The 288,358-nt window shown below is 45.9% G+C and overlaps 1 protein-coding gene, 2 long non-coding RNA genes and 1 pseudogene across 10 annotated transcripts; all 4 read right to left on the reverse strand.

The window, feature by feature from the left end:
- Positions 1 to 13,758: 13,758 nt before the first annotated feature.
- Positions 13,759 to 15,466, reverse strand: LOC140254548 (uncharacterized; annotated as a pseudogene).
- A 1,846-nt stretch (positions 15,467 to 17,312) lies between these two features.
- Positions 17,313 to 211,566, reverse strand: HDAC4 (histone deacetylase 4). 8 transcript variants are annotated; one of them, XM_072341105.1, is made up of 27 exons: positions 211,449 to 211,566; positions 191,054 to 191,303; positions 144,393 to 144,464; positions 117,136 to 117,380; positions 103,784 to 103,934; positions 99,742 to 99,862; positions 93,770 to 93,891; positions 84,022 to 84,153; positions 81,090 to 81,202; positions 77,295 to 77,411; positions 77,015 to 77,213; positions 73,338 to 73,552; positions 64,903 to 65,160; positions 63,322 to 63,508; positions 56,548 to 56,681; positions 51,112 to 51,232; positions 45,413 to 45,459; positions 38,329 to 38,436; positions 37,730 to 37,785; positions 36,940 to 37,027; positions 35,928 to 36,047; positions 34,214 to 34,311; positions 28,501 to 28,619; positions 26,512 to 26,645; positions 21,469 to 21,553; positions 19,346 to 19,487; positions 17,313 to 18,877 (listed from the first exon to the last, which is right to left on the reverse strand). In XM_072341105.1, the coding sequence occupies exons 2-27, from the start codon at positions 191,073 to 191,075 to the stop codon at positions 18,838 to 18,840; spliced, it is 3,246 nt and encodes a 1,081-aa protein (XP_072197206.1). In that variant the 5' UTR covers positions 191,076 to 191,303; positions 211,449 to 211,566; the 3' UTR covers positions 17,313 to 18,837. The 8 variants fall into 8 exon arrangements, with proteins under 8 accessions (XP_072197206.1, XP_072197204.1, XP_072197205.1 ...); XM_072341103.1 differs by lacking the exon at positions 211,449 to 211,566 and adding an exon at positions 210,936 to 211,032 and having other exon boundaries at positions 73,338 to 73,567; positions 99,748 to 99,862; XM_072341104.1 differs by lacking the exon at positions 211,449 to 211,566 and adding an exon at positions 210,936 to 211,032.
- Positions 211,567 to 214,338: 2,772 nt separating this feature from the next.
- Positions 214,339 to 216,367, reverse strand: LOC140255180 (uncharacterized). Its single transcript, XR_011904421.1, has 5 exons — positions 216,255 to 216,367; positions 215,816 to 215,963; positions 215,513 to 215,702; positions 214,810 to 214,878; positions 214,339 to 214,352 (listed from the first exon to the last, which is right to left on the reverse strand). It is a non-coding gene; the product is annotated as an uncharacterized lncRNA (long non-coding RNA).
- Positions 216,368 to 252,824: 36,457 nt separating this feature from the next.
- On the reverse strand, positions 252,825 to 256,953 carry LOC140255002 (uncharacterized). The gene is made up of 4 exons (XR_011904360.1): positions 256,929 to 256,953; positions 256,354 to 256,410; positions 254,267 to 254,391; positions 252,825 to 254,171 (listed from the first exon to the last, which is right to left on the reverse strand). It is a non-coding gene; the product is annotated as an uncharacterized lncRNA (long non-coding RNA).
- Positions 256,954 to 288,358: the final 31,405 nt, after the last annotated feature.

Below are 288,358 nucleotides of genomic sequence, written 5' to 3' on the forward strand. Positions count from 1 at the left end.
GCCTTCACATTCTCTTTAACAAGAGGAATATTTCACTCCCCCAAAGCAGAGGGCAGTTCCTTATTACTCCATGTCCCAAGCTATTTGGGGATCTGGCTATTTCTCAGCATCCTGCCCCCATGCTTCCACTTACAAAGTACCAGTCAGCAGTGTTGGAGAAAAGAAGGTGGCAGAGATGTGACACATGGCCCCAGGCCAGCCTTGTAACCTCACGGCCCTCTCTTGCCTGATCAGCAGTCCTGCTGCCTGGCTTTAATGGCTCTGCCACCGATATTCCCACAGCATCAGCCTCCTGCTTGACACCCTCGGGCCTGGAATGTGCAAAACCAAACCCCAGCAAAACCTACTGCTGTCAGAAATGATCGTGCTTGCTTCACTTTGAAGAGAAAACAGGGGAAAAGCAGAACATGCAGCTGGCTTTCAGGTTTGCTACTTGCAGTCATCCCCAAATTCCAGCTAAAGCACAGATCAAATTGAACCCCATGAGCCAATGTGCAGAGTTTCTCCTTGGGAAATGGCAAATCCGGAAGAGGAATGGGGCTTTTTATGAAAGTTCTTCCCTCTGCTGGACTCTGTGAACATCCTTGAGGCTCCCAAAGCATCCTGCCTTCCTTTTGCTTTACAGGGATCCCAGCAGGGACGTTTTGCGATGCTTGCTTTTCTAGCAGAGTCTTTCCTATTGCAAGTGGAGCTGGATCTGGGGTGAAGGGACCTCAATGGCAAAGCCCTTGCCAGGACATGGAGCTGTGCTGTTCCTGGCAGTGTCAGAAGAACCAAGGGATATACTCCAGGCCAAGAAAAATCTGCTGCCCAGACTGCTTCTCCTCACAGCTCCTAGCAGCCACATTAAAACAAATCAACAGAGGGTGATTACTGAGCCATAGGGTCAGTATCCTCTAAGTCCCTCGATAGCTCCAAGCAAAGAGCACTCATCTTTCTGCATCAGCCCAGCCAGGGAGCAGATTGCTGTGGATGACTGCTCAGCAGTTCTGCAGTTTCTGCTGAGCCCAAGATTTTCAACTATGCCCTGGGAAGATATAATCAATGTGAATATTTGCCCACTGCAACCCGTGATGAATTTGCGAATGGTGGTGTTACTTGTAGCTCCCCTTCAACCAGGAATAAGTGTGTGCAACTCCCAACCAGTGGAAGCAGAGGGAATGATACCCAGCTCGGCTGGCTCTGCTTTTCCATCCCACTTGGCCTTTGTTCTGCTCAGGGCTGTTGAGGAGACGTTCTTGCCCATCTTCATCTCCCAAACCTAGCTCAGTGTGGAGCATAAGTGCCTGCAGGTCAGTGCCATCGTGTGGATACAGCTGCAGTGAGGAGGAAAATTTAGAGGAAGAACAGAGAAGAGCAAATTTGGTATTGTCCAAGTCAAGGTCTCAGACTGTTTCCCTCCTTGTGATATTGATGGGCTTAATTGGGACCATGCTGCTCCCTCCAGCAGGTTGAATAAATATAACAACAGCAAAAGCATATGTCACCTGCACCTTATCTACCCTGCAACATCTCCAGGTGCTGACAGCAGGTCTTCAGAGGGAATTTTCCCATATGATGCTCTAACGAAAGCAACAGCAGTTGTGATTAAGATCTCTGCTATGCTCAGAAGTCTCAGAAGCCAAAATGAAGCAGCGTGTGTTATACTCACCGTGGCTTAACTCAAGCTTTTGTGTTTGGAAACGGGGCTGGAATCCACAGATGAATGTATCAGCCCCTCCAGGATCTTCAGGACTGTCTGGTCTAATGGCACAAACTTACTTGTGAACCTGAAGGAAAATCAAGCTGTGGATTTTGGCTAATGGCACAGGGTGGGTTCTTCACTCTGAGCTTGCATCCTGTCCTGGAAGTCACACAGTCCCCAGACTCCAGCTCTCTTGCAAAACTGAAAAGCAATCTGAGCCTAGATAAAAATAAAGGGTCCATGGGGCCCTGCCACTCTGGGGTCAACTGATGCAGTGGACGTGCAATCAAGCTCCTTCATGTAATCTCTCCTCTGCCTTTTACAGGCTGAATCTGAAACAGAGCCAAATGACGAGCGAGGGGATAACGAATCATGAGGTTGGGGGTTTCCTTTGTACAGTCAAAATTCCAAGCCAAGTCCTGCTGGCTGGGACATTCCTGTTATCTTTCGGAATAGAGTGCTGTACTCTGATGAGCTCCTTCCAAAACCCCATCCGCTGTGAAGAAGAGAAACGTGCCCCATTTCCTTCCTGGATGAGAAAGGGAATGAGCCTGCTTCTCACAAGGAGGGGGAGGAAGGCTGCTAAGGCCCTGTCCAGGCACTGCTCAGTCTCCCTCTCCTCAGAGGAGGCAGCCATGTCTCCGTGCCGACCTTGCACCTCCCACACACACACTACGCCTGTCCACCCTTATCATGTTTTTGGCTTCCCCCAGCTTCATGCTGCCAAGGCCTTTGCAAAGCCCTTGTAGCAGCATGACTTCCCACTCACAGGATGCTGCCAGGATGGCTCTGGAAGAGCTCTAGATCTTGGACCAGGAAGAGCTGGCCTCTGGGGACCTCCTTGGACATGGTGTGAGGGACACGCAGGTGGCCGGCACTCAGCCCCAGCACATGGATATCCCACGTTTGCACGGTGCTGGTGGTCACAAGTTGGACCACCAGCCCATGGGTGCAAGTGGGAGCATATCTGTTGATCAGAGCACACCAGGGTGCATCCATCCCGAACTGGTGCTTCATTTCAGCTGGATTTCACAGTGTGTGGATGACTGCGTCCAAGATTCATTAATGACCCAACCCCATGTTGCTGTTTCATATTAAATTGTTCCCTACGCTATGTGTTGTTATTTGGGAAATGTATGAATTTTTCCCATATGTCTTTGACCTATAAAATGCACATCCCTCAAAACTGAAAGGTTATTGCCAACGACGATGTGTTTTCATTTCTCATCTTTAAGCACATTTCAAGGTTTGCCAGAACTTTTTAGGAGGTTGAAATTGAAGGCCTCGACTCAGGAAAGCTCTTCAAACATGTGCCAAATAGGAGTTTTATGCACACACTTGCATCGAACTACATGCTATGGGCCTGTGCTGAACTATTTTCCCAAATGGGTGCCAAAAAAATCTTCCTCTTCATTAACTCCTGGATTCTCAAATTCAGTTCCCAGCTTTATTGACAGTCACCTACAGGTGAAATTTGGCTGGCAGATGTAGAGCTCCCAGACTCCAGCTAGAAGATAATTATTCTGGGATTGCTGGCTGGAGCTGGGAGAGGCCGTAAAAAGCCACATTCAGTAGAGCTGGGTGATGTTTTTCAAGTGGATATTTAAAAGAGAAGCAGTTTGCAGTGCTTTAGCTGAGTGGTTGGTTTTAACAACAAAATTTGGCTTTTTTTTTTACACTACAGAGCATTCAGTGTCCAAGCAAAGGGTTCAACTTCAGGCTTACATATCATGCGTGACCAAAAATTCCACCTTCTTTTAGGTTGGCCAGAAATTTCCATTTCCTTTCTCAGTTCTCCCCAAATCAATATTTCAATGTTCTAAAGTCAGCTGTTCTCATATATTTTGTGCATATTTATCGTGAGAACTGTAAACAGCGGTGGGTAAATGAAGAGAGACTGCAACAATCCCACACTCCTAGCAAAGGGAAGTGTCACGTTTGTCCCTAAGAACTTGCAAGTCACTTGAGAGGAATTCAAACGATGGCATATGCGGCTATCAAAGGACAAGGGAATCTCTACCCCACTTCCAGGAAAGAAACAAGGGAAGTACTGGATGGAAATCAGCCCACTGTGAGCTCTCAGCTTTCCTACCTGTACTTTTAAAGCCTGATCTCTTGCTGAGTGCCTTTTATCTGTGCAGCACGACTCTCAGCATGAAATAAAGCCCATATTCTGTTTCAGCACATTTCTAACATAGTTACTGCATTAACCCAGAGAGTGCAGCTCTCACAGATGAGGAGTGGGTGACTGGAACTTCCCTCTGGTTAGCAGCATTCTGCCTTTTCAAGGTGAGGTCCCAGCCCAAGGCAGAAGACAGACACAGTAAGTAACACTTTGCCTGAACTCTCCAGCTATAGTGAGCAGGGAGAGAAGAGTGGTTGGTTAAGGCCTATTCATGAGTTCCCCCACTGCTAGAAAACCCCACCAGGTTGAGGTGTCACCCCCCCTCCACAAAGACCAGCCCAAGAATATGGCTTCAAGATTGGATTAAAGGATGTCAGCACATGGACCAGGGGGAATCCCACCTGAGCCCAGCGGGAGCAGGCTGGGGGGTGGACTTCTCTGTCAACACTCATTGCCAGTGCTTTGGAGAAGGTCATGACCATGCACAAAGCTTACATCAGCAGAGCAATGCAGCTCTTCCACACATGTGGATGTTATACGACAAGATGGCTGAAGAGGGCAAAAATCCCAAATCGCAGCACATTTCAATCCATAAAAAGTTTGTTCCCCCCTGAAATCAATTAGAAATGAAGAGGCTTTAATGAGGGTTTGAAAGAAGCGGTAGGGCGGGTCACTTGTTTTTATTCCTATTGTCAAATGGTAATATTGTTCTCATATTAAAGATGTCAAAAGCCCATGAAGCAAACAAACAAAGCCCAAAGCACCAACTTCCCAATGGCCAGCCCTAGTGAGACATTCAGGGACACGAGGAAATGGGCTGTAACACTTACAAAATAAACTGCCATGAGAAAGACATTGCTAAAGTGAAGGGGAAAAGAGGTTATGGGCATCTGTGGGAAACAGTGCTAAAAGGGAAGGATAAAAGAGAAAGAAACAAAGAGGAAAGAGTAGAGTTGAGACAGGACTGGGGCTAGGGCTGTGTCAGTCAGGAGGGATTTGGCCGGATGATGGTTTTACTGCATTTAAATGTGTAAGATACAGTTTGATTAATTCTAGTAGACTGCACCAAAGCCATACTTGCAACTCCCAGTGCTCTAATTACGGAGAAGAGGCGGACAGTGACTCATGTTGGAAACTACCCAACTTCCAAAGGGGAAAAAAAAGAGAGAGAGAGAGAGAGGAATCTCAGGCAACCAAGAGTGTCCCCAGATCTGTGTGCAGTGCTGGGAGAAAGGTCAGGGCTCGTGTGGCCATCAGGAAGGAGCTCAGGATGTTCCCAAGGAGGGCTGACATGGCCAGGGACGGGGTGACATAAAGGGACGATGTGGAGAAGCTGGGGCTCTCGAGGCTCCATTCGTCAGCCCTTTGTAGTTTCCTTCTGTGTCATACAGAAGAGATAAGCTGTGGGTGATCTGGATAGGTGCATGGACATTAGACACTGGGACTTGCCTCAGTGGCTGAAATGTGCAGGGATGCCTGGGGAGCACGACTGGGGCTTCTTCAGTCCAACCCCACTTCTACCATGCTGCAAGCCCACCATGTCCTTGGTGGAGGCTGTAAGGCTCCGACCTATGCTAGATAAGCAGAAATTTCAAGGACTGCTCTAAAAGGTTACCGATGGGAAAACAAAGCCACAGATCCCATGTTAAGACCTAGACTGCCCATTCAACTCCTCAGTGGTGAGAAACTCCCTCCCTTCTGTTCGTGTGATGGTTGTGTCTGCGTGCACACACACAAAGATGTTTTCCATCAACTCTAAAACATCTCTCTGGGTGACAAGGGAGAAACTAAGGGGGGTACTGGCCTGATACTTATTATCCCATCTCAGCTCCATTTTTATCCACTCATTTTTAACTCTGAGCAGTTGACAGCATCAGAATCTGAAGCCAGATCATCAGATTAGCAGCACCTTTCTTCTCCAAGCTTTCAGACACATATCTGAATTTGTTCAGCCCACGAGTAAAATTGGTTTTCCCCCATCACCCAACACCAGTACAGTGCCGAAGAAGGCCGCAAGTGGAGGAGCCATGTGGGCCATGGAGCCTGTTCTCCAGAGAAGAGTGGTGTGGTGCTGGTTTTCCAGCTTAGATACCACAGTAGTAACAACTGTGGAAACAAACCCCTTTGGGTTTCTTCCAAATCACAACCCCTGCAAAGGTCCAGCTGAGCCTAATTGCCATAGCAGGGAAAGGGTTACTAAGGAGCTATGGGATGTCAACTCTACCTCCCTGGGTCCCCCACCTGGTCTGGTCACACCTAACAGCATCCACAGAGCACAGCGTGGGCCAGAGGTCACTGCTACAACCCTACAAACAGCTGCTGACACTCACCGGGCATGGTCATATCCACTTCAACACTGGGTGCTCTTGTGATAAATCTTCACTGGCAGCAATAACATTCAAACCAAGCACCAAAACCTATTGTGTAAAACTATTATACCTCACAGGCCATCCTTGGGTCAACAGCAATACCCAGAAGTGGCCACTGAGGGAAGGTGAACAGATCTGGGTGATGAAACCCAAACTGGATTTACAGGAGCAGGACTTCTCACCGAGCTCTGCCCTGCTCCCTACCAGCTGCATCTCTGCTCACTGACTCCCCCATGGAGGACAGCTTTTATCAGCAGGCACAGGAGGAAGCAGAGAGCTCTGCAGCTGAATAGTTGGTTGTTTGACTTCATCACTAGCAAACTGTTCAATACTTTGCTCATTTGCGTGTGTGTACAATTATCCCTTGGGTCACTGAAACAATTCAGTGCGCTCTCAAGAGTGCCAGCCATTCAGCTTGGTTGTGGGAGCTCAAAGCAGTGCCCTGCGGAGCTGCATTATTTAATGCCTCCCCCCAGAAATACTCCATATATCTTCTCAAGGTGATGGGGTGGGGCTCTGCTCTAATCAGAGTTTCCCCTTTTATCTCTCACAGATCTGTCCAGGCAGCTCTGGACTCCATCAGCCCTGTGATATCATTCCTTGGCACGGCTGCCGCCGGCTTCATTTTTGCTAGTCTTAATCCTGTAAACACTCACAAGGAATCACAGCGAGCCCTTGGGGAAGTGCTTTTTCCTCCTCTCCTCCCCTCCAGAAGAGCTGCCCATCTATCAGAGCTTACTGGGAGGAAGAGGAGGGACGGGAGGCCGAAGGCAAAGCAGATGGGGAAGGACCGCGCTGTGGTTCCTCCTGGTGTGACAAAGCAGTGAGGACAATCTTGACGGCTATGGAAAATAAACAAGTCCAGGGACAAAGGAGCCAGCTGGGTTCTCTGCCAGCCGGATGGTTTCTAATCTTTTATTTTCTCTGGTTGTTGATGCATTTGTTGAAAAGGCTTTTCCTTGATGTGTCAGAAGCATTGCAAAGCTCGGGGCAGCCAACACCCAGCTGGGACCATCCCTCACCCGGCAGTGCTGTACTGGTTACTTAAGAAAACAAGGCTGACAGGATGGATATTAGGAACAGTTTCTTCTCAGAAAGGGGAGGGAAGCACTGGCACAGCTCCCCAGGGGGCGGTGGGGTCACTGGAGGTGTTCCATCACCGTGGGGATGTGGCACTGAGGGATGTGGGCAGTGGGTATGGGGGGGATCTGAGTGGTCTTTTCCAACCAGAATGATTCCATATTTCTTTGACTCTAGGACAGAGGGAAGGAAAAGACCCTCTAAGCACCATAAAGTTTTCGGTACAAATGAACCTTCCAGAGCACTTTGGGAGCTGGGATGATTAACATTCCTTAACAAGGAAGGCAGAGGAGGGGCAAAGCAGCACCCTCCTGCGAGTCCCACCTTCCCATGTCATCCCCCGTTGCCATCTGGCAGATTTACCGGACCCAGTAATGTTGCTCCCACTGATACAATGAGGAATTGCAGGCAGGGCTGTATTTCCTCCTGAATGTTGCTTCCATGCCAGAAAAGTTCAGGTCTGGGTCAGATTTTTACATAAATGTATCTATATAAAAATACATACATATATGCATACACACAAACATATCTTTCTTTCTTCTTTCCAACTGATTTCTACTTTTCCCCACCTAAGGACTCATTCATCCTCACCTCCCCTTCTCTTTGGGTTCAACAATAAGAGGTGTCCAAGCCCCTCCAGTTGGGACAGCAAGTCCCAATAGGTGAATTGTTAGGAGTGTAGGCTCCTAGCACTGCTACTTCTCTATTAATAAGAGGTCTGACAGCAGCCTGGTGGTGTTGGCAGTGCCTCTCATAGCTAAAGTCTTTGGGATGACAATTGGGGGCACATCCTTAGGGGAATGTATCATCCCCACTGACTAAGGATTTCTGTTTCTATTTCATTTGACCAGGGGGCTCAGGGAAATATTCAGTCATAGTGCTCACAGGTTTTCTGCTGCCTGGAGTTAACTACACCTGCCTGCTGGAGGGATGCACGCTTTACCCAGAGGACTTTCCCAACTGAGAGCCTGTCGTCTGGGCACAGATAAGCATTTAAATCTTCATTTCTTCAGCCTCTCTTTAGATCTCAAGAAAAAGCACATGGCAGTGACTCCTTTGCATGGCTCATATTGTCTCGGGTGCTACTTTCCCATGTCTCATGCTACATAAATCCTTTCTTGCTGGTATAATCTAATCCACCCTGCTTATTCCTTCTTACCAGCATTAAACAAGAGGTGCTTTTAAGACACATCTCAGTGTTGTTTCCTGTGACGGGGAGGTGACTCATGTCTCCTATGGCTGGAACGCCCGATGGAGCCAGGCCAGAGGGACATCACCTGCATACCCATTCCCAAGCAGCAACCCTCTGTTTGACTAGATGATCCTTATGGGTCCCTTCCAATGCAAGATGTTCTATGGTTCTATGTTCCTCCTGCTGCTGGAGACCCCAGCCTCCCCCCACCAATCTGAACAGGGTGAGCACCTTCCTCCTGCTCACAGAACATCTCAGAGGAGATGGAAACACAGACGAGAGTTCCTGGCTCATTCCTCCTCCAACTCGTGCTGTCCATATTTTCATGAGCACGTTCTTGACCGCGGAAAGCTGGATCACACCGCCAGGAGGGGAAGGAAAGGACTTGCTGTACTTGAGACACTCCAGCTCCATTGTGAGGAGGGAGTTCTTGTTAAATACGAAGCTGTTCCCTTGAAAGAGCAGCAGGAGCCTTTGCCTCTCCAAACACCGTCCCAGACCAAGTCACACACCTCCTCACCGAAGCCTGGCTCTAAGCTGCCTTTTCCCACAATTTCAGAGCTTTACAGTCAGCGTTCCTCATTTTCCATGTCATTAATTTCCATGGGCCCTGGTTCCAAGCGGGCTGGAGGCCAGGTCCTGCCAGACAGATTTCAAGTGAAATCCAAGTTGTCTGGAAAAAAAAAAAAAAAAGAACTAAAAATGTGAAAAGCACGTGAACCATCAGCTGCTGCCCAGCAGGGCCGGGGAGAGGCTGCCCAAGCACACAGATGGCTTTAGTGGCAATCAATCAGTGGATCTCTTCCCATCTCACTTGACTTTTCCAGCAAGCAGCCACCAACCAACCAACCATTGGTTGGGTTAACATATTTTTTATGTGCAAAAAGAACCGGGAGAATATTTCTGTGTTTCTCAATAAAGATTTTCTTGCTTTGAGAACTTCCACGGAGCGCTGCAAGCCAATACATTTTTCAGAGCATATTTTCACAGTGATTTCTTTCTCATCTCCTCATTTTGGCTTTTGTCTGAGCTGCTCTGCCGTGAAGCTCCAGTTCCCCAAGGTCCAAGAGCTGAGGAAGAGGCAGACAAGAATTCCTTCAGACAGGGAAAGGGAAACACAGAAAACAGGTCCTGCAGTGGGATAAGGGGGAAGGCCAAAACTCTCTTTCCTGGTCATCTCTAAGAGGTGTCTCACGGACACCAACACCAAGAGCAATTCTGACCTTCACCTCTTTTTCCGCACATGACTCTGAGCTTGCCATCTTTTGGGCAAGTGCCATAAATCTGGGATTCTAGGCAAGAGGTCCACCTGCTACTGGGAGGTCTTTTGTTTTTAGGGTCTTCTTTCCGGCACCTCCACCCTAACAAGATAGCCCTTGGGGTTTTGGCTTGGGATTTGTTCAGCCTCTCCACTGACCCTGGATCTTATTCCATTGCCACTAGGATGCCCACTAGCAGTGCTGGCTCCTTGCAGTGCTGTGTGGGTACCTGCTGCCTGTCCTGCCAATGAACTGGGAAAGCAAGCTGCTCTGGATTCTAGAATATAATCACGGCTCACTGTTTTCAGACTAATGGGAAGCTGTGAGCCACAAATCTCCATGGCTGCATGTTATATTTCTCCCCACAGAAACAACTGCCGACATGGTTCAGCTAGAGGAGTTTCATGGCACTGCACCAGGAATAAACTGCTAAAAAGAGCAGCAGCACCAGTGTGCTGAGCCGGGATCCTCCAGAACAGGAGCTTTGGCACACTGTAGTGTGATCTATCGTGCCAGCCCTTGGAGCAAGGCTGGGATGCACTTTGGAGGAATCCTAATGGAATCTACAGACACTTTGCTGCACTGCCGCATTGCTCTTCCTCCCCCCCCCACATCCTCCCAAGCCCCTTCAAAACAGATCTTGGAAGCAGCCTGTGATGCTTAAGTCCTTAAGCCCTGCCTTTCTCAACTCATAAAGGGAACCAAAAGGAATTGTTTTGAAATAACAGTGCAAATCAAATTACCCGTCACAGATAAGGGGGAGAGAGGTGAAATATGAAAAGGCTTTAGATGAAAGAAGAATTAGCCTGCAACCCACAAGGAATAACTCAATTCAAGTCTCATTTTCAGCACCCCCAGAATCTGGCGCACCAGAGGTCCCTAATGAAGCCCAGCAGATAAACCTGGCCAAGGCAATTTGTTACAGCACTGAACACAGAGCCATTTCACCAACCACATGCTAAGCATCAACCGTCGCATAAAATGGGAAAAGTATATCAACTTATTAGAAGCCATCATCAATCAGTGCAGAGGAAACCAAACCGCCCTTGCTGGGTTCCAGCCATGGGGAGCCACGTTGTGGTTTGTGCTCGCAGACATCCAGCAGCCTCATGAGCATCCTCCCATGCTGCATCCCCATGGCGTGGGGTTGAGGACCTGCAGATGTCCCCATGGCACCTGGGACAGAAAGGGATGGAATCTGCAAGGCTTCTTCTCTTGGCTGCAGCAACATTAGCCCCAGGACTCCTCAGAACTGGCAGTGTTACTGGTGGGCTTGGGATGCACCAAGGGGGGTAGGCAGGGACCCTCCTCAGTGCTGGGACCCACCTGGTTTGTAAGCAGCCTCCAGATCCACACGGATTCCTGCCGAGCCTACTGACGGGCAGCTGCTAAGCTGGGCTGGCTGCGTTATTCACGGGGATTGGGAGGATTGCAGAAATTGCTCTGTGCAGTGGGGAAGGAGAGATTTTGTTTTTCTTCTCCGTCAAACTAAAACACATAATTGAAGAGTGAAATTTGGAAAGCTTTCGCAAGGACTCTGGATATTTAATCTGCTTTAAAACACGGGAATTGCTCCCCATTCTCTGCCTTATTTAATGGGAAACAGGTCTCTTGCTCCCGCAGCCCTTCTGTAACTGCTGACCAGTTGATAATTCTGCCTTGACACAAAGACAAATGCACGGTGCTGTCTGAATGCGCATCCCCAGATCCTCCCAAATAAAATACAAGGTTATTTTTCCTTTAACATATATTGAATTTGCAGATTCTAAACCTTTCCTTTCACAAACAGCAACTTAGCAGAACAGAGACCACAAGGAGCAGAAACTGTGGCTCCAGAGCTGCTCTCCTTGCACAGAAGTGGAGGTTGCCTAGGCAGTGTGCCATCACCCCCAGGTGGCTTCCCAGATCTCTACACAGAGCCATAGAGCCACTTAGGGCAGAGAAGTTCTTTAAGATCAGGAGGTCCAACTATCAAGTTGACTTACCGGTTCTCATTGTCAAACCATGGCCCTCGGTCCCACAACCACACATCTCTCAAATACATCCAGGGATGCAGACTCCCACCACCTCTCTGAGCATCCCCTTCCAGTGCCTGACCACCCTCTCCATGAAGAAAAAGTCTTTCTAACATCCAACCTAAATCTCCCCAATGCAACTTGAGGGCCATTTTTTTTTTCTTCAAATCCCATTTCCTGTCACCTATGAAAAGAGGCTCCTCACCTATCCTTATAACCAAACAGAAATCCCGCAGTCAAACCCACCCAGTCCCCAGAAAACACAGAGATGATTGCTTTTTCTCTCAAAGCCTGTAATTAGTTCTTCTGGACTTGCTTCTTCCCTGCTGAAACCTTTCATTAGCACAGCCTGGGAGAGACTTTATTTGCACAGCCATGAAATATGAATATATTCTCAGCAGGAACTGTTTGTGTAAAGTTTGCTGTTGTAAAACAGGGCAGACAGTGGCTTCCCCACAGCCTGCAGAGGTTTCCCTTTTTATCTCCCACTCAGTTATTAGAACACATGTAGTGGCTGGCAACCCAGCCTGCAGCGGGGGGTTGGAACCTGTTGATCCTTGAGGGGACCTTCGTTTAAAGCAGAGTCTTGACTTGTTGCTCAGAGTGAGGAACAGCCTCTTCCTCCTTCAAAGACAATCAGGTACCGTAAGTCCGAGGGACACCAAAGGAAGCCCTGTCATAGGCTGTCGTGTGCCTCCGGTGGCGCAGCGGTAGAATTCCCGTTTGCAACACCAGGGGGCCTGGGTTCGAATCCCCCCCTGTGGAGCAGGGGGTAGAAGTGCCGCTCTGCTACACAGAGGGCTCGAATCCCGGGAGTTGGACTCGATGATCTCTAAGGTCCCTTCCAACTCGCACAATACTATGATACTATGATGATGATACAAAACTCCCAGCCTGGCCCTTTAAAGCATCCTCCCTCCACCATCCCAGGTTGTTGGGTCTCAAGCCCATCACTCAGCAGTGAGTGTTTATAAGAGCCCAAAATGCACATCTGGCTTTGCAGAACAAGACCTGAGGCTTCTTAGAACATTAACACCCTCTGACGAGCCTGCTGCACACATACTGAAGATGTGCCTGAGCACACTGTGCTCTGCCATCTCCAGCCCTCAGCCCCAGGGCCAGATCACCCCATGGTGGGAATCTGCAGCTCCCGAGGCCCATCCCACCTTGCTGTGGGACTTGTCTTCTTCATCCAGAAGAATGAAAGTCATCCCAGCAATGAAAGTATGAAGTGCATAGCTTGAAGTGCAGCTGGTTGCCTTGAAGTCAGATGATGCTTCTGTTGATGAGTGGGGAAACATGATGTTCAGAGAGCTCCAGACACAATAACAATACAGAGGCTAAACCACATCTGCATGAGACCATGAAAGAAAAAAGGGTGAGTCTGCTTAACTCATCCATGCTGAGATCCTCAGCCCTGCTCCTGGGGAAACCCATGGAGGAATCACAGAATCATAAAATGGCTCAGGTTGGAAGGGACCTCAAGGATCATCCAAGCTCCATCCCCCCTGCCACATTCATCCAGGTCATCCAAGACAGGATCCTCTTGTGAGTGGAGCCAAAAGTCAGCCCTCATCAGCTCCTCTCTTCCAAAGGACGACATACCTGGGGGTTTCATTTGCAGTCACTGAGTGAACAGAATATGCCACGATCCTGAAAATGTGCTGTGGGACTGCATGGATGCATTGCAGCTTCCACAGAGACCTTTTTTTTTCTTCTCATAGACTCTGCTGGGAACAGAAAGGAGACTGGGCAGAAGCTCCAACAATTCTCATTCCACGGGCATCATGGTATACACCTGGATATGGCGGCTCACACAATGGCTTGGGTTGGAAGGTACCTTAAAGCCCATCCATTGCTAACCCCCCTGCCACGGGCTGGATGCCTCCCCACCAGCTTAGGCTGCCCAGGACCTCATCCAACCTGGCCCTGAGTGCCTCCAGGGATAGGGGACACTCACAGCTCTGGGCAGCCCGTTATGAGGTCAAATATCAGATGATGGAACAAAAAAGATGAGGCACAGAAACGAAGGTGTTACTATAATTAACTTTTTCTTTTTATTTACACCACAAGAATAACAAGTTGTCATAATGTGGTACAAAATACTGGACTCCTAATAAAGTTGAAATTGAAGTCGGTACTGTCAGAGAAAGACACCATTGGCCAGTTAAAAAAACAACAACAACAACAAAAAAAGAAACAACAAAAAAAAGAAACCAACAAGTGAAAACAAGAGAAAACAACAACAACAACAAAAAAAAACCCACAAAACCAAAAAGAGAGAAAAGAGAGATTAAAAAAAAAACAACAACCCAACAAACTGAAACCAATGAGTGAAAACAAAGAGAGAGAAAAATATTCCAACTCCATCAAGTAAAACAAAGGACCATCAGAGAATTCAGCACAAAGAATGCTACCATCACTTAAAGAAGGGTCCATACAATAAGAGTGAAACTGTGTCTAAATTACAGCGTAAACCGGTAGCTGCTACCAATGGTGACGTCGTACTGAGCATGTATAGGTATAAAGTAGAATATAATATAGTTACAACTTTTTGATACTACATATCTGTAATAAGCTCTTGGGTGAATAATGTTTCAACCCCTCCCCCCCCCCACTTTTATATATATATTATATATATAAGTTTGTCATCCTCATAAATTGGAAAATAGCGCCTCCACTATGGAGCACAGAAAAGTGTTAATTTATTTTCTTTCAATAGGATACTTTTTCATCAATATCAAAGACAAAAGTGAAGATGGGCTGAGAACGAGCCCAACTTCGTGACAATGAAGAAACGTGATTTCCTTTCGATGTAAAGTCCTGTTTTAAACCACAGTGCTGCACAGTACACGACTGCTTAAAGTGAAACCTAGCAAGACATCATGTAAAAGTAATCTTAAAAAAGTTAACACAGCCGTGCTGCAGAGTTAACTCTTTAAAGTTAAGTCCTCGTCATCCATCACCTCAGAATTAATGACTACGTGTGTTGACAAAGGGTTGCATCCAACCTCCCCCACCCAGCCAAGGAATCAAAATAAGACACCCAACCAACTTAAAGAAGAAATGATGAGGCGGGCAGTTCACTTGTGTGTGTTCTGCGTAGCTTCCCTAAGAACACTGCTTCCACATCAATACAATAAACTCTATTATCGGTGAGTCACAAGTGCTAGATAAACGTCTGTCTTTCTTCTTAAAAGGAGAAATGTTTAAGTAGTCCTTTTTCCTTTGCTCTTTCTTAGCAACAAAAAGCACAACTTCTTATGTCTGGTAAGACGTGAAAAGCGTTTCCCACTCTCCTTCCTTGGGTGTGGGTGTGCGTGGCTGTGTGTGGCTGTGTGTGCGGGTGCGACAAAAAACCATCCCAACCTCAGTCTCCGCAAATGCCACGAGAGGGAAAAAAAAAAAAAAAAAAGACAAAAACAAAAACAAAAATAAAAAAACCAACAAAAAAAAAAAAAGAAAAACAAAACAAAAACCTCAATTTTTTTTTCTGTTTTTTTTTTTTTTCCTTTTTTTTCTTTTTTTCTGTTTTCAAAGCTGCCGAGTTTGGCGTGCAAAATCTGTATACAATATAAAGACATGCCAACCTTACAGACCATGCAACCTCAAAGTGTAGGAAACTTAAAAAAATATATTCATATATATATTTATATATATATTTATATATATCAATGCCCATAAAAGACGTGGGCCCAAAAAGTTTACAAAAAGGAAGAATGGAATGAATACGTGACTGAGACTAATAAAAAAGGAATGTTCTGTATCGAAAGTAAAAAAACAAACAAACAACTAAATGGTTACTCGTGTACTGCCAGCCAGGGCCGTGCCATGACACCAGCACCCAAAAGGAAGAAGCTATTGGCTCAAAAAGGGAAAAATGCCTCAAAACAAGGGCTCCTCCTCCACTGTGCTGCCCAGAGCTGGCTTGGGGCAAGGGCACAGCTTGGAAGCGGATCCACCTAGGCTGGGATTGGGAGGAGATGAGCTCCAGAGCCTCAGAAGCCCTTCTCTCCTTGGGCAGGCTTAGAGAAATGATGGCAAGAAACGAACGTGGCATCCCAAAAGCCAAGGGGAGGCCGGTTTTATAAGAAACCAACCCGGCATGGCCGGCCTTCAGGAGCGCGAAAAGGTTTGCCCCAACCGAGAGTGGAAATACAAAACTGCCAGGAAGATCTGACAACAGAAATGCTCATGTAAACATGGTCACTGCCCACAGCTCGGAAACGGCCAAAGGAAAAATGGAAAGTCAGTCACCAGATCCCGAGGCCAGGCTGACTTTTAGATCACAGCAGCAAAGTGCTCATTGGAAAACAAACAGCGCCTGTAGGCACACCGTGCGTCAACACGGGGAGGCTGCGTGCAGAATGTGCCGAGGATGGGCCCAGTGACCGAAGTTATTTGTGACTTAAAAAACGTACTTGGGTCTGCAAAACTCAAATACAGTAGTGTCTGGTTTGTCAATTTGCATTACAAACTGAGAAACTAAAAAAAAAAAAAAAACACAACAAAACAAAAGCCTCTTGCATTTGCTCACACGTATGGTATGCTTCAAATTCCTTCCACAAGCAAGTCTTGAATGGAATGAAAACAGCCCCTTCAAGAACTGGAAAAGAAGTTACTAGAAACGACCCCGTTGGTTCTCCTAAGAACAGAATAAAAGAAAAAAATCTACCCTTGGTTGTTCGGATGAGGGATCTGTGCTATCCTACGCTGCTGCAAGAAGGTACACTCGCCAACCTGGTCTCCTATAAGCTGCTCGCCTCTTCCTTGAGCCAGGGATGAGGGGCTGCTCCTAGGGCTGCATTCCAGCTCCGCTTGGAGAAATCATTCAGGAAACAGTTCTTCAGGCAGCTCGAGTTGCAACTTCTTCGGAAAGAAGAGGAGAGAGGAAGAGTAACGTGGGGTGTGTGTGTGCGTGTCTGTGTGTCTGTGTGCATGAGAGAGAAGATGCCAGCTGTCCCACCGGCGTCTGACAAGCTTTCTGTATGACAGCGACTAAAGTCGCGTGGAATCCTCACTACAATCCAGATGGGAGGATAAATACATCACCCATTGTAATACTACTATGTTGAAGGTAAGAAAAACTCCTTATTTTTCTTTACAGAGCTACTATAAGAGAACTGAGGAAATATACAGTCGGCGGTATGATACAAAAGAGCTCATTGCATTCCCTCCTCCTCGGTAAACGCACGCTTTCCAAAAATAAACTCTGACAATCTGCAACAATTCCTTATGCCTGCAGAAAGCTGCTCACTGTACAAAAGACTTAAAGGGAAAGGGGGGGGGGGGGGAGGGGAATGGAAGGAAGGAAAGAAAGAAAAAGAAAGGAAAATAATGTACATGCAAGAAAAAAAATGGGGTAAGAAGGCTTAGACACTATTGCCGTTCGGAAACAAAACCTGCCAAATAGAAAACAAATGTCAGATTCACACAAACAAGGCTTCTGTAGGGCTTTGTGAAATATCGATATAAAAAATCAACAGCAAATTCATAGTCTTTGCTATAAAAAAAACTCTTTTTTTTTTTCTTTTCTTTTCTTTTTTTTCTTTTTTTTTTTTTTTTTTGTGTGTTTTGTTTTGTTTTTTAAGAAAAGGATGGTAACTAAAAACCTGAAATTAAAATACAAACGTTTAGGGTAGTTGCTCAGTGGCAAACGTGTTGGCAATCTGAAAACCCTCCAACCTGTCCTCTCAAAGTCCTCAAGTTTCAACCTGGATCCTTTTCCAAAAGCACCTCGACGTTCCAATTCACAAATCTGTCCCTAGGGAACTTTCAATGGCTACTGTTAATAGTATGCATTTATTACATATATTTTTTTTTCTATAAATGCATTATAAATATTTTATCAATAATTCTTAGGAATCCGGTTTCTAAGCTTGGAATACATTTGGAATATACATTATACACATATATATATTTATACCTAACAATTTAAGCAATATCTCATGCTAGTTGCTTTTAATAAAAAGCATTCCAGTCTTAAACCTGCATTTTGTGTCTAATACATGCTTCAACAACCAAATCGATAAGTTCAATTATGAGATAATGTAGAAGAGAGAAAACATTTGATTTTAAAAACGGTTGAATTTCAAAGACCCAACAGTATTTGCCACTTTCTTGGCAACTACCTTAATTTTTTTCTTTTCTTTTCGAAACAGCAATGAAAGAAAACAAAACAAATCCAAACTTGTAGACAGTTGTTGGAGACGCTCTGTTCAGCTGATGCCTGCTTCCCACTACCATGCCAGCACAAGCCAAAAAGTCTTCCATTCTGATGGCAGTTCTCGGCTTTCCAACCAGAGGAAAAATACTCACGAACTGCTGCGTTTTCTTTTTTTTTGTGTGTGTTTTTTGTTTGTTTGTTTGTTTTACTTAAGGCATTGTTCCTCAAACTTCAAAAATCCAGCTGCACCGTATCCATCCATTAAAAAAAAAAAGGCACAAACTCATCTTCAGATGGCTTTGGAGACAATAAAGCCGACTCCATCTGGGCTACCGTTTCCTTTGTCGTGTTTCCCCCCCTTCTCTCTCTCCCTTTCCTTTTGATGTAAGACTAGTCCTCTTTCCCTGTCCCTCCCCATTAAAAATACACCACCTCACATTGTTCTGGTTTCAACAAGAGTGTCGTTGGCTCACAGGCAGGCAAGAGCCATTTAAAAAATCCAAGAAATGAAACTACAAGATGGGTCAAAGTGGTTCAAGCGGAGATTGCTGAATTGTGGGTAATGAAATTGTAAGCACCAGTTTCACGTTAAGGTTTGTTTGTTTTATTCTCACGTGTGTTGCTGAATCTTTTGACTTTTTGGCAACTCTGCCAAAGACTTCACGGGCGTCGTTCCCCTTTCCACTCCCGGTGAGGACCAGAGGAAGAGTGCCCAGCGTTGTCAGTCCTTTACTGCTCTTCACCAGCATTTTTCATTTTCAGCAAATATATACTGTAGACGCATATAGATATGGAGAGATTTTTCGGTTGCTTTGCTTTACACCTGGTTGTCCTTCTGTATTCTGGAAAAAACCATGACAGGACGCAGGAGTAACAAGAGAAAGCTTCTTGGCAGAGCTTCAAGACGAAGACGAACAAACAGGAGAACTCCAGCTCAAAGATGAATGCTACAGGGGAGGTTCCTCTTCCATGGGTTCATCATCAGGTCTGAGCAATTTCACAGCCAGGCAGGAAGGGAAGAAGGAGGAGAGAAAAGATGGTTGAGCATGAGAGCTGGATAATTCGTGGCGCTAAATCTCACACCTTATGTACCTATCACCTGCAGGGAAATGTTTCTCAGATGGCTCACCTAGAACTAAAACTTGCCTCCAAAAAGGGGTTTTTCAGACAACGTGTTTTCACTTGTGCACCTGCAAAATTTTTGCAGCAAAATTTATTTCCTCTCATGGTCCAAAACCACATTCTGCTCTGACCTGAGCAGAGGGACCAGGCAGTGATGGCACAACACTAAGGTAACAATCTGGGGCTTGTGTAAGTGAACTTCTCTTACTGCCCAGGTCCTTAGAGAATGCATAAAAGGAAGGAGATGGGTGAATGCATGTGCAATAGGTAAAAGGTGAGGATTAACTCAGTAGGCTGCCCCCAAAGCCACCCGTGATCACAAAAGCAACTCACCGCTTCTCAGCTGGCTTCACGCCGACCGACAGAGATGCCATGGCTGTCACTGTCTCGGCCTCTTCATTCTCACACTTCTGTGCCTCAATCAGGGAGTAGCCCACGGTTGAGGAGTAGCGCTGGAGTGAATGCCAATACTTGCCTGGGGTGAGGTGAGAAAAGCAGAGCAGTTAGGGCACCTGCATCAGGACGGATCAAGCAACGTTTTCGCGGAATCACAGAACACTTGGGTTGGGTGGGACCTTAAAGATCATCCAGTTCCAACCTCCTGCTGTGGGCAGGGCTGCCATCCACTAGGTCAGGCTGCTAGGAGCTCCGTTCAACCAGCCTTCCTATGCCCAGTAATTAGATAGCTGAGAACTGACTGGGGAGGACACATCATGCTTATGCAAAACACAATCTTAAGCCATGCTTGCTGTCACTTTCCAGGCTTGCCTCGAGGTCCTTGGGTTATGGAGGGAACTTCTGGAGGTACAAGTCAAGGGAAACCCCTTGGAGCCTTCCAGGCTCAGGGTAAGTGGTGAGATGGGCTCCTCTCTCCTGCACACAGCTCTCTGTCATAAGCTCTGATAGAAAAGCAGATCGTTACTGACCCTTATGGTCAAGTAGGCTGCTGTGAGAGAGGCTGCACTGTTCTTTATGCAGAAAAATCCAACCTACTTATCAAAAGGAATGCCAAAGCTTTTACTCTCACTCTTCTTGCCATATATTAATAAACGGTGCTGCTGCCGTTCTGCTGTGTCTTGAAGAGCTATGTTTTGAATAAATGTTTGTCTTGTTTTGTTATGTAAGCAAGCATACAATTAGCAGGACATATTTCAGTGCAGTGGGACAACCAAGGTATTCCCTGCTTATAAGGGGTAAAACCTTTGTTCATAAAAAAGAACTAAAAATGGAGGAGGGAGGCTTAAGTAACAGATTTCCACAGCTGGAATCACACAGGAAGAATGGAGATGCAACAGCTCTCCTGGGCTGAGAGATGTTTTGCTGGGGAAAACATGTTGTAATAAAGCATCTACAAAAAAAAAAAAAAAGAACCAGTTCTCTCCCCCAAAGACAACTAGGATGTCAAATCAGGGCTGAATCACTGGCTTGCAATGAAAGAAGCTCTTCTCCTTTGGCTACGGAAGAAAGGTGACCCGATGGACCTACTTAAAACCACTTTTCTGATTTGCTTTGCTCTGTTTAATGGAAAAAAGAAAAGAAGTCACTAGTTGACTCAAGGTGTCACATCGCTGCTGAGCATTTAAGTCAGCAGAGTGGCTGCTGGAAATGAATTGAGATTTCTAATGTTACCAGGCATTTCTGAGGAGGGGAAATCATTTGGCCTTTTAAAAACTCTACTTTATTCCTATAAAGAGGAGACTAGCCTCCCTCCAGTTTGACACCACAAGTGTTTGAAGTGGGAAGATGTCAAGACCTAGCACAGTGGGATTCCCATGTTATTCAGACTCTTTTCACTCCATTCCTCAAGAATGTCCCCAGGAAACCTTTAACCACAGTGATTTTAATCTCAACTAAATAAACCCACAATATTAGCAGCTTCATGCAACGTTCTTTCATCCCTACCCATTCTTCACTAATGAATGCTACAATACATGATGAGACTCGTGTTAGTCAGAGATACTTGAATTGCTTCTGAAGACAGAAGCACTCACACTGAAGTGTAGGACAGTCTGTCCTCTATGGTGATTTTAAGGGTTTTACTGCACTGGCTTTAATCCTAATTCTCCCAGTGAGACCAGAACAACCTGCTCAATGACCAGGATGCCTCCCAGCTTGCTTTAGCTTCCCAAATACAAACTTCTGCACTTAACAGCTTCAACTTGTGCCAGCCAAGCAGCAGGCTTTGCAGACAAGAGCACTGATACAGCCCTCTCTCAAGAGGCAAACCACCTCCCTGAATCAACTCTCCTCTGTGCATCACTCGATACATTACTTTGTGTACAGCAAGACCAGTTGGTCTCTGCCTAAATCCAGTTCACAATGCAGTGACAATCTACAAAGTAGGGTGAGGGTACACAGCAGCCTGAGGTTGAATGTGGAGCTGCCAGGACAATGAAGAATTAGGATGGGTACCCTCACAGGGCAGCCCAACAGCTGGGTGAAAGGGCTATACTCACTGTGTATCTCGATCACTTTCTCCATTGAATGCACTGCATTAGCATTTGCTCTCTGCTGGAGAACCTTTTCTGGAAGAGGGTCAAGCTGGAGAGAGAGAGGAAGAATGAAGAAATGTTATCTCAAACTAGAGAACAGGCATTAGGCATGATTTAGCAAACAGCTCTGCCGCATCAAGCCTCCACCCCATTCCCCTGATTCCTATTATCTGCCTTTAGTTAAATATCCAAAATAGACAGACTCCCTAAGTGCTCTTGAGATATTCCATGCAGCCTCCCCCATCCCAATACTCCTCCACAAGCACAAAATGCTGCAGCCGTGGATGGAGACTGTTTGCAGAGAGCAGAAAAATAAGGCAAGTGCTGCTGTCTGTTTTCACACCGTGTCTTTGTAAGACTAGCTCTCCCAACTGCCTTTTGCAAAGTTTTCACTGCTAATAATGTGGAAGGAAAATAAAAGCAACTGAAAAATACAACAAAGACTACACTTCTTTCTTACCTCCTAAGAAATAAAAAGGGAAGCTTTTTAATTCATCCAAACTGACTCTGTGCATTTACTGACTCGGACAAACAGCTGTTTTTCACACTTGGGTTGCTTTCTCTAATGTGAAGAGGTCTGTCTTCTGAAAAGCTGAACTGTCCTTTCTGCCCTTCGTGAACTTATTAAGCCTTGTATTGTTGGTATGATGCCTACCTTGATTCCCATTGGCCAAGAAGCAACAAAAAAAAAGCCCAAACAACACAGGCTATTACTAGACATTTTTTCCCCCCTCTAAATTGCCGAAGAATATCCTAAGATACATCCATGTGGCTCCTGCCATCCTCTGCAAAGAGCAGCAGCATTTTAACACTGTGCAGGCATGGCTCCAACAGCAGGCAGGAGCTGGGGCTTCCTCCCTGCACAGGAAAGAAGCCAGATCCGCAGTCCGGATATATCAATTTATATTAAAAAGAAAAGAATATAAATAATTGGAAAGTTTAAAAAGGATCTTCCAAGGGAAGGAGACTGGGGTGATGTTGTGTAGAGCACCGAATGTCACTGGCAAAGCGAAGACGTCTGCTTGGTAGGTGAAGATGTCCAGTAGGGCAGCTTTGCTTTGCTCATGTACGTGGCTGACGGCTGGAGCTCAAGACATCTCACAACTCAGTACTCAAGAAATAAACTTCAGCTGAGTCGACTCTCCACAAACCCTTTTCATTTTTTTCCCCTTCTTTTTTTTCCTCCCCTGGTTCTCCACAAGGAACACACATTCATCACAAAGCTGGGTATCCAAAACAAGAAACGCTCGCAGCTGTTGACTGTGTCTGAAAATCCGCCCCAGTGCTCACCCGAGGATCCTCCTCAACAAAGCAGCAGTCACACTTTAGTAGTGAATAAAAACTGTGGCAAAGTTGAACTGCAACTTCTGCCCAAAGCCAAGACGAGCTCCGGCCAAGAGATCTGCTCTCGCGACCAGATGGCAGCCATTTGATAGGTGCTCCATCAGGCCTAGAAATTGCTCTGCTGCAGATTTAATAATTACGGATTGCGCTTCTAATAAATTCTTTACTCTAAACATAATTCTGGCCAAGGCCAGCTTCTGTATGACATTAAGTGAAGGCGAGCTCTATTCCTGGACAAATCTTCAGTAAGAGCTTCCCAGTGCCTTTTGGTTAACGCTGACATAAAGCACACAACACCAGGCAGCTTAGCCGTGTGCTATTTCACAGATGAATCATTTCCACCGTGCAGTCCTCCTCCTGAAATAACACTCACAGACAACAGCCTCACTCATCGCTCACTCGGAAAAGGAAGAAAATACCTCTGGGCATTAAGCAACGTTTTTAAACAACTGCTTATTATCACCTCCCTGTACGTTCAGGATATCCAGAGTCTGACGCTGGACACATCTCTGCTACTTGTGTATGAAAAATGGCTTTGCAGAGCTGTGAGTGCTGCTGAGCGCATCTTGTAGCACATCCCTCTGGCTCTGTCCCTGCCACCAGCAGCTCCCCTTGCACAAGCACTGCTTGGGCACAGCGCCGGCAACGCTTCCTAACTGGCATAATTACCTCTAAGTGATCTCCCCTGCATTCAGCTGCAATCACGCCAGTTACCAACAACTGAATTTGCAACCGAAGCAACTCAAACGTTCTCAAGCCACCTCGCACAGCTCTTAACTCATTTGACATTCAAATAATGTGCTGCAAAGCTCAAGCTCCGTTTTAATTTCCTGGGCAGTTGGGAACACGCTGGCTCTTGCCTCTGCATAACGCTTTTCCAAAGCAGGAGTTTTGATCTCCGCCGGTGAAGGCAGACGCTGTGTGGACTGGCACTGCTCCCCTCATTTCCTATCATTTCCTCACGTAACACGACCAGCTCTCTGCAGCAAACACACCTCCCCGCACCCGTTGCCGGCCGCAGCTGGCTGTCCATGTGCACGCATGCAGAGCTGCCTCGCACACTGTATATCAAACCCCATCAAAGGGCCGCGGGACAAAGCAACAGCAGTTCCCTCCAACTTTCTTGCATTAAAAAGGCTTTATAAAAGACCTTGATAAAATGAGTGTTTCCTGCTTTTTGATGTGCGGGTAAGGGAACATTATCATGATATCTGCGCAGCCTTACAGCCCACCTAGGAAAAGTGAGAATAGCTCCATCTTTAAATATTTAAAAGCTTTTTATAGCTGTCCTGATGCAGTGATTAAAAAAACAAAGTTTTATTATTATTATTATTATTATTTTACCTTTAAGGATCAATATTCCCTCTGCTAAGTGGAAACACTCAACCAGTTGACAACAGCCAAGCTATGGTGAATGCTAAGATCTCCCAGAGCTATGCACTCCCAAACACATTTGTGGCTGGGATCAAGCACTCCTTTATTGCACACAGATCCTCACCCCACACTGCAGCCACCCGCCTGCACTGCGGAGCTACACGAAGCAAGAGGAATGACATCTTTCACATGTTATTTCCTCAGCCTCTCCTTCAAAGTACATCCTGCCATTAGAGCCGGCTGCGTCCTTATTTGTGCGGAGCTGATGGGGTTGTCTGTGCTGACAAAAGTGCCACCACTGCCAGGCAAAGAGACATAGGTGCTGTTACATCAACTCTGCTCTTGCTTTGCTTGCCTTTCCTGAGTTTTCCTCTGTCCCAAGGGTTGGTGTGCTGGACAGGTTACCCACGCTGAGTGTCTTATCAGAGCCGTCTGGTCACGCGCAAGGAATGGATACTCTCTGGAAGCTTGGAGATGGGATGCTGGATGACTGAAGCAGATGCTTTTTATGAATCCCAGCTGTTTCACTGATGATGTATTGGACTGATTGGTGAGGTTTCCTCAGGCACTGTCATCCTTCACAAAGAGTTTGGATACTGAGAGACAAAGCACTCCTTCAAAAGGCTGGCAGTCAGGGAACACAGGCAATTTGTGCCTTCCTGCTCCAGCTTCCCAGACTAGAGAAAGGCCAGTCATCACTGACCTGAACTGAGTCACAGCAAGCCTGCCTAGGGCTTACCATCAGTCCCTGCAGTCAGCTCCCACCACAGGCAGACTGACAGCTGACATTCTGCTTGGTTTCTCTTCTCTGTGCTACTTACTGAACCTTCAGATGCTGACCACAGGGCTTCCATCAGCTCCTGTACTGGTGCTTCTGCCTGGCTGTGCTCTCCATGGCAGGCGAAAGCTTTGGAAGGAACCTCCTCCCTTCACTGACAGGCAGGAAGGTCTCTTGCCTCACAGAAGCTACCAGTGCCTTCACAGGTCTACTCTACCAAGAGGTCACCTCAGCAGCCTCCTCGTGTCCATCTTCTGCAGCCTTCTGAAACTTGCCCATTAGCACAGGGTACTGAAGGCAAACTAAAAAGGTAGACTAAAAAAAAAATGGAAACACACTACCCAAGCCACCTTCTCTGACACAAAGCTGAACTTCTTAGGCATATGCAGCCAAAGGACAAGCCTTGTGCCGCTGTTATTATGTGTGTCATCAACCCTCAACAATAGCTTTGAGCAGGTCCAGAGTCCCACCCATAGCAGGACAACTGCAGCAGATAACAACTATTTACTATTTACTATTTTCCTAGGTAGAAAATCAATGCAAGGCACTTTTGCAGTCTACTGTACCAGTCCAATGGTCAGCCATTAGGATGACTGTGGTTGTCCTCTGTGCAAAGAACACGTGTACAAAAAAGAAAGAGGCCTGACCCAAACAAATACTTTGTTCAAACTCACAACCCACAAACTATAAAAATGCTTCTGGAACATCAGTACATGTAGAGGTAGAGGCACAGCAAACGCACAAGGTCCCCATTATGAGGTTTTACTGTTGGCAGCTGATTGCTGCACTTGCTGCAGTATTTCTGTAATGAATGAACCTGAAACACCTTGAGCCCAAAGCACGTCAAATGCCACCAACGGGAACCTTTCAATTATCAGTCAAGCTGGAAGAGATGGTGCCGGCTACAAGAGATGCTAAAGCCTGGCTGCATCAAGGGGATGGCTGAGAGAAGTCTGAATCATTTATTCTTTAATCCCACCACAGAAAGAAGAGGCAGAGAAGTCAAAGAATCTGCCTTCATAGGAAAATATCCCAACTTTTCCAGAAACCAGAAACTAGACTTCCTTTGTGTACTACTCTGCCTTTTTCTTATCTTGCAATCATACACCCTGGCTTTTCTAGCCAATTTCTTTAACAGTTCTTTCAATACAGCAATGAGCAGAAGGTAGGAAATAAAATGTTGAGCAAAAAATAGAAAAGAAAGCAGCATCAAGCATGCTGCGCAACGGAGCAGATATACTGAACTACTTAGCAGGGGGACTGCAAACAGAAGGGGAAGTGGATGATAACTTCAGAAGTAAATGAAACTATTTAGTGACTTTCTTAGGAGCACGGTGCAAACTGCATGGATGAAGATGTGGCACATTGCCCGTTCTGGAGAATGAGAAGCCCATATTTGATGCCACAAGTGGAAATTCCACAGGATGAAGGGACAGAGGCTGTGGCACCTGGAAGGTGACCCCGAGCACGTGCCACCAGGAGGCCATGGCAGGATTTTTGGTTCTCTGTACCTCGTTTCCCAGCAAAGCAGAAACACATGCTTCTGAGGCATCGCAAATGGCAGTCAGGTCGTGGCCTCCTTCGAGGGCCAGGACGATGCGGCCTCCAGCCAGGCCCATCAGCTGCTTCGTCAGGTACCCAAAGCCTGCAAGGGGAAAAGAGGAAATGCGAGAGAAGGGCAGAGGTTGTTGCTGGAATCAGGCTCCTGGCGAAGGATCAAAGAGTTATAAAAAGGAATTACATCATATTAAAAAACCACAAGGGATCTGAGCGGACTAAATGCATAATATAAGCCAGGTTTGATTTTCATACGCTTGTTTCAGTATTCCAGCCACGCTTCCCTGCTGGAGCGGTGCGGGATGGATCCACAACCCCTGGGCTGCAGCAAGCATCGCAATGGAGGTTATCCCAGGCACCGAGGGGCAACATAGCTCCCCAGCAGCCCCCCAGCAGGCCACAGGCTTGGGGTGGTGGCAGAGGCCACGGAGGGAAGGGGAGGAGGAGAAGGATGGAATGAGGCTGCCTTCACCCTGCTGTGTGAGAGAAGGAAAAGGCAAAGTCAGAGGAGTTGTGCAGGAGGCACGAGGGGGGGGGGAGGAAGGCAAGGGGAACTGGTGAAATTGCTGCCGGTCCTCTCGGTTCTGATCACGGCACTGTGGAGCCCCAGATACATTTGACAACTGTTCTCTGACAGACGTTTCTTCCCGTATATAATATGCTGTAAAAATTCCTGAGGCACCGGGACTTTGATCATATGACACACAATACATTTCTGCCCTTTAAACAAAACAGAACCAAGCTGCGAGGATTTAAAAAACATGTCCTCAAACCAACCCTGCCCCCTCAAAAATAAGAATAAAAAAACCCAAACGAAAGGGAGCCCAGCACATTTCTACCCTTCACCCACGCTCCTTGCTTTTGTTTTGCAGTGCCTCGTAACTCCTGTAAGCGCCTTTGCAAATAAGCAAATTAGCAGTGAGGTAGAAGATTCGTGGCTGAGCCTGTAATGTGGTACCCAGACTCCTATTCTGGGAGAGTAGCAAAGCATGGGAAATGCAACACGCAGGTAAACAAGACCTTTCCATTACAAAGTGTTTCTGGATATCTTAAATAACTTCTCTTGTAAATCTATTCCCCTTTATTCTTGTATAAAGTTTATAGGCTCAGCTACCTTACGAAGGTCTGAAGCTCACCGTGCAGGGCAAACTTCCTGACTGAAACAAACTCTTAAAGAATATCCTTCTGCTTTTGCAAGAAAAACTTGGTTGATCCAAATAGCACAGCAAAAAAGAAACCCAGAACCGCAAAGAAAAGCTGGCTCCGAGCTGAGTGCACCTCCTATGCAATGCAAAACATGAAGATGCACAGCAAAATGGGCCCAGTTAATTGTTCCAAGACAACAAAGGCTTCAGGCAGACTACGATACACACCATATAGTAACAAAACACATGGAAATGCAACAGAAAGCCCCAAATGTTTGCCACTGAAATGGAAGGTTTGAACCTCACAGCTAAAACCTGGAAATATTATATGAAGGTGATATGAGTGAGATGCTCCTCATTTCGTGACAGCTGTGCATGGCCATCCAGAACGTGGCCTGTCTTTCATGTCACAGTCCCCATCCAAAGCCTCCCTGTGCTCACATCTGTTGTTTGGTCTCCACTGATGTTCAGTAAGCGTCAATGAATGTCAATAGGTGCCATTTTTTCCACATAGAGGAATTCAATGACACACTTTTGCTTCACCTATACTTTTTTGCCCAACACCAGTCTGTCACAATGCCCCCTCTGCTGCCGTCTGTCATACAGCAACAAAGTATAATGGAATACCAGTGAGAAGGTTCAACTTCTACTGCCATACCAATACCTGACAAGGACATCCGGGGCCAACATCATAAAATAGGAGGCATTACTTTCAGAGCAACCCTTGCCTGTTAATCCCCAGGTCAGCAACAATTCCCACCAATTTCAGTATTTGCTGTTTTCTAATCCACAACTTACATTTTGCAGACAGATTATATCCTCCCAGAGGTGTAGGATGGCCTTCCACCGCGTCAAAACCAGATGACACCAGCACAACATCTGGGGCAAACTCATTGGCAATGGGCATTACGACCGTTCTGCAACAAAATCAAACAACGGCAGACATGTTATTTATTTTGGATCTTGAACAAACCCCTTAGAAAGCCTCACGTTGCTTTTCCACAACAGCAAAGTGTTTCCTTTTTCTTAGATGCTGCACTTCGCATTGCTCTCAATGTGTCATGGTCAAAGGCTGGGGACCTCAAGATGCATGTGAGCACTTGAGCACTGCTCTGCCTGCTGCCTGCAAAGCTTGGGGCTAAGAACTTGTTGCTCAACCAGCCCAATGAGGAAGAAAAGGCAGCAGGCAGCACTGAATAGTTATCAATGGCACTGCACACCTGCAAGGCACAAATGAAGCTCTAATGTGCAAATATTCCACCTAACTCCAGTTCCCCATCCTCTGATATTTTGTTCTCTAAAATGAGACAGAATTGCTTAGCATCTGTAAACTGCTGCCTCCTAGGGCCTGTACTTCAATGAGACAAGAGGTCCACTTCTGTGGTTTCTCAGTAAGATGCATTTTCACTCTGGCTTCTCCCTTCAATCTATATCGTTTCTGTTTAAAACCCATGTGAGGTTGCTAACATCCCATTTCCCACATCAAGATGCCAACTAAGCAAAAAGGAAAAGTTCTGCAGAGAGCAAGAATTGCTTTTTCACTTAATAGCTCCAGCACAAATGCAGCAGAACTGAAATTATAGCAATGAAAAACGTCAAAGCAACAGAGCTTCTGAATAAACATGAGATACACACACACAATCTTTTCTGGCAAGGTTAGCTTTCTGAAACACAGACTTATATACCAGAACACATCGCTGTAAGCACAACTGCACCTTTATTGATGACAGCACTTACAGAATGCTCTGAAAACAAAGTTCTGCTTGCCCCAACACCAATCTGAGCTCACACCATTTCACCCTCTGAAGAACACAGTTTTAACAGAGTGCTAGCATCTCCCATGCAATGAGCTGCTTCTGTTAGTCAAACCCAGCAAGTCATCTCCAATGCAGAGCATCCCCTGGTGTGGGCAGGGATACTGGTATCCAGCATATACCATGTACCACCCCACGTCTGGTGGATGAGCTGAGGCACTGTGCAGTCCAAAAGAAACCCTTCAAGCTTTCATTTTTCTCACCTTCCTGGTTGCCACCCTCTGTGCACAGAAACACAGCAATCTATGCAATCGACAAAAACAAAGCAGTTCTCTGCTGGTGGTTCCAAGTTGCAGAGCTTTTTGGGGCAGCATTCAACCCCTCTGAGCTGAGAAAGTTTTTAACTCTGGCAGTGTCTGAAAAGAGGAATTTTAAGTTCTTCCTCCAATGGCTCGATTGCCATTTACTTCTGTCCTGGGGGAGATTATTACGTAAGGAAGACAAAACAGTGCATTTTTCTGCTGATGGCTTTACAGTCGACAAAGCGCACTTAGTGAAACCCACAGACATCTTAAGTGGAAACCACCTCCCTCACAAAGGACTAAAGCAGCACTTTTGTAGCAAGTGCACGTGGCAAAGGGCTTTTTTCCCCCCAAGCTTTGAAGTAGTGCTGAGCTATTTAATTTCTAACTGAAGCAGAACTGCTAAAATCATCAGATTTTTTTTTCCAAGGCTACGATGCTGTGAGAGATGCTAGAACCTCAGCTGCCATAACGCCATTGGTGGAGCAAACTCAATTCAAAGCCTAAACCCAAACCTGGTGGAGCTGCTTGGGCTGTCAGCATCCAGCCAGTGCTGTGCTATGAAGTGATGGCATTTTGTTGGCTGTGGCATAGTGTATGCCCAGCGTACCCAAGGGAAACGCAGGGCACGATGCTCAGCTGTGAGCAGGTCAGATACCTTCTAGCAGCATAGGGGCTTCACAGGCAGTGCCTGAAATCTGCAGAGATTTCAGGAGAGGAAAAAGCAGTGTGTGCTGTTTGGAAGTAAATCAGGTTGGCGATAGTTAAGAAGCAGCCACACTGCTGATAATGTTCTGCAAACACTTTGGGGGGAAAAAAATAATACAATTTTCCATCATTTTCCGTAAGACTGAATAATGCTTAGTCTACTACAGACCAATTCACTGGTTAAATGCTTAATAAATGACAGGCAGAATAAGCAAATCTATAGAGGATTTCTCCAACACTCTCTTCCCACTGCTGGCCATTCAACACCAGGTGTGATCCCTTGCTCAGGGGCTGCTGGCGATGAAAACAAGCATCAGAGAGCATGAAATCTACAAGGCGGAAATAACAATTGGGATGCAAAACAGCACCAGGTTCCCCCTCCCAATTCATTGCTTCTGGGATGTTTTATGGACAGAACCCCCCCACCCCACCAACCCAGCTTCCAAACTTGCTGAAGGCAGAAGGAGGGACCTCTCAGCCCTCTGTTTTGCTTTTGTTTCGGGTGTCTGAAATAATACCAACGTGAAGCCAAGCCCCACACGGAATTACAGTGATGTGAGAGACCACTGTAGGTAAAACTAAGATGAAAAGACACTTGTCTAGAATCATCAGGGAAAGGTTTTTCACATCACGTTAAGAGGAAAACTCCTGCACGTACCACAGATTAATCTCACCAGTAACTGCTGTTCTTATGCAATAAGGAGCTAGGCACGGCCTTCACGTTGCTCCGGCAGCTCTCCCAATAGGGTCTGCACGCTGTGCTTTCATGCAACCATTGAAAATGCCACGGGAATTCCTAGGAGCAACCACTATTTCTTGTTCAACAAGGCAGGGAACAAAAGACTCCAGTTAAAGAAAAAAAAAAAAAAGAGTTTTACAACCGTTTTGTTTCTATAACTACGGACTAACAGCAATGAATACCAATAACGTTTTGATGAGTTAGGGGCTTTTGAAATTTTATGCCCTGCATTTTACGCATTAGACTTTAATACATTTCTGCATAATCTGTGAGATGTGTGTTGCCCGCATACTTTGGTGCTGACTTCAGCCGTGGAACATTTGCACAGTAAATGGTCAGCTAAATTATAACGTAATGCTGCCGAGGGCTGCAGTTAGGACAGTGTGGAGGAGCGCCAAGCTCACAGCAAGCTCCCCAATCCCTTCCATGGGCGAATCGGGCACCCCACCCTGCTCCCCCCAAGCACAGCAGCTGGGATTTCACCCCGACCTTCTGCAGTGCTGATATGGGAACTCAGCTCTGAAGACAACACGCAGCAAAACTCAAGGCACGGCCGCGCTCCGCTTCAGTGCTAAGTTTCATTGGGAGTTATTCATTCATCAGAAGAATAATTAGAGAAGACAATTATCTCAGTTATTATTTCATTAGAGAGCATGCTTTTCTTCAGTCCATGCACCAGCTTATCCCAAAACAGGAGGAAAAATGGAAAGCGTGAAGCTTGCTTTGTCTTAACGTTTTTATACAGAAAGACGGCTTTTGTCCCTAAAAAGGGGCAAGCACGTGAAGAGTTAAGGCTTGAAAAAAAGAAAGGAGAAAAAGTATATCAGTATCTTTGCCTAGCTCAAAGGATTTCCACTGATTCCTCTGCAGACTTCAAAGCCTCACAGTTTGGCATTTGGACTGGTTTGAATTAAAGTTCAGTTCTCCACTGTGAGTTTCCAAGTTCATGGTGAAAATGCCTGCTGCTTCTGGAGTTCATTATGGCCAATTTTCTTATCTTTTCTTCATCTTAGGTTTGATCCCCAGCAAATGCAACGTGGCATTCGATGGGGTGGAATAACAAGGTGCTGCCTTGAAGGCATGCATTGTCTCAAGGGGCTAGAGCAAGAAAAGAAGAAAAAAAAGGATATATGACCCATTCCCTTCACTTTCTAACTCTCGGGGGACTATAAATTGCAAACTTCAAAGCATTATTTTACATTAAAATCAATAGAAAGATTCAGGAAAAAAATGTTTTTCAAAGAAGCTGGTTAAGATTTGAAAAGGTCACCTGATAATGTATTATCATGACCAATCTTGGCAGAAGATTAAAAAAGCTTCCAATTTAACTTATTGACTGAAGGTGTGCACATGAGGCAGGCTACGGGAGGTGCTACCTATGAGGATGAGTCACAAAGCACTTCCCAGAACCCGAAATAAGGACTGGGATTAGGTACAAAATCTGCTTCTCACATAGCCTCAAACTCTGGGCAAAAAGACACCAACATCTATTAAGGAATGGCTGGCAAAGGTCTTGTGCTGCAGACTGCTCTGAACAATTTTCCAGGAGCCTTGAAACTCAATTAATATTTAATAGCAAGTACGTCACTCAGTTGCCAGCTACAGGTTCTCTTTATAATGCAGATATCAGTCTTGTTGACTGCTGGGATAAACAGACTTCCACTTTGGAGGAAAGTGCTGCTTTCCTGTACCAGGAATAAAACATCAAGACAAATGACAGTTATTTGACTAGATGTTATTTTAAATTGTATACATTCTTTGAAGGCTTTTTAATGGCATGTTGGAGGGTAAAAGCTCTTTCTGCTCAGTATAACGCAGTATGAACACACGCGCCGTGTAGGATAGAAATAAGGCTCCCAGATTTCACACATGCACTGCTACCCCACTGCAATATTCCATCTGCCTCTTGCCATTTGCATCTCATGTTTTGGCAATCATGTGTCCCCCCCGGATTTATGCAGGGTGTTTGCCAGAAGTGCACTGAATCTGGTCTGAGGACAGAAAACCACGTCAACTGGTAATTTTAAGATGCAAGTTGGGGAGGCGTTGAGGCATGTTGGGGGACAGGGGGTGAACAGGACAGTCTCAAGTAGAAATGAAGCCCATATATCTGGCAGGTCAGGGAATTACATTCCTTCTCCTTCTCAGTGTTATTCCACTACTTCCATAGTTCATCTTAATACTTTCCTTTTCCCATTCTCTGTGGATCTGGGAAACAAATGCATCCCACCCCAGGCTTGCAGCAATGCCCCAAAACACCAATGATGTACAACCAACCCATCAAAGCGTTCTGCCCCATAGTTCCTGGAGCAGAGGGATGTTCAATGCATGTTCTGCTTCACACACCTCTTCTGATGATGCTGACATGAGGAGGAAAACAAGGGTCAGATAAACAATTCCCTGCAATCCCCAGGTATCATGTGTTAACTCCACAGTGCTTACCTCCATTCACTCTCTATCAGTGAGAGTAACACTTATTTAGTAGAAGGTCATTAAAACAGGCCTGCTTTCCTTTGCTAGGCACCCTCAGGAGTGAGGCTGAGTGGTAGTCACAAGCAGAGCTCATGTAGGGGAGGCAATGCATGCCAGCATGCCTAGAAGTCATGCACTGTCATCTACATCACAGTAATGATGCCTTAAGCCTTGGGACTGCTACACTCTGAAGATTCAACTCATGGTAACTCATGAAAATTATTTTGGATTCCCTTTCCCATCCAAGTGTATTTATGCACAGAAGCACTCATCCCAAAAAGAGCTCATTCACATCAGTAGACATTAGGCAGTAATACACCAGTCAGTGCTAAGCAGTACATCAATCCCCTCATGTCACAGACCCACTTGTGGCCAGAAATATCCTCTCTGCTTAATTCAGCTCTATTCCAAGTGGCACTGCAACTAGATGAAAATCCAGAACTTCTCAACTCATGATTAAGTTCTTGACTGCATAAGATAGAAGAAACCCAATTTAGGTGAAAAATATGATTGTAAGAGGAAAACTTCAATATTACCTGAAAGCAGTTAAGTATTCTGTGTCTCCCATCGGCGGATCAAGGCCACCAGTAAAGGCCATGTTAACATTGAACCCAACTCCAGCTCCTGTGCCAACCTGAAAATGGGAAACAGTTCTCTTTAACAGTTTTATTTAGGAGTATTATTTTCTGTCTTATTATAGTTCTAACTAGAAAATAAAACAAAACAATCTTAATCAGAGCGAGCTCCCCCTCTGCTGGGGGAAAATATGATTCACAGACATTTGACTGCTAGAGGGACATGAGTGCTAAAAGCAACTGCATCCCCATCCTTGCCCCTTCTGCAGATGTACCTCTCCTTCCATGCACTCCAAATAATGGAGAAAGGTGAGAAGTTAAAAGTAAACCAGAGCCTTCTAGTAACCCATTTGCCAAGAAGCAAGGTCATGCTTCCCTTCATCTGGAATCCTAAAAGCCTGTGCTCGGTGCCTTCGTTGGTTGGACCTTGCAGATGTCCCCTTGCAGTGCCACTGCCAGCTCAGCACAGGGCTTTGCTCTCCTACAGACCACGGTTTTGTTTAGGCCTTGGCATGTGAAAGAGACCTAAAAGTGGATGGTGTTATACAATACACAGCCAGATAGTTCAGCTAGATAAAGCTGCAGAAGTAGGTCTCAGACCTTTGTGCAGTCTGAGGCAGAAATTAAGTGCCTGCCGCAAAGAGCTGCTGCGCATTCGCTATAGAGTAATGCACGAGCAGAGTCATGAAGGAGTATCTCATTACATTTCAGTTTCTTTAGGAATCTAAATGGAAACATGGATGTTTGCTGGATGGGAGAACGTAAGACGGGCAGGAAACAAATTCTAGGAGTTTCCAGATGTAATCTAGAATGCCTCAGAGAACACAGAACTACACATTTGATAGAATTTAACTCTAATAAATCACATGTGAAGGATGATAATGGAACATTTAAATTTATGACAAAACTGCAGCTCAAATGAACACCATACCTTAAAGGCCAGGGAAGGTTTTATTGGCTATATACTTCAAACTGTGATTGTTTCTATGCCTCCTATCTGCAGCATGCTACAATTTCAGCCTAGTGGGTGAGGAAGGATGTGATGGATGTACGAGCATCAGCCTGGAAGAGAATGGGTTGCCACCTTTGCTTGCCCAGCCCTTCTGCAGCAGGGTCTGAGGAACCACCAAGCAGCTGGTGATAAGCACTGGTGTCCTCTGGGCCAGGAGAAAGAGCAGAAAGGCTTGAGGGCAGTGCAAGGAAAGCTGACCACTGCTGGTGGCACAGCCACAGACCAATCTTTTCTCCTCACGTCCATGAAATGTCTTACATCCATTAAGGGGAAGGCAGGGAAAGTACGCTAAGTCCTGTTTTTGGAGACGAAAGCACTGTCTGGGACAGCTGGCAAGGAGCTCTGGAACAGGTTGTCCCATCAGGACTGGGCAGCTTGACTGCATTCACTCCTTTCAGCTTGTTTGCCAAGGTGTGTGCTCTCCTGCCAGCTTCCATGATGCCCGCAGCTGTGAGGACTTGGACAAGAACACACCAAGCCCACAAATGTGGGCAACGCACTACTAATCAGACACATACAAGCACAAAGCTAAAAGCAGCGTCAGAAGCTGCCCTCTGGACCTAACTGAGCAAGAAGGCCTCAAGATTTTTGGGGGCACCTGATTGTAACCCTGAGAAGATCTTGTTGGATGTGGGAGACTGCTATGCAGATCCACGCTCTTACCTCATCAGGAGCACCACTGCCTGGAAAGAAGTTCCCATCATCATAGCGATGTAGTGAAATATAAAGAACATTAGGATCGTTGTAGAAAGCTTGCTGAGTACCGTTCCCGTGGTGTACATCCTTTGGGGACAGAGATTGCATTATATGAAGGTTAGCATCTCATTCAAAATGAAGATTAAAAGCATCAATCTGGGATTCAAAGGGGTTTCCTCTGGTACTGAGCTTCATTTTCTGTGCTTCCCTGAGCTAACTGAAGCAAACGAGTGTAACCTCGTTTTGCACAGCCAGCTTCAGACTGCACTTCTCATTTAACACGCAAGATAAATGGGAGTAAGCAGAATTTCAATCACTTACCAAAACTGAGTGCAAGACCAATTTATTTGGGTTAAGAGAACCACATTCATCACTAATCCTGAGGAACGTTGGGCATGGAAAGGCTGTATTAGTTGCCCCAGATTTGCATCTTTAATCAATCTGCAGGGTAACCAGCAGCACAAATCAGGTCTGGCTCAGTGATGTTAAGGGACATAAACCCGTTGCCAAGACCCTCTCTTGAGGTTCCACTTGGTACAGAAATGCAGTTTGTAGCAGGATGGGCAAAAGTAAAGCTGTGCTGGACAGCCCAGCCCTCTCAGAAACCAGTCCTCATACCTCAGAAAGCAAGCTGGGGTGGATCCTAGCAGTTGAGACCCCAGTCAAAACAGCAAAGATTGCAGTTACCTACCTTTGAGTCTGCGTTATGGGCTTGTTTTAGAAGGCAACTACTCCCTAATTACAGTTCTATTCAGAAAACTATGGACTCTTTAACAAGCTCTATTTGTTTATTTATTAATTTAAACTAAAACCTCTTTTAAAAAAGTACCAAGCAAACAAATCTTGGCTTACAGACCACAGACAATATTTTTTCCACTCACTTACAGAGCGCCTGGGTTGGCCTCACATGAAACTCAAAGAAAAATGCATGGACAATTTCCACCTGCTCTCCTGATGGTAACAAGCGGTGTTTACTCACCCAGTCCACTATAAGGATTTTGCTAACGTTCAGTCTTTGCTGGAGCAGCTTGGCTGCAATTGCCACGGAGTTAAAATAGCAGAAGCCCCTGGAGGTGATGAGAAGGAAAAGAGGAAAAGGAGAGGTGTTAAATATAGGTCTCCTCGGTCCCAGTGCACCTATCATCTGAGACATAACACAGTAGGAAGAAATTTCTTCTGCTTTCACTCTGCTTTCCTCCCTGGAAGATGTACGTATGCTCAATCAGAAACACAAAATAGCCACAGAGCAGCACGTGCCTTGTGATCCCTCAGGAAATGCTTTCCAGTGTAGTGAGATGCTGTTGGGGGTCAGCTGCCCACGAGTGACCCTCAGATCCCCAGTGCTTGCATGCAAGAGATGGGGACAGGAAGGACAGGGCAAGGAGGACAAAGAAGGGACAGAACCAAGGCCTGGAGTGCTGAGATGCCATCAGCTGGAGAGAACAGATATGGTATTCTTGCCTTCCTCACAATATATAAGCCATTAACAAAGAGCTTAGAACAAGTCACAGGAATAAATAAAAGCAGCAGTGTTATTCCAAGGCATGACTGTCATGTCGACTCATGCTAAGAACTACCCACCCAAAAGCACAAAGCAGGAATTTGCCCTCGTCAAGGGAATTACAGGGAACGCTGAGTATGACACAGTTTTGCATATTAATCGGTAAGAAATTCTGCAACAGTGAACTAACAAACGGCCTTTTTCAGGCTGTAAATCACACAGCAGACAAACACTGAAGCAAGATCTTAGAGCATATATGCGTACTTACATGGGTGTGCTTTCTTCTGCATGGTGACCTGGAGGCCGAACAACAGCAAATCCATTCTACACACGAAAATAAGAAAAGGAAGAAATGAGACAGGTAGGAAGGTTCATCTCACAACGATGGATGCATGCAGCCAGGAGCACTAATTGTGCCTTGCAATTATGTAGTTGTCCTCAATGGTTCCTGCACAGCAGATGATGTACTCCCTTGTTCTGGAGGGGAAGATATCCACATGAATTTTAGGGAAACAGGGTGGTACAGCATTTCCTTCCACTCAGGAGAAAAGAAAAATAAACTCTGCATGAGGTCACTGAACTGGCTGGCCCAGCTGAAGCCAGCAGCAAGACCCTCAGATAACACTGGAACAGGGATTTTGCTTGCTGTTCTGGTTTCTTTCTTCCTTTTAATCAGCATGTAAGAACATTCACCAGGAGTCTGCTGTTCACTTGCTGATATCCTCAAAGATTTTTATGACCAAAGCCAGATGGTGCCATTAAAATGAAGCTTGTTGGATCTCCTGCACAGCACAGCCATGAGCCGAGCCCTGCTGTTCCCTTACACAGCCCTTTTCAAAGCAAAGTGTTGCTTATTGTCATACCAACCTTCAGTTCTCCTGTGGCCACTTTGAAAACAAGCTCAATGACGCAGCCCACAGCCAGACGAGCAGCACCAGATGAGTGAACTTCATTCCAGATCGTGTCACTGTCGACCTAAGTGAGACAAAGGGGAACCACGGTTAGCAACAGTGAGGACAGCCAGGAAACAGAGACCAGTGTCTTATAAGGGGTTACCTGAATATATTAAATGAGGGAATTGGCAGGACTGATCTCAGCAACACTGTTGCTAGGATCGCCATCGCCTAAAGGTGACAACACCAATGGCTGTTCCAACAAAGGATACTCATGAGATGCTACAGGGGCAGTGCATTAACAGAGGAGGAAATTCAGCATCATATTTTGCAGGTGTCTCCTACCAGCACTTCTACCACCACCACAGTATTTTCCCTTAACTGCTGGAGGAAACAGAACCCAGATGAAAAAAGAGGTTTACAGAACAGTTCAATAATTCTGTTAATTAAAGCGCCACAAGAGGGCTGCTTAATAACTAACTTTTTAACAACATCTGCCCAGCCCAGCCCTGCCAGCTGGGTAAGGCTATGCTCACACCAACCACTCTCATATCACCAAAGCTTGACAGCAAACCTTCAGCATCAAAGTGCTGACTACAGGCATCTACTTCAGTGCTGAATATCTGACAGCACCAGCATCCTCCATTTCCCCCAGAAGATGTGCCAACAGGCTGAAGGCACGGCATCCTTGAGGCATTCTCCGTGCAGTTATGCTACAAGATCCTGCCCTAACCGAAACAAAAAACAGGGAGCGCTGGCTTTTACCACATTCACCCCACCGACTGCACAAAGATGGGATGGGTTCAAAGACAGATGCTGAGATGCCTGCATAGCTTGTGCTGCAATCCAGCTGGAGGCTGTGGGGGGACAAACTGCTCTGGGCCTGGATCTCTTCCCCAGCACCCTGGCCTGTTTGCAGGCTGTGATGAAAGCGGAGCTTGTTTTCTTCCTGCCAGCCCCAGCCCTTGTGAAATTCACACTGCTGGGACTATCCCATGTCAGGAAAGCTCTGCTGTACAGTCCTCCTATCCATCACAAGATAAATGCAACATTTCTCAGTGTGAAGGATCACCAGCTATTTTTCACATATTGCTACGTGTTGAGAGCGTTTATGGAAACAATGGAGAAGGAGAATGGGAGAAATGGATTATTTGCTTTGTCTGGCAGCCAACCTGCTTACTGAGCTGTGGGGAGATGCAAGTCACCCCACACAGCACTGAGCCACCTCCTCCGTGGCTGTGCTGAAGGCAGTGGAAATCATTCCAGGCCCATTACTGGGAATGCTTTCTGGCACCAGCTGCTCTGAGGACAGTTCTGAAGTTGCCATTAGCCACTAACAGTGCCAGGGCAACCCTGAGTTCATCAGTTTGGGCAGAAACAAAGGAATAGAAGTACAACGGGTTTGAGTTCTGTACAATACTGCTAGGAGTCAGGAGCACGCCTGCAGAAGATGCTGTCTGCAGGTGGCAGACACACCTAACCTAAGCAATAGAGAATACTGGTTTGGCTTTTACAAAGAAAATTACAGCCTCGGTGTCAGCAATGTTAATTTCAGCTCCTGGTATCTCAGGGAAGGATGAGGTTGGAAGGACTGTGATGCCTCACTTATACTGTGGAAGGGCCACTCCACAGTGGCTCCATTTTCCTTAATTGCTTCAATCAAGGGATACAGCTACACCACACAGTCTGGAATGGGCAAATCTAACCCATCTGCCTTAGTCTTGAAAGAAAATGCTGCAGGACAGCAACAGAAAGAGGTGTCCTCTCCCTCTTTGCCCTCCAAGTACCAGGTCTCTCACTTGGATGCAGAATTGCACGGGGTCACATTTATTCACCATAAAGGCAACAAGGCAACAAACAGTGCAAAGCAGAACTCATATATGACGGGTGAACAGCTTCACATAAGGACCCTCGGATCTACATTTGTGCCAGCCTTCCCATAAAGCACGCCAAAGCCACCAGGGCTTGAGCCAAACACTGCTAAGTTCAGGCCATACCACCTGCAGAAACCAGGCTTGTGATGGCAGCGCTCCAGGAGGTGGAGAGGAGGGCAAGACAGGTTTTGAAGAGAGATGATTTCTGCAGAAAGAAATTAAGAAACTTAGAAAATGCATTCTGCCCGCAGTGTAGAAGCCAGTCTCAAGGATTCTACCATGCCCAGCTACCCAGTGGGAGAATGACTGCACCAAGAGAGCCATGCTTGGCACTGCACACATCTCCACGATAAGGATTTAACACCCAGCCACCTTCCCAGAAAGGATGTCTGCAGATTGCCGGGCCCTAATCCAAAGCAGCACTTCATCATGTTACGCTGGAAGTGTTTGAACGGTCCCACTGAAGTCATCAGCACTCTGCAGCAGAGGGGCGTAGGCTCTGCCATGGTGGAAAATGTTATTAATGTGGCCCCGAGCTGGGCTGCTCTCTGGCTGTAAGGCTGCTGCTGTTTGGTGCTCGGGCTGCTGTTGACCCCTCCATCATTCCTGTTCGTTACAGGGAGACGCTATTTGGCTTTCCCCATCGACGGGCCCTTTGATGTAGCTGCCATCACAGGAGTTGTTGCTGGGACAGCACATCAAGCTTTACCATCTGGAAGGACTTCACAGAGAGAGGAAGCATATTTCTTGCCTTTTGTTGATCTAAGAGCGTATATTTCTCTTTTTCTCTCCCAAACTGGAGGATTCAACTGCGTCAGAGATACCGAGACTTCCACATGTGCTGGATGAGGAGTGGATAAGCACGCTTGTTTCCTTGAGAGTCATATTAAAGCCGGAGAAGCTGCTGATTCTGCTTCACGGACTGTTAGGAGAGCTGGGGATCTTCAGATGTGGGGAGAGGGAATTCAGCTCCTGGGACCTGCTGCAGGCTCTAAAGCCTTCGCAGCATGCACAGTTATTAGCAAATGATGAGGGAAGGTCAGTTTGATGGAGGTTTTCTTTTAAGGAGAATGTCTAAGATGTTTCTAAACAAAACATGAAAGAACTTTCCCTTTCTTATAAATACAAAATCTTTAACAATATACCCAATGAGCTTCCTCCTCACACCACCGTGCACTAAATCATGTACTGCTAGGCAGCTATTTCAAAACAAAATGAGAAGGATCTTAAAAGAAAAAGGCTTCATTACAACAAGGAAAATACAGTGACAGATGAGGGCAAGGGACTGCAAAGCGGAGGGAAATGGATAAAGATTTTTTACACTCAAAACATGAGCTTGCAATCAAAAATAAGAGAAGAACCTCTGGAAGAGATCAAAATCAGTAAGGATCACTAGATTACATGCACTAGATTACAGACTCTCAAAGCCTTTTGCTAAAATCCTCTTCTAATTATCCTGGATTATCTCAGGCTCAGTGCATGTAAGCCATAGATTAAGAAAAGTGTGTGTGCTGCGGAGAAGTGAAGGTAATGGCGCTAAGTGAAAATACTGCTCTTGCAGATGTTGCTGAAGATCAGTGGGAATAAACGACTGTTGTTTAAATCAGAGCTCACATCTGTTGATACAAGTGGTTCTGTGGTTTCTTCCCTCTCTGCTAGGACTGGGACATGTGCAGGTGGGGAGGTTTCTTAGTGTCAGCTATGACGATGTGAGGGCTTCTCCTTGTATTAAACGAACTGAAGAGGAAAAGAACCAACAGTTTCCAACCATACAACAAACTTTCCTCATTGATCTCGTGATGCTGTGACTTTGTTTTAGTAGGGAGATCAAAAGGTGTCACGTGCTGAACTGATCTGCCCTAAACCTTTTCCTTCTCCTTCACAAAACTCCTGCTGTAACACTTGTGCTAGCACAAAGAACGAGTGCAAATTCACAGCTTCCCTCATCATTTAAAGCAGAACATAAAGGCTGATGTATCTTGCTTGCCCCAGAACACCTGGCAGGCCTGAGCAAAGTTCTGAACACCACCACAGTAGCCTAACGCTAACCCTACCCCACAGCCCTAATGAGGAGATGAAAAGGCAAAGCGACACTGCCATGTCATTTTGTGCACTGCCTTACTATTTAGCTTCGTGTTCTCGTGTTGTCGATATTCCTCTGCAGTCAGCTTTTGTTTTCATGGCCCTGAATAAATTCCACACCATCACCAGCATGTGCTTACAGACCAATTCTGTCTGCTGCTTCCTATCTTCTAATCAGTGATGTATCCAAAAGAGGATCTCTCCCAACTTACTCCACAGTAGCCTGATTTTTTAAAACCTTTATTTTTTTCTTTATGGATCACGTTAGCCCCCTGGCAAGCATTTGCCAGAACAGTATAGAGTGTTCTGGATCAAATCCTCCTTATGAAGCAGTCAGCCAGCTGGAAAGCTGTCTACTGCCTTGGTGACCCATGAATTATTCACCAGGCTGCACTTATTAAGTGACAGAGTCCTGAAATAAATCCCTTCTCCTTCAGCTCTGGGCTACAAACCAGATGTCCCACAGGTGCTTGGATCATCTCGTGTGCCTGATGCTCCCTTACCAGTAAAACCAGTGCAAAGTGATTGGAGCTCACACCAACTTCTGACACCACCAGAGCTGCCTCTCCACAACCTCCTCAGCTTGTAAGTAAAAGACAAAACGAAGACTGATGACTGTTTAAAAGCAAGTCGAGCTCTGCCAACCTGGTGTTCCTGAACAAGGGAGGGTCGAAATACAGCTCTGATGCTCCTCATCCATCAGAGGAGCCATACTGACACCTTGCAGCTCGCCAACAGCAGCAGAACCCCCAAGCATTCTTGCTAAGTCAATTTAAGATTATTCAATTATACCACAACAAGCACTTGATCTCTCAGCAGTCTTCACATGCTGAAAACTTCTCAGGCTTGCATCATACTTCCTCTCTCACTGCAGTTCTCCACAACTGATATTCTACCCTGGGCTCAGATGTTTTAAAGTCGTTTTATTTCTTCAAAAAAAATACCATACATGTCTCAAAAATGTCTCGTCATCCCCTTTAATGCTGAAAATAACTTGTTTTTCATCTGCTACTGAGAGGCGTGCTCTGTGGCCCGACTAAAATCCCACTGTAGGGCTTCTTCCAACGTTTTCCCATAGCAAATCAAACCAAGAGCAACTCATCTGACAGAACTGGCATGCTAACAAAGACTGCAGTTTTCCCTGTATTTCTTCAATAAACACGCAATGTGTTGCTAAGCCAGCTTTCTTGACAGATCTCACACTTTGAAGGACAGCAGAAAACAGGATTGAAAGGAGCTTGTGCGATCGGTGTGCAGATCTCCTGCCCCAAAGGAGGGAAGAACCACTTCAACCCACCCAAGTGCGTAATGCTCAATGTGCTATAGCCCATCGCTGCATGCCGTGGCCTCATTTTCCCCACAGATAAATAGCTGCAGCACACATACTAATCAGAAATGCATCCCCAAAAGCCGTGAGGAATCTGCTCTCCTGCAAGCAGAAGCTCACAAAAAGCTAGTGCTGCCTTCCAATGGAACTGGGGGAAGGAAAACCAAGCAAAAACAACCACAGTGTGTTGTTTTTTTTCCCCCATGAAAAACCTGACAAGCACGTTGTTGATGACTGCTAAGTTACTGGTTACACAAAGCTCTTCCTACATAACTTGAAAGCATCTGTCGGGATGACTGAAATGCTGCAGAGAAGTGGAAAACACTTTTATTTCATATTTAAGGCTCAGTGGAGACCAGCAAGCAGCAAGCAGTATCTTTATCAGCAGTGTATCAGGAATAGCAGCGCCATGGTGCTTCCTGCCCTGATTTAGGACTTAATGCAAGACTTGTGGGACCGCGTTAGGCTCAGGCACTGTCTCTACTTGTTACCATTCAGTCTTCATTTGCAAATGATAATTTTTTTGCTTTGAATGGCATGCCTGACTGCAGGGCAGGGTAAATCCAAACCTTTTATACTGCGGCCAAAAATTTGTCATGAATTAGGAAGACTGCAGCATATTTACAATACAAAATAAAATATCTCTACGAGCGCTCAGTTGTGGCGGTACGAATAAATGCCGATTCTTCTTCTTCTTCTTCTTTTTTCTTTTCCCTGACGGGATAATTTTCAAAGCAGTGATTTTGCAAAGACTCAGGAAGAAAACAATTTTGTTTCATTTCCATAACAGAATCCAGACCTCCGAATTCAACCTCACGAGCTACAATTATGCATAAGAACTACCGCTGTGAATTTTCAAACACAGTGCCTTTTATTGTCTCTTCTCATTCATTTTTCCCCCTCCTGCTCTATGAGGGTTTTTCTAGTGTCACCCCGCACAGAAACCTTGGAGCTGAAAGGAAAACTTTCAAGGTTTCAGGCTCCAAACAACAAACCCAAACCTTCAGCACAAGGCACTGGAATGATATTCCCTCTTTTTGGACTCCAGGGAATAAATGTCTATTTTTTGGTGTTGTTTTAACTATACGAAATCTTGACAGATGAAAACTAATGTTCTGTGATGGGTGGATGAATATTTCAGTCGTTTCTTTCAGAATTCAGCCTCAAAAAAATGAATGACGCCGAATACAGACGAGTGCAATTTAACCCTCATAGATTACACTGCGAGACTTTTCATTCCAGGACAAAAACACAGCCCAGATGCAAACACCTCACTATTAACTGAAACTTCCCAAACACTGTCCTGCAGTATCACTATTTTGTTACTAAATCTTCCACCTGCGCTACGAGACAGGCAGCTCTGAAGCACCAACACCAAAGACGAAACACCCACGCAGCACAAACATCACATCTTGCTTTCTGTGTGGTTGTGGTACACTTCTGGATTCAAAGGCTGCTTTAAAATTCAGTAACCTCTTAGACATTAAACATCACTGCCTGGGAAATGAGGTTTCTTGTCCCCAAAGCCAGAGACGAAACATGCCTATGAATGTCACCCACGCTTCAGTGCTCCAAATAGTTTCAAATCATCGCACTGCTTTTGAAGAAAGGCACGTGAGGCTGTCACTGCAAACCCACACCCCAGGCAGACCCTGTTTATGGAGAGCATCTGGTAGCAATTACCCACTTGATGGAATGCAAAGCATCGATTTTTGTTACCGATGGGACTAGGAGAACAAACAGGACATTATTTACACATTAAAGAGAGTACTCACCCCGACACCACCGCAAGGAAGCCTGACAAACATCGACGTTAGAGAACCTGTAGGAAAAAAAACACACATATCCAGTAAGTCAAAAAGTCAAAGTTCACCAGATTGCGGCCCAATTTTATGGCAATGCTGCAATCTTTCTGAGCACAGTAACAGACCACGGTTTTCTTGCAATTTTCAGAAGACACGCAGCCAAGCCCATTATATTACAACGTGGGCATAAACAATATACACACTTGGACATGTTCAAAAGCCTCTCTGACATAAAAGCCTTCTATAAATCACCCATCTTTATGCAACAGTTCTGTACTGTTCCACATTTCGGGCAATCATGCTGCCTATAAATGATTGAGATGCTACCAACGACTGCTCAGCATGTCTGAGGTGAACGTTTTAACCACTTTCAACTGAAAGAGGATGGAAATCATGAAAACCCTCTAATTATCAGTCATCTGCACAGGCACTAGAAGACTTTTGAGTCTTCATAGAAGACAGGCAGACAAAAAATAAACCGGTGGCAAGCAAACGCAACATGTTTTTAACTGAAAGAGCAAAGCCAACGTTAATAATTTGGGAAAAAATGAAGAAAGCCATCTGCAGAAATAATTCTGTAACTATAATGAGTCTAACATCACTTCCTCAGCTTGTGTAGCAGCAATATTATCCACTGAAAACGTTGCATATTTATAAACCATACACTGAAAACTCTCACATCTCTATTGCTACCCTTTGTTCATGACTTGTATGTGCATCTATGCACAATGGGCAAGCAGGGAGAAGAAAATATGCACGTGTGAGCACCATAAAAGATCTACAGTACAGTGCCAGAGATTCATTTGTCTGATACCTCTTTAAAACTAATGAATGCTAACAGTTAAATAAACTGGGTTGAGTTGTTTTTTTTTTCCACTGAACCAGGTTCCTGCTCTGTTCATGTCAATATTGGAGGAAAAAAATTCCCTTCAGTGTTAACCAGCATCATTGCTGAGCGTGAATTAGTCGTGAAAGGAGGCACAAGTTGCTGAGGACCATGCTAGTGTCAAATGCACTGCAGACACATACACTGTCCCTTGACTGGGAGTGGAGTTAGTGCATCTGTATTATCAACCCAAGTGCATAAAGAGACTCACTCTGTGATTAGATCCACATGAAAACTCTTAGCTCATCCTGCTTTAGACCTCCTGTCACATCTTTCACTGCTAATCCACCTATTATTTCAATATTTATCTTCTTGACTACAATTTATGATTGCTATCCTCAAATTAAAAGCAGCCTTATTTGCCTGGATTTAAGCTTGTTCAACAGGTTCCAAAGCTCCACAGTGTCAAATGATAAATGGATTCATATTCTTCATCTTGAGACTTTCAAGGGCTAAAGCAGAGTAGAGTCATACAGCCTGCCACCTTCAAGCCCCTCTGATATAACACAGCAAAGATCCCTGTAATGCCCAAAGGGGGGTCAGCCTCTTCTCCCATGTGACTGGTGATAGCAGAAGACGTAAGGGCATTATGCTGTACCAGGGAAGGTATGGGCTGTATACTAGGAAAAACTCCTTCTCAGAAAGAGTGGTGAGGTATTGGAATAGCTTGTCTGAGGAGGTGATGGAGTCACCATCCCTGGAGGTGATCCAGAGCCATGGAGATGTGGTACTTGAGGGATGTGATCAGTGGGCATGGTGGGGATGGGCTGTCACTGGACCAGATGACCATAGAGGTCTTTTTCAACCTGAATGATTCTAGAAGGCTTTCGGGTTGATTAAACATGATTCCTCCTTGGTGAGTTTATGTTGACTGCTCCTAATATCCTTCTCTTCCACTTGCTTGGAGATGGTGTCCAGAACAAGTTGTTCCATCACCTTTCCAGGGATGGGGGTGATTCTGACTGGCCTGTAGTTTACTCAATGCTCTTTACGCTTTTTGAAAACTGGGGTGACACTGCCCAACCTCCAGTCTTCAGGCACCTCTCCCATTTGCCAGGACCTTTCAAAGATGATATAGAGTGATTCAGCAATCACCTCTGACAGTTCTCAATGCACACATGGTTGCACCTCATCAGGGCCCAGGGATATGCAAGTGTTGATTTTAGCTACATGCTCTCTCACCAGATTCACCTCAACCAATGGAAAGTTTTCTTTTACTAAGTCTCTCTCTCTTATCTCCAGGGTCTAGGTATCTTGAGGGTTAGTCTTAGCATTAAAGATGGAAGCAAAGAAGGCATTCAGAATCTCTGCCTTCTCAGTGCCCCCTGTTACCAAGGCACCCACCTCATTTAGTTGAGGACCCACATTTTCCCTAGTCTTCCTTTACTGTTGACATACTTAAACTTTTCTTTTTATTCTTTACCTTTGGAAGGTTTAATTCCAAGAGGGCCTTAACCTTCTTTGCTGCATCCCTACAGGCCCTGACAGCATTCCTATATTCTTCCCAGGTGGACAGGACCTTTTTCCACATTTCATGAACCTTCTTCTGCCCTTTCAGTTCATCTAGCCATCACATTCCTGACCTGCCTTCCCTGTTAGTAAAAACAAGGCCAAGTAGCATGCTCCTCCTCATCGGCGCTTGCACCACCTGCACCAAAAAGTTACCAACATGCTGCAGGAACTGGACCTTGTGTGCCTGGCCAGCTTGCTCCCCAGAACACTTCTGCCCCACTTGCATTCCATCTGATGCCCACATACATGGTCTCTCAAAGGCCTACCCAAGATCACAGTGCCCAAAACCTTGATCCCAACTCCATCTCCTCAGGCAGTAATTTACCAGATCTATCTTCCTCCTTCCTTCCAGGATCCAGCTTGGGAGGACAGAGGAGAACACTACTTGTGCTCCTGATTGCTTTAGTGTCTTTCCAAGGGATGCGAAGCCCCCTTTAATATTCCATAGTTTCCTTGTTGAAGCCTCATCTGACCCTACTTGACTGACAACAAGCAGACAGTAGTCATCTTGTTTTATCAGATGTGGTAGAGTCCTCTTATCATCTCTGACACATGCCCCTATAAGACAGCAATGCTTCTTGGAGAGGCTATCTAGGCAGCAAACAGAGGCCTCAGTGCCTCCCAGCAAGGAGTCCCCAGTTACTAAGACTCTTTTTTTGGTAGAACTAGTTTTAATATGATACTTTGGCTGGACCTGTACTACATGCTTACTGCATCCTGGGCTCTGTCTGGTATCCAGGCACTCTTTTTGTTTCCAGCCCCAGAGCCTTGTATCTGTTGCTCAGGGAGACTGTGCAGGTAGGAGGAAAACGTCTCCTTCTGCTCCAAGCAATCCTTGTTTTCATCTTTCAGCTTTACAAGTTCTTCCTTCTAGGCTGAGATTTCTCATGCTTTTTCTTGCTCATAGACATATCAAAGGCAAAGAGATTATACAGAGGCAGTTACCCCATCGCAGTCATATATGTGTCAAGACACTCAGGTCTTCCAAGCTAACATTTGCATATGTGAGCCTCATGAGAAGCTTTGGTCTCAGACTTCAAACCTGCCATACATTTAGCCCACAAATGTATTTAAAAGAACCCCATAAAGCTGTTATGTACATTTAAAAGCCTTTTAAACTTCCAAAAAGAGAGCACAGCTGAAGAAGGGGATGCTTACAGGCTTGTTCACCTCTCTGTACAGATACATACACCCTTCTTGAGGGTGTTCCCAACACATCAGAAGCTGTTCTCTTTGCTCCAGCCCAGAACTATGGAAGCCAACAAGTTAGCCAACAAGTACTGGTTTCTGGGACAGAGTTGCTCTGCTGTCATCTCAGCTAAGTGCTACCAAAATTCCCTTGCAACTAACAATCTCAACGTTTTCAGCCTCAAACAGTAACAGAAAAGCTGCTGGGCAATGCTGGGCCATGGCTGTAGCCTCAGCCAAACTCTGGTCTCACCCACAAATAGGTTATTCTTGGAACTGATTTATCAGGAGTACAGCCCCTTGACAACTTAATGTTCTTAGCAAATTACACATAAGCATGCAACTCTTTGTACTGGAATGCCCTCAGGTGTTAGAACTATTTTTATTCACCAGAGGAAACTTAATTTCCTCTATTTTAAAACGTGTAACTGAAAGACATGTGGGGTGCACAGCAAACCTACTGAAGTACTCAAGGGTAGAGCTCTCTAAATGGGTTTGTTTCAGCCAAAATGTGGGAATCCCAATGAACTTTCTCCCTGCAAATCCACCCGTGGAACTACTGATATGGGTTGTGCCAAGAGTTGAATGGGAATGACCGAGTCTTTTGAGAGGACCTGACATCTGAACTAGAAGGAAACAGTTACAGTGTTATCCCAGTCCACTCTAAAAAGGTATTTACATCTTGCAAGAGGTGCCAAATGATTGACTTTAAGCTGCTTCTGAAGGAGTGAGTGTAGGGTGATCCACAGCTTCTTCCAACCCCACCTGATCCAGGTCGGTGAAGCCAACAGTGCTGAAGGACTGCCTGCATCCTGCCATGAGGAATCCATGGGGACAGGTCATCATCTTCAGCTCTGCTTCATCACCATCAGTCAGAGTGAAGGTGGTGCAAGTGCAAATGAGGAGCTCTCTTAGATTTGCAGGGGAAATTTATACCCTGTTTCTTTGGACTGATGGATACGCCTTATGCAAAGCAAGAGTTTTACACAACCAATGATAAGACATCATAAATTTCTTAAACTGTATATACTAATTGCACTATCATTCAGCTTGAGATGTCTATTTTTCATTTCTCTGGGTTTTAAAGAGATGGCAACTCAGCTATAAATACAGTGCTAATTACATGTTTAAACAACTGGCTAATAGCTTTCCTCTTCGGGGATCTAATGTACATACTGAATATGTTGCAAAAATCTTTCCAGCTCTTTTGCTATGACTACTGCAATGTGCAGGTCATCAAGTTAATCCTCTTTTTATATCATTCAAAGTGAAGCTAATCCCAAAATAAACATTGTAAACTTCTAGATTCCAGAACTGGCTTTTTGCTGATCCCTCCAGCAGAACTTCACAAACTGCCCCTCCAGCCTATTACCTCCTGCTGTGAAGAGGAAAAAGCAAAGGGAGAAGAAGATGCTCCACGATGGTAAGGTGCCAAAATCAGTGTGAATTGGTTGCTCTGGTTGGAAACGGCTATCCGAACAACCACCCTCCAGATAGTCTGCAAGGAAAAAGCCTACATTCTATAGCAGAAGCAGCCCTGCTTCAGGAAGACCCAGTCCCCAGTGAAAGGAATAAACAATCTTGTCCAAAATTAAACAAATGCAGGACTATCTAAGAGGCCCCTGCATCTTTCTTGTGGATTATCCATACAGTCCTGACATCTATTTGTTGATGTCTGTGCAGCTGGTTGGTGCTGCAGATCCAGGTCCTTAGCCGGGTATTCCGGTTCCTATCAGGCAAAGGAGAGCCTTCTAACACACAGAGCAAAGATATAATAGACTCTTAATTATCTTTTCTCCTCAGAGAGGTTGTTTTTAGGTTTTAAAGGCATTCACTCAAGGAAGCTGTAGCTAGCTGAGGTTTAGGGATCTACCCAAAGAAAGGACGATGTATAACTCAAGGCAATGCTGACAGTTGTGGGGGAAAAATCGTCTTGGTAACTGCCTATAGCTGGGGCAGGTGGGAGCACCAAGTGCCCACCTTTCACACCAGCGGGACTAAGGGGTCACCAGAACTGGGGCAGTGGGCAGTAGTGTGAACGCTGGGGGTCAGGAAGGGGAGCCCACCCCATGGTGAACAATACCTAGGAGTTTCTTGCTGTCCAGTTTCTGTCTGTTCAGAGGGTTTGTGCCGTACAGCAGCGTATGAGCTTCCGAGTGAACTGTCTGCAGCTCTTCTAGAGTTGCTTTTCTTCCACGAATGCACTGAAAGAGGAAAGAAAAGGAGCGATGAGATCACTGGTTTCACGCTCAGCTCTCATTGTCTTTTGCACTGGGAGCTTCCAACTGCCTCCAAAACGGTGGCAAGGGGAATGTGCACAGAGTCAACAAGTGCTGAGGCTTGAGGTGGCCGCTGGAGAGAGGGGAAGGAGTTACTTTGAAACAGGATTGGTTTTGCTTCAGAAATTTGCATGCACTCATCTCTCCAGAAAAAAAAAAAAAAAAAAGAAAAAAAAAAGATAAACAGAATTACTTCACAATACTGTTTTCTTTCTATGCAAATAGTAGAACAAAAGTAGTTGGCAATAAGCTGGAAGCTCTGAAAGCCTCTTGTGGAGATCCCGGGGTCACTCTCATGCAGACACATCCCTTGTCACCCAGCATGTGCTGCACAGTCTGTGCAGGAAAGTGTATGCACACAAATGCCCGTGCACCGCACAGCCCCTGTCACCAGCCCCTCCATGTACCCAGCAAGGTCTGCAAAATAAACTTGAGGGAATTGCATCTCTAAACTTCAGCAGAAGCCCTCATCACGTGTTTCAAAGCACGCAGGAAATCCTTTTGTGAAGGCGTTTCAGCCATAAGGCAGCAGAAATCAAAGCACTGCAGGAGTGCTCGTGCGCTCTGGCTCTCGTAATTTTGGCATCTCTGCTCTCCAGTTCCTCTTTCATTTTCTCTGTGCTCTGCTCCACCACCTAGCATTTCCTGGGGTTAATGATGAGGCAAAAATACACCATCCCATTAAAGAGGCAATAATCACAAAAATGCTAGACCCAGAAGGGATGGAAATATCTGGCAAATCCCCCTTGAGCTTTCATCCTGTCTTCCTTTTTTGTTCATGGTAAGCCTCTCTCAGTTACCCTTAGAGGCTTTTACAGCTTCCCTTTTGCCCACATGCCAATTCCTTCCCTTTGAACGAGACGTACTGACCCATTTTCAGCTGCTACATTTAGCGGACAGACAGAAATAGTTGGTTGTATTTCTTGGCATCCTGTGGATGCACAAGAACAGCCGCCCACTGCAATAAGGTGCCAGCTCCTCTGTGGATGTTCCTGGTTAACAAAGGTGCCCTACAAGCCCATTGAAGGTCTGTGCTCTGCATCAGGGTGTGGGGACCTCCCTCCCTCATAGCAGTATGAATGGAATGGCAGCTGCAAGGATGGAGAAGTTTCTTATGCGCTTCCAGTGAAATGCGTGCGAGGAAAAAGCTACTTCTTATTGAAACAAGCAATGGCACAGCAAGTATTAACTGACTGCACAGGACTGTGCCTCAGATGCTTTTGCACCATTCTTACCTCCCACTTCACAAGCCAGTATCTTTATCCTCAGTTCTAATGCAAAGATACCCAGAAAATGAACTCAATCCCCACCCAGACTAAAGAAGGAACAAAACATTCCTCAGATATGGATGATGGGTTTTCCAAACCTATCACAACATGTCATTCAGCGTACTGTCCACGCCCCAAATCTGAGCAGTTCTTCAAGAGCTCTTAACCTGATACCTGGTTAGTCTGAGCACTCCGTAGTGCTTAGGATGAGAAGAAATGGTCTCAGATTATGCTAGAGGAGTTTTCAATTGGATATTCACTGAGTGGGTGCTCAGGCATTGGAAAGGGCTGCACAGGAAGACTACCATCCCTGGAAGTGTTCAAGAGATGTGTGTGTGTGGTGCTTAGGGGCATGGGTTAGTGGCAGACTTAGCATTTGTGGATGGCTGGACTTATGGTCTTAAGGGTCTTTCCCAACCTAAATGATTCTATGATCCTATCCAGCTTCTCACTCTGCATTAACACCCCTATAGCCTAGCCCACTTCCTGGCTATCAGAACCTCGCTTTTCAGCTCAGCAGTTGGCTTCTTAACCCTAATGGAACTCTTCATCTACTTCCTTTGTGCCTTCTTTTGCACAGAACTTGACCTTCACAGTGTCTCTTGTGCTTCCTTCTATTTCTTCATACCTAGTTTTCTCTCCTTTCAAACCACAAAATGCTACTCTCTTGGTTCACATTTTATACACCCTTTCACCCAACGAAGTTTCAATAGGAAAGGACATGAAACTTGAGGGACAGCGACCCAGATCTTGTCCCACCTTCACTCCTCCCTCTGTGCAACACGAAGCTGTGAAATGGCAACAAAGCCACAGGACTGCCTCAATGCAATGAGAAATTTCTGGTGCAAGGCTGATGCCCAGCAGTTCTGCAGTGTCAGAGCAGTGACCAATGGGGCCTTCAAGCCAAACATGAGAACCATGCATTGTCAGGAGCTGTGTGTGCATCTCTGTTCCAGCAGATGGCCCAGCCCAAGCTCTATTTTATCACGTCTGCCCTCTGCAGCTCCAATTAACCCGAGGGCTTCAGCCAGCAGTGCTCATAGTCTGAACAGCACAGGATTGCTGCCAAGATGTGCCTGGAGACAGACGCAGGAACTAACTCTTCTCAGTCCTGGTCAGGCAGTCGGAAGGTTTGATTACGTCCAAAACACACAACAAAACCTATTGATTTCCTGTGCTTCTGATGAAGGCTGAGAGGATTCCGCTATACAGCAATTGTGGGTTTTCATTTGGGGGAGAGCCTATTTTATTGCGATTGCTTCAATTAGTGTAATTGTTGCTTTTAAATTCCGAACATATACCAGAGTAATTGCCGTATTTTATTAAGCTAACTTAATTAAACATGTCATGCTCTAAACCACGGATGTCATTAAGCTTGGATAACTTCTTCCACTCCAAAGGGTCATCGTGAAACTCATGCAAACCTGTTGGACCTTTTACCCATCACACTGCAAATGTGCTGCACATCTTCCCCTCAGCTGGATGTAAAATGGTTTTTGGACAACTTCAGCAAATACGTATCTGTTTCACTGCTGAAAAATGAGGGGAGTGGGTGGGCGGGAAGTGCTCTGCTTTTTCTGTTCTAAAAATATTCATGCCCCTTCTGGATCCTTTCTATTGCCTGCAAGAGAAATGACAGGAACTCGGTGCTTGGCGGGTTGTGCAGGAGCCTCCCGGGTTGCTCAATGAAAATGGGTTTTCACATATCTGAAATATCAAAGCACGCATTTCTTTTCTGTTTTTGCATGCATAACGAAATATTTATCTGTGAGCCCTTTTCTGGCACCAGGCATGTGCACAACAGAGCCACCAAAAGAACATTTCCAGGAGACAGACACAGAAGTGTTTGAGCTGTTGTGTGAGGACCAAGCATTGAGCTGCTTCTGGAAGAGGAATGAGGGTCCCAATGGAGCTGTGTGGTCCCATACACAGCACATAGGATTATTTGCTATGTAGGGTGCTGTTTTAATTCGTTTCTATCAAACACTCGCTGCTCACAGAATCAAACTACACCCACAACCAGACCACAGCAAAGGGCCGCTCAGGAAGCAAAAGGAAACACAAGAATAAGGAAACTTTGATTTTCAAACTGTCCTTTTACAAACACAAGTTGTAATAAATGGATTAGCTACATAATCACAAACAACTTTCACAACAGGCCCTTGGGCTTACTTAACTGGCTCATAACCATCTGTGGCACAGGACAACATACCTGCAACAGTGAATACAAAATGAGTGCACACAGAAATGTCACCAACACTGGCTAAAATATAACACAATAAAAGAGGAGCTGAGGAAAAAAGGCATGCAAACACCACCTAGCAAACTGCTGATTGCCATGACCCTGCTGTTGCTGTTGACTTGCTGCAGTTGCCTCAGAACTAGAACAAGGACAGGGAATGACCAAATGGCTTTGCAACACGGAAATGTAATACTTTGGTCAAGGACAACAGAAGGTGAATGAGTATCTGCAGCTGCAGGAAAAATCCTATCAAGTACAGAACACCAAAGCAAAGAGGGAGGGAGGAGATGGAGAGAGAGGGAAAGGCTGTGCTCACACAGCCTGGATAAAGAAGAAAATCTGAATGTGGAGGAGTAGGGGACAGTAGGAAAGACAACAGGAAGGTAGCATTACATATCTAATGCTTCTGGAAAAGGGAAGAGTCAAGATGAAGCTGAATTTCACCAGTGGTCATAAGGGAAACACAGGTGGAAAGCAGGTGAGCATCAAAACCAGCTCCTACTGCAAGAGCAACCTGAAGGAACTTGAAGAAAACAAAAGTGGCTTAGGATCATACAGTGAGCAACTTCACATATTACAGAACTGTAGGAGACAAGGAAGCTACCACAGCGTGAATTAAATATGACTTCTAACCAGAGGAGCTACACAGCAGTGAGGTGCTTTGTTTTGTCAGAGACTGTAATCCCCGAATTCAACTACATGGGTCTCCATAGCCTGAAACAGGTCTGAAATTCTCCCTTATTCAGCAGAAGGATAAATAAGCTTATGGCAGGGGAGCTTTATCTAATGGCAATGCTGCCACCACGTGGATGTGTTTCCTGCCTGCTCAGAAAATCCTTCTAGACAGATGCTGACATAACTCATATTTACAGCATGATTCAAACCCGCGGATGCTCAGAGAAATGATGAACAAACACTATTGTTAATTTATCATCATCACTACTGGCTGTGAATAATAATTACTAAACACTACGCTTTTTATTTTAGCAACTTTTCACATAGTTTGCTTTGCTCTTAAAACATGCATGTCCAATAAAATTAATTTAACCACCCGTGAGGGAACAAGATTCAGTTGCATCCACCTACCCTCATTCTTTTCAGTGTTTTCAATGTAGGCTGATCATTAATCATCAGAGCATACTAAAAAAGTGATAAAACCCCTGAGAAATAAACTTTTTGCTCCCCTGCTCCTGTTATGATTGGAACAACATCAGATGACACGGTCACTTCATGTTACGCTCTTATATTTGGCCATTTCGAAATCTAACAGTTGATAGGGACTTCCAGGTAACAGGGAATAGGGCTGTAACCTGAACTGCATGAGCAGCTTCAATGCAAACTCTACAGATCACATCGGGCAAGAGCCTTCTCTAGTATCTCACAAAATGTTAACAGTCATTGCAATGCAATGAAATCAGACCACTAGGAAAGCACTGCTGACAAGCAAACACACAAGCATAAACAGCCATCTAGGTATGGATTAAATTTAAGCCACATATGGCAAAACGTTGCCAACAGCTGGTGCTATAAAACGATAAGGCCGGAATGCAGTGTAAAGTTTGCACATCCAGGTAGCAATCAGCAGTCTGAGCTGCGGGTTCGGTACACACACACACACACACTACCTTCCCAACCAGAACCTGAAGCTGCTCGTAATCCACCAGTGCAACCCACCAGTGCTCTCTCCCCCAGGCCCACCACCCTGCCCCCCTTGCTGGTGCTTGTTTTACCTCGCACTTGCCACGGAGACCTGTCTCCTGCAGCCGGGACCAGATGCTCTGGATCCTCCCCGCATGCTCTGGGTGGCTGTTTGTGTTTCCACAGGTACACTGATGTTTCAGCATCAAGGTGTCATAGACAAGGCCTGCAGCAGAAGTTATAGAATTACTCTAAGTGAATGAAACTATTTTGCCAGATATATGGAAGAAAAAAAAACCTCCTTTTTTCCCCCCTTTTGGTCTACAGCACTCTGCATTCACCTGAATACTCACATGTCTCACCAGGAGCCATAGAGCTCTAAGAGATGACAGTCCAAGGTGCCAGAAAAGGAGATGGGCAGCTGCTTTGAAACAGAACCAAGCCTGCAGCGATCCCCTCCTTTAGAAATCTCAACAGATACGGAAAAGAAATGAGTCACCACCATCACTTCAGGCCGAGGTTGTGAGAGTGACAGAAGGAGGTGACAAATGACAGCATCTGTACGGGTGCAGAGTGCCAGAGCTGGAACACGATTTAAAAGGGGGTTGACTTACAACTCATCCGCTGGGTACTTTAATAATTGCTGCTAAAATGACTCTAGGGTTTGGGATTAAAAACAAGAAGGAAGAAGTCATTAGCAGGCACTGTGTTTCATAACATAAGTAAGTGCTGAAGTCTTCGCATCAACGTTATTTGACAACACGCTAATTAAGACTGTTAGAACACACTTGGGCATAATTATTCAGCACGATATGCAGGTATTTAGCTAAATCCCCTTTGCACTGCAACTATTTATGGCATGACAGCAGTGTGGGAGACTGCTCCATGCTCTGGAGCTGCCCGGGCGCAGTTTTGGAACAGGAGCTGCAATTTCACTGCCAGTGTTTCACAGAACAAAGCCAGCTGTTCTTTCACAGCTATGCACTCCTGGTGACACAACATTTTTCTTCCCTTATGCAAAGAGACACAGTGAAATGCTTCAATCTACCTCTCCCTTCAGCCAGGCATTGATCCTCCTAAATCCCACTGGAGCATGCCTATGCTGGGCCCAGCAGCGTCAAGGCAGCTTGCAAGGCCTACCTGAGCCAGCCTCAGGTGAGCAGCTGAAGTACTGATAAACAGCAAAATCTGCAGCTGCAAGGAGTTCAAAGAGGCCTCTGAGTACACACAGGGCATGAAACCCCAGCTAGCGGGCCTGACCGGAGCAGGAACTGCACCTTCTGACTGAGTGCAGGCATGTTCTGCCATTGCAAAACTTGGCCTCTGAGGCAAACTCTGGCACTGACACTCAGCTATTGTGCTTCAGGGAAGGTACCTGGCAGCTCCTTGCTTGGTTGTAGGTGAGTGCAAAGGGAAAACAACACAAGCCATCCAGTTCTAGGAAGTGAACAGAGTGCTGGTGAATTGATGGGCTCTGGGTTAGCCAAAGTTCAGCTAAATAAGTTTGTGCTGCGGTGCTCTGTAAAGGGCTCCCCTGTTTGATTCATCATCTAACACCATCAGGAGCTGTTGGGCTAAGCCAAGCACTGCAGTGCCGTCCGAGGAGAAAGTGAAGACCAACAGTAAGGCTAACTGTCCTTGAAACCCCTCCAGTTTATTTAGACCAGTGTGAGGTCTGTAACTGCTTAATTCATTAATTAATGAAGTCATCTTCAGGGGTTGCCAGGCACTTTGAGCACATATTTGCTATCCAAAAGGTCTCCAAGTAGGTATCTTCCAGGATCACAGGAGACACACTGGGTTTGGGTAAAGTGCTGATACTAAACAAATGAAAGCAGTTCTGTCATCTCTGGCTTCCAGACACATCTACAGGGACTCTGACTGCATGCTACACATTTAAAGCAAAAGAGTGCATGTGTATGTATTAAACATACATATTCAGACTGAACGAACCTGGAGTTTAAGCAAAAAGAAGCATGAGCAGCAAGTAATTCGCTGCTGACTTGCCTGTGTACACCCCTGACTCACTCAGAGCAGAATCATCCTGCTGTTGGGGTCAGCAGCACCAGGATGGCAACTTCTCAAGGCAGTGACATGTGCATTCCCTTGCCAGAGGCAGGCTGTACTGCAGCACAGCAGGAATACACAGAAGTCTTGCCAGTGCTCAGCTACTGGTAAATGACAGAACAACAAGTCCAACTGGAATCCTCCACTAGAGATGTTCTTGCTAACACTGCCCAAAGCGTAACTTGTTACAGAGCAAGTGAACTTGAGGATCTACTCGTAGCTCGAAAGCTTTAAAGTCAACTGTTTAGAACAAGAAATGGGCAAAAATATTGTCATGTGTAATCAAGAGTTTCTACTGTTAATGACTGGATGGAAAAACAAGTAAAAAATACCAAAGCAAATCATTCCAGCAGTGAGGACAGCACACAGAGAAGCCTGAAACTAAACACAAGAAGACAGAACAAGTGGGGCATTCTGTGGATGGCCAAAGAAAAGGGCAAGAGGAAAGCATGCTGCCTGGAGAACAGGTGAGAAAGTGCACCAGGAATTCACTCATATAAATTGAGAAAGTAAGACACAACACAGGAACATGCAGAACTAGAAGCTGGAAAGGACATTCTATCCTGTAGCTAAGCCTGAGGCTAATTCAGTATCTCGCCCTTAGAATCTGAGGAAGAATCAAGCATTTCCAAGCAGCTACAAGTAGTTTTTTAAGCAGTCTTTTGTTTGCCTCCTGGGCTCCCACACTGTTGTTCTGGCAAATCTTTTTGCTTCTCGGGAACTGGTCACAACCTGACAGTGAATTATACTGACTGCACTGGGCAGTTGGAGAGGGGGGTCCAACGCTATTTAAATCCTAAGTATGAGGATGTGTGCTGCAATTTGTGTTTCTTTTTAAAGGCATCTTTCCCGAGTTCCTAAGCTTTAAATAGTAACTTCTGTAATACCATCAGGATGTAACCCTAGCTATGCAAGCAAAGCAATGTCTAGCCAGATCAGTGGCTTCTGTCTTGTTCCCTGTTTTGTGCCTGGGTAATGCTGGCAGGGCAGAATCCAACACAGATCAAACCAGTGATAAAAACCAATGAAAATCCAGATTTTTGCATTGATCTTACACTCTTCTGTCACTGTGCTGAATCCCTCCAGAGCAGCAGAGTTGTGAGTGGCCTCCCAGGTTATTTTGGAGAAGCTTGATGTCAGCACAGAACCAGGTGGTGGCGTTTATCAGCTCACCTTACTTTGTGCCACAGTGATGAGAGCAAACACAAGTACCTGTGGGCTTGATCCCCAGACACACAAACCAGCACCTCTTTATCCACATCTGCAAACGCAGGTGTGTTTAAAATCCATGTGTATGTCTAAAATGGATTCTACTAACTGGGCCTATTAAACACGAGATAGAAAAAGGAGTTCAAGGAAAAGGTTTTGGAAAACATGGTGGTAGGATGCCTACTCATCCCTAGTTCTGAAGTTAATAAAACTGCAGCACTACAGCAGAGTTTATATAGTTTGGATGAGCTGTAAAGTTTCTCCAAAGATTCACTGATAACACCAGTCAGTCACCTCACAGTGGAGAGAAGGGAACTGTTCCAGGTTACTTATAGTGGCTGCGGACACTCAGATGAAGACATATACACAAAGGAAAACATAGTAATATAAGCTTAAGACATTTAATTACATTGGTTGTTATGCGTTAAAGGAAGTGATGTCGGAAGCAATGCTCTTTCAGACATAGACATGACAGCCACTTTTAAAGGTCAGCACTACAGTACCAACTTGCAGAACAAACATACGGTTTGAGGTTCAGATAATTATATCACTCTGCACAGAAGAGAATAAATGCCTTCATCAGAAATGAAAAATACTTTAAAGCAGAACATCAGAATAATTTGTGGTACCGTTTTCACAGGAGATCAGAGAATGGATAATTGGAGCTATGCAAATTAATGGCCCAACCTGAGAAGCCTTATTGAAGTGTGTAGAACACTGCACACAGAAGTACTCATTAAAATCAGGGGGCTACCCATGCTAGTGAGGGCAAGTTCAACAACTAACTTGCTTTCATATTCTGCTATGAAGGAAAATCTAATGTCATGCTTCAGGACACAAAACAAACTGCTTGAAGAAGTCAGGGAGGGCACTGTTTTCACTTTCATGTGCACATCATGTCTGAGTAGTACATCATGCTGCTGTTTTCCTTTACCTTTGAAGTCTCAGGTACTACCCACCGACAGGGACAGGAAAACAAATTACATATAAAAAACAGAATTACAAGCTATCTGGTCCTACTTCTGTCCAGAGAAAGCATTAGCTCTTTCTATACAGTACTCTGAACGCAGAAGAGATGAACTATCCCTTTGTTTGTTGGACAATAACTGATCTGTAGGAGCCACATTTGTGTCTAGAGCAATGATTCTGGCTTCATTAGGGCCACTGAAAGAGGCTTGTTTTGACACCCCTCTCACCAAGCGATCACAAGTATTCAAATCTTCACTTCTCCAAAATCCAAAGCACATAATTGCGTTAGAATCAGTCTCTAAAGCAGCCACTTATCAAACAGATGGGTTCTCCTAGTGAAAAAGAAGCCTGATGCACTTCAGCATCGCTTGCTTTGAAAAATCCCCAAGGCTTTCATTTCCTGCCTTTCAAATAAAAGTTCAATCCCAGCGATTAAGCTTTAGTATCCACCTCCAAAAACAGTCACTGATAGACTACAGACTGCTTCAGGAAAACAGAACCGGCCTCAGCAGTGCACACATGCTCAACATTTGAGATATCTGCCTTTCCTTTCTGTGCTGGCATGCTCAGAGTAGTAGGCTCTTTTTTTCCTGCCACCGTAAGCAAATACCGCTGGTTAATTAAACGAGTCCTTTGCCTGGGTAAGAATGCATGTGGGGAATACAGTAACTCTGGTTGTCTGAAAGATCTCTCCTTGGGAATTAGAAAGGGAAGGAAACAAGAGATTTCCAGCCTGAGTGTGGGGAGGGCTTCCAGTTTACTAATGCCTGCAAGTGCCAAGAACCACCTTCACTCTTGGCAGCAGTTAATTGTGCTTTTCCTCCTCCATCCATCTATCCTAAGTGAAGAGATGTGCATGAGATGCAAGGCAGTGGAAAAATCAAGGCCTTGGAGTCTGGATAAATGCCATAAAAAGGAAGTTTAACTATACATTGTTCATGTCATTGCCACTGGTTTAAATACATGTACAATGCTATATAAAAGCAATGCAGGCTCTTATTGTAGACTATAACTTTTCCTACAAGGAAAATAAATCGTAACATTCTAACAGTCTCCATCCAATGCAGCACCCTTCTCCAGACCCCTATCCTTACTGTTACATTCTTATGTAATTTAAATGAAATTCAGAGGCACGTATCTGAGTGAAACATACGTCCTCTGGTGGGAAATGTTGCTGTATATTCAGTCTTGTGCATGATTGACAAGGCAACTTCAGTACTGGAGGAGGAGAAGGGAAGAAAGAGAAGAAGGAATAATCACTTACAGTAGGGCTGTGCTTCCATTTGTTTTCAAAGCAGCAAAGTTTGGGCCTAAGAGTGTTAGCTGCTCAAGTTTCATCTTGGTTTGACTGCGAGCTGGAGGATTACCCTTCTTTTATACTCTTAGCAAAAGCCAAGAGCTAGAATAATCTTGGTGCTGTAACTGGCTACACTGGAAACATAGTCTTGTTAAGATTCAAAGTTTAAATATTAGCAGCAGATGGAGACTTGAAAGGCTGATTTGCAAAAATTAGATACTACCTGGTCTTCTAGAGAGCTGATTGCACGTGCTGCCCACCCAGCAATTAACAGCTACAGAACAAAGTCAGCTTTAATGCATCACTATCACCATGCCATCAGTATCTAATTCACAGTGCTGATCTTAACGATGGAAAAAAGAGTGGGTTAAATAAGATTAAATGGATAGATCATGGGTTGCCCTTACTGCAGCATTTTTTTCTCCTTCCCTTGGGGCGCATTATCACGTGGCAAAATGTTCATTCACAAAATAAGAGCTTGACATCCTGGGAAGAAGGCAGAACCTTCAAAATGAGGTTGCCTAATTACCTAACGTGGACCCCCGACGAGTTGCACATGATTTACTTTTATCTCTTATGAACAGACAGAAAAGATTTTGATGGGAAAAAAGGCACTCGTAAGCCCTCCCTGATTTAGATCTCGAATCTTTGTGGGGAGACTTACAGCTTTTATTTTTTGCATTTCTGATTCTTGAGAGACAAGTACAGAATCGCACTCGTCATTTTTGTTTTGAGATGAAGACTGAACAGGTATGAAAACGCTCTTCGTTCTGTTTCTTCACAGTGACATCTTGGAATGACCAACTCGCCTCACTGCTCCTAACCCGCAGGCTCAGACTCCCAGGCAGAGTGCTGTGGAAGGAGGGGTAGTCTGGCACAAAGCCTGAACTGGATAACTTATGGCATGAGATTATGCAGGGACTGGAGAAGGTGCAGAAAATACAGCCGACAGATACTGCATTTGGCACGCCATCCTTTTTCAATAACACTGCCTCTCTCCTCCTTGCATCTAAATCAGCTTTGGCACAGTGTATGACTTGTCCTCTATTTCTTTGGAGATTCATAATTAAAGTACTATGCTATATTTCTATCGATTTTTGCAGACTATTTTCTGTCTGGACTACAGGGTGTCTGTCCCTCAAGGTCCCTTAGGATGACCAATCACACATCCTCAAAGATGACAGGATATTATGGAGCCCACAGACAGCTGAGACTCAGCCCTTAGACAGACGGCCTCGCAGGGACACGGGGCAGAAAAACACAACGTGAAGCAGAAGAGCTACCAAAGCCCCACTGATTGGTTTCCAGTGCCCTCCAACATTACCTGTAGTGAACCTTGGCTTAGTGGGTGGCTCCTGTACAGACATAGGGAAGGTAGCTGAGGCGGGTGAGGACTGTGCACGGGACAGGGGCCGATGGCCTCCAAAGGAGACGGGCATGCCAGCTGCCTCCAGCGATGCCTGGTAGTTTCTCAGCTGGTGAATGCGCTGCTGCTCCAACAGGAGGGCTTGCTGTAGGGAAGAGAAGCAGATAGCTACTGAAGGTAGACTCACAAAAGGTCCGGCATCAGCAGCATGTCTCACGTCATGTTTATTTATCCTTACTAGAGAAATGAGGCCTACATGTGATTGCATAAATCTAGGAAATTGCTTTGCACAAGCACGGCTGGCAGTGGCATCAACCGCTCAAGGCAGCACCGTTATGAAGACAGTGCTCCTCAGTTTGGGACTGGAGATGTCTCTGAGCTGCAGGCAGTGACATGTGGGGCCCACAAGCCGGCCCCGCAGTGCCAGGGAGACAGCAGCAAGCAGCTCAATGCAAACGTCTACACAGAGCAAGCGATTTGCACCTGATTCAGACATTGCAACAGCAAGTTGGCACCAGTCTGCCTTCCCTAGCCAAGGGCTGTGGATTTACTCCGAAAGCGACACGCTGGCAGCGCTTCAGCAATCTGTTTTTGGCTGCAAGGGCTGTGCAGGGGTTACACAAGGCTCAAGGTACAGTCAGGAACGAAGGACTGCAAAGACAAGCTCAGCACTTCAGGTCCCTCCAGAGAATTGTAACTTTCTCACTCATTAATGCTACCACAAACAGTGTTTTCTGGGAGACTGCCATGTAATTGGGAGGTAAGGCTACGCTACATGGTTACTGGACTTACTGCTTCTAATCCCAAGCCTCTGGTCTTTCCCATCAAAAGGGAGCGAACCTGTGATGTCAGGGATTTGCAGTGCTGAAGAAGGAATACCCTCCAAAAAAACCTTTGACACTCCAACCCTTATCCAGCCCTTCTCTGCAGTTGTCAGTTTGTTCTAGAATGTAAGAGTCATAAAACAAACTCCTCTGCTAGGATGCCTCGCATGAGCGCATTCTCTGCTAGTATTTAGTGCTCAGAAGATGTTAAGGGTAGTCACAAAAAGCCAAGTCCCAGATGGTCGCTGTGATAATATGAGGATTTACTTTGTAAAACGATTGCACTGCTTTCTTGCAAGGCTTCTTCCCACCCCCCTCTGTCCTCTCACAAACATCAAGTCCTGTCCTCTCTGTAGACTGCACGCAGATACTCGTAGGGATACGTCTGCAAGCACAAGCCGTATATGTCCAACTAATTTAGTACTAACTTTTCCATTCTCTACACCAAAAGGGAAGTTTGGTCCCAATATGATGATTACAATCCACCATTCAAAGGCTGGGAAAATCTTGAAGCTATTTTTTAGGAATTTGGGTCAGTTGTACCAATAACCAGCAGATTTCTGACACCCACTCAGAGCAGATGTAAGTATCTGCGATGTGAGGGCTGGCTATCATCTTGACTTTCATCCACACTAGCATACATAGATTCAACCTGTCCCTCCAGATGCTGCTAAACAACTCAACTCCAGGAGCCCCCCACTCATTCTGAGCTCACCTGGCGGAAGAGCAGCTCCTGCTCAGCCTGCCTCTGCCCAGACTCCAGCTCCTGCTGCGGCTCAGCTTCCTCCTCATCGCTCTCGATGGGTTCTTGCTTCACCTGCACCATATTAGCCAGCCCTGGGACCTCCTTTTGGCTTGAGACTCTGTCGCTGTATGGCTCCTCCAAAAGGGCTTGGTGTTCTCGAAGCTCTTCTTCTGTCTCCTCCGGGTGGCTTTCATGCTGGCGAGCTGGCTCGTTGGGTTTTGATATTATCTGGAAACATCCAGGAGGTTAATTGATAGTAAAATGTAACTCACTGCAGGTCAAGTTGACTGTGCTCTCCTGAAAAAGCCAGCTTCATGAAAAGAGAGATCATGAACTACAGCTACTACCTTACAAACAAGGTCTAAAACAAAATAAGGTCAGTTTAGTCTCAACATTAAGTGCTATCAAGGAAATACTATGTCCTGAGGGCACTAAACTTACAGCACCTTTACAGAAACCAACTGGAAGAAGAGCAACATTCTAATCAGACCTTCCTAACAAGAGGTAGCGAGCTTCTCCAAACGTGCCTGCTAAAACAGAGGGAACAATGTAATTTTCACTGTAATTCAACAAGCTTAAGCCTTTTCAAATAGATCAATGAGGTGAAATTCTGGTCCCAAACCGCCCATGACTTTTATTTGGAGCAAAAATGTATGTGTACTATTTTTAAACCTAGCAGAGGTAAATAGATTAATGTCCTTTCTTTTAAACTGTTCAGACTGTACTTGTTTCATAAGCTTATAAAAAAAATGCTGAACTTTGAAAGCTTGTCAGGGCAGAGCTTTAATAGGGATTAGGTCATTGGTATGAAAAGCAATATTGATTTTAAATCTAATAAAGCTAAATCAAAACACAGTTATTGAACACATGCAGGAGTGACTACTTAAAAGTAACTCACTCTTTGAAGACCAGTGACTCAAATCTGAAACTAAGCCTTTCTCCCTAAATGTAAGAAGAGAAGCTCTGCCATATAACTTCAGCAAATCTATTCAAAGAAGATTTAGGCATAAAAAGGCCGTATTAAGGATTAATTGCCTGAAAGTATCACACTAAGGACAGCAAGAAACTGTTCGTAACTACAGCAGAGGGTGTCACAGAACCGGGGTTCAAAACTTCCCTTATCATCGGAGCACTGTAAGGATGAGGATGCAGGGCTAGAGCTTTCTAGCACTTGCAGATTGCCAAGTTTTGTATCTCTCAGCTCCTGAAAGAAGCATAATATGCAGAAGGGCCTTATTCTGCTTAGCTTAAGGCAAGATCCTGTAGGGTTTAGCTGAACCCCCAGTGCATATGGTGGGTGTAGTCCATCCATCCTAGTTACAATGAGCCAATAATCTTGTACTGGTCAATAACTGGTTGCACAGCTGCTGCTGGCAAGAGTGAGCTTCCACAGGGTCCTCTATGAGAGTCAATAACTGCTTGAAGAGATGGAAGGATGCTGGACATTTAGGGCCCTTTACATTGAGAAAAAAGCAGGAATGCATGGAGTTCTACATCTTGGCGTGGGCCCAGAGTTGGTCAAGAAAAGCAGGCAAACCAAGATGGGTGCTTATGTAATAGGTAGGCTGCTGAAGACTTCCTGATTAGACAGAAGTAGGTGAGGGCTACTTCGAAGTGCTGGTGGAACGTGACACCATGGTGGAATTCAAGACCCAAAAGAGTAGGAAGGATGGCAAAGAGCAGGACCATAGCCCTGAATTTCAGAAGAACAGACTTTAGCCTCTTCAGATACTTGCTCGGAGTAGCTCCATGGCTATGGCAAAGGCAGCTGAAGGCCAGCATGGATGAGCAGAGATCTCCAACCTGAACTTGACACAAGCAGGCAGTATATAAGAGTGGAAGGAGGATAGCTGACCCACAAGAAAAGAAGAGTGCTGCTACATGATCTTCCCTGGATGATGCTAGGAAACCCAAAGTTGATCTGGCATTAAATCTAGCAAGGGATACAATGGGAAACAGGCAAAAGGAAGATAAAGGAACATGTGGGCCCACTCCAAAGAGAACAAGGGACCTGGTCACATGGAAAAGGGCACAATACTCAATGCCTTCTTTACCACTAAGAATGGCCTCCAGGTATCACACACCCCTGATACCTGTGGGGAAGTCTTGGAAGAAACCAGTTGACAAAGATCAGGCTTAGGCAGTATTTAAACTAGACAGGCCTACCAAGCCTGGTGTGTTTCACTCACAGATGACAGAATAAGAGGCACTGGACAGAAAGTAAAGCATATGAATTTTCTTTTGAACACTAGAGAACTCCTTATTTATTTTTTTACCATGAATGTGGTCAAACACTGGAACGGACTGCCCAGAATAGTTGTGGAGGTCTCCATCCTTGGAGATGCTGCAAATTGGATGTGGCCTTGCGCAAGCTATTCTAACTGACCCTCCTTGGAGCAGACAATCCCAAGAGGAGCCTGCAAATCTACATTAGTTTTTATCATAACTTCTTAAGGATTTTTGTGGGTTCTTCCCCAGAAACCTTCATCTCTCCAGTTCCATGACTGTTTATGCACAATACATAGCTAGACCACATTAAGCTAAAGGTAGCTCTTCAATCAGTTTTCTTTAAGCTCACCAAGGCTTGATGAATATAATCTGGTTTAAAGGTAATTTAATCACCATAAATCACCACTGACTTTTTTTTCTGCTTGGATCGCGGCTCTCAGGCTTTGAAGTTGATACCTTTTCAACTTATGAACTACGCAAGGTGAGCAACTGCTGGTAAAAATAACTTACAATGTCATTGTCAAACCTAGAGGAAATGAGAAGCAGCGTAATTCCCTACAAGTTTAAAATTATTCAAATTCCATTAAAACATAATAATTTAATGGAAAGCACATTGTAAAATGCCACAATGCAGGCTGAAAGATCAAGTGGTCCATGACAAGGTCATTTCAAACGTTCTGTTTGCTGTCCTGGTATAAACTGAACCTGTTGGTACATCACTTGTTCTGCCTTCTGCAACCCAGTTCTGCAAAGAAAGCACTGCTATGAGCAGATTTCACATAATGCTGTGCATCCCAGGTCTATACAATGACTAAAAATGACTTGAAAATCCTCCTTTTTTCCTAATTCTAGGAAGACATGCTCATGTTAAAACCAAGACGTTAATTTAAGGAAAGCTATGGTAATCTAATGGGAACAAATATAAAGTTAAGAGAGCATTTAAAATGGTCACAAATCTATCTTAAATAGTAAACAATTACACAGTGAACCATAAATAACTCCTTCCCTTACTTAGCTCTTTTGTATCCTTTTGCAATGAGGTTATTCCTCTATTTTTAAACACCATCACCTCTGGCAATCGCACACTGTCAACATAAAACACAGTGAAAGGCACTGCCTCTCTGTCTTGGACAACTGTTTCTAACTAAAAGGGGCTCTGCTCTTTGTTAGAAGAATTTCAGTTGGCACCTGTTGTATCTGCTACATAGTTCTGTATCTACTGCTTCTTGATATCTTTTCTGACTCTGAAAGGCAGATGAAGAGCTCCTTGGGAAGTGAGTGCAGAGATGAAGTCTTTCAATGGGGCTCTATAGCAAAGCTTTCTATCTGAAATCCCTGATTAAACTGTGCACCTCTGAATCTTTCCCCTAGAAGACAAGCAGTAACAGAAGAAATTTCTTGTCCTAGGCAAATAAAAGGCTCTTTCAGAAATGAAATGAAAGGCTGTCACAGTGGGGCATGACTGTAGGTAAAACTTGAACATCTCAAGATCTCTTCCAATTTCTGTGTGCGCCAAAGGAACCTGCTGCTTCTCCAGTGTTTCTCCTCATTGTAGTTACTGAAAAGCATAGAAGAAGAATGAATTGCTGAGGGGAACTGCTTTCAAAAACCAGATTAACAACAGTGTTTTGGAATACGGCATACCTGCTAGAGGGAATACATCAATCATGTCCTTCAGAATACTCATGGCTGCCGGACAGACTGGTGTGCAAAGAACATGGGCTGGGTTTTGAAAGCACCACACACACCTTTGAACTTCAGGATAAACTGTCACAGTTCCATACAACTCATTCAGGGTAATCTACAGGTAGATCAAGCTTAAAGAGATCACGCTTGACACCGTGCCAAAAGCCCATTCCACTTTGCTAGATGAGTAGAGTTGGCCAACCTTGCAAAGATAGGAAGATGCTGAAAGGCACCAGATCAGAACAACACTACTGTTGGGAACAAGCCTGCTTATCCACTGCGTATCCAGTGGGATGGAACAGCCTCCCTGTCTGGGTAATGGGGACAAACAGTGGATGTTATCAGCCGGGACCTTACTCTTCTTCACTGCTAACATCAACCATGCAGAGGAAGAGAGAAGAGGAAACCTCCCTTTCCTTCCTCCGTAGATGAAAGAGGACACTCTGGGAAGAAAGAACAACTCTGGAGAACCAGAGAGGCAGCTCTGGTGAAAATGAGGAAAAGGAGAAGATGAAGCAACAGTAAGGGATAAGCTCATAAGAGATAATGCTCATAAGCATCCTATGCAAAAGAAAATGTTACTTGAGTTAAGGATATAGCTAGGAATTGAAAACTGAGAGGCAATGGAGCAACTACTGGCAGGAATGCTCAAGGAAAAGGGAAGCACCAGCAGGGAGGCAGAAGGCATCCTGCACATGGGCGAGATTTTGGAGGAGAAAATATATTGCTGAGGACTTGAATTAACCACTCAGAAACAGCAACACAAGCCCTCCTCTTCTGGCTATCAAGGCTGGCTCTTCCCACATGAGGCATCCCCTTAAAGAGTGGGAAAGTCTAGCTTTTAATTTTTATAGGCTAAAGAGAAACAAGAGGTGATAAGGAACAATGAGGAGAGGCAACACTGGGCACAGGCCGTGATGCAGGCAGCTGGCAGAATTTCCTGCAGCAGATGAAGCCAATAAAGATTTCTCTGTTTTCTTCTCCCCCCGCTTCAAGTGATGAGACAGCAAGAACACCAACTGCTGGAAGCAGCCTACCTGCTGGAAGGACCACGAGCCTGCTCGCCTCTGTGCCCTAAGTGAGAGGGGATGACTGAGCTACAACAAGCCAAACAGGGACTGTCTTGGGGAGTAATAGAAAGGGGAATGTGGCATCAGCAGATGTTTTTTCCCTCCCTTCTCCCAGACAATTAGAATTATGGAGTTGATTATACCAGGTGTGTCTACATATGGCCAAGCTTTGCAACAGCAACCCACAGAACAACGGCTCCTGGCGAAACCCCTTAATAGCATGTATGTAGCAACAGGCATGCTTCTAGAAGAAGATGAAAACTCCTTGTTACTTGATCCATCAGCCCGAAAGTCAATAGAAGAGAGTGCAGGGGGAAATTATTTGAGTGGTAAGGACTACTCCAAAACAGGTTTCCCTTAGACTTCCAATGGATAAAAGTCCCAGCTGAACGTTGTGCAATACAATCTACAGCATATTTTTTCCAATAGTACAAATTGAACATTATATATGAAAAAGAACTCCAGAAGTCACTTGAGGCTAAACAGCCAATGTGTTCCAAATAAGAAAAAAATCAGGAAATAGCAAGGTTAAATTCTAGGTGTTAGTAAAAACGTATCCACCCAATGCTGCTGCAGCACAGACAAGTCAAGGCACTGTAGTCTGGCATATATACATTGCCATATATATGCCACCGCTGGAGAAACACTGCTCTTTCCAGTGTGCTAAAAACGGGGTTTACCCAGGAGAACCATAATTTGACCACAGAAGCTCTGCGTTAATCTGCTTAACAGCACAATTCAGAACTAAAAGGGAGATTATCTGATCTATGAAAGCTTCGTGAATTATACACTCGGTGGACTAATGCCAAAACACTCATCTTCACTATAGAAAGGTAAAAAGTTGAGTCTTTTGGCACAGGATTTATGGAAATCTCACTTGCATATTTTTCTTCAGAAAGGGAATGGCTGTTTCAAGACCCATCATGCTGCAAAGCTATTCTTTTAACTCAAAACACCCAGAGAACACTGTCCTGCTTCTCCAGGCTCCCTGATGCCAACCTCCAATGACACAGAGATCCACGAGCATCACACTGCTTCTCCCTCTCACATAAAAAGACCAATTTACTGCACAGCAAAACAACAAATCCTCACCCCCGGCCAAGCTCCTCGGACCATGAAAAAAACCCCCACAAATATTCCCAGTGAATGTCTGAATGTTAAACATGCAAAAAAGATGGGAAACATGGGAACATTGTGTTGCTAGTGCAATTTAAGGTCATTTCTCCAGTGCACCCACGTTAATATACAGCTTTTTGCTTCTTTTCAGGCTTGTTTAGTATTTACTGTTCCAGGGTCTCGTGCCTCATTCAGATCAAAGGCTGCACAGAGCTCAGTTAAGAAGGAGTGATCCAATATCTCATCCAGAATCTTCTTTGCTGGACCAACCCCTGGCTCTGAAGAAGGAGCTGCTGAACTTCTGTATGGACTGGGGGCACAACCATCACTGGAGCACACGAGGGCCCTGCAGATGTTATTGGACTGGAACTCACAGCGACCTGACAGAGGGAAAGGAGCGGAGCTGCTCCATGCCACTCAACAAGCAGCTCAGGTAAAGCACAGGGCTCTGCAGCATCAGAGAAAGCCAGTTCTGCAGCAGCCCTTCACTCCTTCCAGCAATCCCTCATTGCTCTTGTCTGCCCTCCACTTGGGGGGTGGGTACGTGTGCTTTATTTTCCCTCCTCAAAGCAAACACAAATGTCCCCACCAGGTAACAACACGAACACTGGGTATGCAACCCTCATACTCCCCCCACTTGTCAAATTCCAGGTTACTGCTCCATAGCCTCAGGCACCAAGGCCTTTACAGCAGAATCCCCTGGGTGATTATTCTAAGTGGGGGCAGAACTACCTATTTTCCTTAGCTGCCCCTTTGGAAACAACAAGACTTGTTTTAGCTAAAATCTAATCTGATGTAGACACCAAACAGGGAAAGTTTAAGGCCAAAGCCTTAAAAAAATCCCAAGCTATTGCAAACAGTCTCACATTATTTACAGGAACTATAAACCCAACCCGAACAGACAGCGCTGTCAGTTCTGCTAATAATTAAAAGGCAGCAATCTATTACATTATTTTTAGTTGTGCCCTCACGCTCCTGCACACAAGGGCCTTAAAATATCCATGTGTCTGGGAAAAGTCTTCTTCCGTGTCAGCACTTGGATGCTGTCCCACGGGATAAATTTGCCACACACATACAGAGCGAGCACCGAAATGCTTTCAACTCACTGCTTCTATAAATCAAACACACGGAAACTGCCCGTGTGATGGGTTTTAACTACGCTCCCCCTGTAGATGTGCTGCATCCCCCAGGCTAACAAAGCTGAAATTCAGGCTTCTCGAACGGCACGCTCTGTAGCTTCTGGGAGGTCCGAGTGAAAGGCTGACTGAGCCCGGGAGGTACGTCACAACGAGCCTATGGACACTTCCAAGTGCTGGCAATGGAAATCCTGGAAAACTAAAACAAACAAACCACTGAACCGAAATGGACTTCCTAACAAAGAAACCCTACCTAGCGCCCCGAGCCCTAACGTTTGCTGCACGGAGCGTGCCAGGAGGGAGGGAAGGAAAACGTCTCCAGCGACAGCAGCTCCCAGCAGCCTGGTGTGCGGGGCCAAGCCGAGCCCAGGGCTGGCACAGGCAGTGCACAATGGCCACCATCCAGAAGTACACCATTGACGTCAGCAGCTTGTGTAACCATCCTGCCCTCAACTCCAGTCCGTAAACAGCACTTTGGGGGGCAGGGGGACTCTCTTTAAATCGTCGCTTTCTCCTCACTGGAAACTCGTTTTCTGCTATTCCCTTTTTTCACCCAGATCTCAGTAGTTCTGTTTTCTCATATGACAGAACAGTGAAAACATTTGGAGAACTCTCCGCCATAAATTAAACTGCAGCAACCCCAGAAGGTATATGTCCACTGTCTGACTTGTCCTCCTGAGCCACAAGCCTACCTGTGAGCTTGTTTGGTAAAGAAAGGCAAGACTTCCCGCACCAACAAAAGAGCCAGAAAAAATATCACACTGCTTATGAAGTGTTTCCCCCTTCCCTTGAAGCTTTTTATCACTGTGTAAGTCAATCAACAGACTTTGTCTTCTGACAATATCTCAGCTAGGGCCAGCTGGCACGGCTCTGGTCATCGGATCTCACCCTTAGAAAGCTAGCTTTACCTTCTGATGGGCTAAAACACCAAGACAGCCTTTATCTTTTTACATCCATGCCTGAGCAATCACCCTAGAGCAGCTCTGTTTGAGCTTTAGCTTTAGTTTGGGATACCACAAAATCACGAAAAAGAGGCTCAAGGATGCAGGCCAATTGGTTACAGAGTCAGATACGACATACGTTACAACACAAGAAACCATCAGAACACTGGCTTCTGCTGGAGTCGATGCCATATGAGGAAGAGAGCCTTTAAAAGTGTTGTGCCTACCTTGTTGATGTGCAGTTGCTGTTGCTGGAATTGCTGTTTGTGTTTCTCCAAGAACTGCTGGTGCTGCTGCTGGATCACTAACTGCTGGAGGGCCTGGGCGTTCTGGGGAAGGGGAGCAGACTGCGTGCGCCCCAGTGGGCGATGCTGCCGGAGTTTGTGTATTGAAGGGGAGACCCGTTCTCCACCAACCAGAGACTGTGCGTGGAGGGGCAGTCCTGAAAGATACCAGTCTGAAGATAATATGGAGGAAAAAACAGCAGAGAAGAAAAAAAAGGAAGAAGAAAGGAAGGGAGAAAACGGCTGTTGAGTAACGCTGATGGTGACAACGATTTATAACGTTAAAACCAGCCACCTCACCACTTACTGCTGCAGTATCCTTAAAAGAGAACAGATTACAATTAATGACCACTGGATGGAATCTTAAATTCTTTGCTTGCCTGTTTTACTCAGCAACCCTCGACAATATTTCATCCTTAAATTCAGCAACATTTTATGGACCCTTCCGTCACTCAGTGCGTGACATCAGTTAGACGCACAGTGGTGGCTTTGAGGAGAAGATGAAGTCTAACGACTTGCCTTGATACAGCGAGTAATCCCAGCTTCATTTCAAGGACAGCATCAGGCCTTGCTGCCGCCCTGCAGCACGCAGCAACTCTACCTTACAGGATGTTCTCAGACGTGCTGAAGGATGACGGCTGATGATGGAGCTGGTTCTCTTTCTAGATCATGAAGGGAAGCCCTCGGCTGTGCTACAACTGCTCTGTAGAAATGACTAAGGATGAAGACATTCGTGCGATAAACTGCTGACCATGTTTGCTTTGGAAACACATGAACGCACTTCAGGAATCTGAGAGCCATGAGGTTTCATTATTTCTTTAGAAACAGGGTAATTTAGAGGATAAAGCATTAAAAAGATTTCCACCACTGTCCTGTATATTCATGCTAATAACTTCACTAAAACACAAGGCTACTTTGGGATGTCATGGGTTACTCATATGCCCCCGGGCAATTTGGGTGTCTCCTGGATGACTACCATGTGAAACCTACCCGAGCTCTTCTAAAGTTATATCTGCAGGAACTGTCTTGAAGCTTCTTTTTTCAGCTGTTCTTGGTAAGCCAGTTCTTGCTCTGCTCTCTTAAGACATACCTTCACATGCTTCTTAGAAAGCTGGGATGTGAAAACACACCCAACACAAAGCCAAACCCAAGGGTGGAGTTGCTGAGGGTAAGCCTTTGCAAGCTACACCCTGGGACTGAAAGTCATAACTAGAGTGAATGGTCGCCTCCCCAGTGTGGATAGGGCTGCACATACTTTTGGGGAAGAAAGTACCTCATTGTACAGAACAGTAAAAACTGTTCAAATAGTAACATGCAAAAAAAATGAGACTTGGTTCTAGGCTTGGAGGGGTAGAAAAAAAAGAGCAAAGCTGCACAGAAGTCTGCAGCCAGCTGAATGAAGCAGTTCAGAAACACCTGCAAGCTCCTGGCCCAGGACAATGCCTCCTTGTCCCGTTAATTTACAGAACTGCCCTACCTGGAGGAAACCAATTCATTTAGAGGCCTCTTTTGTTGGGCCAGTTAACCCTTTGCTTTTCTGAAGAGAATCATTAAAAAGAGTATCTTATTTTATAACTATGTGTGTGCATATATGCAAAGTCCAAGTTAGATGGTTGAGGAAGGGATCCTACATGTCTCTAGAGGACATCTTGGAAAACTACTTGTCTCCAAGTGAATGACCAAAATCCTCTTGGCAAAGGTTTCCAAGCAAGGCACACTGATCCTGCTTGGTATATACATATCAACGTGACAGACACGACCCAGAGTAATCTGGTGCAGGAGCAATGCCAGATCTAAGGAGCTCTGCTCTAGTGGGGGATGCAATCGCACTGCCTGGATTCTATTACCACTTTCTACTCAAGGTGAACCGCTTATCATGCTCCAGCTAAAATCCAGAAATTAGATTTGCAAAATGAGTACCGAACTCATAAAATCAGCACACCACTGTCCAGCAGGGACTCTTTGCTTCCCCAAATCCCCACGTCTAACTGCATGGAGCCAGCATGCTGCGTGCAGGATTAATTTTGCAGTAGTCAGGAGACCATCTCCACAGCTGAAGGCTACCAACAGAATACTAATAACTCCACTTTGCTTCCGAGGAAGTTGTAAGTACTAACTGTATTCTGGCAGCCAGTCCACTTAGGGCTTTCGAGACCATGTGTTAGCTTGCTCTGTTTCAGTTGCTGCATCTGGAGCGTGTGCTTCTTGCTGTTGCTCTGCTGTAGAGTGACTATTTCTCCTCAGTGTCAGTTTGTTACAAGTTGTACTTGCTCTAAAAACACCACACACTGCAGGTGGACCAGAAGGAATACACATAATAGACTGTAAACAGATGGAAGCTTTGAGAGAGGTGGGATAGGAAACAGAACAGCACTCCCTAAGAGCTCTTTAATGCAAATACCTGCACAAAAGGAGAAAAGTTTTGGTGATATGGTGAGAGAAAAAGTCTTTTGCAATGACTCTTCATCAGCAGCCCCCAGACAAAGAACAACTGGTGAAGAGACCTGCCATGATTCTGGGCACAGCAGCAGGTCACAACAACCGTGACAGAATGCAAAGGAAAACTATATCAAGGCTCAGTGAATCTGTCCGCAGCACTCACAGCTCTGAGAGTGCTGGTTAAACACCACACTTCGGTGCCTCAGATTCTCCACATGTACGTGCTTATAAGCTTATCACAACCCCACATACATTCTTGGAATTCAAACTGAAAACAAGACACGATCCAAATGCAGTGCTGTAATGTTTCAGCAATCAACATCTCCCAGTAATTTCAGAGAATATCACGGAATCTTTTGTTTTGGAAGGGACCTTCATAGCCCACCCAGCCCCAAACCCTGCTATGGGCAGGGACACCTTCAAGCAGACCAGGCTGCCCAAAGCCCCATCCAGCCTGGCCTTAAGCCATAGATGGGGCAGCCACAGCTTCTCTGGGCAGCCTGTGCTCAAGATATTTTCCATTAGAAATGGAATGAAAACAATAAAAAAATCAACAGGTCTGCAACATAAGCAGAACCACACACTGTAAAACAGAAATGTGGCCTACTAGGAAATATTGCTTTGAATTAGTTCTATTTATAGTAATACGCCTTCCCACAGGTACTTAATTCTGAAAACATGACACAGGGAGTGATTCAAAGCAATTAACATGCTGCAAATGTAACATATACAAACAAATACAATCTGGTGGAACACAGTTGGTTTTGCCACGTTTTTGCTATTTGTAATAACGATAAAAAGCCAGTATTTTAATCTGTGATTTTCTAAGTGCGTACTTCTGTTTTACCTGGAACAGAAACCATCAGTGATCAACAGGAAGGGCAATCACAAGACACAACATTTTTGTTGCCTCTTTACAGTGGCCAGAACTCCAAAGATACTCTTTAAGTTGTTACATGCAGAAGAAAAGCAAGTCTGCAAGTAAATGCTATTTAATTTCATTCTGCCAAAATGACAAGGCATCTTCCTCCTGCCTATGGATGATGTGGCTACTCTAGCTGGAAACTACCCATCATATACATTGGAGAGCCTACAAATGTGTAAGTTAAACCTACAAAATACATAGGTAATGTTCAAGATACCGCATGTCAGGCTTTGCACATTATCTACCACGTGCTCACCTGTGACTAAGGGAGTTTGTGCAGTTGGCTGCTCCAGTAAGACCATGTGCTGCAGAAGAGGGTTGTGTGTGGTTCCCCCATCTCTTTCCAACGTTGTAGTGCTCAAGTAGGGAGTGAGGTGGGTGCCAGGAAATAAAGAGATCCGCTGCTGCAAGGCTGGGATAGCAAGTCTCTCAGCATCCCGCTGCGCTGATCCTCCCTGCAAACACCCAGGCGATGTCAGGGTGGGTTAAGGGAGAAATCAAGCACCAGTTCAAAGCCCGCGTTCCCCATCACTTACACTGGAAGGGCCGGTGGCAGGCAGTCCTAGTGTGATGTTGGGCAAAGAAGGAGACGTGTAGAGTGGAAGCTGCGTTACGGAGCCTTCGCGATTCACCAGTCGGTGAGCCAGGCTGGTCTGCAAACAAAAGGAAGAACGCTGTCCCAGTGAGACTGCACCACCGATCAGAGACGGAGGGCACTGCACAGCGCCTGTGAGGGCCCAACAGGAGAGTACAGAGCAGGAAACTTCACTTCTGACATTGGGAATACTGAAAGAGGGAGGTAAGCTGTGCTTCAAGACCCAGCCTTACTCCTCTTTCCATAGAGTTTGCCCTTTTAAAGCAAAAACAGATTACCGTAACAATAAGAAAGGCATTACTCCAGTGGTTGTTTTCTTTAGCAAATCACAAACAATTTACCCTATTTACCAGCATGCTTTAGCTGAAATCAGACTTCAAAATTTCATCAAAAGGTCTTTTTATGTTTCCATTCCCAGATTTTCAGGCTGAAATGTGAGATTTACAGAATTACCTTGTGGCCATTTAAAGCAGGAACACTTAAGTAAAAACACCTAATTACAAAATGAGATTGATTTGAAACACTTGGTAGAAAGCCCATTATAAAAATTACATTATTTTAAAGTGCCTGATTTTTCTACTAAGAAACAAGTGTTCCGTTCACTTAAATCACCTTCAGTAAAACTTAAATAAGCAGCTTAAATAAACAAGTTAAATCAAACAGCACTTAGATTTCAGGAAGATTTGCTATGGAATTTCTATTGTTTTAACTCTGTTGCTGCTGTGGATAAGGTAGTGATAATGGTTAATCTAGTATGTTACAATGACATACATTATTCCCATAGCATAAGAGAACTGGATAACGGATTTGTACATTTCAGACCTAAACAGTTATGTGAGGAAATGGGACTTGGCAGGTTACTTCCTTGATTGCAAGGCTGGGCCAGCTCTGGGTAACAAAAAACCTGTTTTTCCCCTCAAAAGGTGAGTAACATCACTACAGCAACTACGGGGGGGGGGGGGGGGGGGGGGGTGTGTGTGAAAAAAAGGGCACTAAAATAAGAAAAAATACTGAAAAATGAATAGCACACAGCAAACTCAACTAATGCACAGCAACCTTCAGAATCAATCCTGCCTCCTTGGTTCACAGTGAACCTGGTGGGCCAGTTGATGTCTCTAACAGGAGAACCTAACTCTGTGAGCTGCTATGATAGCCATGGAGGAAGAGCAAACCTGCCCATGACTGCATGAGTCACCCTTACAGGACACGACCTGCAGCTCGTGGTCCCAGCACCCAACCAGGTCTGAATTCCATACATCCAGCAAAGCTGCTTAACTTTCATACGATACCATGCGAAATTTCATCTGCTGAGTGAATTTTTTATTTCCCTTTGTCTTATTGTGCCTTCATTAACGTCAGTCAAGCTTATGGGAAATATATTAAACAGTAAATCTGCTTTTAAGATCTCGGTTACAAATTTGCTGCCACAAAGGAGGAAATTGGAAAAGAGCATTTTGCTGCTGAATGGTACCTGCTAAGGGCGTATGATTGTGCATACCCACACACTCCTCTTTCCTAGTAATTCTGAGCACTACTGGCAATTTTCCTTTAATTTAAATAACACAAAATGTTATCGCGCCACATTGAGAGCAAGATAGTTATTGCCAGCAGAGTAATGAAATATTTTACTGATACCGTAAACGAAATCAACCAACATCCATTTTCTCTTTGAACCATCGACAAAGTGGAGTTGTGCCTCAAACCATCTCCTGGGGATTTGTTTCGAAAACAATGATGAGAAAAACACTATAAGCGTTAAGATATTTAGCAGCATTATCATCGCTTTAAATACACAAATCCCATCTCTGGATTGTACACAAACACTGTTAGAATTGCACAGAAGAGAGCAATTTCAGCATGCACAATTTTCCCCTGTGATCGAGTACTTTTCATAGGCTGCTACCAGCCTACAACGGCAATGAATCTCACGTACCTTTCCAAGGCAGAAAAAAACCTTCAGACCTAAAAAACGTTGTTTAAAAATAGGCACTGTCTATTTTAAAGGAGGCAAAGAGCTCAAGTCTTTCTATTGGGAAGGCAAGCACTTGAACTTCAGTGATGAAGTCCAGCACCACATTCCAACACACCTGAAATGGTCGAAGAGGTGAGCTAGCAAACTAACAAGCAGAGGGACACGTTGCTCACTTAAAACTAGGAAGTAAAGGTAAGCATAAAACAGAAAGTTGCCAACACTGATGTTTCAGAGGCAATCAATATTCTACACAAAAGTGGGAACATAATGCAAGCCTGGTCAACTGGTATCAAATAAATCTAAAGCTCCTGGGTTGCTAGGGAATACTTCTTGCACCAAAGAGGATTCGAAAGAAACCAAAACCCTGCCACATCCAGTTCTTCCCAAATAAACCTCTCTAGGGAAAAGGATCAGCTACTTTCACGCTACACAGAATGCGGAGCCATTTTCCCCCTAGAATGATGCAAGGAACTTGGACATTTAGCTAAGCCGTTCCAGTAGGCCTGAAATGCTGGGAGAACAATTTGTGCGATGGCTTATCGACGTCCTGCTTGCCATCACACAGTGATTTATACTCTATTCTGTTCTATGATGGCAGTGATCCAATACACTTTATGCAGTCCTGGACAGCTTTAACATTAAAACTGCACAATCGTTTGTGTGTTATATATCCATTATTTTCCCCCCGAAAATAGGAAAAGGTGAAAACACTCCATGTATTCTCTTCAGGGAGATCACAACTACATTTTCTTCCTGCTTTTTGTATAAGAAAATGGTATGTGACGTGTTGTTCTTTCTAAAAGTTTAGCTCAAGGTGCTTCCTCCCTCGCATGCAGAGGTGTTGCTGTGAATTAGCCACTGTAATACAGCTGCAAAAAGAGGTGAAGGGAAGGTGGTGGCCTTGATGCTCAGAGGCTTGCAGTTTGCTAAGTATAGATAAGCCTGACAGCTCCTGCATCAGCAAAGCTGGTAGGTGAGCATACATCCTCCTGGGGCTAACAGCTACATACCTAGGAAGTGCCTGCAGTTCAGCCAGCCTTCAGTTCTGCAAACCCAACCAACAACCCCACAGTCCCAGTAATGTGACAGAGCCACCCTGGTTTTCCAAGTCTTGAACTGAGGGCCAGTTAACATGGTCTACACCCCATAATAAGCCTTTAGGAAAAGGTGGGCTTTGGTAACACTGAACACAGTGCTGTGTTGAATCCACCCCTTCTATCCAGCCCAACACCCTGCCCCTGACAGCCATAGTAGATGCCTCAAGCGACAGTGGAAGCTTATGGGATTGCAAACCTCAGCAAATGGTATGTGGGAACACGCTTTCAACCCTAAACGGGGAGGAAAAAGTTAAATCTGTTTGATCCAGTTCTGCTTTGGCCATACTCATAGTAACCCACTGTGCACAAGTTCACCCTATACACAATATATGAGAACAGATGCCCAATATATTACAACCCTTGTGCTTGACCAGGAAATGCTCTTCATGTTTTACCTTGTCAAATCACTCTATTTTTACTCTCCACTCACAATAAAACCAGCACGAGTTACCACAAGCAGATTCTGAGCTGGTTCAAACTGGATTTAATAAACAGGTAATGCATCCTGTCAGCCCTGCCTGAGAGGTAATTCCCCAAGTCTGCTCCAAGTCATGATCTGGGGTTTGCAACATGCCACACACCCGCCTGTGTGCCCCAACACCTAAATCTCTGTGCGATCTGATTAGAAACCCAAGTGTTAAACTCAGAGAAAGGAAGGGCTCTGTACCTCTGCTTGAATACTCGTGACTGATCCTGTAATTCCATTCTCAGCGCTTATGTTATTGGAGCTGTTGTTTGGAGAGCTGGGACCAGATCCAGGAGCACTGTTGCATGCAGAGTCTAAAACACATCCAAAACCAACTTTTAGCGTGACAAACAATCTCTGAGATGATATTTAGACAGATAACAATCCCTCGAGTTTTGTTTTGGAGGAAGGCAACCCTTCTCCCCACCTCCTCCTTACGTTTTCACAGGGCTCTTAAAACACTGATACACGCTTTCAAATGGCCTCTCCAAGCACCTACTTACCTTGTTTGTATATTCTCCTCACGGGGATTTCTCTTTAAAAGAGTATTAATGACCTCAAATACAATTGGAAGACGACAGAAGACACGGAAAGCTTGCAGAGGCCAAACTGCAGTCACGTCGGATTGTTCTGCATCATTTTTCCACAGTGTTTCTTTGAACCTCATTTGCCCACAGTCTCAACCCAACTCCCTGTCGCCACTAACAGTGCTGGACTACACACTTGTCTCAAAGGGAACCATTTCAGAATGGATGTTTCACAGTAAGTCAGGTGAAACCCCACTGCATCCAAGAGAGACTAAACCCACTTCAGGATATTGCCTTTTTTTTTTGGCAAGTCTTTTCCATTCTGAGAACAAACCACTTTCTCATTGGAAGACCCAAAGCAGAATTGATGCCCCTGGATAATTCTGTTAGCACCAGGACTTGCAGAAAATCCTCTCACCTCGCTATGTTTTATCAACACACTCCCTGTGAACTCGTCAGCCAGAACCACAGAGATGGCCAGCTTGAAATCAAAGCCTCCCCATTAATTATGGAGAAATAACAACAAACAAAAACAGCGTATGGAATTGCAACAGCCAGCAAACTTCCCTCCTCAGGTCTCCCACCCTGTGCATGGCACAGCTTTCAGTGTTTCTCCTTTTGTTTTTTTAAAGTAAATAACATTAAAACACTTTTCTTTTTCCCTGAGCTTTCCTTCACCCTCAGGCACAGGATTTGCCCAACATCAGAAGAATCTCCCAGCAGCTGCAAGGGTTCAGGCTGCAGCAGTCTCATAACCGCTCCAGGATGCCCCCAGGAGAAATAAAAGCCAACTGTTTCAACTTGGAGGATTTCTTAACTACTTTTAGTGGCCATTATTCTGTATATATTGCTATTTTGATCGCTGCAAGGACCTCCGACAGGTTATCAGAGATGTCTGCTTGGCTTTCTTTTTCTCTCTGCATTTAGCAGGATTCCTCATTATCAAGAGCTCAGCAATGAGTAAACTCAAAATGAGAACCTGACACTGAACTTCTCTATGAAAAAGCATTCTGACTGCATGCAGAGCAGCCTTTTGGTGGGGTTTTTATTGGCACCACGTCATTACCAACAGTAGATTTCATGTATGCTACCTAGATGGTAGGCAAACTACTCCATTCCAACTTTGACTCTATGAAGATCTATTCTTCAAGAATTAAAAGTGATTTCTTATCCTTGTGGAGGGACTGTTAAAGGTTATGTTACAATCCGAAGTCTGCTCTCACCATAACTGCTCCAGCAGACATTCAAACCCTCTTCATTCACACCTGTGCATCCATAGCCAGCACCAAGCACAGCTCTGCTCCTGCTCAGCTTTGCTCTGATATTTCTCTAGGTAGACTCAAGGCTGCCTTCCAGAACCAGGTCTGTGCCCAGAGAGAAGCAGGAGCTTCCACCACTGTATCTGAAGGCATTATTTGGATCACACAGTCAGACATTAGGGCCTGATTTATCCTAAAAGCCATGTGACATCTAGCAAGATATGAGGAGAGAGGTAAATTCAGTTTTCAGATCTGATATAAATTATACATAGCTCTTGAAATCCATTTCCTTTCCAAGCTGAGAGGTACAGACACAGAGCAGCACACAGCTGCCCCAGGATCTCCTGAAACCTAAAGAGAGCTCACTTGGAGTTTGGGTGAGTCACGATAACACGCCTTAAAATCCAGACGAAAGAGAAAGCAGTCACACAGTGGTACTTACACAGAGGCATCCCTAGATGGTGCTAAGAATTAACTTTATGGTGATCTATCCAAACCAGTTTACTCAGAGCCGTCCTTACAAATTTCGCTCCCAGAAGAACACTATTTTTCAACAAGGAACTGTAAATATCTAGTCAAAAATACCAGCTATATGTATTAAATAAAAATGCCTTAAAATAAAGCTGGAACATAATTACTTAACAAGGAAAAATGGCAATCTTCCCAAGGCCAAAAACATCCCAGGGTTGTAAAGCATTTACTGCTGGAGAAAGAGAGCTACAAGTTACGGCCTCCCCATGGATATTAGGAGAATCACCTTTGAGACATTTTATTGCTCAACCACCAGTTGCTGAAGATCAGAGAAATGCTCAGGAAAAGAAAAACAGCAGTCCTGTGTCACATCTGTATCTGCCTACATATATCTTAAATGTAGCTCAAAAAAAGGGGTCACTGTGTCGGCAGTGCTGTCTCTGCAGATGGGTACCTGAGGACTTGCGTTGCTGGTGCACACCTGCATCACCCACTAGTGAACTATTACAGAATCACAGAATGGCTTGGTTTGGAGGGGACCCCAAAGCCCACCCAGCCCCAGACCCTGCTATGGGCAGGGACAGCTTCAAGCAGACCAGGCTGCCCATAGCCCCATCCAGCCTGGCCTTGAGCACTGCCAGGGATGGGGCAGCCACAGCTTCTCTGGGCAGCCTGTTCCAGGGTCTCACCACCCTCACTGTGAAGAATCTCTTCCTAACGCCTAATTTAAATCTCCCCTCTTTTCAGTTAAAACCTTTTGCCATATTGCTATACTCTTCTCCAACATTAAGAGCCACACGAGATCCAGATGCAAGAACTGCTTTTGGAAAGGGACTCTTCAGTGTGTTTGCACCTTTTGTTGTTGGCCCAACATACCTGTGACATCTAGCGGGCGCTTCTTCAGAGCAGTGACCACTGGGCCATCCTTCCTGCGCAACAGGGGGCTGCTCCGTCTTTCAGCAACTTTTTGCTTTAGTCTGGATCGTAATTTCAGGTTGGGTTCGGATGCTGAACAAAAGAAGGAAAAGCAAAGAGCGTTTTAGTGTTATTTCAGTAGCTGGGTTACTCGGTGCAAAAGCTAGATTACAGCTCGGCATTGGCAAAGCCTAAACAAAAATAGTCATTTCATACCGTGTATGTGGAGCAACGACTTCTAAATATAATGAATGGTTTCGAGCCTATGCAGTATCTGAATTCACTGATAATGAAAGTCAGTACTGTCTTAATTAAAAATAATAACCATCCTTCAGCATTGTCTCCCCAGTGCCTAACAATCTGCTGTGAACTCATTTGGACCAGACCGGAGAGCACCAATTCACTTCCCCAGTTTCTTGTTTCTCTCAACTTTCTCCCAGGCCAGAGGTGGAACCTAACTTAACGAGATCTAAAAATCAACACAGGGATAGGTGAGACAGCTGAGATGTTGCTGCTTGGTCAGCAGGTAGCAACACTGTGGGGCTGGGAGGCTGCCTGCCATGGCTTGGTGCAATGGGCAGCCCCACACCCTTGGAGTCATCAGACCACGATGTGAGCTGGCCCTGGGAGGGACACCAGAAGAGATGGAAGGTAGAAAACACAAATCAAATCCCACAACAAAACACACAAACATTTCCTCAGCACTTCAGCTGCCCCAGAGCAACTCAACTCAACTGGGATGCAATGAGCACCAGCAGCAACTGGGGAAGAAGGGCATGGGAGTGCGGCCAGTGGCAAAGCCAAGGGCAGGGAGGAGGAGGTTTATTTATTTGGGGAGATACTCGATTACATCACCTCGGCCACAGAGTTAGACTGTATCTAGAAAACACATCAAATACTTTGAAAATTCAGGGCTGCGCAGAGTGGGTGTGCATCTATTTGCTGAGACCACAGTCTGACTTGCTTTGTGAGCATCACACAGCTGAAATATCCTCTTAAATAAATACTTCTGTGCCCAAATCCCGGGATTTCATTTCTCTAGAAGACAAAGCAGAACTGCTGGGATCCCCTAATACCTCTGGGTTAATGGCAACTGGCAACACCAAACACGTTTGTACTGCGCAGCTTATCGAGTTCTTACAAAGGTAATGAAGCCTTAAGTCAAGATTCCTCCTGCGAGATGATTTTCTCTGTAAACTTTGCAATCTCTCGAGTATATACAAAATATCTGCTCTTGTGCTTGAGGGCTCCTGACAGTTATGAGATTTGTGAACTGGCCCAATCTTTTCCATTCCTCAATCTCTTAACAACTAGGCAGCTTAATCCCTTTGAACCGGCAAATCCTGTGCTCTTGCCATTAACTACCAACGCGCTCAGCTCCCTGCACTCCGAGGCCAATAATCTGCATTTCTTTAGAAGCCTTCAAATGGGGTTTACAAACTGATTTGAATTAACTGAGTCTGGCTACGGATCTATTTCCCTACAATTGGCTTTGACCACCAGGTCATGTAAAAGATCAAGACCAACCATGTTAATTGCAGGGCTCAAAAATCAGAAGCTGATGAATTCAAGATCAAATGCTTTAAGTTAAGCCATCAAAACAGCTCTTTGATGAAACTTTGGGAAGGGGAAAAGAAGAGCTTTTCATGACTGCCTGGGACAGAAAAATGCCAGTGAGAGATAAAGGAAGCACTAAAAAAAGTGTCACTCATCAAGATGATGCTTAAAATGCAACATGAAGTGCGTTAGCAAAGGAGAGAATCATCTTATAGGACATTTGCATATAAAATGGCAGGGGGCTGAATGCAAATGTGTCATTTGCTTGGAGAACAAAATTAGAGAAGTGGACTAGATAAAGTACAAGTGAGCACTCCGAATATAGTTCCTGTCTGAAATTCTCTTTAAGGCTGGAGTTGGCCTTTGTACTTTTAAAGTTGTCTTTGGACATGAAAGAGTTCAGTATCTCAGTAAACCTGCTTTAGAGTTGTTGCATGTATCGTTGAGTAGTAACCATCGAGACGCTACTATCAAGATCTCAAAGAATAAATGGGAACGTGTCACGGCTAGATGCTGATCCATTCCGTTTCAGACACATTTGCACTGCCAGCTATTAAATGAAATATAAGCCTGCGCCACAGCTGTTGCAAGGATCTATCTTCTGACAAAGAAAAACATGACAATATAAACTGTACTTCGGCGTAAATTTCATTCACACACGATTTATATTGTGAGTGGCATTCATCTGACGTACATCTTCTGGTGGGAACAGATGAATAATTGTATGGTTCTCAGCACAGAGAATGAATGGATTGGAAACACCTTGCAAGACGTCAGGGAGGACAGATCTGGGGATCACAGTTTACCTCGCGCTATCAGATATGTTCCTTGCATACAGCCACAACATAAAACCCATCCACGGAGAAGGAAGGGAACAAACACACACAGTTACAAATCTGAAAGAGAAAAGTTATGGCCAAAATACTCATGCTTTGCTCCCCCAGATGGAGGATCAAGTTTTGAAACACAAACTCTCTACTTCAGAACCACACTTGTTTAGTTACACACCCTGCCATTGTTCCGTGATAGAACTGCGAGTTTTTCTCCCAAATATAATCCCAAATCTAACATGTCATCAAGACCTCAGAGAGCATAATCCCTACGTGCCTTTAATTGGGTGTTATACAACCCAAAGCGGTGGGAATTAAGACTCAGCACCAGCAGTGCAGAACAGCCTTCAGTTCAAAGAATGGACATCTATCACATTTCATAATTAAAGACAAAGTTTTCAAGAGGCTTTTCCAAGAGTCAGAAGAGTAACTTCAGCTTATACACATGGCTCCTAAACTACTACATGATAAAGGTTTTAAATCAGAGAGAGCCGTCCTTCAGAAGCACAGATTCTGAACTTAAGAGACATCTGAATTGGAGCAATTCTTATGATTGCATGCGTAGGGTTGTTAGGGTCAGGGTAGCATGGTTATGTTGTGGTTGGACTGGATATGACCTTTATAAAGTCTTTTCCAACCTGAGCAATTCTATGACACACAACTACCGATACCAGTTCGGCAAGTTCCATTTTCACTCAATAACCCCAGTTCCACTGAAAAACTCTTGAGGCTTGTCCTGCCAGGCCTCGTGCCCAAAGTGTTGTTCCCAGTGACCGCAAACTAGCCTAACATGGAGAACTTTAAACTGAAACCCAAAACATGCTTGTCTTCTACAGCTTAAGGTGATGAAGTATTTTAAACAAACGTTGTGAATTTATTAGAAAATCAGTCTGGTTCCTGTTCAGCAGAGAAACGAAGCCCACGGCCAAGTCTGAGTCAGCTTCAGAGAAGCCAGTGGGATTTCTTAAGCAGTGACATACTTAATTTGGCCCATAATAGGGGGCTTATTCAAAGAATATTTTGTTTTTCTCTGAGTAAATTAATAACTAGAACTTAGGCCAAAAGCTTCCTTAGTTTTCACAGACTCAAACCCAAGTTACCCCTCTTTTACTTCATTTACTGCAGCAGAACTCGTGTAATCCAATTCTTCAACATTTATGTCATTCTCATTGTTTTCTTCCTGGAACTGTATCCACTAAGCTGCTGAACTAATCTGACATTAAGTCTATGCAAGTTAAAAACACAAAATTCTGGGCAGAGTTTGCCCTGTTCCCATTGCACATCTATGAATAAAGCAAACAATGCACCATGAAAACTCTAATTCCAGTCCTCGCATATCTTCATTTTAGGGGCTGGGGATTGAGAAATGCTATTATTCTTTGGTATTTTCTTTTTAAACCACATTCCAAGCCACAACAGTCAGTCAAAAGCCAACACAATTACCTTGTCACTTTCCTAGAGACCAGGTTACCCCATGGCTACACAAAGGAGGGGAACTGAGAAACCTGTCTGAAGCAGGCCTTCTGCACAACATAGAATCTTAATGAAGACAAATGATCTTTTGTTTAGGCAGGAGAGACCACAGGTTGTGCAATTGAGCTTCTTGCCTCTTCTCCCCAAAAATACCAGATCCTGCCTCAACTGGTCAGAAGGACCTGAGGAATGGCAAAATTCACCGGTATTCTGTATATATGTGGAAGGCTGTGTCCTTCAAATGAAAACTTACTGAAGCCTAACACTTGGCATTTCTTCATGCTGGAGTTTAGTAGTCTCAGCATCTAAGCAGGACAAAGGAGGCTTCACTGCCATTTGCCTGACTATACAACCATGCAGAAAGGCAGCCTCACTGAGTGCTGCAAAGGTTTCTAGTGTGAACAGCCAAAACTGGACTAGAAAAACAAGCTAGAAGTGCACCCTGGTTGTTTTAGCAGAGCTCCTGAGCAAGAAAAGGAGGTGTCCCCTCCTTTGGCTTCTAAACAAACCTCAGCACTGTGTAGGAGCCCATGGAGCACATTTCATAGCTGAATCCTCTATTATGCCAATGCGGCCGTCAGAAGAGATGGAAGGAATAAAGAGAGCATTTGCTGGTCCTCCAGCTGGTTCATTCTGTTCTCTGAAATGTCAGTGGTCTGATCTGAGGAGCTATTCTGCAGCATTACAGCGATAAGTGATTTTTGCCTTCATTAAGTTATTTTTGGATTCGGACTGACGTTCTCCATTTGGAGCAGAGCACGCTGTCTATGACAAGACAGAAGTCTCCACGCAGCAGAGAATGCCCGGGGAGGCAGGACCCCCAACCACACCGGCAGGGAGGACAGTGTGGGTGGAGAGCAATGCTACTTTCCAGCTCGAGCGATGCTCCTCACCATACAAAGCTCAAAGATTTCTCTAAATTACACTCCCACTTCACACCAGGATTTCAGCCTACTCTATTTTCCTCTAAACAATCTTTGTCACAAAACAAACCACTTAGAACGTTCCAAAATCAGAGCTCAGAGAGGTATTGTGCCTTCCTTGACAAATACACTATTTTAATTAGGGACTTTCCTTTTACCCTTTATTGTTTCTAAGTACGGGCTCAGAACAATTTCACCTGCTTAGCTGCAAACACCACTCCAACAGCCCTATGCTACCCAAAAGGGGAAGTCTAAGGAGCAGCTCCCAGTTTGCTGCTTTGCTTTGCTCCTGGAAGGAAGTCACTGCAGCCAAGAAGTGCACAAGCCAGGCCCTAACAACACTGAGCCACAAACTTCTCCTTGGAGAAGGGCTGTGAAGGTTAAGGACAGCCTGCCTTTACCACAAGCCCCAAGACACATTACTTGACCTATAACCAGTTCTCCTTTGTCTGTCATTTTGTCTGTCAAGAGACACTGCTGGGAACTGAGGTTGTTGTGTAGGATCCCTGTTTTTTCTCCTGGTCCCCAGCAAAAAGTAGCTGAAAGAGGGGCCTGTGACACTTCCCGGTTGTCGTTTCTCCCCAGCTACATGCCACACGCATGCACATGCTCATTTACTAACTAGCCAGGAAACTCAGAGACAGATACTTGCCAAAGATGTCCTTGTAAGTGCCCAGTCTGGCATTACTTTCAGACTGGCTTTGGAAATAGTGGAAATTCACACCCTGAGATGCTATTCCATGGTTCTACAGCGCAAACACGCTTGGGACCACAAGAATCCCTTGCCTCTCTGAGGTCACCATGCTCATCCAGATCATCACATCCCCAAAGCAGCCAGCAGTGAGGCTGAAGGCACAGCAAAAAGCAGCAGCCAGAGCCTTGGATTCTTCATGGAACATGGACAGTGGTTGCAGGGTCTGTGCCAAGCACACCAAGCAGCTGTCCCTTGCTCTTGATATTCAACAGCAGAAGCAAAGCCATGGAGAGAGCTGGGCCTGCTTCACAGCCTGCCTGGATGACTCCTGTGGATGCAGGCACGTTTATGCTTACAGCTTCGCAGAGCACCTTTTACGAGCTCTTTGAAGAAATGGGTTCTTTTTCCCACTTTGGTGTCGGGTTTAAATATAGGCACACAGACAGGGAGATGTTTTCAGTTCATGCATCCCAGAGAGCTGAACGCATGTTGGCCAGGCGAGTCTAGCAGGTGCTGTGCTTGGCAAAACCAGCCATTTCAGTGACAGCTAATTGAAATGCCGTGGCTTCCATTAGAAATCCTGATTAGCTGTCAAGTCCCAACGAATGTGAGGAATCCTCACCCCTTCGCAGAAGCCAGAAGGAAAGACGGTGTCTGATAGAACACGGCCAAACCCTGCATGGCATGTTAAAAAACAAGCAAAGAAAAAACCCCACGCCAGCAAAAGAAAAAGCATGTTAACAAGTTAAACGGTGCTCTTCAGTCTTTCACAAATCCCTGTGATGTAGGTCATTTCAGCTTTCTAATTAAGAGCATGTCAAGATCTTGTATATGGAAAAGGAAGCATGCATGTATGTAGTTAAGGAAACTACACAAATGGGGAAATAAGGAATCCTTGTCTTAAGTTATTTAAAGCAAAAGGAGAAAAGCATGAATGGCATCAGCCAAACTATTCTTAGTTCGGTTAAGGAAGGGAAAGCCACAAAGGGTTCAGCTAGAGAGAACTCAGTGAAACACACTCTGCAGCCAGCCTAAGCGCAAGTTCAGGCCATTGGTAACTGCACCGGCCAGAGCCTGGCAGCACAGCAACCTCACGCAGAACCCAAACGGCCAACAAACTGGGACATAACTTGGTAGAACAAACCAGAGAGGGTGGGATTTCAGGTGGCAGGATGCATTAGGAGCACGCTGCACGTGTTTGCTGTTTCACATGCTGAATGTTTCCAAGTACTCTTAAGACACTGCTCATGCACACACGTACTTTTACTCAAGAGAGCGTGGCCAGCTGACCACGTCCCTTATGCAACGTTCACACTTGAGTGTTCCACTACCAAGCGATCCCCAGGGGGTGCGCAGAGGGCTGGCATACACCGCCCCACTTTGCAATGCTTTAAACGATCGGAGCAAAGAAGGGCAGCTCTTTTAAACCCACTGCAATTACAGGTTCATTCTTTCTGAACAATTTCTCAGCATGCAGAACGTGCTGCCAACTTCAGAAACGTACCCTAGAAGAAATCACTCCTCCAAGCGCCTTCCTGCAGCGCCCCCAGTCCCCCCAGTCCCTAACAATGACACTGGATTGATGCCAGCCCTGCTAATCAGGACTGTGGTGTGATGGACTCTGTTATTTGAACTGCAAATATTTAATCTAATTTAATAAAATTGGACTACACGATATGGAGGTTTTAAATTACAAATACAAAGCCGGAGTTTTGACTGGTGCCAAAAATCTGAAAAGCTCGCTTGTAATAAAGAACTTTATTTAGGATGGGCTCCAGCCTTCCCTGCCTTTTGTTTACACCAGGCTGTTCGGGAGTCCAAGCAACTTAACATTCTTGGCAATGGGGTTTCTGCAGGATATCACTGTGTTAAGAGTCTGAACTGCTGTTACATTGAAAGGCAAACAACAAAAAAAAGTCTCCTCTGAACCTTGCAAAGGGAACTTGCATGCACTGAATACAAATCCCCAGAAGATTAATGCCAGTGCCCACAAAGAGTAAGCATCGGTGTTCTGGAAAAACAAAATCAGCTGACTATCTTCCTATTTTAAAACAACAATGATTTTTAATAATGTTATTAGACACGTTTATCTTCTTTAATTCACTCTGTCTGACAGAGTTTCTATCAGCCAGAGGCTTAACCAGAACTCAGTCTAGGAAACAGCGGGGGTATGTTCAGACACTCTCTCTTTCCTTCTGAAGAAATCCACTGCTACAGCTTCTGCAGTGAGAAGGATCATTTATCCTCAAATTAAAACTGGCAAGAAATGGCCCTAAAGAGAGGGAGGTTTTTGGTAAAAGACCATTCCCACCGTGGGGTTGCTAACATGTGCTCTGCAAAAGTGGGGGTCCTGGTTTCAAAAGGAATAGGAAAGAGCAGAAAGGTCCTCAGATTCATGCTGTCCACAAGCCCTGTGCAACAGATACGATGCAAAGGGATGCTTCCTTGTGAGGACACGCTGTGAATTCCCAGAGGAGACCGACAGCCTTCAGCAGAGAAGAAACAAATGGCATCAGTGGTTGCTAGCAGCCGAGGACCGACCTTTCTTCTTCCAGGCAGATGTGTATGCAAAGCACATCCTTCTGTGCCGACAGCTCCAGGACCGAAGGAAATCTCCTTTCAAAGCAGTCCTCCAGCAGCACTCATCTCCTCCACGCAAGGACAAGTCCTGAGGCCCAGACAGCGTCACTTCGGCTGTCTCCAACACTGACAAGGCAACAGCAGATGCTGCACCTAATGCAGTGTTTGTCTTGTCATTATCTAGAAATGGAGATTAGAGGATGCCCTACCCTTCAGCAAATTCTGTTTCCCTCTCTGCCTTTGGAGTCCTGAAGAAAGGGCCTTCTTTCTTGTCATCACTTACCCTGAAGGCCCAGGGTGCGTACAGGAAGAGCCCTCACCTTGGGAAGGGCTTTCCCATCTTAAGTTGATTCTTGTGCAGCTGATGGTGTGTGATACCTGCCAGCCGGCCCAGCCACAGATCTACCCAGAAGAACAGGTACTATGGTGTGGCACAGAGCTGGGAGGCAGGAGGCACAGGGCAGCAGCGCATAAGTGTTGTGTTTTTCCTTGTCAGATGGCAAAAGATTAAAAAAAAAACAACTAGAATAATCCATCTTCACATCAATTTACAGAGATGATGAGAATCGTGATGAGGACGCATAAGACCCACCTGAATTTAAGCTATTAGGAGAAGAAATGTTGTGAGAATACCTACACCCCTCCTAGAAGGAAATGGAGGTGCAGCCTACTTCTGGGAACTGATTTCAGACAGCCAATCCGACCAAAGGCTGTAATAATCCATAGAAAGGTCTGGGTGACATACCACCATCACTCCTGACCACCACCATCACTAAAACCAACGCTCATCCCTGTACATTTTAAGGTCCACAAACACACCTGAGAAATTGCTAGGAGCACCCGTGGGACGCACAAAGCTCAATCAAGACAGGATTTTCATATTCTGAAGCAATTTTCAACACGCACCACTGTCTGCATCATCATGCAAGCAGCAGAGCTCCCCAAATTGGGGTGAGCTTGTTGCAGCTTGGCTCTTCCCCGAAGGGAACTAGCTGCTGAGGATCACAAGCCTGCAAGGTTAGAAGCTGAGGCTGTGTTGGCCAAGGCATGTGATATGGAGCTGAGGACCACAGCCAAACAAAACAAACTGGTTTACATAATATATAGCTGAGAAATAACTGACTTGCTTAGCTGCTGTGCAGAGAAGAAACCTAACTGAGAAATAACTGTCTAGGTGTGAACCAAAACCCTTGCAGGAAGTCCCTACACTTTGACTGGCAGCAACATTTTTATTTATTTAAAGTATAAACTCGTATATAAAATGCAAATCCCAGAAGAAATGAACTTTTCTTGGTACTTTTCTCACTCAGCAAAACATACTTTGACTTCAGACACGCAGATCTCTGTATTAGTTTTGACTTTGTGAAAACATCTCACAAGCTTTGACACACAACGAAGCTGTCTTCTGCATGTAGCTCTGCAAGCCTGCATAACCAAAGCCTCCCTCTAACACTGCTTGCTCAGTGACAGCTGGAAGGGGGAGAGGAGAGTGGGGTGGTGTGAGCGCTTCTTAAATAAATTGTTCCATGAAATACAGCTTTCTGGCAACGTGCTCCTGTTTTTTTCTTCTCTTTTTTTTCTTTTGGAAATGTTAAGGACCAAATGTCACAGCAAAGATGGCAGGTAACGTGGAAAATCAATGGGAGCTTTACCTGTTTTTCTGAGTGGGAAGTCATCTTTGGAATCGTACATCCCCAGGACAGGGTGATTGTAGGTGCCAGATACGCCACTTTGAGGTGGAGAGCTCTGGTCCAGGGAGCTGTGCTGTGTCTTCCTGCAAGGTCAGGAGAGAAAGAGAAGGGAAAAACTTAATACAAGTGCAACACAAAGGGAGAGAGTTCAGTTTTGCCTTCTTTGCTCCACTGCGAGCAACGAGAAGGAAAATCTCTCAGGACCAGCTCTCTCATTCTAGGTACTAGATAGAGATTAAAAGATCATCTGAAGGCTAATATACAGGGAGGAGACTAAACACATGCTTAATTTTCAGCACTGGAATGGCCCCGCTGAGCAAGGCTCAACATATTTAGGTACTTAACCACAGTTTTAAGCACATACTTGAGCTAGGTTTTGATAAGTTCTATCTGTAAAGCTAAGCACAGGTCGCTTTACTTCTCTTAACTACAGCATGAATGAACAATTCCCCATCACTGCATAAAACCCTGAGAGAAAGCCTAAGGATGAAACCAAACCAAAGGATGGGCACATGAGGGGCCACACGTTTAGGCTGGCCAAGAGCAGCCCTGTTGCTGTACCGCGCCCTGACCCCAGCACTTAGCATGTATTAGGCCAAAGCACTCAGCACCCTCCAAGGTTAACTTCTGGAGGCTGCTGATTTATAGCTTTGAGCAGGCTGCTGGAAGGAAAACACATGCTATTTGCTAAGGGTATTAAATAATGAGTTTTCTAAATCTCCTACCTATATGTGTTGGCTGCACCTTCTCTACTTAATGCCTTGTGTCCAGCTTTGCCATGAACCCCAATTGCTAAAGACTTCTGGAAACCTCCACATTCCCATGCTAGCAGAGCAGCTACATCAGCAGAATGACCGACTGAGCAATACCAAGTGACAGCCATAAGCTGTCAAGCAATCTCAGGTGTTAACGCAAGTAAACAGAACCTAAACCCCCATTTTACTTCTTCAGATGATTAAACAATGCAGGACAAGTACTTAGCTGAGAGATGCACAGAGCTGAAACTCTACATTGCTTAACAATTCACGGAGATCCTGACTAAAATATTCCACTCTCAAATATTCTTTAAGGAACAAAATCGAGCCGATCCCTATTTGCAAATTACCCTTCAGCCCATCGGGTTCCTGGAGCAGTGCGTTTTGAAGCTCAGGCCGGGAGGCTGTTGGATGAAATGCATAACGATTCTAGTTACACCCTCCAAGGAAACAGCAGAAAAACACATCGTGCTTTCTAAGTGATTGTTAGAAACACTTCTGAAAACTTTGCTCGGTGTCTATATAGAAATTCTCCTACCAGCAGCTCTCACCGAGCAGCATGATTCCCTGTTACCCTAATCCTCCCCGCTTTATAACCCCAGCTACACACACGTTGGATGATTGTGTGTTCTCACACCACTGCATTTCACATGAGCATTCACACACATCTACACGTGCCCTTTGTCACCCTGGCACCAATAACTTCCCATATGCAGCACAGTTTAATCATCACCTGAAATAAAAAACAGAACCACGTTGAAAAATATTTGAATCCCTTCTGCAAACAGACGTCGCTTTCTCTGCCCAGATCTGCTCACACCATAGGAGGGCTGCACAGAGAGATGTTTCACAAACAGGAAGCCCAGACTCCGCAAACCAAGAGCCCCTCAAACCCACCATGGCACACAATCGCATTTTTCTCTTGCCTATACAAGCACTAGAAGTTTTTTTCTCTTTCAATCATGACTTCAGCTGAACAATCGTGTACATTGAAGCTATTTTCATCACTTTGTTAGGGAATGCGCAGGAACTCAAAGGGCCTGTTTAGATGTGCTCCGGAGCTGCTGAATGACAGATATTTCACTCTGCAAACATGAATACATTGCGTCGCTTGAGGACTAGGATCCAACACCCTACACTGCTTAGAGCAAAATGCATTGGTCTGCATGCCCGTTCAGGAATTTCAGAGGTCCTGAAAGAGGTGAAACTGTATACTAAATCGAGTTTGCAGGCATTCCTGAAAGTACATACCTTCACATAACACATCCTCTGTTCTTTGGGCTGCGAGGTCCACCAAAAGCCCGTGCACGCAGCAAAGCACGCGTGACACTTCAAACATATGCATGCAATGTAAACTGAATGCAACTCAATGTTGGAATGCTTTGTGCACAGAGAACAACAACACGTATGTACGTCGGCATAATTCCACGTGTAATTATTTCTCTCTATCTCCTTAGCATGCAAATACTCAGTTAAACTCCCTTCCATGATAGTTACTACGCTGAATGGCTACTTCCCAACAGCACTGCTGAAAACTTCCAAGGGAAATAACAGCCCTGTTTGCTGAGCTCGAGGTGCTCCATCTTTGCTCCCAGTCAGTCACTATTATTTACGTTAAGTCTTCAGGAGCAGGACCTCCTGCAAGCAGGGCTGCCCAGCAGATTCAGAACCCACAGGAGGGACAGTCTGACAATGGAATTCCAAAGAACCTCTTCTTTTGTTGCCTGTCATTAACATGATCTGAAAATTATAGTCCACCACGCAGTTCTAAACACACATTTAGACTGGAGCTGCATATATTAGAGAGTATACAAAACTATTTGAATACCATGGAGGCAAATACTGAGCAGGATCTCTGTGAAAGCCTCTGAGAGATAATATGGAGCAGCTGAAGGAGCTGGGGGTGTTCACTGTGGAGCAGAGGAGGCTCAGGGGGGGACCTTGTTGTTCTCTACAACTGCCTGAAAGGAGGTTGTGGTGAGGTAGGGATCGGACTCTGCTCCCAGATAACAGCGATAGGATCGGAGGTGATGGTCTCATGCTGCACCAGGGGAGGTTCAGGCTTGTTATTAGGAACAATTTCTTCTCAGGAAGAGTGGTGCTGCAGTGGCAGAGCTGTCCATGGAGATGGTGGAATCACCATCCTTGGAGGTGTTCCACGACCGTGGGGATGCGGCACTGAGGGATGTGGGCAATGGGCATGGTGGGGCGGGTTGGGGTTGGGCTTGGGGATCTGAGAGGTCTTCTCCAACCTGAATGATTCTATAATTCTATGATTGCATAGTTCTTTCCTTTAGTAGATCTTTTGGACCATGAGTATATTGGGCAAGATCTCTGCAGCTAGTTGCTTTCCATCTCGAGGTTTGACCTGCAATGTCCTTTAATACTGGTGATTAATTAGAAAATATTCACTGATTATAGACACTAATGTGGCCCTGCACTGGCAAAAGACAGCGATGAGTGAAGCTCAAGCCCATACAAGATACAGAAGGTAAACCATCCACACATCTTAGTGGACAATAACAGCTATTTTACATGCAAAGAGAACATAATTCATGTCGAAGCCACTGATGAAGAACTGTTGTGGTGTTCAAGACCCTTAAGAGAACTGCTGTTTACAAGTAATGCTTTTAAATTTTTTAAAGGAAATTGCAAACCTTAATAATACCAAAGGAAGTGCTTAAAAGCAGGCGTGTCATTTCAGAGACTATTTCAGCATCTGTTACCATTTAATTGGTTTGCCTGCTCACAGTAGGAGCATCAAATCTATCTTCTGCAAGCCTTGTTTGCGTGTGTCAAATCCAACCACCACCCAATTAAATCACGTTACAAGTATGTGCGTAAATATCTCTGTAACTGAATTGGTAACCTATGAGATGATATACAAATAAATAGCAATACAGAATTAATTTAAAGGATTTCTCTCTTTTTGTGTGTATGGGGGTTTTAATGTAAATAGGGGAAAAAAAACCAAAAAACCAAAACTTCAGTTCATGCCTTAACAACCAAAGGGCTGCACTTAGAAACTCACATCTGCAGTTGCACAGCCTTGCTGCCCTCCTCTTTTTGCTGGGCAAAATGAGCTCCCATCTGCCTGCAGCTCATCACTCAAACATGCCCTTGGAAAGATTTGTGAGGCCTCTGAGGCTCCTTCTTCCCAAGTCTTGTGTTGGAAACCAAACCCTGCTAAACAGATGGAAGGAAGATGAGGGAACGGTAAGCCTATAAGAAAGGGGCTTAGCCTGTTGTGCAGCAGTCTGTATGCTGGCTCTACCTGTAGCGTCCCTGAAGCATCACAAGAAAGGGATGTTCAGATGACAACACACCACATTAACAACAAGAAATCATCAAACTAATAAACCTTATAGAATGTATTCTTATTCAGAAGGGTTTTGGCTTTTGCACAAAACAAGGAAAGAAGATTGAAACCCGAAGCACAGCCAGGCTCAGGAAGTTACTGCATCAAAGCTGGCCCTGCAATATATACCATGTCACAAACTTGTGAATGGCCTGGGTTGAAAAGGACCACAGTGATCATCTGGTTTCAACCCCCTACTATGTGCAGGGTCGCCAACCACCAGACCAGGCTGCCCAGAGCCACATCCAGCCTGGCCTTGAATGCCTGCAGGGATGGGGCATCCACAGCCTCCTTTTCTAACAGATTAAATTCACCTATGATGACAATTCTAGGTGAGGTTTCTCCAAGACCAAAGAAGCAAAGATTTCTGAAGAAGATATTCATTTACTAGCCTTAATATAATTTCTGCATTAAAAGTTAGGCACTTTAAACAACCTAAAAAAATAAAATAAAAATGCAACGCCTCAGAGAGCCTTCAAATGCTTCCAAAATCTTTGTGAGTCTCAATAAAGAATAGTGGAAAACCAGTTATTCAAAAATACATATTTACGTTGCCTTGATTTAAATTCATTCTTTCCTATTGCTCCTACTATCTTCCACACCAACTTAGCAGGCCTTAAACACCACCTCTGCATACCCTACTGACATTTCACCACCTTAACCAACATCACAGCCATACAACTTTCAAATCTCAGCTGAGATTTTCACAGACGTATTAGAATTGCTCAATCTCCCCCTGGCAGGATAATGTTGGAATCTTCTGCCAGCTACACTTCAGCATTTCTGTTTTGGCTCATAGCTGGGATATCTTTCAAATTTAATTTCAGCTTAATTTCTTGCATTTGGAACCATCGACCGACAATGACCTCATCAACCCCACATAAACTCTTATTGCTGAAGACTGAAAACGATATCAGATACTCAACTCGAAAACAATTTTCACAGCAAAACTGTCTTGGATTTTTTTCTCATTCAGAATTTCATCAATTTTACGGTCAATGAAGCAACATTCCAAACAGGTCGCTTCTTTTTCTTTTAAGATTGATATTCTGATAATGTTTTAGTAGTGAATGTTCCCAAATTACATCAAATTTCCAAGTTTTCTTTATGAAGAAGTGGATTTCTGGAACTGGAACTTATACCTCATTTCTAATGCCACCCGTGGCACTGGGTTTATTTGCTCTTTGGCGCATTAGAACTAATTGAAGAAATCACTCTTTGCTTCATTGTCATTATAAGAACACCTGCTATCTTCTCACTTCACACAACATTCGGATATTCCAGGGTATCCACAGTAGAAAATGTAGACATCAGCAGAAGTACAGGCAGGGTGCACTTCATGTCTGCAGCAGTTTACAGAGAAACAAAACTTCCAGCTCTGAGAGGCTGAGATGAGAAGCAGGCAATAAAAGCCATCCTCGCTCAACTATCCTGAGCTGCAGTTCACTAAACATAAAACCTGATTTCCCAAAAGTTCATGTTTTATAACCCTTGTCTGGATCAAATCCCTGTGAAAAACTAAAGAACTTCTAAAAGGCAGATCATGGTGGCTTGGTTAGCTTAAGTAATCATGGATTCAAGATGACAGCGAAGACCACTGCTCACAAACATACAGTGCCACCACTGAAGACAAGGAAAAACATTGACTTGGAAACCCTTTAAAAATGCTTTTTTTGCTCACGTCATTCATCAAATTCAAACTCTAGTTCTCTCAGCATTACGGTTGGTCAGTAAAAACATCAGGTCTATTCCCCAGCTGCAGCAATTGTGAGAAAAGGTGGCACAGGCTGAATCGTACAGATAAGCCCAGCACCACTTACCCGTACCAGAAGCGAGGGTCACTGGAAATGCAGTGGTTGAGATTCCGGTGTGCCAAAGCCTTCTTCTTATTTAAGACAAATTCTTGTAATTTCATCTTTACTTCCGTGCTTGCCACTGCACCTGAGAAGCCAAAAACAAAGATATTCAGTCAGTTGACTTTGGACAAAAGCCGTAGCAAAGAAAAAATATACATCCTTTAAGAATTAAAAGTTCCAAAAGGATTCAGAATTAAATGCTTGATTTTTTTTCAGTCCAATAGAGAAGCTTCTGTCTCAAAGAGAAGAACAAAGCATCTCCAGTAAGGAGCTCTCCTTTTCCCCCCCCCCTTAACTCTGCTTATAATCACACCGGATGTTTGCAGATGGAGATCTGGTCAGAGATCTTGAAGATCTGAAGAGGATCTTTACACTTGCATAGGAGTTAACTTAGGATAAAGCGCTGTGCTAGGTATTGCAGCTTTCATTTAATGAAAGGTATGTAAGAAAAAGGGTCTTGTGTACACTCAAGTTTTTAAATGTCACATCAGCAAGCAGAAGGGGAACGAGGCAAATGTCTCATATGTAGATGCTGCCTTGAAAAAGCTTGTAAATAAGGACTTCTTTGTTCAGAAGTATCTGTGTACAATAAGACGCACATAATATTCCAATTCACTTCCAAGTGTGCAATCTATTTCTTCAAATAGAAAATCTAACATTTAAAGAAAAAAAAAAAATGTCAGTAATTTCGTAGCGTAGAGTTAAAATGTCAACTGTATAATTTCTAATCATCATTTCCTCCACAATAGAGACCAGTCTGTTTTACTGCGCTGATGGATTAAAGTTATCATTCGGTTGACAGAACAGATTCGCAGGCACAGTTCCTGATGGAGTAATGCATAGAAAGTTTGGCAAGCAGAACATGTGGAAAATTATGGTTCATCTGCACCACAGCGTAAACCAAGAATTCCAAAAGGAAAATAACTGGACTACGAGTAAATGAAAAGGCCAGGAAAATCGTCTGCTCTGCTGGCATACCTACAAATACGACACAGGGTGATCTTTTGTCTCCTGGATCCTACGCAACAACACAGTGCCATCTGACAGACTGGGGAAACAATATATACATACATACATACATATATATATATATATATATATATATATATATATATATATATATATATATACATTTAATATCTCCACAAGGAAGCTGTGATAATTCTACGAAGCACAGCCTGAAGATGTTATATTGCTCAACCACTGAAACAGAGCTGAAAAGCTTGAAAATTCACCTTTTTGGAGCCCAGTATTTCTCACTAGTTGTACAAAATGCAGGGCTTGGCACTCGCCCCAGCGGGAAGTTCAACTGAGGAGCTGGAGGTAAATTCCTATGAGTTTGAGAGCCACATGGCTAGACCAGAATAGGTGACAAATTCATGCATAAAGTCCTTATCTCTCCAAAAAGTGTCATCTCTGATCTATTAGCATCTTAAAAACACTTAAACATGGTTGTGTTCTATCAGTTTTAGATAAATCTGACATTATTTAGAGGATTTGAAGCCAAACGTTGTTGGATCGTGAGGTTTCCAAAAGCTTCCTTGGCACATCTTCCTCCTAAACTAGCAGCTGAAGGGCCCCACATATGCTAACAGGATAAAAACGTGGAGGTCTTCTCTACCCAAAGCAATGCTGGAGCTGTGGACAAAGACCACTGTTTAGCTCCTGATCCTTGAGTCAAAAGATGAAAAGAAAAACCTCACTCATTTTTAATGTATCATATACGTAGTGATACTATACAGGCAGAACTACCCTGCGATACCCAGTGGAGACATTAAAGAGGAAGCGAAAGGCAGGAAGAATAAACTGGCACATAGGTGGTGGTGCATCACCATGTAGGGAATAGACAAAGAGGGCGAGAGCAGAAGTCAGATGCCAAAAGCCCACACGTATGGAATAAATCCAGAGGCAGGAAGCCAGATGCTCAGCCCTAGCAGAAGTGACAGACCACAGTAGGGTACTAAGGAATGAAAGTACACAGGTTACATGCTGTGCCAGAATCAAACTACAACTACATGTAGGATAAAGCAGGGGTAGCAGTAAGAGAATAAAGGTCAGAAGCAGGAGTGAGCTCCCCCAAGAAGGAGAGGAGCAGAACAAATGGAAACTAACAACAGAAGGCCCCTAATAATAGTGTGGGCTGATCATAGCCGGCCAGCTTGTAGGAGAAAGCCCCATCCTGAGGCTGCCTAAGCAGAAAGGCATGGAATGGTTCCTGCCCAGGAGGAGGGAGACAGGAAGACAGATTTGGTGTGTCTGGAAACACTGATGAACACGGCTGGTTCTAGGTTCAGTCGTAGCAGTGGAAAGACAGGATGACCAACTCCTCATCTTGCCCCAAAAACACCTTTAGTCTTGTATAGACTCCCCTTCTTCTCTTGGAAGTCGTGCTTTGATTGTACGCTTTGTGATAACAGATTCCAGTTCACAAGGCATGGCTCTAAGATCCCGAGATGAGAAAGTAAAGAACTGCTATTGTGTTAATTTAACTCTTATTTGTGATTTGCCTTCTAAAAGGTACAAAACAATGTCTTTTGGTTTACAGTGATGGGGGAAGGTTGGAGAAGAAATGACATCCTTCAGCTATTACTCTTCAAATTTCAGACTTGGACAATTTCAACTATTACTTAGTAGAGTTTTCTGATGTGAGAAGGATTCTTAAGAGGTGAGCTGCTATAGCGATTATACGCTGTAGTACTTCTTAAATAAAAGTATTTTAAAAATAAAACTGTAGCCATGGGAACTGGATTCTCAACTTAGCACCCTCAAGTTCTGCTCTTTCCTCTACACCTATGTTTCAACCAAAAGGTGCTTCAGATGCTTCAGACTCAGGTGCTCCGGCACTCAGGAGCTTTTGGTTACTGCAAACCATCTTAATGTGAATAGCCAGAAGTCTGTTTTGCAGAGGGATCCATTGAAACACTGATACGAGATAAGCAGCTGATGAGAACAGCAGGATGAAGTGGAAGTACTTACAGGTCTCACCCAGTTCAAACTGGTTGTTTTTATTTGGGAAAACAGCCCAGTTCAACTGCTTCTTTTAAGGAAATTTTAATCCTTTGGTTTCTCTCCTACAGCTTAAATACAGAAAACCCAAACAAAACAAACAGACCTTCGACCTTCTATGAACTGCTTCGGTGAGACATTGGGGCAGGTCTGCAAGTTCCCTCACCTGAATGAAGGTTAAACAAATGTCTGTTCTCACACGATGCACACAAAGGGAGTGAGGAATTCAACCTGCAGAGTATTTGCAGCCTCCTCCACCCCAGCTCCTTCCTGCTAGAGAAGCTTTGTCTCATTCCTAGTCCCCAGACAGCATCTCATCTGCTGGTAGCCCTTAGCCCTCTCTGCTGCTTCCATCACAGGCTTCCTTATTTCACATGGAATGGAGACCTAATGAGTTGATAATACAACTCTGTAAGGTATTTTTCCTCCCATTCACTTCTAAAAGAAAACCAAACAAGTAACCAAAGTGTCTTTGATAAGGGGATTTGTGAGGCCATAATCATGTTACTGAATCTTGTGAAGTGCATAATAACACATGGGGAAGCCAACCACAGTCTGTACCTCATGAAAGAAGTGCTTCTGAATGAAAACACTTTAAAGCTAAAAACTGAGAACTCGCCTACAACTTAAAAGGGTGAAATTAAGGAAAGGAAAAGAAAAGCAGTGTGCATCTGGTGTATTTTATGGGTTTAATATTCTGCCTCCATTAGGAAAGCTGCCAAAAATACTTCAGAAAATGTTAAATCAAATAAAGAGACGATATGCTTCCTTTTGAAAAATGCTAAAACGGCATTTAGAAAGACAAAAATGAAGATAAAGCATAGAAATAAATTCCTCTTTTACCCTCAATACCTCCAAAGCGTTTACATAAGCTCCTGTGCAAGGAAGCTCTGTAGAAAGACTACCAGGGAGGTTTCTTTAGCTTTATGAAGCTGCTTTATGGCTTCCATCTATCTGCTCTACCTGTCATCACTGAACCAAGCGAGCTTTTGCTACTTACTCTCCTTTCCTTTCTCTTTGTTTTTCAGCTGTTGAAGTTTCTGCTCTCGGTGCTGCTTCTCCAGCTCCTGCTCCTGCCGGTGCTGCTCCAGCTTCCTCTGGTGCTCCAGTAGCTCCTGCTGATGTTTCATTGCCAGCATCTCCTGCTGCTGCTGCGGGGAAGGGACGAGGGAAAAGCAGCAGATTAACACAGTCAGACCTCCTGGTGCTAGAACAGAACTTCCCATCAGTTGATATTAATCATGTTTAGACCACAGAAGGAGAAAAGACAGCATTTTCTTTCTGGAAGGAAGCACTCCCAAGCACTTTGTGCAGCCCCATTTTCTAATTCAGGACAGTACTCAACGCTGCCCTGCCAAAATCTGGTGCCCGTGGATCCTGTCCTAACACAGCACAAACCACTGCACAGCTTTGCTGGACAAGTCACTGACCCAGCTGAGTTGTGAGGTTTTTTTTGTGTGTTCTTCCCCCCCCCCCCCCCCCCCCCCCGTTATTTCAGTTGGGCTTTTCCCCCATCGCAAAACTATGAGATCTTACATGCATTCTTGCTGAAGGAATATGATTGAGCTCACGTTCAGGAGCTCGAACCAAAGTATGCTCCATCAACACTGGCTCTGCAAGTTCCACCACACAAATGTATTTCTGAATAAGCCCTAATTACATAACTTTACACACTGGTTTCTCCAAAGGTCCTTCTCTATCAGTGAACAGACAAGAGTTCCCATGGACCAACTCATCTACTGCAGCCTTTTAACTTCATCACATGCTGGTCACCTCCTGTCTGCTGTGCAGACCTCACACCCCAGATAAATGCTTCCTGGAGGAAAGGATCACCACCCATTCGTAAGCTTAATTACAGACAATTCCTTCCTTAGAAAAGCAGCTTCCGATAGCCTCTCAGGAAGGATACACCCCAGCTCTTCCAACATCCACGCAAGAAGTAGAGATGGGCTGCCTAATTAAGGATCCAATTTGCAAAGCTTTCATCAAATGGAGTGTTCAGGAGCTGAAACACCAAAGGCTGCTTTACCACAGTGATTCTTCACAAGGGCCTTCACACAGCCAACAGTCAGCAACGTGGGTAACTGGGATCAGGCACATGTTTATTTTATTTTTAACTAAGAAAAACTGATTTTGAAAAGGCAGCTTTTGGCAGCTTGCCTTCTTACAAGAGATAAGGAAGGGCACTGTAGCATTTGGTGGGGGATCATAAAATCATTCCGGTCAGAAAAGACCTCTCAGAGCACCAAATACAACCCCAAACCACCCCACCGTGTCCACTGACCATATCCCTCAGTGCCACATCTCCACAGCTCTTCAATCCCTCAATGCACCTCACCTCCCTGGGCAGTCTATGCCAGTGCCTCATCACTCTTTCTGAGTAGAAACTGCTCCTAACATCCAAGCTGACAAGGGGCAGTTATCAAGCTTTCAAATCATTTCTTCCCTAAAATTGCACAGTAACCCTACAAGCCTATAATTAGTTTCACTGCCACCTCAGGGCCCCCATCCAGCCCTGCAGTCTCCACTCGGGTCCCCAGATCCAGCCACCTAATGGATGTGTGCACACACCAACCTGCAGGGATCACACGTAGTGATCCTCTCCAGCCCCAAGCATCCCTCGTGGAGCTCTTTTATCAGTGGTCTGGAGGTGGTGTGCAAGGCTGTGGGGCCTCGAGGCGTTACCTGTCAGTGATCAGAGAACACCCTGAGCCCTGACAGCCGGCCAGCAGTGAGCTGTGCTGAGAAAAGCAGGTGACAAATGACAAGCCTCGGCAGCTCTCAGCTTGGCAAGGTGTGAATTGATCTCCATAGGGCTTGCAAACGGCGCTTCCCCCTGAAAAACCTCGAGTTCCACTGAAAATCATTTTATTCCTAAGAAAAAGCTGGCACTGAGATACTACCATCTCATCCCAAGAAAGGTCACTGCTATTCCTTTGCCACTTCCCAATTTCATTTGCACCTTCCCCAGCAAAGCAGGCACTGAAGTCAAACCCCCAGGGATGCAGGCACCCCTGCCACCGCGCACTCGCCCGCACTCTTTACGTTGGCAGCTTATAAATTAGCAGATTGATCTGAAGCTGGCAATGTTAGCATTCAAAACCTGGAATGCTGCATACTCTCTGGCCATATCTGAAGTTCTCTGAGCCTGAGCTTAATGGGTGTCTGTGCTCCGATGCCACCCACTGCTCCACGCTCCCAAAACTCTATGGGACCAGGCCAAGCTAAGGCCACCGTGCCAGGGAACCTGCTCCCCTCAAGTGTGTGGCTCACTCCATCCTTTCTCGAGCCCTGACAACATATGTGCATGTGTATGCAAGACTTCTACACACAAAACACTGATTTTTTTTTTCCCTTCTCTTTCGCATTTTCTATTTATGATTTGACAGCCATTTCTCATTTTAACTTGCGCTATTGTGCATTTCTACTCTTCGAGAGTTTCAACCGTGGCTGTGCTGTACATAAAATTACACTAGGCTATATAAAGATGCAAAAAAAATAATGCAAGTGGTACTGTACAATCTGCTGGGCTATCTGCTGGAAGCTCCGGATCGAGGAGTCCCTGCTGCTGCTGGCTCCAGGCAGGCAGACTGTTGTACAACAGCAAGCTCAAGCTAGCACAATTCGCAGTGAGTTCCCTCCCTAAATGCCATTGTGCTCTATGGCAACAGCAAAAAACCTGACTCTGAAAACCTACAGGAATAAAAAAAAACAACAACACAAAAACATGTTAAAAAAGAGAATAACGCAGAAAACAAGTTATTTTGGTTTTCTAATTAAGCAGCAGCTTCTACTAACACATCTCCATTTGGAGAAAGACTATCTTTTCAGACTTCCAACAAGTCCACCACATGGTGGGCTTTTATAACCTAGCCATAGAAAGTATGCAAATGAACAATATTTAATGCACAATATGTTAAAACAGGTTTTGTTATTTTTATGAAATCAGGAGCCTTTTCTCTCCATCTGCAGTCTCCGAGGCTCTGCATGCTATGCTTCCCGCAATGGTTTACATACATTATGATGCTTTAGGAGGAAGCGTGCTTTCATTGACATCTGTACTGAAATGTAAATGAAAAAAACAATGCCTTATCTAGATGGCTCATATAAAGAGATGCTCACTGAGAGACGCTTAGGTGGCTCTGATAAAGGTTATTAATTACTGCGTCCGATCTGGCTCATGAGCCACAAGCTGCATTCGGTCTCTCTTGCTGGTAAATGAAATCAGCGCCGACTCCGCAAGGCTTGCGTGCTGATTGCATATGGCTGGAGTGATGGTTCTGAACTGCAACGAAAGCTAAATATCTGTGAAACACAAAGCGATGCACCAAGGGAAATCCCTTGCATTCAGACCAGTAATACAGCTACCAGCTTGAGAAGCATGCCGAGTGACAAATAGGCACACTGTATTAGCGAGCACAGCTCAGAACATCTGAATAAGGTGCTTTTGCCAAAATAAATATTTGTCAATATTTCTAACTATGGGGGATTCCTGCATATGTTTAATGTCGCTGCTTCCACTATTCATGAGAACTGCACAAATGTTCGACTGTACCTGTAAGCTGGTGTTTCTGGTGCTCCTTTAGTGTATATTAATATTAATAAATGTAACAGGGAACATGTAGAGCATGTCCAGCTATTTATCAGTTCTCCACCGGCCAATATGGGCTCAGCAGTGCAGTGGATTTTGCCACCACACTCCACAGTTGTTTTCAGTTCTCAAGCACATCTATCTGGAACACAAACTAACACCATACCTGTATGCAATCTGTAAACTTTCCCTGCACAAAGAAACCTCTCTTGATGTTAATGAGGAGCAAAATGGTTTTCTTTAGCAATTACAACAAAAGTGGTGAGGTAGCGCCATGAAACCTTCTAGCAGCCTCAGCCAAAAAGAAAGCCAGTGTCCTCCTGGAAGGAACGTGGTACTGACACCAAAGATCCCACTTGCTGGAAAGCTGCATTAAGGCTTCCATAACCACTCCCTCATTTGCTAGATGAGCAGAAGAATGCAGATCCCTCCTGCATCCCCCGATCTGCTGCAGACACCACCTTATTCTTCCCCCAGAAGCCAGACACAGCTTTCTGCCCACACTCTGCTTCTTCCTTCCCTTTAAAGGTCCTTCTGTCATTCACTTGACACACCGTGGTAAAACTGATTAAAATCTGCAAAGCAGGAGAGGTTCTGAAGCTTCAGCTATAGCTCCTACATCTTTATAATATATATTTTGAACGCTTTACCTTACAGCAATTAGTGGAAGGCAACATAAAACTATCCGTACCCAGAAAGCTCACCCTTGCTCATGCAGCTGAAGATAACCACACATGCAAGTCTGGGTGAGCAACAGCTGGCACACTTATTGCTGATAAAAGTTTGCTGTGATCCAAAGCAGCTTTGTGTTGTGTCTACCTCCTAATTGCAACCCAAACCTTAGATCACCTACGGGAGGTGCTACAACACACAACAGCACAGCAGGGCATCACACTAAGCACTTCTGCTCCTCTTTGAATCCAGCATTTCTAACTCCTTCCAGAGCAAGTTAAGCAGAAGCACAGCTGAAAGAGTAGTCTGGCCCCATGGGCCAACATTCCTACTTGCATTCTCCAGGAGGAGATCAGTGACAAACGGTGTCCTAAGCCTGTCTTGTGACCAGTGCTGTTTATTATCTTTATCAGTGACAGACAGCAGGACTGAGTGCATCCTCAGCAAGTTTGTGGATGATGCCACGCTGAGCGCTGCAGCTGACACAATAGGAGGAAGGGATGCCATCCAAAGGGATTTGGAGAGACTTGAGATGTGGGCCCGCGTGAACCTCATAGGGCCAAGCACAAAACACTGTCTCTGGGTCAAGGCAATCCCAAGCACGAGTACAGACTGTATTAGAGCAAAGATGTTTTTAAGGTAAATCATTTTTGGGGTTATTTTAGACAAATTTCAAAGCTAGCCATTCCTTTGGCTGAATTCTCCACTTTGTGTCCTCCCCATCCTGTTTACTGCAGTCTCGGGCTATTGCTCCTGCTTCACAAATCTCTCTCTTGGCTCCATCACAACGGGTTTTAATTCCAAGGAATAGTCAGGTTTATGGACGATATCTTCTGGAATACTGGAGACAAGTCAGAATTAATTGGTTATACTGGGAAAGGAGGGGGAAAAGTTGTGGTTTTCAACAGGAGCCAAGTAGCAAGAGCTCCTAGACACAAACATCTGAAAATACAGCTCAGGCAAACAAATGCCTATCACCTCTCTTCTTGGACATATCTGAACGTATATTCCGCATGCCCCCTTCCAGCTATCAGGCTGACAGCAGGCAGTCCTGTGCCAAAATTCCCTGCAGCCAGCCTCTCCGCTGAGCAGGAAAACAATCCTTCCCTGTTGACAGCTTCCTGGGCAAGAGATGGGTCTGAGGTAGACATATCCAACTGAGACTGTCTGGTGTTCAAGTTTATGAGGCTCAGACGTCTTCAGGAAAGGGAATGATGGCTAAGTTTCCTTATTGACAGATCTAGGTGAAAAGATCCCACATTATTAGTTTGGCAGTTCATACACAGATATATACCTTCTGTATCTCCATTTCTTTCACACCTACGACTGCTCAGCATTCCTAAAAGGCTAGAAGTTTGTGCAGTAAGTTCAACTTCTGTCCTCTGCATATCTGGAACTGACCACAGTGGCAATAAGGAGTCTTGGTAAGTTGGAGCCATGCAAATCTCTGGGATAGGTATGAACCTCAGACATTTAAGGCCACATGAGATTTTGCCATGCCCTCACTGATCAGACATCAGTCCCAAAAGGAAAAGTTCTGTCTTCAAACTTGCTTCAGGGTACAGGAAGTGGAGGAGCTGGAATGGAAATCTCATGCAAAAATCAGTATCAGGAGTGGAGATGTTGGACAAAGATCCTATAATAGGAGAGCATGTGGGGAAATCATCATCAGATGCTGGTCATTTCAATGAAGGAAATATGAACAAAGGAAAGAAGAAGCACGGCTACACCACTGAGCCACCATTCCTGGTCATCTGTATAATGGAACAGGGACAGAGAGACTGAACCAGTAAGCCAGCAGGCACGAGAGGAGGGGAGGGAAACCTAACCAGAGCACTTCTGCTAGGCTTCAACACCTGCAAAGCAACTGTATAAAGTGAAATGAGACAAGGAAGTGCTTTCCACTCCTGAACAGAAACTGGAGGGCAGCAAGATGTGTTCAGTTGCACCTTTGGCATTCCCATTGACGTGAGTCCAACTGCTGCCACAAAGCATCAGCCCTCACTTGTGTGTCTGGGATTTCTGATTCAGCTCCATTTGTCAGAGTTTTAATGCCCTCTGATGAGGTGAAGCTGACCACCTTTTGTTCCCGTGCCTGAAAGGAGACAGTGACAGCCCACATGCCTGCTGTGCCTGCAGGAAGGCTACCGACTGAAAGAGGGTGACCAACATCATTCAGTGCTCATGCAAGCAGAGCAGAAGCATCGTGTTTAAAGGTAACACGCCGCCAACCGAAATACCAAACATCCATCATTTTTACACATCATCACCACTTCAACAGGAAACATAAACATGGAGATTAAGCCTAAAACATTGTTCGTACTGTGTGTAGACAAGTGAGGTTATTCACTGTATGATTTACATTTGAAGCGCAATTTCACCCTCATGTACACCAGCCGAATTTTGCTGAGACCATATACAGTAACAGGAATCCTCAGTTTATGCATGTTAATTTAATCAGTGATAGTGTATATTAACAGGTCGCTATTTCTGATATTTTAACAGGATTTGCTTGAGTGTTTCTCTCCTCCTGCCCTTGTTCTCAATGTATTCTCTTAAACCTTATTACCGATCTAATTTTATCTAGATCAAAAATAACATAAAGTTGAAGCTGAAAATTCAAGTGTGAACTGGAAACGTGCTTTTTTTCCCCCCTCTGCCATTTATTTTGAAATTCTACATTGAATAGAAACCATAAGGCCTTAAGCTTTAAAATAATACCAGTGTGCCCCACTCACATTATGCCAGGAGACGAACTCATGCTATGAAAAGAACACATTTAAGCACTTCTAAAGTTGCTCAGATTCCACTGAAAGCACGATCTTGTTATTTGTGAGCCAGCGAACCCTGACATTTCTCTCATTTACATCAGTCGGGCTTTCAGAATATCCAAGATCCAGCCCAATTTAAGACTCCAAGGGAAGACTCCACAAGATTTTGACAGAAAGCTGGGAACCTTGAACCAAAGGACACAGGTGATGGTGCAAGGAGGGCATAGCTTGCTTCACAGCCAACACCACAGACAGACACTGGCACAGGGTTCCACAGGATGAAAGTCCACCAGCTGGCGTGAGATCTGTGATTTCAATTCTTAAGAGAAGTTTTTGCATGCATGTCATCAAGTTGGAAAAGTCTGGAGTTCCTATTCTGCTCCTTCCACCCAGCAAAGAGTGGTCCATCTCAGAAGGAGCCGAAAGAAAACAAGTCCCTTTAACCACCTCATCTTCTAAGACCATCTGTAAGGACTATTGCAGACAGCCTTCCTGGCTGAGCAAATCCAGCCTCAGTCCAGAAACCACTGATGCTTCTCAGAATCCTCTAAGAATCTGGCATTACACACAGCTCCGCGTGCAGATTTGCCCCTCGCTGTTCTTGGAAAAGATCTTGCCTTTGAGCATGAAGAAAATCACCCCCAACCTTCAAAGAGAGCAAATGCTCTGATCTTACAAAGCTTTCCTCGGGGCTACTGCCATCAGAAGTTAAGTTTTGCAGGATCCAGGTTTAAGACTTTCAGGCCACAAAGTCAGCTGCATGTACCAGAAGAACAAGAGAAGGTCAGTGACAAAGAAGAGAAACTCATCTAGAAATAGCAAGAGAACACTGTGCAACGAATTCAAGTAGTAACGAGGCACAAAATGTTCAGTCTGTTTTTACCACTGCCTGTACCCAGCTGCAGCTCTCTAAGATGAATAATCCTATCATATCAGAACACAGAGGCAGACACCTGGTATCTCCGGGCTTTTTAAGTTTCTCTTGAAAGCGGTGCAGACTGCAAGGAGTGGGTGCTCTGCAGAACAGTCACAAAGTGGAGCTGAGGGAGTCTGGCTACGTGGAGGCAGGTTATATCCAACAAGCGGCTCAGGAGCACAACAAAAGGGGCAGCAGCAGGGCAGAACAGGCCTCTGGTCAAGGCTTCAAGGTGTTTCTTCAGTGTACCCAGCCCGCTGCAGCCAGCAAAGACGTGGGATGGAAGCAGGTGACACCAACTGTGTCAGCAGGTTTTTAACAGGAGTATTTTTTCCCTGTTTGGAAAGGAAGAAACAACTCATCTCAAAGAGGCCACCAAGAAGAGACTCTGGGCAACACAAGGGCTGAGCTGAAAGCAGTCACACTAACAGCTGTCACTGCAACCAGGTAGCAATCCTATGAGCAAACCAGCCACTTCAAGGGCAGATGTCACCAAATGAAAGCCAAGAGCATCAACATCATACGAACTCCGGATATCTTTGGAAAGTCTTTCTACCCTCAAAGAAAACTAAGGAATAGCCGGAGAGCTCTTCCCTATGTCTATGAATAACTATCTCAGGTACGGCCAGCTTAGGTATGTTATCTCCCCTCCATCAGCCCAGAAGCCATGCTGATGGAAAACACACCATCTGTAAACAGCAATAAAACAAATCCATCTCGCTGTGTTCTATCTGAATGTTGCTATATATAAAGCCAATGTCTGAAAACATTCCACATATTTTTATTTACTGGCATGAGGCCACTCGGCAGCACAAGCACACTGCTGAAAGTATGAGATTGCTGTGGTAATAAAGAAAAAAAGCAAAACAATTCCAGCATCACTCCTCAGTGAACGCTGTTATGGAGCTCCCTCCTATGCACAGCGCTGTCACTTCCTATGCATGAACCCATGATGTCTCTGACCACCCCATATATGCACTTAACCTGACCATGCTATATACGCACCAACAGCATGGTGCTCTCTCTGCTGCTGACACACTCTAATATTCTTTTATCCAATGCCAGAAAAAAACACGAGGAGTTGCATGACAGAATTAACACAACTGCATGCCTCCAGGGCAAGATTTGAGTTTCACAAGGAACCATGAGCCTTAGCTGTTTGCCTGCAGCCGTTCCATTGCCACCAGCACACTTTTGCAGCCTGCTGCCATGTGCTAAAGCTGATGTGCGTCAGCATCCTGAAAAAGTTTCCAGCTCTGGCTATAAAACAGCCAGAGCTCCTCCGAGCCCTGCTCCAACCTCGAGCAATGCAAAGGCAGAGATGAGCTGCATCACCCACCAGGCACGTCGCTGCTCCGTGGAGATCACGCTGCCCTAGATGCCTCCAACACTGTCAAAGCACATGTCCTTCCCCTCTTCAATCGTCTAGCTCCAGCCCTTGACCAGAAAGCAAATGGAAAAGCTTCTGGTAACTTCCAGCTGATCTTGGCTGGGAATCAGTGACTCAGAAAGGAAAATATTCCCTGCCGGTGGCTTCACAATCAAAGGTCAGGCCGAGCTCACGCTGGAACCTGCAGAGAGCCTTTCCACAGTCTCACCGGCAACAGCCTGGGCGCCGGGCTCCTTGTTCCATCCTTGTTTTTATTTAGGAAGGCAGATTGGAAGGCTGTAAGCACATCTGGCAAAGGCACGCCTCCGTGGAAAATCTGCTTCACCAAAGGTAAGCGGCTGCGCTGGAGCTGAGCTCCTGTCTGTCCATCCATCCAGCCAGCCCCGCTGCAGCCCCAGCTCCCATCTCACACCGCATTCAGATGTCAAGCTGCAGCAATTTACAAAGCTGCACTGTAGTTGTGAAAGACAGTTTTCTGTATTTCCATATGGTGTGAAGTCTTCAGAAGGCTCAGCTAATTTTCCCTAAACAAGTCAGACTTTTCTCATCCCTCCCTATGCGCGACAATCCCGCTCCCTCAACATGCCGAGCTGCAGCTACGTCCCATTATAGCCTTTTCTTCCACAAACATTATTTCACTCTCAGCCTGCTCCTCCAGACTGCACGGCCTTCCGGAATGTGTCCCCTTTTGCACCAAGAGCATTTTTTCCAAAGCACCATTTGTACTCATATGCCGGCAGCTGACGTGTGTATGTGACAGCAGGCACTGATGGGGGGGACAGGGGACGGAGGCCACCTGCCTGGTCCCGCTCTAGATCAGATGCTTAAAGCTGGGCTGCTGGGATAAAACCAAGTTCTGGAAAATAGTAAAACTTCAGATTAAGTTGTCTACTGGAATAGAAATGCAGAAAAACATGCCAGCATTTTTCAAGCCAAATTTAATTGACTTAAAAAGAATTTAAGACGTTTCTTATAGTACCGCTTTGGCTGGGACTCCCTTAGCCTTCCCTTGAATCTGTAAGTTTCTCTGTTCACACCAACAATATGGTATTAAGAAAACAAACACAAACCACAATTATTACTGTATTAGCTGAGAGTTTAGCACGTTAAACAAAGAAGTGCTTTAAAACCTCAGCTCTGCTTGCCCTAACTCGAAAACGCTAAACACAAACTCTACCTCCTTTGGGTACAAGAGCTGCTAAAGTAATGCATCAAAACCATTCTTACCCTCACCTCAACACCCTGTGTGTGACACTCTATGGAGCAGATGCCGAGCCAGTGTATTCCTGTTGAAAAAGCTATTCAACAAGTGGAAGAGTACAAAGGTATTTAATCCAAACGTCTTGCCAAATGGGAGACCCGACGCAGGACTTGCTCTGTGTATGCAACTGCGCCCAGAGGCTGCCCCATGATAACTAAATGCACCTGCAATCTAGGAACCGTAGTTTCAGAAACAGGCACAAGACAGGGTAAAGCACAGCAAGCTGATGAACACACTGATGAACAACCAAATGCTTTGCACTTGTTGGTTAAAACGCTGTACACAGGCAGCAATGAGAAAAGCCAAATGAATACATTCTAGATAGCACTGTCAAGATATGCAAAACACAGGAAGGTGCAAAACTCTCCCCTCTTTGTGGAAATAGCCTACAACAAAGCAATTTCACAATTCAACAGCATGAATAACAAAGGTCCTGACCATTTCCAAGGAAACCAATGGCGGAGAGAAAGTCAAAGAAGTGCCATTTTGTTTGATATGACTGTAAGGTTTGAACTTTTCTGTTCTTATTTTAAGTTTTTGATCTGTTTCATTGCATTCTGAGGCTGTTCTGACATTGAAAGTTCTAGCTAATCTGCAGGAGGCACGATTTGCAAGCTTGCAAGGTACGTAATAAGCTTGCAAGGTACGTAATTACCTTGCAGTAGCTGCTGAAAGGTTGCTTTCTGCATCAAAACCCCCCAATATCTGGAGGGATGCTGAAAACATCTATGAACTAAAAGTGATGCCGCAGCGAGGCACGCTGCAAGTCCACTCTAGTTGTCAGTCTTAACACGCAATCTTAACAGAAATCTGGGCAAGCTCAGGCTCTCCTGCAGTCTTCAGGTAGGCTACATGTCCGTCTGAAGAGGAAATTGGGAATATAAATGTATTAATGGGAGCGACAGACACCTTCACTGTAATGCTGTAAACTACTCAGGCTACAAAACAACATTCCCAGTTGAAGACTATCCTAACTATATCACTCAGCTTGAATTATTCCTGCATACTGAACAGTTTGCTTCGGAGACAAGAGACTAATGAAATCCTTAATCTCATCAGTGACAACGCAAACCAATCATCTAATTCTGAGTGTCAGGGATTTGCTGCTTCCTTCTCACAGTTAATCTAAAGACTCCGTACTGGAGTGAACACAAAAGATCATGAACTGCATCCTTGCCTTGTGTTTCTGTTAAGAACACAGTGGATTAGAACTGCTTTGCAACAATTCTTTAGACCCACCATCTTCATGTGCACCAGCATTTAGGTCCTAACAACCTTAGGAGAGCTGTGCACTCCCAAGTCAGCAGCATCAACAGCAAAGAGGAGGATAAAAGCAGTGGGAAGCTCTCTCTTGACTCAGTGTAGTCAGTCCTCCCCTTCCATGCTTGGAGCAGTGCAGTATGTAATGTGTGATTTTCTAAAAGCACATGAATTCCTCCATAAAAAAGTTCTCCATCTTCATTCAGAGCCGCTTCCATACCATATTTCACATTTCAACCCCTCATGCTCAGATTCTTACTTATTTCCTTCAATATTCTCTCTCCTCCCCTGTTGTTTTTCATAAGCCATAAAGCAGCCGAACAGATCTGAGTTCACAGTTCAAATATATGGTTATAAGTTGAATTTCTCCAGACAAAATAACAGATTCCCTGCACTTACAGCCACTGCACCTTGTCAGCCTCTGAAACTCAGTAATCCAAGTGCTGACTGTCAAACACAAACACAAGTATACTCTGACAAAAACCCTACATCCCTAATTACTCACTGGTTGGTCCGGGGTTTGTTTTCTTTGTGAGATACTGTGGGATTGATTTATTTTATTACAACATGCCATTTCATTTTAAAAGAAATTCTGGGTGAGACGACACACTTAGCATAGGAGATGGCCTCACAGGTCATCATCCTTTTTTTGTACAGCATTACTTCATTGCTATTTCAAGTTTTTATCCAACCAGCCTTATAGACTAGAGGAAGACCTTCCTTACTTAATGGTCTAGATATACCATGACAACTGGCTTCTTAAAATTGGATCTTGATTTTCTTCTAATGCAGACTTTTACCCGAATCAGCTTACACGTAGGCATACATACACACACAACTACATACATACCCACACATATCTGCGCATACAAACATATGCACATGCATGTATATCAGTGTGTATACACATGCACCTCCCCACACCTTTGTCCCAGAGACAGCAGTCTATATGCAGGACCCACTAAGGACAAAAGGCATTTGCTGTTAAATCAATCTACTTTCAAACAGCCACTATTCTTGCAAACCCAGGCTAATAACCGTGCTTGAAAAGTCTGTAAATAATACAACATTAACTTTTAATCCTATCTTCTCCGCTCTGACATACACTTTATATTAAAATGAAAGTTATATAAGGTTGAATTGAGGTTGCTTTTTAATATTACATTAACACTATTTACCATGTGCCATGTTAATCCCCCTTTGAAAAGGGAGCATATTAGCAATTCTGAAAGCTTATGTTACCATAGCAATAGTCTATCACTGTGAAATATTTATATAATGTCTAACATTTTCACTATGCAACAGCCATCTTCTCAGCTGCACTTCCTGCTTACCCCATGTGTGAGATTTCCTCTTCGTCCTGCACGATGGAGCCAGGTAAAGCACCCAGCCTGAGAACTGAACTGGGAAAGCCTTGTGGCGTGCAGACCCTAGAATGTCATCTCCATCCCAAACCAGCAGCCCTCCATAGCAGGGCTGCCCACCACTTACCTTGATGTGCTCGTGCAGCTGGGCCTCGTGCTGCCGGGAGAGCTGCTCATGCTGCCGCTGGAACTCTGCGATGAGGATCTGCCTCTGGATTTGCTGCTTCTGCTTCAGGGCCAGGAGCTCCTGCTGCAGCTGCTGCTCACGGAGCGTTGGCTCTGTCACAGGCATGGGGAACTGGTGGTCCAGGCGCAGATCCATCGGGACTGAGGTTGGGGCAACTTGCAAGGGCAGTGCTGTGCTCACATCAACTGCAGAGGGAGAGCACATGGGAGGGATGAGCGCTAAAAAAGCACTATGGGAGACAGAGCTCAAGCAGTTTTTTCCTCCACCACCTCCTATGAATACGTGCGTTTTCTCAAAGCAAAGAACTTCAGTGAACTACACGTGACCCTACTTGTTATCACTCCGAGCCTGTGTATTCAAACACACATCCCTATTGCACTCTTCTAGCATCACTTGAGATTAGATGGATAAATATTACTCCGGGACTTCACAGCAAAGATCCATCTTGTCTTACAGCTGATCAATTCATAGACTCTTACGGTCAGGAATGTGAAGCTCTCAATAAAAATTACAAAGAAAAGCACTACACACTGTATCCTTCATGATATATTTTTTGAAAGGAGCTTGAACAAAAGTAAACTGGTAATGAAGAATTGGAAAAATTGTTAAGGGCTCCTGTGACAGTCCAGGGTTAGCTGCTGCAATAACCAGGGCAGGCTGGCAGCACAGGGTGCAGGGCAGTCCCTGGTGTGGCTATCAAAACCCAACCGAACCACCTGCATTGAAGCATTACAGCTCTCACACTGAGTATTCCTAATGTGAGGACTGAATGTTGTGACAGACACTGATTGGCTACTCTTGGAACAGCAGCAACTTCGTTTGGCAGCAAATATTGGGGACTTCACGCTTCAGTCCCATTTTCTCCAAGCATAGCAGCTTCATAGCAAGGTACAGGCTCACCTCTAAAAGAAGATGGAACCGAATTAAACAACTCAGCATGGCTTTACTCTACTTCAGCCAGCCAAATCATACCCCAAGCGATCAGAAAACAAACCCTGATACATCGCTACCTAGGAGCATGGGAGCTGGGAGCTCAAGCTGTGCCAGTGACAAACTGCCCCGCACTACTGCAGCCAATCTCCCCAGGAAGACCCAACAAACCCCCCCTGGTTCCCCCGGAGCTGGGGACAGCAGCATGCAGGCCTCCCAAGCGCCTGGCACTGCACACAGCTGGGGCACTGTGGCCACAGCTCCCATTCATCGCCCCGCAGAGCTGCGTCATCCCGGCCTCTTGCTATTTCGGTCTCAAGAAACTATTGGAAACACCATGAGTTCCCAACAGAAGCTGTGAGTGCTTCTGACCTACAGGGCCCTCCTGGAAACAATAAAACCTTCTCTGGTTAATGAACGCATCATCAAAACAAAAAAAAGCCTGTATTCTTATGAATATTTTATGGTAGACTAGAAAATTGCTTTTATAGGTTCTGCCTTGAGAACATATTAATACAATCGGATTCATGACGTTAGCAAAAGCACAAAGACTATATTCAGAGTTTTAATGAGAAATGCCAAACCCATGAATTAGAAGACAAGATCTCAATTATGAATAATAAACTATCTCGTGTTACCCTGCTTCTTCCTTCACTGGAGGAACACGAGGCCAAAAAACAGGAGGAATTATTAGCATTATTATTATTATTTAACCTAGGCATGCAATGATCTTTTTTCCACGGCCCAGTTACCATTATTTTTACACCAAGTTGGAAACACTCCGATGCTTTTTCCCTCCCCACATAAATAAAACATGGCTATACATCAAAGGCCGCCTGCGTGCCGCACGTTAATTAAGACCTAAAGCATTCCAGCCCTCATCGATTGCAGGCACAGAGCGGCCTCGTGGCTGGGGCTGTAAATTTGGCACCTCCCAGCTCTGCCTACACCATCTATCAGGCCAACAGAGGAAGGCACCTATCGGTTAAATGTATTTGCTGTAACAGACCGACCAGCTCAGTTTGCAAAGCAAAGGTCCATTTCCTACAAAAAAAAATGTCAGCCATTAAAATCATTTCACATCAAGGCTGCACATAAATACAATATCAGAGAGTTGGGCTTGTGTGTCATAGAAAAATCACCTCTCTGCAAGCACTGGGCAGTTTGGAAGGGATTAGAAGAGGGAGATGCTATTTAGATATGTGCATGCATTATTTAAATAAGAACAGCAGCAATAACTCTATTTTCTCCCTCTTCTGCAAAACAGCATTTCCGTGTTAGTCCTTAAAGGACTGACAAAATAGAAGGATTCAGCCCTGAAAGCACGCTAAGATGTACGATAAAAGTTCAGTATGAAAAGGACACGGGATATCTGAAACATTTAAATTCAACCCTCGTTCCAGTGTAACCTTTACTGAAGCTGAACTTTAAGAACATCTTCAAAACTAGTTCTTGAAAAACCAAAAGCTGCCACCAGAAGGGCTCTTTTCATTTCAATTTAAGCAGCGCAGAAAGCTGCCTCCTCTCTATTCCAAACCAGCTTCAAATAGAAAGCGCGTGGAACGTGCTACCTGAAACCTCCCTCCCTCCAGCCCAGAAGAACCCAAACCCACCGCTGGGGCTGCGAGAGGACAGAAAGTGACAAAGAGGAGAGGAATCACAGACACACCACCACAGACCCATGGCAGCATGAGCCTAGCAACCCAAGCACACCAAACCCTGCTGGGCGAGCAATTGGGCTCCTACCAGTACCCACAGGCTGTAACTGGACAACCCTGGCCAGCACCTTTCCAGACACCACTGACTCAGCTTCTCTCCCATGCTTTATTTCCAACTAATGAGTTTGCTTTCTAATTACTGGTGTGCCAGTGTTGCCCTCTGGCCGGATTTTGCCAATAAGCAGAGCAGCAACAACAACAAAGAACTGCAAAAGCAAGAGTGTGTGCTGTGCAGCCCGATGGCTGGGGACATGCGTGCACAGATCTCCCCACCAAGCTTTATTTTCAGCTGCTTGCATGCAGGTTCCAAAACCACTGTGTTAATTTGCAGGGGAGGGAGACATGCCACCAGGCTCAGGGCAGCAGCCCCAGGCAGGCAGCTGTGACCGTCACCTGGTGATGGGGACACAGCTCTGCTTGCAAAGCTCGGCTTCCCAAAATGTCACAACTTGCTGAAACACGGAGAGACAGTGAGATCAGGGCTATTAATAGCAACAAGCTGCTGCAGTATCTGCCTGCAGTGCCAGGATGAAAGCAGCATGGTTTTGTGTACACTGTAAGGAAATGGCTGAGAGCACTGTTAGAACGCCTGGAAGACAGAGCTGCTCTGAACCTACAGCATGCTGATTACCACAGGATGCCCCAAAGATAAGCAGTGTTCCTCCAGAAGAAAACAGAGGGGAAAAAAAGCCCATGCATCAACATATGCATTCAGGCCGCTCTCTAGGCTCAATCTCAGCCTGGTCTCTGAGCAAGTCTGTGGCACACTGCAAGCATCTGAGGGAGCTGCAGGCCACCATGAGGCCTCCCTTCAGCCTCCTCTGCTCCAGACTGACCTAACCAAGGGACCTCAGCTGCTCCTCACACACTTTACCCTCAGACCCTTCCCCATCTCTGCAGCCCTCCTTCGGACCTTCTCATACTGCGGTACCCAACCTGTGCTCGAGGTCACACCAGGCAGAGCAGAGCAACACGACTCCTTCCTTCACCCTGCTGGCGGGGCTGGGCCCGTTTAGATACAAGAGTTTTAAAAGAAGAGGGTTTTAACCTCCACATAAAACTAAAACAACATTCCCCTAGTCCAATCAGGAGATGGAGCCATCCCCCAAAAGCAGTCAGCTCAGCACACGCTGTTATTTTTGCAGAGCTGTGTGGGTGAATGCGAAAGCAGCCTGGATCCTTCCTCAGCTCACAAGCTATGAGCAAAACAGCAGTGAGATTTCCTACGAGCACCACACATGCTGCAGTTCAGCAAGGGCTGGAGTCATTCCCCACTATGAGAACATGTCATGCTGCATGAATGGGAACCAAAATTAATCATCCCATCAGCCACTGAAACACATCGTGAGGCACCACACCGTAGGCAACAGATGGAGTTTTAAATGTCACTCATTCATTCATGGCAAGGAAAGTTTCTTCTGATTACTACCAAGACCTGAAGACATGATCGGAACACAGTGATTCTGGATTTCCAGAGTTTACTTTTTTGGATCCCAACACCTTCACTTGCAGATCGCTCATTAATGTGTATTAGCACTTGATAGCCAAGTGAAAGCCACCTGGATTTCCATGGGAAAAGGCTCTAAATGAATAAATAACCATTTAAACGACACTGAAAGTAAAAATAAAAATCATGCTGCCCTTCTTCAAGGACATACCTTGGAACGTAATTTTGCCTGCATCTTCATTTCAAGCGTTATTCAACAAATGAACCTCTTTGATCCACCTGCCTGGCTGCTGGTTTCAGAAACTCCTCACTTTACCTGATACGCGACAGAAAAGGGAGGTAAGAAACCCACAGGATTTCTCCAGTGCTTTTTCTAATCTTACCCCAACCTTTCTTAAAGGGAATACGATACTTTAGAAAGGAGGACAGAGGAATCAAGTCTCATCTTGAGATAATACATTAAAAACACCACCCAACTACGTATGCACAGCAAGGCTTGAGGGACCAGGCCAACCTGATCCAGTGGGTGGCAACCCTGCTCACAGCAGTGGGGTTGGAACTGAATGATCTTGAAGGTCCCTTCCAATCCAAGCCATTCTATGATTCTACGACACACAGCTGAGGTCACACAGATGTCTGGACAACCTGATGAGCCAGCAAAGCAGTGACCCTACATCAGCAAGAACACAGGAGGCGAAAGCAGCTACAGGGCAGCATAGGAGTGCCAGGAGTCAGAGGGTTCTTCCAGGAGGACAGCACATGCTGCATCTCCTCCTCTGATGTTTCCAGGTTTTCCCATTATAACCCCTGCTATGCAGATAGAGGTAGGGGATGCTGTGGCAAGATCACAGTATTATAGGATCTTCTCAGTTGGAAGGGATCCTTACAGACCATCTCGCCTCCTGCAACGAACGGGGACACCCACAGCTCCATCAGGTGCTCAGAGCCCCAACCAGCCTGACCGGGGGTATCTCCAGGGATGAGGCATCCACCAGCTCCTTGGACAACCTGTGCCACCATCTCACCACCACCACTGTAACAAACTTCTTCCTTATATCCCACCTAAACCTCCACTCCTTTAGTATGAAACCACTTCCCTTTGTCCTCTCACCACAAACCCTGCTAAAGAGTGTGTCCCCTTCCCTCTTACAGATCCCCTTTAGACACTGAAAGGCTGCTATCAGGTCTCCAGTAGATGCAATGACAACTGAAATGGTTTTGCCTGCAAGTTGGGATGGTGCCAGCTGGTGAACAGCCAGGCCATTTGAACGAGTTGCGCGATAAAAGCAGCTCTTGCTCAGAGGAAATGCTGTCAGCTTCCCAAAGAGATGGAGAGAAGCTGGGAGATCAAAGACACCTATCTGTTGCTGGAGGAATGCTGGTCCTCTGCCAAAACCTCACAGAGCACACACAGCCAGCCAGCCATCCTGTGCCCGCTGCATCCACCAATTCACCAGGCAAGAGACTCATGATTGCCAAAAGGAGAAAAGCAGCAGCACCAACAGTGCAGAGCGCAGGGCTGGTTGCCACCAAGGGAACTGCACAGCAGCAGCGCAGCATCCTCCGAGATGAGCGTGGTTGCTCTGTGAGAGCCAAGGCTGCAGCTAACAGCTCAAGATCGAATGCACTGATATATCCGAGAAAGTAAGCAAGAGCATGCAACTCCCCAGGATCAAAAGGCAATGTAAAACTGAATTCTAAGGAGTTTCCCACCCCATCACATGCATGTGCTCTAGTGTGCCAAAAGGATATATTCCGACTGCTTCAGGACTGGTTATTCTCAATAGGCTAGGTAGCTAATTTCTATCACTGCTCAAGTGATAGTGACTCCCGGCTTTACAACAAGCACTGAAACGTGCAGTGCAATCTCCTCATGGAAAAGCAGCAAAAATAGCAGCCAAATCACAAGCCGTAAGAGGAAAGAGTTCAGCAGCTCTCACAGCATTTCATGGATTGCTGAAAGGCTGCAGTGTTTTCAGCAGTTTATTAGAAACCAAGATCCCGGTCCCACACAACCAGCATATGTTCAAGCAGGCAAATAACCACTGCTTTCTGTATTGCTCTCTGTGGGCTTTTGTTCTCAAGCAATTCTAACACGCAGGTGCACAAGCTGTATCAGGACCCAGGATGGCACTTTTAATCCAAAAGAAGGAATAAAATTAAAGAATACGCTCTTTTAAGAGAAGGTAAAAACCAAACAGCTTCATAGAGACATTCAGACAAGCTCAGGACAGTCAGATCCCACGACATAACAGAAGTTACACCGAAGCCCTTCCTCATTTCCCCAAAACGAGCTAATGTTGTCTCTCAGTTCCTTAACACAAACACTCTAAGACTCTCACTTAAGGTTTCCATAAGAATCCTTTTTATAAAGAAAAGCACCAGATAAAGCCAGCGTATTTCAACACAGCAGGCTGATAACGGACAGAGTAATTACAAAACCCTTTTGTTAAGGAAACCCATCTGAACCAGCATGGACTAAGAGAAACAATCAGCCTTTCAGTTAACCAGATCTAAAACCCTATGAGCGGATGGCAGATTTTTCTTGCATCCCCCATCCTGGTAGCACACCATGCATGATGAGTTTCCCAGCGTCACAGCTATGATTCTCACTCAAAGCAAGCTTTTTCTTGGCATTTATGTACAGCCTTCAAGCCACTGACATCAGCATGGCCTTTTAAAGATGGAACAACAATTCGGCAGTCATTCTGTTGAAAACATCCCCGCTCTGGGAAGACAAGAACATTATTTTCTTTACTGTCTTACACAGGCACTTCTTCCCATGTTGAGAGTCAGAGTGACACAGGGATGAATTTTAACACAAGAGCTTCAACGAAACAGAACCACAACAACGCAACAGCTAAGATTCAGATTCAGTCATCATTTCACAGAACTGTTTCTGTCCAACCTCCAGAATTCAAGTTATATTTTATTAAAGCACAGAAGCTGGGTGGATGCCAGCCGTATCTGTATAGAAAGATGACTGCTGTCACTGCCCATCCACCCCACGCATGCACAAGTCTTAAAGCAACCGGTTGCAACTAAAGAGTATGAGACATTGAGAACGACATCTGAATTTAGCAAAACACTGTTTATAGAAATGGCAGGCCAGGCACTTGAAATACCCATTTCCTAGCTTTCCCATCATCAGTGAAAGGTGGAACGTAAAATGCATCCTGCCTACCCTTCACCATTTCTCCTGCCATTCAGCTACAGCTTACCTGCTGATTAACGTGAAAAAGCAAGAAAGAAATACTTCTTATAGGACTCACAAGAATAGCTTGCCCTAAAAATGAATGCTCTGTCCCCTTCCTCTGTCTTTCTTCTGTTGGATGACTTAACCACAACCGAATGCTGGAGCAATGTACAGAATCTGTGTTATATACCACCTACTGTACTATCCTGTGGTTGGCAACCCCGCACATAGCAGGGGGGTTGAAACTTGATGATCACTATGGTCTTTTTCAACCCAGGCCATTCTATGACCTACAGTCCTACAGTATGCTGACTACAGCTACCGCAACACGTAAGCAAGATCTCCCTTACTGCAGTACAGTTTTACATTGCATGAAAACACATCTGACATAATTGGAGATGGTGCAAAGATGAAAGAAACGTGGTCTCGGTATATTAACTATAAATGTCATCACAGCTCAACTGCATTTTGTCAAGACATTAAGTTAGGCGTGGAGGTTTGCTCAGTGTGCAGCCAAAGAGCTTCCAGTGGTAAAACCAAGGAGAATTGAAGTGAGTGGCATAACGTCAGTGAATCCAACGTTCTAACTTAAGAACTATTAGGAGTGGGATCTGTTCCTCCACAAGAAGATGATGTGGGAAACAAAGGTGAGAGACTTTTATCTGCAAGCCTGGAGATACATAAAGATATGTATCCTTACCCAAAATAAAACAACTGGAAATATATACAAAATAAAAGAACTGGAACACGGGGCAGGAGCCAGTAACAACCCCAGAGAGCTTCTCAGCAGGAGAGGGAGGCCAGCACAGGGAGGAGGAGGATGCTTCCCATCAGATCTCCTTATTCTGAAGGTTTATAGAGGGATCAGTATCCCTTCTTTCCTCACATGGAAACAAGAGCAGCAGAAAAGCAGAGGCTGGGTACAAGCTTCTCAGAGTCTGTCTGCAGACCCAGAATCTATTTTTACAGTGCATTTCAATACCTGAAACGCGTGACGAAAATGGAACATTCAGTTCTTCTATCCTCTTTAACGTTTCTATACAAAAGTTGGTTTCAAAGAAGGCAGCCAGAGCTAACCAGGCAGATGATCACTACCAAACCACAGCTTCTTCTGATAACTGTTTGATAAGATACTCAATTCACGGCTATTGATCACAGAATGCAAACACTAGTTTGTTTTTAGGTCACTTTAAGTGAGCTCCACATGCTTAGCTCTGGGGAAACTCACCACTGCCTTTGCAGTGCTTTGTTTTACAGGTGTCAACGTGGTATTTTTGGTTTCTAAAGCACATCCAGTCATAAGAAACTTGAACTTTGAGTCGGGAATTTCTTTGTATCATTTAGAGAAAGTATTTTATAAGATGACTCCTTCTTGATGTGTAGTTGCCTCAATACGCTACGGCATTCAAATAAAATCTGAACTTAAGTGCCTTTTTTGTTTTTTTTCTTCATAGAATCATAAGGTTGGAAAGGACCTACAAGATCATCTAGTCCAACCGTCCTCCCATTACCGTAGCTACAGCAGACCACTAAACCATCTCTCGTAGCTCCCTATCCAGACACCTCTCGAACACTGCCAGGGATGGCGACTCCACCACCTCCTTGGGCAGCCATCCCAGTGCCTGACCACTCTCTGAGAACAAGTTCCTTCTTATGGCCAACCTAAACCTCTTCTGGTACAAGAACGTGCAGAATTCATCAAATAGAACATATAGCCAAAAGATTACAAAAACAGCCATCCTTGCAAGGAAAGCCAGAGCATTTGAAATACTCATAGAATGCAACAGCATGTATGAAAATGAGCTGCTTAGCTCTCTTTAGGGCATCGACCTCAGAAAAGCAATTCCTGCTCATAAATCCTAAAAATAGACAGAGTATAAACAGAACTTTAATTATAAATAGCGCTGATAAAAATTTACAGTTCCAATAAGTAGCTTTTAAAACGTGTGTTGAACTCGAGCAGCCACAGAGAAATAGACCAGAATGGCCAGAAGGCAGTGGAGAATAAACCACTATGATGGATTTGAGGTGGATAAATCCATGGAAACTGCAAAACAATCAGGTTACAGCATGCAAGCAAGAAGGCTCTTGGGCAGTGGCAAAGGGCCTTTCAGGTAGAAGAAGCAAGCTTAGCTGAGGTCAAACTAATTGTCAAGATAGAGACACGTAGTAACCACTGAGAGGAGTGGTAGATCTGCCCACCTCGCTTCACAACTCTGTTACCAGATGGAAATCCTTTGCAAAACATAAGGAACTGACCTAAATGTTTGTGGGAGGCATTTAGTTTTAAATACAGTGCAAAGCCAGGCAAGGTAATCCAATGGCATTCTGCATGATGGACTGCTTGTGTAAATTCAGAGCTGCAAGACGAATCCCAGACCACGCATCTCCTGCCATGCCAGAAGCCGCTGCTTGAAGGCTACACAAAGCTCTTACACCCTGCAGCATGCCAAGGCTGCAAAAGCCTCTCTGCTTTGCTCTGCTCTGCTCTCCCAGCTCTCAAAGGAGCTGGAACAGAGCTTCAGAAACAACCTTTAGCAGAGAGGGAAGAGTTATGCAGAAAGTTTATTAACCATTCTCTGATCGTCCTCACAGTGGGGAAAAAACAAGCATGAAATTCCATAATTTAACCAAACATAAGCTCTCACTGCACAGGAGTACTCCAGTCTCTTCCTAGAAGCTGTTCCTTCCCCCAGCACACTGTACTGCCCTGAACTCTGAGCCTTAGGATTGCAAATTAGTTCTCAGCATTTCCAAAACACCACTGTTACAAGTCTGAGTATGAAGAAACTTCTAGAAAGAGGGAGATTTCTGTGTTTGCCTATGTGTCAGACCACCCATCTTAACTACAAAGGCAACAAGTAGAACCTAATGTACATTCAATTTAATGTAAATGCTTCCACGCTGAAATAAAGCAGTCTTAAATCACTGCAGTCTAATCCACCCATGATTTGGCATGCTTTAATTTGCATGCTTCCACATCACAGCTGATTTGCCTCAAGCCTGCTTCACTTCAGGTTTCACTGCAGAGCCCAGCTTTGGCAGGTATTGTGCGAGAGCATCGTCTCCACCGTGCTGATCTGAAGCTTTACAAAAAGCCAGGGAGATTTGCTAAAGCCTTCACTGCTCATGCATAAGGCACTTGGGAATCCAGAGGTGATGCCTGAAAACAAGGGGGGCTGGAGCAGCAGAAGCTGTGGTTCTCCAGCCTTCAATGGCAGAGGGGTCAAGGTCCTGCCACCCACATCCTGTTTCAGCAGCACAGTCCACCCCTGGTAGGCACTATGGAACTGGGTTATTGAGATGACCAGAGAAATGGATGCCACTCTGCAAGAGGAAGCAAAACCTAAACAAAACCGAATTGGTTTGGCAGGAACCAGGCTGGTAGGTACTTCAATGGGTACAGAAAACAGCTCTGAGTGATCCAATGGATGATGTTCCTGCCACCACAGGCATCTGCCTGGGTAGATAGTCTTCAAGGGTCTCTTCCAACCCAAACCACCCCATGATTCTCTAATTTGTAAGGATGTGTACATGAGGTAACTGTAAAGAAGCACTATTTGCTGGATAGTGCATTATATGGCAAGGAAGTTGGACCCTATTTCCAGGGAGAAAGCATGTAAGTGGGAAAAACCAGAGCTGTTTCCCACAAGACACTCAGGCCTTCAAACTGATCCAGAAGGTCTGCTGTAACAACTTTGTTCACAGATAAAAGCAGAACGAGATAAATCTGACTGCAATTGCAGGCAATGTGATCAGCAGTGCGTACTTACAGGTAGCAGAACTCATCCTTGGCCTTACCCAAGCTTTGACTTCCTTGTACAACCAACGTTTTGCCAGCAATGTTGTCTTTGAAGTTGTAGGTGACATTACATTCGTCTGTACTGCATATTTCTGGAGAGCAAGCCTGCTGTACTTGGTAGGTCACTTTGCTTTACCATCTGCCTTCATTTATGCTTAAGAAACACGTTGTTTCTGAAATCCCTGGTGTTGTACACAATTGCATCATGACAAAATCATTGCAGCTGTAACAAGAAAGCCATTCGATTTTGTGTCACCTCCATGTAAATACTCACGGCTAATGAAAAAGTGGTGCTACCAAAAGCTTGCACAAGAGCTCCACAAAGACATTCGGTATTTGTCCTTCTGCCCACTCAGCCCCAAGCTGAGTGAGAGCAATTACTGCTTTCCTTGTAAAAGGCCAGTGTGGCACAGCCTGAAGGACACGGCCAGTGCTGGGCACTGCTGATGGCGCTGCTCAATGAAGAGTCACGAGGAGAAGCCTGTTCACCACCACCTGGAGCTCATCCTGCATCCAGCCCTGGAAAGGGCCTCACAAGTGGGACCACATGCAAATTAACAGTAGATTAAAATGAAATCACACGTTCAACATTTTCTCCCAAGAAAATAATAGCAAGGTTCCACAGGAAACCTTTCACAGGAAAGCTTAGCAGTATTTTTCATTAATCATTTTCTAAACCTCAGCAAAGAAAGCTTTTAAAAGCCTAGCACCATGGTATGCTGAAAGTACTGCTCCTGGACTAGAGATAAAGACAGCTATCAATGCTGCTCACCCTCAACTCAAAGTGACCACACTTCTGCAGCCTGACATACGCAGCAATGCATGCACACCTAAGCAAGAAGCCCGTGTGGTGCTACATAGGGAACTAAACCCATGGCAGAAAGGATCCTTCACTGCCAGGTTCTTCCTCTCAGCATGATCTCAGACGCATGAAGAAGCTTTCCCAGCCATACTAGCAACAACAAAACTACAGCAACACAACTAGCAGGTCCTGCAGATGAAAAAATATATATATATATATTCAGTGAGGTCTTGGAATTTATTGCCTGATTTCTCCTTGCTTTGACCATAATCTCACATGTGACGCCAGCAGCAAATCCATCTGGCGCATACAAGACTAAATATCTGCTGCTTGTGAAAATGAGTGTCTTAAAATTAGCATACATGTTAAGATCTGGCTTACAAACAGCTTAAAGAACAAACATTTCAGTGCAATTTAAAACCCTGTGCGCCTTCACCAAGGAAGCCTCAATCGGTTTAAACCTAAAGGAAAAAGGGAAGGTTCCAAAATCCAGGCCCACTGTTAGCACAGCCCCCAGCTGCCTGGATTTGCTTTAACAGTGACTTAGTTTATCTCACAGGAGGCAAGCAGCGTCCTGACCACAATGTTTCATGACACCCGTTAGCTGATGAAGACCAACAGCTCGACGTTCATGACGTTCCAGCTCTCCTCTGCTCAACAGGACTGACTGTGGCAGGTAGTAGACTGAGGCGGAGATAGCGCTGAATCCATTAAGGAGGCAGCAGATTTAAGAAGGGTTTAATCTTCATTATCATCTATGTTGGAATCAGAAGTGTTCTCAATACTCGCAGACACTACAGTCACCAAGTGATGCGCAACATGCTCTTTTAGATGTAAAGCAGTGTTTAGGTATAAAACAGCAGTTAATACTATAATTCAAAGGCATTATATAATGGGTACTTAGAAGCACAACATTTTGTCATACACAGCAGCCTGCTTTCCGGGATAAGGAGCAAAGAGCGTTTCAAGCTGCACACCAAATCAGTATCAAACATGCTCTAGGAATGCTGGAAGATAATGAACAAAGTAGCTTCAAAGAGCTAGAAACTTGATACTGATGACTTCTTCATTGCATATAGTTCCTGTTGTCTGTTCTGTCATGCACTTTGCTCAATATTAAGTCTTTTGTGCAGAAAAGCTGTGGTGTATTTCCTGTGCTCTATCCCGACACTGGTCATTCTGACCGCATCAATAGTTTTGTTATCTCTTTTACACATAGCTAGATCCCTAAACTGCAGCCCAAGTTCTTAGAAGAATACAAGGAAAAGCACACGTTGGTAAGCATGTGAGAAGTAGCACAAGAGAGCCATTGCTTGGCAGAAGCGTATGAGTATTTACGAGCTTCAAGAATTTGGTCTGATTCAATGATGTATAGAGACAAGTTGCCAAGTAACTGCATTTTCTGCTTCTCTCTTGGCGTGGCACTGCAGCAAGCCTTTTCGAACCTAGCAAACAGCATCAAAACTTCAAAGCTCCCCTCTCTGTGCAAGGAAACATGAGACGTTTCCTTTTTACAAGAACCCAATTTCACAACAGAGTTGATCCAACAAATGATTTTCACTGAGTATGACTAGAGCGTCTTTTTTGACTGTGAAAACGCACTACTGGCATCTGTAAGTAAATGTTTTCAGGGGGAGGAGAGATGGTAAATCAGCACAGGTAGCATCTAAGTCAAGTACAAAATCTCTTTCAATGAAGGGAGAGAATCAGATCCAGCATTACACTTAGCTGAGGGCAGCGTATCAGCGCAGTCTGCCTGAGCTCACCTGAAATGGTTTACAAGGCTGTTATCAGCATCCTGAGGGCCGCACTGTAGAACAGCACTGAGTGCAACACTTACAGGCAACACAACTATAAACAAGAAGAAATTCAGCACTTAAGACGGCTGCAAAGGACTCAAGTGGTTTAAATGAAGAGAGCTGCCTTGGATGTAATATTTGAAAGGTGTTCTGGAAAGATTTCAGAAAGGTGAGTTGAATTCCAGGATGCTGGTGCAGTGGCTGTGCCATTTCACACTTTGGCTGAGGATACAGACAAAAGCAGCCACAGCTACTGAGACAAAAAGAATCCCTCTTCAACCGAGCAGCTGGTAAAAGTGCATTGAAGACTATGCTCTAAAATGACACTGGGTGGAGAGCTGTAAAGCTCTAACTTCAGATGGAGAGCAAGCAACACAGATTGTGGAACCATACAACACCCTAAAAGCTGGAAGGAACCCACAAGAACGATGAAGTCCAACTGACACAGCTACATGCCATTCCCTCAAGTCTTGCTGCTGTCACCAAAGAGCACAGCTTAGCATTTGCAGGCTGCCGCAGGCTGCCATGATTCCTCCCCTCAGCCTCCTCTGCTCTGGGTTGAACGAACCAATGCACCTCAGCCACTCCTCACACACATTGCCCTCCTGGCACTTCACCGTCTTTGCAGCCCTCCTTTGGATGCCATCCAATAGCTCTATGTCCTTCTCATACTATGGCAGCCAACCTGCCTCCAGTGCTTGAGGTGAGCGGGACAAATCCTGCCCTCTCCCTGCTGGCAGGGCTGGGGCTGCTGCACCCCAGAGTATGGCTGGCCCTTTCACAGCCCTTCTCCTCATGGGGCACAGAGGACAGCTGGTGATGGTGACAGCAGCTCCAAACTCAGCCTGTGAGCCAACACCATGGCCACTGCAAAACCAGACCAAGTCCGACACTCAGGCTGCCTTTGCTGCTCCCTTATCTCCCCCCAGGGCTTGCACAAGTCCTAGGGCTCTGGAAGGCTGCAGAGACGAGGGTGACAGATCTGTGTAAGCCCATGATCACTCCCCACAAACACTTCATGGCTTTGCTGCCATCTGTGGGAGCAGCACTTGCAGGGAAGCAAGTCAGGCGGTCGCTTTCGAAAGGTTCTGTGCCCCTTTCAAAGCAGTGAAATCAGCCCCAAGCGCTGCTGCTGCTATATAAAAAAAGTGCAAAGACAGCACAAGAAAAGGATACGGCACAAGGAGTACCAGAGAAAAATGCACCCGAGCCAGGCATATTTTCTGTATCACAGAAGGTGCAAAGCAATGCCGTGAACATTCTCTCACCGACGTTCCCTGCGATGCTCTGGGAAGGCAGAAGAGCATCCCCAGACCTGCAGTACGTGGTCTGACACCAGAAGCCTTCACGACAAGCAAACCTTCTGCCACCATTGCTCAAAATACAAACCAACCTCTTTCCTAAGAGCATCCATATATTGTGTCATCCCCTGTGAGCGTATATGTTAGAAAAGGGAAAGCTGTGGGTTGCTTTCTTCCTTTTAAGATCTATAGGTATCGCTTCCATTCTGTTAGTGCATCCCTTAATTTTTGCACTGAATGGTGAGATCCCCATCAGCTAGCTTCAGGAACAGTTTAAAGCCCACGGGATTCATCTCTGCGTCCCCAGAACATGATGAATAAGGAATTTTTGTGGCAGTTCCCCTAACTCCCTGTTACATTAAATGAGATGAAATTACAGCCCTCCCCACCTCTTGCTCTGCCTCAGATCAAGACAAAGCCACTTACAGATGTTGTACGTATTTGGCTCCACATAAAGCTAGATGGAGTTTCTTGGCAGCCAATGTCTTTCTGGCTATTTTACTTCCATCTCTATCTGCTATCATATCTAGATACTGTCATGTCTCAAGGCAATAAAGCAATGGTCTAAACTGAAGTTAAATTTCTCCCTATGCTTTCATCCCAGTTCTCTGCAGTTTCAAGGATTACTTTATTACTTTTTCTCTATTTTTTCAACTATTAATTTTTCATTTCACCTGCCTCTTCCTTTCCCTTTAGACAAACTCACCATCAAAAATAAGCAGCTCGCCACTGATAAAATCCTTGTATTTCTTACACATTTCAAGCTCACTTGCCCAGCCATGAAGCTCTACAAGCAATATGAATTCCAAACCAGGGCACTATAACTCTACACCCAAAAGAGCACAAGATTTTCAGAGCAGTTTCTGCACAGGAACACGTTTGAGTGGGGCACCATCCTCCCACTGTGCTCCAAATGAAGACCCTGTGCTGAGTGAAACACAAGCACTGAGATTCCTCCTCAGCTCTCCCTTCTCATTCTACTTGCTCGAGTAGCACTTCATTTTTGAAGCACTCAGGAGAAACCCTTATCAAGTGGGTCATCTAAGTACATAACAGGAGAAACAAGTACTGTAAAGCTATTCAGGTGTCTGTTTTTCCCTCATTCACTCTAATTGCATTGTCTAGCTCATAACATAGTTGACTGGTAGACAAAAACCAAAACCTCCACAACTAGAGAAATGCAGCATGGGTCCTGTTTGCAAACACTCACCTCTTAAAACACATTGGGTTTTAACACAGAATCACAGAACACCCTGACTTGGAATTAGCTGAAGGGAAGGAAGGGATAATACGGCACTGCTTTAGGACACGACAGTCCGTTACACAGTAATCCACCATAATATGCATGAAATCCTATGGGTTTTGTACCTACATATAGATAAATAGGTAGATAGCTGTGCGTGCATGTGCTTTTTCCCTTCTCTTTTTAACCCCACTTGCAGCTTGCCAGCACAACATACTTTCCACCAAGGAAAACTGGCTGCTTTTTAGCCCCTATTACTACCTGAAGTAGAAAGACACAGGAGGAGCCATTCCCTCTGGAGCACCCTAACTGGCTCTAAAACCCAAAACGCATCTTGTGAGGCTAAATACCCTAACACAGGCACTTCAAACAGCATGCAAACCCAAACCTTGCTACATACATATACATATATATTCAGGAGATGGTGCTTAGTGCTTGTGTTGAGCTCTGTGCCTCTGCTCCCACCTGGGAACGCCCCATGGCTACTAGCAGCAGCATGGCAAATCCTGTTCGGCCTGTGTAATGCCATCTTTCACTCTGAAATACAGTAATGAAGTCTGCTCAGAAATGATTTAAGAAAATACATGCAAGTGACAGACGTGCTCCTGAAGCAGGTTTTTTTTCTTCCTGTATATTTAGAGGTAGGTAACGCTTCCAGCTCAGGCTGCTTCTCAGTCTGGGTAGGCATACATGCAACCGCTGAGCACAGAATAAGGTTTGGAAGGGATCTCTGCTGCTTGTTTCAATTGTGCTCCTCTCTGAATCGCTGGAGGAATCAAATAAATCTGCTCCTGGACCCCAGGACCGAGGTGTGCTCCATTTGAGTGCGTCACACTGGAGTGCTTCAGCACATTAAGCAAAAGGAATTACTGTCAGTTTTATCAGCATAACTTTACTGCTCAGTTAAGTAAAATCCTTCGCCATCTAGCCTGTGCTGAGACAGATGGGGCAGGTCTAATACCATCTTAAGAAACTTTCCATTTAAAAAAAAAGCATATCGGTTTCTTGGCTTACTGTCAGAAGAACACAAATTAGATCTGCTTGCCTTTTCCTGCTGATGGATCGCAAATATCTTCATCAACCCTATTTCTGAGGCCTCAGATCATTACCTTTCCTTAACAACAACAAGAAAGGAAGAAATACCACTGATCATTACAGAACAACTTCAGAAATGGAAGAATAACCCCCCCAGATCTGCCATCTTGCAAGTCCCAAAATGTCACGATTAAATGCCTGAGTGTCTAATGGGCAGGCAGGTAACAGCAGCAATAATTTGTTCACTTGGTTACCACACCTTGTGAGACAGAGTTGTGTTGTGTGATGACCACACGCTGCCTCCTTCGGCATGGAGATCTCCGCTCACAAGCATCACAGTGCTTCCGTGTTCCCTGCTCCTGTAAGCCCTACACTATAGGCACAGCATTTGGAAGGGTCTGCTTTGCCCTCATCCTCTTTTTAACAAGGAAAAGACAACTGAAGGCAATAAGAACGTTCATGACCACGAGGATTAAGGAATGTTATCTTTGTGACTGCACACCAAAACAAAAAGCAGCTCCGTGTTATAAATGCTTATCGTCGGTAAGGAGATCAGAGACATGAATATGCAGATAGGACTCGTGACACTGAGCTGTCATGTGCTGTCTGGAACAGCATCAACTGATGAGCATGCATGATGGACATCCACTCCTAATACTGCACACCTAGGACTAACTTGTCGGGTACTGAACAGCCATTGGCTGCAAGAGGAGTTGAGACCCCTGTGTTCCACAGGCACACACATCCATGCTCACAGCAGGAACACCTCGGGGCTGCGGTGCCTTCCATGTCCATCCGGACATTACAGCAGATCAACCCCACTGGGCCAACACCAAGCAAGCAAGAGGAGAACCACCATGAGCAACCAGGACTTTGACATTCCTGCTCTGCAATGTTTGGGGGGAGGTTTTTTTGACATGGGGAAATGATTTATATATATACATATACATATATATACATATATACACACACACACACACACATATATATATATATATATGTAAATATACACACATGAGCAATGAGGAAGATGCAGGATTCAGAGCTGCCCACTGCACCATGCCTAAGGGAAGATGCCCGTGCCCCTGGGCTGGCCACAGCCCTGCTGACACCACATGGGTAAGATAACACTTCTCTGGCCCTGAGGCTTATCTCAGCACAAGTTACGCTGCCTTCCCCATGCAGTAAGCTATAAATAGGACGGCTTATGGGAAACACAACAGAAGTAGATGCCAGTTCCTGCAGGTTGACTCAGGGCACAAGGATAAAATTCAGACCAAATGCACCAACTGCATTTACTTACAGTTAATCAGTCACGAAATGCAAAGCTTTAGCCTTTCATTAAGTGAGTTGCCAAAAGAAGATACGAGCACAATATTTTTTCCAGGGCTCCAAAATCCTCCATTTAAATGGCAGCAAGGCTACTGTTGTTTCAATTAAGACGGCAACTATCACAAGAAGCCCGACCAAAATGTTCCAAGTTCAAAGAAAGTACAAAGAATTCAGACAGACTGCATTAAAAGAAGAAAAACACACTGAAACACAGGAAACCACTGCCACTTCTCTCAAAGTGTTCTTCTGCCTCCACCATTTCAACTTTTCCCCATTTAAAACTCCCCTGGTGCTGATTTAACATTGAGAACACTCGAAACATCTTCCAGACATTGCTATGGCTTTCATCCTCAGACAAGGTTTTTTCTCTTCTTGTCACCGTCCTATTTTCCTTTGTTTCCAACAGTTCAGTAGCCTGGATTATTTCCTGCAAATACTTTTCACCTCCATCCAACACCAGTCACTCTCACAACACCTTGTTTGTGCAATAGGAACTAATCGTGGATGCACATAACAATATAGCCATGAAATGCATTGGTCAGTTTATTACCATTTACCAGAATCTATGCTGTATTAAAGCAAAAGACTGCAAAAGTAAATAAATAAACAAACAAACAAGGACAAATTCTTACATTAGCTGCACACGAGCCTTATGTTAACAGGAGGCTTAACATGGAATAAATGATTTTCTTCAGAGAACCAACAAGTCAAGCCTCACCTTCCTGAAGAGGACACAAACCAACAGCTGGTAAGACAGACCTGAGGTCAGGTGCTTAGGTGATCACCTGGATATGACCAGGACCAAATTGATTTGCATTCCCTACTACCTGCTGCAGGTATTGAGCAGATGACAGCAAATCCCTAGGAAGATGGGCAGAGACGACTGTTATTTTTGGGGAAGGAGAGCCAACTGACTTGGCCAAAGGTCACCAAGCAAGCTGGCACCAAACACAGAGCTCCTCATTCCGAATAATGAACTGCTGAAGGAATTCTGGATATTTTAAGCCCTGTGAGGAGCTATCTCCTTCCCTCAGAAGAACGCCGGGATGCCTCTCCAATGCACAGGCCATGAAGCCCAGCACCAATGCAGGGGTTACAGATCAGGCCCCAAGGTGCTGGTGATGCCGTGCAAGGAGCCTTGCTGTCTATGTCCATATACCCACTGCACATCACCCACCTCAGGATGACTACAGCCATGAAGCCCTAATCCTGCTCAAGCAGTTGCACTGAAGCACCAATGCTGAACAGGGTGCTGGCCTATCTCTCCTAACACAGCTCAAACAGTCAATTTAACCCAACCCCCCAGCACCACAGCTGAAGGTAAGATTTCAGCAAGGCTTGTGACAAGGCCCAGCTTTCCATGAAGAGTGCCGATGAAGAGCGGCCATTCCCCAGCTGCCCCTCTCAAGGAAGGCAGGCCAAGCAGCTGTCTTCCTCTTCTAAAACATTATACAGGAGTTTGTGTGTTACAGACTTTATGGGGACTGCCTTCAGCAATCTCAGAGCTGTGTTAAATATGCTGTATCATATCCTGTACATAACCAACTGCAGAAAAACAGGTTATGGTTGAGGAGCAAGAACTACCCCGATCATTGGCCTGTACAGACCAAATGGGACAAAACCCACAGCAGAAAATAACGCGGTCTAATATTATCTTAATAAAACAAATCCATCAGTATTCGAAGGACAGACATGAGCTGTTATTACGTATAAGTGAGAAGTCCTTAAGATCTTAAGGTAGTTTTGGAACAGTAAAAAACAGTGCACAAATGCAGTTCCTCCCATTACTTTTACTGTTGTTATTATTTCAAATGCCCAATTTTAACAGCTTAATCAAGCTTTAAAAGCAACTGAAAAAACACCGCGTTCATTACTTTCACCTGAGAAACAATTTGCACACAAGATCTACCCTATTATTGAAAATAAAACCCTTCCATTTGTCACATACCCCAGCAACCCAGGACCTTAAAGACCTCCATAGTATCACTACAGCATGACTGCCTGTATGAACAGGACCACAAATATGGGTTAAGGAGGGCAAAGCTTGACCTAAATTTCACTGGCTGTACCCTTGTGTGCCACCTGGATACAACAGCACTGGAAGAACTCTTCTGAACAACGTTAATGGTCAGTCCCTGGATTTTGTTAGAAACTTCTACACGTATTCAGCTCACACAGTCCACTAGCAAGAACTATGACAGGATAAAAAATACATAGGAAAGTATCATTAAAAACGTGCTGTACATTTATTCTGTATGATATTACAATTACAGCTCCAAGTCAGTGATTCCGAAGCCTTTTATTAGATCATAAAAACTTAAGACCAGCTTATAATGAAATCTCTAATCAAATATGAATGAATCATCCAATATGACACAATTTCTTGAATGAAAAACAGATGGAGAAGTAGTAACAATTGAGTGGTTTAAGTCACAAGATATTCGTTAAGCCAAAGGAGTAGATATTTGATCACAAGCACTTGTTTTAAGTTAAAGGAGACACCAGCTTAAGGCGGACCTCAAGTCAAGCCATTTAATAGGCAAATGACAGCTCAGCATTAACTGTAAACTAAAACAGGACCACTGCAGTGTGAACAAATTTTACTCTGTATGTGATGCGGAGAACATGCTGATTGCACATTCGCTTGGTGGTAAAGCCATGGTCTGACTGCAAGAAGATGGCAAGGAGGTAGGAGGACATTCCCACTGCTACTCTTTGAGAAGTTGGAGAAGAACAAGGACAAGGAAGGAGATCAGTACTGGTGAGCTGGAGTGTTTGCATTGCGATCTAGCTCTCAAAAGACCCAACCTGTTGAAGGTAACGTCCCTTCTTTTCATGGCTCGAACACTGAAGAGGTCCAGACAAAGTTAGGCCATTACAAATCGGGAGCAGACTCACATTAACTTGGCCCGACAGCATTGCTGGGGTTTCTCATTTTGAAGTAACTAGGTTACATTTGTTTATTTGGTGAACTTTATCTTCATCCAATTTATTTTGGGGGTTGGAGTGGATGTTTTGAAGCAGGGGTAGGAAAAAGCAGCAGAGAGTAAAGGCGTATTTAATCAATTAACAGCAACTCTCCAGATCAGCATCTGGATGATCTTAAAGCATCATTGCAAAAGCCATTCACCTGATATCCCCTCCACTGCCCAAGATCAAAGCAGAGCTAAATACAGTCCCAAAAATCAATATATGCTGGGGAAGAGCTTCTAGGATTTTGACAAATGCATGTCAAAAGAGGCATTTCTAAAACCCCTGGAATGCACATGGCTGCTGGGCACAGACCTATGACATCCATTTTCCCCATAGCAATAAACTATACCTAGTTAATTTTGGCATAAAGCACTCCAGGGAGCTCTGTAGTACAGTGCGCACCAATAAAAAAAGAACTCGGATCCAAGTAAACACGCTGCAAATGGAGCAGCTAATGGGCACAGCCACCTAGCAGGCATGAGGAGAAGCTGGTGGAAGAAGAGGACAAGGTAAGTCAAGCCACTCCAGAATCCTTAACAGCCCTGGAAGAGAAACAAACGCACAGGTTCGTCTGCTATCCAGATGAAACAACATGTCTGTTATGAGCCATAGGGCAACAGTGTCACTCGGAAAATATGATGGAAGAAGTAGAGAACAATAGGCTTCATCTTGATTTTCAAAGCTTCTCTAGGGCTGCAGATCCAGACAAAACACACACAGACTGCAGCACACGCATGGAAAACACGATGCGGCAAAGGCACTGATGGATCACATCTGAAAAATGCAGCATTTTCCCCCAAGAAGTGCCTGATTCCATGATCAACTTTCCATGAAATATTTATCACTTTTCATTCATCGCACAGTACTGTTATTTTTAGAAGAGCCGGAGGCAATGGGAACAGATTACTGATTAACAATTCAAGGGAGCCTTTAAATGTCTGCTCGTATCTTGCCATCTCCTCCTTTGCTAAGAAGTCAAAAAGTTTAATATAAATTCTGCCGTGCATCCAAAGGCTCTTCCCTCCCTCACCTGCTTTTATACGACAGCAAAGGCACAAAGCAGCCTTCCTCTCGGTGGGGGAAGTGAAATAAGTATTGTGAGAGTAACACTTGGTGAACATTCAGGGCCAAGCAAATCCAGGGAAATCTATAGTCAATTACTATAAACTTAAGCTTAACAAGGTGAGGGAAGAATAAAGAGAAGCAGCATGTTGGGTCTTGCGATAAAGCAGGCTTGCCTGCCAGTTACCTCTCATCAAAGAAAACAGCGCAGTGTTCACATACTTAACTGTTGCTTTCAGCTTTTAGAACAGGAACAAAGCATTAATTCATCCCCCCTCCTCAGTTTAACAGCCTTGTGCTTAAGAAAGGAAGTGACCAACAGGTACTGACTGGGTATTACAGAGCAACTACTAAGGCTCTAATCTACACTGACCCGCAGTTTCTTCACTGTCATAAGCCAGAGCATCTTAATGGTGAAAATAAAATTCACTCACCAGGTCTGACACAAATAGCTGCAGCTAATAAATAAGCAAACAATAGGCTAACAAAAAGCTAATAGGCAAACAGTGATTCAATCTTAGCGTAGTGTTTTGACATTTAAATGTCTTCTCCAGAACTCGCTTTGCCCCCCTTGTCAGACTCCATGGAGAACAGACAGGGGTATATTTAACTTTAAAGCCTTGGCCTTTCAGAACGTGAGCTGCCCTCCTGCAGCACCACAAAACTGCACACCATCCCCATTCTGACACGTCCCGGTGTGAACAAGGAGAAACAAGCTCCTGTCTGCAGAGGCACGAGCCTGTCGGGAGCTCCAAATCCTGACTGACCAGCAGCAACCCGGACCTGCTTCAAAGCCCCACCGTGCCACGCCATCTCGGTATCACTCTGAAGAAGCTTTTGAAGCAGACGTGCTATAGAAAGCAAGCAAATATGTGAAAACGCAGCGTAGTGAGAGGGCATTCACTTCCTTTGAAGGGATAAATTAACAAAAGCGCGGTATTCAGCTCTGTTAGGCCAAATGAACCACCACTCCTTCCTCGTCAAGGCTGGGATTAATCTTGGATTTCAAAAGCCTGTAAAATCGTGTAACAATATTAGTCCAGAAGCTCTCGCAGACCATTTATTCTCAGATACATCAGCACTTTTTCAAATGGATGTGGAAGTCAGACTGGATAATGAGACCCGGGGAGAAGCAAAGGTGACCGTGCCCCTGGCTGCCCAGCACGGAGTGTGTGCTCACTGCAGCACCAGGCCCAGCAGAGGGACAAGCAAAGTCCTGTGGGCATGGCTGTGTGAACAAGGAGATGGGGCAGCCTGCACAGAACCACCGCCAGGACATCCCCTGCTCATGGTTATTGCTATTGCTTCTATCACAGCTTGATCCAGAATACCACAAACACAGCCTTATGAAGAAAGAAAAACGCTCATTCTAAGTAGTGAAAATATGCTTAATGATGATCACAACGGCCACCTGTGTGCTCATGTATCTGAATCTGAATGCCTTCTCTCCTGCTGACCATGGTATACCTGCTGCACTGACTGTACCTACACAGTCCCTGCTCTGATTCTCTATGAATTCTGCAAGCAAAAGTTAAGGAAAGGCTAACAACTGATAACCCTTTCCTACCCCAAACCCAGTGTGCAGTCATATTCTGATGCTGTACAAAGAGAAAGCAGCTGGAATAGGTTTTATCAAGCAGATGATAATATTCCTGAGCAAGATATAGGTTGTAGGGGGTTTGTCTTGTTTTCCTTTTACAAGCAACTAAAATTCAGAAGCACCAATTAGAGATGATACATCTTTGAAAAGGGAAAACACCCCATGTTGCTGACTGAGCTCCATTCAACTCAACCCCACTTACTCCTGAAGAAGTTTCATAGGGATGCCCTAAACATTCCGTATTCTCAATTCACTTGAGATGCTGCCACAAGACAGGACAGAGCGTGCTCAGCACTTGGGTATTCTACATCCCTTGGCTATCTATTATTTTACATCAGAGAAGAACAATGAACGCGGATCAGACTTCTCCTTTGCTTGGTCTGTGGCAAAGAGAAAACGTTTTGGTTTCCTATAAACTCACCGCAGTGATTTTATCTCAACTATAAATGCAATAGTGGGGATACAGGTTGCTCACCATCCTCTGCCACGCAGCAGTGGGTTTGTTCATCACAAGGGCTACAAATCAGTTGCTTTACCACGAAGGGATTAAGTTTGGAGTGGAATATCCCAGGCCGTGACTGAGCATTTTCTTTCTCCTTAAGCTCTTTCTCAATCCCATTATTTCAGCCATGCCTGAGACTTGGAATAACACCCCACAAAACCTTCCTTCTCCAAAGAGATACTTGGTATTTCTTTCCCTTTCTTCTCTCAGAAGGATTTGGAGCAAGCTTCCTATATGTAGTAATGACAAGAAAACATAGGACAGTGGTTTGCCCACAGGGGTTATTCCATCAGCTCACTTCAAAACCTCATCAGGATACAGAGATACAGGCAGGCACCACACCAGCGTCAGTGCTATTTGCAGGCACCACTCACAGGGTCAGTGCTATTTGCTTGCCATTACAAACTCATCAAAATACCCTTCTGCTTTTTGCCAGACTCCACTTCCACGTTTTAATTAACGTTCTGCCATTAAAACCTAAGATGGACGTTTCTGGCTCACATACATGCCACAAGGCTGAGAAGATTCCTTCAGCAAAAACCAAGTTCAGGATCCCAAGTGAAAAGTACCAGGGTGACTCTGCAGCTCAGAGCTGATGTTGCTACTTGTGTAAGGTCACTTTTTCATTCCCCTCCCCTCACAAGTCTCTCCTACCCTTCGCCCACCAGCTACCCTGACTTAAGCTTTCAAGCATGAGACAGGAGCTCCTGAGGCTCAAATGCTGCTGGAAATCATCTAACACAGTCACTGCTGCCTTGTCTCATGTTAAGACCACTTCACATGAGCACAGCTCTCCATTGATGTCAAGCTGCTTATTTCTCAGTAAGCAGCGAGCAGAACTATTGAAAACACTCAAAATGCAGTACAAAAGGTAAGAATTATATGAATCCTGAAGAGTTCACAGCCCTAAAAACAACCTTCTACCATCTGGGGAACGCAGAGCACGACGAACTCCAGCATCAGGTTACCCAAGCCGTTAAACCAGCAGCACCCTTTATCCTGAAATACTTCTAAAGAAAATGCGAAACATTACAAGCAACAATGAAATCAATTCCAACATAGAGTGGAAGGCTAAAAGTCATCACACATTATAATGCTGGCCATTGATCTATTTACTGGCAGAAGTGAGGAATGTGATTCCTCTTGTGCACTTAGGCAGTCTCATAAAATTCCATCTAGCACACAGATATGAAACGGGTAGGAAAATCTTTAAGTTGGACCTGCGTTATCAAGGAAGACTTAAAACGAGAATCTCTCTCAGGGTTAGGAAAATTTAACCTCCCTTGCTTGACAGACAAGCTCTGGAACACATGAGATTTCTCAGAATGCAAAGCCAAACCTTCATAACTGGTAACGATGGTCTCTTCTCTTCCGCCAGCGCAACAGCTCAACCCCCTTAAAGGTCTCCTTTCCCAGAAATGCATTTAAGTCCACAAAAATCTAGGTTAGATCGCAGCCCGTTTCCCTCCTCCTAATCTACTGAAGTTGTTTTGAATATACTTCATTTACATTTTCCCAACTTGCATTACAAGAAGCTCTTACATCTTCAGCAAGATCTCTTCCTTAATACACAAGGACCCAAAGGGATTTTGGAAGGCATTCAAGGAGAGAAAGCTGAGGTTTGGGAAAACTTGAGCTCCTACCTGGAAAGCAGATGACGCTTCATATATCAAATCATCCCTAGTCTAAATATTTCCTATCAGTATGCACCTGGAATCAAAACGCTTTTGGAAAAGAGAAGGCAGAATTACAAAAGAAAGCAGGAGATTGCTTTTCATAGCATTCCATGTATTCTGGATGCAAACAATTGCTTTTATTTTTTCCAAGTGCTCTAACCGTAAGCCTTAAGATTTCTCCCCTCTGACCAGCAAGAAGCAGCCATCCTCCAAGACCAACACTGGCTGCTTTACTTGCTTCACACCAGAAGGACAAGACACAGGAGACAGTGCAGCAGGATCATTAGGAGAGGGGAAGAAAAGCAAATAGCCAGGAGCTCAGCACGATACGCTTTGATCAGCCTGAGTTTGGCTCCGACTTTTTGCTCATTTTCAACACAAGGAGATTTTTCCTTAATAGGAGCAAAAACTCAGAAAACCTACTTTGGTTTGCAGTTCTCCTTTTAAGCTGTGAAAACTCTCATAAGGTGCTGCTTTGCTCTGCTGCTCCCTTCTTTCTAAGGGAAATCGAGCAGCTCTGCCAGGCCAGCCTCCCCTTAGCTCAGTTCTGAGGGTTGGGGCTGAGTTATTTAAGCCTCCCAAGACTGCCGCGCTCTGTTCTCCCTCCACTCCCAATCCCCACTTGCCCAGCCTGGGAAAGTCGATTCGTGCAAGTTCTGACACACTTTGTTCCAGTGTATTGCATTTGCATTCTGCTCATCCACTCGTAAAACAGATCTGCATAACATTTTACTGCATTCCCAGAATAGGAGCAACGTTTAATAAAAGTTTCTTCTTACCAGAGCTGGGCATGTGGTTCACTCTAGGTGGATTCAACAGCTCTACTGGCTGGTCTCTGCCAGAAAGCCCATCTGGAAAGAGAAAACAAAAACCATCACAATAACTCTTTGGTTAGCTGAGCTATTTTAGACATTCCAAGCAGGAAAAATAAATATATAAGTCACTAACCAATCGGCAGCGCGAACCAGAAACACACAAGGAGCACAAATCAATAGAAACAAGAATATTAACAGGACAACAGCTGCCTAACAACTGCTTCCACTGCAGCAGAAAATAAAAGCCACTGTAACCCAAACCGCACTCGGGTCTTCCTGGTCTGTAAATCCAACTGGTAGCGCTCCCAACTCGACAAGATAGGCACGGCGGCTGGTAAACCTTACCATGCAATAGCTAAACAGCTATTCCTTCCTTCTTCAGGAGAACCGAGCAGAGTTAGGAAAGAAACACATCCGAGACGAAGCGAAGTTGAAGCAATGGTTACAGTGTGCCAGGGAGATGCTGAGGAAAACTGGCAAATCACTGCAGGAGATTAAAATGCGCAGACATACATAACAAGTCCCGTTTTGCATAAGTTTGGATTTCAGAAAGGCATTAAAAACATACTTTGTAAATGATATGCAGAAATCTATCTTGCTGAAGCAGTTCTCTATTTAAAATATTTCAAAGATTATATCTTGCATTCAAGTGGAGCTAAAACAGAAGAACATGATCCCTACTGCTGTAGACTGCCAGACCAGATTTTCTAGTCATCCACTCCCCTCCCATCTGCCCCCCCAATAGGAGCTGAAGCAAAAAAATGCTAAATTCAAGTAAGCGATGCTTCTCTGCTGTGTGTTTCCAGTACTTTGGCTATGAATACTTGACTCCAGAACACTCCATCTCAGATCGGCCTGTTCCGCTGTAAATACCCGCACCTTTGGCAGTTGTGTCTCACTTGATCTCCTCTAACGTGTTACCGTGCTCAGCACAGATAGCATCAAGCCAAACCCCATCTGGAGACATCAAAGAAGCCACCCCATCTCTCAGTCAAAGCCAAGTTCAGCGCTGTAAAACATTACGCTGATGGTAGAACGTTTAAAAACAAAAAGCACACACAAATAAATCACACTTTGTTTTCTCCTCCCCTGTATGCACCATTTCGGGCTCCTGGGCTGAAAGCACGGTTGGATCTTCTCCATCATTTGCACGGCTTTGCCTCCACTGCCAACATCCAAGCATCGGTGTTGCCCCGGGCAATAAGTAAATGAACCAAACTACAGCCATGCTGAGCTTTCCTTCCCAAGCAAGTAATTACTGTCCTGCAGATAAAGCAGGTTGTTCCCACCACACATTATTTGCTTTTGGATTGCTGCTGGTCCCACCACGAGACCAGCAGCACAGCTGGGGCAGACAGCCACCGTGGTGTCCACAAGCAGTGGGATGTGCACGGAGCAGACCCAAGTGACTCAAGCCTTTATTCTGGTCTGCAGAGTCGCTCCCACACTGCTGTATGTGCTAAGCATGACCGCAGCATCAGGGATCACTCACACACGTGTTGGCAAGCAGGGATTTAAGAGCAGCGTCTGCTTGTAATTCCAAGACTCGAAGTATCTAGATTTTCAACTAATTGAAACAACCAAACCAGCAGCCTCCTCCATCTCTGCTGCAAAATGAATGATAATCACAGAAAAACATTTACCGACCTTTCTTAAAGCACTGCCTTAGGTCTAAATACTCAAAACTAGGCGAGACAGCAGTTCTGTACTCCCTACACTGACCGACACAGAAAGGCTCCACCTGTAAGAAGGAAAGGAGGTGGCTCATCAAGATGAATACCATCGGTTTCTGCCTCAACTATAAGAGCTCTTCCCCCACCCCCCTTCCTTTCCAAAGGATTCAGCTCCTCTCGAAGCTTCATGGTGCATTTCTAGAGACAGCTTTGGCAATTACAGAACTAAAAAAAAAAACAGACAGAAGATGCTAAAAATCACAGAATCACAGAATCACAGAATCACAGAATTATAGGGGTTGGAAGGGACCTCTAGAGATCATCGAGTCCAACCCCCCTGCCAAAGCAGGCTCCCTACACCACGTCGCACAGGTAGGCGTCCAGGCGAGTCTTGAATATCTCCAGAGAAGGAGACTCCACCACCTCCCTGGGCAGCCTGTTCCAGTGCTCCGTCACCCTCACTGTAAAGAAGTTCTTGCGCACATTCGTGCGGAACTTCCTATGCTGGAGTTTCAGCCCATTGCCCCTAGTCCTGTCCCCACGCACTACTGAAAAGAGACCAGCCTCGCCACTATAGCTCCCACACCTCAGGTATTTATAAACCTGGATCAAGTCCCCTCTCAGCCTTCTTTTCTCAAGGCTAAACAGACCCAGTTCCCTAAGTCTCTCCTCGTAGGGGAGATGGTCCAGGCCCTTCACCATCTTTGTGGCCCTCCGCTGGACTCTTTCCAAGAGATCCCTGTCTTTTTTGTACTGGGGAGCCCAGAACTGGACACAGTATTCCAGATGAGGCCTCACCAGGGCAGAGTAGAGGGGGAGGATCACCTCCCTTGACCTGCTGGCTACGCTCTTTTTAATGCACCCCAGAATGCCATTGGCCTTTTTGGCTACAAGGGCACACTGCTGGCTCATGGCCAACCTGTCGTCCACCAGGACGCCCAGGTCCCTCTCAGCAGAGCTCCTCTCCAGCAGGTCTTCCCCCAACCTGTACTGGTGTATGCAATTATTTCTACCGAGATGCAAGACTCTACACTTGCTTATGTTAAACCTCATCCGGTTTCTTACTGCCCAGCTCTCCAGTCTGTCCAGGTCTCTCTGAATGGCTGCACAGCCTTCAGGCGTGTCAGCCAATCCTCCCAGCTTCGTGTGTGCCACACACAGATCTCCAGTTTTGTCCTTGCTGTTGCCTGGAGGGGATCACGGGGCGCTTCTGCAATGCTGAAAACCTGGGCAGGGATGGGAAGCAGCTTGCCTCGCTGCTGCAGAAGGGCTGCAAAGAACGTGCACAGAGGGCAAGCTGTGCAATCACTGCTCAGCACTTCTACCAGCCACCAACCAGCAGCAACACAGCCGGCTTTCGGTAGCACAAAGCAGATTACCTACAAAATACTTGCAGTCTCTCTAGTTTCTCTACCAGACAAGTGTTTCCTAAGATACTAAAGAGTTGCCAAGCAAACGCAATCTTGAATGGGCTGTAGGTGACTCAGAGGCAGCAGCGCCAGGAAGAGCGAGCTGACCCAGCCTTGTGGGAGCCCCGCATCCTGCACACAAACCCCAGGCTGGCTGCACATAGGAGATGCAAGAAGCGACACTGCAGATCATCCAGCCCAAAGGCAGGCAGAAAGGAAATGTGCTGCAGCATCCAGCTGGTCTGCAAGGAGGCACACACTGATGGCACAGGTTAGACGGCATTTAGCACAGCTCCATTTTCAAAGGGGTAATTCTACTCACTAATTAATGAGATGAAGCTATTATTCATTGACAGGGACTTGAACATCTCATTTTTATCTCAGTCCGTCCTGAAGTGTTCCAAAGAGTTACTTTAAAATACATTCAGGTCACTTTCTGAAGTAGCTGGGCTTGCTTGAAAAGAGCAAAACAAAGACAAGATGGCTACAGTACACACAGAATAACAGGGAGAAATCTGCACACATAAAAGCCTCCAGAAAAGATGAAGAAGCAAAACAAACTACAACAACATCTAAGGTGAAACCAGATTAGACATGGGCAGGGAAGTGCGGCTTTATTCCTTCTCCCTACTAAAAACAGGGCAGATGATGATCGAAACAGAAGGCTGAAGCACTCAGCCCCGCTTCTCCCAGAAAACTGCATGCAGCCTTCCTATAATTAACTCTGATGAGTTAAAAAAAATGCAGGGCAGAACTGGAAAGGTTATTTAAATAGCTTTTCATGTACTCAGATCTTTAGGCCTGATGCAAATCAGCCCGGTCTACTTGAACTCTCCAAGCAAAGTGATGAACAACCAATAGTTGTCTTTAAAGACCTCCCAGAGAACGGGGAAACTCCCAGAGAGACACAGAGGCAGATTCTGAGGGAAGGTGGGAAACAATTACAGTCAGTAGGTGTTATTTCTGTCTTCCAGAAAGAAAGGCCAGCTTCACATGGCAGCACGGACATTAGCGTTGCCAATGGATGGAGGTGAAGCTTTCAGATTGGTTATACCCAGCACGGCGTGGTAGTTCACTGTTCAATAATAATGCATTAAAGTTGCATTTAAATGTCAGACATGACATCACAACACAGAGGTCACGCCTGGGAGCACGGCAAGAAGAATTCAATGCCAAATGGGGAACGGGTGCAAGGTTTGATCACAACTGGGAAGATCCCTCCCACCTAAATAGCAATAATAGTTAAACTCACAATTACGGGATGAGCAATACCCGGCCAAGTAACAATACAAACAAGAAAGAAGCACTTTGCAAACTGAGACTCCACAGCTTGGCAGCGATGCAGAAGACACAAGTTCATTCCAGGATGCATTAGCAAGGCACATATGCAAGACACGGGAGGTAATTACTCAGAGACGTGACAGCCTGCTCGGCAAAAGCGCTGCCCTTGGTTTTAGAAGATGAATTGCAGGCAATCAAGGAGAAACCTCTGAGAAAACACTTGAGAAAAGTTGGCATCTAAGAGAATATCCCAACCACATCCTTTCAAGAGCGGGCATCCACATTTAAAATTAAGCTTCTGCTACGGTCTCTGCAGAGAAAAGGGATGTTTCTGGATCAATGACTCCTGAATTTATATTTGTCATCGAGCAAATAACTACCTTGCTCTCTTTGCTGCTTTCTAGCAAAGCTTGTCTTACAAAGGAGAGCAAGAGACCCACTCCCCTTCTCCCCAGCCCCACAAGGATCCTACTTCAAGGTACAACCAACAGACACTCAGACACAGCAATACAGAGAAACGCTCATAGACATGTGACCAGCCTCATATCCATCCTTACTGAAGATGGAGACTGACTTTGTACACGACACTGACAGGACAAGGGGGACCAATTTAAACTAAAAACTGAAGGTTTGTGTTAGATGTTGGAAGAAATTCTTCACAGTGAGGCTCAGGCACAGCTGCCCAGAGCTGAGGGTGCCCCATCCCTGGAGGTACACCAGGCTGGATGGAGACAACCAGTCCACAGCAGGGTTGCAATTGGGTGAGCTGTAAGGTCTCTTCCAACCCAACCATTCTATGACTCCTTGATAAGAGCTCAGCATGCATGACCAGCATATTACGAGCCTGTAAGAAGAGAAGCAGGGTGGTCGCAGATCCCCCTCCATCTGCATGCTGTCCTGCAACTGGAGAGGGATTACAGCCAGCCCCAGCCTGCACGCCACCGTGCTTCTCCTCTTTGCATGCATTTGGTCCCAGCACGGAGTAGTGCCTGCCAGTTTACCTAATGTGGGTCCAGCCACTAACACAGACTCCTGCCTGGGAGACCGGATTTAATTCAGCCCTAAAGCAAGCTTATAAATACAAATTAAATCAACATTCCACTTTCACAGCCCGCATACAGCCTCCTCAGCACCAACTGTCACAGAGCTGACCCTTTGCACAGCGCTTGCTCTCCCAACCACAAAATACTGTACACAACGTGCAAGCAGTATTGATCTGCATTGCCTCTTGGGGGTGGGGTTCTGGTCAGAGGCTGTAGGGCTAAAAACAGGTATGTGCTAACCTCACAGCCTTGGGATACCAGGTGACAAAAACAGAATAGCTTTGAAATAAGAGTCTGCCCCCGACCATTACGCACAGCCAGCTAAAACATCCTGACTCGCATATTAACAGCTGTGGTGTATAACAACAAGTTAAAATATTAGTAATGAGAATAGTAATTATCGTGGATGTATTATTTATTTGTCTACTCATTCGGAATTTACAGAGGGAAAAAAAAAATAATCCTCAACATTTACAAGAAAGCAATTAAGGCAGCAAATGGATTATTTCTCTTTAAACCTATGAGAAAATGCTCAGCGCATATTTCCTCTCTAATTTGTCTGCACTCAAGAATCTATTTTTGGACGTCTCCCTAGACTGTATTGTAGCACCACATGTACTGTAATGGCATTTTAATTAGCCCAGAGAGCTGGAAGATGCACTGTGCATCCGAAAGAGAAGCAGCCTAACAAAATGAGAGCATCCTTCTCTTCCTTTCTTTGAAATTTACAGCAGCTATCAAGTCGAAATACCAATTATGGTTTCAATTGGAATTGACTGCAACTGCTATAAAAATCCACTGCATCGCAACAGCATATAGAATTGAGCAAAAATAAACGTAGTATTTAAGCACTGTTTACTCATACTTTAAGGGTGGATGGTAAAAATAAAATGCTGCAGATACCTACAGGAAGAACAAGGGATTAGAGCAGAGGAGACAATAAAAGTACGTTAGAGTTGGGCTCTAAGTATTCATGGCCTGCAAGCATAATGAAGAAGCTACCCACAGAGATGAAAGCCAATCCAGTCCTGTTTACGTAGGGCTGGATTTGTTTTATTCTTATTTTTATTAGCTCTAATGCTCAAGGTTAGCCACCTTCCACTGCCAGCACGTGGCGCAGTGCAGAAACACCATCAGCAAAGTCTTGCTTCACTGCTCTCCTATGGAGAACCCAGCAAGGAGACACCCAGCAGATCTCTGTAATGTTAAGGCAGAAATAGCACTCAAATAGCCAGCACAAAAAGCAACCTTGAACTGATTGCCATGAAGTATTCCTAGAAGCCAAACAGAGATGTGAAGCAATGCTGGGGTCCTCAGGGTGTCTATAGACGATGCACTGCTTGTCAAGAGCCAAATTATAGAAGTACTGTGATCTGCTTCTTCGTGCCATTGTTTACTTCAATCCCTTGCTGTGAGATATTCATATTTCAGCTTGTTTTTCATTGCATTCTTCCATATCAATTTTCAAAACCAATGATGAACAGGAACCAACCCATTCTGGACAAGCTGGAGCATGCACCTTCACTAGAAGCAAAGCAGGCATCCTGCACCCTGACTACTTGTTGCACGCATGCTGGCAGCCTGAGCGATCACTCGGTCTTACAGGTAGCAAGGCAAGATGGAAAACCAAGCACGGAAAGCTTACCTGTTCCTGTTTGACACCAAGCACTTACCCAGCCCTAAGTCACACTAAGCACTACTTACAGCACTTGTTTGTTCACAAACACCCTCCTGATTCCCAGTGTGTGAGCGGCTCAGCTTCCCTGTGAGACTCGGCACCTTCTGCACGTGGTCAGCCCAAACAGCCGCCAGTTCTGCTCTTCAGTTACAGGCAGAAGAGGCTGCTATTATATTTCATACACACAGCTGTAGCCAAGCACGCGATACCAGGAAAGCGCGGCATCAGATTCAGCTCTATTTTTGGCTTATCTTACCCAACCATTTCCTATAGGCTCTCTTCTGCAGCCGACCATCCCATGCCCCCACCTGCCTGCGCTGTCCTAGAGCTCCAGGAGGACAGGAGCTCAGGACTTCCATGGGGAAGGAAACTGGAATGTAGCTGTGCCCATGTCCTCAAGGTGGAGGCTGCCGGATCCTGCCAGGGCCTGATACTGACAGCTCAGACACAGCGCTGTGTGCAGAGCCAAGCTGGCACCTTGGCACAGCATCTCCCTGCTATCCCAGCCCTACCTGGTGGGGGGTCAGCTACTGCCAGCTGCAGACACCAGGAAAACTGCCCCAAGAGACCTGCTCTTGAACACACCACACTGGTATCTACCAGCTTTAGACAATCCATACGTAACAACGTAGGGCCAATTCATGTTCAGATTCCTAACATTTGCAATTCAGATAAATCCCAGAAGAGAAAAAAAAAAAAAGAAAGACTACCATTTCAAGCTATCTAAAAGTAGGTTTTACTTTCACAGACTCGGTGGAACAGCAGTATCCCTGCCTGCAAAGAAGGAGCTGAGACGATGCTGTTTATTACTATAAATATATGCCTAGATATTTTCCCTGGCACGAAGCACTTTGATTATACAGGCAAGAGATTCATCAGCCCTTACGGAGAGCTCCATCCCTCCTGCTTTTACCCTGCCAGTGAGCACACACTGCTGGCAGGAGGGGAGGAGGGTGCAATCTGCCGCCATCTGCAGGGGGCTGCCATCTGAAGAGGTGACTGTCCTCAAGAAATTACCATAGTCCAAGTACTGAGCTTAAATATGGAACATAAGTTCAGCCAAGCGTCTCTTTCACGGACCGTTCTGCAAAGCGTTCCCTGTTAACTGTATGGTGACTTCTTAGGGAGCAAAACTCTCCATCCTAGTTAGATACAAGAAGATGAAGCCAGTCTTCCTACAGGGGATCCCCAGTGCCAATGCAAGGTGTTTAATGTGCTCAGACAGATGCCACGAGCTCCAGCGCACCAGGAAAGCAGAACCCATGCAGCAGGAGAGGTGCTGCTGGCTCTGGGCCATTTCACAATCACCGACTATTCAGAGCATAACAATTCACGTTTGATAGCTACCAGTTCACAGATAATAATGTCTCCTCTCTCACAACTAATATTTAAGCAGGTTTTAAAATATGATTGGTGACACAAAAGTGAAGCAATGGGGGGGGGAAAAAACCCAAAACCTTGCAATTATCTCCAATTCTCAGCAGAAGGAGACCTAGGAAGCACATTACAAAGGCAGGAGAGGAGGCTGAACAACAAGTTTCAATGAATAAACCATCAGGAAGAAACCCAGCTGAACAACAACTTGGGTCTTCCACAGGTTCCAATGGGACTCCAGCCCCAACCCACACGCTCCCATCCCAGCCCTGAAAGAACACCCTGCAACAAGGTGAGTGCTCTGGGACCTGCATTAAACACTGGGTGCCGGCACAACTCACACACCATGTCAGAATCGTTTGCAACTGCAGCTTTGTATCCAGAAGCCTCCCCAAAACAAGCTGCAAAACCAGGAAGAGTGAGATGTACTTTCCTTTTGTTCCTGCATTGGCCTGCATAAATTTGCTCACCTGAAGAAGTAAACCAACAAGTCATATTGCATTCACTGTCTTCAAGCTAATGAGCTACTAGTGGGAAAAGACTTTGTCTCTTTAAGGGGGAACGGATGGCATTCTACTCACACAAAGCAGCACAGGCTTTCTTCTTTCTCCCAGCCCACACCACACAGGACTTGTCCATGAAACTATTTCCATGGCAATCTGCGTCCAAAGGCATTTCCAAGCAGTAAAAAGGAAGCAATAATAATTCCTCAGCAACCCATGACACCAGTGCTTTCAGCAAGCAGATGGACGTGAGGAAAATTCCTGGATGGAGCAGAGGGCAGGGAGAAAGGAGGCAAAGGAAAGTGATGGTCCCTGGACACTGGCAATGGGATCTCGCTAGCTGCTAACCAAATGCTCCCCCACCTCACAAGCCGCAGCTCCTGAGGTGCATGGCAGAACTGGAAAGAGCAGAGGAAAAAAAGGACAGTTCTTCACTGAGGAAAATAAGCACAAAAGCATGGAAACAGACCTGTCAGCAAACAGAGGACCTGGGTTCGATGGAGCTTCGGGGTCCCAGGCAGCAGTCAGCATGCCCAGCAATCAAGGCTGCAAGCTCTCCGTGCTCCATCAAGCCTTTCTCCCACATAACAGGTGCAAAAAACACATGTGGGAAGACATTCCCCAGCCCAGGTAAAAGCAACCCACAGGCGTCTGAGGAAGCTTCCAGCCAAAGGCACAGAGGCACAAGCAGTAAGCCCAGGGCAGCTGGACTGGACACATCTCCTGCCGGGGGAGCAGCTATTTCAGAAGCTTGAGGGACCCTGAGAGGCTGCACAGCCCCAGGGCTGTATTGCAGAGAGCAGCACCATTTGTTCAACCCATCTCCTGCTGTTTTCACACACATCCAGCTGGCAGAACTCAGGAACAGCCCTCACCAGTAAGCAATCCTTTTGGTCAGATGTTTGAAGGAGCAGAGCCAAGCCAGGCACACTTAGCAGCAGCCTGAACACCAGGCAGGTTGAAGATGTACGCAGGAAAAAAATGTTAGCATGTTAAAATGCAATCCCTCCTCTTAAAAGACAAGACAAAGGATGAGTTTTGTTTGCTTGCTCTGCTTGTAATTCCAAGGGGGGTGCATAAAAGTTTAAGAAACTAGTGTACAAAGTTCAGATAATTCCTTCTGCTCGCTCCTGTGACAGACCAAAGCAGCACCTACCAGACATGCTGGAGCACAAAGAGCTGCGGCACCAGGAGCATGTAAAGTAACAGCCCAAGCAGAAGGAGCAACCACTAATCACTGGGTTTTTAATTGCTAAGAACAGAACTTAGAAGACATGCTTTCACCTGCTGTTCTGTACCGCTCCAGGATTAGGATTTGGGATGTTGGTGATTGAGATATCCTGAATCCAGCCTTGAGATTGCTCTGACACGTGGGCACTGCAGTGAAGGAACCGCTGGCCATTTTTCACGCTATATTCCAAATCTGCTCTCAAAAATCAAACAAACCAACCCAAGGAAAACACCAAGGAAGAGAGCTTATTTCTAACACAAGGTAAGGATGCAGCAATCAGAGCAGCAGACCCTCACTTTAAAATACCCAAACAAAGCTGTATTTGTGGAAAGACCTGTGCTCTGTGCAGAGAACTGGATGGAGGTGGAGAAAGCCAATTAGACACACTGTGCCTGTACTCACATGAGAGGAGGGCTGCAAAGGACACTTGATGCTGTCACCATAATGCCTACAGCAAGAACAAGCCTTTTGCTTATTGCCAGAAAGGCAGAAATCCCATCAAAACCATTAATGCACCTTTTGGACTGCATGGATTTCAGTACTGTCTCAGCAATGGAGTACATGGAAGAGCCCCTCCTGGAGTATTTTATGCTTTCTTTTATTGCATTAATCACCAGCACATGCCTGGCAGTTCTCCCCCAGCCTGATAACAGGCCCCAAAACAAAGGCAGAGTCCCAGCAATGAGGAGATCCAATTGCTTGCAGATTTTCTTCCTATAAGAGGCTGCACCACTGTAACTGCTGGTGATAGAGCTGGATGTCAGAGAGGAGGTAGGAACTACTCACAGACACTGTGATGGGCAGGCCTTGTAGCCAGCTGAAATGGCACAAGATCTCAGAAGCACAAGGAGTTTCTGTAGGATGCAACTAGCAGCGTGCTGCTCCATGTTTTTACATTGCATTTGTAGCATCACTGATCTTCACTTATAACGGTACCAATGGCTTAATCCTGCATGCCTCCAGCTCTGACTTACTGCCAAATTCAGGCTCTTCTGCCATGATCCCTTCTGCTCTCCACATTCTTCACAAGAAACACTGCTCCTGCTGCAGTAAATTCACACCAGCAGGACAGAGGATGCTGGGACACAGGTTTTGAGCCCATGAGCTTTTACTCGCAACATGAAATCTCACAGAGGACTAAAAAGTAAATAGCACCAAACAACCCCATGGGCTGCATCTGTGTAAATGCCACCAGCACCTACACGAACATAGTGCTCAAGGTCCGTCCAGAGACAGTGGTAATGACATAGTAAGAAGGCTCAGGAGATTGTTAACGTCAAGGTGAAGTCCAAAATCCACGGGGATTTCTTTGAACGCAGAACCAGGTGGCTGCATGATGAAATGTTTCTCGTGTATTACAAAAGAAACAAATGGTTTCTTTACAAAAAAAATAGATGACAGAACGCTGAGGTTGGTCTGGAGACCATCCAGTTCCAACCCCTCTACCATAGTGTTGCCACCCACAAGGATCAGGGTCCCATCTAACCTGGTCCTTAACGCCTCCAGGGATGGGTGCACCCACAGGTTCCCTGGGCAGCCTGTCATAAGGCCTGGGCTTGTACAGGTCTACAAGTACTACAGAAATGGAATATTTGCTGGCTGCTTGGGTATCCGACCTCCTTCTCAACCAAAGACATGACCCAAACGCAGCTGTCAGAATGTGGCACCTTCAGAAGCAGAGAAATAACAAAAGAAATTGAGCAAAACCTCCTGGAACCAACCCAAACACCATGTGAAAGAATGCACTGAAGGTCCATAAGAGCAGATGCAAAGACCCAACAGCCTGCAAGCCAGGCAAAGACTTGTCAGGTTATCCCAGGGGCTTTTCCATCCCTCTTATCTTTCCTTCCAGGATGCTGCACTAAAGGTTAAATGAAAAACAAAAATGAGAAGCTAATTCCAACAATGAAATGAACGTTATGTTTCAAAACAGAATTTCCCATGCAATCATTACTGATGTTTTAGTTTGAAAAAGCTCACTTGACACTTCAGTAGAACCCAATGCTGACTGATGAGCGCTGATAGCACCAGGCTCTGGGTTGGACAAACCTGATGCAGGTCCAGCCAAGCAAAGCCCAGCAGGCAGCCTGCACACAACCTGAGAGCTGCTAGAGGAAGGGCAAGCCCACTATTGGAGCTATGGGGAATTAACAAACACGGGCCCCACCGCAAGCAGGAAATTCAAAGCCACAGCTAAATAAAGCAAAGACAGAGTTGCAAGCAATGCAATAAGGCTGCTTGTCAAAACAGCTATGCCAAGAAGTTTCATCATTCTTAGTAGTCAGAAAATATCTGAAAATCAAGGCAAATGGGGGCGTGGGGAAACCCAAACGAACTACTCACAGCACTGAGGAACAAGGTGAACATGGCCACACAACACTCTGCTCCTGGAGCTGCTGGGCTGTTCCTTGTGCTGTGATCCCACAGACCCAACAGTGTGTGGAGCAGGCAATGCCATCAGGAGCTGATCCACAGCCTCAGAGGCAGCAGAACAGCCCAGGGGTGATTTCACATTTAGGAAAGACACAAAACAGATTCACGGCTGCTCAGGGATGGAGGAAAGCTTGTTATTTAAGGTCCACAGATATAGCACATCAGTAACCCATGTGGCTGCTGCTCCCTTGGGGCCCTGCTGCAGGGGCTGGGCTGTCCCTGAGCCTGCTGGAGGACAGGAGCTGCCTGCCTGGAGCATCTGCAGCCAGCACAGTGCTCACCTGGTTACCCTGAACACGTGATCCCACCTGTACATTAGGCAAAGAACAAGAGCCAAGCCCCAGATGCAAAGTTCTGCACCATCGCTCAGAGCCACGCATCTGACACAGCTTAGGCCAACAGGAACACCCCTCAATGTGCTGCTTATCCTGCCAACAGGATCCCATCAGCAAAGCAAACAGAAGCAAAACCAGCCCCAGCTCCTGCAGCTCCTTCCCTTCCCCTGCTATGGATCCAGCCTCTCAATTCGCCCTCCGTTCAGAAATCCCTGAGTAATGCTGAAGAAGTCCCGGCTGCTTTACCTCCAATCACTCCCCACTACCTAAGGCTTGCACATAAAGAGCTTTCTCTGAACATATTGTTCTCCACCTACAGTTTAAAATGCAGCCATGGCCCTGCGCTGCTGTCATCCTGTCTCCCTGTCTCTGGCGCACGGGGGATTGACCTTTTCAGATTCACATTTACAACGTGCAGCGGCTCTGCAAGCTCTGTTACAGAGAAAAATAAACCGAGAGGAATTTCTGGAATGGTGACTGGACTGCTGCTGTTTCCTAGGGCAAAACACACACAGTTTTGCATTACGACAAGGAGGAGATGGGATGTGTTAACAGAGATGGGTTAAGCGGCACCCCCAAGCATCTTCCCACACACCCCCATACCCAGACACGCCACTTCACTTGGAGTCTGACCATCCTGCAAAACATGGGGCTCCTTTCAAACACCCACACAATTTCTTCTCCTAAGCTACTGAAACGCAGTCTGTTCATCCCGTCTCCATCAATAAAACCTATTGACCAGCACAAAAACCCTACAAAAAGGTAAAGAGAGTGAAAAGAACTCGATAGCTGACTACAGAGACAGCTCAGTGCCTCAACAGGGCTGAGTATTGGGAAGAGCTATGGAATGCCAGACAAGGAGCAGTGGGTTCCAAGAAAAGTGCCAAGAAATGGGAAATAATCCAGAACCATCTAGAAACACACCCTGACAGTGCTGCATGGGGCCACCAGCTCGCTCACCATTCTTTGGACCCTACCTGCAATGTAGTAAACGTGAGTGTGGTTGCAAAGTGCAGGGGTTGAAGCACAGCAGGCAATGAACTCACGCAAAGAGTTGGAAGGCAGGAGAATTTAGAAAGCCGGGCTGCAGTTAAACCCTGATGTATGATTCACTGTCAGTCTTTAAAAGAATGCCTGCAATTAAGCTGTGTTAATGATTAAAGCAGGCTAAAAAAACATACAGCTCCATCATTTTGGATGTTATTCCCAGGCTGCGAGGCAATCACCTTGCTTATCAACACTGGGAAGTAAGTAGTTTGCTCCAGTACTATTCCCTTTGAAGACAGGCACTTTACCTGAGTTACGAGGCAAACAGGGAAGCAAAGATACACACAAATAAAGCATGCATGGCACAGCAGCAATCCCCAAAGCGAAAAGCTTCATGTGTGGCTTCGTCAGGGCTCATTCAGTCTGCAGTTTGCACAGATGCACCAACAGACACAGAAGATGAGGAGGAAAACAGCACTGCCTGGTGGGTTTGTTCTCGGTCTGTGGGGAGAAAGGCTTCTAGTGGAGCTCTGCTGCTCTATGAGTGTGCCCAGTGAGCTCCTGCTGTCCTGGCAGCAGGCTGCAGCACCTTACCTTCCACACACCTCGACTGGAGACTGAAGCCATGTAAGATGGGTCTATTTTTACCCCTGTGGACACCATTCTAAATGTCTTCAATGTGGTGGTTTTGTTACTCACAGAATATTATCACCTGTCCTCAAAAGGAGATGCTATATATAAGAAGGACTTTGAACACAGTTTGGAAACACACAGATCAACCAAACAGGCTCTTGTTTACCTGCACTGGAGGCATTTCCCCTTTTAAGGAGGCACAGCATTCATCTGGTGCTGCAACGCCGCAGCTCAGCCTTCCATAGGCACAGGCAGGCTCCACCTGGCACACAGCACCACACACTTATTATGTGTGACAAGAAACATTCCAACCCAGAATGAGAGCAGTCCCACTGCAAACCCTTTTTACTACAGGGTCCTTGCAGACAAACAAAACAAAAGCAAAAAGAAAAGAAGGACAACCTAAAAAAAAGCCACAAACGAGAAATCAGGCCTATGGTCAAACCCCCATCGCATGCACACATAGCTTTACAGCAGGATCCATCTGCACAATCACAGAAGGGCTTAGGTTGGAAAGGACCTCAAAGCCCATCCATTTTCTACCCCCTCCTGTGGACTGGCTGCCCCCACGAGCTCAGGCTGCCCAGGGTCCCATCCAGCCTGGCCTTGAGTGCCCCCAGGGATGGGGTACCACAGCTCTGGGCAGAGCCAGCTCCTCACTGCCCTCTATGAGAAGAATCCATGGGGACATCACAGAGCTCAGGATTCAGCATTGGAAGGACATCAGCTCCTATGCTGCCAGCAAGTAAAAAACCATAGAAATGTAGGTAGTTATCTCATAAAACCTGACTTCACCCATAAAACACCACAAAACAGGTGGCACTGCCCGATGGATTCTGTGCTGACTTCATATTGACAGGTCTGAGCCCAGAAGTGCTATATATAAAGAGTTTAAAACAAAACACCACACACAACAGAAGATCCTTTCATTGCACTAACACTGCCGAGCCACCCAAGCACAAGGAAAGGGAGAAAACATCCCATAAAACTTCAAACTGCAGCTAGAGCATAACAATATCCTGGAGGATTTAATAATTTCCACTGAACTCAAGCGAGTAGAAAGATTAACTTGAATTTCCACTGAATTACAACCAAAAGCTTTTCCTCTGGGTCAGGATGGAAATATTTCCCCCTCCTACTTTCTCGGCTTGCTTTGGATACAGCTCCAAGTGGAGACGAAGCACAACAGTGCCAAAATTTGAGCACGGTTTGACTGACTGCATCTTCCCTTTGCATTTGGCCCTTGCTGGGGCCAATCCCTCCCCCAGCTTGTCGGCTGGACCACAATCCGCTCCATCAGAAAGCAGCTGCTGGATAAGACCTGAACTCCTCAACATTTCAAAGCTTCTGTGGGTATAAGACATTTGGAGGCAGACCATCAAGCTGGTCACATGCAGCCTTAAATAAAACCAAGCCTGCACTATGCTGTTTTTATAAGTCTTCCCTTTCCCAAGGCCAAGAACAGCCTCGGCTTCTTCAAAGCGTTTTGCAGCACGCTCCGCTTTTACTCACTCCTTAGCCTTAAGTGCAGCCATTTGCTAATTTCGAAATGCAGTTGTTCATAAATCAAAGTTCAAAAGGTGCTTCAAAACAATTCAGTCACTGCAGCTGGTGACCGTTGATCTTCTCAGCTCTGGAAATACCCTTCTAACGGCAGCAGCATCCTAGGCACCTTACCAACAACTCCCTGCTTTGGGGCTTTATTAGATGCAAAGACAGGTGGCCAAGTGTCAGTGAGAGCATTGAGAGCGCTGTGACCAACCACACAGCTGCTGGGCATCCACAACAACCTGCACGAGAACTCAGAAGGGACCCAAAGAGAGTCTGTCTGACTCAGATTGATAGGCAAGGACATTTCCAATGTCCAACTAAAAGGAAGCCATAATAAGCACCAAGTGAAACAAGTGCCTCCCACCCACGTGATGTCAGACTGTAGCACCTTCCCAAGGAGCTCCTGAACCCCACCTGGGTCTAACATTGTAATCTGCTCACAGTTCTTATACAAAAGCTCTGCTATACAGAAGTGGTTATCTGTGATAAAACACAATGACCAAGGAGATTTCTTCTTAAAGTTCAGCAAAGCAAAATAGTTTCCACTTAAAAACCCCAAGTAAAGCAAGATACGGTTCCCACACACACCCCAAACACCTCCTCCCGTGTACCTTCACTGAAGTAAAACCAATAGTGCAGTCAGCAGGATGAGGGAAGCGTTCATCCCCTTGTAGATGGCACTGATAAGGCCACACCTCGAGTACCACACTCAGTTTTGGACTGCCCACTGCAGAAATCATCACTCTTTCTGCTTCTATCCATAGCACATGAAGAGGAAAAACAAAGCAACCGGTTTCACAGTCGTATAACCCACAAGCATGGAACAGCCCTCTGCCACCATCATGAACGTGGGCCAAAGAACTGACCAAGTCCACCAGCATAAGGAAACTAAGAGTGATGAGGACAACCATTGCTAAAGAAAAACATGACGATGGTTAGGAACAGGAGAGCCCACTGCAAAGCTTAAGGTGGCTGCTTCCTCCCTGCCTCCAAGTAATTGTACAGATGCTACCAACTGCTATGCTGTAAATATGATGCAACGAACTGAGAAAGCAGGTTGAAAGTAAAAGCATTTAAAAGCATTTCGATTTTGTTGTTGTTCTATGTTTGTGGGTTGTTGGTTTGTTTTGGGTTTTTGCTGGGGGGGGGAGGGAAGAAGGTTGGAGTTGGCTAAAATAAACTGCTTACTGGCAGCTCTCAGCATTTGCTAATTACATCTTATCAGTCATCTTCTTCCTCTCTATAGGCAGCCAACGCCATCCCCAAGCCCAGAGGAAGAGGCAAGCAGGTCCTGGTGTTTATCTCCACAGGGAGGCACCAAGGCTGTCCAAAAACAGGACAGTTGAAAGCAGCTGAAAGTTAATATTTACAAGTCCAGATGAGTCAAACGCAGAGGGGAAAAAAAACTCACCGCATGCTCTCTAGTGTTTTATCAACATTTGCTGATTTACTTAAAAAGTTGGGTAGAGTATGAGTAATTAATAGACTGCCGTACGCCCATATGCTGCATCTGCTATAGCAATTTATTCCTATAGTTATTTTATTACTTTCTTTGGGAACCGAATGAGATAAGGATCAGCACCCTGACACTTGGAAATGAGCTCTTTTCCATGGCTGTCAGAAGGAAAACGGGAATTAATCCTCTTAATTTCATTCTAAAAAACAGCAAGAGCAAATCCAATGAAGAAAAAAATATCGTTTCTCCATTTGTTAAGAGGGGAAAGAAAAGTGTTTGGAAGAGCAGTGGCCTTATTATGCTGGCAAGCCTACAGCCCATGAGATCAATGTTTTGATGAGCACAAGGACCGGTGCCAGAAGGGGACGGGAAGGAGGAGAAAAAACTTCAATGGGCTGCAAGAGCAGGGAGAGCAAGAGGCCGGGAGGATGAACAGGGGTGGGTGGGTTGAGGAAACAGGGAAGCAGAGTGCACTTATAGAGCTATAGTGAGGAGTAGGGAATCTCACACGTGGATTCTGTAGGCTGGGAGAAAATGGCTGCTCTCATCTACAAGGGTAGAAACATCAGCAGGGGGGTTAAGCCAAGGAAGGGAATTGACACTGCATGAAACAAAACAGCACGGACCTTGGTGCGTCTAACTTCGAATGCACACTTTCATGAAGGGGGCTGCAAAGGGAACAAATGAAACTCAGTGTGTTTCTGGGAACAGCTTGCTAACTGCTGGAGAGAACTCCAGCCAGGTGCAGCAGCACTCCTTAAGTGAAGGGCAGAGAAAACATCTGGACCCAGTGACTGGGTTTTTTTTCCTAACCTCTCTGCAGAAGGGTTCCTGCACATCAGCAGCATCAAGTTGTCTCCCACCCCATGGCTGAGTTTGCCATACAGATTTATTTCTGGGCTTGCAAACTGCTTTGAGGTGGCAGCTCTGCTCCGGCACTGACATTGCCTGGCTCACAGTCCTGCTGCAGTCCCGGTTTCTAGGTCAGGAAGCACAGAGTCACTGCCTGAAAGCAGAGATAATTCTGGAAGAAAGTACTCCCATGTTTGAAGATGTGGAAGGGTGATTCTAGCAAGCTTAGCTTCATTGAAGCCCTTCTGATCTCACAAACAAACAACTGAATGTAAAGACAAATCTAAATCCTTTTAGAGAAAACACTGAGGAGTAACCTTGGGAGGAAAAAAACAAAACCAAAGAAACAACCACCATAACACAGAGAAACCTGGGTATGTAAGACTCTTCTATTTGAGCCCAAGCTGACAATCAGTTCACTGATAACCCAGCATAGCAGCAGAATAGAAGCTCTCCATCTCCCACCGTAACCACAGCTCCGTCCCCAGAGCCTGAGCACCCACCACTGAGCCTCGATTCCAAAGAATCTGCTCGAAGCCACCGCTCACACACTCGCCTGGGTCTTGTGATCCCAAACTGCGAACAAAGCCTCTCTTAAATGTGGTTTGATTGACGCAAATCAAGAGCTGAGCGGGTGATTCATAGTTGTCAGACCGTAACGCTCGCATAAAAACAGCATGTGGACAAACTTGCTGATGCACTCAAATGCTCTGCACGTACCCTGAGAGGCAGAGCCCAACACAGACCTCTCCATAACGTCATTTTCAGCCCCCCTCCTCCCCTCTAGGCCAGGATTTGGATTTTCCTAGGTAACAGAAAGCATCACAATAAATCTCCAAGCACAGAGCGTGCAAGAGGCATTTTGCTGTGCTTCCCTACAGCTTGGCAGGAAACATTAATGCACCGAACAGAGCGAAGACATAATCCAAGCAGAGCTCAGGGGTAGCCCATAACCACACCCCAAGCATTTTCTGCAGTTGGACACAGTTGCCACAGTGCCAGCCATGCATTCTGACCTTTCTATTCCCAGTTGCAGACTACTCCCTTTTCCTTCAAGGTAGATGTTTTTGCTTCCTTCTCCTTTCCCCTTCCTTCACACGAGTACACAGGACAGGGTCGCAGGGAAGATCCAGGCAACTACAGGACTATCAGCTTCAGCTGGGTGCCACGGATTGTCACAGAGCAGATCATCCTGAGTGCAGTTACACAGCATGTATGGGACAACCAGGGGATCGGGCCCAGCCAGCATGGATTCACAAAAGGCAGCTCCTGCCTGACCAGCCTCATCCCCTTCTATGATTGAGCGACCCACCTGATAGATGAGGGAAAGGCTGCTGACATAGTCTATCCTTCAGCAAAGCCCTTGACACTGCTTCCTCCAGAATGCTGGTTGTTCATGGCTTGGACAGGTGTACTCAGAAAAGTAATGTTTGGAGGATGAGGCCCAGAAAGTGGTGGTGAAAGTGATGCAATTCCATGCCTTCTTCAACCACACAGCAGCCCAACTGGACAGCCAGCTCTCTGGAAGGAACTTACATGGATATGTATACCAAAAGCGTGTTCCCTACTTCAACATCACACTTGGCCCAAAATTAGAACCAGAATCCTAGAGCACACAAAAGCAGCCAGCCCTTAAATGGGGTCTAAGAGAGGTGCAGCCAGGCTCCACCCTTTCCAATCACACAGCTGAACTGCCTTCACCTGTACTCCCAGGGCTGACCCGGTCCTTTCCCCAGGTGCTCCATCAGTCTTTCAGGCTATGACTCAACAGCTCCCATACAACGGCACTGCGGTCCGACATCTCCATTAGCACAGTGGGGACCAGCTTAAAGAAGCCTTCCCACCCACACAGGACCAATAGGTCTACTCACCAAGATGGAGAGGTGCAGAAACATAGGAGAAAATTTGTCAGAAGGACAAACACCATCAAAGAGTGAATTACAGCACATTTAGCACCACATCGCCAAAGCGGCCGGCCCTCCTCAGTTTCTAGTTTAGTCATCATTTGAAAACATACGCAACATAAAGCACAAAACCCTAATGAAATTAGCTGATGAAGCACAGCAGCGTGTCGCTGGAAAGGAAATTAAGAAGCTAATCTGACGCGCTGTTTCTCGGTATAATAAACACACACACACACACAGTCCCATGTTGGCTTTAAGCACTCTGTCAAACACAGCCACCAGAGCTGAACAGCCTCGAGGCTCCAGGTATTACAAGTGGTGCCTAAAAACCTTCTGACAGCTCATGCATTTCCAGAGGCCCCTCAGCTGCAGGTAATGAGGGGCTATGGGAAAGCAGCACTGCAGCAAGCCAGAGTTCCCACAACCTCAAGAACTGGTAGCTTTAAATTTAGGGCCTCCCACCAGGGCTCACAAGTCCCCCTTCTCTACATTTAGTAGGAAATCTGACTGATTGCAAGACTTTTTAATATCTTTTTTAAAGCAGCATTGAGTTCCTGCTTGCTATGAGCAGAACACAGAGCACCCATGCAGCCATGGCAGGGTTTGCGTCCTGTTACACTGCTGCCCAAGAACCTGGCAGGCTGCACCTTCAGCTGTGCTCTCCAAACAACAGATTGCCTCTTGTTGTGCTGGCCAAGGGAAGAGAGGAAGGGATTTTCAGCAGGATGCTACCAGCAGCTGTCTGAGAGTGTCAGCAGCTGGAAGCCAAAGCGTGCTCTCTTAAAATAGAGGAGAGGGCAGCAGCAGCACGCCGAGTGAGGCGGGACAAGGTGATGGACAAGAACACATCAGTGCTATCCAACATGGTCCCTGCAGGATGTTTCTATAGCTCCTGGGGCCAGGGCTTAAGAAAACAGCAGTGTGACTAATATATTTAGGAAGTCCAGAAACTGTAGCTTGTGTTGTTTTTGGCTTAGTGAGGCGAAATCAGCTTTAATGACGACCAACAGTCAGCTCTAGAACTTTTCTTTCTTCTTCACTGACATCCATGACAAGAGTTTATTAGCAGGGCTGAAATTAAAAACAAAGCATCTTCCCCTGCTGCAAAGGGAGCGTAAGCATCCACTGACATCCTGTAAAAGGAGACCAAAAAAAGCAATTCCATCACCTCCTTGTATGTAACTCCTCCCTAACATTTCATATTGGAAGTTGTATGCTTCGTACATCCATGACCATGGCTTTATCACAACCAGGATTAACTACTGTGGAAAATAACTGCCTTAAGAGGGAAGGATGTGTTGTTCTATCACTAAAATTATGACTTACAGCTTAGGATAACAGCAAGAACACATTCAAAGCGATACCATTGGGCCTCCCCAGTCTGAAACACAACGTACACACAGTATCACCCCCAATGGAGTTCCGAATCAAGGTGGTTATTCTCACACTATTTGTTTGCTCCTTTGTCCAGTGGCTCTTCTTGAAGACTTTTCAGAGTCTTGGTGATACCTTGGGCTCCCCTCTGAGCAGCCAGAGTCTATTGAGGACCCCCCTAGCACCACAGCAGAGCAGCTGCTAACTGATACAGAAATGACATGATGTAGGCTGAGACTATTCCTCCTGAATTTGAGTTATTCTTAAAGGCTCATATCAGGATGATGCAACACGGCTAAAGAACACCATGCCTCCCAGTCCTCCCAGCACAGCCTTCCAAGCAGGACCATCATCCCAAGGAGTCCTATCAGGAGAGGGCTTCTATGCACAATACAGCACCATTCAAAAGCACCATCCACAAACCAAAACAGTTTGCAATCAGTAAAAAGATTACGGCAACAAGCTGACAAGTGGACAAAAGAGCTGTCCTGTTTATTTCAAAGAAGGTTTCATTTCTACCAGAGCTTTTCCTGTTTTTAAATACTGTACGGTAATAATCTACCTTCTTCTCTAAGGGCCTCCCCCTTTTCCAATCTCAACTGTTAAATAAAATAAGACAGCAAACTCCAGCACATGGAGAGTAATGTGGTTGGGGGTTTTATTGATGTTCGTTTGGAATGACCTGGGTAGCTCTTACAGCTTGTGAATAATGGGGCCATTTGCAACCCAAAGTCACTAAATAGTGTGCTATGTAACTATGGGAAGTACATTCAGAAGGCAGGTCCTTTTTAGGGTGTTCTCTCCTCAACTTCCCTACATGCACATGAGGAATTAACAAGAACACACCAAGCAGAAGGGCAGAATGAGTGGCATTCAGTGCCACGTGAGAACAGCAGATAAGGTGATGGATGGAAGAGACTGCAACAAAGGTCTGTGCTTATACCTCAGCAAGAGTTTCACATCAACAGCTACAAACGACCAACTCCAAAGCAGAAGGATGTTGTTTCAGAAGTGTAAAGCACCTTCGAGGCTGTCCAGTCTCTTCTCTCTGATGTCAGAGAACCTCAATTTTAGATGGGAGAAATAATAAATAACAGCTGCAGAAAGGAAGCTTGTTCTCCCTAAATCCCCAGGCTCCTACTACTGGGAAGGGAAGAATTCATGCAGCTGAACCTGCAGCACAGAAAGACCTCCCTGGACTTTGCAATCCAATGAAAATGTTCACCTAGGAGCCGCTCCCCAAATCCCAATTAGGGGAAATAAAACATTCCCTTTTACTGGAAGTGAGCGCACGCAGAGGCCTTGACACGGCTGCCAGTATCTTCATCTGGCTGTAAAAGCTCACAGTGCGACTGAGGAAAAAGCAAGCCCTGCTGTCTGTGTAATGAGTTACCAGGCTATGCGGAAAAATAGGATGAAGCAACAAGAAATCAGGGATGGCCATCAATGCCATGGCTCAAGGCTGCAATAGCTCGACTCCTCTGTGCTTTGCGTAGCTGGAACACCTCGTACTGGTTTATTTTTCGCATGCCTGTCAACGAATTCATCTGATATAAGCTCGTTAAGTGACTGCCATGTCTATATACGTCTCTGGATCTGACCTCAAGCATGCTTTTGACACGTGCAGCTTCAGCCATGCTAAGTCACCAGCTCTGAATAAGGCAGAATAGTAAGAGTTTTCCAGATGCACAAGGAACCAGCAGCTCCAGGAACCCCCTGGGAGCTGTGGCTGATTGGTATTTGAGAAATTAAGATCATCTATTTAGCAATTAGGGGAAGGAACACAGAGGCGGTCACCTGGGTTGCTTTCCCTGCAACGCTGCTGCTTGGCAGCCATGCACAGCTCAAGGTGCAGCAGCAACAGCAAAGTGAATGACTTGTTTTCGCCATCACCGATCTATACAGCATGGATTACACAAACAGTTGTTTCTTGCTCATTTCCACTCCCCCAGCATCTCCCCTGATAGAAACGTGCTTGTCAATACAGCAGCTGCCATCAGGCAGCAGAGCTGTTAGCAGCTGCAAGGTCTGTGGCTTGGAACTCTAGGTGAGCTTTGTGAAGACGTGCAGAAATACAGCTGTGAGGCTGACACAGGCAGCTGTATGCAGGAACAGGAGAGCAGTAATCTCTCCTCACACTGCTCTCCTGCAGCTTAAACAGCACAAAGCCAGTTTTCCCACTTTCAGTTGCTAGAAATCCCAGTTTGAGCATATCTGCACAACTCTTCTGGATTTATTATAGCAAACTTCTATCTAAATTCCACTTTTCGAAAAGGCAGTCCTATTTCTCTCAAAGCCGTTACCTCTGTATCAATAGTGTGTTATTTTCTGCATGTACCCTTACCTTTCTGCATCTCTGCATGGAGGACACAGCTACAATGTGCCCTGGAAGCAGGCACAGTGCAGTGCATACAAAGCTGCCGGCCTCTCTCTTCTCAGTGCTGCAGGACTGGATCATCCCACTCTGCAGGGCTGCCAACCACTCTGCCTCAATAGCCTCGTACAGAAGCAACCCCAGATGTCAGGAGAAGCTGTTCATTTGTTTAAGACAGCAAAACAATTCCCAATGGCAGTGAGAAGAGGAACCGCTGCCGGAGACAGAGCGTGCTGGGAGCTCCAGGAATAGCCGTGCACGGGCAGAGATCAGTGGGTGAGGTGGTCAAAGGTACGTGACAAACAGCTCAGCGTGCCGAGGGCTTGTGTTCACTGCTGACACCAGTCCCCCAGTGAGGAGAAAGACTGAGAGATGTGCTTCCTTCTCCATCGCCTTGGAGGGGGAACAAAAGCTTTCTGCACCTACCTGTCTCCCCAGGCTCAACACAGAGCTCTCCAACACAGCTGCCCTCCAAGCAGGAGCTCCTGCTCTACAGTCTGGGGGTATCTCCTTTCACATGCAGGCCTCAGCTGCTGCTGCTCCCCAGCGACAGTATCAGAGCCAACAAGGGCTAGAGACCTGCTCTAAACAGGCAGAGATGCAACAAGTAAGCTGTTAAACACGCGTATGAGTGCCTTCTTTCATCTGGCATCCGTCAGTGCACATCTTGTGTCTTTTGAGTCCATCAGGCTATCAGAGCTCCATCAGAGAAGGACCCAATGGCTACATTTTAACTCTATGGTGGAAGGAGAGTTCCCCGCATACAGATTTCTTATTTCTCCATTTTAAAATGTAATTACAGCTTGAAGAAGAGAACATGGTTAGCATATATTCAGAGCTCAGGGCTCTGAAACTCACTTTCATCCACAGATAGAAGCCACTGGGAAAAAAAAAAAAAAAAAAAAAAAGAAAGAAAATCTTTGTTTTCCCATCAGTGATTTATCCAGCTTAATATTGCTCGTTGTGCATTGCAAAATCGATGCTTACCTAAAGAGCAGCCTGTTGAGCAATATGCTCCACGGCTCTGTTGCAACTGAAGCCAACCGAGCTGGACGATGCACTCAGGAATACCCTCTGCCTGCTCCTCCCCTCAGATTCTGCTCCATTCCACCACCTGGACAACTCCACTTGGCTTTGTAAGAAGGCAAGCACAGAGCACATCCATCACAGAGCAGAGGGGATCGCAATAAACACATCTGTTGGACATCAACTTTCATCTCTGCTTTTAGCAGCTTGTTTCTCTACTTTCCAGATCAGGATTTCCAGTCTCTAAACAGGTATATTCATTCTGTGCTATGCACACACACAGCTGCCTGTCCTGTGCCACCCTTTACATAGCTCAGATCTTTCTTTCAGGGTCCCCAAGTTTTTCATCAGAACATTTGCTTTAAAACCCAGAGGATCTCAAGTGACCAGCCAGCATTAAGCCAGCAGACCTACTTAGAATCACAGAGCCACATCCAGCCTGGCCTTGAGTGCCTCCAGGGATGAGGCATCCAAAACCTCTGTGGGCAACCTGCTCTTGAAGAACAACTTGTACTTGGAGAGAATTATCTGAACATCCATTACTTTCTTTCCCTCTTTGCATGAAAAGAGCCATATACCAACCAAAGGCATTACCAGCACTTTCCTGCACCCTCAGAGCCACTTGTTCCGTCACAGCCCACACCTGCACAACAGATGGCCAGCAGGTACTATACCCCCCTTGGCATTTAAGGAGAGCAAGTTCGAGTCAGTCTGTTGCCCTAGCTTATGATATACAAAATATTTGTGTAAAGGAGCTGTTCTGTTGAACCAGTGCCATCCCTGCATACATCACCTTGGGCAAAGAGCACGCAGAGACAAGGTGCTTGCTTTCCCATGGAAAATACATACATATGCATGTGCAGATATTTAACAGCAGCGGAGTTCCCATTTTTCACGAAAGCCCCATTAGCCAATGATGCTGCTTCAATACACACAGATTGTTCTATTCCTCCTCCAAGCACGCGCTCCACTGAGCTCCCACTGCTCATGGAGCTCAGCAGCAGGGAGGACAGCTTGCTCTGGCATTGGAAGGCACTCTTCGCATCCATCACAGTGAGGAGGTGCCTCCCCTGCTCCCTCCTCTGTGTGCTGAAAGGTTCATTTATTCAGGAACCGACTACAGCGGCTCTCCAGCTTACCTGGGAAGGCTTCCCATTCACCACAGGCGAGCGGAGTTCTCAAGACATGAATGTCTGTTTTATGAACATCTGCACTCCATGAATGCTCAGAGTAAGATGTGTATAAATGCAAGGATTGTGCACATGGCAATGCATTATATCTCCAAGAAAAGAAACATGAGATGCAAGATGGCATCTCAAGCAGCAAGATGGCAAGACAAGCAGCAACCAGCACTGGTCAGAGATCTAGCCTCGTTCTTCTAACACTCAGGCACAGCCCCAGCCAGTCCCTTCCTTTGGCATCACCACCCAGCTCACTCCTATGCACTCTTCCAACACAAATCAGAGAACACCTCACAAGGTAAAGCAGCTCCCAGCCTAAACATGGAGGGTATGGGTACCACAGATCCCTAACAGCCAGCCAGAACTCACGATTCCAGCATCTTCAGCTTCCCCACTGTGAGTCTGCATAGAACCCAAAAACCAACATCCCATGGGCTACCTTACAACCTTTGTTGAGATTCAGATGAGACAGTGGAAACCTAGATTTCTGGGGAGAAGAGAAAGAGGGAGAAGGCAAATCCTCACCCCAGTACAGCCAACACAGGTCAGCAGCTCTTCTGAGCTCTTTTTTTCCAGGGCAAAATCCCAAAACTTCAGAAAACAGCTGCTGCCTTTGGGCTGATGTGAAATGATCTGCTGGACTCCGTGCCATGCTTCAGATCACATAACATATGCAAAATGCACGGGCATAGCAGCCAGCATACAGGTGAGGGCAGATTCCCGAATCACTATTACAAAAACTCACAGATATACAAGGGTCAGCAGTGGAGGAAATGGATGTATTACTCAGGTTTCCTTCATTATTGTTTTGGTGTCAATGACAAATCAGAAGTCAATACAAAGATGCCCAGAGCATCTTCATAATCATCGGGCATCTCCAAGACTCACCATCACTGGTACCCACTGTCATAGTACAGCTCAAATCCATAAGCAAAGGACACATGTGCAAGCCCAAATAAAGCCAATGCCTTTTCATTATGCATACAAGAAAGTTTCTCCCATCTCTAGATGAAAATCCCAGTATTCAGGCCTGCAAGCCCTCATCCCCCACGGGGTGCACTGAACAAAGCTGCATCCCTGGAGAACTGGTCCAGCTCTGAGTGAGCACCTGCAACTCAATCGTCTGGCACTTGCTGTCTGTTTCATCAGGTACTGCAATAGCAGAAGCTGAAACTTTTCCATAGATGCTGACCTGAGTAAAAGACCAACTGCTGAGGGTGAAAAACATTCAAGTTGCAAGGTGACCTTTCTTCAACTTGTTTGATCCAATTACTTGCAATCTGCCTGCAAACGTCATTTTACTGTTGGATCTTTCAGTGTGTGAGTTTCTCTGTTGTTTAGACCCAAACATGTTGTTTAAGAACCATCTCAGAACCCCTCGTTCCCAGGAGCCTCAATATCTCTTCTCCATCAGCTACATCTGCTTGCACGAGTGCATGCAGAATAAAAACTAACAAGTAAAAAAATCAAAGCAGGAACTGAGCCACTTTCTGCCCTTTGATTTCACTTTCCCAAAGCATACATACATACATACCCATCCAGAACCAGCTTTAGAGAAACCCCATGCTCCAGCAATCTGATATGACATGGAGTGCTTAAAGAAAACAGCATAGCTATGTCTGCTGCTGTCACAGCAGTGGGAAATGGGGCTGGGGAAACCATAAGCTGAGAAGATGGAGGAGGCTCTGAGATGCTCCGGCAGTTGAACACCCAAGTGATATTTGCCATATGAAGAGCTTCTCAATAATTCAAGCTAGAAATCAGAGCAAACGACAGCAGCTACTCTAAATACAATCTGAAAAGGTAAATGGTTGACAAACACATCTTGATGCTGTGCTCGAAACCACACTCATCTGCCACCACTCCCAGCTTTTATGTGTATTTCACCTACCTTCTGTTGTTTGTAGCATAACCACTACACATTTATGAAGTAATGGTCAGTGCAAGCTCGTGCCTTACTTACACCTCTCCAAGCCTACAAGCTCAGCGGCACTCTACCAGCGTGCCTCTCCTCCCAGCTGGTGCCCAACTCCCAGCATCCTTGTGACAGCATCAACACATGTAAAATCAGCCCACCACCCCAATATAAGAATCAAGCAAAGAGAAAGCCGAGCTTCACGAACACGAAGGGCAAGGCCGCCATTTGAGCCGAGATGTTCCCCTACTGTCCTCACAATGGACAGAAATAATCCCAACTTGTGTAAATACGGCCTTAGTCAACAGCACGACAAACCCGTACACAGATAAATGTCACACGCTGACGTCAGTGCCAGAACAACCTAATCAAAGTACAGCCGTGTATTTTTAAACCCTGAAGTGGTTGAGCTTGGATTTTTTTAAAGCAAACTAAACAAAGAAGTCATTAAAACAAGCCTTTAGAGAAACCTCTTAAAAAAAATTCTATGTAATGATAAAAAAGGACTGAAGTCTTTAATTCCCTCTGGTTCTGCAGACATAAAAGCTGAGCTGTACCCGGCCCTGAAACTGGCTGTTCCATCTGATGTGTCACTGCACTAGAAAGCAGAAGATAAGGATTTGGGAAAGCGTTACACATCAGATTGGCACTCGCGTTTGTATTGGAAATTTACCCAGACAGGTTAAAAATAACACGGCGAACGTTTGCAGCCATCCTGAAGGTCGCTATGCACAGAAGTGCTGCTTTTATAGTACGAGCTCCTGGCTGCACGTGACTGCCTATTGCTGGTGGTTTGGAGCAGAGTGCTTTCTGGGGACAGCCAGGTTCCCTTGGCTGAGAAGGAAGGTCACAGAGCGTGGTCACAACCAACCGGACAGAGCCGCAGCACAGAAAGTCAAGGCCAGCAGTCACTGGATTGACTTGTTTTCTTTCTTCCCTCCTTGTAAATCCCCGCTAACTTATGTTGGAAAGAAGAAAGGTCAATTGTCTCTCTCAGCACTCTCAGGCCAGCACGGTCACGACACGTTTCTATGGTCTTAAGGTCGCTCTTGCAGTGCCTGATTTCAGTAACATGAGGGGCAGTGCAGAGCAAGAAAAGCCATTGGCACGGATGAGGCAGGAGAGGTGTCCAGTCTTGTGCCCGTAGTACCAGGCTCCGTATATGTGATACACTCAGTACAGGTTCAACAGGATGAAGCTCCAATGTGCATGTCTGTGCAGTGAACTGAAGTGAAGAGACATCACAGCTCCTCTGCCCCTCACTCCTCAGCCAGGCACCATTCATCACCAAGGCTCACTGATTGCTGCTTCACATGGTAGCAGTCCCACCTTCCAAAGATCATTTGCCACCACCCAGTAACACGCAGAGAGCCAGCCTCCTGCCCAGAAACAGAGCCCATCTTGCATCTGGTTTTGCAGGACTGGAAGGCTCCGCTCTTTTGTTCCTAAGGGCAGCTCATTCACAAGCATTAAGAACTTCTCTGCACATGAGCTTACACCCCACCATACTGGAAACAGCAGAAGTCGTTACTCGGTATTAGCAGAGACTTCAGCAATAATCGTATGTAATGAACTCCTTTCCAGGTGCTCCTGCCCACTTTCCATCTTGTCCTTGAGAGAAGTGGTTAGGATTGGATGCTATTTGTAGAGACTGGCAGTAAGAGTTCACATTGATCTCATATCCTTCTGAAATGCTGCGTTTAAAAAGAAGAAACTTGCTGTTTAAAAGAAGGAAGGATCTTTAATTCACTGCCAGCACTTCCCTCGGCTGGAACAAGCAACTGATTTAAGAGTCTTTTAAAGTTATCTGTGGAACACAGATAAATGAAGATAGAAGCCTCATGAAAGATTTCTGACTTATTATTCATTACAGAGAGACAGAAAATAAAGGCCCGCTTGCACTGAAGGTACACTAAGCAGCAGCCACCCAGTAAAATGCTGTCAATGCAGAATGAAAAGCTTTTTATTCGCAGGGACATGAAAGCTTCATCCATAACAAACTCCACAGCTGTCGGTGGAACAGAGCACCAAGAGCAACCGTAAATCAGCAGCGCCAATCCCAGCCTGCAGAAAGCAGCCCCAACAGCCAATGCACACACAAGAGCTGCACTTCCAGCCTCCACCTCCAACCTCCTCATGCACCAACTCCAGCAGCACAGCAGGGCTGTTGGCCCCAGAGCTTAACCAGGCAGAGCAATGGGGCAGGGAAGAGAATAAATCTCCAGCAACAACAGCAACAAGGAGGTTAAAAAACAAGAGGGGAAAACAGATGAATTCAATTCAGCTCGCGCTCTGTGAGATCTTACATATGCCTCAACTTGCGAAGATGCATTTGAAGATAGATGCCAAGGGATCGCCTTATTTAATGCAAGACAGCAGAGATGAACCTCCCAGATAAGCCACAGGGGGAAGAATCCATTTCCCCAAGAGCAAGGATCAATGATGATCTGTTTTCCCTTTCATCCCGCTGGTCACACGGTGAATCTGAGACAACGTGCTAACCGCAGCTTCCATCTGCTTTCCTCCTAGATGTCTCCTCAGCTCAAGAATCCATGGCAAGGTCGGCACCAAACCTGTTTGGGCAGGATTTTCTCACAAAGCTTAATCAGCCAAGATAAATAAAGCAGCTTCATTTTGAATGCTAAATTTAGAGCAAGACTGCAACTTGACCATACAACCTACACAGCTGGACACAAAGGTGGTGTCCTTGAACTGCGCAGTTCCACCCAGCTTGTTTCAAGTTAGAAATACCCCAGCCAGCAGAGCTGGAGCAGCACACAGACCTTAATTACATGAAGGAACATCAGTGCAGAATAACAAAGTCTTTAAGCAAGAATCACACAAGGAGCTCTCAAGTCCCCTGCAGCACTTTCCTGGTCCCCCAACAAATAAACCTCCACATTCAGGGGGGAAAGCATACCGAGTACATTGACTGTAATACCGGCAGATGAAAAACTGTAATTGCTCTGCCTTGACATCTGGTTTCTATTTTGCTGCCATTATATCAGATTACATAACAAACAGATGATGCACTAGATTAGCCGAGTTCTTCTGCAAGTCTTGTGTGTGGATTTGGTGTTTACATTCTTGCTCACAAAAATGTCAGCGACGGCACACACACACACACACACACACACACACACAGAGCCATGTTTTAAAACAGAAGGCAAAGAGAAGTTTCCAAAGTCAAAAGTAAGGCTGACCTGGGGAGGAGGGACGGGTGTTTAAATCCATATAGAAAAGATCCCCATTTCACAACTCGGTTCAGAAAGGATAATCTGCATGTAACGCAGCCCTCGCAGATGAACGTTTATATGAATAAGCCGTGAGGAACACACAAGTTTACACCCAGGTAATTTGCTTACATAACTATTTCACAAGTTTAATGATGCAAATGAACTCCACTTTGCCCCACCGTGTTTACTATCACCTACCGAAAATCAACTCTGCACCATGTGCATCACCTCCTTCTCTTATTTCTGGTCTGTAAAGCTTTAGAGGTAGATATACTATGAGTACATGGTTATCTAACACATATGCATGCAGGGTATTTTTTCCCCTAACTGGTGCTTGTAAGTAATTTCTGCTGTCATGGTGATTCATGGTCTTAAGGGCATACAGTAAATATGCAACCTTTAAAATCAGACACGTATTTGCTGACCTTAGGCACATGGTAAACCTCCTGAGTCAACAGCACATCCTCCCTCTGCATCAATCCAGGCAGCCATGCAGCAGCTGTTCTGCAGCTGATTCAGCTGAATGCAGGTGATTTTCACATGCCAGGGATGTTTCAGCCTTACTTCATGACAGTGTGCTGCATCAGAAGAGATGAGATTTCCTCCCAGAATGCGCCTGCGTGTGCTTCCTTTGCCAGCACCGAAAGATGCAACAAAACACTTGCATTCTAGAGTACAGCATTTCAGACACAGGACATGATAAGGGAATTACAGAGTTAGGGTTATGTACACTACCACCTCCAACGCTTCCAAATCATGCACCCAAACGTGATTTTATTCCCCAGCCCCACAGTTATAGAAGCATAGAATGGTTTGGTTTGGGAAGGACCTTTAGGATCATCGAGTTCCAATCCCTCTGCTATAGGCAGGCACACCTCCCTCTGGACCAGGCTGCTCACAGCCCAACCCTGAACACCTTCAAGGGGAGGGCAACCACAACCTCCCTGGGCAACCTGTTCAGGTCCCTCCAGCTGGGACACGTCTGCCAGGTCTCCCTGCTGATGGGACCTCTCAGAGTAGGAGGTCTGTGCCATTTAAGTCAGAGCCAAATATGAAAATCATAAAAGCATTCACAGATACCAACCTAATCTTTTCCAGTTTTCAAAGGTCAAGTAATTGGCTTTTTCCCTCATCTTATTCTTGCACAAATCATCTGAGCGTGTTTACATTATGTGGTGTGCAGATGCCACCAGGAATGCTGGAAATATTAGTCATGGCAGGAAAACACAAATATGTTCCTTAAGAGTGCAGCTGTTAAGGAGTTTATCCCTTAGGTACTACAGGTACCTGCTGCTGGCACTGGGAAACATAGCAGGAAGAAGGCTATTCTGCAGGTGAAGGAAACACTTCTGGCCGTGTTTTAACAGGTCCATCATTAAGCACCAAGCAAGTAATTAACAGGATTAATTTCACAACAAGACAAGCAAATTCGACATCAGGGTCAAACTGCATGCCTGAAACAACTGAGCTGCAATAGCTTTACTACAGATAGAAGCAATTACGGCGGTCGGCTGTGTAGCCCAAGGTCAGCCTGCCTGCTCAGCAGTCAGGCAACATCCATAATTGGGGTAAAAACATCTCATTGGGACTACAAAAAAAAAAGCCCAGAAGGATCAACCAGTTCTCACCACATTGTGCCAGTCAGGAGAGCTGCATCCGTGCCAGCCATTTCTGACTGCAAAGCCCAGAATGGATGCAGCTTTTGCTGCTGTGCTCAACACTCTTGAGGGGATGTCATTGCACTGCACGAGGGTAGCCACCTGAGAGCCAGCTTCACAGTGCAGGGGGATGAACCCACAGCACACCTCCTCCAGGGAAGCCCCCACTGACACACACAAACTCAGAGTGCAGCACCTGAAGTCCAATGCTTCCAGCTGGGGAAGGAGCTCAAAGCAGCAGATCCTTCCTTAAGCACCTCCTGAGCTGAGAAAGGGAAAGCTGTCAGCTAAGGGATCCTCCCCACAAAACTCAGCATGTGGCTGTCTCTGTACCAAGAGCCCCAGCAAGCTGAGATTGGAGCAGAGAGCTCCATAGGGAGAGCGAGGGATGCATGAGATGAAAGCTGTCTTCTTCACGGTGTTCTGATTTGAAGTGGGGAAAGGGGCTGCGTGGCTGTGGCTTTCTCAGAGGCCAGAAGAAAAACTGTGTTTCTTCAGCGCTGAGATTTTAAGTGCTTATTCATTCCTCCTTGTCATCTGTAAGCAAACTACTCCTCCATTCATTACGGACTGGCAGAATGCAAAGGCGTAGCGCACGAGTCTTTGCTTTTACTATTATAAATGATGCTATTTTTGCCTGTAAGCCTCCAGCATCACAAATCACACATCCTTCACACACATCACCCCAGCTCCCTCTGCTCAGCTATTGTCTCCTGGAGCTGTGGGTGTTTTCCTCCCATCGCTCTACCTGGGGGGAGTTGTGACAGTCTGCACAGAGCTGCGTGCTCATCTACAGGGCAGTGCAGCGGTGCAATTAATGAAAGGCTCATCAAGCAATGCTGCTTCAGGACTACTGTCCAGTCTGTGCTCAGCCTTTCCCCCTTCATGTCAGCTCCTAGCAGAGGAGAACGTGGTGCCGCCACCGTTCACCGTCAGACACACGAAGCCTCGGCGCACACGCTGCATTTTCTGCCCTCTCATCTGTTCCCACCAGCAGTAAGTTTTCAGTACCGCTCAAATGCCAGACAAAACATCTTGAAGCTGCCAGCGTGCTCTGCTCTCTGCTGGCACAGCCAAGGGCACTCTGCAAAGGTCAGCGCTATGAAAAAATCCGTATCAGAAAAGCCTCCTGAGCATGCGATGCTTGGAATGAGAGACTGATCCATAATTAGATGGTTCAGGGGTTTGTTATCCTGGAAAGAGGTCTGCAGTGGCATTTCATGAGTCCAGGACCAGGAAAGAAAAGAACCCGCATGACAGTTTGTTTTCTCAGCATCTAAAAAAAGGATTAAGCTGAAAGCAAAACACGGAGACCAGCACTGATGCACACAGCAGGCTCTCACTAGCAGGGCTGCCTGCTTTACGGCCTCGCAGCTCTCGTACCCCTGAACACATTGGAATGATGAGCTGGGTGAGGCAGGAGAACCACGTCAGTCATTCTCTTAGTAAGGGAGGAGAAGCAGCTGGCAGCAGGGCCGTCCCTGAGCAAGTCCAGCAGGCTGCTAGCTTCCATCTGGCAGAAACACCCCAGGCAGGATGGGTACTCTTCCATGCAGCATCCCTGAACACAAGGCTATCTTCCACCCAGTTACTCAGCAGAATTAATATCTCGGAAGTGGCAGAGCGATAAATAAAGGCTATGTGAGCTGATAAATCACTTAAAATTTACCAATATAGAAACAATATTAACTGACCGGGATGCTAACAACAACTAACAAGTGTGACAAAAGCAGTCAGCGCCAGTAGACACGATGAAAATGCACGGAGGAACATAGTGAAAAAGTAAATACTGAGCATTACACCTCCTTCAAAATAAAAGCCAGTTACAACCTTGCAGACAAGGGTTTATAAACACTACAAATGCCTTCTTTTGTGCGTGTGAAGTACTTCCACTTTAAGATGTTTGAAAAACAGACTGTACTATTCAAAAGAAACAGGCTCACATTCCATTTGCTCCTTGTAAGAGAAGAAAGCTTCTAGCACAGCAAGTTATCTTTCAGCACAACTGCATCCTCCCCTTTTCCTTGCTACAGCCTCCTATGCACATGCATCCCCATCTATGACACGTGTAACTTCCTGCTGCATAAAAACATGCACTTTCAGAACAGATCTGCAGCCTTTGGGCAGTCGGTGCTCACGGTGAAGCACCACGGCCACGTTCCTCTGGTTCACCTGCTCCTGGATGCTGAAGGGTAGTGGAGGCTCACGGGACAGCAAGGCGGATGGGGACTGCCTGCAAATGAAAGCAGCCACTCTAGCTTTGGCATCGACACATAGAGCCAGCTCCCTGCTAGCCAGCTGGTATGCAGTGGCTGCGCTGTGAACGTATCCAGTTTCAACTTGCTTATCCAACCTGTCTTGTCAAGGCTGACACCTATCTAGATGACATCCGGCTGGCTAAAACCAAAGATCCACTAAAATGCTGCTAGAAGCATCCTGCTACACTCTCCACATGTGGGGATGCCATCGCAGGAGGTATCAGTGCTTCAAGAACGAGCACCAGTGCAGCTGGTGCTGCAGCAGCCACTTGAGAGAGCAGCAACGTGTAAGACATCATCTCTTGGGAATTTAGGCATGAATGAAGCCAGAGAGAAAACTGAGGACATGATAACCAGCTTTAGGCACATTCCCTATTCCAAAGGTGATGCAAAAAGCTCCTAGAGCAAGCAGTCTTCTTCAGGGAGGGAAACATCTGCCCCATCTCCCTACCCAACTAAGTCTCATATTCAGCTCCAGCTCTTCCGTGATCAGTTTCCAAGGGAAAGAAAAAAAAAAGGCAAAGAACACCTAGAAAGCACACACAGCTTTACTCAGCAGCTAGGAAGTCTGTGCTCTCTTCATTATGAAGAGAGCCCAGCATCACCTACCATGCCCATAATACCATGCTGATGCTCAGCTCTCACTTCCAGGCATGCCAGACACCTGAAACAGGGAAGGTGAGCAGATGCTTGATGAGCCAGGTCAAGCATCAGGCTGCCATGCCTTCCTTGTCACACTGACAGGCACAGCCCAGAGCCAAACACAGCCCTAAGGAACAGACCTCAGCAGTCCCGAATGGAGGAGCTTGGGCAGGGACAAAGCAGCCAGACCACAGCAAAAAGCATGCTGGCTAACAGGAGCCGATCTGCACCTACTGAGAATCACACAATCATTCCAGTTGGAAAAGACTTCTCAGATCCCCAAGTCCAACCCCATCCCACCATGCCCACTGCCCACATCCCTCAGTGCCATATATCCACGGTTAAGGAACACCTCCAGGGATGGTGACCCCAACACTCCCTGGGCAGCTGTGCAACTGCAGCACCACACTTTATAACAAGAAATTGCTCCTGATGTCCAATCTGAAGCTGGTATTTTAACCAAAAATAAGACCCCACACTCCACATACGCACACAAATCCTTGGCAAGTTAAAGATTTAGCAACCACAGTAGAGTTAAGATAGATACACACACAAAAATATATGCACACATGAATACACATAACCCTCCATTCCTGAGCCAACTCAGAACAGCCTTGCTGCTGTCTAACAGCATCATACACTCCTGAGTAGCCACTTTCTGCCAAAATCCTCCAATTCAGGCTCACTAGGAGAATGGCAGAGAAGCAAAACCAACACCCAGCTGACTGTATAACAAGGAAATGGTAAGTACACATCAATACAGGTAAGGACAAGCTGCTGCTTTGGGCTGAGAAAGAGCCACGCTCTCCTTTCTCTCAAGGAAAGTGAGCTCTAAGTGGACAGCTTTCTCATCAAGCACAGACTATCACTGCAAGTATTCACAAACAGGGCTCACACTGAGGCCTGCTCTTTCAGGCTGATGCATGCCTGCAGCACGCTGACATATGCATCAGGATCAAGAGCTTGTTATTTTAAAAGGACAGAGACAACTTCTCAGGAAGTTCAATAGCAAACTGCTTGCTAGCAGCCGGTTCCTCCAGATTGGTGACATAACATCTACAGCTTTGGTGCACAAGTGGCATTTCTAAGGGTTCCCCTCCACCCCCCTCCTTCCACCAGCAGGTTTTGTTTTCATTTAGATACGGATTAAGAGAATGAAGGGAAAAAAGAAATAAACACATCAAACTTGAAGAACATTCTTGATGTTTCTCTGCCATTTGTGTCATCTGAGTACACAAATACATTGGTCTCCTGGGTGCCAAACCTACTAGGCAAGGCGGCTTCAAGCCATCGGTAAGCAATCCCAGCAGGAGGAGGAAGCTTCCAGAAAGACTGCAAAATACCTCACTCAGAGGGGGGGGGAAGGCTTTGTATTGCTGTTTCCAATAGAAAAGCAGCTTGAAAAGGAGCACTAGTAGTTCTACCATTCGGTTGTACTTAAAACAAGCAGATAAACAAAGCAAGAATACAATAGCATTGTCTGGAGTACTTGAAATATGTTGTTATCCTTGCAGTAAAATTCCAATCTTCGTGCTCCCAGCTAATAAACAAACCCAGTCTTGACAATTCCTGAAGACGAAGCTCTGCCTTGCCTTTAAGAGCTGCAAAGTTATTCACCAGGTTTCCTCCCATCCATTCCCAAGCGCTCAGCACCTGATGTGCACACTGAGAGCCGTTCAAGCAAATGGCCTTGCAGAAAGTTTATCTCATGTGATTGCTAGAACCCTCTAAAGATTAAGTAACTGTTACCCAATTACTTTGAGCAATTATCCCCAAAACATCCCATTCTTCTGCGTAGCAGCATCCACATTCGCCCTGACAAAAGCAAACAGCGCGCACACGTTTTGCTGGTAACTAACTTGGTAAGACAGTTTTCATTCTATATATTTAATATAAACTACAACTTTAGGAACCAAAGAAAAAAGAAGAGCAGAGAGGGGGGAGGGTCCCGGCTTGTAACCTGACATGCAGCAGTAATGCTCTCCCAGCAGGAACATACATCCCACAGCACTTCTGGACCTGACCACTCTGCAGCTGCAGTGTTAGCAACCTCTGGCCTACTTTCAGGCACATTAGAGTCCAACTGTATTTACGCTGACAGAGACAAGCAAAGGTTGTGACGACTTATTGACGCAAGAGTTACTTGGTGCTCTGTGCCAAAAATTAATCAGTGCAGGAGGAGGAGGAACTCTCTTTAAGCACCCAGTTAGAAAGTGAATTGGTGAACTGCTTACAAAACAGGCTGAGGTCTTGCGTGACAAACACTGAGAGAAATCAGGACTTGGCAGCTCGAATTTCAGACAGAACCCACTGACCAGAGGGAAACGTTGTGCATGCTCATGTCATGTAAAACAAAAGTGGGTTTGATCCTTCAGCAATACGAACTGATTCTATGTTTGTTCAGATCACATCTCAAATACATTCCGGGTAACAATTATTAAAGCACACCGACCCTGCAAGGCAGCAGCTGGTCCTACCTGCTGCGACTCTGGCTGCTAACAGAGTCCAATGATCCATTTGAAACAGCTACTGCACAAAGACAGGTTTTAAAGGAAAAAAATAAGTCAGAATCCTGAAGGCAGACTCAGGGAGCATCACCCCTACCTGCCAAGAAGCCTTCACCATAAACCTGTCAGGAGCGACCAGCCTGCAGAACAGGCCTTCCACCTGCTGGAAAGAAAAAGCATCTAATGCTAATCAGATCCTTGCTGTCAGCAGGGAACAGATTTCTTAAGCCCTCCTCCTCTGTTTGTTAAGCTGTAAGGACTGCATGCCTTCTCCCAGCAAAGGCTGCACGAGATCAAGGACATCTTGCTCAGAATAAAGTGCTTTGCACTTGCTCCCGAAGTGACAAGTCAAAGAGTGAAGACTTGGATGGACTACAAGAGCCAGGTCTGTATGTGCCAGGCTTTCTACTCTTCTACTGGTTGTTTTCTGACCAGCAAAGAGAAGGAATATCAGCTTGGTCTACCTCAGGCTTTTATCTCTCTCCACAAGAGCAGCTCAGGCATTTAATACAACAGGAACGTGCTTCTTTTTATATCCACTGTAAAACTAAGGTTACAGTTACAGAAGAGAAACTAGTCTGTTAAACTAGAAAGCACAAGTTTTAAACACTGAAACAGAATAAAAGTCCATCTGAATGGATCATCTTTATGCTTTTCTAGCTTAAGTGCATTTTAACATTACTGAGCTGTAAGGTTTCCCTGCTCAAAGAATTTTCAATTGATCAAAATAATGGAACCAACTTTAGAGTAGTTTAATAGTAATAAATCCACAGTCCTATTCGCTCAGCATGTAAGGCAACAGAGCGTGGCAGCTGCCATGGCAGGCTGGGCAGCACCCAAGCTGGCTAGCTGGATGTCACAGCGACTACATCCACAAATAACCGCATTGATCCTGGTCTATCGACCAGAAAGTGAAACCTGAGAGCCAAGAGTCATTACACAGTAGTTCATGGGCAGCAACGCCTTCAAAAATCTTAAAACAACAAGCAATCCACATACACAATTCAGTGAGTGAAGTGCCCAGAGAGGCAATGAGCCCCACAGCCCCTGGACCCCGTTAGCTCAAAACCCAATGGGGTTACATTTCTCCAGCAGCAGCCTTTTGGGACAAGATGGGTACCTGAAGCCAAGGCTAGCGGGTCAAAGCTCATTGGCTACACCTCACTCCTATTACAATTTTCCCTGTAAAGCTATTTATGTGGTTTGGCAACAGAACAGCTACAAACAGAATGAGTACATAGATTCTTGAATAGTGAAAGGGTCAGGATTGATTTTTTTTCCTTCTTTTTTAAATGATTTCTTTGAATTCATCTGTCATTCCTCCAACATCCCGCTCCCAGCCCTACCACAGAGTGCAGCTGCAGCACTGCCAGATTTTCCACAAATTCTCTCCACTGCAAACAACTGCATCTTGCCCATGCTTAGAAGTGCCTAGAGAAGGAGTAGGTGGCACTGGCAAAATCCAACTTGCTCGTACATCCAGATCCACTCCTCATTCAGCAGAGTGAATTGATGCCCCCGGAGGCACCAACCCTGCATGCTCACTCTTGTAGAACGCACAGGGACCCCAGAATTCAGGCTCACAGGACTGTTCTGATGTGGCTGTCACAAAGGTGAACAGGCCAGATGCAAACGCAAGAAAGCTTCAGCCTTGTCTGCAGGTTCTCTATCAAGGCCAGTGCTGCTGGGTCATCAGGAGGACTACTGATGCCACGTTCACCACAGGGCAATGAACCCCACACTGGTAACATCCAAAAAGCAAGTGTCAGCAGTAGCACGTCCAAGCTTAGCTGCTCCAGGGACAATAGCTGAGAAGCAGGCACCCCTTCTCAAAGGCAATGCTGGCCTCTGCTCCCTCCTGCACTTCAGCACCTCCCTGGGGCACAGAAACAGCTTAACAGTAGTCCATAAAAACAGGCTTAACAGCCAAACTTATCCGCCTGATTGCATTAATTAGCTAACATTCCCAATTACTGTCCTCATGCATGGATTATCGTTGTGAGATGCAGAAGCATGGGTGACAAGTCAGAGGCCGTGGCTGTGATATGAGGCTCATAAACAGCAACATTTGCCTTCCAGTGCATTTTAAAGCAAGTAAGAGCACTGTAGGTGGAGCACCCAATTTCCCCAGCAGAAGAAGAAGGAGAAATGCCATGTTTGGTTGACAACTATCTGAGTGTAAGTGGATATTTCATCTCTGCTCTTGAATCAGCCAGAGGAATGACTGAAGCAATACTTTGAGACCAGCACTGTCCTAACTGATCTGACCACAGCAAAGCAAACAAGCCTCATCAATGCAAGAGCCTGGCACTTAAGAAGGCAAGCCGAATCATTTAGAATAAATAGTGAGAATACACTCCTTACAGTCTAGTAAGGGATTTAACTTGGGGGAAGCATACATGAGAAGATACAGGTCAAACTGAAGTTGACCAGAGGTGAATACCAAAAATACAGTAAGAATATGGAAAAAGTTCTTTTTACTTTCCCAGTAAGATACAAGGGCCTGAGGACTATCTTAAACATTATCATCTAACTTCAAAAGTGCAACCTTTTTTCCTACCCTTTTCCTATCCCACATCTCATCAAAATAATCCGGTTATCTCCCTCTCACCATAAGTACCTGCTTCTCATCTTTATACTGCAGGATACATCACAGGCTAAAAAAACTACTTTAGAATTCTTCAAAAGCCTGCTTTAAAGTGCAAGAACTGCATTTAAAGAAAAAATAGAAGCAAGAGGAACGTACTTAGCAGGGACACTGACCTAGAAGGAACTTCAACTTGAACCTCAAGTTGAAGCACAGAACAATTTCTCTCTTTTGAGGATACAATAAAAACCTTATAGAGAAAGTCTCTGCTATTTGATGCTCCAGAAAGTGAAAACTTCACAGGTTCCATGGTAGCAGTCTTAACTCGCATTGTCCTCACAATGATACTGTTCCTGTTAGAGGAAACCCAGGACGTGCTCAGCTTACACATCCATAAGAATATGAACACAGGTGGAATATTGCATTCAGTCACACGTCGAAGAAAGAAAAGTAAACACAGTCCTGGTCTTGCAAAGACCAACCCTGGTCTTGCAAAAACCAAACCCAGAGAGACCCATCATGAAGCAGCCATTTCTTCTGCATAATGAGAAGTCTAATCTTCCACTGGTATGCCTTTCAAATTTTCTTCCAGAGCTGACAACTTTACTGTAACAGGAGATTCTGCAGAACACCTCCTACCTCCACTCACTGTCAAAATAACACACAGTCCTCAAAGCAACTTCCCCATATGTTGTAGTTTAAGATAGCTGCCAAAGCCTTTCCTATATCCACTGCATAGCCACTGCAATTAGCCCCTTCTGAAAAGCAACCTAGAGCACTTAACCCAAGCAACAGAAAGATTCCCTTAGCACACGCTTTCTCAATAACGCATTTAGAGAAGAAAAAGCTGACAAAAGTACAAAAACAAGAAGAGGATTCAAGATGCCAGCTTTGACCAAGACTGACCAAAAAGCTCTCCAACAAACGCAGGGGGAACAAAGTCAGTTCCAAGTCTGAAGCGGGGATGTCTTCAAAACAAGGTTCTCAGTGTTTCCGCTACTTATCAACCTCGTGACCACGCTACCACGCAGCTTGTTTTATCCCACGTGGAACAGAAGCAGCAGTGAGTATTCCCTACTGGCAGATCTTGCTGCTGAGTTCATTTCCCAACCAGTCTCGAGGTCCCCTCCATGCCTGGGAGGAGTTCCTCAGGGCAATAGCTTCAAGACAAGCAGTGCATGCTCTTGCTGCTGTGCTCCTGCTCCTCTGCTGGGCCTGCCCACCAGCTGAAGGCTTCCATCCAACCAGCTTCACACACTCAGCAGCAGGGAAAGTGGGCATACTAGAAATCCCTGTTTTTTCACGAACAGAAAAGATGTCAGATAAAGAGGTTCTGCCCATACTCACCTGTGTTCTACTTGTAAACAGAAGCCCAGATGCCCAATCTAAAACAACTCAGCTGTAGCAAACTGAAGCACCACCAGACAAGTAGGGGCAAGTATAGATAAGCCATATCCAAATCAACTTCCAGACAACAGCCACCAAGAATCAGCCATGCCCAAGGAGGACAGGAATTTACTGGTATGCTCTTTATGTTTATTGAAAGAACGCTCTTGTCCCCAGATAACTTACAGAAGCAGACTGATTACTGCCAGAAAGTAGGTCAGTGTCATTTAAAGCCAGTTTGAAATGCATCTCCACAGAAACTTCTTAATCTTTAAAAAGAGAATGCATAAAATATTTATTTTATGGGTGCAAAATGTTTGAAAGACTAACAGGGAAAGCTCTTATGTGTAGTGCATGAAATGGCTTTCCATGCCTCATTAAGCCATGGAATGCGAAAGGAGAGTGACTTCTTACACTTGGCAGATAAAATGCCACACAAAAGTACTTCTCAGCCTAGCAAAATCACAGCACATGACTTGCTAACTCATTTTCCTTGTGTTCTGTGATCATGGAGCTCTTCTGCTTTGTCTGGTATCTCCTCTCAGTTTTAATGATCGCGCTGCAGATTTCTCCATATTAGCCAGGCAACTCATTCTTCAATCTCAATATTCCTAATTACCAAACATTCAGCACTTCAAGATGTAAATAACATTTGCATCTCCGCGAGAGCAGCTCTGAAGAAGGAATAGAGCATTTGCATTCAGACTAATTCCTGTAAGATAACATTTCATAAACAAACCGCTTCACTGAGCATGGAGATTTCCAGTCTTTACAAAGCAGAGTGAACTTTAAACAAATACAAATCAGTTGAGTGATTAACTTTAAGCCTTTAGGTTTCTTTAAACTGATCTCTCTATGTATAACCGGTATCGGTAGAACAATCTTTACTGATTAAAGAATGAAATTACAGCGAAACCACTGAAAGCCATTGAAAATCAGGTGAAGGAGGCAGAAGGTGACAGCCAGAAATCACTTCAGGTCATGGGGAGGAAAGTAAAATGAAGTTTACATCCACTCTTTGCCAGGGCTGACTTGGTTGCGCACAGGTGTTATCAGCACTAAAGGTTATATAAGGTAAGCCTAAATTGTGGTCGACGTAGCAAGTTAAGAAGTGAAACGAAACATGCTTGTCCCTGCACCCCAAGCTTTGTCATAATCCGAAACGTTATCTTAATTTGACTAATTTTCTTAATTAGACTTCGCAGCATCTTCATCACTTATAGCACAATTTCAGCATTCTTTTTTCAGCTTTGTTCGAGCACTCAAAGAAGCAGCAGCTCCTCTGCCAAAGGGCACACCATGCCTTTGCGCTCCATTGCCATGAGCTCCATATAGCTTCCTCCTCTTGCCTCCCTTCAACTGGCAGCCCTGTCCCCTCCCCCTGCCCAGCAGATCCACCCAAAATGATTCACATTCCTGCCCAGGCAACCACAGAGCTTACCAGTACCTGCAGGGAGCTGGATGGTGGTTCATTGGGAGCAGACGCTGCTTGTGGCAAGAGGGACCCCAGCAGCAGACTGCTGCTCCCCCTGCTCCTTTAAGTGCCTAGGAGCCGATTATCCCAACCCAGAGCTCAAGTAAGGAAACTGCAGAGAGCCTCAGGGGCCAGAAGTCAGAAATAAAAGGTCATGGTCTTTACCCTACAGCTCAGGGCTCAACACAGCTTGGAACATCCACTGAAGTTGAATGATGATGAATCCTTGAGGATTCACTTGCCTCGTGGAGACACCATTCCTTCTCCACAGATTCTTATTCCTTTAGCAAAGTTACTTCAAAACATAACAAAAGAAATGGCAACGATAGGGAGAAAAAAAAAGTCATTTTCTACCTAATTGTCCGTATTTCTTTACCTCGTTCAGTGAGAAGCCTTCAGTACACAGCTATTCATTCAGCTGCACTGCAACAATGTTATGGTGCTGCTCCTACAAAATCCCATCTGTGATAGGTTTGGAGAAGATTAGAGAAGAAAGCTCATATCCACTGAAGCAAAATGTAATAGGCTCTTGAGTTAAAGCAGAGCATTCCCTTAAACAACACACATCATTAGTAATAATTACATGTAGCTGTACAATCAAAATAGCTATCACAACTGACATGAAAGGTCCAGATGTCACCTTTGGCCAGGCTTGGAAACTGTTTCTACCAAGTGTTATAAAACTGACTCTCAAAGAGAAACAAGCAGTGAGAACACCATGGTGTGAGCCAGGGGTAAAGAGCCATCACCACACCAACCCAGCGCTTGGAGATACAGTCATACAAAGCCAACATCTAAAACACCATACTGTAAAAATACTGTCAGATCACTTCCTTTGCTTTTATTTAATTTTATTTAAGAGTAAAAAACGTGCAAAAATTAAGCGATCTCCAGCAAAAAGGCTGATGACAAGAGTCATTCACTTCAAGGGCTACTGCCAATGTGAAATTTCCTCCCATACACTGAGGATTCACAGCTTCAGCTCTCGCTGAGCCAACGCATACCTCACTCCAAGCTTCTCTGTGACAGTGGGCCAAGAAGTTTAGGAACTGTAGCTCAGAAGAATGCATACGTATCCAGAACCACCCAGCTGAGCTGCTGCTTACCTGGGTTTGAGGCAACAAGCTATTCCAGCAAGAATCACTCGTAAACACGTCTGTTGCAAAAGACTTAAACTCAAGCTTTCCAACTACTGTGCAGGATAATGGAGAAGGCCATTAGCTCCTCAGTGTCTCATACGGAATCACAGAATCATGGAATGGCCTGGGTTGAAAAAGACCCCAATGCTCATCCAGTTCCAACCCCCTGCTATGTGCAGGGTCACCAACCACCAGACCAGGCTGCCCAGAGCCACATCCAGCCTGGCCTTAAATGCCTGCAGGGATGGGGCATCCACAGCCTCCTTGGGCAACCTGTTCCAATAAGAACCATCCAAACACTTGAAAAACAGACCTCTAGAAAAGCACTGTGTTGCAAAAACTGTATCAAAGCTGAATACCTACATGCAGAACACTACTCATACATATTTAATTTCCCAGCTCCCCGTAACACCAGAGAGATGTCTGAAAATCTAACAGGCTGCTACATTACAGCATTATAAAACAGATATTATGCAAGGTTCAGATTTTCAGCCATGCTGCTTCTAACCTCCAGCATCCCTGTCTGCTGCAACATTTCTTGCTCCCAGCCTCAGAAGCCACTAATGGACTGCTATTAATCATCCTGAAGCACGTATGAAATCCTTCCCCTACAAACACGGTTCCTTAAATCTAAGATGTTGACTTAACTTCAGTCTTATTTGGCTGTTAACCCCAAACCGGTTAAATGGAAGTCACAAAAGTAACCTGGCAAAAACATAATCAAACAAGCAGTTCCATGTGCCTCGCCATTGCTGGATTACCTGTCTGTGGTCACTATTCCTAACCATGAATTGAAACAATCAGCAGACATGTTGAAACCCAAATAAAAACTCTCCTTCCAAGCTCACAAACCTAAAAGCCTAACACAAGCTTACCTGACACTGGCTAAATACAAACATTAGACAAGACTTTAGGCTCAAAGCAAGTAATGGAGCATCTATCTACAGAGCCTCCTGACAGACAGAAATGCACAACTCTGTAATCATGAATTGTGTCCTAAGTTACAAAACACATTAGGGATAATCCCACAGCCAGCACTGAGGTGGATTAATGAAGTCTTGATCCTGCAAAACTCTGCTTTCATACTGAAAAGTACTTTAAATTCAAAAGAGATTTCTTGCTTAAACATCCACTAACACCAGCAGAACTGTGACCTCTCCCTATAGGAATAGCATGTAACATTAAGACTTATCAGTGCAGTTGTTCAGGTTAGCATCTCAGCAAAGAGCCAGACCTTTCAGTGCATTCAGTTGCACAAAACACAACAATCAGAAACCTACAACAGGCAGAAATTCCTCCCAGCTGATAAGAGCAATGCAGCTTTCCATCTTTGCACAATCCCACTCACGAAGAAAGAAGGAGAGGCTGGATTATTACTCTGACAAAGCAGCAAAAAGCCTGTTCACACAACACAAAGCCTTCTTGTTCCACATAAACTATTATGCAGTTCAAATACAGCACGTTTTTGGCCAAGACTGGTGATATCTGGCTCTCATTCCTAAATTCAAAGGGGTTTTGTCCTTACCTGGATGGCTTTGGGAGCTCATTGCTGGTAACGTCAAGTCCTTTGGAGAAGGGATTTGAGACGGATCAGTTTCCACACAAGTAACAGTAGCTCTAAAGAGCTCCAATGCTTCACCGATACATAGAAACTGAAAGTGGGGTTTAAATTATGGCCACCTTATAAAATCCAGGGCACAGTGACATGCTGAGTTGCGCACAAAGTAATCCAATATGGTGGCAGAGTATCTTCTAACCGCTTTCAAACTGGGAACCTGTAATAAAAAGAAGTCTGCATTAGAGAACTAAGAATTACAACTATTTTAATTATGCATTAAACTTTCTTTTTTCCCCCCCTCCATCAGGAGATTAAGCCATTTTAGGCACCGAGAGTTGCATTAAGAATAACTTTCACAGCTATGGGTGTAAGCTGAAATGACCATGAAAAAGCAAACATTTAACCTTGTAAAAACAAACCTAAAAACTCTTCAGCTACACATTCAAGCCTTAAAAAACCTAAACTTGCATGTTCATTCTGATCCTTCAACAATGCCAGATGAAGCCACTTCGGTCCAACAGCTTCCATATTTTACAAGCCATATGTATGAGTGGTAACTGTACTTCGCGCATCTGTTCCCCAAAGAAGTCTACAGAAAAAAAAAAACTTCTTGGTGCCAAGAAGTGGTCTTGGAGCAGGAAGGAAAAAAGCCCACACAATCCATCTCACACCCACTCTGTGCAAGCTTCCAGCAGTTTACTGAGAAGCAACATCATACTGCCAAGGCAAAATCCACTGCTCTCCGTTATTTTTAAGCTGCATGTTAGAGAAAGAAGAGAGCCAAGTCAGCTCACCTAACCTACCCCTACACACCCCACAAACAATCCAAGCAGGCCACTGATACATGCTATCAGAGCTACTGAAACAGACAGAATGAGATGCCTCCTTTACGCGAAGCATTAGACAAGCACAGATTATTTCCCTCCTTCGCACTGAAAGCATCATCAGCACTCAGGCTCTCAGCAGAAAACTTATAGACCCCGAGGACACAGTGTTAGAAGACAGCTGTCCAGAGGAGTCGGACATTGCTGCCCTCAGAGCTTCGCTAGCAGGAGCGGTTTATACCTAGCACTCTGTAAGCCCCTTCACACAGCAAGCCAGGCTGGCACAAACCAGCTAGCCCATCTCCATTAATCCAGCTGATGCTGCTGAAAGCAAAGCAGGCAGCACTCACCCCAAGCTGCTCCAGCAGCAGATCTGAGGGTGTGGTAGCCTTCAGCAAAGGCAGCAATATTCCCTGGGCGGAGGACAATTATGATATTAACTACTACTGCTGCTTGCACAATGAGCATCTGCCCACAATTTATCTCTGCCATTGCATTCCAAACAGTCCCATTTATTCTTGGAAGAGCTCTTACCATGCTCAACCTTACTCTCCCCCTCCTGCCATTGGATACTGCCGTTCCTTTTCAGTAGGGCAGCAACACCAGGTCTGAGGCTTAAATACCACCGCAGCCGCTTACCTTGGGCTCTGCTTTATGATGGTCCTTGCACGGTTTGCAGAACAAAGCAAAGCACATGCTTTTTCAGAACAACAAAACAAAAAAAGCCCCAAACCTTTCACTGTCTGTTTCACTCCACCACAAGTTTTTTCAGCATTGCAGCTCTCCAAGCTCCCCTGCCTACCTTGCATTTTCAGAGACCTGGAATGCTCTCTTACATTACACATTAAATTAAGAGAAAATTACTTAAGCGTCATTTCTAATCCCTACAGGTCTCTGCCATCTCAAGTGTTCAAGATCTTCCAGTTCCATTAATTTGCACATCCTGTTGAAGACTCAGGTCAGCTCGGACATTAGTAAATATTAATATCATTCATTTCCAATAAAAATAGCAGGTAATGTTGTGGCACAAGCAGTCTCTGCTGCAGATCAGAATTCAGAACAGAGCTAGCAGATTCTGGAACACAAATTCCGTACTAACGCAAACAAGGACTTCTCCACCATCAGAGTGATAGAGCACTGGACCAGAGGGCTTGTGGTTCCTCCTCTGGAGATATTCAAGACACCTACCTGTGCAGCCTGATGTAGGGAGCCTGCTTTGGTAAGGGAGTTGGGCTAGGTGATCTCTGGAGATCCCCTACCGTTCTGTAATCCCTATCTGCCCATTTACGTGATGCAAAACGAATAACACAGCAGGGAAAAAAATGAGAAGATTTTCTTTTTAATTCCTTTTTCTGAAGCAACGTGACTGACGCAGTAGCAGCAAATCCATCCAGCAGCACCTCTGGTTTACCCATACCCAGTTTTTCCCCCAAAGGTCTATCTAAGCTCAGTCACGCATGAAAGAAATCCACAACATTAAACCTCCGCATGTTTGGGGCCGCTAGTGCCTGGGGAGAGCAAAGACAACAGAAGAACCACACTCAAATGTAGTTCACCTACACATCTGTTACTGCCTTTAAAGAAGAATTCCAACATCTCTCATACAGGAGAGACTACATTGCAAGCACAACAGACCTCCCCAGGACAGGCACAGCAGCCATTTCATGACTTATCGCACCACTAGCTTCTTGTTTTCAGTTACCAGTTGGGCTGATCTCAACGCAGTCCAATAAGAGGTTCCTACATCAGCCAAGAGTCATTTTCAGGAACCAACCTGTGACAGTTCTTCTGTAAACCTGTCATTTTGCCACCAACTTACAAAAGCACTTCTCAAAACTGGAGAAGCAAAATGTTGCCTACTAGATAGATAGATAGATAGATAAACACAGGGCTTGTTTTGTTTCTATGCCACTGCCTTCCAAGACAAGGGACACCACCACCTTGGCCACCTGGAGCCGTTCAAAGCCAGGCTGGATGGGGCTTTGAGCAACCTGATCTAGTGGGAGGTGTCCCTGCCTACATAGAAGGGGTTGGATCTGGATGACCTTCAATGCGCCTTCCAAACCATTCTAAGGTTCCTCCTCTAAGGAGGAATTCAGCCCACACTGCTCACAGGCCCTCTCGCCCAAGCTCCACGGGCACAGGAAGGACTGGGTCAAGACCTGGAAGAGCTGCTTTGGCGGCCTACCTGAGGATGAGTGGGTATTTGTTTACAGCAGCATGATCCTTGGCAGCTTCACAACTCACTGTTATGGCCAGACAGGCACCTGCAGCCCCTACTCCTGCAGCACAGGCTCCAAAAGCAGCAGGGCTGCTCCAGCAGAGCCAGCAAAGGCTGGTGTTGCTTCAGCTGCACCTTTGTCACACCCCTCAGTTCAGAAGGTGGCTGCTGATGCCTGCCTGTGCTGTCACCTTCATGTCATCAACTGATAAGGTACTTCTGTATCTGCAGTCCCCATATGGTATGTCACTGTGGGGCTGCAGCTGCTTGAGCCCTTCGCTTCCAAGTTGTTTTGGTGGCTCAACAAACCAGCATCACTTGTGACACAGCTTCCCTAGATGAAAGGCACCGATGTTAATTTCATTTCTTATCATACTCATCTCATACCAACAAGCACATTGCACAGCACACTTAGTGCTCAGCAGCATAGCGGGCAGGCCTTCCATTATGCATGTCAAGAAGGCACCTGCACAAAGCACTTTCATGAGGATTCAGCTACTTCTAATATCTAGAAAGAAAGCAAGAGCAAATTCACCAGCAGGCCTCAATTCATCACACTTCCCAACAAACCACCTATACACTGGAATAATAACACGTATGAGACAGCCAAGAGAGAAGGCATTTGGCTGTATACACAGAATTGTTTAACAGTCTGGTACAGATATTCACCTTCCCCTTCTCAGCCCATCTCAGATACACCCATGTTAGTCAAACCTGCAGATGTGCAGAAACCAATAATTAAGATTACGATAGAGTTGTACATGCAAAGCTCTACTCTTCAGAGTTTAAATCACTATGGCATTTCAGCCAAGATCAAAATCTTGGCCTGAGGGTTAAGTACCAGGATTGTTTTAAGCCAACTAAGTCCTTTTGCTGCAGGATACCCATATCCCAGTGACCTCGTTTCATCTGCAGCCCCCGTCAGACACATCCCATCAGCAACCTCAGACGGCAACACTGCAGTGAGCTGACAAGATCACTTGAAAATTATAGTTAAACAAAATCTGTCTGCTGACTCAAGGCATCTAAACACGGTGCAAGTCATACGCACCATCCTTTTGTACCAGAAGAGGTTTAGGTTGGCCATAAGAAGGAACTTTTTCTCTCAGAGAGTGGTCAGGCACTGGGATGGCTGCCCAGGGAGGTGGTGGAGTCGCCATCCCTGGCAGTGTTCGAGAGGCATCTGGATGAGGAGCTACGAGAGATGGTTTAGTGGTTTGCTGTAGCTACGGTAATGGGAGGATGGTTGGACTGGATGGTCTTGTAGGTCCTTTCCAACCTTGTGATTCTATGATTCTATGAATACTACACAGCCCATTCTGCTCTGAAGTTCTTATCTGGGTCCAAAGAGCTCTGCCTTTAAGAGGACAAGCAAGTTATCTCAGAAAAGGTAACACCAGAAGGAATACAAGGTGAAAGCCTTCTGCCTGCTCATGCTTCTTTAGCCTGCAGCAGCACTCAGTCACCTTGGAGGCTTGGCCTCCAAAAGCCATGGAAACACCTTCTTCCAAAAAGTATTAATTCAACGTTGTTTATATGTGTGATATGAGGCAGAAAACAAAATTTCCTTCAAAATCTACCAAGGTTTTACAATTCTTGCTCTTTAAGCTCAATCCCACATGCTCAGCTTGAGATGACAACAACCACAGCTTGGGTTCCTGTTCATAACACACAGCCTGCAAACGATCCACTGCTGCAGCATACATGTGCTTCCTAAAGGCTTCTGGATTTGATGAGCCCCTTGAACAAAGACGTGCTGCCTTTACTGTCCAGGGGTTGTTTATCAAAGATTGCCAATATAGGATCTTTATATGAAGGAAGGAGGGGGGACAAGGAAGAGAGAGGAGGCATATAGTGGTTTGGAACAATAATAATAATAATGATTTACTACATCTATTTACAGCAGAGGCAGTGTGAAACAGTCTCCTGGGCTGACTCTTCCCTCCAGGGACTGTGCCTCCAGAGCCATCGCTTTGCAAGATGACAAAAATAGAGGTGGTAGTTCCCAGGACTCATGCAACGCTTTGACAACACCACTTCAACTCTTCTCCAGCAGAAGACAGCTTCACTGAAGCTGCTCCCAAGAGACCAGGATTCAGAAGCATTGTCCAGTTCCAGAAGCATTTATTTCTTATAGTTCCAACAATACCCAGAACAGAACTGTCACTGAAAACATATTTGGAAGCCTCAAACAACATGAGGTACCCTCTCAATGGGTTTTAATTCTTTGAAGACTGTTTTTCTGTCTAAACATGTCCTGCAGGGGGAATAGCTTTCATGCTGTAAGATGCGGCATCCGCTCAATGCTTGGTTGACACACACGTGTCAGCATACCATGACAGTAATAGAAACTCAAAGTAGAGCATCAGTTTGCTGCCACGGTTTCCCAGTTCCTCCATTACACCCATTTAAATGAAAAATCTAAGCTAATGCAGCTGTTAGTAATAGCTTCTCACCAAAGGTACAAACGGCACCTACCAGTCACCAAACCGGATAGTGGTGCATCACATCTTCACTCAGCTTCTTGTCTCTATACTTCTATACCAGCAAGACAAGAAGTACGTACCCTTAAGATCAAAAGCCCAACACAGCCATCTGAATGCACTAACCAGCTAAGAAACACGGAGCATTACCCACTACTTCAAGGAATAAAAACACTACGTTTGTTTAGCAAGTGTTGACATTTCAATGCCAGCCCCTACAAGTGCTATTCTCACATGACAGCCAAGAGTAGAACAAATATTGTGTTTCCGCCTCTCCCTTCAACTTCCACATTCAAGTGCACGCTGTGAGGATTTATTACTTACATGCGTGCACTACGCATTTTAACTTCGTGACAGGTTTTGTTAAGAAAGGGATTCAGTATCTAACTATATTTGCTCTAAGTGTTAAATTATAGTATATGTACATTAAGACTACAAGAGCAACTGATACCTACCTCGTATTTACGCAGTTTCTTCAAGGAAGGCTATAATTCATGGCTAGACAGTTTCTGGTAGTTGCTTTTGGAGCAGTCCTGCTGTTATTTTCAGACAGTGGCTTGTCAAGCAAGGCCTTGCAATGCAAACAGAGCCACACATGCACCGAAATCACCATCCAGTGCAAAAGGAAATGAACAGCAGTGGCAAGGAAGAAAGACTTAACTAACTGTGACCTCACTGAACCAATCCATAGCTATTCAAGGGCAGCAAACGTATGTACGTAATTACATTATTTCTAATAAAACTTCTCAAAAATAATTAAAAAATAAACGTCCATCATTTAACTCCAAAAGCCAAAGTACAAGACCACAATGAAAACACAGGAGATACCGATATTGCAGCAGAAGTGAGTGTGATTCTTCACCCATTTCAAAGTTAAATTAGCTTGTACCTGCCACTAATAAAGGTTGGCCCTTGCAGAAGCCTGCAAGTTAAACACGCCTTCCTTGCTAACTTTTACACCTGGGGTACCTTGGAAGGATATTCTTTTTTGAGTGTTCCATACAAAATCCTTCATGGCAACACCTTCTGACATGTGCAGACCACCACTTCGATCCAAAATTACACCTCCTTTGAAAGCTGAAGGTGCCTCCTCCATACCCTAAAAAGGAAAGCCTTAGGCCTTCCACGAGACACCACAACACTCCCCCAAGAAACTGGAATGGCATGGAGTGTGGTGGGGGTGAGGAGAAGGCTGTGCCCCAGAGGGTGGTGGGCATGGAGCAGCTGTCAGGGCAGGGACCAGGAATGGATTGGATGACCCTTGTGGGTGCCTTCCAACTTGGGATATTCTATAATCAAGTATATCACAAAGCGGGTCTAAATTCTCTGACACGTAACCCAAGTCTGTGAATGTATCATCTTCAGGAGTCCTAGCAGGTCTGCAAATATCACCTCATGTTCAGCCTGTGGGAGCTCCAAGCTAAAGCGGGCAATGGCTTGGATTCTTCCCCCACCTCCCTTTTAGCCAACACAGGTCACAGAAGAGCAACAGTTTGAGAAATACAACTGACTGTGTGTAAAACCTGGGAATATGTAAATTTGCAGGACTACAGAACCTTCCCTGACTAGCAAGGCTCTGGCAGAGGGTCTGAAAGAGCAGGATGCTTCTGAGCTCGATCCAGTTTCTCAGCAAGAGCAGCAAGAACAAGCAGTCTCACAGATGGATCCGCGTGGGAGGGAGAAAGGATAAAAGTCTGCCTCGAGAGCCTGCTCCAGCTGCCACTGAAGCCTTGGAGGAGTTGGTACAAATTGGGCAGCTACCTATAAAAATCTACTCCGTCTCGGCCATTTATGAAGCCCTGTTCTCTTCCCTCATTCCATTTCTCTCCTCCATCCTACTATTCCTGCACTTGAAAGAGTTTATATCAGACAGCTCTATGCAGCGCTTAACGGAAGGTAGATTAATACCATCATATTAAGGACAACATTTGTCTTATTTCTCCACTCCTTTGTCGAGCACCCTGCACACAGTTCAATAGCTACAATAATTCAAAAGCACAAGAAGACAGAAATACTTGATTGAGAAGTGATTAAAAAAAAAAAGTGAATATTAGCCTTAATCAAACTTCTAACCAACATTCCCAGTGCCAGGCAGGTTTTCTGACCAACAGACAACAACTGAAGCACCACACAACGAGCACTAGCTTCCTATCAACACCTGTGATCTGAACACAGTCCTTCAACATTAACATTACCCTCATTTGTTCAAGTTTCAGCAGCGTTTCAAAACTCACCACCGTGTGGCTGCACTAAAATCACATTATAACACGTGAGCAGCGCTGCGAGCTCTCTGCCCTGCTGACCAAAGCAAGTGGACCCAGCCACTATAGACTTAACAGAGCAGCTTTCCAAGTCCGAAATGCACAGTTTCTCCACCTGCTTGCATAAACATACGCACACTATACAGCCTAAACAAGATGCCAGCACCTTTAAGTACCCAGTGTTGGGAAACAACTGAATACCTACAGTTTTCCATCCACATTTGCACTCCAGCTTAGTTTTCTCAGCTGCTGACAATGAGCAAAACACAACTTTTTACATCGATCTTTATTGCTCTACTTCAGCTGTTACAGCCCACATCTGAACTTCTTGTTCCTTCTGACAAGGAATCCAAATTACCGGTCACTGGCTGTGCCTAACCCATCTGGTCTACCAACAGAAAATAGCTAAGTACATGTGTCATCAATCACTGTTAATTACTTCATTAACTGGAAAAAAATATCTTTTTTTTTATTAGTTGTTTTTTTGTTTTTTTTTAAAGAACAAAAATTCTAATGCTAGTTTGAACTAGCATAAAGTTCAACCAGAAACTTACTGAAGCACTCCATGCTTCAAGTGGAATCACAGAACCCTAGAATCACTAAGGTAGGAAAGACCTACAAGATCATTCAGTTCAACCATCCACCCATCACCAGCAGTTCTCAATAAACCACGTCCCTCAACACAACGTCCAAACATTCCTTGAACACCTTCAGGGTCGTTGACTTCACCATCTCCCTGGGCAGCCCATTCCAACACCCAACCAGTCCTTTGGAAAAATAGTATTTCCTAATGTCCAGCCTGAATCTCTCCTGGCGCAACTGGAGGCCATTCCCTCTAGTCCTATCTACCCCCAGATTTTATATGAAGACTATATATAGGATATTGCACTGATCAAAACAAGTCATGCCCTCTCAAGCCACTAACACACCCAGAAGGGAAAGTTAACAGCATCACAAGACAAACCTTAATTTGCACAGTGAAGTAAAATAGGGTTAAAAATGTAATAACCGAGAGCACTCTAATAAAAACTTGAATCCTCAGTCAAAAATCTCAAGCTCATGGCTGACAAGCAAGAACTACCGCAGCATGTGCAAGGAAGGAACAGCTGGCACAAGAGCTGGGACATACTTCATGGTCTGATGCAGTATCTGCCATGGGATTTCTTTTCAGTATGCTTTAAAACACTGTCAGCTGCCACTTGAGAAGACTTCAGCTCTCCCTACCATCAAGGAAGGCTTAACTCCCCAGCTCAGATATGAAGGGATTCACGTTTTGTCAAGTTTCTGTATCTATCCCATCTCACCCAAGGTGCCGTAGATTACAATTTATATTGCTCTTTATGGCTTTATACACCAAACGACAATTTTCATCTCTGTAAGACAGGCAAGGAATCAAGCAAAGCAATTTAAACACTGTTTTGCCTCTCTTCAGTCTTCACTGCCAATTATTAGAGCATCATAGCCCAAACTTGAAGGCTCTTATTCAGACTCCTGGGATTCGGGTTTTCATACCTTTGCACACTGTTAGATATCCTCCTCGTGAGGCCATGCTCAGTTTCAATGAACGCACCACCAGGAATTGCTCGGCTTTGATAAAGAGCAGCCACGTGCCACCAAAGCTGTGCTGAACAGAACGTCCTTCACTTTCTGACCTCCCATGTGCACACTCCAAAACACACATGAGGGGATGCAAGACACTTGCAAAATCCTTGTTGTTTTGAATGATCGTCTGGGAATATCTGCTGTCCCCACAAACGTAACCATTAGAAAACTACACCACGCAAGAGAAAAAAGCAGCCAAAGAGACGGTGATAATGCTCTAGTCCCGTTCTGTAGGAGCTCTGAGAACACACAAAGTTAGTCATGGCACACTAATAAAGACAGACGGCTACTCTGGATTTGAGCAGTCTCTGAAAACTCGTGTTTTGGCACCAGTTTTAAATTCCAGCAACCTCAGAGGCTGCAAAGTGCCTCTGTCACCTCAAGACGCTCTGCATGCAAAGCATGCTCCAGGGCTGGAGCGAGGGGAAGTAGATTGCAGGAATTCATTTCTGAAATGGAACGAAGAGATAAGATCAAGCAAAAAGGAGCAGAGGCTGCTGACAGATCTGCATGCACACAAGCCAGTAAATATGCAAATGCACAGACATTTCTACTGAGAGTGCAAGAAAGCAACAGCAGTGAAAACTACTAAAATACACTGCATTAAAGTGAGCTACACAACTTCAACAAGACACTGTGCAGAACAGTTCACCTTGACCAAGGCAAGCTTACTTCATGTTCAGGGGAACGCTGAGATATTTCGGGGGTAGAAAATTTGGTTCAACTCTGAATATCACAGTACTTACAAATCACTTTGGACGTTTATCTTTTACTGCTCTCATTTGGAAGTACACAAAGGACTCGACATTAAGCTGTAAAACACCCTGACAAAGCTGCCTCAGGAAAGAGCTTCTTGCCCAGAAGATGAAACAGTGAATTTTGCAAAAGATTTCAGAGAAAGGGGAAAATAAAGGCTGTATTGACTGCACATCCCTGAAGACTGACCTTACAGAGCTAGAGCTGAAACCAATGTGACTTGGTAGCAGATAACGTTGGAAGCAAAGAGCTGTTTCCAAAAGGTGATACTAGGACATCCATCTGCTGTTCTTGAAGTTTGGAGAGGAAGAGACACCTCTTCCTATTAGGTACCCTAATACATAACATTATGTATTATTAGATAGGTGTATATTCCATACCTATAGACACTGGAGCCAAATAAAGCATTTATTTTCATTTTACCTTCATTTTATCTGCTTACTAGCTCTGAATCAGGGAGACAAGCTCAGGAGCTGGGTTTGGATATAGCATAAGACACGCATCTTGTATTTTGTAAGCCCGACCATGCCAATGAGCAAATGCAGCTCTTCACTACTGCGGTGATAACAATGCTGCTTTGGTAACAAGCCTGTTTCCTAAGAGAGGAAAAAAGCATTCCAACTGGGCTACCTGCTCAACAGCCCTTGGCCTCTTTTGGGACAGAGTGCAGGGGGATGTCATCTACCTGGCAAGCACAGGGAACACAGAAACTTCAGCAACTGTCAGTATCAAACAGTAAGCACACAGAAAAGCTTCAGTAAAAAAGAAAAACAGACCTTTTCCAAGCTAAGTCTCCCACATATGGCACAACAGATCAGAAACAACTTCCCAGCATCATAAATCTCTGCAGAGAGATGAAAGCAGCCTACGGCTCCTCAAAATCACAAGCGTCAGCCAGCAGCGAGGCTTCACATCATCACCTATAAATCTGTGCAGAGCAGCAGTACACCGCAGGTAGCACTCAGCACAACACAACAGCGCTGGAGCTCCAGCAGAAAGCCTAGGACCAAACAGGGGTGCTGTCAGCGAGGCTAAGTGGAAGCTCAAAGGTTTGCAAAGCCCCGCTCAAGGAGACCAAATCCACTGGGTGAGGAGTGCAAGGGACAAGCAACAGCCAAGTGCAGGAGCTCTACACCTGCACTCAGGCCGTGCTCCCTCTATCAGCAGCCACCCCAGACGTGGTCACTCGAAGCAAACACCCTGCTGCCAAGAAGGCACTCGGTGAGACAGCCTGCTGCTGTCCTCACTCAGCAGCCTCCTGCAGCTGCAGAAGATGGTACCTTTTCTTTCCTATGTTTGCTTGATTTTCACACCCACACTTGTTGGCTGGTTACAACATATGCTCTGAACTCAGTTATCTGCACTCGGTGTATGAGATAATTTAGGCTTTTGCTGCCAGTGTTAAGAGCGAGTCTCAGAGCTATACGCTGAGGCCCTGGAATTTAAATATATGATAACACTGCAAATAAAAGGAAACAAATTCCTAAAGGAAAACCTTTTTGCACGCCAGATCGGTTCCCAGTAGTAACTGCTGTGCTTTGACAAGAGATAAATATTTACAGTCTAGAACAGAGAACACCTTGTGTTGCAATACTCGGAATGCAAGCCCCATTGGTACACTGCATACTTAAGTTATTTTGATGATTTTATATATATTTTCTTAACAATCTGAATATCCAGAAGCACACATGTTGCTCATTTATGCTACCAAAATGAAAGCCCAAAGATAAAACACACAGAGAAATTGTCAAAGATAACAAATTGGGAGCTGAGGGGAAATGGTTTCATACTAAAAGGGAGGGATTTAGATTGGATATAAGGAAGAAGCTTTTTACAATGCAGGTGCTGAGGCACTGGCACTGGTTGCCCAGAGAGGTGGTCGATGCCCTGTCCCTGGAGACATTTGAGGTCAGGCTGGACGGGGCTCTGAACTCCTGATGGGAGCTCTAGGTGTCCCTGTTCACTGCAGGGGAGTTGGACCAGGTGGCCTGTGAGGGTCCCTTCCAAATGGAATACTCTATGAAAGCATACAACTGGATATCCTGCTGACGAGGAGGGATGATAAACTCCACGCGAAGAAGATGCTCTCATTGCTAATGTTACATGGACACGTCTCAAATTGCTTGGTTTTCCTGCCATTTTAAATTAAGTAAGCACCTAATTAAACATGAATGTTTTTTTTCTTTTTGCCTATGCTATCGATGCCATCCAAACTTCAATTTCAAACATGATCTACACAGATACGAGTCCGGTTTAGCTGTCATACTACAGGATTTCACGTCTGCCGTCTAATGCTCCTTACCCAACTGCTATTTGGGCTCCAGGGGCACAACCTTTGCGGTGTGGCAGCTTGGCTGCTGGTAGGTTTACAGAAGAGTTTGATGTCTATCTACAAGTCTCAGTTTTCTTACTTCTCCCCTTACAATGCAACTACCGCCTGGTACAGAACTTTCCTGCCTTGACCTCACTCACGCTGCAGCCAGCATTACTCTGTGATAACTATCTCCTCAATCAGTCAAGCATAAGTTTTCATTCGCTCCCTGTACTTCAGTTTATTTTTAGAACAGCCTTTTCATAGCAAAGACCAGAAGCAGCACACTTTCACTGCCAAACAGAATTCAGCAGAGATCCCTCATACTGTTGCTAACAGGCAGAAGGATGCTCTAATCTGATGGCCTCTGAAAACTGGTACCAACTGAAGGCCTGCCATCCAAGAGCACTGTCTAAGCATTGAGGAGGTCTGGATTCTCCCCAAGGAACACCAGCTACCTTAACACACAAGCACCGGGCTTGTGTGTTGTGGGCCACACAAGCACCGGGCACCACCACTGCCTATCTCTGTTTATAAGGCATAAACTAATACAGAGAGCATGAGAAAAAAAGCAACCACACACAGTCACGGAGGTGAACAAGACCACAACCTGTGTAAATCCACCTGAAAGCACCACAGGGCGCTCATAAAATCACGTAGTACAAGTCTTTCCCTATTTGCAATGGTTCACAGTCCACAAACAGCACTTCAACACACACGACAATCTTCCTGAAGGAATGCCTGAAGTGCTACACTTTGCCCTGTATTGCACTGATGCGTATGCAAGCCTTTCCTGTACAGATCCAGAAGCATCCAGCTCTTCTCATTACATCAGGGTTGATAATTCAGAACATGAAAAACTCAGATTGCCTTTTGCTGCCACACGTTCCCATGCACTATTTCACTGCTTTAGCAGTGCTGTGACTTCACTCATCATTATGATTAAGCCCATCAAATGCTTCACGCTTACGGCACTGGGAGCAGATGAGGCAGCAGCCTTCCTTCTCTCCAAGGATGAGGAAGAAGAGTGGTAAGCACAATTCCCAACGAAGCATTCACCACCTACCATGTGCAGCAGAATAAACTCCCTGCCATTTGCTTCTGAGGGATCAGGGAGAGAACCAGCCTCCCTTCCAGGCTAAGCACTTCATTCAAACAATTTCTCCCAAGAAAAGCCTTACCGTTGGATTCAAACAAAATCAGCCTAGGAGAAGGGATGAAGTGCATAAATGAATTGACTATATGGATTCTGTTATTTTACAGGATCCATTTACATCACATAGACGAGGAAAAACCGAGATGCAAATGCAGAGCCAATGTCTGTTCCAAACCATTGGAAGAATCGATTACCAGCAGGAAATCTCACACCAGGCTCAAATAAACTCGACTGCATGAGGCCTTTCATTTCACCTTCCCTTTCTCTTCATTGCAGACTGAAGACAAGACACCTTTTTGAGCATATTCACTACTAACCACATCTGGTTCTCCCCACGTCACGGTGCCTGCGAGCAGCAGCAGCATTAAAATTGCAAAGCCTCAGTTAGTCTGTGGCACCAATCACTGCCTACAGAAGGTTACAGAAATCTAAGGGTTTGCTGGCTAGCAGTAGAAAACAGCAGCAGCAAAGCAGGCTTTCTGCTTTGCACATGGGGAAAGAAAGGGCTGTGCTTACAGCCCAGCAGAGACCTTGCTGGCATCACAGGCAGTGCTCTAAAATCTAACCCAGCCTGCTAGGAATTTCAAGTTACCTACAAATTCTCCCCCCTACGGCATCTCTTCTCCAAGCCTGCATTCCCCTCCTTGGGGAAACGGACAGCCTTTAAACCCTGACTTGTTTCCAGGCTGAGTTATCCCATCAGACACAAAGGCTGATGCTCCCATTCTCCTCAGCCCACCTCCTCCCAGACCAACCACAAACTAGATAAAAATGTAACTTTGAACAGCACTCCCTTCTCCAAAGTCTTGCTGGGAACAGCAGACAACAGAATCCATTCATTGTTTTCAGGCTTATGTTTTGGGACCTTTTCTAGGAGCAACCCCAACAGATGGAAACACCGAAACTAACTGGAACATTCTTCTCCAGGGCACATGTAATGGGACGGTGTAAGCTATTTTAATATAATTTAATGCAGTAAAAAACTGAGATAACCTACCATAAACAACCCACTGAAAGCTGCAGGCCTCCCCTTTTGTTGAGGTGAAACGAAACGGGAAGAAGAACTGGGAACAAAACTGGAAGAACAAAGCAACGTGCTCATCTATCTTTAATCTTGAGCAGCAACCTGGAAGAGCTGCTTATTCAGCATGAAACCCGAGGATATTGGTGTGGATGCAACTATGATGCTGCACCTTCCCTTTGCTGGCTGTAGGCACAGGCCAAGGCACCCCACAGCATGCTCACCCACTGGGGACAGGCCCACCATCACAGCTGGCTCTCAAATCTAAGTTAATGCAAATGATATCTGCCAACTAATGCTATCTGGTGCGTTTGACAAATGCAATTTGATTCCACACAAAGCGAGTCATAGTACGCTAATGTTCACAGGATTTAACAGTAATTAAGTCTTGGTGACAGGCACATCATTAAAGTACCGTTTCTTTGGAAAATAAATCAATAAACTAAATTATTTCCTACACGTGAAACATCAAGATTCTTCGCTACTCATAATAGATAAATGGAATTAAGATTAATCAGATGTCAGTGTTTACCAAGATGAAAGAACGAGATGCTTTAAAAGGCCAATTAATGCAAAGCACAGCTACACCGTCGGTGCCCAGCTTTTAATCTCCTATACATTAACTTATCCTATACGACCACGTAAAGCAAAAGCTTACAATACAATACTTCATTCACTTTGGCAACCCTGCCTATGGCAGACGTGTTGAGAATGTATCATCTTTAAGGTCCTTTCCAACCTAAGGCATTTTATGATTCAGCAGCTTACCGATTCATTATAAAACATATTGATAACATCCAGGAGAGGTTGAGGACAGCAAACTCAAAAGCAAACAACAGTCATCAAACCTGTGTGACCTCCAGGCTGTACCCACAGGGTCCTCAAGGTGCCACATTACCTCCTGGACTCCAGCACAGCAACGCTTAGTCAAACCCTATGGGCCTGCTTGACCAGTGACGCCCCATGGCATCCCTTCCTCAGCCCCCTGACAGGAGTTGACACATCACCTTCACCTCAGCCTCCAGCTCCTCCCAGCAACCTTCTGGCTTCCTTTAGTGGGGAAATACTGGCCATAGGTGGATGGCTGGACTGGATGATCTTGGAGGTCTTCTCCAACCTTGGTGGCCATTTAATGGCCACCATGGAGCACTCTTAGGGTTAAAAACCACAACCAAAACCTCACCCTGACCAGCAATCAGGCAGATTTTTATCCAACTTTTCTGAGATAAAATCTAGCAGAAACAACAACAACAACAACAAAATCCATTTAGGAAAAGAATGAAGCTGATTAAGATGCGTCCAGTAATGAATGCCATGCATAAAGATTCAAGTTCTACAGAGGCAGGCCAAGCTGTAATTCCTTGCAAACGGAGGACCACAGAAGCATTCCAGGAGATTTTAGGCTGTTCTAATTGCTCCTCTTTTCTACATCGTTTTACAGCTTCTGTGTGCTTTCCTACTTCTTTGTCCCCACTTATCTTACCTATTTTCACCCCTCTGAATTCTCTAAGTCTTTATCCTTTAAGACAGTCAGAAACGCGCGTCTATTTGTTCCCTCCCCTTCTCCCAGCTTAAACTGCCCAAAGTCTTCCCAGGGAAGGAGCACTGCCCAAAATCTGCTTGCTATTCAGGCAGTCCTGGCAATGACAAGCAGCACTTCATGAATCATCTGTTATATATTGCCTTATCAACACGGCCCGCTGCACGAGAAAGTAAACCTGGCCCACTTCAGTTTCCCGCATAAGATCATCAAATGTGAGTGGCATTAATCACTAAAGCAGTTTTAAGACCCCTCGGCCAAGGTCTGGAATGCAGCAGGTAGGAGACTGCTGTTTCTCAACTTATACAACGTAAGTCAAAAATCATATTTTCGGCTTTGATTTTATTATATCTTTTTATTGTTGTTGCTTGCAAGTCTGAAATCAGCAAGCTGAGGAGAACCAGGTTCCTTTCATCGCTGCAGAGCATTGGTGTGCTTAGGCCTCGAGTACCTGTAAATGGAAAACACGGGTTATCTATAAGGGAAGCTGATGCAAAACTGAAGAGCAAATTTGAATGAAGTGAGAAGATGCATCCTGACAGCTTCTCTGTCCAACAACACACGTTGAACAAAATAAGCTCCAGGTACTCCAGCAGGGATCTGATAGAATATAAATCCAATGGCCAGCTTTGCAGACTGGGTAGCAGGACTGAAAAAGGAGGGTGTAAAAAGTGAAGGGACATCTAGAAACAAGCTACAGATAAGCCAGGAGACACCACCAAAGAGGCCAGCAGGAAGAGTCAAGAACACTCGGCATCACAAATATGTGATGAAGATCATTATCACGATCCAAAGTATACTTCCAATTAATATTTCTTTATGGTCTTTATGCTTGGTAGTTTGGAACGGGCTCGCAGAGAATACCATTCAGCAAATAAAATGTCCTGGTAACATGACCGTGTTCACCAACCATAAACTCAAGACGAGTGAGAAGAGTCCTAAGGGTTTAAAGAGTTGTGTTATATACACGTTATTACACCCATACACACAACAGTATTTCCAGTGAATACAAACACACGTAGCACCACACAGCCATTTTGTTACCTGGAAAAGGACAGGAGGCCAGAGGAATGCCCATGATTAATTCGGCCCAGCTGGGTTCTGAGCATTCAGGTTGTCAGACCCTGCGGAGCACTGCTCAGCACATGCTTGGCCACTTTAACCCAGACAGCACATGCTGCACTTAAGCAAACTCAAGGACTCATTTACCGTGATATTACAAAGGCATGGCATACAACAAGCGTTCCAGGAATGCAGCCCAAAGGTGCAGAAAAACAACGCCAGTGGTCTTTCAGTGGGGCATGCCCAGCGTTCAGCCAAGCAAGAACACAAGCACCTCTCGTGTTGTCAGCCCGCAGTCCCTGAGGTTAGGCTGTGCAACAGGTTCTAAAGGACATCCAGCACGCAAATTGCTTTTAGCATAAGTTACTTGGTAAGTGCATGGTGAGCTCTTAGCCGTTCTCAGCTCTGGAAACAGAAAGATGACCTGGAGTATCTGACTATCATATACTACATAGGCAATGGAAACATTCTTCCTCCGTGCTTCGTCTTATCTGGTTTGGGGTATGTTCATGCAATAGAAAGGCTGTAAGTGCCTCAGAACTGGAAACCCACAAATGATCACAGAGGGAAAGCTTCAGCCATTGCAAAGCTTCTGATCCCAGAGGCATCTTCCGATGGCTTTAAAGAAGTCTGCTTCAGGGAGCAGCAAGCCACTTCAAAGAGATTAGGAGGGCAACGTAATCTAAACCCACGGGCTCCTGCTCAACTTTACCTCTTATTTTCACTAAGACCAGCTCCCTGCCCTTGCAGGTCACTGCATGGTTTAATGCTGCAGGCTGGAATCAGCTCCACCTCTCCAGCAACCCATAACCAAGCGGCTCCCTCTTTTTGCTTAATTCTTCCTTCCGTTTCATTCTTTTTTGCTTGTAAGCCAACACAAAGTGATAAATGAGACTCACTCCCACCAACCACATCACATACTTGGGGCATGGAACCCACTGCCCCCCGACCCCATCCATACAGCTCAAACCTGCCTACACATCACAGAACCATCAAGGCTGGAAAAGACTCCCTAAGATCATCCAGTCCAACCATCCACCTGCCACCGATATTGCCCACTAAACCACAGCTCTATGGAAGCAGAGATGGCAAAGAAAACCACAGTGCTGAGTGGTTTTGCAGGTCACGGTGCTGCATGGACACACACATCTGAACGGGCAGCTCCTGTGCAAAGGATGAAAGCTGCCACCCCGTCCTTCCAACCCATTCGGTAAAAGCCATTCAAAACGCATTTCTGGTTGTTCTAAAGCATCCTTGTTGCAAAAGCAAACCCTGAAGCAAAAACCCAAAGAAATTCAAGAACGGGAAAGATGAATTTTAAAGACTTGAGATTATCAGAATCATTTCCCCACCCCCCCCCTCAGTTGAGCCAACCGAGAGCACAGCTTAGACACCTGGCAGGTGCACGTGCCATTCAGAGCAGCAGACACATCCTGGAAAGCCGCGCCGTGCACGTTTCACTTGGTACAGAAAAATCTGCAGTGCTAAAAAACTTACTCTTTCTAACTGGGTGGCATTTTACATCTCCAAATGGAACTGAGTGAGCACGTCGCCATGGTGACGGGAGGATTCGGCAATAACTTTGGTGCCTTGTAATTGCGGTATATTTGTATACAAGCAGCTGAGCTTTCTTAATTCAGTGCCCTCTTAACTCTTTCTGAGAGGCTGAGGAGTGACAAAGGCAGCCTTTTGGGCTGGGAACTCCACGCGGCAGCACTGGAAACATCAGAGCAGTCAGAACTCAATGCGGGAGGGGCGGGAGGGGGAAGGAAAAGGAGAAAAAAAGCAGCCTTGCCAAGAAGCAGATCATTATATAAACTTCAGAGCTCCTTAGCTTTTAAGAAACGTCGCTGTTATCAAAGCCTAATTCAGATAATTAACTTCAGGTAGCTTTTTGGCAGGGAACGCGGCCCCAGCTGGAGGCAGCCCGTGACAGCAGCACACCGCGGCACCGTTAGCAGGACGCGAGCATGGCACGGAGCTGAGGACAAGCACGGGGCACCCATCCGACCCAGCACACCCACACCTCTCCCCTCGCTTCAAGGGAGCGTTTTGGGGGAGGCTGGGAGCAACGAGCCGAGTTGGTGCCAACCTTCGGAGGCGAGCAAGCGACAAAACCTTCCCGTATCATGCCCCAAAACAATTACGCAAGTGCTTTAAATAAAAGGCCGGTTCAGCTCCCTCCGTAACGCCAAGCACAGCCCTACCATCATGGCAACTAAGCGCTCCGCAAACACATTCCCCTGCTAAGAGGCCACGCTGCGCTCGCCACGCCGCTCGGAGATGATAGCGCTGAGCATCGCTCTGACAAATTCCTGCAGCAAAAGCCCGCAGCACCTCCCTTACGCAGAGCCACGCGCGTTACAAGCCATTTTTTTTTCTTTTTCCCCCTTTTTTTTTCTCTTTTTTTGGTGTTTTCTTTTCAAGTTAGGACCCCAACATCGCAGCACAAACCTCATCCCCCAAGCTAAAAAGACAGCATTTTCGGGGACTTCCACCAAACCCGGGGGCGGTGGGGCCGTGCGGGGCCGAGGAGGCGCCGACCGGCGCCTCCTCGGCCCCGCACGGCCCCACCGCCCCCGGCCCACGCCGCCCCCGGCCCCGCCGCTCACCGCTGCCCGCATCGCTCCGCGCCGAGCCCCGCGCGGCTCCGAGGCGGCGCCGCTGCTGCCGGGGGTGGGAGGAGCCACGGCCGGTCGCGAAGGGGGCGTGGCCAACGACGTGGCCCCGCCCCCTTTTGCCTCATTCACAAAAAAACGCCAGCGCCGCCGCCCGCCGCACCTCCCCGGCTGCGGGAGGAGGGCGAGACGAAGCCACGCCCCCTCCGGGCTCGGCGCCCAATCGCGCCGCACAGCGGCTCAAATCCACCACGAGGGAGAAGGCGATTGGTGCGCGGAGCTGCCCGTCACCTCCCCCCTGCGGAACCCTCCGCGCCGCACGGCCGGAGCCCGGAGGAAAACAGCCGCGCGCCCCGTCGAAGCCTTAGGGAACCACGGGGAGGCCCGAGCCGGGATTAAAAGCCGGCGGGCAGAATCTCGCCCAGCCTTAAGTCTCCGCAAAGCGGGCAACGGGGCCCCGGGGCTGCCCGGGGCTGCCCGGCCCTGCGAGAGGCTCCGCGTACTGACCTGGTTACCGGTGGGAGGAGCGTGGAGCCGTGAGGCGAGAGCTCGGCGGCGGACACGGGCGGCGCGCGCGCCACCAACGGACTCAGCCCGTGACGGGATCCGCCATCTTGGAATTTTTAGATGGAGAGTCACGTGGTGCGACCATTTTTCCCGCCGGCCAATCAGGAAGCACGGGTTATTTATAGCCTCGGCTCCCTCTTTTCTCTTCCCCCCCCCCCCTTCACTCCGCCTCATCCCGGCTGGGCGCGCGGCGGGGGAAGGGAACCAATCAGGCCCCGCCTCGGCTCTTAGCCCCGCCCCCTGCACGTCGCCTAGGTGACGGCGCGGCGCGCGGACGGGCTGCGGCCGTTGGGCGCCGTCCGTTGGGTTCTTCAGGTGTCCCGTCACAGAGCGGAGCTGCTTCATCGGCGTGAATCTGAACCGGTGTGCAGCTGAATCAGTGTGAGAAGTGAAAGGGGGGACGGCCGAGGGCTGACTGCCCCACCAGCACAACAGGCTGCCCAGAGCCACATCCAGCCTGGCCTTGAATGCCTGCAGGGATGGGGCATCCAAGCCTCCTTGGGCAACCTGTTGGCCAGTTTGTGCTCTGTGAAAGGCCGTTCTGCTCTGCTCTGAGGCTTAGGCCGTCTGCACAGCCTAAGGGAGATGGGTTTAAGTTGAGGGTAGTAAGTCCTTCACCAAGAGAGTGGTGAGGTGCTGGAACAGCTGCCCACAGAGCTGTGGATGCCCCATCCATCCCTGGAGGTGTTCAAGGCTACATTGGATGGGGCCCTGGGCAGCTTGGGCTGGTATTCAATGTGGAGGTTGGTGGCCCTGCATGTAGCAGTGGGTTGGAGCTTCATGATCCTTGAGCCCCCTTCCAACCCAAGCCATTCTGTGATTCTACAGTTATGATTATTCTATGCTCGAGCCTACAGGCAGCACAGCCTGCCTTGTAGAGGACCTGAAGTTTGGGAATAGTCTCACTTCAGTATGTGTCTAAGGATATACCAGCGTGAAGAGCACCACTTCTCCGTAAAGCTGAAGCCCTTTTTTGTCTCATTTTTACCATCTACTGGCTTGTGGGCTTGTTTGTTTGTTGTTTTTTGGTCAGTGAGGTTTTAGGTTTCCTTCTATGGTCGTTCTGCTATCTTTATTCTGGGCCGGTTTGTGTGCTCACGTGTATGTATGTCTGCGTGTATAAATAAGCTTCTAAATTATTTTAAAGTGTCCAGAGACATGTGGGTATAAGTGCTTTAGGTCTAGAGGTTCACAAGTGCAGACTGTGCAGCCAACAAGGCAATACTGATGTATGCCACATGCTGCCCAGTGCATGTAGTGAGCAGTGGCCCATAGCAGGACCCACATATGGACAGCTGGGTGGCTGCCTACCTTCTCCTGAGGCTTCCCATTACTTGGGCTGCTGCGAGGTGCTTTGCTCACCAACATGCTTACAGGCATCGCTTTGCCTAAGTGGTCCCTGAAGCAAATCTACACCCAGCAGTGCCCCTATATGCACCCTGGATGCTCTCCTGCAGCTCCAAGCTGCAGAGGCCTCTGCAGGCTGGGTCTGTCACCTCCAATGCCTTCTACATGGCTGAAGGTGTTTTAAAAAGATGAAAGAAGAGAAAGAAAATTGCAACCTTAAAGTTGCCATGGAGTGTAAGTTTTATCTTCCAGATTTGATTGATGCAGTACTTGTGGCCGTGGGTGTGAATATGTGTGTCTATTAATATCCAGTCTAGGCTAACCTGTGCATAATGACAGAAAATTAATCCCTGCCATTGTTCCTATAAACTAGAATTCAGACGTGAGCAAGAAAAAGTGTTCTTCCTATATGTGAAAGCTGACTGTATGTAGTATAGTCTGTTTTTACTGTAATTGCAGCTGAGAAGTTTACTTTGAATTTAATTTGAATTAAAAGAATTGGCACAGCTAATTCATAAAGACTGAAATAAAATGCAATTACTGAGCTTCCCGCCCACCTCCACCACGTCTCTATCTGAATTCCACTTGTTTGTCAAAAAAGGGTCCATTTTTTGATGTCCTTAAGCAGGTAACATCCATCATGACATTCCAGCTCTTTTCCCTACCCAGTCACAGCAATCTGGAGAAAGTAAAAGAGGGCCTCAAGGCTTTTCATCCTAATGCTGCCCTTTCCACCACCTCCTCGGCCAGGAAAAGAGCATCGAGTTAGGGAGAAAGCCAGCAGGAGCTTCCTCTAGAGCCTTGCCACTGAAGAGCAACACCTACTCCAAGTGCCAGTGATGCAGTCAAGCCCAGACACAAGCATCCATACGCGGATTGCTTTCCCTCCTGATCAGTCAGTTGCCATCGTCGCTCTCCCTTGATATTTCTCTCCCTCCAGTCACCCTTCTTTGCCTTATCTCCCACTCCCATCTGCTCCGTATCCTCCCTACATCGTACACGTTTCATCCTTTCTGCCATCAGGAAAAAAAAAAAAAACAAACAAGCCCACAAATAAATGATAAAACAGCAACCACCAGATTCAAAACACAGTCTCTAAGAACAAAGTTATTGCTGTTGCCCTGAATGAAATCAAGTCCTTGTCCCACACTTCAAGAAAATAAGGAAGTTCCAAATAAAGGCCACAAAGTAAAACTTGTTCTCTTCTTCAGGTTTGTGCTTTTAAGGTAATCTCCAGGCACACGTACTCTGGCTCAAGTTATGCTCTTTATTTCAGCAATACCAAATGCAAAACGCACAGTGCTGTGTTGCTGAATGGATGGATGAGCGATAGGAGATTAAGCAGCCACAGCACAGGCAGGGCTTGCTTCCTATGCTGCAGGTTTGGCAGAGGGAAAACACACCTGGAAATAGCTGGGCTGCAGCAGCACACAGCCTGGGTAAGCAGAGGCAGCTGCTTCCTCCTTTGAGCTGCAACAAGGAAAAGTCACGGTGCTGCTGCTGGGAAAGAAAAGACTGGGTAAGGAAGACGTAGGATTCGAAAACATACAGAAAAAGCTTTGCAACAACGAAGAGAGTGTTGGATATTTATAGCAGTCATTTTATCCTCAGCTTGATACACTTTGAAAACGTTTCCTTGCCAAATTTTGCTGAATTGTATAAGTTCCATATTTGTTTAGCAATAGCATCGATCCTCTGAGCCCTGTTGTAAGGAGAGAAGGAATGTGGTGCAGCCATTACAAACTGCTGTCCCTAAGGATCTTACCTTGGGATGTCATCCCTCCTGCGCGGACTGATGAGCTGCGAGGACAGCGCAAATCTCTTTGCCTTCAGATGTCAATGTTAGTGCCATACTAAAGCTTGAATTTAGAGGTACGCGAGAAACGAGTCTGTACTTTAACATGAGATCTGCGTGAAACTGAGGCCAGGATAATTGCTGGATCATTTAACTTACCAGTGACTATTATTTTCCTGATCCTTTATCTACGTGTTATTGAATGCCTTGATTTTTCATCCTTGGCAGCTGCTGAGAGAAAATAAAATAGTCATGTGTGTGCATGTGTGTGTTTCTCTACAGTGGGAGCCTCAGAGGAAATATTGATTCATTTTCCTGTCTATTTCAACCAGAAAAAGAAGAATCCTGCATGATACAGGATAAAAAGAATCCCAAACAATTAAAGTAGAAATAACTGTGAGGAACAAAAAGCGAACGAAAAAGCAAGCTGACAAAAAGCAACAAGTCACTTTTTCAATGAAAATATATATGCAGTCTGGCCCCTGGCTGCTGGTTTTATAAGTGAAGATATTGACTTGCAGCTGAATGACAAGCAGAATACTTCTCTACTGAAATATTGATAGTAGATTACACTAAACCACAAACTATCTCCATAAAGCCCATCATTTCTTATCCTAATGGTGTTTTCTTTCCCTCGGATGACGACTCCATTCATGATATGATGTCTTTATTCTATCTGCGGGGAAAAAACTTTTTACCATACAGCTAAATTAACTTGTCAAAAGACTTCAAACTTCGGAAGCTTTTACAGCTCAATTCAAAGCTATTATTCAAGATTGAATGAGAAGGCTGTGGACTGTAAAAGCTGGCAAAAAAAAAGAATAAATCTCACAAGCATTCCCAAGTTGAATGGAATACTTACTTTTTGTTCAGGTTGTGTGTGTTTCATTGAGCTGTCTGAGAATGGCTGTATTTTGCCCATAAGCCCCTTGCTTTGCAGAGAAAGAGTGCTTCTCACTGCCGCTCTCAGAGCTGTGACCCAGTGCTTGTTCTTTCACACATGCTTGATTGTATTTCCTTTGGACCAACCCAAGTAAGTGCCAACCAGCTCTCTAAAAATGTGGGGAGCACAAAAGAGAATGGATAGCTGCTAAGCTGAGGCAGAGCAAGAAACAAACCTATATCTAGTCTTTTAAAGATCCTAGCCTTGCATCGTCTTACTCACAGCTTTCTCATGCAAATACGACTGATTTCAGGAGCAGCAATTGCCTTTGAGGAGAAGCAACTTCCATATTTCACAGCTAAGTAGCAGCTGGCAGAGCTTGCACTCAATGACTCCTTTTGCAGATCCGGTCTCCTTTGCTACTCAGACTCTTTGAGACAAACACAAGAAGGCAAGGTGGAACTTAGAGAAGCAGAGCTCTTTGACCCAGGATGCTCTGGCAGAGGTTACACAGAGCGACTTGACTCAGAAGGTCAGGAATGTGTGGTGTGACTGAAGCCTGCAGATTGCTGCAGTTCACTTGGGGTCCACAACTCACCTTCTTTCAGTCAGAATCTGAATCACTTTCCTTCTTTTTCCTCCTTCTCTTTAATCATTATTTGATTGGGTTCTTTTAGCATGCCTACCGTTAAGAGCATTTCCAAGTGTTCAGAGCACTTACCCATGAGCTGAAGCATCCAGGGTCAACTTCTCTCTTCTACCCAGCAGAATCCTTAAATGGAGATTCCATCTCCCCAAGTGCTGGTGCACACAGCAGCATAACATCCCCTCGCTGCAAAGACAGGCCACTGAGCAGAAGCACAAAGTACAAGATGACAGAGCAGGCTAGAAGTTACATCCCTTAGCTGACAGGCTGTGGGGGAGGGTTAAAAAGTGTTTATTTTCTGGAATACCATCTGAGCATAGACCAGCGTTGACAGGATCAGCAATGCAGCACCAAGATATCCCGGGGCTTTGCACTTCAGAAGCTGAGCTCTGGGGAGTAATTCAGAGCTGCCTCCAAAATAGAACAGCAAGGTAGTGCAGTCTGGAAGAGAGCATCTTTGATCTGAAGTGATTAATTGCAAGCTAATGAAACTATTGGATCTGGCCTTTTCCTCATTAGTGCCTTGGTCTTGCCACTGTAAAACAGGATTATCACTGTTTCCCTACCTAGGAATAAGATAAGGATAAAAGGCTGTGACTTCTTATCCATTACTGGGAGACCTGAAGATACAAATGAGGCAGCATAGCACCAAAAAATAACCACAAACAGAATCCATCACCAGGCACTTTGGTCATTGCATAGAAGAATGAAGTACTCAAGTGGCGACAAACTAATAAAGTTCCTAACAATTTCTTCCTACTGTAGCCTTATTCCATTAAAAGCAGCCATTCAGATCGTATCACAATTGTGCAAGATTGCTGATCACAGACTATGCATTGACAGTATTACTTTAGCTTTGCCCACTGCTTGGGGATTGCCATTGGCATTGATAAGCACGCTGCAAACAAAACCCCATTGGCCACGAGGTTTATGCACATGGAAGACAAGAGCACACAGATACAAAGTAGATCAGCAGAGCCCAGGGACAGAAGCCCAGTGCAGCTCTAAAGTAAATCATGTTTTGTTGGACGTGGTACTTTTTGACTGTGGTCCAAAAGGAATGATGGATCTTGTTTTAAAAAGCTGGGACTGAAAGGGGAACCGGTAGATGAAGCATGTGGGCAAAACTGCATGCACCTTTCAAATTCCCGATTTCCCCTCCCTCTGTTTAGGTTATCTAAGGATTGTCCTATTTCACTGCACATAGGTCAAAGCTTTTTTATTTAGAGCTTTTGTATTTCCTGAATATGGGTATCTATTAAAAGGTTTGGGCAGCTGCGTTTTCTGCTTGGTGAAACCTCACCTTTGCTTTTCCTTTCCTACGGCTAAACCAAAACCACAGCTAGTTTTGTATTAGAACTCTCTAGAAAACAAAGAAAGACCTCAGATTTTCTCTATCTGCTTTCAGGGGAACAACCATCATGGCAATGTACCAGTTCAGACAGAACCTTCTGTTTGTGCATTCAGAAAAGACAGGGCAAGAGAAGGCAAAAAAGGGAGGTGTGTATAAACTGAAGCATATACAAAAGGCAAATGCTCAGGTCCTAATCTCCTTTTTAACATCTCACTGCTTTTACCTTTCCTGTTGTATCTTAAAGACTTGCTAGTTGCAAGCACTTTCTCTGACTTCTTAAAGAGCGTCATGGCAGATCACTGTGTGTCAACACAAGTACAGGCATCCAGAACAGCCACAGTGAAATGGAACTGTGGAAAACAGTATCATGAAAGGAACACCTCCAAAGGCTGAAGAGTTACACCCTGGTTGGCTCTATAAGATAACTAGCTGTGAATTCTGAATCTTGGCCTCTCGTTGGATATGCCATTTAATGGAAAGCTAAGACATAAATAATCAGCCATTCATGTTAAAAATATCATTTAGAATATGCTGCAATGAGCTCAGATGATTAAGAACCTCTCCAGCCCTAGAAATATCTACCTATGCCTATAAAACATGGACACAAAGAAAGGTACTTGGCTTTTTCAGGCTCAGTAGGAAAGACCGGCCCTGTGAAAAGGCAGGAGGTCTCTTCTAGGAAAAGGGGAAGAAAAAAGTCAAATTCCATGTTTTGTAGAAGAACAGATAGAGGAAACGCCATGATTTCAAGGGTGGGATTCAAGGAAAGGGCTGAGTGGGGACAGAGAAGAAATTAAGAAAGGACTGAATGGGATGGAGTGGAGACTTAAAGCTGACGAGCTGTTTCAAAGATCTGCAAGGCAATGGAGTCCAACCCCGAAAAGGAATGCAAGTAATGGAGATAGAGATCAATAATATCTACATTGCATAATAAGCACCATATAGTTTTTTAAGAAAAGGAAGGGTTTACAATAGGTACCTCTTGAGAAGATGTTGCAATGCAATGAGTCTGTGCCTTTCCAGCAGATTTGGTTTAGGCTGTTCACACTGAGATACGCTGGCATCAAAGAGACGAGACTCACAGATCTTGATTTATCCTTATCAGGAACTTCCTGCCTTGCTAGTAGGTTGCTTGGTGCATATTAAAGGATCAGTTATGAACACCCGTGGAAGCTTTCCAAACATCATGCGTTAGCAGGCTGACATGGATAACTTCTAGGAAAGCTGCTGGTGTAGCTTAGAAATGTTAGATTAATTAAACAAGACCTTCTACCTTGTACTGGATGAGGGGCAGGATGCGTCCTGGCTCTTATATAGAGATTGCAACATGAAACATTGAGATCGTTTGATAGGAAGCACAATAGCCCAAAACTGGGCTGTGCTGCTGTATAAGCAAGGAGAAGAGAAAGTGTTAGCGTACAACTCTTTGGTTAGATTTGTGTGATCGAGTGAACACGACACACACAGTAACCAGCCTGATAGTTCACCAGTGATGACAGGCTTGTAATTTTGGATGTAGTGAGAAGGTATGAAACGTTAGTGGAGGGAGGCTAGGGAAGAGGACAGGCCACGTGGTGGTTAGCTTTATAGTTCCTTCTGGACACTGTGAGTCCCAGCTACTGACTTCCAGACCAAAGCACGAGAATACTCTTTGTTACCTTGGTTTTGGAGCATCCAGACAACCTGTTCAGGAAACATCATTTATTAAAGTACTGGGAACACTACAGATGCAAGGCTGTTGATTCTGATCTTATATTTAGAAGAGCAGTTTCTTCTTACAGCTGTGGCTGATAGGATCATTATCTTTTTTTAATAGAAGCTATCAAGTGTTTTAGCCTTGCTGCTAGTACCTTACAGTCAGCCAAAAGTAAAGTGGCTACCTTTGTCATGATAAAAGCAAAATAAGGGTTGTCAAGGTCAGAAAAGCAAAGGAATTGTAACGACTGGGCTAGAGGAAGGAGCTGTGTCCTACACAGGTGCATGAATGTATTTTGGAGGTGACTGCACCACTGCAGACCACTGCCCCTCCCACACACACCCTGGCACAAGACTGAGGAAGGTGGGTTCTTATGTCATTGCAAAAGAGTTCTCAGAAGATCTCTATTAAAAGAGAAGTTCTGAGGAGCATCACTCTGTTTTGGGCACCTCATCTCAGTAAGGCTGTCTACCAAGTAGCCTCTGAAGCCACAGTCCAGAACTCCAACCTTAGGGTTGTTTTCAAGGAGTGCTTTTGCTTTTTCTGGGCTTGAGCTCAAAACCCCACTTGGATTTGCTCACATTCACATCAGCAGAACGACACAGCCAAACAAAAAGTTCCTTTTCTTTTTCTTTCTTTTTCTTCAATTGAACTGTTATTCTCTCAAGTCCAATGGAGCTTTATCCTCCCTCCAAACTAAGAATGGGCACAGCTGAATGCTGCCAGTGAAAATTTAAACCCTCTAGAAATAGCTTTACATTTGCAGAAACTATTGTCTCTTACAGAACATTTCCTTACCAAGGCAGACATTAGAATTGAAGCAGGACAGGTTTCTAGAATACCAGCTGCAAGAGACACATTCTCTCATCTTTCCACCCACATTTAGAATCTTAGAATTGCTCAGGTTGGAAAAGACCTCAAAGATCATCAAGCCCAACCGCAGATTAACCATACTACCCTACCTCTAACAACCCACCAATTTAGAAGAAATGCATCTTTATTTTCCTACTCTTTGAGTTTTTTGTATTTTTTTATTTTAACAGGTATACCAGAAATAGACCCGTTTACCACAACTGCTCGCTTCATTCCCAGGACCACACCAAGCTGATTTCCTGTCATGTTTCTGGCTGAGAAGCTTGGCTGACAGCTCTGCAGACAGCAGTGTTCCCATGTCATTCACAGACTGAGCATCAAGCACTAGAAGAGCACTACTTACACACAACCCAATGGTATCTGACACTACCTCACATGGGAGCTGGGAGCTTTACAGCATGTATGCTGCAGTACCACTGGAGAATGGCAAAAGCCAGAGATAAAGAAATAGAGTGGAAGCACACATCTACTGCTCATTAAGTGACTTGGGGGTGATACCGATGGGTTTTGTGCACGTGTCTATGTGTGTTTTTTCCCCTCCGCTCTAGCAGGGAATATTTTGCTTACTGAAGTTTTCACATGCTATATGTTGCTGCTGTTTTGTTTCTTAAATCCCTCACCTATATATTTATTATAGACGGATATTATACCCTCGCAGTATAGAAACCCTGCAAAGTGCTAGTTAAGTTCTCAGAGCTGACTGAATAATACCATAAATACAAGGGTACTGAAATGACAACAATAAAGAGAGCTGCACTTTGAGCAATAAATATGAACTGTAGCTGTGCTTTGAATTTTATGCGTGCTCCAGCTAATAGGTATTCAGCCTGTGTGGGCCACTGACATTTAAATAAACACATGTGCAGTCCAAGGGGGTTGGCTGCGGAGCCTCTCGTCAATTGAATCCAGCCCTGGGAGTACAAATAGAGCAGTTCAGGACTGCAGAAATTCCACACTGGGCCAACCCTTGGTGGCATCTCTCCTGAAACCATAAGAAATCATCCATGGGGGGAAAAAGTCACAATGGGAACGAGGGGAGGGGTGGAAAACCCCAAAAATATTTGGCTTCAAAGAGATGCTGTAAATATTGCCAACAAAATTATCTACTCTTATGCCACACTCAGTTTCTCTGGAACTGAACCGGTCAGCCTTAGTAGTGTTCCTACCTTACAGCAGGACAAACTGATCACCTTCTCATCAAAACCTTTACTTACTCACATAGCAGGGCCACGCAACATTGATGTCAGCCCATTCCTGACAGACACCAGGGTTACGGGACACAGAGCGCCCTGGACACAACCACCTTCTGTGGAAGGACACTGAGTCCTTCTTTATGTGCTCTAGCAAATGATTCCGTAGCTCTTAAAATCAAATATAACTTGGCAGTATCTGAGCAGCCATAGGCTTGGTGCTAATATGCAGCTCCTAATTCCAAAATAACAAGATAAACATTTTCAGTGCCCTGAGCATTTGTTTGAAGCGGTGCATACAAGCCACAGGTGATGCCATAAGAGTTCGTGGGACTTCAAACATTTCCCATCTGCCAAGAAAAGCACGGTTTCATATCCAGATGTTGCCTAGTCTCACCACCAGTGTGTACTGCCATAGGTGAGAAATAGCCCAGGAAGAAGATGGCATCGACTCCAGCTCTGTCAGCCTCTAGAAAAGGGAAGCTGACAGAAATAAATCTGAGAGGGAAATCTGCTTGAAGTCCAGATGTAACACTGGGCAAAGCAATGGAGGCTACATAAAAACATTAAAGATGTGTGACGAAGAAAGCATGCTTCTTGTAGAAGGAATCACGCCTCCCGGGGAGTGCTCTGTAGACATCAGTGCATGTGTAAGTGGGAGCAGTTTGATGCAGTGTGCTCTGGTTTCCCAAAAGCCAGGAAGTCCTCCCTGAGAAGACACAGCTTAAGCCTGCCCACCTCTGCTACCTGAGAAGAAATGACTTCTGGATCTCTGGGACATTTCCCACCAAATGAGGAGGCAGGCGGTGGCAGTGGATGCATTGTCACTCCTAGCATTACAAGAGCTGAGCGTGATGAACATCCTTCACTAGACAGCAGATGGAAAACCAAGCAGAAGCACTTTCTCCTGCACTTTATGAACTTTGCTACCACAGGTGGTTGCAGAGGCCAGAAGTATAAGTTTGCTCCAAAGGCAGATAGCCAGAATAAAGGAAAGTAAGCTGAACGTAAAGGTCTAGGAAACATAAAAACATAGAGGAAACCTCTAGTGCAGTGAGCTGTTAAACTGCAACTTGCTGGGAGCGTTTGCTGGAGTTGGTGTATCTCCTGGTTTTAAGCTCTTCCCCTTAAGCACCCACTATCAGGCTGTGTGAGAGATAGCACACAAGGCTTTGGTCTGCCTCAGTACAGCTGTTCTCATGTTTCGCAGATTAATGTTGGATCCAGGCATAATTGGTACAGAAGAAAAACACTGAAAAAATCTGGGAGAGAATGTCTAGCATGCGTTCCTAATGGAGCCAACGCTTTCATCTAAATATAGTTTCCAAAAACCACTGGAGTCAATAGGGTTTAAGCATGGACGTTACTTCTAAAGCAAGCTACTGGCATAGGAAGAAAGTATTTGGAGCAAGGGGAATTTTTCCTAGACCAGCCTTCTTGACATGAGACAAGACCTAGTGTGAATTTTCAGGCACAAGGCTGGTCAGATAAAGTAACCACAATAATTAAGTCTCCAGATTTAATGACTTCTCATCATTGAAGTCATTTAAGCCCACTAAAGGAAATTAAAGATGAAATAATGGAACTACCAGTCAAGCTTGTGACCCATCATCTTAAGCTGCCTCAGCACCAAAGGACTAGGGACTGCTAAAGTAAATCACTCTTCAAATGTGGAGGTCCAGGGAAGTGAAAGCTATCAAGACTCACACCCACGGTGAACAGATTGGTACAAACCGTTCTCAGTTTCTATATTTACAAAGGAAAAACACATGGATGAGTAAGAATACATCCATGGAGAGTCAGCAAGGAAAAGTTCTGTCTCATCTAGCTATGGCAGTGTGGAGGAGTTGGCAAGAACATGGATAAGGCAGGCACAATTGTCTTAATTGACTTGGATTTCCCAAAAGGTTTCTAATGTTCTTCATCAATGGATGCTGTGAGATGTCCTGTGATAAGAGGGAAGATCCTTGCAACAGATTAGAGAGTAACAAAACCCTAGGATAACTGCTCTGTTTAGGAGAGCAGGGGTGTGAGTTTAGGTGGTGGTGCACCTCTTAACCCAAACTGAAGGTTGGAAAGCTGGACGCATAATACAGAGAAATAGAAGGTTGTGTCAGGGAGCGCAGAGCTCACTGCAAAAGGTGGCTTCTCTTCTGCAAAATCACTGTGAGGAAGAGGATGCTGCACTTAAACATGCTTATCTACACTGAACACAGCCCTGACTCTACTCATCCCCTCCCTTCTTTTGAAAACTTACCTGGAATAAAATATGCACACATAGAAATACATTCACTGAGGCCAGTAGAAAAATTCCTTTTGATATCAATAGATACTGGCTCAGCCCTCGAGTAGATCACATCCCAAAATCAACCACGGAGCGTGGTGTGAGGATACCTGAAGTCCCCAGTTTAATGCTCAGCACAGCCAGCACATTCCCAGCACCCAGGTGGGCTTGCAGTGCAGGGTCTAGCCCAAATCCTACAGCATCACCCACTGAGAAGCCCAGCATCAGCTTCCAAGTGTAGGAATGGTCTGACGGTTGATATGCAAACACCTGCCTGAAGGCAACTGCACTAGGAGCACTAACTCATTTTGCACAGCCTACAGAATATTTACTCTGATTTCCCATTGCCCAGCAAGCGAGGCTCAGATGTCAGATTGATTGGGCGCATTGTAAGGAGCCTGACAGGCAGAAAGGATGCAGAGCAATCTGGAAAGCAATGGGAAGCTGGGCTCCACAGAACAGCACGTTATTTTTCAATACAACCAAATGTAAGTCGCTGCATGCAGGAACAAGAGGACATGTTGCATTTTCAGGACAAGGGACTGCATTCACTGGGGACTGAGCAAGAGAGCCCCTGGCAAATAACCCCAGCAGGAAGGAGGAGGGAGAGCTCACTTCAGTGCCTGTACAAATACAGAGCAGAAAATCTGCAGAGAGATTTGGCAAGACTGTTGCTGGAACAGCACAGGAAGCACATCTGGAAAGCAGCAAGGCAGAAGGAGCCACAGCTTGAGGCTGGAGACTGGAAAACCCACCCCAAAGACCAGTGCTGAGACAGCTCATTTCTAAAGATGGAGAGGTGGTCTGACCAGACCATAGCAGTCCATAGTGGAAGAGCAAGAGGAAAGTGAGAGAGGTCTGCTCAACTTGCAGGGTAAGCTGAAGGCTCTGGACAACCAGTGCAAGTGCTGATGTGTTAACAGCAAGAGTAATCAGAACAACTCATCCACACAGCAGTTCTCCCCAGCCACTGTCAGACAAGTAAGTAAGCCCAGAAGAGAAGGAGAGACCCCCCAGGAAGCCTACTATTCGGGAACCTGCATCCTTTAGAGGTGTTACTGCAACACCTCCCCCCTTCTAGAGTAAGATCAGATTTCCTACCCTCAGATTTTCACACACTGGCTCAGGTAATGTTCCCAAAGAGGCCATGTTACTTTCTTCCCATGTATTGTTGCTAGACAATCTAATTTCTTCATTTGACTGTGCTTATCAGACAGTTGAACGTATTGCAGCTAGGGGAATATTTCCTTCAAGAGCTGAAGATAGCCAAATGCCCCAAAAGATCATTTTAATTCTTTGAGAAGCAGTTCTATGATATTATGATAATATCTACCATATATTTTGGTGATCTACTGCTATGCCTTAGGTTCTGTGTTTAAACAGCCAACCTGTGATATGGAGCATCATGTAGATTTGTTTACATTCAGCTGAGTTATTGCTAACAAGTTCTCTTTGTTAAGCATTGTAGGACTATATTTCTTTGTGATGGAAAGGTGGTGCAATTGGACTAGAACCAAAGCTGCAGCTTTGTGCTTTCCCTGATGGACTGACTGCTGTTATCAGGGAGACCTGTGATCCCTGTGCGCAACATGGGACACCACTGTGCCAAACACAAGATCCAAGAATTGACAGGAATGACTTTAGAGAACTGCCCCTTCCTGTCACCAACAAGTCATCTAGTCAAATTTAATTCAGCTAGAAATGATTGGCCGCAGTACTGCTTGTGGCCATACAAGAAATTATGCTGAAACAGAGAGGAGGTGGAGAATTTGAGGGCAGGGAAACAGTAGTCATCTCCTTCACTGATCCCAGCTGTCCCTGCTGAAAAACAACCTTTCCCTGGCAAGGTATTTATAGGAGAAAGATGGTGCTTGTCTGCTTTACCCTTTCCTAAGGCAACCTGCGCAAGGTCTTGGCCACAGGACTCCCCTGTGCAGTCAGGCTCATTTTGGAGGCTGATAAGAATAAGAGGTGAATCAAAGGATGCTCATGGGAACATCTCCTTGCAGCTCAGCTGCTAAGCCTGTAGCCACTGGCCCTTACTACTTCTTTCCAGAGCCTCCGGCTAGAAACACTTGTGATCTTACTCGCAGTGCCTATGCTTGTTAACTCTTACACAGCCCTCACATCTCCCTGCACACACCACCATGGACATGGGCACTCTTGACTAAGGTCCACGGGGCTCCCCAACTGTTACTTAAACCTTTACTCCACAGTACATGCTCAGCAGCCAAATGATTTCACTTAAGCAGCAGCCTCAGAAAGGATGGGAAGTATTTTTAGGAAAGGAAAACATTTCAGCAGAGTGAACTGGGAAGGGGAGGAAATCCAGAGGAGTGTAAGCTGAGCAGCACAGGAAGACAGGGGTGCAAACTGGGGGTCCCAGCCAGGTGGAAAACTCCTTCCCTTCACACCCTGAATTCTCAGGCACTGATAGTTTTAATGTTCGCTCTTTCTAGTTGCCAAAGCAGCAGTAAATCCTAATCCACAGATTCCACTGCCAGCATGAGAATCTTTTATTACCAGCTACCTGCTGAGAGTTGCCTGTGTTGATATTTTACTGACAGCAGAGCTCTTCATACCCTGCTATTATCTGAAACCACCTGGAAAAATAACACATCCAGAGCGCTGCCGTGAAGACATCCTGAAGATGGTAGCTGCCATCAGTGATGCTGACATTTCAGGATGTAATCTAGGACATTATTCATGGTTAGATCATCTACTCTAGCCCAAAACAAACTCTGTTAATTGTATCACTGGAAGCCAGAGCAGCATCCAACAGGTAACAGCCTTTTTCTTTATGAAGAGACAGAATGAACTGTATCTTTACGAGCACCCAGACTGCACACTACTGTTGTCTTTAATGTGCTCACAGTTTCTTACTCTCACTTCTCAGCTTGTTATATGAGCTGTAATCATACCTGCCTTGCAGTACTCCCATAAAATTGTCATATCCGAGTGCCAGTTGCTCTGGGCCTGATTTAAATTCTCTTCTGACACGCTGGGTAGTTTTTTCCCAGTCCTAATAATGTCCTGAAACAGTTCCACTATTCCAGAGAGAAAAGCAGGCTGCTTCACAGCTAGCAAGCAATTTCGCACTAGCTCAGTGTATAGGAAAGCTCAAGCTCTTTGAAAGACAGAGGCAAACATAAGCTGAACCATGCACTGACAAGACAGTGACACTGTTCTTTCCCCCCACCCCCCAACACACATTGTTTATAGTGCTTCCAAAACGTTCAAACTTCTGTAGCAAACATTAATCCCTCCCTTTCCCACCTATAGCCCCTTGCCATGAACACAGATAAAAGAAACAGCTGGGCTGCCCCTGCCAAGAGCAATTTCACCTCCCAGCAGTGCCAAAAATGCCATTGCCTGCATCCTGACATCAGCCATTTCAACACAGCCTCAGGAGCAGGATTTGCACAGCCAGCAATAGAGAGAACTTGGCTTTTCATGTCTCCCACCAAAATAATGGCTATTTAAAAATATCCCTGGCAAGGGAATGGCAGAGAGCCGTATACATCAAGCTACTTAAAATCTGCAGGGACTCAACGAGACATCAGAGCAGAGCAGCTTAACTTTTCAGACAGCAAAGAGGGTCATTGTTAGAGCTGCATGGGAAGAAAGGCACTTCCTTTTCAAAGGGGAGTCGGAAATCGGGTTTAGTTTCAAGGAGGGATTTTTTTTTGGTCGGTTTGAGGTTTGGGTTTTCCTTTTTTAACCTTCCCAGTGGAAGGGGAGGCAGCCAAGCTGCAGGGCTGTGCTGCCAGCCGGCACTGGGAGGAGAAGTGCCTTGCCCAGCAGTAGAGGACTCTGGAAATGAATGCTGTTCTATCTTCTGCCCTGTGGCCAGACAGAAGAAAAGCAGCAGGGGAGAACATAAATAAATAAAGGTAGGCATCCAGTTTGGATCTGGTAGGAAATCTGTTTGGACTCCCCAACACCTTCCTTAATATCAGATTAAGCCAGTGAAACATTCCAGCTTCAGCGCAAGGGGATTCCCCCCCCCACCCCCAGTAGCATTACCAGCTGCCTAGAAAGTTTCTCATGCCAGTTACAAGGAGCAAGCAGCAAAGCAGAGCTTGTCCCAGCCGCAGCCAGGTCTTTCAGGCTCTTCTCTGGAAAACAACTGCTCTTTTTTTTCAGTTCTATGAAGCTTGTGGTCTAAGAAAGCAGTACAAGAGGTAGCAAAGAGGCCAGCTGCCCAGCACCAAGGGTTTCTACAAAAGCTCCTGCTACAGAAGATGCACAAAACAGTGCACAGAACACGGAGCAGCAGAGGTATAGAAAACAAATACTGCCAGGCCTGCCAAAGCAGAAAGACAGGGAGGGACGCTATTGCCAGGATTACACCTGAATCAGCTAACTGTGGTAAGAACAGCAAGAGCTGTAGCCAGGACATAGCAAGGCACGAGGGGCATTTTGCTTTGCTTGGTGCCAAGAGTTAGGAATGGGATTAACGAGGTACAAAGCTGAAACTCTCACAGTTAGTTTTGAACCCATAGCAATTCCTTTGAACTGTTGGCTTTCAGGAAGAATTGCTGTAAAGGGAGAAGGCTGTGGTCAATGGGAATTTTAATTCCAGAGGAATGGCTCTGGATAGCCAGATCAGAGCTGCCCATGGGAACCAGTTAAAGAGCAGCCACTCATGCATAAGTATTGAGGGTCAGGACATGGAGTGACTAGTGTGGAAGGAGAAACACGATCAACTCAGCTGAATGTCACACTTGCAGTACTAGGAATTCTGAACAAAGATGCCTACAGCATAGCTCTGCCAGATACAAAAATGTTTCTTGTACGTGGCATGCAGAACAAGATGCAGCATCAGATGCTGTAATGCAATGGAAGGCGTAGCTGTGACAGCAGAGCAGCAAGATCCCAAGCTACAGCAAGTGAGAGTTTACTCAAATACAACAACCACGGGCTCAGAAATAAAGGGAAGAAACTGCTTTCCTTCAGAAGGCCTCAGGCAGACAGGGATCTCCAGCAAAAACTCCTGCCTCCACTGTGAACGCTTAAGTGTACAAAGGGGGGCAGGGGGTGTAACTGGGGGCACTCCCCATAGTTCTTGTGGAAACTTCATCTTCCCAGGCAGCTGCTGGATTTATAATACAGCAGATAGGGAGCACCTTAGGAGGTGAAGGTGAAAGGGCTTACCTTTGGAAGGCTTCAGGTATGCAGGGATCCCAGCAAGAGATACCCCCACCTCCACTGCCAACCCTTAAATGAGGTCTGGGAATGGGTGGATCCTGGCTTCAGCACCTCTGTTTACTCAGGTACATTGCATGCACCTGAGCTCCCCTGTGGTTGGCCCTGCCTTCCCACCAGGTGCCCAATCACTGGTTCAAGCTCTGATTTAGCATTTCCACTACAGATGTATTGCCAGCATGTTTGGTTGAGGCCAATGGTAGAAGCAGAGAATCAGTCACTCTATGTCCATACTACCCATATTTCAGGGTTTTATTTTACTAACTAGTCTGATCTTGCAACATTGATGCCCGTTAATGGCAGCCAGGCATTACACCCCTGATCTGGCAGAACTCATCACTGTAAATGCATCCATTGTTAATGTGGTCTATCTGTGCTATGTGGGAGCCCACAGCAGTGGTCTCAGCACAGATGTTTCAGCATCTGCTTTGTTCGTCACTGAGATGCTGGCAGCATCAGGAGGACAAGTAGTGGCTTGGAGAACGTGGGTCTGTGTTTGTGTCAGAAACCGTTTGCTGAAGTCGAGTTTTCAGTTTCTAGGGGATGCAGCATTAACCAGGAAAAAGGAGTTTCTTGCCAGAAACAACTTGTGATGCATTTACATAGCACATAGAACTTTACCCAACTGTAAGACTCTTGAAGGGTAGTGTTGCGTTACACCGTACCTCTCTGTTTCCTCACCTGATTGATGGTACCTTAGCCTGATCACCTGCTCGTGCTCTATCTCTTCAAGTCTGGAGCCCTGTGAGGACAAACAAGCTTGCTATTGATGTGTTGGCACTGCTGCATTTATTATTGATGTAGTGGGTAAACGATGGCCTACCGTCCATTTTCTTCATCGTAGAGTGTTAATATCAATTATTAAAAACAGTCTGAGGGATGAAATGTGGGGCATAAAAACACTTGCCCGTGAATGATGGGCACAGCTAGGATACAGCTACACCCAGGCTGCATCCTTAATGTGACAGCTCTGAAGGCTGGCGCTAACCGCTCAGACAAGCAGCAGCAGTCTCTGCATGCCGTTCTATGATTCTATGCCACTTCCTTCCCAGAGTAAGGCTGGGGGTGGATCTGCTGGAGGAGCACTCTCTGGGTGCGAGAAGCTGTAGGCAAAGCTTTCCGAGGGAAACTAGAGGTAAAACCTCAATGCTGGTCTCTAGTCCTGGCTGCACATCATCTCACAGAGCCACACTCCACAGCACAGGGTCATATGCAGAGAGGCAAGACCCATGCCAGAACGAGAGGAAAAAGAAAAATAATCTGACTCTTTCAGGTCATCTGTTAAGCTCAGGGAGCCCAGGTACCCGACAGCCACTTTACTGCTTTGCTTGGCATACTGTCTTCATGCAGACAAGTGACATCCAGTGGTCCTACAAGCCTTATGGCTCCAGTGCGATGGAGATCGATATCTTAGCAAGTTTCCTTTGCTCTATAGAAAACAGTTCTTAAAACTGCCCTCCCGGAGCCCAGTTTTTCCTCCCTCTCTCTCCTCCACCCCCCTCTTTTTTGGGATGGCAGGCGAGGAGCGAGCGCTTGGGTTTATTCATCCCCTCTCCACCGATCGCAGTGTGCGTCACCGACTGCACAAGTGTGGGAGGTGCGAGCAGTGCCTCACAGTCAAATCAGCAGCCTTTCAGCGTAATAACACCTCAGGGGATGCAGGCGCTCTTCCCCTATTCAAAATAAAAACAGGAGAGGAAATGTTCCAATAATATAAACCAAAAAGAAGGATGGGGGGTGGGGGGGGGAGGGAAGAACCCCAACCCACACAGTGGGAGGTGAGGGAAAAAGCAACACATGGAAATTAAAAAAAAAAACCTCTAGTTTTCTTTTGCATGAGGCTGAAGGGAGAAGAGTTGGGTATGAAGGATGGATGGAGGATAGTGAGGACCCGCACCTGGGATGCTGGGCTTAACAACACAACCAAGCCATCTTCCCAAACTGGCCTTTTAAACAGGCACGTTTTGAGAGCTCTCTTTGGTTGGAAGGCTCAGGACAGAGCTTCAGGGAGAGGCTGAAGGCAGAGCTGGGCACCGAGGTCTGGCCAAGCACCTCCAGCCTCTGCAGACCCTGTGACCCACTCCTATGAGCAGACTGTTGAATGTGTGCTCTGTGGTGTCTTTATCCCCCAAAGCTTTGACACAAAAGCCCAAGCCTGCTGATCAGGCAGACATTGGTATAAGTTTTGTTAGTGAGGAAGTGTTTTATTTGATCAGTGATTCAAAGTGGCCTCTACAGACCTGCTACGGCCAGCAGCCCTGGTGGCTGTGCAGCAGCCATTGCTTCATCACTGCCCATTGCTTCATCACTGCCCATTACTTCATCACTCAGCTGTGATCCCAAAAATGCAAGTGGTCACGGCCATGGGAGGAGGAAGATTTCGGATGGGAGACAGCAGGTGTTCAGGTTGAGGAGAGGGACCCGGCATCTGTAGGCAAAGCAGCCACGTGCCAACAGAGCCCACGTTCCGGCAGGGAGATGATGTTTTTCTGAATGCATCCCCATTTATAATGAGACATTACTCACAAGCTGGAGAATAAAATAGAATAATAGCATCTATCAGCGTTAGTCATGTTTTAAATACTTACCTTTCAGAGAAGCATGGGACTTGATAGGATAATCTTCCCATAGACACGTGGGAAGTGCTCATTGAGGTACACAGCCCTGTTGGCAAATTACAGCCTGCTGCTCTCTGTGCTGCTGCTCGGGGTGCTTCTGCCATGGGGCTGAAAGCAGGGTGAGGGGAGCACACAGCTCCTGAGGCAATGGCTCAGAGCACAACAGGTTTCTGGACCCTAAGTATGTAAATTCTTTTGGCTTGTGATGCCATATCTGATCAGTTTCAGAAGAGCTTTGTAATCCCCTTCGTCGAGTGTTTTCATCTCCAACATACTCAGTGGACACATTTGCTGGTCCAAACCAACCCTGCGCTTCTGAAAAAGAGCAAACACCAATTTAGGAGGACAAACTCATTTTGCACATGTGAAAGCAGGGCTCAGACTTCTGCGAGTGAGGAATGCCACAGCCTCCCACAAACACTGTGCTTGGAATGCCTTACCAGGAGAGGCTGGGAATTCTGCAAGGAAGCAGATTAAGCTGGGAGAATGAAGTTTTGTCTCCAGCCCCAAGATGCTGCACTAACTCATCTGTTTTGGTGATCAGCTGACAAAAAGCAGAAGCCCACTTGCTCGGAAAGCTCAGCTCTCCAGCATCCTATGTGGGGTCTGCACCAGGGCTGCTGTGTTTTTGTTTAAGGAAATTCATTGCAGGATTTTAGCTCTCCAAACAAGTGGTTTTGTTGGTTGTTGTTGTTGTTGTTGTTTTTCTTTAAAGCTCATGCTCGAGGGGTGGCAAAATCTGCCAAACAATCTGTATGCTTAAAGGAGATGATGGAGAGGAAATTTGGTTCACAGTCAGATGCTCTTAACCAATTTCAGCAGTGGCGAGACACAAGAGAGTAGCAATTTTGCACAGCAGTGCAGTGATGTTCCCTGTAGTCTCCTGCAGGTCTGAGTAAGGCTTCTGTGATACCTCACCAAACAGAAGGGAGGAGGTGGGAGAAGGGCTGGTGCCTCGTGCCTCGTCCCTGGACAGGCCCAGGGAATAAGGATGCTTTGTCCGGTGAAAGAGGTCACCTCGCTCTATGCCAGTAGGATAGGAGATGTTCAAAATCAGAAGCAACAGAAACATGATGCTGTCCCCCATTTTGTTTCGCACCCAGAAATAGAATGAAATTAGGGAAAGAAGCAGAGGATTGACATGAAGGAGTTCTTAACGGAAGTGACCCACACTGCAGAGAGAAGGTGGGAGAGCAATAACTTCCCTTTTAAACTAAATTGGGCTGAAAAAAATAAGAAGAGTATTCTGCACGTTTTCAAGCATGAGACTCCCATACAAATGGTCCCCGCAATGTTTAAATCATTTGGGCTCCTTCCTTATGCTGTTTCTAAGTTTGAAGAATGCCTGCTGGGTATGATTAATATTCCTCCTCCTACACTTACCCGTTACTCCTGACAGCAAAAATTAAAAGAGGAGCTTCTCTTCATTCAACCCCAACCCACAGGAACGTGGCTACATGGAGAAAGTCGCTAGTATAAAAGGGGAAGGTTTGTAGATTGGCTGAATTCACAGCCAGCAGAGCTGTAGCTCTCATTCAGCAGCCCTGATGGATAGGCAATCCCTTGCCTCCTCCCAGATGGATGTTGGGCATGAGTGCTGCTCAGCAGGGCTGGGGGGATATTCAGGTCCCTCTCTCACTGCAGGGACACCCGATCAGAGCAGCCTCACTTGCTCCAGGCAGGGTTGCTATGGGCAATGCTGCTGGGAGCAGCCAACAAGGCAGAGTATAAAGAAGTGCCATCCCAGAGCCTTCAAAGCTTAGCTGCTTACTATGCTGCACGTGTTTCTCCCCTTGCCTTCCCTCTTTCTGTGTGTTTCAGGTTAGCTTTCACTGTAAAAATAAAGCTCTATCCTTAAGCACTGTTGGTAAATGTGTTAATTTGTGTGTTCAAGCAGATGTTCAACAACACAGGGGAGTGGCAGCCCAATATAAATCATTATCCTGAGCACCTTGTTTCACATCAGCTGTGCCCTCCATATATGTTCCTGTATGCAACATGCAATGGTGTATAAGCCTAATATCTGCTGTTGCTATTTGCAATGAAAGCATGGAGTCCTGTGTCTCACTGCATGAAGGACAGCTGAGCAGAGCAATGCATTTTCCCCTCCCACCTGCAAGCAGGCTCCTCCAGAATAAATCCCCAAAGGCAGGGGAGCCCCCAGAGTCTGGTCCACACCGTAAGAGAGCAGCATTTCTTAGTCTGAAAAACCTCCAAAGAGTTTCTGAGGCTGGGCAGCATTCTGAACAAAGGGACTGAAGGTTCCAAACATCTCTGAGATTCATAGCATGGACCTACAAAGCAGGTTGTTGTGCTGTGCTGATATCAGAGGATAAACCCACAGAAGCCCATGGCTGAGTACTACATTCACCATCGTGGCACTCACTGCAAGTGGACCAGCAGTTGGATCCAAGGGCAGCCTCCCAGGATTATTTGTGTGCTTTGTTTGGCCTGTAAGTTGTGTGAATGCAGGGCTGAGCAGAGCAAACCTCAACGCCTTGAAACAGGCACCTTCTGACTGAGAGAAAGCTTGAAGTCAGTCATGCTTGTTGGCATTCAGAGATGCCCTCTGTTCCAAACTCTGCATGGCCATGCCCTGACTTAGAGCCACCAAGGACATTTTCACACCGTGACTTTGGAAGAAGTTTGGATGGAGAGATGAACACACATTGTGCTCCTTCCCACAAACCACACCAAGTTGAGGCTTGTTCACACTGGGCTCTCATATCTCATCCCAGTTAGCCCCACTATGACCACATGGGCAGTTCTTTTTTCCTGCAAACAGTGAGTCTGAAGCCTCAGCCATCCCACACAGATGCTACCCCATCACTTTGCCTCACTTAGGAGGATGGAGGCCTTCCCTCCATCATCTTCTTGCAAAAAAAAAAGGGGGTGGGGAAGCCAATTATTTCTCTCTTTCTTCACCATCAGCCATCACTAAATACCAGGGGGCAGAGATCAGCTTTGATTCTGGAGCACTTCTAGGGACGTGGTGCAGGAGATAGCTACATGATGCTAATGAGACAGAGATTTCCTTAAGGAAAAAAAAAAATAAATGACAAGAATCATTTTAATTGCAACCCTTTCCCTTCAATTAGCCCCCTCCCTTGCTTAGAAGCAAGAACGAGTCATCAGGAATTGGAGGCAAACCTAAGAAAACTGCTGCTTTCTGGCAGCCCGAGTTTCAGATGCAGGCATTAACATCTGAGTGATGGGTGCTGGACCAAGGTAGCTGAAATCACAATGCAAAAGGTTCAGAGTCTTTCTCCCTGCCTTCACATCCCAGGTAAAGCTGGGGTAGTGTTTTCAGACCCTTGAAAGCCTCCGTGCTCCGTATCACTGGGCATAGCTTTCCTCCAGAGGAAGGAAAGGGCAAGGCTGGGCTGGGTGGGAGGAGAGATCCAGCTCCATCACCATGACAATTGGGAACTCCAACATCATGGGTCCGCTGCCATAATGAAATCAATCGCCGCACCTTCACGGGCTGGGTGCGGAGGGGGAAGAAACAGCAAGCAGCAAGGAAAGGCTACATTCCACTTTAATGAAGCTAAAGAGCAAAACGGAGTCAATTAAATCTGGTTCTGGGAGCATTGTTTAAGTCTATAACAATTGTTATAAGCTAAAGCAAGACAAGTTGTTTGAACTCCGTGGGCAGGCTTTTCCCTTTTCTTTTCCCCCTTCTTTTATTCAGAATTAGCTTTTCAGGATGCATTTCAAGTCCTTCCTCTGTTAGTGCTAGGTTCAAAGGACATGTGGGACAGATTCAGCTCACCAGTTTGTAAACAGCTGACGTGGGAGGGAGAGGGCACTGGAGTTATTTGGAATTGTTTTCATTCAAAAAAGATTTGTAAATGAATTCCTCCCCCAACCGCTTGCTATAAACACCACACAGCCGCGTTCCTCCCCTTCAGATGGCTCATGCAGACAGATGTGCCTTCTGTTCTTTCGCAAACATCAAGGCTGCCTCCCTCGCTGGGTAAATGTCAAGGTGCTAATTAGTTGTAACGGGAGTCAGGCGGGGACAAGTCACAGCAGAGGGAACACGATGGCAGAGAGAGAGGCAGCAGAAGGAATCACCGCTGGTTTTCAAGCAGCCCCTCAGCAGCAGAACGGGCAGTACATGGGGAACCAGGGCTTGGGGGCTGGCAGCACGTGGGGCTAAATGTGGGGTGCCCCCTCCTGATGGGTGCTGAGGTTGTGCAGACAAGGAAGAGCATTTCTGCCCTGCCCCCCCCCTCCCCACTTCATCACACTGTTGCATTTTAAGCCTCTTTTGTTTAGACAGTGCCTGTTTACTATTTACATATGTAGTAACTGGCATGCAGCACCACAGTACTTACATGGGAAATGCTGTTTCATGGCGGGTGAGTACTCCTCTCCCCATGCTTTTGATGCTGGCCTTGCAGTGAGCCCTTCTCGTTCCAACATGTGTGACTTGTGCAATCATTTTCCCAGCCCGTATTTGCCAAACTGTTACTGGGTGTTTACCTGGTGTGCCTCAAATTAACATTTAGGAAACGAGAGAACAGAGAGCGGTACCAGAGAAGGGACCTGTTGGAGAGAAACAGCCCTGCACAGTGTACCCATTGGCTGGCTTCTGCGTTGGAGCTGGGAGGGTGATAAGAGGCTGACAAATGGAGGAGGAGGTAGAAGAGCCCTGGTGGATTTGGCACATGCTTCCAGGTGTCAAAATGGCATCTGGAGCCAAGGCATTTCGTTTCAGCAGCAAACAACTCCTTCGTTTCCTTCAAAAGGAACAGAAACCTGGCCTGCATCAGGAGCGGTGCTGCCAGCAGCACTAGGGAAGGCAGTACTAAGGAAGGTCCCTTTTGTACACTGTACTACAGAGGCCACACCTTGAGTATTATGCTCAGTACCACGAGGGCAGTACCAGGGCTGCAGCCCAGCCCAGCAGGGAGGCTCTGATCTCTGTCACACAGGCTTGTTCTATACCTGAGCAAACAATAATCAACCACAGCCAGCACATGGGTGCCTCTACTCCAGGCATTAGAGGTTCAGGATCCCACTAGGAGGAAGCATCAGAGATTTTCTTTCCCAATCTAGTAGGAGTGAGAATTAAATGTTATTTCTCACTATTGATTGCTTCCCCTGCCTCTGTGAGCAGATGTCTCCTGGCTCTTGCTCTCATTTGGAGCTTGCTGCAAGCATCCCTGGGTTGACCCTTCTGCTCCACAGCAAGCTGACTTCCCCGAGGACTCTCTTAGGCCCTTCCCTGTGAGCAACAAAGTACTGCCTCCTCTGCCAGTTCGTAATCCTTCACTCAAACACACAGATTATTTAAGCATAAGCAGGGATTCCATACCAGGTTTTGGAATGCAAGCAATTTGAGAGTATTAAATTTCACCCTTTTATCTTTCACATGTTAAGTCCTAGCATCCAGCCATGCAGAAACAGAGCAGTGAATGACAAGCAGTGGAGAAACAAATGCTTTTCCAGCCTGGAGATGAAGGACCACACCTTCCTCTGAGTGGTGAAATGCATGCATTATAAGCCAAGGCTGCCCACCTCCCGAAAGCACTGTGGGGAACATCCAGAGGCTCATGGATGCACCTGCAGGGTTCAGGCTCCCTGTGCTGTGGTGCTGGGAATAGGCACTGTGCAGCCCCAGGGCCATATATGGGTACCCCAAAATGCTCTGCCCCACTTTTTCTGTCACTGTGTGCCCTGGCTTGGGGCAGAAAGGGAGATGGAGCAGCCATGTGAGTGCACAGGAGCCAAAATAGTGAAGCCGTGTGGGATTGAGCCTGGCTCTGACTCACCCACTGCTCTCAAATACCATTTTCCTGAGAGGAAAGTGAGGTGGGAACCCATGGGAGATGTAACCTGCCCCCTCAGTGAAATGGCAGCCCTGCTTATCATGGGGCTGCAAGGCTCATGCCAGAGCTGCTCTGCCCAAACACCATCCTCTTCACTCCCCATGAAGTCCCTACAGTCTTCTTATAGATACGTCTTTATGTAACCAGGAATGAGAACTCCTAGTTAAATGTCCATTCCTATGTGCCATCAGTCCTTCTGTTTTTACCTTTCCTTCCTCCTTTGATTCTACCCAGTTAGACTGTCACAAATAAGCTGTATTTCTTCATCCAAAACAGAGAGTATTTAATACTGACTCCATATTCTCCACCTGTATACTCTCTCTTGTTTTGTTCCTGGCTTTGCACCATGATTGCTCAGCTTGCTTACTGATCTGTGACTGTGGAAGTTGACACTGTGCTCAGAGAAACCTCCCTCCAGCACTTCTCTCCATCCATTACAGCTTGCTAACTTTGCCGGCCTCGCTTTTGGCACAGCGGTACAACAGCAATCCTATAACATGGTCATTTTCACACAACTTCAAACCGAGCATCTTTATTAGCAGGTGCTAAATTGCTGCTCCAGCTGCTGAATGGTAACAATTAACTCAATTAACATCTAAACAGATGTAATTTTTGAGGAAACGAACAACATTAATAACCACCAAAAGGGGGAAAAGGCTGCAATTACAAACGGGGAGAAAATCATGCACGGCTACAGACAGGCATGTGCTGCTTCCAGTGTCCCCTGGAGAGCTGTTAGAGCACGGCCCTGTCTCCGAGTGCTGGCAGTACGCGTGATCCATAATGCACACCGTGCCTGCTGCTATGGATGGGGCCGTATCTGTAGAGGATGCAGTGTGGCTTCTCACTACAAAAAGGGATCCGTGCAGCCGGACTGTCATACCGAAGGGACATTCATAAGGAAAGCAGATATAAAGCTGTAAGTTTCCAGGCTTTGGTGCTGCTCCAGCTCCAGCCCGATGACCCCTGTGTACCAGGAGTGACCTCCTGCCCGAGCTCCCTGCAGCACGCAGAGACATCTAATGGCAGAGGAACAACACTGCGAACGGCGCGGCTTAAAAACGCCTTGTCGCAACAGGGGAAAATAGGGAAAAATAGGAATTTCCCACCTGCGTTATTGGACAGAAATGATTTTCAATCTGGAAATGAGCCTTGCCACTCGGTGGGCATTTCCCCAGGGAAAAGCAGGGAGCTGGGGCAATGCCACCACGCTGGGATGCTGGGAGGAGAAGCAATAACAGAAGGCTCATCCACGTTCCAGTCCCTACTTCAGCTCGTTTCCCGCTGACACCAATAACCCTGCTCCCTGCTGCTTTTATTTTTATATCCACAGCTGCTCCCTGAAAGCTCCACTCTTCAAAGTGCCATTCGGGTGTGCTGGGGCTGCCACAAGGCAGCTCTCGCATAGAAGGCACAGCCCTGCTTCTCAGGAAGCCCAAGCAGATAGCACAGGGAGAGGCAGGTGCTCCTTGGTTATACAGGCAGCCCCATCCCATATGGTTTCCCCACAGCTGGTGAGGGCTGGGGTCATGGGTGGGCAATGGATCCCTCTGGGATTCTGGGTGGATTCAGAATCATTCATTCTTCCCCACAAAGGGGGTCCATTTTCACCATAGGGTGCCTTTCAAGGGGAAACGACCGAGCTGAAAAAGTTTGGGGCTAATTGTTCACAGAGGAGCTAAACTGGTTCTGGTTCTCTCCCGACTTTTAACTCTGCCTTTATTTCAGCATAAATTCAGTCTCTGGAGCCACTTGCTCGCTCCTGGAGCTTGCGTCACACGCAGCTGTTGACAGTGCTTACCCAGCGCTCACTGCCTGTCCTCTCTTTTAATTTCTAATTTGCTGTAATTAAGAGGCCTACTGGAAACAAAGCAAACTTCAGGGATAAAAATCCTCACTGCACAGGGCCTAGCAGGACAACGAAGGGCTTTCCTGCAAACTGCTCCAGGAAGGGAAATGGGGAGAAGAGATTCAAAACTTCTCCTAATGCAAATAGGGGCATCCGTCTCCATTTAATCTTAATTTAGTCTCTCATTCAGCTTAAGTGTTACTCACGGCGCTGCGATGGCCGTTTGCAAACACTCTGCACAGATTCCCCTCCCAGTGCTGTGATGCCCTCAGCCCTCCCAGGCTCACGGGGCTGCAGCAGGTACGGGATGCACAGTGAGGACGAATGCATCTGCAGCTGAGAGCTGGCAGCAGGGTCTGCCCTGCTTCACGGCTGATACTGAGCAGGGTATGTGAGGCTGCATCTACCTGTGGGGAAATGAAGAAATAAATAAAGATCGGGAAGGCGGTCCTGATGATCTGTGAGGTCTGTGTCGGAAGGAAGCATTTGTGATGGTAATCATTTGCTCTCAGGAGGCACTTTGTGCAGAAGGAGCTTACAACTCACCGACACAGAAGGTGTGCTGTTATCCCCTCCCTAATACCCAATCTCTGCAAATGCAAACGGGGCAGACCGCAGCCTCTTTTCATGCAGATCGTTAACATAAAACGAGGTGGTTGAAAGACTGTACAAGCCTCTTTCGTGGACAAAAGAAATGAGAGAATTTTAGTTCCAAGTCTTTCTGGTGCACTGTGCTAGGAGCTGCTCCCACCTCCCGGGGAGCTCTGCAGGACAAGGACACTGGCACCCTACAAGGCAGAGGGAGCTGGGGAGCACAGAGCCCCCTGTTCAATGCTTGTCACCCTTTGGGGCCATCAATCCCATAAACAAAGCCTTTCAAATAGGGCAGGATCTGCACAACTTCCCCGGCATTCCCAAGGCTCCAAGTGGGTGCCTGTTGTTAGATGGGGTTTATTTGTGTCGGTGCATGCAATATCTGGACAAAAATAACCCCATCCCTCAGCGGGGAGTCTCCAGCACAGTGGTGTAACACAAACAGTAACAAAACTCAGTGGCTTTTTCAAGCGAAGGATGGAAGTCATTCAGGAGATGAGCCAATTCCCTTCTCTTTAGCACTCGGTTTCTACTGCAAAGCTTTTTGGAAAGCCTGAGCTGGTAGCTTTGAAGCATTTGGAAAAAAAAATAAAATGAAAAAGAAAGCAATGGTTTCCCTTCTTCATCGATGTCCTGTCTCTTTTTGCTGCCAAAACCCACACTTATTTTTTTGGCCAAAATAAAAACCCACTGGTGTATGAAAGCAGAGCTCATCCTCCAGGGAGGGGAAAGAAAGCTAGCAAAGTAAGATCTGACACAAATAGAAAATCTTCCAGGAAATAATATCTTCAGCGCTGCTTTATTTTTTTCTCTGCTTCATCATCTTGCAGTCAGAAAGAAATCCTACCAGTGTCCATCTGAGCCCAATTAAAGCCTTTGCTTTCTAATTTTCACAGACCCCTCCAGAATATACGCGGCAAACAAAGGCTACAAAGACCTCGTGGGGACCGTGCTGCTCTTCACGCTTCCTGCAATCTGCTCACTGATCACAGGCGGCAGATAGGCTCTCTCTGTCTTCCTCTCCTTCCTCCCGTGGCTGTGGCAAGCCTGGCTGTGAGCCCTGCAGCGTGGCTCATGCCAGGTCTCACTTTGTTCCCATGAGTGCGGAGCTGGCCATCAGACAACTGTATCTCTGTAACAGACCTTGTTGATGAGGTTGTCAGGAAAGAGGTGGTAGAAGCTGGAATGGTTGGAATGGATGGTTGTAACTAGATTGTCTTTAAGATCCTCCCAACTCAAGCCATTCCATGACTCTATGATTTTAACTCACCCAATCCAGCTGGAATTTGTGGCCAAAGAAAGCCAATGCAGTAGAGGCACCCAGCCACTCAGACCTCCCCTGCTCTGCAAGGGCAGAGTATCCTGGATACATCCCCAAGTGCCTTGTGGCCAGCAAGCCATGTCACTCAGACCCCTGGCACCCAACCACCATCACAGGAAACCTCAGGATTGCAGCCTTGGTTTCCAGTTAACACATCCCTGGAGAAACCCACCAGTTTCAAAACTCTCCCTTAACAAGGACAGCATAAAACAAGCCTGACTCAGAGATAATGCTGGCTTGATTTACAGTGTGCCAAGCACGCAGCCATTGCTCAGCATCCGCAGAGCCAGGAGGGACACATAGCTCAGCCCTGTGCAAGCCGGGCTCCCCCTCTGGAAGATGCTCTTTGGGGAAAGCAGCTGTGGGTTGGGCCGTGAGCATCCTGCTAGACCACGTGCCATCCTTTATGGGTCCAAAGGGAACATTTCTCATTATCTCTCCTTGCAATTTAATTAATCTGCGTTCAGTAATGAACCTTGAAATTTCAATTAAAAACATCATTACTAATCAGGACAGGATTCAAAACAGTCAAGAGGCTCTTGATAGCCCTACAGTAGCAGGAGGTTTGGGTTCACCCAGGGTAGAGCCTCCCTTTTGGGGCTGGCTGTTTAACCAGTGTAGCGTGTGCCCTCCTGCACCCAGCACCATGAATGTGCAAGATGCACCTACCATGCATCCAGAACCAGTGCTTTCAGAGACCCAGGCTGGAGAAGCTGTGAGTGCACACAGACATGAAGATGCAGGAGATGACCTGAACTGGGCCAGCAAGGCACTGTGATGTGCAGCTGGTAGACACTGCTATGTGGATGCATTTTCTTGAGCAGAAACTCAGGAAAGAATTGTTCTGGAAATCCAGCCACAGTGAGCCATAGAACAAGGTAAGAGTGGACAAAAGAGAAACCAGTCCTGCCTGCACTCTCCAAATTGCCCACAGCCTTTCAAAAAGAGTACAATAAGTACAATAATGCCTATAGAAAGGATAAAACCGAGCTCTTTATTGAGGTGTGCCAGCCCAGTGGCCTGGCAGTGCAGATTTCAAAGGGAAAACAGACCAGATGTTTATGTTTTATTTTATCCCACAACATTTAGACTGTAGTTTTCCAGCCTGGGCATCCAGAAATTATTGTGCAATGCAGCACGTGTTTGTCATATAAATAAATGACAAGTGGTGCTTTTCAGAGTGGCCAGCGCTTGCATTTCTGCGTCTCTGCAGAGTTGCTCTGAGTTGGTCTCCGGAGCATTGCATGTGCATTATTTCCCAGATACACAATTGAAGGTTGATTGTAGCCTTTTGTAAAGGGCCAAGGAGATTAAATTATCCAAGCCAGGAGGTGTCTGTGTAATGATGCTTATTTTGTTTCCAGTCCTACGCCAGACTGAAGCTCTCGTCGACCACTACACTCCCATGTAGGCCCATAGGACTGGCTCGGAGCAGAGCTGAGGGCTCCAACAAACACACTTGAGATGCTTGGGCTATTGCAAGGACACTTGATATCTCCCTGTTGGACAAGCAGCAGCTCCAGGCTACATATGCAACTGTATCAAAACGCAAAACCTTTTTCGCATCCTAGTGACAAGAACGCTGAGGTGAGGAGCATCTCTGGGTGGTACAGCTCCATGAGGTGTAGTTGCTGGTACAAGCCCTGCCACCCCAACTGTCTCTATGGGGAAAATGAGATGACAAAAGGAGCTCCAGAAAACACCCTCTCAATTCATGAGCTGTTTCCAATGCCTAGTTGGCCTACAGCTTGGATAATTAGATTTTATCCATGGAGACAAAATTCACAGAATAAGTTATTAATCACAGATTTCTTGCCCAATATCAAGCAAGAAAGAAGTGAGCATTCACAGAGCCAGCAGCTCAGCAATATTCCCTGTCACACTACATGAGATGCAAGCACCAGGTCCCACAGCTGGGGGACATGTGCCTACCATAGGAGCTCAGACACTACACTCCCAGCCTGGCATGGGGAACATCCTGTGAAACCCTGGTGACAGAGCATCTCTCTATCTCCAGTGTATTGCACATGTAATGGGAAATGAGATTGTGCCTTGGCTTTGCAAAAGGAGATAGGATCTCTTCCCACCTCACCAGCAATAGATATTTCCCAAGCATCTACCTTCAAAGCCCATTATCCCTTCTTGCTCCCATTGGGCATGGCCACAGAAGATGCTTAGCCCTATGCAAGGAGTTCTCACTCCAGATTGCAGCCCATTGGCGCTGCCAGGCTTGCCCTACAAGCTTCCATCCTCTCTGAGCCTGGGCGGGTGCAGGACTCAGAGATGCTCTCTGGCACAGAGCACCAGGGTAATTCAGTGTGGGGCCCACACCCAGGATTATAGCTTTGAGAAAGGAGGAAACATGGAAGCTTGGCTCAGAGGAACACAATAATTACCTGAGCAGAAAACAGAGCCTTTTCTTTCCTGGTACAAAACATCTGATAAAAGCTTGAGACCAGCGATATTTATATTAGTAGATTTTACATCCTTCTTGTGTGTACTTGGACTGTGAGATACAAATCAAAGCAGGGGTTCATTCCAAGAACAGTTTATTTTTATCTGAGTTAAGTACGTGCTGGCAAACCAGATATTGGTATGCTGATTCTGTTGGTTTGGTGTGATTTATAGCAGTTCCTATTGTTTTATACTGCGTTTCACTCCGGAGTACTTAATTTCTCCAAGTTGTGGGTTTTGTTCTTTTTGTTTTGCTCCATATAATGTATATTTTTTTCTTACAGGTGGTTTTAGGTTTTAGTGGTCAGCTGCAGCATCGTAACGCTTTAATGCAAAGGAAGAACATAAAACCATGAAAACTAATTCTAAATGGGCCCGCAGTCAAATGTATCTCTCTCTACACCCACCCGCATGAGGTGCAGAGTGGAGCAGCATGAACAAAGTGCCACTCAATAATTCATAGCTTTCAGCCTTGGTGGTTCCTTACCTGAGCCTTTGGCTGGCTGACGCTGGGTACAAGCTGCCCTGGGAGGGTGCTGAGAACAACCACTGACACTGCAAGGCTGTGATGTTTGCTCTCCAAAGCAAAAGTCCCAAGGGCCGTATGGATTTAGCAGAGAGGAGGTCGTGGGTCCTCACTGGATCCCATGTTGCTACCGCTGTGTTGGTGCCTACCTAGTGGTACAGAGGAGAGGAGTCACAAATGATCTGTAGTCCTGTTTGCTGTCACTGTGTTGTCATCCCTGTGGAGCTTAACGGAGTATTTGGTACCCTCCCTATGGATGGGTTATGGCATTTCTGCAAGGACACCTGCTGTCAGCGCCGTGCTGGTGCACAGTTGGCAGGGCAGGATTCACGCTGAGGACAAGACAAGGAGAGAGCACGCCTGGCACAGTGCTGTTCATCAGTGCCATGCCTGTGGCTGGTGATTAAAGAAGGGAGAGAGAGAGGGAAAAAAAAAAGAAAGGAAAAATCACCTTCTTCAAGATTTATGAGAATATAAACTCGGGAAGTGAGATGTTCCTATCACCACCTATGAGACCCAAGGGACAGCTTCGATTTAGTGCAGAGTCAAATGCTCATCTCAGTTATGAATTCAGAAGGTGATCCGACAAGTTTGGAGTGGAGACATAGAAGTGCTCAAAGAGGAGCATGCAAGAGGCATGTACCTTATTTCCACTGCAGTACTCAAAGCCTGTCTGGAACCTAGGGGGACAGGAAGAAGTCTGGGAAGGGGCAACAAGGACTGATATCCACCTTTCCAAAGGAGCAGAGGCACCTAATGCAGCAGCAAACAGGATGCAAAAGGCATGCTTAGCACCCAAGTGACCTTCCTCCTTGGTTCCCCCATGTAGGTGGAATTTGAGAGCCATGTTTAAAGAAGAAAGAAGCATACAAAGTACCTAATACTATGCCTGTGATATGTATCTCAATGAGAGATATGCCAGCTCCAACACATTGGCTGAAAAAGGACAGTGGGCACACAGCAATATCTCCACTGTTCATCCTTGGGTTTGGTCACTGGAAGAGCTGAAAGGATGCCAGCTCCACCAGAGAGGGGGGTACTGCAATGGGTTCTGGACTCTGCCCCAGAGGGTGCACGTCCTCCTACCCTCTCTTTAGTGAACTATCTCTCAGGAAAGTTATGGAGATGTTTCTTCCCCCCCAAGTTCCTTAATTCTAGTGGCATCTGGTGAAATTATTCATGGGAGAGTTGAGATGGGTCACAGTCCTGTTCCAGCAAGCAACTCTTAAGCCAAGTAGGGCAAGAAAAAGCAGTGCTAGGGGCTTAACTTTGGGGCATCTCAGTGCTGTGGCCAGCTGAACTCCACACCAAGTAGAGGGAGGCCCTACTGGATTTTAATAAGGCTACTAAATACCTTAATAGATTTTAATAAAAATAAAGGTAAAATAAACATGCTTCCAGCCAATAATAATGATAATAATAATAATGCAATAGCAAGTAGAGCTCTTTGGAGGAAGTGATTAAAGAACAAAAATGAAAGCATCCAACCTGAAGATATCCATTGCAGAGCAGGATGGAATGGTCAGGAGCAGAAGTTTCTGTAAGCTGTTGCAGGTTTCCTGTAAGAGGTGGGGAAAGCAGAAACAGCTTTACAGCTTCAGGTTTCTAAACCTCCATGGGAAACCTGTCTGCTCCTCAGAGTGATCCCCAACTCCGCTGATGGAACAGCCACATACATTCCAGTTAAGGTAATCTCCTTCCTTAATAATTCATGACCTGCTTTAAAGGAGAAATTGAAGCTGAAAACTGAAGGCTGCTACGCACACATTCTAATCAGCAGCACTGCTTAGGGCCTATCTTTATAAAGTAAAACTAGTGTAAGCATTTTTATTAAACCACATGGCCAAGTAAGAGCTCCTTCCAAGTGACAGGAATCACAGCTGGCTTATTTACAGTCTTTATCTCTTTAAATCATATAATAAAGGCATTATCCTGAAAAGAAGAGAAAGATCTTAAGATAAAAGGAGTGCTACATGACAAATATACTTTCATCAGTCAGGCAAACAGGAGCCTCATAGAGAAGTTTGTTCTCAAGAAGCTGTCCTTCAACGAGATGTTAATCTGTGACAGCCCAAGTGGCATGCCGCACATAGGAAGCGGATCTAACAGGTAAGATGGGATGGCTGTAAAGTGGCAGAGCTACATGGAGGTCCAGGAAACAACCTTATACCACCCTGGGGGCTAACCAGCTCGTTACAGTTCTCATACATCATTCTCATACTTTGCTGTAAGCAGAGTTTATTTAGCAGTGTATGGTCTTGTGAGTCAAGTGGTCGAAGCATGCATACAAGACATCGCATGAAGAACCACGATGCTGCCTGCAATCCTGCAGTATGCCATCTTGTTTGATTGCATGCATAACCGTTTGTGGCCCAGCTAAGAGAAGCAAAGACATTGTCAATGTAAATAAGTGCGGTGCTCCACAGGAGTGAGTGCCTCCGCTCTCTCTGAGCAGCACCATCTGACTTGGGAGATGCACCCAAGGAAGCTGCCTGAGACAGCTACCAGATTTGCACCAAGTCAGAGGTAATCACAACTTGGATCCCTTTCAAAAACCAGAGAGTTTTATGTATATTTGCTTAAAAACATGGGGATTCTCCATTGCCATTGTTTCCATAAGGCCAGTGTTGGATTTCAGCATCACTTCTACCCTCAGCAGCACTTTGGGTTGCTCAGGCTAACGGCATATTGGGTGAAGAAAGCATTTAGCTGATCAGCTTGTGATTTACCTTCTCTCAGTATCACCAAGTATCCCTTCTTCTCCCCTTTGTCCACCTCCATTAACAAATGCCTCTCCTTCCATGTTAAGCATAAACCTCTACAAACAAGACTTTTCTCAGCTGAAGAGAGGAACTCCACTCCTCTTTTGATTTTCACACTACATGCACCCCTATCTTCTTTTTACACACGTTGATTTTACAAGGAATTCTGTCTTTCAGCAAGGCTTTGTAATCCTTTACCAGCCTAGGCTGATTGAATGTCACTCTCAGAGATGATTTAGGGGCAAGAGGTAAGCAGCTGACTGGCAAAAAAACCAGCCTTGTAAAACAGCTTCTAGGTGTATCAGAAGCTGGTCTGAATATCCTGAAGATCCAGACACGGTCTAACATATCACTGGGGCTCTGGAATCTACCTTCCAGGAACTAGAAAGATCCCAAATGACTACATACCATTCATAATGTCTCACATCATGGAGCGCGCGCAGTCTCCAACCACTGCAGCCATCAGGCAGGACCTGCACCACCAGCCTTTGAAGTTCACGGGAACTCCTCTGGTACTCTCACAGGAGGTTTTCCCTTGTCAAGATCCACCTCCAGGAGTCACTGCCCAAAGACAAACACCCTGCTCTTATAGATCTCCAAGGCTTCCAGTCAATAAAGCATCCTTGATTCCTTCCTTCCAGAGCTGAAACGCTGCCTTGTGCCACCTGCCTGGGATGGGCTACTTACACCAAAAGACTCAATGAACATCACAGAGTAGATGTGAGTCCCTGTCACATTCACAGCCATTTTGCTTTTCTTTCAGGAGGTACAGAATAATCTTGCAGTCAATTACTCCCACTTTAGGGAGTAATTGTGAAGTGTCAGGTGTTTCAGACAGCATGAAAGATGCTCTTAAAATATTCTGAATGAGTGCTCCAGGCTGTTGCAAGCCAACGCTTAAGCCAAGGCATGGAAAAAAACACATCCCTCTTTTCACTGAGGGAGTCAGTGGGCTGCATCTGTGATGAGGCAGTATCTTATTCTGCAAGGCACTACAGCTACAGCAGCAGTTCGGGCTCAGGACAGTGGACTGATGCAACAGCAGCCATACTTATTGGCACTGCAGAGTTCAAGGATGGCCTAAATCAGTCCAGTGATTCTCCTTTCATCTAGAGAAAGATCAGAAAAGGAACAAATAACTCAGAGGCATTCGGGGCCAGAGAGAAAAGAGGCAGAATTTGTGTAGCAACAGCTCAAAAAATATGTAAGATTGCTCTTTACTCCAGACTGTAGTTGCTGAATACAACTAACATTGAGTTCCTTTCTCAGGGAAGGGAGAGGATGCACACAGAGCTTACATAGGACATACAAGGAGTAAGTGTAGCAGAACAAATGCATTGTTCAGCAAAAGGTGAAACTTTAGCTGGTTGGTTTAGTACCTACGTTAAAAAAAACAAGCTGCCAGGAGCTAGCAGGGATTGTCAGTCAAGCTGTACTAATACTGTATAACCAATATGACCAGGACTGCAGTTTGCACGCTCCATTCAATTACCTCCCCATTTAATTCCACTGCTCAAAGAGTTGTAGCACAATGGATCCACAGAACCATAGGTTCGGAAGGGACTTCAAAGCCCATTCAGTCTCAACTCCCCTGCCATGAGCTGGTTGCCCCCACAAGCTCATGCTGCCCTGGGCCCCCCATCCAACCTGACCCTGAACACCTTCAGGGATGGGGCATCTATAGTTTCTCTGGGAGGCCTGCTCCATCTGGACTGGACAGAAAACATCCACTTTGAAATGTTCCATATTGTCACTTAAAGGAAAATGTACAAGTGCCGCAAGCAGTCCCCTCTCATGCCCAAATGATGTCCTTCAGCTCCATAAACATGTCTGAAGATAATCTCTCTCACCATCAGAAATCTCTCACCCCCATTCTTAGACACTATGAATAGCTGTGTGCACAATTAGCAGGTTTCAGAGCAATGTGCTCTGAAACATCATAATCCACATAAGATCAATAGGATCATCTTCCCTGTCTGTAACAGCAAAGGTCAGAGGGAGATTACAGAGGTAGGAGATACGACCCCCGGGATGAGCAGAGGCAACAAACTGGGTCCCTTCTGCTTCCCAGGATGACCCTGATGGCCGCAAGAGGCTGGGGATGCAGAGCAGCATCTCCTTGCGGCGTGATCTGCCCCACTGCGTGGCAACACGTGTTGCTGTGATTAAAAATGCATGGTATCAACTGTGGCTGAGGTCCCCGCAGCCATCTAATTAATAATGAATCCATGCTGGCGGTTGGAGCTCAATGAGCACATCGCCTGCTTTCCAGCTGGACGCTGACCCACAGCTGAAGTGACACAGCCCAGCAAGGAGTTTTCTCCTTTCTCAGCCCTGCAGCACCTGTGATGCTGCCTGCTGACTATTGCTACAGCCCCTGGTGCAGGTTGCCTGTGTGTGTATGCAGTGCATCATCTGGCTCTGAGCTCACTGCTGGCCAAAGAGAGCAGTCTGGAAGGCAAGCAAACATCCTGCTGGCTCAGGTTAATTTTTCATATGTATGCAAAGCAAAGCTTGGTCACCAGCTGATGAAGTGTGCGCTGGGATAGCAGCAGAATGCTGATCCCCACAGGCCAGATATTTCTGCTGGATCTCTCAGATGGGCAGACTGTGTCTCACTTGGCTGCCACAGATCTTATGGTTAGGAAGATGAATGGGGACAAACCATACGTGCTCCTGGAGCAGCTCATCGGCATGGGAGGGACCAGGAGAGATCCTCTTCTGGGACCTCAACGTGATTCTGATGTGGGGAATGATCCTCACATCTCGGGCAGGAGCAGAAGGGAAGCACCTAGAAAGCTCATCAGCAGTGTCCTCAGCTACCTACCTTTGGGGTGTATGCTGCTGCGCTCCGGGCTAGAGCTTCTTCCCAATATGCTTGGCAAGGACATCAGGTGCAGAGGTGGAGGGAGCGAGGCTGAGAACACCTCTAGGACCCAAATGAAAGAGAATGAAGTTCAGCCCACACTCTCTGTGGAGACCATTGGAGACGTCCATCCTTTCACAGAAGAAAAGTAAGAAGTGTTTTCTTATATATGATAAGTATTTGAGAAATTTCTCCCTCCAAGGATGGTTCTTTTCACAGCCTTGCAAGCAGTAGATGAGCAATCCAGCACACTCCTGGGTTGTACCACCTCAAAGGCCTCGACACCTTGCAGCCATAACACCTCCAAGAACTCCAAAGGCAGCTAATGTTTGCACAAGCCTGGTTTTGACCAACAACCACCTCAGGGCCCCACTGATAACTGCACACTTAGTTTTGGTTGGAACTCTCTATTTTTATGCTTCAATCACATCATATTCACCCTCCCCTTTTCTAAACATCTAGTCTTCCTGCTATTCCAAATAGACCACTTTTCATCCAAATATCTCCTTTCTTTCCTGGCAAAAAAATGCATAAACCTAATGACTAACAAGCAATTAATGTATTAGAGCACTACAGTTGACTCTTCTTTACATCATAAATACAACAAAAGCACACTACCCATCCCCACTATAAATGCATGCTATTCTCTCTTTTGCAGCTTCTTGATGCTGTGGGTTTTTTGGTTGTTTCTTTTTTAAGCTGAAAAATACAAGTTCATCCTCATTTCTGACCTTGACATGCACGCCTTCATCAAGCTTTGCATGAGAGAAGTGACCCACAATCAGAGAGAACAGATGCTTACTCCCTGGCCAGAAGAAATTATCATGAGAGATTTTGAGCCTTTGAGACCATGAATAAATTGTCAAGTATGGGGGAAAAAAGGATACAAAAATGCCTATGGGAAGAATGGCTTTCCATGAAGGGGCCTTTCTTTTTCAGAAAATGGCAAGGACTTACCGTTTGCTTTTATTAATTCACACACATTCCTGATGTTATGATTGAACACATCTACACTGAGGGCTTTAACAGCTGCTTTCCTCCAGATGCTGATGGGATGCTCTGGCTGAACGCAGGCCATTGGGAGGTGCACAGCTGTATGATGGGTGAGATTTTGGACTGGAAAGTGCAAAACAAGGTTCTCATGCTTGGTTAGAACTTGGGCATGGAAAGTCAACTTCCTAATACACTTGTGTGAAGAGCAGCATGGCAATGAACTGCAGTAATAACCAGAGTGGACAGAGACGCGTGCCCCATATCCTACAGAAAACCTGCTACAAAGAGATCTCTTGGCATTCCTGGTTTCCTTCAAGCATTTCTATTCAGTGTTCAAGCACCTTGGTGGAGCAATTGTGCCTCTCCAAACCACTGGGATGCAGGGAAGATGCCTTTTAAAAAACCACTGAAGTAACTCTGAAGCCAAAGCCTGGTATCCAAAAGCTTATTAAGCAATCAACATCTGGGGACTGTTGGCACAATGTTGTGGGTCAGATCCTCTGGAGGTGAGACTCATTTTTCCATTCATATCATCAACAGTATCCAGACGAGGCCCTCACCAGCACATCCTCCCACAGATCCTACAGCAGATCAGGATCACAGACAGGGTAGGACTGGGCAAACCACCTCCTCTTCATCATCACATCACAGTGTGTTCAGGGTTATCCGCACAACCACGTGGATTCATCTTAGATAAACACAGTGGGAGCCGAACTTTTGGGAACTCCAGCTTCTACCATAGACCTGCACCAGGAGAAAGCATCACCAGACACTAACAGATGCTTTACTGACTAAAATCACACAGCAGAATCACACAGTCCTCTCTAAGGATCGCATCTACAGGGGAAAGCATGAGCAATGAATGTTCCCCCTCATTAGTCTCCACCACAAAATCCCCCAGCACAGTTGAAACAGATTTTGTTACTGTTGCACGTAACATGGAATTCCTCAATCATTCCGTGCCCCTTCCTCCTGTGATGCTTAACCAAACCCCAAGCCAGACAACAACTTCAGGAGACACCCATACTGTAAATACCTAGGGAAGCCCTGTCTAAAGCAGCCTATTCTGGTCCTGTTGCTCCACATTCATCCGAAGGTTTGAAGTAGATAATAATTTCCTTTCCAGCCTGAGGCAAAACCATGTTAGCATGCAGAGCAGGGGGAACACCTCTGATGGCCCCTTTCCTGCCTTGTTTTGAGAGCAGAGTAACCTACAGAGCAGAGTAACAACTGAGCAACTTGGTGCCCATTTGCTGAGGGATGATGCAATATTTCAGGTTGTGTCTGCAATTTATATGGCTGAAAAAGAAAGAAAATTGGGCTGCACATGTCAGGCACTCTTCTCCTGGATCCCAGGCTGGAAATGTTCCTGACAACATAAGAGAAGCGTAACAACAAAAATCTAAGTACTCTGCTGTTTACTGCATGCAACTGGAAAATGTGAAAACAAGGAACTGTGCTTGCACTTTTTACCCTGGAAAAATACCCAGGATGTGTGTTTACAGAGATAGAACTACACAGCTCTGCACTATGGCAGTGCAGCTACACCAGCAGCTCAAGAAACAACATCTCTGGTTATAACATTCAGCAGCCATTTTTCCCTGCAATGCACTGCACAGGATGTAAGAATCCATTGGATCCACATAGGCAGTAAATCAAGGCTTACCTGGCAGCACTGCCCAGGCACTTGGAACAGCTCAGAGGAGTGGCAGAAGTGTTTGGGAACTCCTCCACTGACAACCTCAGAAAGGTGGGACCCATGCCAGAGCTTCTTTCCTTCCCTTTGCCACATCTCAAAGGGCAACCTTTGTTTCTTTCCCTTGACAGAATGCAGATGGTGCAACCAGGAATTTCTGGCTGGCAGGACTGTGTTTGGAAACGCACTCAAAGAAAGCCACGGGCCTGCTATAAAGTTTTCTTGAACACAGCTGCAGCCTGGTGATCCAGGTGACAGCCGTGGGCCTGACCTGCTGTGGCACTGCCCATGGCTTACTGCTGAACTCAGAGCCCAGCATGGATCTTGGGGAACCAAGGGGCTATCTGACCCCAGACCAGCACAATGATCTTGCCAAAGGTTCACCAAGAGTTGCAAGTTCTGTATCTGTACAAGTCAGTGAGCAACGAACAGCTGATATTTAAGCACATCACAGCTCAGAAAGCAAGGTGATATGCCAGCTTCAACACCTACACAACATCCAGCACCTTCACAGGGTACAACGCTGGACACCTGAGTCAACACACAGAGATTGCTGTGTCTGGGCTGGGGATGGAGGGGTAAGGAGCAACCAGCCCATACCTCTGTTCAGGAGAGATGACCAGAGGGAGAGAAGCAGAATGAAATTGCCACGTGGGATTGGATAATTATGGTAAAACTAATTGCATGGCACTCTCAACCAGCCAATCTGTCCCCAGAATCATAGCAAAACGGTTAATGTCACCCAAAGCAATGAGAAAAGCTTACTTTCTCATCCTAGAAACTGCCTAGAGTTCACTCAGGGCAGGAGCAATGACTCAACAAGCCAGAGTGGGGCCAGGTTGCAACCGGAGGCAGAAAGATGTGGCTGTCTCACCTGGGGCTGGCAGGCAAGCTAGGATAACTTATAAGGAGAGCAACCTTTGCCAACCCGAGAACAAGTGTGCATCTCCACCTTACACACCGCAGCTGTGTCAAGGGTCTTGCTTGCTATGGCATGCCAACTGACTGCTGGCCCTTCCAGGAAGATGAGCTCCAGAGCTCATGAGATGCACCTCTTGCACAAACTTGGGTTTCATTCAGAACAGACTGTTCACCTTCACAAGGAGCCATATCATACATTGCCTCGACACTGCGCCCTGCGCACAGCTAGCATAGATTGTGCTGTCCATGTGCCAGGGTCAGGAGCGTTTTGCAGAGGTGGCAAGATGCCCTCCAGCTTTCTTGCCACAAACTCATTCTTTTGGTTCCATATAGGAATTTTCCACAATCTTTTGATGCTTAATCAAAGAGTTATTCACCTCCAAGCTGTACAGACAGCAAAATGTGACTCCAGCAGCTTGCAATGGCTTATTAAACCCAATGATCCTTAGAAGAGAATAGGAAGGAGGAGATGAAAAGAAACTCTGTCTTGCTGCATCATTAGGCTTATTTCTCTGGGAGGTGTGATGGCCAGTTGAGAGATTGGGTAGATTTCCCAGAGCATTCCTCATCCTTCCCTCCAGCCTGGTAAGAGCAGCAGCTTGGCTGCAGACCTCATCTATACAGTGTGCCTAAAAAACAACCCATAGACTGCAGCCTTGGCTATACTCCCCCACTCATTCAGACTGCTGTGCATTGCTCTACAGCACCTTCCTACTGGGGGTCCACAGGCATGTTTGAATGGCAACCTGCAGACACCCTTAGCTTGGCACTGCAAGACTGAGGCTGCTGCAGGGAATCCAGCTTTCCACTGCAGATATTCAGGGACTGTGCACATCTAGAGACTGTGGAGACAACTAAACTGGGTTACAAATTCTGATGTAAGGACTCAATGGAGGGAAAGACTTTTCCAGCCTGTATTCCTCCCATTCACTCATTGGGAAAGGTGACCTCTGAAAGGAAAAGATGAAAATGCAATTGCTTCTACAGGAAAAAAAAAAAAAAAAAAAAAAAGGAAAAAAAATATCCAAACAGAAGCATTTATTACCATGAGCGATCACTCCAAACTGTGGGTGTTCAGCACCTGGCAGCCTATTTTCTAAGGACACACAGCAGTACAAGGCAGGACTGGCTCTGGAGACATCTGAAAAGAAGTGTGAGGACGAGGCTGCACTGAAAAAGGAATAAGAGAAAGGGGAAAATGATGAGGAAGAATGGCAGGGCGTCTAACACTTTGCATCTAATGCCTCCACATGGCTGCAAGTGCCGTGGCAATTTGGCCCTGATAACACGGATGAAGAGACGTCGCTAACATATTGCTTCCTTGTCAAATGTCTCACTGGTTTTGCAGCCAAGTCTCCTGCCAGCAAGGCCACAGCAGCGCCTCTCCGTTACTTTCATATGCAAAGAGGTTTTTAACTCAATTGCCAATAAAATTCTAGTGGGTGGAGATGAGGACATCTGCCTGTCTAGTCCTGTGCTTGCCAACATGGTTCTTTTATTCCTTCAGAAGCAGTGAGCTCCTACTCGAGCTGGTATTTTGACAAGCATTTCTGTTTTCTTGACACAATGGGCAAAGTGGGCACAGATCTTGCATGCCACTTGTAATATGTCTTCTGTGCCATGATTTGCATCCTTTTTGGAGGATGCCTGGCACAGCGTTGTACAAAGCAGAACGAGCAGCTTGGACAGTGGGTTTAGTCTGACATGTAAATGTACTGCTTAATTATGTGCAGTTGCGTTAGGAGAAATGTGAAGAGGATGCTTTGCAGGCTGTGATGGTTACAGGGTTTTGGCTGGGGGGGGTGGGGGGGGGGGGGAAACAGGGGCAATGGAAGAGGCTTTGGAGAAGAGGGGGGGAAAAAAAAAAATCAGATGGAACAGTAACAAAGCAAATGAGTTTTCATCAGAACTGCACAAAGTGGTGTCAGCCATTTGTGTTAACTAATGATAACCAATTATATTCTTGGCCACAGGAGACCCAAGGATCCCAACTGTTAGAAGTTCCAGCCCCTCACTTCCCCAGAGGACAGAGGAGTTACAGGGCATCTATGCTTTTGGCTCAGACTCAAAGCCGGTTTTCAGATCCATCAGTAAAATTCCACTTTAAAATGAAAGTGATCAAATAAACCCCAGTGGCAGCGTGGTCACCAGGAGTGGGATGGGTGAACTTCATCCCATGGGGCTTCAGATCAGACTATGTCATCTCTTCCAGCCCTGAATTTTGGTTAATCTCTGCCTTCCGTCCTGAGGATGAGCCACTACCTTCGCAAACACACAATGTGTTTACACCTAAAATAAGAGGCCAAGGAGCCAGAGGGACTACTGCAGAAAAGGTTTAGACACATCAGACTGTGCAGATGATCAGAGCCAGAATCTCTCAGGTATCACACAGGGCACAATCAGCTCTCCTCTATCCCCATCTTCCCCAGGCACTCCCTGCATGCCAACCATGCTGCCAAGCCTCATAAATTTCCCTCTCTGAGCACTGCTCAGCAGAGGGATACTGAAATGCGGTCCAACTGCATAATCCTACAGCTGCCCAAGGGCACAGCAGCCAGCAATGCTCAGCCTCCACCCCAAATATAGACTCCCTCCTCTTTCCGGGATAACCATAGAGTTAAAGGACAGCTAATTTCATGCCTTATAAACCAGCTTCACTTTAGCACAAGAAATAAAAAAGAAGTTTCTTATCTCTCCGGGGAGTGTCTTGAGACTCAAGCTGTATTATTATCTGGGTTAGTTTGACATCTGAGAGGAGAAGATTACCATCTAAAATCTGGAATGGAAAGGGAGTTAGTCAATGTAATTTCCTATGTTCATAAATAAATGACCAAGAAGAGATACATGTCACTCTGCTTTCACTTACTGAGCTGAAGGTTCATTTTTAAAGCAAAAGATCAGGAATTTATTGTCATAATAAATACCTTGAGGCTCTTAATAAGGTACCTTGACCATCTCACCCTTCTGTAATTTGATTATCCAGACTTTCCGGTTCTTAATTGATAATTAATTTGAATAACGTGCAAAGAATTGAATGATGAAAAAGAGAAGGAGAAACAGATGGTTGGTCTATGCAGTTAGAAAACATTTAATGGGGGAGAAAGGCTTTGCATTTAGAGCATAACAACATACTTTGTTCATCTCTAAGAAGGGAAAATGGCATATGCTGAAGCTCATGGCTTCAAACTTCTGCAGTGGCAAAAGAAAGGAGAGAAAAGTTATTAAGGCTGTACCATAAGAAGGTGTGAAGTCCAGAATAGCCTTTCACTGGAAAAAAAAAGGGATCAAGCACACAAAAGTTGTTGGAAGTCACGTTGTTATGGACAGCCTTAAAGTGAAGCGCTCCTTCAATGGACAGAGGGATGTGAAGCCATAACATGTTGAGGAATACATATGCATGTTTCATAGTCTGAGATGAATTAGTTGCCTCTGACTTCATTACAGAGGAGACCCAACTATAGGAAACAGAATAAAGAAATGCACTGAAACTATATAGATTTTCTGAATGTCCTTAATGAAGTGTTCTTAAATAACCTTAAACTTATTAAAAGCTCACTGGCTGTCCCAGCTTACTATAGTTGTTGTAAAGCTATAAAGTGATGGAAAACCCAGCAATGATAACAGGGTACCAGAGCCCCAGGCTACAACAAGTGAAAATAAGCTCAAGTGCAGCAGCTGTAGAAACAAAGTTGGGGGGAAAGGCTTACCTTTGGAAGGCCTCATGTATCCAGGGATCCCCAGTAAGAAATACCCTCACCTCCACTTCCAACCCTTAAATGAGGTCTGGGAATGGGTGGATCCTGGCTCCAGCCCTTCTGGTCACTCAGACACATTGCATACACCTGAGTTCTCCTGGGCTGGCCCTGCCTTCCCACCAGGTGCTCAATCGCTGCTTCAGGCTGTGACTTAGTATTTCCACTACAGCCATCTTCAACATTTCCACCAACCAGTGGATCTTTGGGTAGAGACTGGATACCAGAGCGACTGAAGAAGTTTTTTTCCACTGCAAACCATCAGCAAATGCATCAGGCTACTCCTTCCGAACGTGATGCTCCTCCTTCAACAGGGTATTTCAGGACTGAAACTGACCATGTGTTTTTCAAGCCATGGCCTCTCATTGCAGAGCTCTTCCTTTTGGTGTTTCTAGCCATCACGTGGCCAAGTCTCCTACAGCAATGAGTTTTAAGCAAGCATTTTTCCTGGAATCATCACCCTCATTTTTTGTAAAGGATAGTACTCAAATGTATTCGTTTTTCTTCCAAAAACAGTTTAGGCTTACATAGACAGGATAGAATAATGACTGAAGGTAATTCTGGCTCTGACTCCAGGAGGGTAAGAGGAACAAATATGCAATGTATTTGCACCCAAGCACCCACAGATTTGAAAGACTTTACATGGAGCAGACCAAAGCACTTTCATCACTTGAAAAATCAATCAGAATCCTAAAAACACAGTTGGTTCTGTCCCTTGGTGCCACGTTGGTTCTGGATCTGAAAGAAATCACCATACCACGTACATTTTCAGTGCTGAAATCAACAGGAGCACATACAACTCTTGAAGTAAAGATGGTGTTTGCCGTTTCCCACTTACCCCCACCTTTGCTGAGGCAATCATAAAGCAGTGGGTATTGATAATAATGGGGATCACAGCTCTCTCTGCTCAGCACAAGCTGAGTGTTGTGTGTAGCAAGATGATGAATAATAACCACAACTGCAGCTGTGACATGACTACTCCTTGCAGTCTTCTTCCAGTGTTCCTAAGGAGACAGAGTGCCCAAGGTCAAACAACAAACACAATGCATTTTGATAGGGCCTACAAAAATGATTCCTTTCATTTCTTCCAGTTTTACAACCTCTGAGATGGGAGCAAGGAACCAAAAAACATGATTAAAGAGTATTCCAGAGTATAGAAGATGCAAATGGATCGCAACAGTTTTTAAACCAGTTAAATTTGCAGCCCGAACTACTTGGCAGAATCTCTCTAATAGTTATTCTTTTATTCATAGCAGCAATAAATAATAACAAAGCTAAACATCTCCATGGCCCCCACACCTCCTGCATCTCCCTAGCTGCAGATCTCAAATATGAATAATAATTGCAGCTTATCAAATCAGCCCGTGATTAGAGACAACGAAAAGACATTTCATATTGTTAACTTCCTTGCACAAGAGGGGGAAAAAATCAGGTCATAGGGGTATTAAAAATTTATATCATAGCATTTGACTTGACTCATCTCTTAAAAAGAAAAAAAAAACAAAAAAACGAGCATGTATTATGTATTTAGGCAATTCCTTTTAAACCCTTTCTAGAATGAGCACGAGAAAGGCCCATCATTTGATAGATGGATGGCTCTGTCTAGATGTGCATATTTTATACGCACACACGTGCATACGCTTACTGTGCACTCACACCTATATATAAGGTCATATCCATAGAGAGAAAGGCGTAAATCTATTTATATCTCTTTGTTGAAGGTAGATACAGAGCTAACGTTAACATAATCTCTGCACAGATAGATAGCATCTTACTTGAAGCTGGCAGTCTCAGAAGAGACACTTCTTTTTTTGCCAGTTTTTGTAGCCTTGCAGCAACCTCAGCAGAGCTTGGTTCATAACAGCCTTGGTCCTGTTTATATTTGGAGGCTGGTTTATTGAATCATAGAATCATAGAATGGTGTGGGTTGAAAAGGACCAAAATGACCATCCAGTTTCAACCCCCCTGCTGTGTGCAGGGTCACCAACCAGGCTGCCCAGAGCCACATCCAGCCTGGCCTTCAATGCCTCTGGGGATGGAGCATCCACAACCTCCTTGGGCAACCTGTGCCAGGCTTTTTGGTTTTGTTTTATTGTCTTTGGTGATTTTTCTAGCTTCCTTAGTCAAAAAAAACTTTGGGGGGGGGGGGAAAAAAAAGTCCTTCATTCCTGCATTGATGGCTGAAGCACAGGTGACTGGAATACATCAAGTCAAAAGAGGATAAACTTTCAACAACTCACCACTTGAGACATTAGCAGAGGAAACCAGCCACTGCTTGAGTGGTTTTCAGGACCCACTTTGTGCCCTGTTAAACATTCCCACTGCTGGGGCTGCTAATTTGCCATTAGAGACAAAGCAGGGCACTCAACGAAGGGCCATTTGGTGCATGCAGCTTGTATGTAAATATGTAGCACTCTGATAAGTAGATTGTCCAGAGTGAAGAAAAGGTATTTGTCCTGCGCTGCATCAGATATGGGAACACAGCCACTGCTCGGAGTGGGCTGCATGGGGAACCCTGCAGGGATAGCCTCCCCCAGGCAAGTCCCATGGTGCTGGTTGTCCCAGTGGTATGCCCATGGGTTCATCAACCAGCCTAGTTTAAGGGAAGGGAAAGCAATTTCAGCCCCCTGTTGCCCAAGGCTGCCCTGATCTTGGTGCCCGCTACTCATTTTCTTCCACCTCTAACTTATCGAATGCAACAAACATCCCCGTGGCGATCAGAAAAACTCTCCTACGTGTTTCCATGTAAAACGTACTTTTGTAAGAGACAAGGTTCCATGTTCAGGTTCACCAGCAGAACGTATCCCAAAAGACACCAGAAATCTGGGAAAGGCAAAGCCTGCAGAGAACTGCAGCACCTCTGTATAAACACCCTGACATCAGCTCTCTGCTTTCAGGAGAGGTCAGCAGATTTACATAGATGCGTTAATAGGGCAGCCGCCAAAATCTCCTCTAAGATGTTTTGAAAGCTGTAAAAAAAATAATAAAGGCCCTCAAATATATATTTTTTTTCAACATCTGCAGTCAGTGAAAGGAGAGATGCAAATCTGCCGTCATTTGCATGCAAATTTTTTTATTTTTTTTTTACATCAAATCAGAGACAGAAAGCACAATAAACGCACTTTAAATTGAAATATTCCACATTCACTTCCTCCTACCCTTGCCTGCAGCTGGGATCTGATATTCATGCACAGCTCCACACAGGTGACCATCCTCCAGTGGCTCTGAAGCCAGGAAGAGTGCGAGGAAGAAGGAATTACAGAGGCAAAATAATTGCAACCGGCTCATGACTCAAAAACCAGCTGTCATGAAAGAGAGTAAAGATGAAGGTTCTTCAGAAATAAATGCTGTTAAAAGAGTTTGAATCTGTCTTAAACCCTGAAGTATCTTTATGATAACTACTATTGTTTTGATCAAGGGAAAAAGAATGATAATTAGTTACCCTGGAGTCCACACAATCAGAAATAATAGCAAATATCTCTGTAAGGCTTGTTTGTTCACAGCACCAGCTCAGTGATAGGCAAAATAGGTGCATTAAGGCTTGGGGTTTTGCTCAGGTCATGTTGAAAGTGCAGCAGAGCTGCAAATTGAGCTATGTTCACTGTCATGTTTTTGTGTCTCATCTCCATCCCCATCTCCATCTCCACTCACATCTTCATCCCCTTCCCTAGGCTTTTTCTTTCTTTTCCATATGGGACAAAGTGATCCAACCAGGCTCTCCATATCCAGTCTCTGAATAACTGAGACTTCCCCAGGAAACACAAAAAACCAACAGAGACCATATGGGTAAATCAAGCATTTAAATTCCCTTGCACAGCATTGAGCTGCATGTTTCTCCCAGTACCTGGAGAGCAGATTAGCCCAGGCTGAGCCCTGCCAGGTCCTGGCTGAATGGTTCATGGTGTGGGAGCCTTCAGCAGTCCCTGGTTCTTTCCACACCCTGCAACAGTTCAGCTGCTCGCCCTCAGTGCAGACATGACTCTCTGACTCACAAGCTATTAAAAGCCACATTTTCCCCCATATCTCTCTACCTGAAGATATAGATAGGCACCTGGCGAGGGCCATAAAAGTATTTAGGCCGGCTAGTTAGATCTCACTGGAAGTTAAATGGCAAATTCACCCACCTGTTAGAAATGAAATGCCTTTTGCAATCAAGCCCCAGGCACTTCTTGTGCAAGCTGGAAACCTCGGGTCACCGAGACACAGGTCAGCAGAGCATGAGCTGCATGCACTTCCCTGTCCTCACCTCTGCAGGTGGTAAGGGCCTTGAGTGTGAGGAGCAGGGGGAGCACGCAGCAAATGTTGCACAGAGCCCAGCATTAGGGCCCACTTGGACACACGTTTTGGAGGCAAGCTCTTAACAGCACCACAGGAGGGAAGAACTGGACACTGAAAGAAAGAATAACACGTATATCCGTTTCTTTGTCTGCAAAACTCTCTGCAGAGCCTAAGAGGAAATGTTGATGGAAAGGGCAGAAGGGTGGGATGCAGTGTTATCTATATGCACACAGTGGTGTTGGTGTGAAGGCACACATACATACCCGTGCCTGTGCTCTCCTCTGGTTTCCTGAGTGTGCATGTGTGCTCTGAATGACATCTCAAATGCAGAATCCCTTTGTTGCTGCATTTCTCCTTTCCTTTTTTTTTTTTTTTCCTTCCAAGAAATAAAAGAAACTAGTTGAGATCACCTTATCGGGTAGGTGACAGGATAATTGGATATACCTCAGTGTGGCTGACATGTCCACAGATACATAGAGGAATAGCACGAACATCTCAGCGACAGGCTCAAACTTAATAAGTGTTAGGGACAAATCTAATAACCGCTCTGCCGGTCTCAACAGCTCTTTAGCTGATAAAAGCACCACGGGCTCTTTCTCAGTGCCTTCACTGTTATTCAACCCTGAGAGAGCATCTACAGCTACAAGCCCAGTGCTTCCCAGGTGGAAGGGAAGGTGCTGGGGTCACCTCGCTGCCCACTTTGCCACGGCTCTGTGGGTGCCTGGAGAACACCCACGCTCGGACGTGTCCCAGCTCAGCAGCACATCTGCCTCAGGCCTCCTTGGCAAGCTCTGTTGGCCACCCCTGGAGAAGCGCAGATGTTGTCAGCTGCAGGATGGAGACCCAGCCAGCAAATATTCCCGCCCTGGTTTGTGATGGAGACAGCTCGTCCCTCAGACAGATACAGACATGTAGCAAGCTTGTCTTGGATGAGCTGAGAAGGGCATCCATGACCTTACAGCCATGTCCTAACCTGCTGTGTCCTGCAGGGAAGCTGCATGATTTCCCAGGTGCTCTCAGGCTGGATAGTGGGAAAAATTTCTTCTCATAAATTGTGGTAATGTATTGGCACAGGCTGCCCAGGGAGGTGGTGGAGTCAGCATCCCTGGAGGTGTTCCAGAACCATGGAGATGTGGCACAGAGGAACATGGTTTATGAGAACGGGGGAATGGATTGATGGTTGGACTAGATGATTTTGGAGTTCTTTTCCAACCTTAATGATTCTATGATTCAGGGCACAGCAAAGACCAAGGAGTGGGGACACCTCTATGCTGACTCCATGGGCACATCCCACATTCCATACCACACATCCCACTTCTCTCTGCTTCACACTTCACCACCAGAGTGGTCACACCTGGTGCATCAGAATAAGCTCTTGCTCCAGAATAAAAGTGCCTGTGCAGGCAGTTAGCCTGGGAGAGACATAATAAAAGCAATGCCAACAGAATTTTCTCATACACAATCAGGTTTACCTGCCCTTTGGCCTCCCATACAGCTTGTACTTTATGGCAAAGCTTTTAAGTAAGACTTGCACAACCTTATGTATTGGCCATCAGCTGGCTTGGGGATGGTATGACAACTTACCTTTACAAAGGCTGAGGAAATTTCTGCACGGTGGGTCATGGAGCAAATGCTTGGCCAGAGCAGTAGGTGGCCTTTCCCACCATGATGCCCATCAGCACTGCAGACTGTCCCAGCACCGCTCTGCACCAGACTTGTTCTGCTCAGGAAAATTTTGGCAGGGAAGTCCTCCAGACTCACCAGAGGGGCTGAGGATGCACGAAACTGAGTCTAATTCATAGATTCATGGAATTGTTAAGGTTGGAAAAGACCTCCAGGATCACCTTGTCCAACCAACCCACCAACCCTTCCCACCACAACCACTAACCTTGTCCCTCAGAGCCACATCTTCATGGTTCTTGAACACCTCTGGGGAGGATGGTGACTCCAACATCATTACAAGGTGAGTACTATGCAAAGGGGCATCACAGTGAGTCTGGGCTTCTAATGGCAGGTAGCTATGTAGGATGCTTTCCAGGGATAAATGGAGGCACAGTGGGACACATCAGCAGGAAGAAGGGTAGCCAAGTTCATGTGTAGAGGATGTGCCCAATCTCTCAATGCCCATGTCCTTTGTGGGGAAGAGATGGAACTGGTCATAACAGAAACTCAAGACAATGAGGTATCTGGTGAGAGCACGGCCTTGGTTCTGTGAGATGGAACCAGCTCTGTCCCATTGAGGATGAGCCACCTCTGCAGCAATGCTCAGCCCAGGCTGAGTCATGGCCAGCAAGAGCAGCTTGGCGTGAGAAAAGAAACTGAATGTGAGAAGACAGACAGACAGCCTCCCTCCCCCAACAGCTGCAGTGAAAAAAAAAACACACTGCCCTTTTCCAAAAGTGCCTTGCAACCAGATTGCTCTTGTATCTGTTTATTAAACAGAGGTTTGGGAAGGAAATAATGCATTTCTGAGGTTATCTCAGAGCACAGAGCAAGACAGCGGTCATTTTTCATCCCCATGTTTAGAGCAATCATGTTAAGCACTGAGCAACACTTACATACAGTAACATGGTTATGGGATGGTGAGCCTAATCAAATTAAGGGTCACGTTGCTCACCCACCCCTGCAGCAGGCAGGACATAGCACTCCTCCCCAAGGCTTTCAACACCCAACTCAAGATCCCTCCAAACCTGGCTGCAAAGTGTCCATTGCCTGCCACCAGCTTTGTTTCAGGTATCTGCTTTCCTTGCTGCTCATTGGATCATGGGGCTCCTTCCAAGTGGTGGTATTAAGGCTCACGTCCATCTCCAGTTTGGATTTCCCAGCAGAGGTGAGCTGGATTTTATTTGCTCACTGCTGTGTAAATCCCAGCTTGGGTCATGCAGGGCTCTCTGGAAGGGTTTGTGTTGTATCTCAACCACAGCCACAACTAGAGCTGAGCAGAAAATCTTCACTGGGAGAAACCAGCAAGATACCCAGCATCATAAAAACACTAAGAATTTGGCAAGCTTCTATCACAAAGTTTGTATTTTCCAGCGCATCAAAGAACAGCTTTATCCAAGCAGAATAAATACCTTCCCATGCTGGGAGCCCACCAGCCTCCCTGCCCATGAAGAGACACCAGCAACATCCTGGGCTTGCTCCAGCACAGAGCATTTCCAGGCTCACCCAACCACCTTCAACAGTCTTCAGCAACCCCTTCAAAACACAGGGAGCCCAGCTATTCCCAGCTCTTCCATAGCCATTTCCAAGGTTCACACACTTAGCTGTTGAAGGCTGCAGACACATTTATTATCTTTTTGCAGTGCCATCTGGCATTTGTGTATCAGAAGAAGATTACATATATGTCAAACAGGGGGAAAAATATCTTTTCCTGTAACAGTTGTAGAAGCAGGGGGGGTGAAAAAAAACCATACAAAAATTAAATCCTGGGGACCATATGGAAGGCTTTTTCTTCAGCAATCCATCTTGAGCAATTAGGAATTGTCACAGCCAACGAGCAGAGCCTGTGTCTGCTGTGGGCATTGGGTAGAAGCGGGGTGACAGGGTCAAGATACCTGGGACACTGCATGGCCTGACATAGCCTGGGAGAATGAAACCTCACCCCCCCAGCTCCCCAGATGGGGAAGGGAAAAGAAAAAGAAGAGAGGGAACAAAACAGGACAGCTTGCAGCATGCTGAGTGAATCAGAGCAATGGCCTTTCTTTGCCTTTCGGGGTTTTATCATCACACGTCTTGCGAAAGCAATAGGTGTGAACCCGTGGTGGAGCCTCGCCAGGTTTTCAGTGCTTGCTCTGTGCCTCCCTATGCTGGGGATAGTGGAAAATTACCAGCGTCTCCTCCCAGTGCCTCCATGCAAGCTGGATTTGGCAGGGTGAGGGAGTCCACCGCTGGCACGGGGCTGAGACAGCACTGCAGGGGTGTCCTATGGAGCAGGTGAGCATGGCATGCTCACAGTGCCCTTTTCTCATCCCTACCTACCTGCTTGATAAGCAGCTGCATGGTCACAGCTTCACCCAACGACTGCCAAAAGCATCCCCAGCAAGGGACACATGCAATATGTGGGCCTTCCCATGTGCTGCAGTAGTCCCTTGCCCATAGGTGCCTTGGGATGGGGGTGTCAGCCCCTTTCCCCACCCTGGCCTAGCATCCCCCTGCCCAGCAGCAATGGCTCCAAGCCCTGCCTGCACTGCCCTGTGCAAACACCTGCAGCAGCGTTTCTGTGCAAGGCCATGTGCCACCACTGCTAGCAGCCAGCAGGCTGAGTCACCAGCAATGCTTGGTTAAAGCTTGACTCTGTCACCCCGGGTTCTGGGGAGGGACACAGGAGGAATGCCAAGGGGCAGAGAGGAAGCTGAGTGATTTAAAGGACTGGGAGTTTTAAGCTGAGGAGGAAGTGCAGCAGTAGTTCATCATGAGAGAAAGTTAATTAATTAATTGTCTAATGAGCACAGCTCGACAGCAAGAGGCAGGGGACAGGTGAGATGGGGGTGTCAGAGCATGCCCAGGAGCCAGCATCTGGATCAGGCTTCTCCAACATCTCGATATGGGCCATATCAGGAACCACCCTGACCATGGGTATGCTCCCACTTTCCTCGCCTCATCCCACTATAAAAGGTCCCCTCTGGCTCTGTGGGTTGGGGATTGGGCAGGAGGTGTAACCCCACACATCAGGGGCAGTTCCTGGACTGCAGGCTGCACAGAATGGGGAAAGCTGATACTCCCATGCAGACACATCGGCACAACCACATTCTGGTTCGCTCGCCTTGGGGTGCTTCAGGCAGCATGAAACGAAAGAAAGTCACCAAAGCAGCAACTGCCTACATAAATACCTGCACAGCCATGCTGGAATTCATAACCTGCTAAGGTACCAAACTCCAGGCCTGTGAGTCCCTGCCCTGTGGTGCTGCTCATCTGCAAAAGGAGTGAGGGACATGGAGGTGCAAAGGGAGGCTGTCCCTTTAATCTGCTATCTGTTACTGAAGGTTTTATTCCTATTCTGAGAACTGGGAGGAAACATTTCTAGGCTCAAACGAAGCATTTTATTTTGCTAAAATGGGAGGATTTTGTCCCTGCCTCAGCATTACAATAATTTCCATTTCAAAAGTCGGACATGATTGTGAAGTGAAGATTCAGACCGTCCCAACCCAAAGGCCAACAAGGGATGTTTTGACTTTCTTTTTTTTTCCTGGAGGGCACTTTTGCATGGAAAAAACACGCTCCTGCATCTAACAAGCAGCAACATTTCACCAGCCAAACATCCCCGTGGATCTGCACCAGCCAGGCACTGGCATGCCATGTGCTCCATCCTTCCTCCGGGATATCGCCTTGGCAATCCCACACGCGCCTCTCATTAGCACTTAATACACAGCAAGAGGAGATTATACCTATTTCTTCCAACCAAATTAATCTTCTAATGTTTGAAAATAAATTGCGGTAATATGTACCAGCAGGTGTTACCTCTTCAATGTTGTCTTGTTTATAGCCAGTCACAAGACAACATTCTCATAACATCAGAGGTAAGCAGATGGCACTTATTAATTTACATTGCAAATATACTGCTAATACGTACGTTGAAAAGCCTGTTCTGCTGAATGCGGCTTTACCTGGCTCACGGCGCACATCACAGCCCAAACTCCTTAGCTGAGCTCAGAAAAGGTGGTGGAAGAGCTCTGTCCCATCAGCTTTGCTCCTGCTGAAACAAGACAACTGGTTTTCCCTGCCCCCTAAGTAGTACTCTGTTATAGTTTAGGATGTATTTTGGGGGGCAGAAGATAGCTATAGCCATGCTGGTGAACTGGGCATATGCCACAGGGCACTGTGCCATGGAGCTGGGGTGTTATTCTGGAGCAGTGCTCAGAAAGTGAGGAAGACCAGGTGCAGCAAAGACCTCACATCCTTGAGACAAAGAGGAGAGTCTGCATCCTCCGCAGCACTGTTTGTTCTCTCTGAGACATGCTTGTCTATCGTTATAGCTCCATACACACACACAGCCATGCAGATGCAGACATCTCAGCCTTCCTTAAGCTTCCCAAGGTGGTTAATTGCAGCGTCCTCCTGGCTCCTGCCTTCTCCTTCCTGTGACTTCCCATGGAGGATCTGTGCCTCAGGAGCAACATGTGTGATGTTTTTTAATAGCAGCAGTAAAGAAACTACCCCAGGGGAGCAAAGTCTTTTTGCACCCCCTCGGAGGCCTGTTTCCACAGGTGTCAATCAGTGCCCCAGGCATCAAACTGGAAGAAATTACACCCAAAGTTATTAGAGGCAGCAAGACTCCAGGCTGCATGAACACAACATATGTTCAAAAGTAAACAGATTGCATGAAACTTTTCTAACACGCTAAGGGGCCATCGGTGCCGAAATCACTGTTCCTGTGATGTGGAACTGACTGCAGGGAGAGGAACGTGAGGTGGAAGGGAGCTGATGTCTCTGTGCGTTCCCCTTGCTGGTGTCTGCTTTTGCAGCTCTGCTGGTGGCTCTGCTGAAGCATGTGCTGACCCACCATGCTGCAAGGAGAGATGCACAGGCGTGCTGTAGCTGAAGGATTTGCAAAGTATAGGATCAGAATCATAAGTCCAACTGCTAAGAGCAGTGCTGCAGTGGCACAGCTCTGCCTCATGTGGCTCCAGCAGAACTATATAGGGAGATGCTGTGGGGGCACACAGGAGTTGTGCCATGGGAAAGGAGCGGGTGCTGGGATTAGGAGGCCTGGCAGCTGTCAGCTCAACCCAGTGGGGAGCAGCGCAAGACAATAGATGCCTCTGTTCCAAAAATAGCTGGCTATGTGGATGCTTTCCAAGGAGGAACCCAAATCTGCAGTGTGCACGAGGCAGGCAGCAGCATGTTGGATGCCAGAGGAGCCGGACAGGCACATCTCAGAAAGCCAAACAAACATGCCGACAAATAGGCAACGTGGCAGCCAGAGGCCTCAAGGAGCAGGTGGTGAAACTGCACATCTTGCAGAAAGATACACTGTGCTTGGAAACTGGTCGTGCAGGGCTGGCAGGGCAGCCTGCCTCTTTGCAGAGCCAAAACGCATGTCCTGAGCAGAGCCGATCACTACAGCCACTGCAGCCTGCTCTGCTCCTTCTCCTGCTGTCCAGTGGGTCTCTGCAGTGCTTCCAGGGTATGTGCCATGGTCCTGCTCAATGGTAATTTGCAATGGTAGTAAGCAATGCCACAATGCAGATCAGGTGGGACAACGCTGTAGATGTTTGGCTGCTGCAGGAGAGATTGAGATCTAGTTCCTTACCCTGAGTCAGCAGCCATATGAACAGCATCACAGTGATGCAGATGTTCTGGCTCTTTACTAAGCTGTTCTTCAGTCTATTCAAAGCCTAGGCGCAAAATGAAGGCACCTGAGCATCCTGGCATAACATTATGCTCACATGTTTTAAAATCCACACTCCACTGGGTCTGAGCAACATGTCTGTGGCAAGGGCTGGATCTGCAGGACCCAAGTGATGGCAGAGCATCACCCACATCCGCATAGCCTGCACTTGGGAGAGGAAACTCACCCTGGCTGCCAGCTCTGGGTGATAAGGCAATCTTCCTTCTTCTCTTATTATCAGTTGCTCCACCTCTGATATTTCTTTTCCAGTTGCACCCAAAAGTTCGCTCTCCCCAGCATTTCATATCCTGCTCTGCATTTTCCCCTGATTACACTGAGTCACATTGACGTCAACCAGGCAGCGAGGGGCATGCTAATGGGGCATCTTTCATAACCCGCCTGCCCTAGGGCACTCATTACATGCTGGGGCTGCAAGATACAGGTAACGGCACTGGGACTGATTGCAAGCAGTCCCCAGGGAACCCATGCTGGTCTTTCCTCACAGAAAACATGCTGGGAACAAGGCTGGAAGGGGGCAGGTACTTTGGCTGGCACACACCAAGTCGTTTGCAGTAGTCAGTTTTATGTGCATTGAGGAGCACCCATACAAGAGGAAACACTTCCAGGAGGTGAAAGACATTCAGTTTACAGCTCAGGTTGTTGCACAGTTCAAAGCCTGGCATGGCTTTAACTTCTTACTCTGTGTAGTCATGGTCAAAGGTGGTCATAAGAGGTGGATTCCAATAGAAAACTCCTGTGAGAGGCTGTGGTATCAGAGGCATGCAAAAAGCTGGAGGATGGGAATAGGGCTCTTCCCCCAGAGACACAGGACAGACCCCTGCTCCCAGGCTCAATACATCACCTGCACAGGACCCACACATCTATCCCAGGACTAAGGTCAGAGGTCTGACCACCAGTTTCCAGCCTGGGTGATTCTTCTTGTTGATCCATCCTAAGGGTATCTGTTCTGAGCAGCAGATCCATCAGGAGTTATCCCTGCAGGCCACAGCTGTATTGCAGCACCAGACAGGACTTCTTTCATTTCCCTACCATGTCTTCTGAAAAGAAAGCAGAAAATCAGTAATAATAAAGAGCTCCCCAGCCCCAATTCCTTTGCCCACATACTTGCTCCTTGCTGGAAAAGTTCTGCTGCTGAATGTCTCTTGCTTAAGGAGGGTTGTTTGCACATCTCCTGCCATGGTAATCTGATAAATACTGTCCTAGTCTGGGATTCAAAGAGCCTATGTTTAGGAAGAGGGCACAGATCTGAGCTTTACTTTGGGCCACAGCCTTAATTGTCAGACTATGATGTCTCCTTCCCACATAATGAAAATCCATTTCTCATCTTTGGGAAGTCTATTGCAGACAGAAGAGACTGGTATGGTTTGCACATGGGAAAGAATTACCATGAGATGCTTTTAAAAACATTTTTATTGATGTGCTCCCAGTCTCCTGTTTGCTGGTGGGTAATTAAGTCAATTAACAAGCATCTGTTTATTTATTTCCCTCATTTATGAATGTAAGCAGTTTGGGTAGCAGTTTGTAACAAGGGCCTGCTGTAGCTTGCCTGCTGATACATGAATATTCAGGCGATTGCTAGTCTCCATCCATAGCGACTTGCCTCCTCTGCCCCAGGACCTGGATGGAGCTTCACACCTTACACAAAGGTTCCTCCTGGTGCAGGAATCAGCAGCAGATCCCTTGGAAACTCATCTCTGCATCCTTGAGCAGAGTCCCTTCCTACATGTTGGTCCTGACCTTACCTTTCGGTGGCCATGATCTTCTGGTGGAGGCTCTGGTGGCCCTTGAAGACTCTGTCCAGAGCACAACAGTGTCACAAGAGCACCCAGACTCTGCTTTCCCTTGGCTCCTCTGCAAAAAGAGCTTTGGCTCTTTATGCCCAGAGCCAAAGCTACACGCTCAGCAAGCGACATTCCTGCAAGGAAGAAATAACTTCTGGTGATGTCTTCAAAGAGTTGTTTAATCACGGGGAGACGAAGGAGGTCTAGGAGCAAGAGAAAAGGGATTAGCAGTATCTGGGAAGAGCATTCATCACGGCGAGCAGTTTGCAGGGGCACATCTGCTGCTGACTCCTCTCTTCCAGATGCACCGGTTTTATTGCCATGTCAGCAGGATGAATGTTTACTCCCTTCTAAAGCTGTCAGGCGACTCAGATGCTGAAACTGTGTAAAGCTAAGCATGCTTGTTTTGTAGAAGGGGGGAAAATGACGCTTTCAGAGGAGAGAATTGCCAGAGAGAATTAGATTGGGCTGCATTTTCCGCTCCTGATGTGAGACATCATCAGCACCTCCAGAGGAGGCAGCAGGAAAGCCCACAGCCTGAACATGTGCTGGGAAGTGAGAAGACAGAAGTCCTGACAGCCCACTCAGAATTCCCAGAGTTTGGTGATTGAATTAGTTTTAAGGGGCAACTGGAACTCAGTGGAGCGTTGCTTGGTTGCAGCATCCACCGGTTCATTGGACTTTCCTCTTCACACCTGATAACCTCATGTTGGGGTTGTCAGCACCAAGTCTGGTGTGCCAAATAAGATGGAGTCTTTACAGGTCAAGAAGGTGGCAGGACTGAGGGAGGGAGGCAGACACGCACATGCCACCTGCAGGCACAGAGAGCTGTGGGTGCTGCAGACCTCACACTGGGGTGTGAGATGCTCTACAAAGGGTTATCACTACTGCTTGGGATGTTTTCACTTAGAGCTATCCTGGGACCACATAAATGGCACCTCAGGGGGCTGAACATACCAGTTCTCATTTTGGCTCCGGCCATGGTTTGCTGAGTTGCTGCTCTGCTGGTTGTTTGGAGCAGATGGCCTCGTTGAACAAGAGCAAGGGCTGCCAACGCCTGCCACTTGGATTAGCTGTGGGCTGTAAAGTGACACCCATCCATCTCCTTCCCATGTTCACTGCTGGCTGCCTGCCCCCAGCTTTCCCTAAAGCAGTGCCCAACCTGATGACGCCCCAATGTGTGTCAAGATGAGGAGAAACAGCCTCCTTCCCATCATTGCCTTGCAGCCTTCCTTTCTGCAGGCCTCTTCATTTCCCCCACTGTAACCTTAATGTTGCAGCTGTGAGCATGCCAGGATGCTGACAGGAGAAGGTTGCTATTGACTATTGCTTCATAATTTGGTGGATAACAGTCATCATTTCTGTCTTCAGTTAGCACAGTGAGATTAGAGTCTTCAGCAATACTGAGCCTACCCCCTGTAGGAGCACCTCAAAACCTCTCGGCAAATCTTACTTCACTTTGACTTCCTGAAGAGTTATACAACAGTACAGTTATACAGCCTATAGTTAAACAGAGATTAAACAGATCCTCTTTATGAAAGATTGTTGTGATAGAAAGATAAACTATGATAAATGGAAAATGCTCACCTGTATTGAAGGATAACAGTAAGCACCACACAGGAGCAACCTCCAGAGAAAGAGACCCTGCCTTAGTGGCAGTCAGCCCTTAAATGAGATCTGGGAGAGGTGGAGCCAAGCTCCATCCCTTCTGGTAGCACAGCTGAATTACCTTCACCTGTGCTCCCACAGCTGACTCATTGCTTGCTTCAGGTGGTCAATCAGAGGTTCAGGTTGTGATCATCCCATACACTTCCTCATCTCCCTTTTTCCATTGGGGAGGTGGCCCTTATGTCTTCATGACCTGTGACCATGCTGCATCACATTAACCTCACTGCATGGACATCTCCCCAGTCAATCTGTTCAGAGGTCCCATCAACCTCGCTGCATGGACATCCCACCATCGCTCTCCAGGGACGTCCCACCAGCCACATTGCGTGGATGTCCAATCAACTGCACTGCATGAAGGTCACATCAGCCATGCTGCATGGAGGTCCCACTGGAGCACAGCATGTTATCCGGCCAGCGTTAGGCTCCGTGGGCTGCCCAGGATCAAGGATGGTGATGACAAACCTAGCCTGAGCGCAGGGAATGCTGACTTCAGCTCTTGCCCCTCTCCAGGGCTGTCACTGCTGCCAAACCCCAGGAATTGCAGGCTGACACTGGGTTTGGTGCACAGGAACATTCTTTGGCAGCAAAGACAGATGGAGATGTTCTGCCCTCCCTGGATAGCTTCCCATGTTGGGTGGGATTCAGATTAAAAGCTAATCATAAGCTGCTTCTTGTCAGAGTTTGATATTTGGCCTGTTCCAGTGTTTCATTCTGTGTGCGTATTATGGAGCATAGAATTTGGGGGGGACAAGGAGTTACCAGCACAACAGCATTAGGACAAGTACAAACCTCTGGGAGATGACAGAGGAGGGGAGTTTCTTCCTCCTGCTTTGCCCTCAGAGAAACCACACTCATAATTGTACCCTCTAACCCCTCATTTAATCCAAACCCTCATTTAATTCTTTTTAAAGTCTCTGGAAGACACACACAATGAGTGAGTATTATTTTCCTGGGCAAATGAAATGGTACACATTTCCCTGAGGAAACAATTTCTGTTCTGCACCTTTTCCTTAATCCCACACAATTTGAGAGGCAGCTGATTTATAGAGTTTGGAAATTCTCCTTTTCCCCTCCACTGCTGCCAGAAATGAAATGGATCCTATGTTACTTTATGTGGGGTGGGGGATGAGCTGTCTCAGCTGGTGCAGGGCTTGGGGCACTCAGCTTGGTCCTGTGCTCACCAAACACAAAGCTTATGACGGAGCCTCTGGGCTTCAAGACCAGCAGAGGATTCCTTGGTATTGCAAAGTGAATTCTGAACACAGGGCATGCCAAGGATTGTCCATGCTTCTCATTATTCGAGGCTCCTAGTAGGACCCCCAGCTCCACCTTGGATTCTGGGATCAATAGCAACAGATACTTCAACACCACAAAAGAGAAGCTTGGGGGTGAGGGAAGCTGGGAAGCTTGTCGTGCCCTAGGAGGGAAGAAGGGGGGCTTAATTCCTCACTGTGTGCATCCAGCCGACAGTCTTTAATGACTGTCTCTGGCAACTGGAGCTGAGCTATGCATCTGTGCTACTGCTTTGTCTGGCCTTTGGATCAGAAGACACAGTGAGGGCTCACAGGGATTAAAAGAATTATTATTCTCCCTTCTTTTCACATGACAAGGTAGGAGGAAAACACAATGGCAGCATATCATGACCACTGAAAGGGGATCCGAATCTCAGGGAGGAGAAAGAAAAATGTGCAAGTGGGATGAATCCAGTAATTGGTGCACAGGGGGAGGAAAGACAAAGTGGAGCAGGCAGGGAGGTTACTCTGCAGATGTGGGTGTTTTCACAGCATTTTGGTAATGCAGTCCAAGCAGGGTCCCTCTCTGCAGTTGTTTAATTACCACTAATAATTACCGCTGTCTAATGCCTTTCCTCTTCCAAGACCTTTCTAGACATCACATGTAGAACATGGAGCCAACAAAGATGCTGCAAGCACTGGGGTTGGGTGGGGGAAGGGAATTGCTGATCAAGTAAAAGTCGGTTTAGTTAATCTTCCCAACAGAATATCTGAAGGCCCAGTCCACCCTTCACTCAAACTGTGTGCCCAATGCACCATGATTTTATAGTCTCCTTCCATAGAGCAGATATGGGGCTGCGCATCCCCTGTGGCCAGTTGCTGGAACATCTTGTCCTTCCCAGAGGGAAGCTCTCCAGGTCTTGCACATGTTTGCTACTCCTGCCCTGCGATGGTGTAAGAGCCCCACACAGGAGGATTTAACTGACAAAAGGACTGCTCTGGGCTCCCATTCAACAGAGATGAAATAATCCTAATGGCATCATCTCACTTGGCCTTTCCTTTGCTCCAGCTGTTCCTGCTTCTCCTCCAGAGACGCAGCTGCCTTCAAGAGTCACTGTATTTGAAAAGAAGAGTTTTTGGCTTCTGTCCCCTCAGTGCCCCCTGCACTTTCTGTCCTGGTAGAGCTGCTCCTGAGGATGGTAACATGAGCAAGACAAAGGCTGTCTGTCTTGTGTGGCTTGGTCTGGATTTCAAGGCAGGCTTTCCTGTTTGGACAAATGTACAGCTCAGCCTGAAATTCAAGAAGGTGAAAATCCGTGGGCTGCACATCCAAGAATATATCAAAGTGAAGGAATTGGGAGCAGCCATTTCCACGCAGCACTGGGCACAGACGCTGGCCTCGCATCCCTGTGCTGCCTGGGAGCAAAGAGATGTCAGCAATGGTGAAAGCCACAGTTTGCCTGGATTTCCTCCCAGAAATGACCAAACTGGGAACCTGGAGGGGCTTAAACTAAAAAAAAATACCCATATACCTAACAGTACTGGAGGCACCAGCATGGCTAATTCCAGTGTCTCCGTGAGTGGTAAGGTTTTGAACTGGATGAAAGCAAGCAGAGCTGTGAACCTACAGCAAAGTCGGCCTGCTGATTTCTGACCTCCCACCACTGCTTTGGTTCAGTGCTGCTGAAATGGCTCCTGATTCAGGGAGGAGGGTATAAACCTCAGCTACTGAGGCAGGCCTGGCAAATGCACTAAGCACTGGGGTAGCACAGTGCTGATAGGATAGAGCAGCGTTTATTGTTCAGCCTCCCTTCATGCTTGATGTGTCATCCCCTGTTAGGGGCTAGCTTGACAGCAAGGGACCTTGAGCCATGAGGCATTGAGATGCTTGTCTATCCTCACTTCCACGCTTGGAGGGGGGGAGGATCCTTCTTGCCTCTGGCACACTGAGGCTTTGAAACGTGCCACTTCCACGGTGCTTCCTCACACAAAGTGCTGCATGCGGCCAAGGGGTGGATCAGCAAACATGCAAAGCAAAGGAAAGAAAACAACAACAACAAAAAAGAACCAAACCCACAGGACTGCTGCCCTCTCCACTCTGCCTGGAGGGGAAGAAACACAATGGCGTGATTATAATAAGCCCATAAATCAATAGGGGGAAAGTGGGGAGAATAAACACCGAGGCGATCACTGAATACTCAGGGAAGTGGACACATAAGCATAGGCAGAAGGTTTAATAAATACACATTCCTGGGGAAGCTCAGTGTCTGGCACTGGCAAAGAACTGTCTGCAGAAGAGAGGCAGAGGAGGGACTGTGCACCATGGGGTGGGCCCTGCTGGCAGCCTTGGCTGAGCTCCTTCTACCCTGTTACTTCCACCCTTTGCCACACATGCCTGTTCTTTCCACAGTCCTGAGTTTCTCCTGCACCCTGGCAGTGGTTCTTCTTTTATCTCAGGGGCACGAGTGTACTGTGTGAGGAATGAGAGAAGCCCTGCTCACCACGCTAGGCACTGTTCACAACTCAAGGACATCCCCAAGAAGGAGCCCATAAAGGGCTATGCACCCATAGTGGGCAACCCATAAAGGGCAACACCCATAGTGCAAAAGATGACTATCCCTGGAGGTGTTCAAGAAATGTGGAGATATGACACTTTAGGGACAAAGGTTAGTGGGCACGGAGGTAATGGCTTGGCAATTGAATTGAATGATGTTAGAGATCCTTTCCAACCTTAATGAGTCTGTCATCCTATGAAAGCACACCCCATAGGGCGTGACTTTTGCATAACATTCTTTAGGTCCATCCACTCAGGACCACATTCAGCAAAGCTGCCACGTATCACTCAGGTCTCAGCACCTGTAAGATGTTTGCCTAAAACCTCCCTTCTGGCTTCAGGCTATGTATTATGGGCAATAATGGCTGATAACATGTTCCCTGAAGAATGCAAGTCCTCATATTTGATATGGCAACCTTTCCCACCTTCATTATAGGCATTACAGTGCTTTCTCAGTGATGGCTTCATGTTTGGGCCACCGGCTAGAGGAAGATGAGCACAGGGGATTAGCTTACAGATCTGCAGAGGGAAGAATGCTCACCAGTTGCAAAGCCAGCATCTGACTGCATCATACTTCCTCCAAAATCCTTGCCTCTTCAACCCACCCACCACTCAAATTTCCCTTGCATGGCTGGTAAAAGAGTCCATGCCTGTAGTGTGCAACAGGACAACCCTTCCCTGCCATGTTCTGCTTGCATAGGCAACATTTCTGCTATTAAATTCCGAAAGGCAATAACGTCCCTAGCAATAGATCCTGCTCATGATAGCCCAGGGAAAAGATAAGAATCCAGGAGACAAGTTGTTCCTGTTAAAGTCTTGGTCACAGTGACCTCTCTGGATTATTTAAACCAAGCTGTTCTTTATTTGTTTGTTGTTCCATCTTCTTTTTAAAGAAAGTTCCACAGACCTGCTGTGTGTCTAGTTTGCCTTTTTCTTTTCTTTTCTTTAATTGTAAAAAGATGTCTACCTCATATGCATGAAGCTGTTGCTGCAATCGTGTACAGATACAATCTGTGGAAATCCAACTGAAATGGGAAGGCAACAGCAAAATGGAGCTGGCAGAGCAAGAGCTCCCTCTTCCTTGCCTTCCTCCAAGGAAAAGAGGAAAAGCCCTTTGGGGAGACCTACTGTGCCATTGTGTGCAAAGTGCTGGCCGCCATGATGGAGCTGTAGGCCTCCATGAGGGAGGTGCAACTGCCATGATGGAGATATAGGCTGCCTCAGCCTCCTCTTCTCTGGGCTGAACAAACCAAGGGAGGTGCAGAAGAATGGCAGGGGGTTTGGTGGTTCATGGTGAGCATCCCGGAGAGTGGGAAAGAGGGCTCTCAAGCACTCCTCCAGAGCTCCCCATGGCTGTTCCTGCACCGTTTCTAACACAAAGGGGCTGCTTCTGGAGCAGCAGGCACACACAGCATCGTTCAAAACCCCTCTGTGTAATTACAGATCCACCGTTTCTTCTGGGTTTCCACTTATTTAATCTTCCTGTCTCATCTGCGTTTAATACCCTGAGCTCTGTCAGAGGGCAGAAACACAGCCTTTACATCCAGAAGGACACGAGTTCCCTGCAACAGCTGCTATATTTAACACACACACACAAAAAAATACACTGCGTTGTCATGGCAACGGTGCTTTCTAAAAATAGAAATGCCATATACAGCACAGCCGAGAGCACAGCAGAGCTCACGGAAGCTGCTCTAACAGCGTGCTGGGAAATGCAAGCAGACTTTTGTTCTTTGGGGGAATTGGTCTACGAGCAAATCATCACCCAACCCTTCAGCTAATTAAAACCTCAGTTTACTGCAGAAGATCCCCATTTCCCTCAGCTCAAACGCTGCTCCATGCTCTCTGGCAGTTCTGTTCGGAGGGTGCTGTGCAGGGTGGGAGTGCTGGAGCAGCTGTGCAGTGATGCACTGCATGCTGGCCTGGGTGTGCGGCTCTCCCTGCTGGCACAGCGATCCATGCAGAGCAGGCTCTCCCAGTGGGAGCCCTCTCCTCTCTGAATTACTGACCCCATCAGCACAATGTTGCTAGCAAAACATGCAGCGGGCACCCTCCAGTATGAGCCAACCGAGCATCTCCCGAAATCTGATTAGCAAGGCTGAGTAGTCACAGCCTGCTTCTGAACAGCAGTTGTTTCCAATTGCAGCCTAAGTCTCCAGTCATCTCACTAATTCTCCTTGACGTTTCTTGCTCCAAGTGGAAAGCTCACACTGCCAGATTGCAGCCCCCCAGTGTTGTTTCCATGCCCAGCTTCCCCACAGGAGGAGCAGCAGCGTGGTTGCTGCAATGCCCTGGTTCAGCAATCCCTGTGCAGCACTGGGCTTCTAGGAATCCTCAAGCGCGGCAGCTGAGTGCTATGTGCTTTCTGGATGATGCACAGCTCTGCTTGACTTCTGCACCATTCTTTAAAAGGAAGGCATTGGATAGCATGGAAGGGCTCCTGAAGAGGAAAATGCTTCACATTGTTGTACCAGTGAGTGCTTGTTGTTTTTTTCCCCCTGAAGAAAAAAATACACCTGGTGAGACCCAATGGGAACCTGAGTCAGCCCAGTGCAATATTTCCCCTATTTCATGACTGCCACCAGCAGCTCTGAAAGAGCCCAAGGAATCCTTTAATGTCCATTTGTGGGGCTACTTGCAATGGTTTGCAGTAGTGCCAGCACTTCCCCAACACTCACTGCACACTCTGCCTCAGTGTTCTGCCACTCATGTTTCCTAGGTTCTTCCCTTTGACTGCACTATTTGGAGTTTTCCCACTAACTTTCAAGGCAGGATCTTTAAACAGCTAAATTTAGACATCTGTTTAGAGAAGGGGATTTGGTGTACCTTGTGGTCTCTGTGGATGAAGTGGCTGAGAGGGATTATAGGACACAAACGCACTGAAAAAAGAATACATCGTGTCCCCAGAGGTGTCCAAGAGACGTGGAGCACTTGGGGACATGGTTTAGTGGCACGGTTTCACAACTGGACTAGGTCTTTTCTAACCTTTATGATTCTACAGTTCTGTTCTGTAATGGTGAAGTCTTACTGTGGGTTGAAGTATCACTGAAGGTGATGTCGCTTGCCTTCAAACCCTGCTCACTCATAGCCCACCTTCCAGCTGCAGGCCCTCCTGGCAGCTCATGGTGCCAAGCAGAGAAGCACTCACCAGCTCATGCACCTACAGGTGTAGATGTGGCTGTTGCTTCTGCAGGCAGAGTTTATCAGGTGGGCATACAATGTTTAAGCAGCTGGACCACAGTGGGTGAAGCCTGAAGCTGAACCCTAGGCACTGATAACCAAAACTCTTCTTAAGACCCAGGAGAACAGCAGTCAAATCTGTACCTGCCTTACAGTCTTTGTGGCTGAAGATAACGTCATTGCTTTCTCTGTGTGATTAAACACACATCAGGGGCATCACTTGCCTAGTTGGACAGCTTGCTGACGCCATGCCAGGTCCACAGGCCTTCTCTGCAGGCTTTCACACAAATTCATCATGCAAAACTAAAACCTGTGCTCTGCATCTATGAGCACCAGGTGTTGCCAAATGCAGGAACCCACCCTTCCTGACAGCATACAGGGAGAGCAGTGTGCGGAAGGCTGGCAAGCAGCAGGGATCTCTTGGCTCACTGCATCTCAAAGCCACGATGGACACATCAACACTGCCTCCCATTCAGCTCTTGGCAAGGGAGCCCAGCTTCATCATCTGGGTCTCTACCCATATTTGCACAACACAGAGCAGCAACATACTCTGTTACCCCAAAACCTGACAAGATGAAAACATTTATGTGGGTCTCTAAACTGCTATGTGCCCAGAGTGTGTTACAGGGCACTCTTCTCATGTACATGGTTATACCCAGCACGGTGCTGTGTCTGCAGGGAGGTGCCTGGAGGCACTGTTCGGGAACACCAGCACAGGCTCTGTGCAGCCTTGCTCAAGGACTTCAGGTTTTGTTTGCCTCATCCTGCTTCATCCTGACCCAGTTCCTGACCAATCCTAACTCGCTGCAAGCTCTCAGCAGAGGGCAGATAAATAATGAATGTTTCTATGACTCCTCTCACCACCTGTGCTGTCCCATTATAATTTCTGCTCAGCATCTTTCTGCAGCTCCCCTGGATCCCCAGGAGCTGAACACGCTTGTCCTCCTGTCGTTTATCTTAGCTCTGGCCTGCATTTAGTACTTCCCCCATTGCAATGGCCAACGTGGACATGAATGGCATTGCTTCAGCTTACAGGCTGATAGACACACACTGGTAGTGGAATCAGCACAGCAGCAGTACCTTGCTACCAATGAGGGCTGTGAATTCCCTGGCACTTGTAGTACATGAGTGAATCTGGGATGCATGTGTGGTGTGTGAAAAGAAACACTGAGGTGTTGAGAACCAGAATTAGAAAAGTGGAAAAGGATGTGGATGAGATCTAAGTTCTAGTGTGACAACAGGCAGTCCATCTCCTTGCACTGGGCATGGATGTTCAGCATGGAGCCGGGCCAGGTAGATCAAGTGGAGGATACTCACTGCTAGGTGCTGATGCTTTTAAAGAAGAGCAGGGAGTTCAGTGCACAGATTCTGTTATTGCTAATGGTGTTTGTGTTCATAGCTCCCCAGGCATTGCTTCAGAAACAGCCGTGCCCTTGCTGTTAACCCAGTCTCACCTGCTGTTTAGCTTTTGATACTTGGATGCAAAACTGCATTTTGTTTGGATGTGCAGAGTGTGTCATCAAATGCTTGCCGTGAGAGCTGCAGTTTGCCTTCTGCACTTCTGCCTTTTGGCTATTTGAAACAAAGAAAGAGATTGAGCTACTGCACCTCAGGAAAGGTGGGCAAGCGGGCAGTGGTCTCACCTCCTGTCCTGGATGGTTCTCAGTGCTGGATGCACGTGGTACTTCAGTGGGTAATAGCAGCAGCAGAAGTATCATGAACAAAGTTAAGCTTCTTAAGGTGTGTGCTTTCTCAGGGAAACCCAGCTAACAGAGCTGCCCCAGCCTCAGCCTGCTGATGTCAACCACAGGTTTGCAAAGATGAGGCAGAATAAACACAGTAAGCTTCCCAATTCTGATGTAGATCTGAATGGATTCATCTCCACCACTGAGATGTTGGCTGTGCAGTCCCAAAGAGACCAAGGAGACACATCCCAGCAGGACTGTGGCACCAGCACTTCCAGGGGGATGCAACTCGCCTTCAGAAATCTGTATCCCAGGATATCCACCTACAAATAATCCTTGCCTTCCTCCTGATCTCATGCCACTATGCTGGCTCATGGTTTTACCCTGTCCTTGCAGGACTCCCTAGCCTTGAGACGTGTTCCTCCACTCCCATCAGCTGACAGTGATGGGCACAGTCCACTCTGTTCTGGCTCTGTTTGGCCTCTAACAACTTCCCTGCAGCAGGAAACTGCTGCCCTCCTAGAAGCCTGGGTGGCTTGAGTGCCAAAGGAGGGAACTGATTGTAAACCAGAGACACTTCCTTGTGCTTTGGCCAAGAGATGGTCCTGGCCAGCACTGTCTGTGTACTTATGATAAATCTGACTTGATTTGTGCTTGGCAACAAACCCTGTGTAATGAACACACCCACTTCTGGCAGGCAAAAATGAGATAAATTGCAGCAGGGCTTGCATTTCGTTAGGAAGCTGCGGGGTGTCCACGTTACAAACCAAAAGACACGCTGGTGCATCCAGCCTGCTGGAAACTATCTGACCTCTTCAATGACAGGGATCACCTGGGCACTCAGCATTGCTGCTCTCTTAAAGGAGGGTCCACTTATAGAGACAACATGATCTGATAAAAAATGTGTCCAATTTTCTTCTTTCCAAGAGTTGCAAAAAAAGAATTACCAAGCCTTCCCATTGGCAGCAATGCTTTCTAAAACAGGAGCAGACATTTGCTTCTCCTTGACCCTTGCTTTGCATACACTTGTATTGCTAAGCTGACTTTTCTTCAGGGGACGTTAACACTTTATAGGTCAGAAAAAAAGCCAGAAACACACTATGAACTCACTCAGTTTTTCCATCCATTCAGGTTGAAGACCCTAAAACCAAACCTGGCTGATGGTGTAGAGCCAAGCAAACATACAGCCAGGACCGTATCTCACTATGACTTCTCCCTCTGGCCTTTTCCTGATCAAAATCCCATATAACCGCCCTGAGCTTTGCCTTGGGAATGACCTGATCCTTAACTCTACCACTCTGCCTTAGCACAATGGGAGATGTCAGAGTTGGGCTGCTCAATAAATACCCACAGCTAGGGGCAGCAGTGAGGGGAGAACGCTCTGTTTCCAAACCAAAAGGGCAGAGAAAACGTGGAGCTGCTCCAGCAAGGGAGAAAGGCCTGTAATTAATGCAGTGGGAAAATTACACGTTTATATAGCCCCTCCAAACACAATAGCAGACATCCATTTCCTGCAGGGCCGTGGACACTTGCCAGCCTGCAAATAAATCACAAAAGCACAAAGCCAACAAGGAGGAAAAGAAAGAGGAATTATCACATAGGATGCAGTAGCCTTTGTACCAGGAAAATAATCAGCGTCTCCATCAGACATCTATTGTTTATCAGTAATGTTCTCTAACACTCCAGCCATTGAAGCTGAATTCCTCAATAAGGAAGTGATGATCAAACTGAATGATGGAGGTCTGCTTGGGTTTTGCAAGCTCCAAGCACACAACAGGGTGGTAGATTGGGAGATGTACTGACCTTCCCAAGAGGCATTTGTGGGATCAAAATGAAAACCCAAAACACAACAAACCTGGTATTAAATAGACTTTGGCATGAGGGAAATATGGGACAAAACCAAAGCTCCCCACTTTCCTGTAGAGAGAGGGTACCTGGTGTGCAGGAGTGGAGGCATAAAATGGTCTGGCAGCACCTCAACAGCAATTGCATCCACTGATGCTGGAGACAAAGAAAAGGAACAAACAGTTTTAGTGAGGACCTGCAGTCCTACTCCCCCACATTTCCCCTTCCCTCACCTTTCCCCATTAAGGTTTAATGACACAAACTCTAACCTCACAGCACTCGCAAGTCAATGAGAGCCCCTCCATTGACTTTCAACTGCTGAAGCGCTGGGATCAGGACACCGGTTTTATGACTTTCCCTGTGGCTTATGAAGATGGACTTCATCAGAAGCAGGAGAATGGAAGAGAAGGTCCATTAGCAGATTTCTTACCCCGGGGCTGTGTCTAATGAAGTGTGAGTGTGTGCTATAGTTTCCAGAACATATTTTGGCTACAGCTAGCAAACACAAGAGCAGTTCTGAGTGTTATTTTCCCTGCCTCTGCCCTATATATGGAGGGTGGATGCTGCTGGCAAAACTCTCAATGAAGACCATGGAGATGCTCCATGGGGCTCTGTCCCCATCACACAGATCTCTGTGCCAAGCCATGGTACCCCTCCTCAGCATCCTTCACAGCACAGTGTCAATCAGTTTCCTCTGAGCAGCAGTGCAAGAGCTGGACCTTCACTTGAGAATCCCCAGATGCTTTTCTGAAGCAAATTTTAGGCTGAAATTCTTTAGGTGGCACCCAAATCTCTGTTGGTCACATGGAAGCTTCCCCATCACCTTTTTACATGCTAGAGGAATATTCAGATGTGATCTTTAGGACTGGGGTTGCTTTACCTCACTGAACATCCTTATTTTGCTGCCTTGCCAGCCCCCATGACTGGATATGAAATTCCTACCCCAACCTGAACTTGCCACTGCTAAACCCTCACACTCTCTGCTCTCATTTTTCCATTTCTGGGAGACATGGGAGAAACATAGCTGGTATTTAGCAGTGTCAAGGGATCAAGCAAAATACTTCACCACACCTACAGCTCTTAAGCTTTTCCATTCTTTCCTTGGACTGTGAAAAAGACCCTGAGATTGTGCATGTTGACACACACACGTAAGCAAAACATTTATTTAGCAGAAAATTGTATTTCTCTCACTGATTACTGGCTGCCATTCAGGAGATAAGGAGAACAGCAGCCACTAATGTCTGCCTGTTCTCCAGTGATTTGTGCATTTGTGTTTTGAATGACATACATGATTCTGGTAAAGGTACATGTGCATTTCTTGGACAGAATAATCAATTATTAAATGCAAAGCCCTTTATTTATGTGCTGCTGTGCCGAGAACTTACATGCAAAGCACTGAAGACATTCAAATTCTCAAGGTCCCCCCACAGCAGATCTTTCCATATCCCATGAACAAAGCATCCAAACTGGTTTGGTTGCATTTACAGGGCGTGCATTTCAGGGACCACTAGGGCCTAAGGCAGGAATGTTTGGATATCTGTGCTGCTCAAAGCTGTCCTGAGCCCATCATGCAGCAGTCAGCAGTATTTGAGAGCAGTGGCTCCAGCAGCAATATCCTCCAAACTGAGTACATAGCACGCTCCCTCTTGAGCTCATTATGACTAAGCGGCACACAGGAACCAATAAGCACATTCAGGATAAACACATCTGGAAGCGAGTCGCAAGCTACAAAGAAACGCTTATTAACACACTTTTCAGAGGGAAAATGGAGCAAAACTAAAATATGGCAACCACAATTTAAGGTTTTTGTTTTCCTGGAGAGGAAAAAAATAAGCCTTCTTCAGACCAGAGGATTCTAAAGAGTTTTGGCATTTTCCAAACAACAAACTGATTTGTTTGTTTGTTTTGAGTTTCCATTTTCTTTTAACCAATACTGTTCCTATTCACGCTTCAGACTTGTGGAAGTCTGTCATTTCCAAGCTGGAATGAGATGCTGAGATTTCCACAGCAACAACCGCAGCCTTGCTGTTTCCCCCTCGGTTCTGAGAGGTCTGGCAGGGCACAGCTCACAATAGGGCACAGCTCACAACAGGGCACACTGGCCCTCAGAGCCACCTACAGATCTTTCTGACAAGGTTGGGGTCTAAGATCCAGGCTTGGTAGAAAGGAGCGGGTCCAGCCCTTGCCCTATCTCATTCTCCTGTGACTGCTCCCATTTCCTCCCTCCTTCCTCTGCCAGATCTCCATGGATTCACCCTTCCCTCCAGCTCCATGTGAGAAGGGAGCTTTAATACCCCAGAATGCCCAGAGTAGTGTGGCCTCAGTTTAAAGGCTGGCATTAAATATGTAATATGATGTTCCAGAGTCATAAAGCGCTCAGTAGTTTAGGCAACAGCTGTCAGAGCCTTGTGTCTTTGTTAAGTGCTGAAATACTGAAGGGGTAAACTTCAAGAAGGTGCAGCTACAGAAAGAGGCAGCAAGCTCACTGAAGGCCACATGAGCCTAGAAAAGCACAGATTGCAGTTGTACACAGGTCATCCTGGGTATAAAACTCACGGAAGCAATACCCAAGGTGGGTTCTGATCTGGATGGAGAGCAAGAAGGCACAGAGGAGAAAGCCAGGTGTAAGGGAAGCTGTTGACCACAGCCTGAACCTCTGATCAACCACCTGAGGCAAGCAATGAGTCAGCTGCAGGAGCACAGGTGAAGGTAATTCAGCCGTGCTTCTGGAAGGGATGGAGCTTGTCTCCATCTCTCCCAGGTCTCATTTAAGGGCTGACCACCACTAAGGCAGGATCTCTTCCTCTGGAGATTGCTCCTGTGTGGAGTTTACTGTGGACCTTCAGCAACAGTGAGCATTTTCCATTTATCATATGCTGCGTGCTACAAGCTAGATGTTTCTTCTTGTAAGTGCCATGCCAAGGAAAACACAATACATTAAAGTCATCAAACACAACACCCCCAGATATGGTGATTGACAAAGGCTCCCATGTTCATGCATGGCAAGGCAGGGGTTGTGTGATGCTGCTATCAGGGGTGCTCCTTTCAGGGCTACAGGGAGGATTTCAGTCTTCAAACCCAGGCTGAACTGCAGCTGGAGATGGACAGCCTGGCACTCACACTTCTAGCATCAAACAACTAAAAGAGGGTCTTTTCCTTTCCACTTCCATGAAAAGGAAGAAAAATACCTGCACAAAGTTATTTCAGACCAATCCTAAAGTGAAAGTTTGTATTCTTTAGGCAGACAAACAAAGTCTTTGACCTGAAAGGTTTAATTTGACCTGAAATCTTTTGCCCTGCTTCTGGTTTCTGTGATATATTGAGGAAATGGGACAGTTTTAAAACCAAACAATGGTTTAACTCAAGCTTTTTTTAAAATTATTATTATTATTTTTACAGCCTCCTGTAATTTATTTTTAAGGCACTATGCAAGCATTCAGATTGTGAACCCTGACACAGTGACTCCAGCCAACAAAAGCTGCATGAGACAATGTCCTGCATGTAGACATCACTTTGTACAAGGAAAGATCCAGGCCTGGGAGAGGAAATCCATGTCACAGAGCAAGATCTGTCTTTGGTCTTCAGCAGCTCTCTCGCACCAGGAGGGTTTAAACCTAGAGTTAGGATCTTATGTGATGACCTAGGAGCTCCAAATAGTTGAAGAAGAGGAACAAAGCCCCAGCACACCTCACTGAACCCCTGATTTGACTGCTGAAGGACTCCAAAAAGGACCTTCTAGGATGGTCTGCAGACCAGAACAATGATCTGCTGCACTCAGGATTTCTATTGTTTTGGTCACAAAATACTTAACAAGGCATTTCAAGAAGCACGGCGTTCACTCAGGCAGATGGCTGGCTGTAACAGCTGCAGGTGTCTAAGCTTTAAGACCTGCTAGGGCCCAGGTAGAAACAACTGTTTCCACACCATGTGCTCTTGAGCTGTAAAACAACTGCTTCTAACCTGACTTATGAAACATAATATTAGTTGAGCTTTATTTTCCTTTGCTTTCCTGGTTTATCTGCTTGGGAATCAGATTATTGCCCCATAAACCAGTGCAAAGCTACAATTAACCTTTAATGTATCAATTATAAGTAGGTATGGGATTCATACAGAAGGTAACTGCTTGCTCAGGATACTCTGTACTTTGTAAAACGGAATAGCTGCTGTACCATGCAAGTGCCTTTGTTTTTGTCACTACAGAATGACAAAATCAAATCAGCAGAAAGCAGGATACACAAAGAGAAGCACCACAGAGATGCTTCAGACTGATCTCCAGGAATGACAGACAGCTCAGGCTGTTACTCCTCCTTCTGTCTGGGCAATGTCACTGCTCCCCTGGCTGCCCTGTCCCTCTCAAGGCCACCGCAGCTGGAAACAGCAGAGCTAAAGATGTAAAGGTGAGGTCTGAAGCTAACAGCGTGTCCAGACAAAAAGCACAAGTGCAGGATGCACTTATGCTTCACCTGTATGTGAGACATTTGGAAGGCCCCTGGGTATCTCCTAGCCAGCTCTGAGTGCGTATTGTGCATCTGTTGCAGTTGCCTTGGAGTAACATTGGTTCCAGCTGAACCAATGCACTATCATGGGATAGTGCACAAAATGAAAGCTGCAGATATAGGTGACTGGTTGGACTAGATGACCTTGGAGGTCTTTTCCCACTTTGGTGGTCCTGTGATTCTATAATTCCTATGATTATCTTTTATTTCTCTGAGGCTGTTTCCAGTCTTCTCCCCACGAACATCAGTGGCTTCTCTCCAAAGAGAAGATATTTTTCTGTTTCTATTAAGATATTAAAGATAGTGGTGGGCAGCAGGAAGAAAAGGGCAGGGAGAGAGCAGGCTGCTTTTCCGTATGTTCTGGGAGGGAGCAAACTGATGTGAAACACAAGTGCCTGTCTGTATGGATTTGGATTGAACCAAGTCCTTTGTAGGCATATATCAAATTGATTTCACTCGAAAGGAAAGCTGTTAGGACAAATTAAAAGAGTCACAACATTGCGCTACTTTCTAAACCAAACCTTTGGTTATTTAATCCTGCTCTTTCAGAAGTTTCCTAACCATTGCATTTAGCTGCTCACCTTGAAATTTCAACCACTTTCAAAGGCACCTCGGGGGTCAGGATGGATTTTGCAAGGCTGGCACCAAGCTTGTCTTGTCCTTTGGACACATCATTAAGAAGTGAAGGCCCTCTTGCCCTGCAGTGCTGCTGGGGAGGTCATTTTCAGATGGAAGACATATCATGATGGGTGAAATAAGAACTGACAGAAGTAAAATGTGATCAGCAAGAGCACGCAGACATAGATACCCAGCAGGACCAGAGTTTGGTTTCAGCAGTTACTGAACAGGTCTGAAATTGGCATCTTTAAGTCTGATGCTCTTCACTTTCCAGAGAAGGAAAGTCTTTTGTCCTTCACATATACTTGCATACCTCTAAAGACTGAAATCTCCCTTCCTTCAAAACTTATGTAATTGTCCTTAGCAAAACTATATAATTCTCCTCCCCCCTTAGCAGATTGCTCACATATTTTGCAGGCCTCCAGGATGTTGCATATGCTTACTGATAGTGACCCAACAAGAAATCACAATCATGTTGTAATAGCAAGATTTGGTCACTGGAACTTTTAGCCAGACTGACACAAGGCTTTTGTGGGCAGAGGATTTCATTTGTTGTGTCTGAGACCATTGCTCTAAATACTTCCTACTCCTCTAGATTTTTCCCAGACACTATATGATCCCACAGGCTATTTTGTCTTCTCTCCAATTCATCTTAGCTGCAGGAGAGTCTGAAACTTGCATTGCCTTTTCCAGCACC

Source organism: Excalfactoria chinensis, chromosome 7 (assembly GCF_039878825.1).
Source record: "Excalfactoria chinensis isolate bCotChi1 chromosome 7, bCotChi1.hap2, whole genome shotgun sequence".
NCBI classification, from domain to species: Eukaryota; Metazoa; Chordata; class Aves; order Galliformes; family Phasianidae; genus Excalfactoria; species Excalfactoria chinensis.

Bases quoted from the DNA above. Each gene is read 5' to 3' on its own strand.
- HDAC4 (XM_072341101.1), bottom strand. From the start codon at position 191,075: ATGAGCTCCCAAAGCCATCCAG. The intron at 103,935-117,135 runs GTAAGTGGTGGG...CCTTCCCCGCAG, and splicing joins AGCTGCACGAGCACATCAAG to CAGCAGCAGGAGATGCTGGC. The intron at 51,233-56,547 runs GTAAAACAAGCA...TTCCTCTTTCAG, and splicing joins GTCTCCGTGGCAAGTGCGAG to TGCATTCGTGGAAGAAAAGC.